The sequence below is a fragment of the Patella vulgata genome, chromosome 5 (assembly GCF_932274485.2).
Source record: "Patella vulgata chromosome 5, xgPatVulg1.2, whole genome shotgun sequence".
Taxonomy (NCBI): domain Eukaryota; kingdom Metazoa; phylum Mollusca; class Gastropoda; family Patellidae; genus Patella; species Patella vulgata.
The window spans coordinates 4,674,618-4,962,975 of NC_065883.2; the positions used below are offsets into that span (position 1 = coordinate 4,674,618).

Here is a 288,358-nt window from a genome sequence, read left to right on the forward strand (position 1 = left end):
ACAGTAGGACCTTAAACCTCATTTCATTTCATTTTCTATTTCAAATATAAGCTAAACAGCATTTGTTCATTTTTTTTTAAGACAAGTGCGGGATTTGGAGAATTTTATTTGATTTTTGTTTACAGTTGAGCCAATTAATATTTATATACTGTTGGACTATATTAACACAGGGAACAATTTTATGGATACACAGTTTCTGAGTTTAATACTAAGCGTCGTTTCGACGAGGATACTCTCGTGTTTATCAAGCCTCTCTCTCTCTCTCTCTCTCTCTCTCCAAATTTCAGCACTCCTTCCAACATTCACCCAGACGAAGAATGAGTCGTTTATATCAACTTAAAATACAGATGTGACGTCACCCTTTGATGTTGGCGTACCATTATTTCAAATAATCGTACGGGCAACTTGCCAATAGTACTTTATTCATACCAGTGAGATATTGGACTAGTGTGACGTAAAAGCTCGTGCTGAGTGTCAGTATTTTAAGATGTTTAATGGTCTCGAGCTTACGACATTACGTAATATATTGTAAAAACATTCGGGCCTACGGCCCTCATGTTGTTACAATATATTACTTAATGTCTCGCTCTCGACCATTAAACAATACATAATGGTCCCGACCAGGTGCGCAATCACCAAATGAGCACGCAGTGGCGACACCAAACGACTTCATAATGATGGTTGCTAGGCAGAAGTGTAAAAATTAAGAAGACATTTTCGTCTAAATAATAGAAATAAGATGGAATAGAATTAAAATTTACACTGAACAAATAAAGAAGTTGGATTATACAATGTCTTAATTTAAAAATTACATGAATAGAAGTTAGCAATTACATGAATAGAAGTTAAAAATTACATGAACAGAAGTTAGAAGTTAGACGAAAGCACGTTAGAATTTTGAATCTAATATACCGCCATACATTTCATGTCTTTGAAACACAAAACTACAGCCTTGTTGCAGCTTACGGATATGGGTAGCCTACCCGTACATGAGGCAACAAATTGTCTCTGTCACTAGGCGTTATGCACACATGTGGGGATGTTTGCTTAAAGACTGTCGTTCTTGTGTTTTAAGAATACAGCTGCTGATCTTGTACACAGCATATCAAAACAAAGTACTTTTACTAATAGTGTAAATTAATGACTTTTAAAAATCTTCCCTTATGTTCGGGAGATATTTTTATCAGGTTTTACTTTATTGGGGGATTTTATGTAATGGGTATGCTTCCTGGTTTGGTTTGGCACAAGCCAATCAAAACGGTACAGTATTTATTAGGGTGACCCGTGCACTCTACAGAAAGTTGGTCTCGACACGGCTAAGTGTGCACGCTTCAGTTGCGTGTCTCGAACTGATTTCTGACTACCCCGCACTCTCTTTGAGTCGATAAATATATCAACTATTACAGCCGTAAAAAATCTATGGACGACACTTGGAACCAGTTTTCAGTCTATTATTTATAGATGATTAATGGTCATAGCTTATTAAGTACAACATGATCGTTTATTTAGTGACTATAATTGTGTGAAACTGATTTGAGGCTTGGCATATATATATAAATATTGTGGCGTAATTGTCGAGATATTTGGATATATTTATTTGTGGTGGGTCACCCTATATTTATAATCCCACCAACTGTGAGCTGCATGTTTTGGGGGTTTTTTTTTAGCACTAGTAGAACCCAATAGAAAACCAATCATTGAACCTTTATAGATTATGAACCTTTGATTGAGGAAGATACCAATTTAGCTTTGTGGTAATTCCATGTTAGTTTGCAGGGAATGCCCCCAGTGACGAATCTAAATAATGACTCGTGTGATATTAGATTAGTGTTATTAGTCATAACGACTTAAAGGTGTGTCGCTAATCAACTCCACTTTTGTGCTTATTACTGTTAAAATAACTCGTCACAAATGCGAGTTTGCGATCACCTGTCCAACGCAAAACTTCTAGGGAAGGGGAGTGGGGTATTGAGAAACTAGGAACATATACAAAATTGTCAGTTTTACTCACCTATCGCAATCTTTAACATGGAATATCTACAAATGATTATCGAGCTTCCTTTCGGACCTTGTTGGACAATATGTCAATCTGTGCAATGATTACCCGGGACGGCACGTATTTAAGCCCACCCGTTATTTAGCCCATGGGTGACCCGTGCACTCTACAGAAAGTTGGTCTCGACACCGCTAAGTGTGCACGCTTCAGTTGCGTGTCTCGAACTGATTTCTGACTACCCCGCACTCTCTTTGAGTCGATAAATAGCCATGGTACGTGCAATTCTCTACAAATATATCAACTATTACAGCCGTAAAAAATCTATTGTTGACGATTTTGAATAGCAGTAAAATTTAGCTTATTGGTTATTACAGCAGCTTTAGAAATTACGTTTGTTTTATTTTTTAAATTGCTTTATCATTACCTGTACCGTTAAGAGCGGCATCTTTTGGTTTAGTACAAATAATATCTCTGAAACACTCGGGTTAGACAGGAACATGATACTAGCAGTAGTTTCATTTTACTTTTACAAGTTTCTTAAAACAATTGTTGAGTTGTCTAAAGTGCTTATTTCTAAATTCAATTTCTTGTTCTAGCTTTCTGTTATGTTTCGTAAAAAAGTAGTCTTGATTATCCCGACCTGTCAATCAGACGTAGAATGGTCGATAGACTGGTTAAGCGAGACTAATTTCAAAACAAGGGCACGTAACCTATCTTTTACTCAAAAGTGTCTGGATGTTATGGACGACACTTGGAACCATTTTTCAGTTTATTATTTATAGATGATTAATGGTCATAGCTTATTAAGTACAACATGATCGTTTATTTAGTGACTATAATTGTGTGAAACTGATTTGAGGCTTGGCATATATATAAATATTGTGGCGTAATTGTCGAGATATTTGGATATATTTATTTATGGTGGGTCACCCTATCATGAAAATGCTGTCTTTATTAAACTTTGAATATTCTACATGTTTTGATTGTTTTTGCTAGTTTTTCGTTTTTAAGCCCTGGGCTTAAATTCGACTAAAATGTTACCCGATGAAAACAGGCAAAATCCCGGTACGAACATTTGCCGGTTGTGGCAGCTGTGGCAACCTGAGCGCCAGTTGCGGCTAATTGAATTTCTTGGTCCCTAGTCCTAGTGCGACTGAAGGTCCACTTTACCGGGATTTATATCACATAACGACCTGCTAGAACGAAAGAAATAATACATGTTGTATAATAAATAATATTATAAGTTCACGAGACTTTGTTCTGCTTATGGGGGATCACGTGGCTAAGTGGGTAAGACGCTGGCTCGCTAGCCTGGAGGTCGGGTGTTCGATCCCTGCATTGGCCGAGAAGGTTCCACCTTGTAAGTGATGCAGGACGGAAGTCCTGACAAGGACAGCTGTCTAGTCCTTCGGACGAGAAGAAAAACCAAGATCCTGTGTATACATTGGAATGCATGAACGTAAAAGATCCCTTGGCAGTTGGAATTCGATATAAGAGTAGGCGATAGTGCCGCTGCCCGGGCAAAATTTCCCTCATAGCACACTGTATGGCGCATGCCCGTCTTTATTAGCCCAGCATAGGAGCAGAACAGTAGGACGTTAAATCCCATTTCATTTCATTTGTTCTGCTTATAAATAACCAAAATATTTTAAACCCCTATGTACATGACTCCAGAATGCCGTTTTTGACGCCGAATCCATCAGAAATAGACGAAAGATGCCGTGTGTGGAATGATGCTATTTCTGATTGTTGACATCGATGTTCATTTCGACAATCCAATATGGCGGAAATTGAAAATGGCAGCCAGTATGGCCTCTATTTTGTTTCCCAATAATTTGTATATATACTAAGCAGCAAAAGAAACGTCTGGTTGGTATGTTACTCTGAATAGACACATTTCATTAAACTTACCAAATGTTTTTATTGTATATTTGTGACCATATCTCCAACTTTACCTCAGCAATATGGCTCCTTCCCAAACACAGAATTGAACCCAGGAAATTTTCTAAAAAATGCAAACTGACTTCTAAGATGGTAATGTGTTCTCCATGATTTTCATGTAACTCATGCTGCGCGTGCTGTTCACCTGGACCGCCATGTTGTGCGACAGCACGTGCAGAAACCCTCCACACAGGCATCTGAGACAGCACGTCCGACAGTGGGAACACACGGAAGACCCATCAGTACCGATACAGTGCGCCGACGACTCACCAGTGAGAACATCAATTGCCGTAGACCTTACCGTGGCCGATCCTTGCCCATGGCCATCGACGTAAAGGTCGACTGCAGTTTGCCCAACAACACCAGAACTGGCCACATAGGCAATGGAGAACTGTTCTGTTCACAGATGAGTGTCGGTATTGCGTATCAACTGCAGATGACAGGACCAGAATATGGCGTCGACGTGGCCAACGTTATTCTGACCAATGTGTCATGGAACGAGACTCATGGGGAGGTCCAAGCATAATGGTTTGGGTGGAATCGGCCTGAACCAGAGTGTGGTGTTCCAAAATCTTAGTCCAGGGAGAGGAGGCGGCATCACAGCAGCGCGCTTCATCGATCAAGCTCTAAGACCCCACATCATACCACATTTCGCACGTCATCGAAACAATATTTTCTAGCATGACAACGCCCGTGCCCACGCCGCCAGAGTTACTCCAAATTTCTACACGAGAACGGTGTCATCGTAATGCACTGGCCAGCCCTTAGTCCGGACTTAAACCCGACTGAACATCTTTGAGATGAAATTCAGAGGAGACTTAATAACGTCGTACCGAGACCAAACACAGCCGTTGGATTGCGCCAGGCTTTTCTGAAAGTGTGGTTTCAGCTGCTAATGGCGTGTATCAATCGTCTCGTCCACTCCATATACAGACGCTGCACTGCTGTTATTGACACTCGCGGTTGACACACGAGATACCGATGTATAAACTGTGTACAGACTGCAAACCTTCTCGTAATGTCCTGGAATTGTGATGAATTAATCACTAATGTGTCAACATACTGTTAAATAAAAATTGCGTTCATCCATTTAGCAAGTCGTTTTCTAGAATGATTTGATTAAAGTGCCTCTCTGATTTTGAAATCGTACTGACGTTTTTTTGCTGTTTAGTCTATCTTTTGATGATTGTTATGAAAGTCTGGGGGGGGGGGGGGTGGATGGCTAAATGGTTAGCGTGTGCGCGCTGTATCATAAAGTCTGTCATTGAGTCAACTGGCGTGGTTTCGATTCCCCGGTTGTACGTGACAAGGAGCAGAGTTGCCTGTCCAACCTTGACACTTTTAAGAAACAAATTAAAAACAAATTCATTTTATTTTGCCCAACCCTAACTTTCACAATGCCCTCAATCACGTGACATTACCACTTGAATATTATCCCGAATTACATAAAGAATTTCATAAGCAGAGCTTAAGCTGAACTGTTTCGGTGAATAGTAACAGTTCATGCCCTGAATACGTTTAGTCAACACGACAGATAAGGACATGGATACATCCTTTAAGATATTGCTATATTTTATAGTTTCAACAACATTATGGACAACGGCAAACTGCTCTACTACAGAGGAACCAGGTAAAGTAGTAAAATTTATCTTCGGAAACTGGGGTGACGATCTTACAACCAAGATAGACCAGTTATATCCATCGGGGGTAACGCACATTAAACAGATATCATAGATTTCTCAATTATCCAACATCTGCATCGAGAGGGGGGGGGGGGTAACGTTAAAGTGACACAAATTAGGTCATTACGGGATTAACATATGGTTCAATTATATTTCAATAATTCGCTTGCGCGTAGGGGCCTTTAGCAGTTGGAAGGAACCGGGGGACCCAGAGAAAACCCACTAATTTGGACAGGGGAGCCTACCCCATCCGCACCGAGAAAATATATTTCGGTTGTTAGACTAAAAACATTAGAGAACAATTATAAGTATTTAGGAATTATCCATTTCATTTATGAAAGGGTATTCAATACTATTACTGCACTGCAAAAAAACTTGTGTTGAAACAACACAAACTTGTGTTGTTTTCAACACAAGTTAAGTGTCTCTATTTAACAACACAAACTTGTGTTGAAACAACACAAAACTTGTGTTAAATGTTGACACAACACAAAACTTGTGTTAAAATTTATCAAACAACACAAACTTGTGTTGAAACTTGTGTGACATTCTACACATTACTTGTGTTGAAATTTATGAAACTTGTGTTGAAATTTATGATACTTGTGTAAAACCATTAACAAAAACTTGTGTTGTATTTTTCCCCAATTTATATCCAGTATAGCAACCTTTCCCATGCAGCACCTCTTCTTTTGCTCTGTTTAACCTGTAAGATTTAATAAATGACGGAACAATAAATTTGTTTGTTAAATTATTATTTTTTTAAAAATGATAGGAAAAAGTAAATCAATACTGTCAAATCAAAACTATATAGACATTTGGAGTGTTAACAGAAAATTAATTCCAATACTAATGAAATTGTGTTAAAAAATGACATAATTATGCATCAAATTGAAATACTTTCAAAAACTGAAAAGTGCATCAAAGTCATTTTACAAGTGATTTGAGAGGCATCTAGAAATAAGTAGCATACACAGAACTAACAAAAGAAAAATGCACTATTGCAGGAGTTATAAAATTATGTAGAACCCTTTCCTCATTAAAAAACAAACAAAATGAATCTTTTGTACATAAAAGGAGCGCCCATTGAATAATGAAAGCACCAAGATTACACGTTATTGTAAACGAAATAAAAATATCAGAGAAAATGGAAAATATTAAATAATATGTACAAAATATTTATATAAAAGTCATAAGCAAGGGGGAGCTACATTGGTTCAGTGAGTATAAGGCGTTGGCCGAGAAATTTCATCTGGATTTACCGGCATAGTTCCCCCATGTCAGTGGTGTAGGACATGGCAAGGGATGATATAGTTGTTCGCACAGGACAATAAACCTTGGTGTGTATTTTAAAGCAAGATAGAAATGGGGTTTAGTCTCCACGCGACACAAACTGGGTCAATTAGGGACTAACATAAGGTTCAATATTATTTCAATAATTCACTTAAGCATAGGGGTCTTTTGTAGTGGGAAGAAACCAAAGGACCCGGAGAAAACCTGCAATTTTACAGGTGCGCCTACTCCTTGTCAAGTACAAGCGGGGAATCGAAACCATCCCCATTGTGTTCACTTTAAAGAAACCATGACAATTTAAATATTTTACTCAATGCCAGATCTGACCCAATGTGCGCATTAACCATTCCGCCACCCATCGCTTCCTGTGTTCATTTTAAAGAGACCTTTGAAATATTTGATAAAAGAGTAGGTTGTAGGGCAGAGTTACCATAATAACACAGAAAGGTAGGATATTAAACCCTATTTCATTTGATAAGCAAGAGAAAGTCACCTTAAAAACAAATTAAAAAATATTTAAAAAATAGGTCAAATGCATTCTTTTCCAGAACTATAAAATAAATTAATGGTTTAATATTCAAAAGGTAAAGTTGGGTTCTCTTGTTCTTATCATACATCAAATAATCTTGCAAGGGTGTTTCAACCTAAAAAAAGTAGACAATAAGAACACTTTCTATGGTTCACAATGTTTAAATAAACAATTTATTTTGCTACATCGAACGAAATGGGGTTTAACGTCCACTCGACACAAACTAGGTCATTTCAGGACTAACATATTTTCCAATTAAATTTCAATAATTCGCTTGCGCATAGGGGTCTTTAGCAGTGGGAGGAAACTAGAGAACCCGGAGAAAACCCACGAGATTCGACAGGCGACCTTACTCCTCGTCACGTACAACCGTGTAATCGAAACCACACCAGTTGACTCAGTGACAGACCGTATGATACAGCAACCACATGCTAACCATTCGTACATCCAACCCCCCTTGCCACATCGAGATTGAGTCTCTATTTTGTTTCAACTTTTGGTAACACTTATTGTGTCTTGTCCAGTTAAAGACCCATGCAGATTATTATGCTCAAATCAAATGGGTCAGAAGTCAGAAAAAAAGTCATGAGATTTGGGACTAGAGTCCAATAATAGGTCAACAACTTTCTGTAAAAAAAGACATATCACAACTTGAAGAAAATCAATGGATGTGATTGTCAAAAAACAAGCATGCCAAGTACTTGAAATAGCAGAGCCCTAGGCATTACCCCAAGAAGAATAACTAGATTACCAAGTGTACAGTACTAGTTACTAATTAAAAAAAACAAATATGTATGGTACTTACATTTTGCCTGATTATCAAGCTCTGTGAGAAAAAGTTTCCATAATATGAATAGCCCTTTCCAACTGTCTTGATCTTTCCGATGTAGTTAACTGAGAAAAAAAACATACTATATATTAGTTGACTAAAATTGACCAGACAGTTAAAAAATGGAAGTTTTAATGTGCTGGTTTGCTTTGTCACAGATGATGAGACGAAATGAAAAAATGAAATGAAATGGGGTGTAACGTCCTACTGTTCTGCTCCAACTGGGTTAATGAAGATGGGCATATGCCATATAGTGTGCTATGAGGGAATTTCTGCCGGGTATCGCGACCCTAAGGCCTACTCTTATATCGATTTCTGACAGGAGATCTTTTACATGCACGCCAATGTGAACACGGGACATCATTTTTTTGTTCAATCCAAATGACTAGACAGCTGTCCTTGTCAGGCCCTCCGTCCTGAATTTTCTTAGCCAACAACAGGAGCAAACCCGCGATCTTAAAATATGCAAGCCAGCGTCTTACCAACTCCGGCCACCATGGCTCCCCACAGATGAGACAGTCATATTTACATGACTAATTAACCGTTAGAGATACCTTACCATATATAAAGTGTGTGATATGATATTGAAACTAAAATATCTATCTAAACGGAATTATAGATTCCAAAATAATGAAATGAAATGGAGTATTATGTCTCATCAGCTCCAGCCCAGCTATATATTGTGCCAAACATTATGGTGAAATTCCAAAATACCATAAAAACAATCTTTTCTATTAGAATTGAACACTCACCCTTCAAAAACACCTATCAGAAATCATAGATGCTGTAATCATCCTTTCTTCAGCTCTTTCTTCTCCCATTTTTTTTTGACTGCTATGGCATCTAATATTGAAACTGAAAAAAAAAATAAATACATGACATGTAATTACCCGTTAAAGAAACCTTACCATATACAAACTGTATACTGGGCTAATGAAGACGGGCATACGCCATACAGTGTGCTATGAGGGAAATTTTGCCCGTGCAGCGGCACTATCGCCTACTCTTATATCGAATTCCAACTGCCAAGGGATTTTTTCTGTGCATTTCAATGCATTCACGGGACCTCGTTTTTTTTGTCTCATCCGAGGGACTAGACAGTGTGCTATGAGGGAAATTTTGCCCGGGCAGCGGCACTATCGCCTACTCTTATATCGAATTCCAACTGCCAAGGGATCTTTTACGTGCATTTCAATGCATTCACGGGACCTCGTTTTTTTGTCTCATCCGAAGGACTAGACAGTGTGCTATGAGGGAAATTTTGACCGGGCAGTGGCACTATTGCCTACTCTTATATCGAATTCCAACTGCCAAGGGATCTTTTACGTGCATTTCAATGCATACACGGGACCTCGTTTTTTTGTCTCATCCGAAGGACTAGACAGTGTGCTATGAGGGAAATTTTGACCGGGCAGTGGCACTATTGCCTACTCTTATATCGAATTCCAACTGCCAAGGGATCTTTTACGTGCATTTCAATGCATACACGGGACCTCGTTTTTTTGTCTCATCCGAAGGACTAGACAGTTGTCCTTGTAAGGCCTTGTGTCCTGCATCACTGACAAGGGGAAACCACGTTGGAAAATCGTGATGAACTTTCTCGGCCAATGCAGTGATCGAACACCCGACCTTCAAACTAGCGAGTCAGCATCTTACCCACTTAGCCATGTGATCCCCCTGTGTGATATGAAACTGAAACTAAAATATCTACCCAAAACCATTTGAATCCCGAAGATCTTACCCAAGCTGTAAAAATTAGTTTTAATAACCCATACTGGTCATGTGACTGGACTGTCACAGTAATTAGAAGAGAGCCATGTGGCTGAGTGAGTAAGGCACTGACTTGCTAGTCTGGAGGTTGCGTGTTTGCTCCCAGTGTTGACCGAGAAAATTCATTTGGATTTTTCAGCATGGTTTCCGCTTGTCAGAGGTGCAGGACGGAGGGCCTGTCTAGTCGTTCGATGGAACATAAAACCGGGGTACACATGTAATGCACGTAATCGATCCGATGGTAGTTGGAATTTGTAGGCTGTAGCACCCATGTTACCATTTGACTGCCAGTTTGTGATACCCTCACATTTTTGTTCTGTGCATTTCCCTTGTTGGTTTTTAGGGAATCCAGTTTTTTTTCTAGTAAAGCGGTGGACACACTAACCAAATGACTCGCCCGAATCGTTTGCCCGAATCAATTGGCGCAATTGAGATTCATCGGAATGACATTCGGCTGAATGAGTGGACACTCAAGACAAATCCTTCACCCGATTCACCACTCGATTGCATCACCTTTCACATCACATGATTTAACATGGCCACGAACATGTCTTCAAAGTTCAAACAATCGCGTAACTTCGCGATATGAGTGGCGATTGACGAATATATCAAACATGTTTGGTTCGGGCGAATCATTCGGCGGAATGTCAGCAGTGGACACACTCAGCGAATTTCAGCGTCGATTGATTCAGCCGAATCCTTCGGCTAGTTAGTCCAGATTTAAGTCTGTACGTTCTTTAAGCAAATATTATATTTGAAATAGGTCATACTTTTATTTGATTCCCTGTTTGAATGTGACTAGGAATAGGGTCGCATGTCCAGCCTTGTCTTGTGGGTTTTCTCCGGGTCCTTCAGTTTCCTCCCTTTGCTAAATACCCCAAGCAAATCATTCAAATAAAATTGAACCATATTATAGTCTCAAAATTACCTAACGCCAGTAAGTATAAAGGATCTATCCAACAAACACCAACTCTAGGTTTATGCAGAATTAACACAACATACAATTACACAGATGGTAATAGAATAAGACTGCGCTCAGGAAAAGGTCGGAAACGGAAGTACCCGTCGGACTTGATTCTAGGACATATATATAGCATAGGCCTACTTGATTCCACGAATTTAATACAAGTACTGTACCAGTACATGTATGTCAAAGTTTGTGTCATGTGAAACTTTAAACCCCATTTCTTCTCTCTCTACTGGATATAACTATGTGATAAATCCTTTTTATCGTGGCACTGAATCTTTACATGCATCATATACAGTAAGAATTAAATTATTGGGCATTATTAAAAAAAATATATATATAAAAAGAAAATTAAATTTTTACCAGTTTTTCTTTGTGCAGTACATGCTAACATCAATGACTGAAAAAAAAAAAATAACGAAACTATAGAGAAACTTAAGAAGACAGGTGCTAGTTCTATCACTTAATATTAGGCCTAGGCCTAACAACAGTAACAACAGTGGTTCAATCTGTGAAAGTCTAATATTATTACACATTGACATCAAAGGTTGATTTGTTTGTTGTTTTTTCTTTTACAGAAATCAGATTACATTTCAACTAAAAAACTAACACAAAAGTTATTATCTAGCTATAGTCCATGTCTGGATTTACATGTATTTCTCATTTTTCGAGAAAGTCTATGAAAATCAAAGATGGCGGCCAAGGCAATTGCCCGCGTTTATGAAATCAAGACAGATTCTTACCTGCTGGTCCTTATCGGGGTGTTTCTTGCAATTATAAGTATTTGAACAACGATGTAGAGCCGAATAACTAATAATAATTAAGCACGATTTCAGAAAAAAGAAGACAGATTCATTAGATTGCTGAATTACCGGACCGCCATGTTTGCACTTCTGGTGAAAGTTCTGAATCTGACTTGTTTGTTTTAAACGAAACGAATTATTAATATACATAGAAGCAATATATCGATGCTAAATTAAATAGGCCTGCTCGATTTTATTTGATAAAAATTTACAAACCTGCAGTCTTGTATTCTCTGTGACCATTATATTTCTCAAAACCCTCTGTTGATGCTAACTTCACTAAGCCTACTTGGCTAAATGCACACTGCTGAGTCAATTTTTAAAAACACCTGGGTGCCTTAATTGTGTGTGTGTGAGTTAGTTGTATTTTACGTCCGCTTCCATCGCAGACAAGGTGCCTAAATGTGTGAAATAGCATTATTTAACGTCCGCTTCCACCGAAGCGATATCGCAGACAGGGGTGCCTAAATTCACATGTAGGCTTACACTAGCCTATTCCTTTGATCTATAGTTTATTGGACCAATAAACAACCAGACATTTTAACTATACAGACAACTTAACACCAATTAACACCCAAGTCTGTATGGCAATTGTCTGAGTAAAAAAAGGTGAAAATAAACAGTTTGGTCTACCGTGATTTACAGGACATGCATATGGTTTCAAGGCTTTTACTGTTTTACATATTTTAAATGATCACGAATTCTCGCGTGTGTCATTTTAATGAATCAGTTGATTAATTAGTACATATTACTTATTTCGTAGTTAATTAGCGTTTGCCCTGTTAACATCTATTTTGTGTTTAGTGGATTATTGGATAATTAGGATCACTCTATACTGTAAGTTATACTTCATTTTTTTCTTTACTATTATTTGTTTTAAATAACTTAGTTAATTTCGTCACCTGAACAACTCAAGTTAGCGGGCGGGCTAATCTTAGTTGTTCAACAAAGTTAGGCTTCAGACTTTCGTCCTTTTCGACTCCTTCCCCAAATCCCGCCCTATTCCTCTCGTCCTACAGCTGACTCAACTTAATTTTATTCTTATCATATTTTTAGCTTATTTTCTCAACTATTTACCACCTATATTTATATTTTTTGGAAGAATTGCATTTATTATGGCCATGAATTATTCAAACGCCTTGGTGAACTCACCAAGACAACCCCAACCAGCTCTCGCATCAAGGATGGTGCGTGATTACAAATACATTGTGCTATGTTCGCCTAAAGAGGGGAAATCCTTCAAGGGCACAAAAGTCTCGAAAATCGGAGATGTAATTAGGACAAAATGGGAGACAGCAGCTCTCCCAGACATCAGAATACTGGCAAACGGAAACGCCAGACTAGGATTCCAAAATATGGAGGACGCCCAATTGGCGACAAACATTAAAACGTTAGGGAATATAAAGGTTGAAATCTCCATGTCGGAGCATAACCAAACAGACAGAGTAATAATATATAACATTCCAAAAGATTACACAGACGAGAAGATCCTGGACAACCTCACACTGGGAGGTTACAAACCCCTGGCAATTTACCAATACCCGGTACGACCAGGCAAAACAATCAGGACGGTCCAACTAACCTTCAAAAAGGATGATACCCCGCAGGGTATTATCTACATGCTATATGAAAGAAGGTCTGTTCACCCATATATACCCAAAGTAAAAAGGTGCATAAAGTGCCAGAGAATAGGACATCTAGAAAAATTCTGTAGGAGCACAGCTATTTGTGGCAAATGTGGTAACAACCACAAAACCGAGGAATGTAGGGCCACTCAGACAAAATGTGTCAACTGTAAAGGGAATCACGGAGCTGATATATAAACACAAAGTCAATCTTGACCATGCAGTACGTGCATGGCATATCTCACAAAGAAGCCACGGCTCATATTAATAATAAAACCATACCCGAACAAAAAAAAGTAGTAAATCCTCCTAGCAAAGAGGAAGTAACAAAAGACAACAATAAAACTTTCACTCCCCAATTTAAAAGCATAAAAGAGTTTGTCAACTTCTGCAAAGAATTGACTAAACTAGGAAAAAATAACAAATGAGGAAGAAAGAAACATAGAAGTAGGGAAAGTTATAATAAATCATGTAACTAACACGTCAAAAATGAACAGTTACCCAAACCCCATCAAAAACAGGAAAACTCCCTCAAACAGAAAGGGCTCCAGAAACAGAAGAAACAAATATGCCCCCACCCTCCGCAACTAAATCAAAGGAAAACCGAAGAAGCCGTAGTCAATCAAGACCGGCTAAAAGAAACATAAGTTCAGTTGTCAATGAAGACGAAGACAATTCGTTAAGGCATGGAAACAATCCCATGATTACTGACAATGAAATAATCAACCAAGACAAGCGTAAACAATAGCGAAGATGTTTTCTAAAAATAATCTAAAATACTAAAACAACAAATTACTAACAATTAAAATGGCGAAGCCAATTAATATCTTTCAACTTAACGTAAATGGGCTGCGGTCTCGTTTGATAGAACTCAAACAATATGTCTATCAAAACAACCCAGACATACTATGTATACAAAAGACACGGTTAACTCCCAAAAACAATGATATCAATTTGGACAGTTACACAATGGTGAGGCATGATCGACCGGGCCAATCATAAGGAGGCGGTCTCGCCATCTATGTTAAAAACAACATCCCTTTTAGCAGATTAACAATAAATCAATCAAGTAAATTAGAATTAATGGCGATTGACATTGCTATAGGAAACAAACAAACTTTAAGCATAGTAAATGTCTACAACCCACCAGCTACTAAAACAAAAAACAAAGACTACGATAGGATTTTCAAACAAATTCCGGGAGACAACCTAATCATATGTGGGGACTTCAACTGCCATCATAAGGCATGGGGCTCACCAGCGAGCGACACAGATGGGAAGGAACTGTACGAGTACATAGAAGGCAGCAGCCTTCTACTACTCAATGAAAACAATAGCGAGCCAACTTTCATAGGGAAAAACTGTAAAAAAGGAACCCATATTGATCTGACACTAGCCTCAACAAAACTATTCCCTCATTGCAATTGGGGAGTAGGAGACGAAACATTAGGCAGCGATCACATAGCAATCCACACCGCCATAGCCTACACCGCCAACTCAGAAAACCTCAAATGTCAGGCTAAATGGAAAATGGACAAGGCAAACTGGGAACTATACAAAAAATTATGCAATGGCTGGGACTTCGAGTCAATAAGACATGACAATATCGATACCTTTTCAAATAATCTAACTAAGGCAATAATTGGATCAGCAGAGCAAGCTATCCCCCGAACTAAAGAAACCAATAGGAAATCCCCCAAACCTTGGTGGTCAGAAAATCTTCAGACTCTAGTCAACACCCGAAAATCGGCACTAGGAAAATACAAACGTAGGCCGAACGAGGAAACAAAAAATGACTACCATGAGGCTAGACTGTCCGCAGAATCAGAAATCAAACAAGCCAAAAAAGAAAACTGGCAAAAGTTTTGCGGCTCCCTAAATGATCGAACAAAAATTAAATGAATATTTTCATTGTAAAATGTCCCATTTTTGTTGCCGGGAGCGCTAGTTGATTCCTCCTGTGATGGAATTCGGAATCCCCATTGCAGGATTCCGAATTCCGGCCCACACCCAGCACACCCGGCCCAGAAAGTCTATTATACCAGCCCATTCCAGACTCCAGTGATAGCGTGGCGGCCCGTTGAAGACACCGGCCACATCATCGTAGTTCCATGGCCGGTCCAATACATTCCCCCCCCCCCCAACAATATAATGTTCAGCAGAAAAAGGTTTTTTTAGACGAATTGTACATTGGCCATTGATCACAATATGTCCCGCATAAGACTAGTTGGGCATTGTAGGTGGGTCATGGGGTCAGGCATTTAGTAATTGAAGCATAATCAAATAACACACTATTTATTGATAACAAATTCTATAGTTTAATTCACAAGTCCTTACCAAGCATATAACATTAATAAACAAGCCAACAGTGAGGCTGATGACCCCGTCGAAATCCCTAAATAAATAGATGACCCATATTAATTAATCGCAGATTTATTTTTTTCAAAAGTATCGAGCAATCAAACTGATTATCAACTATACACTAAGTTCCATCACTCTCTATCAGATAGAATCAAAGTTATCTTGTCCCAAAGCATCGATCATTGAAATTGCTTAGCTCTGCTTAGCTTTAGCCCGAAATGTTAATTACTGAACTGAGTCAAGACATTCAGCTAATGAACATTTACATCAAGTTTAAGCATTCTACCTTAATTAAAAGCAGAGTTATTGCGTTCCAAAGTCCTGACCAATCAAATTGCTTATCGCTCTTTAGCCTAAGCAGAAAATTCTCACGATCGAACTTAGTCAAGCTAATATCGCCCTCACTTCATTATAACCAAAGTTATCATGCCCCAAAGCATCAACCAATCAGATAGCTTATCTCTGCTTACCCTAAACAGACAATGTTCATCATCGAACTCCATCAAGGCATTCAATTAATGAACGCCTACACCCAGTTTGAACATTCTACCTCAATTAGAATGAGAGTTATTGTGTTCTAAAGTCTCGGCCAATCAAATTGCTTATCGTTCTGCTTAGCCTGAGCAGAAAACTCTCATTATCGAACTTAGTCAAGGTATTGATGTAATGAAACTATACACCAAGTTTTATCACTCTCACTTAATTAGAACTAAAGTACTATCGTGTCCCAAAGCATCAACCAATAAAATTGCTTATCTCTGCTTACCCTAAGCAAAAAATTCTCATCTTCGAACTCCATCAAGGCATTAACCTAATAAACACCTACACTAAGTTTGAACATTCTTGCTCAATTAGAAAGAGACTTATTGTGTCCCAAAAAGTGTGACGGACGGACAGACGAACCCATTTTAATAGTCATCTGCTTTCTTCGAAAGGCGGGGGACAATAAAATGAAAAGAATATGGCTATATATATACAAGAGCGGTGCTGACCCTCCAAAGGGATGCAAAGTCAGCTAGTATGGGCATTGTAGTGTCCCAAGCCGTTAGATAATCAAATGCACATATACAGGTATAAACTGTAATTGGTATAGATAAGCACAAGAACAAAAGATCAAAAAATTATTCAAGCGGTATAATGAACCACGAGCAATAGGCCATAACAGTAAAAACATGATAACGACATGTAAAATCTTGTTGAAACGTCACAGTGAAATAAACTATAGTAATTGTTATCCACAAATAGTGTGTTATTTGCTTAAAAAGACACATTACAAGCTACATTAAACAGAAAATCGATCATTTTACGGAAATTCTGGCCGCCATTATGAATATTCACCATCTTGGATTTTTTTAAACACTCTGTGTTTTGGTTAATTTTAATGTCAGTAATCCCTTTCAATTGGATATTACATGTAATATCAAACTGTGAAATAACTATTATCTGACAAATTGGCCATTTGAGCAACTTTTGCCCGCCATTTTGAATTTATGCCATCTTGGATTTTGGACACTCATATTAGAGATTATTTTTTTATGATCAATGTTTCTGATATCTAGTAAATCACTTTAGTTGACCAAATAGATAATTTGGCTTATATGGGTCTGAACAAGATTTTTTTAGTAAAATTATGAACAGACATCATGAAAAAAAACCCGAAAATATTGCTGTTTTCAGATCAGTCTTTTATTTTGAAACCGAAAGCATTTCTTAAACAACACAAGTCATATACCAGCAGATTTAGAATTGTATTATGAACATTTTGAGCCATTTTACATATCCATAGGTGAACCTGTTGAGGAGTTGTGGAGGTTTCCCTGACTTGCACTATTTCAAATAAAAAAATGGCGGCCATTTTTAAAGATGGCCGCCAAACTCACATTTGGCAAAGTGACCCGGATGTCCATCAACCAATTTTGGACACTTTAGACCTAAGGCTAACTGAAAATCATGGTTAAATTTATTCATCAAATTGGTAATGAAAATCTGTCTGTCACATGGACTACACTTACTATTTTTTATTATTAGTTTATAATGATTCCCCGCCCCCCACGAAGCCTTACTAGACAAAATAACCATAAAACCACAGTAAGATCAGATACTCTCTTTTCTCTAGCTTTGTTTCAGGCGCTGGATTCTTCCTTCAGAGAACCAACAATAAAAGGAATGAATAACAGAAATAAAGATGTAACAACGCCACCATACCGGACAACATACCCAAATGGAAGGAAGAATGGACCAGGACTCATACTCACCAACAAAGCCCCAAGATAGAGTTGCACCGCCCTGCCATTCTACCGGACAGAACGACCAGACCAACCCAAACGACCCAAAATATATATATATGTACATAATATGTCTATGTCTGTGAAAATGTCCGTCTTTGTCCATGTCTGTTCCGTCAAATCGCATGCTTGTGAATGTCTACTGGCACCTGTTTCGTCCTTTGCACATGTTATCCTACTGTTGTTTATTGTCTTATGTACATATATATGAAAACCTAATTATCCTATTATTTCTCACTAATCACATTGTAAATTAATGCACCTTGTACACATAAAACGTCATTGTCTGCGATATTACCTCGGTGGAAGCGGACGTAAAATACAACTAACTCATCATCATTAATTAGTACTCACACCCATCCAGTTAAGAACAGCATATAATTTTCGGGATTCGAGTTAAGCCCTTTATTACTTTTCTTAAACTTGTGGACCCCCGAATTCAGACTTTGTATGCAGTTTTTTTTTAAAAAGAAAACAAATTGTTGACGGTACACATTACTTGTGTTAATTATATGAAAAAACCCACAAGATTTTAAATCTACACAAGTACTTGTGTTAAAACAATGAAAAACCACACAAACTTGTGTAGATTAGTTTTAACACAAGGACTTGTGTTGAGATCCAATACAAGTTTTTTTTTCAGTGTGTTAATTTAGATTAGTTAGGAATGGCGGTATCTCAGTGACTAATGTGACAAAGTACTCTTTAACTTTCATCAAATTGAACGTTCATTTAGGTGCATAGAACTTAGTGGCCTAAGCAGTTTTTGATAATATATGATATTGACTTTCCAACTCTGTATATACTTCTGTTTAGTCACGTTCTAATTAAACATGTAATTAATCCCATATGTCATTTACAAACTACATAATAATATGATCTGTGCACACGCTCCGCATTATTTCAAAGGAATACACACTGGTCAGTAAGCATGCCATGACGAGATAAAAGAAACAATTACATGTATGACCACGAGTCTTATCTATTGTCCGAAGGTATATAACGAGGAATTTGCTGACAGTTAGATAGACGACTAGACAGAGCGGAGAGAAGAAGAGAGGCTTTAACTAGTGCATGAATTCAAAGGGGTGGAATGGTGGATTTAATATTGTTGTGTCTATAGTTCCCGATGTAGTTTAGTTCATGTTGTATCTATGTAACTGTTTGATATTCTGATCCGATGTAAATAAATCATATATTTACTAAACTGGTCTACTTTTACAGTAAGGCGTTTGCTCGCTAGCTAGGAGGTCTCGGGTCGCTCCCGGCGTTTGCCGATAATGTTTTTCGGGAATTTATTGTATGATTTCCCCATCTCAATGGTGCAGGATGGAGGGCCGGACAAGGAACAGTGTCTAGACGTTTGGATGGGACGCAAAACCGACGTCCAGTGTACACATTAGCGCACACGTAAAGGAACCCTTGAAAGCTGGAATTCGAAATAAAGGTAGGCCGTAGTGCGGCTGTCCGGGTAAAATGGCGTATTACCGTCTTCAGAACAGTTGGTACAGAACAGTACGATGTTAAACACCATTTCAGTTCATTTCACTTGGTTTGGTTCAGATTATGCTAGATTGCTCTCGTTTCAGATCCGTGCATGGTTGCCTCGCCGTTTCCTCATGTCCAGAATAGATCAACTACGTACAATAAAACCTTTAATATTAATGATAGATTCATAATTCCTGGTTGGTATGGATTGCCGGATTTAGCAGTACCCGGCACTGCTCCCGAATACAAGCATTGTGGTACAAAATATCCCATATATTTAAATGGTAAGTCTTATTATACCTATATAACGATTGATGTAAGAGGACGCCGTAATAATTTAGATCTGAAAAAGGCAGTATTTGAGAATATACGTAAAACAAGTATTAGCACAGAGCAGGGATTCTAAACCAGTGTGCCGCGAGATCCTCCTTAAGTGTTTCGCGGAATTTTGAACGGCACACATAGAAAATGTGAAAAACCACATGATCATATTGAGTATTTACTGGTGTCTACTGATAAGTTCATACGTGTGTTTTTCTTTATTTAGTTCTAGTCATTCTATGTATCTATGACTTTTCTCTGTCTACGGTTGTATGTCGTTTGACTTGCCATGTTTCTATTTTGCAAAATTCAAATATTTTTCATATATATTTAGCCAGGTGTGCCGCTATGTTTTCACGTATTCCAAGGTGTGCCGTTGGCAAAAGAAGGTTGAGAACCACTGGCTCAGAGTATTCCCAGGTGATAAGCGGACAGCGGTTACTCATTACACTGCCATTGCTGCCCTTTATCTTTGTTCTGTTGGGTATTTTTCCCCAAATGCCTTCTTTATGGCCTTTTAGCAAATCGGTGACATGTTTAAAAAGAAGCGGCTGACATGTAAGATGCACACACATTTTGCGAGAGATCAAAAGAAAACCGGGAAAATTATTATGACTCATCCGCTCATTTCACCAATGCTTCAGATCGTATTTGAAAAAAAAAATCAGTTAAAGAGTTACCGTTATATTTAATATATGTCATATCTGACACTATCCAATCAGACGTTCACGCTGTGTACTTGTTTACTCAATGAGCAGTTTACTCTGGTACACTGTACTGCTATGACGATGTTTATATATCTTTATAACATCCATTATATAAAGATTATATACAGGAAACTACACACACCTATGACATTAAATATGAGTTCCCCATCATTCACCGAGTGTTTTGGGCGAGGGTTACGCCCCCCCCCCTTTTTTATGTGTCGCTGTTTGATGTTCTGGCCGACCTCTAAGCCGAGGCGTCTAATGATATATCTCTTGAGGAACAGTACATGTTGTCTCTATCCCAGTCTCAAAGCCGAGCAGGCTGTGGGTATACACCCTTCTAAAAAAACGCATGATGTCTGAACCCCGAATAATGCTCTCCCTAGGAACAGTGAATGATGTCTAAAGCGAATTTAATCGCGCTATTTAATTGATATACATGTATATGGACCATTACCATATTTGGGTAAGTGTTTTATTTGGACACCTTGTTAGGTCAACGTTTTTTGTTTGTTTTTTTTAATATATAATTTGAGTTATTTGTACTATAACAGATTTCTGCTCATTACCGTAATACAGTTTTAACCAAAAGTGACAATAATAACCCACTTCCTAACACAGGTTGTGGCAGGAACTGTGAGTGAGTTAGTCTAAGAAAGTTGCCAGATAATGCAAGGTACCTAAATAGGTCTGCTGTTACCAATTTGTAGGTAACCACTTCCATACATTGAACAAGCCACCTTTTTTAGAACTTAAATAACCCCTATAGTATGACACATAAATACATATATTTTACGTGTCATGTAATGCGGACACAAGTTGTCGCCTGTGGAGGGTCCACCAAGTTTGTACATATTTCTCATTTTGCGTAATTCAGGCACCAAACATCCACAATATTGATCCATGGGCACTTGACATGCATTGAGAGTATGTTCACAGATGAAGAACTTATTTCCCCCAACAGAACCACTGTGCTGCATATGCGACACGCATTAACGCCATACACGTGGGAGGGGTTCATTGCCAAATTTGACACTTCAAGGAAGGGTTGATGAAAACTGCCGCGTGCTGGTTTATCTTATCCATGTTTACTTTCCTATCGGTTCTTGCATAAGATTTACTGTTTAGCGTATCTTTGCTTTAGTGTGTTTTGTTGAATTTGCAATGAGACGTCTTCAACATGATGATCGTCTACGTGCTATTGGTATGCTTCAAATGAGTTCTACACAGCCAACATGCTTAATGTGTCACACAATGTTGATGATAGACCTCGTTTAGGTCGTCCTAGAGCCACTACACAAGCCCAGGGTCGATACATTCGTACACAGGTCGTGCGAAATCGAGGGAAAATGGCTTTCAGTAAACTTGTACCAAGTTACAGGAATTCGAGTTACAAACCATATGATTAGAAATCGGCTACATGCAGCCCATTTCCATGCGCCACAACCGCGTGCCTCCACTAACTCGCCAGCACATGGCAAACAGGTGGCAATGGTGTAGGCAGCATAGAAATTGCAGTAATCGTCGATGGGCGCGTTTAATGTTCTCTGATGAGTCCAGATTTCACTGATAGGCGTGCTCGCGTTTGGAGGCGTGTAAATGAGCGTCATGCTAACGTTAACGTCAGTCAGCATGACAGATTCGGGCGTGAGTCTGTTATGGTGTGGGGAGGAATCACCATGACTGGCAGAACGGACCTGCATATTGTTCAAGGAAGGGTCACTGGTGTGTACTACCGTGACCACATCCTGGCACCGATAGTTCTGCCATTTGCTCAACGTGCAGATTGACGTTTCATCTTTGAAGATGATAATGCCCGTGCCCAACGCGCTCGTGTCGTGAATGACTACCTCCAGCGTTACCATATTGTCAATATGCCTTGACCAGGTATAGGAGTCCTGTCCATTCCCCTAAAGTGCGTGTCTGGGACATGATCGGGAGACGTGTTCGTCGACGTCAACACTGCAAGAATTGGCCATGTCACTGCAAGATGAGTGGGCCAGATTGCCCCAAATGGTGATTGGACGGTTGATTAGGAGCATGGCACGACAAATTGCTGAATGTCTGAGGATTGGTGGATCAATTACTCATTATTTAGACAAAAATCAAAAACGTCCATTTTCACATTTGATAGATAAAACATATTCAAACTAATTCATTTATCATAATTTTGCTTCAAATCATTCTCAAAATATTGCAATTGCCAAGGAATACCCTTACTACAAAAAAAAATCGACCAAAAGAGGTAATGTTTGTGTCACGTGACTTACCTCTGACGGTACCTAGCAACGGGGGCGAAGTCGGAGGAGAATTCATTGCATACACAAGACGATGTTGTCTTTAATCGCTGACTGTTTATTACAAATATCGAATCCTAATTAAATAATCGGATTATCCACTCTTCATAAAGTTTATCAACATGTACATCAAGCGTTCAATCGCCGCGTGCGACCTTTGACGTCACGCGTGCAGACACTCCTAATCGCCGGGCTATCGATTAGGGAAATCCTTACAGTTTGTCCTGTATGCGCTCCATGGGTGTTTTTCAGAGCATCCAGTATTGGATATTTCTACTTTCCATATATACCACAATTGTCATACTTTTATTGGAAATAACCACCCGATAAATACTTGTCTGGGAACCTATCTTTAAAATAGCCTTACGATTGTTCTAATATTTCTGGATATATATACTCTCAGGTAAAAGTATATAGAAATATTAGGTTTTTAGAAAGAAAAAACTAATTTCATCTTAGCTAGCGCTTTCGCCTACTACGGGAATCATCAGGCATTTAGTAATGAGATAGTATACAATTACATGTACATGTACATGACAATAATAATATCAAATATAAATATTTTAGAATATCAAATTACAATATAAAATTATGCAGCATTTAATTTAGGATGATACTTGTTAATAAAATGCCGTTCTTTATTTTCTAGCAAATCATTATCCGACCAGTTGAGTTTATACAAGGGGAATACTCTAAATTTACCCTAAATTTTCCCTTTCACCAAATACAAAATAATGCCTATAAATATAATCTTTTCAAAATTGAAAATCATGCACTAAATAATCTACGGGCAAATAATGACATTACCATATAAGAAGCGGACAAAGGCGGACCCATAGTCCTAATGAATACGGGATTTTACAAAGCCAGAATAATAAACATGCTTGAGGATAAAGAATACTATGAACCGTTTGTCACTAAATATGAATTTAATATTAAGAAATTGATATTTAAATTTATCGAAAGACAAAGTACATGTCTCGGCGAAAAAGAAATGAAATGAAATGAAATGGAGTTTAACGTCCTACTGTTCTGCTCCTAACCTGGGCTAATGAAGACGGGCATACGCCATACAGTGTGCTATGAGGGAAATTTTGCCCGGACAGCGGCACTACGGCCTACTCTTATATCGAATTCCAACTGCCAAGGGATCTTTTACGTGCATTCCAATGTATACACGGGACCTCGGTTTTTCGTCTCATCCGAAGGACTAGACAGCTATCCTTGTCAGGCCCTCCGTCCTGCATCACTGACAAGGGGGAACCACGCCGGAAAATCTGGATGAACTTTCTCGGCCAATGCAGGGATCGAACACCCGACCTCCAGGCTAGCGAGCTAGCGTCTTACCCACTTAGCCACGTGATCCCCTCGGCGAAAAAGAACAAGATTATTTGTCTTTTTATGGTTTACCTAAAATACATAAGAGCACGCAAATACAGAATGAAATAAAGAATAATAGATCGGGTATAATTTAAATAGAAAATCCTACAGATTTAAAATTTAGACCAATTGGGGGAGGCTCTTACAATAGTTTTATTAGGAACTATCAGGGGCAGATTGGGGCCGGGAACCGGCCCGGGCTCCCGTGTCGGAGCGGCCCCTTTTACTGGACGCGGGGTCCGGGGGCTCTCCCCCTGGTAAATTTTGAAAAATGAATCCCAAATATGCGATTTGGTGGCATATCTGATTATAATCTCTGTCAAATAATATATCTGATAAATCGATTAATTTAGGTCAAAACCCCGACCTGCAAGTAATTTACAACCATCAACCTGTGAAATTGTCGGGTGAATCCGATGAAATTTTCGGATGAAATTCGGAATCCCCATTGCAGGATTCCGAATTCCGGCCCACACCCAGCACAACCGGCACAGAAAGTCTATTATACCAGCCCATTCCAGACTCCAGTGATGGCGTGGCGGCCCGTTAAAGTCACCGGCCACACACATGATCATCATCGTTCCATGGCCGGCCCAATACCCCCCACCCATATAATGTTCAGCAGAAAAAGTTTTTTTAGACGAATTAGACAAAAAATTTTTTCTCATTTTTTGTCCGACCGATGGCCCAATCCGCCCCTGGGAACGATATACATTTCCTCAAACTTGGAATAAAAGCGATATAATGCTGGTTGGTTAAATATCCTGACGAAATATCATAGAGAATCACTAAATATTTTATTGTAAAATCTATTGATATCATGTCCAATAATGTGTTTTACTTTAATGGTTTAATGGGAATTTTTATCTTCAAAAGAAATGCTGTCCAATGGGTAGCAAGATAAGCCCCACGTAAGCTACGTGTTGTTTTAGAAAACAATTGGAACAATCAAATATTAAATGATTTTGGACATGAGATGTATATATACATAAAACAAACGGTTTTCACTATTGAAAAGAGTAACATATCTTTAAACGTTTTAGATGTTACAGTTATAGTGTCAAATAATGACGAATTAAACACTGAACCTATATTACTAACCAACAGATACACACCATTATCTAAATTTTAATTCATATCACCTCCGCTCAAAAAGAAATATACCCTTTAATCTAGCTAGAAGGGTCTGCCCTATTATATCTAATCCAGAAACAAAATTAGTCGCAAAGCCTAATCGCAAAGCCTTAGAAATGGATCTAAAAATGTTAAGAATCCGCAAGGATAGACATACGATTAAAAACATAGAAGAAAATGTCGTAACATTAGTTTCAACATATAACCCAACTTAAGAAAAAGCCAGGGATGTACTAAACATACATATTTATTAAGAAATAGTAAAAAATGTCTGAAATATGGGATACCACAAAGATTATAACTTCTTATAAACAACCCCCAAATTTACGACGAATACTTACTTCTTCAAAATTTGATTCTGAAGTCACAGAATCGAGTGTCATAAAGTGTGGAGGCAATAGATGTAAAACTTGTGACAACATTATTGAAGGGCAAACAGTAAAAATTAATGGAAATGGAAATTTTAAAAGTAAATCAATCCATGACCTGTAAAAGTAAACATGTTATATATTGGATAATATGTCAAGGTTGTAATGAAGAGTATATAGGCAAAACTGAATCACAACTCAACATAAGGATGAACATACACAGATCCCACATTGTTAATCCCAAAAATTGAATGATTCCACTAAGCGAACACTTAGATACATGTGGGAAGGAAAATTTTAGGGTATTCCCATTATATTTATATATTAAAAGGGTGCATACCGTAAAAGGATATCATACATTCTAAAAAATTAAATAGAAAATACCATTAAAGAAATTTTATTTAAATGCCTACATGTTTCGCCGTTAGGTTTTCAACGGCAATACTATATACCGGAAAACACCATGTTATACTGAATACCGGAAAACACCGGAAAAACACTAAATACCGGAAAACACACTAAATACCGGAAAACATATTAATTAAAACGAAATAATATCACTAACGAAAGACCCAGTAGGTGGGATAAATGTTTTTACTTCCACATGTTTTTTAGCGTCGTAATAAGTGATCTTCCTTTCAGACATCACCTGTTGAGTTTCCTTTTGCCAATCGGGACATTCTCTAGAATATGCAGAATGCTTGCCCTTGCAGTTAACACAACAAAAATCAACAGCACGGGTAGAGGCCTCGTGACCGTCTCGGCCACAACGCGCGCACGTCTCTTTACCTCTGCATACAGTTTTGCTGTGACCGTATTTTTGGCATTTAAAACATCTGAAAGGATTAGAAATGTAGGTGTCAACAGGAATATTAAGATAACCTGCCTTTATCAATTTCGGAATGCCGGGATGATTGAAAGTGAGGATATATGTACTGGTGGGAACTAGTTCATCACCACGTCGAACACTAATTATTTTAACATGTTTAACCATCTCTTCCTCATTGCTGCCTTCAAGGCCCCGGCAGCGAATAACACCTCTAGATGAAATTATTGACCTATGTGGAGTCATTTTGATAGAATAATTAGCGAGCATGTCACATTTAAAGAATATAATTGCATGTTGCTCTTTTATACATTCTATCAATAATGATCCACTTTTAAGTTTCTTGATAGTTTTTAGCTCCCCAGCCAAGCCAGAGATGCCTTTAGATATCTATAAAGGTGACACTTTCGAAAAATCTACATTTGAGTTGCTCTCGATAAGGAGAAACCTCGGCCAAGATCTAGATACCTTTACAGGAATATCTGGGCCTTATTTCACAAAAACTAAAATCTCCTTCAAAGCGTCTTAAACTAAAATTCCATCCTAACTTAAGATAGATGCGTTTCACAAAACGATTTTAAGCATTTTAGATAAAATCCACTAAAATAATATTGTAAGTTAAAATTGTATCTTAACTTTCACAAAACTATTTTAAAGAAAAGATTAACTAAAATCAATTTTAACTTAGGACAGTCGTCGCCCCTTCATAACTTAAAATCACGACATTAACAAACATTGATTAGAGCTACGTTGTGAGATCTATTGCGACATATAGATATATGCGACATATAGATATATTTGGAATAATGATAATATTGCCAATGGCCCGGGTTATATAATTTGAACACACTATCATTCACAAAAATAATTTTCATTCAATTTATCAATTTATTTTCATTACATGGGAAATATAGCTGTGGCCCACCCCTTTATTTTCTTGTAATGCAATATAAGCAATTAAATGAGGCCCCCAAATTAAAACCCCAACAACAAAATCCCCTCAAAACCCCAGTAAACAAAACTATGTGTTACTATTTTATACATTACCATGATTCAAGTATAGATTATACTATTTTCAAATAATTAATAGACCCCCCCCCCCCGCAAAAAACCTAAGAAAAAATCTAAACCCACTTCATATCTTATGTCTAAAAAATATCTTTGTAGGCCTATAATTGTTTAAAATGAGAGGGAGGGAGAGGGTTTAACGTCCCTATAATACTAGATACACCATATACAAAGTATTTATGGTTTCGGGGTTATGATGATTTATATAGGAGCCAAGGGTATTTTATACTAGGAACAAATCGTTTTAATTTAGTAAGATAGATAGGCATTATCCAATAAGGAGTGTGGCACTTTGGCATTTTCAAATTATTATTGAAAGGGTCCATGGAACTGGCAGTTCAAATCTAGGCATCGGAACATTGTTTATTTCGTGCATTAGTTTAAAAGTTATTAAATACTTTTAAGAATTGACAATACTTTAGTCTAGATTAATCGTTTGAGTCAGAAATAGCACATGTTTGTGACAATTTCTCAATAGTTTCTGTTATCCAAAATACCATAAAACTACGAAATTCAAGGATTTGGTTTATCGATACGCATTATTTCCATTAAAGCCTGCGAGTAAATCAAATGCCAAGGTCACGAAAGCCACATGCAAGTTCAAGGCCAATCAACTGCTACATTTCAAAACGAATAACACCAATAAACTTATTTATTTCATCTCTCTACGACTGTCTGACCATGTGCAGACATTGTTACAACGTATGAAACCCTCAATGTTATTGTAACGGTTAGTTCAACCTGGCAGCAGTTTTCAGTTCCGAAGTGCCCTCATCGGAATTGTTCACTTTTAAGTAATTTTAACTATAAAGTCTATTAAAATTGCATTTTAAGTTACAATTTCAGTTTGATTTTTAGTTAAAATCAACTTTAGTGAAACAGGGCACAGGATCTTCGTCTGTCTTCCGTCTTTTTAAATTGGCATTGGGGATCCATGAAAAAATATATTGGATATTCACCCTTCGCCACCCCCACCCGCTACTTCTCTGCCTACAAGGAGAGGGCTAGCGCGGATGACCAGCGCATTGCCTCGGGGCTAGGCGAAGAGTATACTCAAGCAAGATTAATATAAAAATAAAAATCTGACCTGATTGTATGAATGAATGAATGAATGAAATATTGTTTAATGGCACGTCAGCTGAAATCGGGATATATTGCGCCCAACTGACTTGATTGACCCAGGCCATTGCTTCAAGAGAGAGAGAAATAGAGTTTAACGTCCACTCGACACAAACTAGGTCATTTCGGGATTAACATATGTTTTTTTAATTTTTTACTTCAATAATTTGCCTGCGCGTAGGGGTCTTTGGCAGTGGGAAGGAAACCGGAGGACCCGGAGAAAACCCACGAGGTTGGACAGGCAACCCTACTCCTTGTCACGTACAACCTGGAATTCGAAACCACGCCAATCGACTCAATGACAGGTCTTATGATACAGCGCGCACGTGCTAACCGTTCGGCCATCCCCCCCCCCCCCCATTGCTTCAAAGATAGTGCCTAGGACACAAAGGTGACATAGCGTAGTTCAAAAACATACTATGGAGGAATCTGAAAATGTACAAAAATGACCAGAGCCGATTGATCAGAATGGCCCACTGTGACCTCCCGTCTAGGTCAACCAAACCAAATCCCCACTCAATTACCAGGATTCTACTCTCCACCGACACGGGTCGCAATGCACGGCAAACACGTTGCTCCATTACAGGGATACTTTTAGTCGCTTTTTACGACACGCAGGATATACGAAGCGAAGGGTATATTCTTATCACCCCCTACACCTCAGGGGGTCGGGGAGGGCAATATCAACGATATGCATGAATTAAATGTTAATAGAGAAAAATACATTTACGACAAATTTAAATAGGGTTCATGTTGTAATAACCATTCTATCAAAATTGATGAGATTTTTGAAAGCCGTAAAACATAATAAAAAAGGATGGATGTCTAGGCCAATAAACTGATCATCTGAAGAATGGTAGTGATCTATATGTTGTTCACTTATGGTAACTTCTTTGTTGTATCATGGCTATACACCCGAAAACTTTGTGTTGTCTACAATTATATCCATTCCCCCAAAAAACAGGAAGCACTCACTTAATGATTCTGAAAACTATCGTGGAATTGCTTTAAGCAGCATTATCGATAAAGTATTTGACTGGTCCGTCATCAAGATGTTTTGCTTAGTTCAGACCTGCAGTATGGCTATAAACCAGGTCACTCCACAAGTCACTGTTCTTTTATAATAGACGAGACAATCCGGCAATCCGGTAAGGTGGGGTAATTAATAAAGTAAAACTTTTAATGTAAATAATGGAGTAAAACAAGGGGGCGTTTTGCTCATTCGATGCAAAAAATAGCAAATTTGGATGTTCTATCGGCAATATATATGTTGAAGCTATTGCGTATGCTGACGATGCGCTGACGATGTCACTTTTGTAGCTCCGAGTAGATAGTCTCTGATTATGCTGCTATCCATAGCAAATGACTGCTGTAGCACTATGGGTCATTTGTCAGACGTGGAGAGCAGCAGACGGGAAACCGGTCGTCACATCCGCCGCATAACCCATGCACCGTTACTTACTACATAGTTTGAACAGCCCAAGATCGTCTAGGGGTTGGTTGGCTCTGGACTGGCTACTGTTGTATCTTTCTTCTTAAGGACTTCACCATTGTGTTGCTCACGATAACGACTCAAATAAGTAACAGGAACAATGATAGTTTTTTTTTCAATACGTTTTTATGACACAACAGTTTCACAATAGTCTACATTCTAATATTTAAAATTAACATCTCTTCCTCTCAACCCCACTCCTGTGACTAGACTCAAGAAACCACTACAACGTGAAATGGTCGTCTAAAGAACCCAATGCGAGTCTAAAAATTTATTCTAGCCACGCTCTCTCTTATAGGTGCCGAATGGCGTAGGCTAATTCGTAATTCTCCACTCACGTGTATTTCAAACAATAACAACTTATCCTTGAAAAATGCAAATGACCAACATGTTTACTAATCTATATCTGCTTTAACGTATCTAAATAACCGGCATACTTTCTATATTTTTGGTTATGAACTTAGAATCAATAATTTGTAAAGATAATGATATTATTTCGGCCTACATATTTCTCCATCCCTAGTCTTTAACCCCCATGCCCTGTTATTCTCACAATATTTCATAAAACATTTAATTAGCGTTTCAGAATTACCTTATACCATAGCTAAAAGTTTGGCAATGAAGAATAATTAATCAAAACCATAATATTATTTTTTCATAGATGTTCCTTAGCACAAATCCCTGTCATCCATATCACTACATTAGCTTCCCCGATTTAGGATTTGTGCTACTTATTAGTTAGGAGACTCCTTGAAAACTTTCCATTTTCTAATGGCAATGGAGACTAATTAATCAAAACCATAATATTATTTTACATAGATGTTCCCTAGCACAAATCCCTGCCATCCACATTACTACATTACCTTCCCCGGTTTTAAATTTGTGCTACTTAATAGTTAGGAGACTCCTTGAAAACTTTCCATTTTCTAATCCAACATCCATATAATTATTCATGCAACATGCAATATGGCCTCACTACCTGTGCCCATTATTTTATTTTCTGAAATCCAGCCTTCCGTCCTGATTTTGTTTCTGGAGCATATTTTATTATCTGTTCGAGAAATCTTTTCGAAACTTTGTACAAACATTAACCTATTATAGTATTTCATTTTCTGATGTATAAGTTTATTGTTTAACATACAACAGCTGATTGAGGTAGGCAAAGGTTGTTGTGCAAACCTTACAGGGAGTAGCGACCCTGCCTTGCCGAGCTACTGTGACCAGAGTATGAAATTCTGTGAATTGATATTCCATGTGTCGGAATATGAGATTTGTCTAAAGATTTAGACGCTGGGCGCAACTGATGGTGCAACCCCGACATGCTGAACTACTGTGCTCAGAATATAAATATTCTTACTAGTTGAAACTTTGAACACACATCATCCTATTACAGTAGTTGTGCCTTTTGCTAATTAGAAATTTGTCGGATTTAATAATTTTTGCGTTACGATGGGAAAAAATTATCTGTTGAATGATTTTTACTACACATTTGAATTATTTTTTTGGTATATAATTATTATTCTAGAGCATATCCCAGAAACTGTTCAAGATATACTATTCAAAAAAAGTATGGGATATTTGATTTTTAAGTGTTATTAAAGTCACCTAATGAAACTGACGAAGAAACAAATGACAAAATGAAATGAAGTTCACATTCATCGATTTATTCCAAATGATCGTTAGACTAAGTAAGGCACAGACTGACCATTATAAGGGTAAAATGATACCCGGGGTCAAACAGCAAAGTTACCACAGCATCACAACCAAGTCAGTAACGGGTAAATCCTCCTCTGTTTGCCAAACAAGCATTGATCCGACGTGGCATACTCCTAATGAGACGTCTAAGGTCATTTTGGTCCAGATTGTCCCATTCCTGTTGCAACGCAGCAGCAAGTTCTTGGACATTGGCAGGACGTTGTTGACGTTGACGTAACCTCTGTCCAAGCATTCCCAGACATGCTCGATGGGGGAGAGGTCGGGACTCAGTGCTGGCCAAGGTAATGTGGTGATGTTCTGTTGTTGGAGGTAACCTGTAACGATTCTGGCCCTGTGACATCTTGCGTTGTCATCCTGGAAGATGAAACGGCGGCCATGACGTCGTGCGAACGGCACAACATGGACTACCAAGATGTTGTCCCGGTAGTACTGGCCTGTAACACGCCCTGCAACAACATGTAAAGCCGTTCTTCCAGCAACAGTGATGCCTCCCCACACCATAACAGAACCACCTCCAAATCGATCATGTCTGATGACGTTAACGTCTTGGAAGCGCTCGTTTCGACGACGCCACACCCTCCTACGTCTGTCCAAAAAATCAACAGTGAACCTTGACTCATCTGAAAACATCACATTGCTCCAGCGTCGATTATCCCAGTGTTGACGATCCCTACACCAACGACGTCTTGCCTGAATGTGATGATCTCTCAAACAAGGGATCACGCGAGGACGTCAGGCGCGAAGGTGACCCCTATGCAGTCGATTCCGAATCGTCTGGCCACTCACTCTCACACCAGTGTCTGTTTGAAGACGAGCGCTGATCTGATTTGCTGTGATGACACGAGTTCTCAAGGCCAAGGTACGGATAAATCGATCCTGGGCTTGAGTTGTCGCCCTTGGTCGACCTGAGCGTGGTCTGTCCTGTACAGATTGTGTATCACGGTATCTGGACCATAGCCTGCTTATGACAGACTGAGAAACATTCATCGTCCGCGCCACAACCGCCTGTGTTGTGCCGATCTGTAGCATGCCAAGGGCACGTAACCTTTTATTTTGGGTAAGCCGACGCATATCAAAATTTGTTTTCTGGTCACTAAAACAATTAAACTGATGTTTCCACCCTGGAATTCAATGCCACAATGACTGTAACATTCAAAGCCAGAGTCGTGCAAATCTTGGGTTGGACCCCCATGATGATCCCAAGCATCACCTGCATCCCATGCGGTAGCTATTGGTGCGTTTGGGCGTCACATGTAACTGGAAATGTTTCTTCTGTTAGGTTCTATAGTGACTTTTTTCGTAGTCATTTGCATATTTTAGTATTATGCCCCCAAAATCAAATATCCCCTACTTTTTTTGAATAGTATACCTTTATAACACTTTTACATTCATTAACCTATTATTTTATTTTTTGATGACCTACCTTCTGTCCCGATTTCATTTGTAGAGCATATTTCATTATCTGTTAAGAGAAATCTTTTTAAAACTTTATACACACACCAAACTATTAAAGTATTTTTTTTTCTGATGTATAAGCCTAATGTTTAACATACAGCAGCTGATTGAGGTAGGCAAAGGTTGTTGTGCAATCCTTACAGAGAGTAGCGACTTTGCCTTGCCGAGCTACTATGATCAGAGTATGAATCTTCTGACTAGTCCCGTTAATATTCTAAGAAGTTGTATTTCCTATGCCTTCCAAACAAGTTCAAGGGCACGGATGGTGATGACTAGTCATCTTGTTATGTTTGTTGTTATTGTTAAATATCCTTTACACCTAGATTATTTATATTACTGTTATTCTTAACCCATGCAGATGGTTTCTTATTGATTTCATATATATTGTCCACAAGTTTACTAAATTGTCTTTGTGCTTGATAACGATAAGAGGATATTTGTTGAAACGTCGTGCTTTTAGAATAAACTAGTGATTGTACCCCATAAAAACTGTTTTCTGTCAAGAATTAATTATTCTTAATTTAAAACTTTATTTTAATAATATTCTAACATTATTATTCTTAAATCTTATTATTTACTCTTACTGTTAACTAAAAGCAAACCTTTATTTAATTATTGTTAAACTTCGATGTGTATCTTTAATTATAAATCTACAAACTACCTCTGACCTCTTGACTCAGTAATCTACAATATTATAATTTCGTTTTTGTTTTATAATTTCGCCAAAACAATTACAATGTTATTTTAACATTCCAACACTAGGATTACGTTATCCTAATTTGTATAAACATTATCCATGTTACACAAACTTGTCACGTACAACCGGGGATTCGAAACCACGCAAGTTGACTCAATGACAGACAATATGATACAGAGTGCATGTGCTAACCATTCGGCCATCCAACCCCACAGACCTTCACAGGGACTGTTACACCATCGTTTAGCAGTAAAATGTTGCCCAGTAAAATTGACTGGGCCGATTTTTCTTTCGGCAGGGATTCAATAGGACGGTTCCTGAACGTACAGGGCTGAACTAGGTAGCAGGAGGTTGGTTAGAGGGCTCAGTAGTAGTTTCATTTATAGCCACCAAAACTGCATGTGCGATGGCTGGAATTGCATTAGTTATAGCCGTCTGAATCAGAGTCTGAAGGTGGGATACGGATTCCTGTGGTGGTGAGGTAGAGGATGGCGACACCGGTAAACAGGCACGAGAAGTTGACTTGTTCAAAATCGGAATCAAAATGGCGTCTGAATATTGATTTGAAGCATGTTTGTAAAATCAAATTATGGTGCCAAACGGTGGAAAATGTTATCGAACAATGTCTCCGAAAATCAAAGACCGTCCCGTGAGCGCCCCTATGAAATTTGTTCAAAGATCCTTTAAGAAACAACCGATGTATGGGAATTTTTTTGTCCCATCAGTAAACCTATTGTAGTTTGTCAAAGTTTAATAAATACGTCCGCGTAGGCTAACAAAATCTACGATTTCAGAATGTTTGCACCATGCTGTTTTTGATGCATCTTCTGACTAAAATCGAGCAAAAAAATAATGACAAGTATGAAATATGACCCATTTCCACCAAATCCTAGAGTTTTCCCTCCTGATCACGCAACATTAGTATCACCGCCGAGACAAGAAAAATATCATTATTTTAAACTGTCGAGGTGGTTATATGTTTTGCTAAGTTCATAAAAATATTTCATTTCAACAGAAAGACCATTGCGTGGTACTGACCAGATACAGACTATTGGTACCTGTGTTCGCTATCCAACAGAAGAGTGTAACGCTACGGGTCCGGACGTCAAAGTGAAAGCATGTTCTGCAAATTTCTTGGTATTTTACTTGGATCGTACAGGAAGAGACTTAACCGGATATTGTGTTGGTAAGTGTGGATTTTATGTGTTTATAAAATTATATTTTAATAACCCAGTCTCTATTAAATATTTTATATGCATATAAATAAAAAGTGGTGCAGATTGAGTATCTAGACAATGAGAAGCTCGGATCGCCAATTCCTGCTTACCTTATACGCATAATATTAAATTATGTGGTCATTGTGAAATAGGACTAGCTGCATTCCAGTAATATTTTACAGGACCCTGAAAATGGTAGATTTTGCATAAAACTATAGATAAATGGAAATTAACTGAAAACCGGATATGAATTTTTTATGTGCAATTTATATTAGAATCTTTGGATCGTTTTACAAAATAGATTTGTTCTGAAAAATATATATGTTGGAACATATCTACTGGAAAATGAATAAGGTACTTTTGTACTCCGAATAACACTTACTGGGGAAAGTGACACCATTAATTCTATTCTCATGTTAGTTGACAGTTTCATTGTCCCTGTCCCTCACCTTTCGAAGAAAGCAGGGGACTATTAAAATGGGTTCGCCCGTATGTCTGTCCGTCACACGTTTTGGGACACAATAACTCTCCTAATTGAGATAAAATGTTCAAATTTGGTGTAGGTGTTTATTAGGTCAATGCCTTGAGCATACAGAGACAAGCAATTTGGTTGATGCTTCGGGACACGATAACATTTGTTCTAACGAAGTGAGAGTGGTGAAACTTGGCTAAGTTCGATAATGATCATATTCTGCTCAGGGTAAGCAAAGCGATACACAATTTGATTGGCAGAGACTTTGGGACACAATAACTCTCCTTCTAACTGAGCTAGAACGTTCAAACATTGTGTAGGTGTTTATTAGGTCAACGCCTTGATGGAGTTCGAAGATGAAAATTTTCTGTTTAGGGTAAGCAGAAGCAGAGATAAGCAATTTGATTGGTTGATGATTTAGGGGCACGGTAAATTTGGTTTTCAATTAAGTGAGAGTGATGAAACTCCGAGCATAGATTCATTATATCATTACCTTGACTAAGTTCGATGATGAGAAATTTCTGCTTAGGCTAAGGGATCGATAAGCAATTGGTCAAGACTTTGGAACATAACAACTCTGCTTTTGATTGAGGTAGAATGTTTACACTGATGTAGATGTTCATTAGATGAATGTCTTGACTGAGTTCAATGATTAACATTTTGGGCTAAAGCTAAGCAGAGCTAAGCAATTTTATTGGTCGATGCTTTGGGACAAGATAACTTTGATTCTATCAGATAGAAAGTGATAAAACTTGGTGTATAGTTGGTAATCAGTTTGATTGCTTGATACTTTTGAAAAATATAAATGTGCCGTTAATTAAAATGTGTCATCTATTTTTTTTTTTTGGGGGGGGGGGGGATTTCGGCAGGGGACATCAGCCACACTGTTGGCTTGTTGGAAATAGACTTGGGTCCGCGAAAATGTACTTCCCCTCTCCTGCAACCACACACACACACACGCCGCTTTTGCCTGGTCTGGAAACAAAAATAAAGTTTTCATCAGAGCGGGCGGGTTCCCGGATACAAGGTCGGGGAACGCTTGGATTTGTCCTAACATGACACCAATGCTTCATACAAATTTTGAAAGGAATCCGCTACAAAATGTACCCTCGTTCGCATGCACTAGCTATTCAGCAAACTGGAAAGGGAGCGGGGGGTGTAGTAAGCCCGAAACATAATGTACAGAGCCTTGATATAGAAAGGTCTCGTTCTCTCAAGACCTAAATGCTTCTCACTAAAGTTAAAAGTAATTGTGATTATTATGTCATGCTGGTGGTTGTATTTTAGAGTCAAAGTTTATTTAAATATATAAATGATAACTCGTATGTTTATTTCAGGCTCACTAGAAGGCGGTGGTAAGTTTTCTTGTTTTATCAAAATACAGATAACTACATACCGGCATAACGCACTAGGTCATTCCGGGACTAACACATGGTTCAATTTTATTTCAATAATCCACTTGTTCGTTGGAATGATTAGCCGTGGGCTGAAACCGGAGTACCCAGAGAAACCCACCAGGTCCGGCAGGCTACCCTTGACTCAGTAACAGTCCTTGCGCACGCGATAAACCACTAACCCTCTCTACACATACCGATGTAGGAGATTCGGTGCAATATTTGGCATGATCGTAAATAATGATAAAAGTATATGATATATGGTAAACAATTCTAAATTAGTGACCTTACTTGATTAAGGCCCGTATCCATCATCCGTCAGTCCTTCCTCTCTTTCTTGTGGATTCTACAGATTTAGTCTAGCCCGTTTTATTATGTTCTTGTTGGATTATTGAACTTGTAGATGTTCCATACGATTATGTCTAGATGCATTGTTTTTAAGATATCCCGGATTTTACAACCGTACCTAGTGTCACTTACGACCAAGTTACGGTGGGAATTAAAGCACAATTCCGGTTCTTCTGCAATTTCACCGAATCAACAGACCAAGAATTAGTTTATCAAGCACACTGGTATGTACCTATTAATACAATCATGTATAATACTGTGTATCCTAACTTAATTAAGGGCTTCAAACACTTTACCGGTAATATTTCTAATTGTAAGTTTCGGGTTTAAGGACAAATGTTGATGTTGATGAGGTATAATATCACCCAACACTGCTGGTTAACCTTCACCTTAACAACCAATCCATTATAGCGGACCAAATCAATCGTCTCGTAATTATGCATGTTAAAGTAAATGTGAATGTTGACAATCGAGATTACATTACGTCACAGCCCCTGAAATTCGTGAATGTTTATCGAATCCGTGAAATCCCACTGTCGGTTTACATATTCACGATTGGCAGCTAGGACTATGATTAGAGTCTAGGCGTCGTATGCTTCTTAATTTCAACCGACGACTAATGATAAGTTCCATCCCTTATCCATCAGAGAAAAGCAGAATATTGCAGAAAAACAAACTATAGTGAAACACGGGGATATCCCAAGCTCACATATAGGGACAACGAGTAGCGAAACAATGGATTGAGCAAATTGATGCACAAGCTTCGGCCGCCTGGCTAAATCAACAATGGCTAGAGAGGGATTTCGCAGGTCAAAAATGGTTTGAAATAAAGTTTGGCAAACATTGTTGATGACATTGCCCGTAATGTCGCTGGACACACTGGTGATAGTTTCCAATTCAATATAGAGGGCAAAATATAAAATGTCGACAGCAATTGGTGTGAATTATATTCCTCAATACCAATAACAATATACACGTGTGATCAATCTTTTTCACAGAGGATTACGAAAGTCTTCTAATATCTCTGTAAAAGATGACTACCGTTAACACGTGACGTCTTATCACGCGGCGTCAATCATTGGCTCAATGGCGCGTGCATTGTTTACATAAAACGTTCTAGTTCGGGCAGAATGGGAACTTTTACTCATTTTAAGACCCATTTGCACTAAATAGGAAATATTTCTTACCTACAAATACGTCAATCACCTTTATTTATTTTTCTAATACATAAAAAATGTTTTAGAAGTTAATTTGTCGGAGGGAAAAAGTTAATATTTCTGGCTCATTAAGTCACATCGATGTCATCCTTATCAGTGACTGTAGCGGCCTAGCGAAAATTCACTGCTGATCAGTGTGACGTGTGATATGTCGTTTCAGAGGATTCAGAGGAGCAAAAACAAAACAAAAAAACGTGCGATATATTGTTTCAGGCGCGGCACACTAATTTCCATGCTGGTGTGACTTGTTGAAATTAAGATAGCTAAAAATTGAGCATTTTCGTGACTACAGACCTACACATGTAACAATTACTGCGCTAGATTTTCTAGATAGCCATGAATCTTATCCTTTGTATTTTGCAGATATCATAATACACTATGTAATAATGTATTCCGCCGTATGAAAACGTGTCAAAAGTTTGAGTACTTTGAGCCATCTATCTGAGTTGCGCACTGAGAAGATGTTAAATTAAAACATGATAACTGTTTGTATGAACCATTTCAAAATGCTTATAAACAATTTCACAGTACCGAAACAGCTTTAACCCGGGTTTCAAATGATATTTTAATGGAAATTGATAATAGAAAATGTACATTTTTAATTTTATTAGATTTATCTGCTGCTTTTGACACGATGGACCCTTCCATTCTTTTACGTAGACTTCAAGTTAAATTCGGTATTTGTGGCTCTGCATCATATCTTTTAGAAAGCTATCTTGTGGGTAGAAAACAGTGTATTTTAGTTAATTGTAAATCGACATCTGAATCTGTTTTGTCATCTGGGGTTCCTGAAGGTTCTGTTCTTGGTCCGATTTTATTTACCCTCTATACGTCACCATTAAGTGATATTGTCAGGAAATATGGTCTCAGCTTTCATTTGTATGCCGATGATACTCAATTATATATTTCATTTACACCTAATTGTCCATCATCTTTCAATTTATCAAAATTGCAACTTGAGAACTGTATTAGTGAGATTAGAAGATGGATGTCAAAGAACTTTCTAAAACTGAATGATGATAAAACCAAATATTTGTTATTAGGCTCAAGGCATCATTTATGTATATTTGCAAATGATAACACCCCTGTTGTAATTGGTAATTGTGATATATTTTCATTTTATTCTGCTCGTAATATTGGGGCAATCTTTGATAGTTTTATGTTTATGGGAGCTCAAGTAAGTAATATTTGTAAATTGTGCTATTTTAATATCAGAAATATAGGTAAAATACGTAAATTTGTAACTGTAGAGGCCACTAAGTCACTTGTTAACTCTCTGGTCACTTCTGGATTAGATAACTTTAATTCAGTTTTAGTTGGTTTGCCTTTTAAGCTGATAGATAAATTACAAAAAGTGCAGAAATGAAATGAAATGTGATTTTATGGCACGTCAGCTCCAACCGAGCTATATTGCGCCAAACATATGGTGGTTATTTCGAACAAATTACATTACATATATCACAGAACAAATTACATGCATAAATAAAAACAATATCACAGTAAGTAACATTAAAAATAAAATCTATCGTTTATGCATATAACTATTTAAAATACAAAAATGAAATGATATATGAATACAAATTAAAATTGATGATAAAAACCTGTCTTTTATAAAAAAAAGTCTAACACTTTCCCATATAAACCCGGTTGGGCAAACATGTGATGTAATGATTGACAACGGTAAAAATGCGATCTAATATCCTTGAGATGCTTGCACTCAATCAAAATGTGCTTCACTCTCAAAGGAACATGACAGTGCTCACATTCTGATTGAGGCTCTCGCTTTAAAATGAAAATATGCGTTATAAAAGGATGACCAATGCAAGAGCGACACAAAACAACTTCATCTCCCCTGTTAGACCTGTAGGAGCTTGGCCAGTCTCCTAAGAGAGGCTTAATGTGATGAAGTTTGTTTGTGCCTGCAAGATCCCAAGACCGTTGCCAGCGGCCATAAATAAAATGATTAATACACGTCTTAAAATCTTTATATGGCGTTAAAAATTCAGATATGGGAAGATCTAAAGCAGAATTGGCAGCCGAGTCTGCTTGATCATTCCCTCTGATATCCATATGACTGGGGAGCCAGCAAAGGACAATGTCCTTGCTGATTAACTCGTTAGATAATAGCAGATTATAAATGTCTGCTATTAATGGGTGATCAAACTGTTTATTGTTTATTGCTTGTAGCGAGGACAAAGAATCAGTAAAAATTATATACTTTAAGTTAGATGATGATGGAATGAACTCCAAAGCCTGAACAAAAAGTACAGAATACTGCAGCTAGACTTGTTACTTTAACTAAGAAATGTGACCACATAACTCCTGTTTTATATAATTTACACTGGTTACCTGTTAAAAATCGAATTGATTTTAAGATTTTATTACTAACTTTTAAATGTTTAAATAATTTAGCTCCTGTTTAAATAATTTAGCTCCTGTTTATCTCTCGGATCTTTTAGAACTTTATATACCTGGCCGAACATTACGTACATCAGATAACCTACTTTTACAGCTCAAAACTGTTCAATTAGTCTCTTATGGTCAGCGCTCTTTTAGTTATCAAGCACCTGTTTTATGGAATAATCTACCATTTAGTTTAAGATGTTGTACATTTCTATATTCTTTTAAAAACAACTTAAAACACATTTATTTAATCAGGCTTTTTACTGACTCTGTATACAATTGTTAACATGTCCATAATCTTGTTGTTTATTTATGCTTACATTGTCACTTTGTAAAGTGCTCCTGAACATGTTATATGAAAGGGCGCACTATAAATATGCTGTAATAATAATAATAAATAATAATACCTCTGTGTCATACCACTATAAGGCATAAATATCAAAATACCTTACTATCAATTCTACATTATGCTGCATTACATACTCCAGAATACATCATCACCTCCAGGGCATTGCTCAAAAGTGGAGACTGGGAAGTGTTTGTCTAAATGATACGCACTAGATGTCGAATGTCTCAATGTGTATATAAACTCTCATTCCATACCTCACAAAATAACAATATTTCTCAATTTGAGTGCGCAAGTCCGACATTTTTGCTGCGAGTCCCGAAGCCAACGGCGGAATACATTTTAGTATGTAGTGCATTACAATGTATTGTGATATATGAAGGGTAAAATTCATAGAATAAAGTTTGACGATGGTTACAGATAGAAGGGACCCTATTGAAGATATATGTAGTTTGCTACCTATGAAAACTACAAATATCTTCACATGGGTCCCTTCTATCAGAAACCATCGCCAAACCTTAATCTCTGAGAAATTGTGTAATATATCGGTTTTATACCCCAACTAATGCGTGTATTTAAACAAACTGATCAGAAATTCATGTGTTTTTTTTATACAGGTACGTGAACAACCGTCTTATATACAGTTCACATTTAGCTGCTTATAATGATACGGGCGACGAACGAGTACTAACAGAAGCTAAACTACGGGGACAAGGTGTAACTACGGTTGGCTTTGATGTAAGATTGTATTATAATATATTTACAGCTACGAAATAAGTAAAATACAGTCCAATTAGAATGACACGTAGCATTATAATTACAGTAATTGGCACAAAATCTATTCTTTAAATAAACAATTTGCTCTTAAATAAAACCATTATTTGGTCATACTAAATTTATAGACAACCCATCAACGCTAAAATCAATTTTATTTGATGTCCCACCCCACCACAGAACTGGCAAATCATTATATGTATGTTCTGTTAAGTTAACATGGCTTCGTGGGCTCCTGCGGCGTTTCTTTAAAGCACATGTTACCGATCCCCATAAGATATTTTTCTTGCACCTTGTATTACAATTTGCTATGATTTTTTCTCTAAGATATATTGTGTAATTAGAGCCGGTAAAGGTGTCAACGAATCATCAGGGTTTCCATCTAAAAGTAGACCAATATTTATTGGTATAGAGGTTAGTTCATTCCTGATATTTTTATGTATATGTCGACCAATTGTCTATCACAGTAGGAACAACGTGTCTTAACATCTATTTGTTTGTTAATATTTCTCTAACGTGCAGATATTACGTTATCCTTTACTGCTGGCGTGCCATTATTTTAAGTAAGGATAAGGGCACAGTGCCAATTGTAAATTATTTTATCCTAGATGAAATATTAACTCACGCGACGATTTCATTAAACTATACGCGCGAAATAGTGCCTGTGAAAGTTAAGTACCTGCTTTTCTCCTCCGACTGGGATAATAAAGACGGGTATACGCCATAAAGTCTAGTCTCTAGTATGTAGTTTGATGAAAATGACAACAAAATTATTCCTTTGCATTGTGCATGTTTAGTGCTGAAAGGATTTTAATTATCAAATGTGGCTTCGTTAGTGAATTGTATGTACATACTTGTTGATGCATATAGCAAACGCAACCAGAAGAGTAATAATCCTCATTCCCCTTTGATTCTGGCAGGGGGAGGGGGGGGGTGGATGGCCGAATGGTTAGCACGTGCCTGCTGTATCACAAGGCCTGTCATTGAGTGGCGTGGTGTCGAATCCCCGGTTGTACGTGACCAGGAGAAGGGTCGCTTGTCCAACCTCGTGGGTTTTCTCCGGGTCCTCCGGTTTCCTCCCACTGCTAAAGACCCCTACGCGCTAGCGAATTATTGAAATAAAATTAAACCATATGTTAGTCCCGAAATGACCTAGTTTGTGTCGAGTGAACGTTAAATCCCATTTCTCTCTCTCTCTCTCTCTCTCTCTCTCTCTCTTTGATTCTGGCGCGGACGAAATCGTGCCTGACGCTCAATGGCAAGATGCCAAAGATGCAAGACCTGGCGTGGCTGATGTAGCCTTGCTCGCCTGAATGAATTAAACATATAGCAACAGAAGATCACGAATACGAATGAGGAGCGCATCCATCTTGCATGTAAATGATCTTCAATGTGCATTCAATGTGGCGGATTTCAATTTGAATTTAATAAATTGTAATGTGACGTACCGCTTTTCATCCGAGTCAAACCAATCCGATTTTGGAGGCCGGTCTCCGGAATTCACATTGCTTCAGATTCTCGTTGACAGAAGATCGACATAAAGTAAACCACTACATTAATGATACAAAGATTTGGTGATACTAATTATTAGTGGTTGATAAGCTAAAATGAGTATTTGGCATTAAAGTATATCTCTAATATTCTGAATTCAGGTGCACAAAAATGTCCATAGGAATGTGAACCGAAGGTGATATCCTAGTGACGTTTTGGCAAAGCTACCCCTCCAATGGGTTTATATAAATTACCTGCATCGTTACTTTAATGATTTCTTTATTGATATAGGCAAAACTTAAAGACGACTTGTTATCTTGTTGAATACCTATTAACTGTTCATTCAAAGCGTATGATCGCCCCTTTTCTACTCTGTCCGGTAAATATGGGGGCCTCATATAGCTATATCATTTCGACTGAATTACCTGCGCTACCACTCGTTGGTGGATATTCTTCAGCATCCGGGGCCATTGATGTTACAAACTTATACAAAATATACTTTACAGGTTTTGACGCCCACGGTTACCGTTACAGAGGGTAAATCTGGCGAGATCAAGATTAGAGCTACAGCAAGGATTGGATGTCCCGATGCACCATGCATATATGGTGTCACGGCCAATATACCAACAGGGGAAGATACTTGCTCTCCAACAGTTCGTGCAGATACGGCTTGTGGGGTGAATATTTATCCTGATAAATGGAAACAGATTTACAGTATCAAAGTTACTGGTACAATTACTGAAGATGGATATGGGCATCAGACAAATGTCAAGAAAATCACACTTCGTTCTCCAGATCATTACGATGACCAAACTATATGGGGAAATTATACTTTAGCTCCGGTTACGGTAAGTCCTTGTATGGTCCAGTAAAAATGGGATTAGGGTGTAGTCTAAGTCTATAATAGTGCTAAATCATTCAGCCAAATATAGGAAATGTAATTGGGCTTAACAAGTGTGCTATGAGGGAGGTTATGCCCTTGCCAGACTCTCCCTCCTACGTCAAGGACAAAGGAAATGAAATGGGGTGTGTCCTGTTCTGGTCCTATACTGGGCTAATAAAGGGGCATACGCCATACAGTGTGCTATGAGGGAAATTTTGCCCGAACAGCGGCACTATCGCCTACTCTTCTATCTAATTCCAACTGCCAAGGGATCTTTTACGTGCATTGCAATGTATACACGGGACCTCGGTTTTTCTTCTCATCCGAAGGACTGGACAGCTGTCCGTTCTGCACCACTGACACGGGAAAACCACGTCGAAAAATCCCGATTAACTTCATCGTTCAATACCGAGGTCGGAGACGGGACCTCCAAAACCTTACTCACTGAGCCACCGCGCCTTCTGCAGATTTAGGCAAGTCAATGAAAAGGAAGCATGTTTATTTGAAGGTTCGTGATATTTAAAAAAATCTCGTCCACTTCTTGCTTCTGAACAGTTTTTTTCCGTAAACGTACATTTTGGTTCTCTTCAACCAAACTCCCACAAGTCATGCGATTGATATGTTATAACCAGACTGCCACCAACATCGAATTCGAAACATTTTGAAAATCATTTATTTCTTCTCTTTTTTTAAAAAAAAATCGATAATCTATTTGAGTCTATTAAAATTGATATTGTTGATAATTTATCGCGGCGTTACTACCCCTGACATCAGTCCGTTCTCTCAGTACGAGTTTAGAAGATTTGTTTATAAATTATACTTGGGAGATGATAAGAGTGCTTCAATGCATTTGCACAGATTCCTAGCCCTCGATCGGCTGACCAGAACATTAAATTATCGATCACAGCGTGATTGGATCGTGTATCTATGATGTATTTAACATCATTTACAAACGTCGTGTCAACAATGTACTGGTAGACATTCATCTCCCGTTGTCAAAGTCCTTATTTGATACTATGGATTAATTTTTGTTGGCATTTTTAGGTGTATGTAATAAAAGATACTGGAGCTATAGAATCACGAAGTTGTAGTGTACATTCCGATCCATATGTTGAAACTTTTGCGAGAAGGTAACTTTTTATATAATGATTTGATACATAGATGCTTTATCTGTTCATCTCCTTCTTTAGTTGTTGAGGGGGTGGAGGCGAATGGTTAACGCGTGGTTGTGTGGCGTGGTTTCGAATCCCCGCTTATACGTGGCAAAGCGTAGGGTCGTCTGTCTAAACTCGTTGGCTTTTTTTCGTTCACATTATTACCTTTAAAGCCCAGCACAGGGTCTTCATCGTTTGGCTTTTTAGAACTTACCTTGAGGGATGGATATATTGAGGGTAGGCTTATTATGGACTGATATTTTATAAATTAGCTGAGGGTTATAGAGATTATTTAGGGATAGTTTGTCTCGTGATAAGAGAGACCACGCCACATACCTTGTGATCAAAAGGGCGCGCATTAACCGTTCGGCCACCGAACCCCCATCGCGTGATAAGGATGAAGCGTATCGAAATTAATAGTCAATTATTGGAAAGTTCTTGCTGTTGTCATAGAAACCCTGTTTCGATACTGTAGTACATGGTGAAATCAAGTTTCCAATGTGCACATTAGGATATCTCATGTATAGACTTTTGAAGGGTTGGGTAGTTGATATCCCTTTATGCACCCGTCATATTTTTACATTTCAGAGAGATGAGTCTCCAGATTCTTGGAACATTTACCATGTATCAGAATAATGACTATAATATAGAGGTAAACTATATTTATTGTTAATTCTCATGACGGGTCCAAGCCATACCGTTATATAGAATATTATATGTTGTTTTTTGTAAAGGCTTGTAGTGGTCTACAAAGTCATGAGTTTGACCACACCCTAGGTATTTTTTATCTTACTTCCTATTAATATGGTGAGTTCGATTATGGGCGTATCTGGTTGTATATCCTATATCATAAACACCGATTGTTTAGCATTTATCTTATATCCTCCAAATGCACCCATTTCACATATTTATTTTTTTTAGGGTTTTCATGTGTTTCAGGGATGTGCTTACATAAACCAGTTAACACCCTGCTTGCTTGACAAATTTCTACCCCACGTTCGCATAGCTCAGCAGTCGGCGATTGCGTGGAAACTGGCGGATTGTGACCAGCGACTGTATTTAACGCGCCTACAAAGCAAGTTAAGTCGGATTCTTGTCGCGCACTCTTAGAGTAAAGGTGAGCTCAGCGTATTCGAAAAAATGGCTGGCCCGCTTTGTCGGCTTGTAGCGTAGAGAGGTGCTGCGGGTTTATGTGGGAATGCCGAATAGCGTTCTGGTTCGTTAATCATCATTCACAAAACAGAGTTCACAATCACAAGAACGTCATAGTGTTATAGGGATACAGTCCGGGGGCTAGGAGATGGCCGTTTGGTTGACGTACACAGGGTAGTCCTCTCGTCTGCTTACGCTTTTTATACGTGATTGTCAAAGGGAACCAGTGCCAAGGATCTTCTATTATGGGCGAATCCCGAGCTATAGCACGTAGACGGCCCTTGGTTTAGCGAACAGTCCGTAGACTGGTCGGCTGGAACGAGGCAATCCTCTTCTTGGCTTATTGGCGAATCTCGAATAACGAGCACGTGTTGTTTTATTGCCGAATCGAGAATAACGTTATTTGCCATTCTTGAATCCCGAATAACGAGCCAGCACGTTATGCTCGATTCGGCAACTCAGGTAATTGCGAGAGAGGACTACATCGTGCACGCCAACAAACCAGTCAACCCTGTATGGTCAGAAGTAGCGAGGATATTGCCGAAAATATCGTCATAGGCGACTCCCATATTTTATTGAATAACTAACACTTCTTGCAAGTAAATGTGTTGCAGGGCACTAGCTCGATAGCATTGTTGAATGGTGCGAAAAACCGAGGTTAGTATGCACTTAAAATAATCCTTGACTATAGGGATTGGAAATAAGAGTTCGTGGCATCGCCGCTGTCAGGGCATATTTCCCTCATAGCCATAATTATGGAGTGTGCCCGTCTTCTTTAACCCAGAAAAGTGGAACGTTAATCCCGTTTCATATCATATCTTCGGTATTATTTTACCTTTTCAGGTTCAAGTAAAAAGCTTCAGGTGTTCTAGCATTTATCATGCCTACTGTGTTTGTGGTATAGTCGTTCGAGTTGGACAGACAGTTTTTATGATGAATCATTGCTCGATTGATTATTGGTTTATTGATTATATCCTGTGTAATGATGGTGGTGATATTCTCGACGTTAAAAAATTACGTGGTATTTACAAGGTAATAATATATATTATGTGTATGTTTATGTACTGTCCCGCGATTGCCGCGTTTGTCGTTACAAAAGTCTACAGTCTACTGTCAAAGACTGAAATTATAGACATACTTTCGCTTTAATAGCATAAACATCGTATATCAATCCGATGCAATACTTTAAAATCACCTAAGCTTTGGTATCGTTTTATTTTTATAGCGAAATGATGATATCTGAAGAAAACACCTCAAACGGCTGGTTTCTATATTTGTGTTATATATGATTATTGATGTTTATGGATTTTCAGATTATGTTACCAACAGGGACACAACTTGAAATAAATACTCAGCTTGCAAACACTGATCCATACCTGAATATATATACGTATCCGTCCGTGATAGATGCCGGTGTTAGTAGAGGGCTGTGTGGTGATTTATCTGGGTTGGATTACACACAACAAAATGAATTAGTATTAAGGAGTGGAAATACAACCACTGACGAAGAATCTTTCTTGAATTCATGGAAGTAAGTAAAACTATTATCACCCAATTGCGTTGTTTTTACCCACAAACCTTTAATGATTTCTTCTATATAACCGGGAAACGTTTTTAGTAAGTGAGAGAGAGAAAGAGAGAGAGTGAGAGAGAGAGGGAAATGGGGTTTAACGTCCACTCGACACAAACTAGGTCATTTCGGGACTAACATATGGTTTAATTATATTTCAATAATTCGCTTGCGCGTTTGGGGTCTTTAGCAGTGGGAGGAAACCGGGGGACCCGGAAAAAAACCACGAGGTTGGACAGGCGACCCTGCTCCTTGTCACGTACAACCCGGATATCGAAACCACACCAGTTGACTCAATGGCAGACTTTATGGTGCTAACCATTCAGCCATCCACCCCCCCTAGTAAGTAAAGAAGTTGATGATAAAGAATACACAATATTAATACCACATGTACTGAATAATAAATAAGTGACAGAGTTGAAGATATGCAATACACAATATTAATAGCATAATAACATAATTATCAAAGTCCTTCGGAGGAGAACGTATAAATATTCTATGCGATGCTCACTTATAATTCTTTCGAAGACCAAAAGTTGTTATATGAGACTGTAAGAGGATATCTGACAATTGAAAAAAAGTAATTTGAATGTCATTAGGTAAGACAACACGAGAAAAATAGAAATAGTTCGTATATTCCCTTGTTTTTATTCATTCTATACTTAATAAAAACATGGTAATACACGAAATGTTTCTATTTTTCTTTCGTGTTCACTTATCCAGTGACAGTCAATTCTTTTTATGAATTGTCAGATATCCTCTCACAGTCTCACACAACAACTTTTGGTCTTCGAAAGAATTATTAGTGAGCAGAAATTCGCCCATTTATCTGTTATCACTCGTCACTTATATAGAGAGATAACTCGTGTTTTCCTTTTGCGTTCGTCACTTCCGATTGTTGAAACCCACATTACGCATCTATCGTAGCAATGATCTCTGTGTTAATATTCATTTGAATATTTTTAGGACTCCTGATGATGAAGATATGTTTAATGAAGACAACTTGGGTATGCTCAATGCTTGGTCTCGTGAGTATACCACATGTAAATGCAATTCGGTTCGTACTGAGGGCGTCACAAATGAAATCGATTGTAAACTATACAACGAACCAAAAATTTGTAATGAGGATGAAGACTTTAGACAAGTTCACAAGAAACGCTGTATTTCACCAGTCCGCAAGAAGAGATCGATACCCACAATAAGATTCCACCCCGAGAATCATAGACGAATTAAAAGGGTAAAGTACACATAAATTGTTTTCTTATAAAGTGTGTTTTTTATTCTTCTTCTATATTTGTTTAACGTCCGCTTCCACAGAGTGTGATATCGCAGATAAGTCGTATCTGAAAAAAACATAAATTCCTACTGCACCCGGTGAGTATATCCGACTTCATACAATTTGTAAACATTAATTCAGAGTCTCCGTGCGAAGTTTCAAATTTTGTGTGTTATTCTTTAATTGATTTAAGAACATTGAAGTAGATCTAAGTCTAAAATCATGTATATCTCTTAATCGCTCATGGTGGCTCAGTGAATAAGACGCTATCCCTCTAACCTGGAGGTCCCGCGTTCGTTCCCTGCGTCGATCGAGATAGTTCATCGGGATCTTCCGGCGTGCCCCCACACCCATGTTGGTGATGAAGGACGGAGGGCTTGGCAACGAACAACGTATAGTCAGTCATTCGGATGAGACGAAAAACCGAGGTCCCGTGTACACATTGGTTTGCACATAAAAGAACCCTTGTCAGTTGGAATTCGAAATACGAGTAGATCGTACCGCAGCTGTCCTGGCAAAATTCCCCCTATAGCACACTGCATGGCGTATAAAAGTCTCCATTAGCTCAGTAGAAGCAGGACGTTAAACAACATTTCATTTCATTTTCTATAGGATGTCAGTTGGAAGAATGGGTGGACCAATGAGTCTGCTGTGGAATATTGTGAGAATCTCTTTAAATCTTCAAATTTGGTTAATCTGTGTAAAGAGGTACCTGGCGTTGATGTTTCATCTCCAATGACAAGTTGTGTGAGTGATATTCAGGTAAGCAGGAACGTAAACATACATTATGCAAGAGCTGAATCAGCCTATTGCAGGTCTTTCTTTAGGCCTGAAATGTTATATAAACTATTAATTAGACATTAATTAACATGGCAGGACCATCATCAACACTCGATACCACCTGATGCTTCCTATTTTCATTAGATTTGAATCCAACCCACCGTTCAAAATCTATTGAAGATTATAGCGAAAATGGATAACCGAGACTTTTTTATTTTCGCCACAGCGACAACAATGACAATCGAGGCGACAGGGTTTTTAAAATAAATATTTCTCGGCTTAGAGTAAAGTAATTTTACTGGAATTTTCAGAATATTCCCGTTATATCATCTTTTATTGTGAGAACTGTCAGCTCTTAATCTAATTTTCCATAATGTATCTTTTATTAATTAAAATTCATGATGACAGATCCATAGTCTACTCCATCATTTAATGCATAGTATAGTGCCCCTTTGTTGTGCAGCTTCAAAATTGTTTAAATAACCCCAACAAAGTCGTATGTAGGACAATTGTTTAAATTACCCCAACAAAGTCGTGTATAGGATAATTAAAGATTCGTTTTTCGTTCAGTTTTGCTATATTCCATAGGTTATACACTTTTGGAGGTAATTTATATAATTATTCCATAAATTAACACATTATTACAAATGAGTAACTAAGCATTGACAGGGATCAATCTATTCATTATTCAGTTTTAATTATGCATTTATGTGTATACCTGAACGTAGATAGGAATAAGTCTAAAACTTTGCCTGTTATTCATTATCCTGATATCTAAATAATTTCAGGAGCTCAAATTTCAACCATACTACAATTTGTTCAAATTCCTCGATGTGGTTGTTACTATGCGTGCATCGGCTTGATCTCAAAATTAGTTGTTTCTTTAAATATATTATCATATTGATACATCAGTCAAAGAGTGGAATTCTTGATTTGAAGAAGAAAAAACGTCCCAAGAATTTGATCTATATATGGTTCTTATTTGGTACAACTCTATAGGTATTATGTAATATGTAAGGATTTAATAGTACAGTAACATGATATTACTAATGAAATAGATCAAAAGCCAGGTAAACTCATATGCCCGACTTTCACCATCCGTGCGCCCCCACCCACCTATTTTTTGCGTTGGCGAACAATTTTTTGCCCCATATATTCTCGCGGGAAAGGAGATCAAATATACTTAAAAATGGTAGTGATCCCCGTCGAAATTTACTCCGAAACGAGTCGATTGGTGACTTGGTTGATTGCCCGTCAGTCCGTCCACCGAGAGCCGGGCTTCGCACTCCCGGACAGCACACCCCCCCACCCCTTTCTGAGAATCCTGGTTCGTTGCGATTCGGCAAAAAAATCTAAAAGGTTGTTGAAAATCTGGAGTATCTACCAAGCAGTTACGAATAGTTTACGAAAGAGTTACATGCTTTGTGGGTAATCAGGTGAAAAATATGCTGAATTTCAAGGTAGGGTTTTACGGCGTGAAAGAATCGTCTATAAGAATTAAAGCCATTTAATTACGAAAAGTGCTTACGAAAATGTCGAATTCAGTTACGAATACACGACGCTCTCACAAATGATGACGATGAAGCAACGAAAAGTTGACGATGTTTGCATTATTCGTCAATGAATCGAATATGAAGGTGTTACGGACGATAAGAAAGGGCTGCTATGGGTTTACGATACATCTACGAATTCCGTAATTCATAGACCGTCCACGAAATATGTTGACAAACAAAAACTTTCGTGGTCGATAATAATCTTTAAGTGGCATTTAGTGATTGGGGAACACAATAACAGAACACAATTTTTATGGGAAACAATCACTGGTTTTATTCTAAAAGCACAACGTTTCGACAAGTATCCTCTTATCGTTATCAAGCACAATGAACCACGAACTGCTACGAACTATAAGAATGTGTAAGAACTAAATAAGAACCACCCATGAACTTCAGCAACTGTCTACGATTTATCTACGAATAAGAAAAAGTTTGGATTGGAGTCGATTCGTTGTATTCGTAGCCCATATGAAATCTAGCCACGAAAGGTTTTGTTTCAAAAATCACTTACGAATTTCACGAGCCTTCTACGATTTACCTACGAATCGGAAAAGGGTTGGATTCGGGGCTACTCGTTGCATTCGAAGCCCGCATGAAAGAGGGGCATAAGATAACAATTCGTTGGTAATGCCACATTACCAAAACAAAGCACTGCATTTGGAATGGACGAAACAGGCTAACATGATTCCACGGCCTGTCGTTTATCACTGCTTTTCTTATTCATATTCTTGTTTTATTTTCAATTTAAGCTAAGTGGAACTTCAAATTTTTCTTTGGCTGCTGTAAACTCTGTAAGAAGTCAGTGTTTACGTGAGGCTAGAATGAATGTTACTCTTCGGCAGGAAACTAGTCCAGACAAACCGTCAGTGTTAGAAATGGTGAAAGCTGTTGCTTGTCCTGCAGAGTGTTCAGATAGAGGTGTCTGTGTTAATGGTAAGAACGTGTATTCAGTTGATTGAATTATCTTACAGGGCTGCTGTAGCTATGTATGATTTAAACTTTCAGGAATTATGTCAAATGTTACAGCGTGCAACCCCGACCAATCCCTATATTATCACCAAAGCTTATGAGATTTGAAACATTCAAAACTAGTGATATGAATTCTTGAATATACACAAACCGGTCTGAAAACACATTAATGCTATTACTATTGGAATATTGCTTTGTGATTGTTATTTCAGAATTATTGTGTAACATTATGACTGGGAATCGGTCATTACGGGAGGGTGGGGCACATAGCATTATGGATGACATAATTATATGTTTTTACAGAAGACTGGATACAATTGCTATTACTTAAGAGAGAGAGATATATAGAGAGAGAGTTAGCGAGAGTTTAACGTCCATTCAACACAAACTAACATCCGGACTAACATATGGCTCAATTTTATTTCAATAATTCGCTAGTTGACCTCGCTAGTTGACTCGCGTCTCGCCCCTAAATGTTTTAAAGGCATAAATATTCTTGCATGACATTTCTAGAAACTAACATCAAATTGATCGATTTTAACAGTTGTTGAACGTAATATTCATTCATTTAAATTCTATATGTAACTCTTATTCTGACACATTGTCTGTTAAACATGTTTTATCATTAGTCTGTATAAACACATTATGTAATCAACAGGTATCTGTGATTGTAATGATGGTTATTCGGGACCAGATTGTTCTGTTGATCTAAGTCAACCACCTCTGGTCGATAGTCTAGAAGCGAGCGGGTATTGTGATCGCAAAGATGGCAGTTGTGAAGAGATTGCAGTATTTGGTGGACCTTTTGTAGAATCAGACAAATTCAAATGCCGACTGATGCCGCTCGAGGTTCGGAGATCTATCCATCGCATTAATATAAGAATTTATATAATTCGGAAGTGTGGTGTCGTCATCCATGTCCGTCTATCCACAGTTCATTAACGCGGTTACAGGTTATCTTTCAGATAGTTCTTTTCGATTCGCTGGGCTAGTTATAGCGAAGTTCGTTTCACGGACTTATTGTCCGTATAACCGAATCTTAAGAAACAGTATGAGTTTTTCCAGGATTTGCTTAGCTAGCCATACGGCATTGATCATATTACCGAAACATTGAAGGTCAAGTCGTGTGTCGCCGTCAACAATTCGTGAAAACTGTTGGAGGTTATAATTGTAATAAGATAAAAACGAAGCCCATAGATGTTTAGCAATTTCTGACGTCAAGTTGTATATGCAGTAAAATTATAACGCCAAGTTGTTTTTTTTTTAATTGTGCATTTTTCTTTAGATACCCTGATTTTCTAATTATATCGGAAAAAGAATCCTAATAATTTTCAACGAGAACTGACATTAAATATGGAGAACTAAACGGGTCATATTTGATCATTCTTGATTCACGATTTTATTGCCAAATGCAATATTATTTGTCTAAACATGATTATTACACACTTGAAACACATTTTTCCGTTAAAGTCTGCTATAAAATAATAATGTTTGAAACATTATCGCTTTGGTGGATTTATGCCACTATTTTTAAATATTATATACAGTAAAATTATAATATAATTTTTCTACGTCCACATTCATAGCGTGGACGTATTATGCCGTCGCCCCTGTTTATGTGTGGGTGGGTGTGTTTGGGGGGGGGGGGGGTCGCCTACAGGGCGCAATTCATTATGGATTGTCTTGCAACTGTGCATACTTATGGATGATCCCTATCGTTTTGGTGCATGCCCGACCCCAAGGGAAATGAAATGAAATGAAATGGGGTTTAACGTCCTACTGTTTTGCTCCGAACTGGGCTAATGAAGACGGGCATACGCCATACAGTGTGCTATGAGGGAAATTTTGTCCGGACTTCGGCACTACTCTTATATCCAATTCCATCTGTCAAGGAATCTTTTACGTGCACGCCAATGTGTACACGGGACCTCGATTTTTCGTCAAATCCGAATGACTAGACAGCTGTCCTTGTCAGGCCCTAGGGGCAGAGCCATGCACATATTTTTTGTATTTGGTTGTAGGTCACCTGTAGGCCTCAATTCTTAATGGGTCATCTTGAAACTTTGCATACTTATTCCTTTTACGCTAAGGATCATCCCTATTGTTTTGGATGCAGGACCAACCCCAGGGGAGAGATACGCCCATTTTCCTTGTGTGTGTCTGTGACTCGCCGACAGACCGAAATCGTTCTTTGATCGTCTTTAAAACTTTTATACTTATTTCTGATACCCTAAGGATGACCTCTATTGATTTGGTGCATGCCCGATCCCCTGGGACAGAGCGACGCCCAATTTTGTGTGTGTCGTTGTGTCGGCTATAGCCCACAATTCTTAACAGATCCTATTGAAACTTTGAATACCTATTCATTATACCCTAAGGATGATCCCTATTGTTTTTGGTGAATGCCCGACCCCCAGGGGTTGAGCGACGCCCATATTCGGTGTTCTTAATTTTCAGTTCTTAATTCATAGTCCTTAATTCTTATTTTTCCTTGGTTGTCGTATTTTGACATTTGTGCACTAAAATTAACATTTGTATCTAAAATCAATATTTGTTTTACAGATCAGAAATTTGTCATATCAAATTTGTAAAATGTATTTAGGTTAATTTAATTTTATTTTAATATAAAGATACAATTTATTTTAGTAAATCAAAAAAATAATGTATTAACAAGTTATTATCCGTAATTAAAAGCTAACCAATAGTGTTGATTTTACATGAGAACGCAAAGTAAAAGTAAACGCAGTCATCACAATGATATTTTGAACTTCCGGTTGTGACCACATCTTATTTTTATTATCTATAATCAAAACTTAAACCAGTAATGTGTATTTAACAGGACAACGCCCATAAAAAGTAAACACAATCATCGCTAACAATATCGAGTTGTAAACATCCGGTTGCGACCATCCCTTGGTGTACTCACCAGCAAATAAATGGTTGATTTCTAGAAGCAGATATTTATAACTGATTTGTATTTAATATAGTCAAATGCAGAAGCAAAGATAACAAATGATCCAGTTGTCGAAAGTATTGGTGAAGTGACGTGTCCACTACCTGTTAATAGACAAAAACGATCAACAACTGTTCCCGTTGTAGACACAACAGTACCAAGCTACAGGGTAGCTGTGTCCAATGATGGACAACTCTTCAGTCGACAGTTAACAGTGGTTATCATGAATTCTGATTGCATGAACTGTACAATTGATGGCGAGACTGTGACATGTAGGATGTTTGTAAGTATTCATGTCTTTATTCCCCCCACTAACGTTGCCATTATTATTTCAATGTTACATATGTCAGCAGTTCAAAGTACTTCGTTGATGTTTACCATTTGCAATTTCCATCGCTCCACAATACCAGTGTCGCAGTATTAAAAGTACGGAATACACCTTTCAATAATACAAAATACAATTCAAGAGAGTCATGTGTTAGTTATTTTGCCATTACACGCCTCCACTCTTCAGTTTGCATTATATGCAAATATATTTGGGATTTTTGCATAATAGAACATATACCTTATATGGAAACTGCCATAATCGAATTTGCATACGAAAAAAAGTGCGGAATAGGCTGGGAATTAATGAAATACGCGATCACTCAAGAAGGTCAAGGTCAGTAGAAGGCGGTGGTAATCTGTTCTCTGGTTGTGAAACCCAGGATTTATCTGAAAGTGTAGCCAGTTTGGACGCGGTCATTCAATCTGTTAAACAATACAGGCAGCCATGGTTCTGAATAATTTTAAACCGGAGGTCGGACATGAATAAGCTATTAAGATTAGGGAAACCCCAATTTAAACCTTGACGACAACTATTAATTTCGACTTCTATTATAGGAAGATTATTGTTATACGGAACAACACTGTTATAAAACTGGTGAAAAGTATATATATAATGAAGACTATCAATGTACCAACGGACAGTGGCAACTCACGAGTATGTTGAAATTTTATGATTATTTGTAATACACTCTATTATGTAATACTGCTGTTAAAGAGATTTATTTTCGGGTCGGAAAATCGAAGTTACATAAATACAAGAGGAGTTATGTCAACTTCTGTCCACGTCAGGAGAGTTTACATCCGTATACGGTTTGGCATTTCCTTTCCACATTGACAACATCAATATTGGTGAAAATTCTAATTTGAGTTTGGAATATCAAAGGTTAATGATAATATTGAGTTGGATGCATAAATTCAGGTTTGCGGTCAGTTTATGACCATAATATGTAAAAGTCGAGCTTCTTAAATTAATTTTGATTTTATTTCTTTAAATCGTCTGAAATAAATCTAATCAAGTACCACCCTGTAACGTATCTACCCAAATTATTTGAAATTCACAACACATTTACATTGAAGAAGTTCGAGAAGAAATCTAACGCTCATGTGTATTTAGCCGATAGTGTTAAACGTATTAATAGATTCCCAGAACACCGTGATTTATGTTGGATATATACCTATATGTGTGCATATAAAATAGATTTCATGTGTATTTAGCCGATATTGTTAAACGTGTTAATAGATTCCCAGAACACCGTGATCTATGTTGGATATATACCTATATGTGTGCATATAAAATAGATTTCATGTGGTACCCCTCTCTAATATGGGATCCCACACAAACTGCGGTCTTATACATGGCAGGTTTCACTTGGGCTATGGCGATTTTCTTTTAACTTTGCGAAATTCACAGATAATTATTTGTGGGAAGTGGAACGGGAGGATGATATTCATGGGAACTCGAGAAAAGCAAATCAGATGCGCATGTTGTGTTTCACGATGATAATGCGTCAGAAACGAAAACAAGGATCTAACCCTAACTCAGATTGAGGAGTTACGTCCCCTTTTTCGAAAAACTTTTAAAGGTAATAGGAACAACAGTTTTAAGGTCTAGCTCCCACTGGGCATTTTTATGCCCTGGCGATGTTCTGTCGATTGGAATTGATGAGTCTCGGGAAGCGTCGAGAGCCACGTGGAACTATCGGGGGCAATCTGGATGCCTTGAGAGAACTGCGAAAAATGTCAATCTTGCATTAAAATTTGTCCCGATGTGTTAGCAACGTTTAACTCCAGAATCATCTCCCGGAGCTCATCATTTCTATCGTTAGTACATCGCCCAGGAACAAAATGCCCTGTGGGAACGATGCATAAGTGCCACCGACATGACACCACGCAAGGGATTGAGATGTGCAGATAATGTGCGCCCAGCCCCCAATAACCCTTCCCAGAGACACCTAGGATGGTTCGTTCGCAGGTACTCACCGATAGATTCCCTATTCACCCGATGATGATGATATAAGCGAAGGTACGCCGAAGCTTTCCCGAGCATTCGTGGCAATTGTTCGCGGGGCATTACTAGATGTTTTGTGAACTTTCACCGGATCATCCCCGATTCCTAATCGGCGATAATTTCCGTTTGTGGGGACGAAAATATCGGAAGCCATCGGGAGAAAATTTGTTTATTTCCACATCGCCGATGATTTTTACCCAATGGATTCTTGGCATTAACGGGTGTAAACTATTGGCGTCACACGAGAACAAACCCTGTCGATTTTCAGTATTCTGCCACGTCCTATTCCAGAGTTACAACCCCTTTACCGAAAGAATTGTTAACACGATAGAGGCTGTGGTTTTTAAAGAATTTAAAATGTGCGATGTGAAGCATAAGGGTCGTGCGACGACATAGAATGTCAATCATCTTCTGAATTCCATGACTATCTTTTCCGGAATTTTCCTAAATGTTTCGTGAATTTCCAATCACAAGATTTCCCTACTGACCAAGATCAAGGTTTTCCTTTCGGATAAGCTGCTGTCTATGGGGGATATAGCTGACAATTGGGCGTAATTCCACATTCGCAGAGTGTATTGTCCATTTTACAGTTATTACAGTTAATTTAAACTTTGTTTAATATGGTACCTCCGTGCGAGGAGCAACCCTAACGATATCCGCAGTTAACCCCTTTTTTCTGAAAACATGTTAGCACTATAGGGGCTACAGTTTTCATTAGTTCTTTTTCCAATTCGGTCTGAAGCATTAAAGTTACGAGTGGAACAACACTTTCTTGTTAATCAGCCTCTCGCGACTATCCTTCATTTTCAAATAACCTTTATTTTTTTTAAAAATATGGTCAACACCCAAGTGGTAAAATTAAGTGTAGAAGTTGTCTGGTGTATAATCTGGATTCGTTAGCGCTGCAAATTTTAATAGTTGTTTTCCAATTTGGTCTGAAAAATTGGAGTTACGAGAGGATCAACGCTATCTTGTTCGTCAGCCTCTCGCGACCCTCCCTTTTCAAGCTTTCCCCATTTTTCAAATAACTTTTCATTTTTAATAATATGGTCAACATCCAAGTTGCCACTTCTGATATACGTTTTCTTCGATAGATAGCTGGTGTGCAGCCGAAAGATTGTCTGTCCGTGTCTATTCTCTGTGTGAGATGAACATTTTCATGTGGGTAACGATACCTTTGATTTAAATTGGGTGAGCTGGTAAAATTAAGTGTAGATCTTGATTATAGGTTCGATGATTAACATTTTCAGCTAAGGCTAAGTCGAGAGCAGTAATGCAGCTGATCCATGCTTTAGGGTAGAGTGATGAAGCATTGGTAAAACACCATTGTTAAATATTGTACTTCCTGCCCGTGTCATGTTACAATCAACAGTGTCGTAGCCATGATTTTTTTGAGGGGCGGATGCGGATGAGATGCCAAAGTCATCCTGCGTATCATAGCATTTGCATTCATTCCTGGCACATAATTCGTGTTGGGGGGGGGGGGTCAAAAGGTACGGAATCTAGAGATATGCCTGTCAGTTCTGCATGGAATAATGATGACATAATGGAATCGAGCGATATAATTGGCAGACAGCGACCCATAAACATGTAATTTACTGAGTTATTAATTGACGATACGAATGTTCAATGACTATTGATATTACAGAATCAACACCAGATGATAAAGTAGCAGCTATTGTTGGTGGAGTTGTGGGTACAGCTGTGATGATCACTATTTTAATTATCATTGTATTAGTGATATACAGGAACAGGTAAATGACATTCTACTGGATTTATTATCTAAAATAAATAACTAAAAATTAATATGTTTCTGTAGTATTTGTTGATAACGCTCTTGAGAGCAATAAAAATCCCTCCCCTAGAAATGGTGCAACTACTGATGGCTTCCTTTTGCTCCAGCTACAGTTGTGGGTCGTTCTGATACACCAATTCACATTGAAAAAAAGGCGAAACCTTACCACATCAATTCATGAATTTAATAACATTCAACGGCTACGCGATATTTCTGTCGTTTTGAAAATGTCCGCGGAACCAGAATTAGGACATCAGTGTTCCGCTCTTCGGTATTTGTAACATAATTATTTATTTCCATGCAAACTGAGATAATATGTGTTAACAATTTTGCAATTGAAACTTGCGCAAAGGCTCGTAGTGTGTATCAATTGTAGCGGTAAATAAGACAATTATCGCCGCTGCAAATATTGACACCCCCCCACTCTCTCTCTCTCTCTATCTCTCTTTCTTCGTGATAAATCCAGCATTTGTTAAATAACTGTTTTATTGTATATCTGATGTATTTGTAGATACAAACGATCCAAGACTTCCACTGACCAAGATTATGAACATACATGTGATTCAACTATTGGAGGTGGACTTGCAGGTGTTTATGATACATTAAAGACAAGAGACCAAACTGGTTATTATAATATGGGTAACATCAACACCACTGGTACATGAAAACAAGATAGCTGAATGCCTGTTCATTTTTCAAAAAAGAAAGTGGATTCGAGGTGGCTTGAGGGTTGTACTGGCAATTTAAATATTAGGAGCTTTAACAAAATGTGTTACCAATATGTTATTATATTATATAGTAGTTGTGGGTAGCTATGGCAACATAACTTTACCTGGTGATGTCCGTGTTCTATTATACTGTTATATTTTTCACCTTTTGTAAATACAACTTCTTCATCCAAAACAATATATTAATGTATATACGTACATGTAGTCAGATGTTCGACTCATCTATACCGATGTGGTCTTAATCCTATCAGCAATGCAGTTAATTAGAATTGTTTAATTAAAGATACATTATGGGAGATTAGACAAAGAGCTGGCAGTTCTCACTATAATAGTTAAAAACTAGATAATGTAAAGGGAATTTGCTGAAAATTTCAGTCAAATTGATCCACTGTGAACCGAGAATTTAGGATTAATTTTTTTCGGCCTAACCTCGATCAACATTACTAATGTCGGTACGATAAAACAACATAGCCTCGATTATCCATTTCAAGATTAAATAATCAATGAAAGTTGGGCAGCAACTCGGATCCTAATCCAATAAATATTGCAGCCTAGCAATGACATCAAGAATTGATTATGGTCTGGATAAGTTAATTAATATATAATTAAAAATTTAGATATCATTTCAGTCCTAAAGAAAGACCTGAAATGGGCAGATTTAGCTCTTGCATAATGTATGTTTAACTGGATTAACCACTTTCAAGTATAGTGTATAGATGTAGTAGGTAGCAACCCGGGAAGGTTGTTTATGAGTTTCTATTGTTTTAACTTGTCAACGTGGGATATATAAATCCAAGAAACATATCTACTAGCCATAAACTTATTAGAGCCTTACCAGTTGTTCCTACTATTAGGTATGTCTATATTATACTGTATATGATGTTTTATATTTAGTATTTCATTACAAGTTGCAGTTTCTAGCTTCCGTAAATAGTTCTTTATTTTATAGTTCAAACGTAAATAGTTTCTTTATTTCATACTTTAAACGTATAATTATTATTTCAATTATTATTTCATTTCCATTTATAAATATATATTTGATGTTTTATATTGCTTTGTTTTGCTTATATTGAATGATAAAAACTTATTATAGCCTTACCAGTTGTTTCTACTTTTCGTTCCAGTCCCCTATAGTATAGAGATTGATTATTACACAGCTATCGTCCTTATATTAATAACAATTTGTCATCTTGTATTTTACTTATTAAATTACTTTCAATTTGAATGCTCCTAATAATTACAAGTTTATAACCAGACTGTATAGATAGAGTTTATAATAAAGGATTATCTTTGCTTTTATCGCTGGATTCTCTTTCTTTCGCTCATGTTATGAACAGGGTAACCTCATTTAGGCGGGAATGGATATAGTTTTACCCCAAAGAAATGGCAAAAGAAGCCAAAAACAATATGTACCTATGACATATGACATTTTCCCCCAAATCAGTCTTGTTATGTGAATCATCTGGCAGGATACCCAGGGCTCAAATTGGATGGCTTAAAACATTCACGGGATCATGCCGGTTAATTTGATACCACATATGGTGGGGGGGGGGGAGCACGGCGACGAAGCATGGTTCGCCCGGGGCCCATATTCCCGAAACTGTTCTTGACGGAATTTGACCCATTATATGTAAGATTATAACCAGCGGCTGCCAGGCAGGATACGCCCACATTTTGCAAGAGATGGATAGAGAACAAGACAAAAACAAATGCGATTTTTTGTACAATCACGGGCAATAATCCAGACAATTATGGCCTGAAATGTGCAAATATCAAATTGGACTTAGATTCCTGGGGTATAAATGTACGTTTAAAGTTTCATCAAAATCAGATAAAAATTGTGACCTCTAGAGGGTCCACAAGCTTCGTATTACACACGTCTACACAATTTGCGTACAACGAGCGGCCGCTTTGTCGGGCAAGTTCATTATGATGGAATGGTGATGTATTTAAACGGTTTTTAAAATCAGAAAAATAATTGTGACCTCTACAAGCTGAAAACTGGATTTTTCGTACAATCAGGGGCCATAATTCAGGAAGTTATGGTCCAAAATGCGCGAATATCGAAAAGGTTATAAACAGTTTCATCAAAATCAGAGACAATTGTGACCTCCAGGGGGTCCACAACCCTGATACACAATATTTTGACACTATTTGCGAACGAGGGGCGGTCATTTTGTCCGTCAGTTTCGGTAAGATTTTTACGAAATGCGAACTCAACCATCCTTAGGGTGTAACGATGATATTTTGTAATGGTTTTTTAGTTTTAGATTGGATAAACATTGTGACCTATATAGGGTCCACAAGCTAAAAACGCGATTTTGCGTACAATCAGGGGCCTATATGCGCGAATATCGACAGGAACGAGACCTGTGGGTTATAAACATACATTTCAAGTTTAAACCAAATCGGATAAACATTGTGACCTGTAGAGTGTTCACAAACAATTGTGGACGGAAGGACAGGGGCGACGACAATATACGTCCACATGAAAATGTGGGCGTATAAAACTATCGTTTTTTCTGTTACATATTTAATTTCTGCATCGTGAGAAAACACAACGGTGAAGAGAGAGATACAACACTGGGTAGAGTCCAACCAACCCCTAAACGATCCGATCAAACCAAAGATATGTTGCAGCAGTAGTGCTACGTTGATTCCGCATAACGCTTAATTTGCCTCATTCTGGATTTAGTTTACCAAAATATTGTCCAGTAATCTACGCATTTCGTACACGTTCATTGAGAATTTATTTTATTGCAAAAAGTGCACACATGTATAGAAATATGATACAATATGATACAATACATACATATAACACATAAAATACACAATACAGGTCACAACTCTTATAATATATGGTGACCTGTGTAAAATGTGTTTTTCAACTCAAGTTTTGCTTAATATTGAATCAAGTTTTACTTCAGCCCATTAGGTAACTAAAAGTGGTAACAATATTTTCTTTAAGTCTTAAGAAATGTGTTTCGTTGTATTTAAGTTGTGTTATCAAAAGACGGGTAACAACAATTCGTAAGTTGAGAAACCAGCGGCTGCCAGGCAGGATACGCCCACATTTTGCAAGAGATGGACTGAGAACAAGCTAAAATCAAACGGGATTTTTGTACAATCAGGGGCAATAATCCAGAAAGTTATGGTCTGACATGCGCAAATGGGACTGGGATCCTTGGGATATAAAGATATGTTTTAAGTTTCATCAGAATTGTGGCCTTCGTATTGCATACTTTTACACAATTTGCGTACAAAGAGCGGCCATTTTGTTGGGCAGTTTTATTCGATTTTCCCGAAATACGAATTCAACCTTTATCTTGGTGAAATGGTGAAATATTTCAAAGGTTTTTAAAATCAGAAAAACAACTGTGACCTCTAGAGAATCTGCAAGCTAACAATGCCATTTTTTGAACAATCGGGAGCCATAATCCAGAAAGTTAAGTTAGGGTATCCGCGATTATCAAACGGATCCAAGATCCTTGTGTGTAATGGTGATATATTCACACATTATTTTTAAATCAGATAAAATTGTGACCTCTACAGGGACCACAAGCTAAAACTGTGATTTTTTTGTTCAATCAAGGGCCATAATTCAGGAAGTGAAGATCCGATATGCGTGAATATCGGAAGGAACCAAGATCGTTGGGTTATAAACTTACATTTCAAGTTTCATCAAAATCAGAACACAATTTTGACCTCCAGAGGGTCCACAACATTGATATACCATATTTTTACGCCAATTATGTACGAGAGGTGGCCATTTTGTCCGGCAGTTTTGGTCCGATTTTCACGCAATTCGAACTCGACCTTTTGTTTTAAATCGGATAACAATTTTGAGGGACCACAAGCTAACAAAAGATGATTTGTCGTACAATCAGGGGCCATAATTCAGGAAGTTAAATTCGATATGCGCAAATATCAAAAGGAACCAAGGTCTTTTGGTTATAAACATGCCTTGCAAGTTTCATCAAAATCGGATCAACATTGTGACCTCCAGACTATCCACAAGCTAAAAACGCGATTTTTTCGTACAATCGGGGGCTATAATCCATGAACTTACTGTCCGATACATGGCAATATCGACAGGAACTTCGATCTGAGGGGGGGTAAACCTATATTTCAAGTTTCGTTGAAATCGGATAAGAATTGTAACCTGTAGAGTGTCCACAAACAAATTGTGGACGGACGGACAAACAGGGGCGACGGCATAATGCGTCCACATGAAAATGTGGGCGTATAAAAAAAGTTTTGTGGCCTCCTGTCAAGACGTTTTAGGAGTTATACTCAAGACTACAAAAGTATTTGAATTTTAGTTTTGTATTTTCGGTTTATAAAAAAGGGATGTGTCACGGTATTTTTTTTTGCTAATAATAGAAATGAAAGGGGGCTTAACGTCCTACTATTCTGCACCGGGATTTTCATAGATAATTCAGGAGACAAAATAAAGTATACAAGAACATAAAACAATACATATTCGAAGAGAAGACATACAATTTAAAAAGAAAAAAAAACATTATTGTAAGACAAAAAACAGCTGTGGTCCCGTTTATTTATGCTTTTATTAAGGGGCTATCCCTGGAAAGTAAAATATATAAGCTATCCTTACTGTAGAGACTGACTATATAAACCATAATCTACACAGCCTGGTACAAGATGTCTTAGTCATTTCTAAACATAATATTTTTATGGTAATTGTTTTATTTTATGGGTATGTGTGAAATGCGAGGTAACCCAATGTTGCCCCGAGGGAGACATTTGCTTACTCTTCTGTTGCGTGCACGAGTTAGGGTTAAGGTTAGTTGGACATGCAATTTGCACGCCAAACTAATAGACAACATAAATCCTTTGGGATAAAAAAAAACCCACTACCAGTAAGGTTTGGTTTATGGCAATATATCAGAGTTTTTTTTCGAAACCACAGCTAGATCAAAGTTTACAACTACTTTATGAATATATTTTAAATGTAATAAGCCAACAGTGAGGCTGATTTCCCCCGCCGAATAACCAAAATAAATAGATGACACCTATTAATTAATCGCACATTTATTTTTCATACGCCCACATTTTCATGTGGACGTATATTTTCAAAAGTATCAAGCAATCAAACTGATTATCAACTATACACTAAGTTTCATCACTCTCTATCAGATAGAATTAAATTTATCTTCTCCCAAAGCATCGACCAAAGAAATTTCTTACCTTTGCTTAGCTTTAGCTCGAAGTGTTAATCATTGAACTCAGTCAAGACATTCACCTAATGAACATCTATTTCAAGTTTAAACATTCTACCTTAGTTAAAAGCAGAGTTGTTATGTTCCAAAGTCTTGACCAATCAAATTACTTATCGCTCCTTGGCCTAAGCAAACAATTCTCATAATCAAACTTAGTCAAAGTAATGATAATATGAATATATACTCAGAGTTTAATTAAAACCAAAGTTATCGTGCCTCAAATTTTGGCATCAACCAATCAAATTGCTTATCTCTACTTATTGTAAGCAGACAATGTTTATCATCGAACTCCATCATGACTGTCACCTAATGAACGCCTACACCAAGTTTGAAAATTATACCTCTATTAGAAGGAGAGTTATTGTGTTCCAAAGTCTCGATCAATCAATTTGTTTATCGCTCTGCTTACCCTGAGCAGAAAATGCTCACTATCGAACTTAGTCAAGGTATTGATGTGATAAAACTATACACCATGTGCCCTCACTCTCACTTAATTAGAACTAATGTTATCGTGTCCCAAAGCGTCGATCAATCAAATTGCTTATCTACCCTAAGCAGAAAATTCTCATCTTCAAACCCCATCAAGGCATTCACCTAATAAACACCTACATCAAGTTTGAACATTCTAGCTCAATTAGAAGGAGAGTTATTATGTTTACCTCGATATGTTAATCATTGCACTCAGTCAAGACGAACATCTACATCAAGTTTAAACATTCTACCTCAATTAGAACTAATGTTATCGTGTCCCAAAGCGTCGATCAATCAAATTGCTTATCTCTGCTTACCCTAAGCAGAAAATTCTCATCTTCAAACCCCATCAAGGCATTCACCTAATAAACACCTACACCAAGTTTGAACATTCTAGCTCAATGAGAAGGAGAGTTATTATGTTCCAAAGTCTCGACCAATCAACTTGCTTATCGCTCCGCTTACCCTGAGCAGAAAATGCTTATTATCGAACTTAGTCAAGGTATTGATGTAATAAAACTATACACCAAATTTCATCACTCTCACTTAATTAGAACTAAAGTTATCATGTGCCAAAGCATCAACCAATCAAATTGCTTATCTCTGCTTACCCTAAGCAGAAAATGCTCATCAAGGCATGGGTCTAATAAACAACCACACCAAGTTTCAACATTCTAACGCAATTAGAAGGAGAGTTATTGTGTCCCAAATAGTGTGACGGACAGACGTACGGACAAACAGAAAGAGAGATGGACGAACCCACTTTAATAGTCCCCTGCTTTCTCCGAAAGCCGGGGACAAAAACCGAAAGCACATTATATACAGCAGTAATCTATAATATCACAGAAGTAACTTCGAGATCACATATTCAAATAAAGAGAGGGGCAATTTAAGGGATTTTACACGGTTGCTTTTGATCATATACCATATTTCTTGATCTGCAAGTAGAAAAATATAAACAGTGAGAGTTTGTTTTATTTTATCTGTAATCCTATAATTAGGGTGACCCACCATAAATAAATATCTCCAAATATCTCGACAATTACGCCACAATATTTATATATATGCCAAGCCTCAAATCAGTTTCACACAATTATAGTCACTAAATAAACGATCATGTTGTACTTAATAAGCTATGACCATTAATCATCTATAAAAAAATAGACTGAAAACTGGTTCCAAGTTGCGTCCATAACATCCAGACACTTTTGAGTAAAAGATAGGTTACGTGCCCTTGTTTTGAAATTAGTCTCGCTTAACCAGTCTATCGACCATTCTACGTCTGATTGACAGGTCGGGATAATCAAGACTACTTTTTTACGAAACATAACAGAAAGCTAGAACAAGAAATTGAATTTAGAAATAAGCACTTTAGACAACTCAACAATTGTTTTAAGAAACTTGTAAAAGTAAAATGAAACTACTGCTAGTATCATGTTCCTGCTAAAGAAAGCGATTCAGAGATAGTATTTGTACTAAACCAAAAGATGCCGCTCTTAACGGTACAGTTAATGATAAAGCAATTTAAAAAATAAAACAAACGTAATTACTATTATAATACTAAAGCTGCTGTAATAACCAAGAAGCTAAATTTTACTGCTATTCAAAATCGTCAACAATAGATTTTTTACGGCTGTAATAGTTGATATATTTGTAGAGAATTGCACGTGCCATGGCTATTTATCGACTCAAAGTGAGTGCGGGGTAGTCAGAAATCAGTTCGAGACACGCAACTGAAGCGTGCACATTTAGCCGTGTCGAGACCAACTTTCTGTACAGTGCACGGGTCACCCTACTATAATTGTAAAGCATCCTTAAACACGTGTATGAAGGGGGGGGGGGCATATAAATTTTGTAAAAATAAAAATATTCTTGCATTTGAATGAATTCTTTTTCTACTTTTTCCTGGGTGAACCGGCACTGGGTCTTACTTAAAACCCAACATGTGAAATGAAATGGGGTTTAACGTCCTACTGTTCTGCTCCTAACCTGGGCTAATGAAGACGGCCAGCATGTGAAAGGGCTGCTATATAGTATCAGTAATGAGAAAATAATTATACTGGTCTTTTCGAGAAAACCCAGGATTTACAAACAATGATTATTCCCCGCCAATAGTTTATTGAGCTGTGGACTAAATTGATACCTGTTCGGCAGCTGGGTTTCGCCTAGAGGGTAAGGCATGCTTCTTCTAGGCCCCTTTGAAGTCCAGGCTACATACATGTAATGACTTAGCCATTGTAACAAGAAACAATATCTAGGCCTGTGCATGGAATTATTTAACTGCTATCAACGACGCTATCGAACATGTATAACGGCCGCGCTTACGACTACCTCTGTTTTACAAACCAGCCCAATATCTATAAACATCGTTAAACCTCTCGACAAACTGTGGCTAGAGCTAAAATTTAATGAATATGAAATAACAAGCCAACAGTGAGGCTGATGTCCAACGCCAAAATATAAAGATGACAAATATTAATTAATATTAACATTTATCTTTATCAAAAGAATCGAACAATCAAACAGATTATCTATACTTAGTCTAAGCATGAATGTTCAGGATCAAACTCAGTCAAGGTTTTGAAGTACCTGGTAGTGAAACTATACATTAAGTTTAATCACTCTCCATCAGTTATAATCAGGTATGCAATTGCTTAGCTTTGGCCGGAAATGTTAATCACTGAACTTAGTCAAGAGATTCACGGAATGAACATCAAGTTTAAACATTCTACCTCAATAAAAAGTCTTGAACAATCAAATTTCTTATCACTTCTTAGTCTGAGCAGAAATTTCTCACCATCGAGCTTAGTCAAGGTATTGATATAATGAATCTATACTCGGTTTTCATCGCTCTCACGCAATTAGAACCAAAGGTGTCACGTCCCAAAGTCTCAACCAATCAAATTGCTTATCTCTGCTTAGTGGAAAATGCACATTATCGAACTCTATTTTGTCAAGGTATTCACCTAATAGAAACCTACACGAACTTTAAACATTCTAACTCAATTAGGATAGTTATTGTGTCCCAAAACGTGTGACGGACAGACAGCAGACGGACAGACCGATTTTAATAGTCTCCTGCTTTCTTCGAAAGGCGGGGGACAAAAATACATACTTGTACAGTTTGATGTATAGCAACATAGCCACGGCAAGACCGATTAAGAGCGTCACCGCAACTGCCAGTGCAGCATACAACCCAGTTTCTGTTTCAACTGAAATAGTAAAGATCTTATTGGGACTTTCTTCTTGTCCATCAGTGGAGGGAACGGGCAAATTTGTACTGAATTGACTATGGATTAAAACATTTCGTCTGTAAATTGTTTTAACAGCATCTATTAACTGAATGGGAATAACACATGACTGACACAATTATATGGAAAACACGTTAATTAAAAAATTTATTTCCGACGACGTTGCAAGGATGGTTCTCTCGTCTTTATCAGGCACAATTTTATTCCAAACAATTTATTTTTTCTGTAACAACTTTGCTTTGTGCGACATCGGTTATCATTTGTGGGTTTAGCTTCTACAGTTTGCTTGTATGATTGGAATTGGGATTGGCATAGAGTGGTATTTCGGTTGCAAAACGATTAGACAACTTTGCAGTTGCTTATCTCACAGGTCAGAATAGCATCTGCGACTGTGGAATTTTCAACATTTGTTTGGGAGTCCGCCAACATACCGTTTAGATGGATTGGTTGATTGGAATTCTGGCTAATCAGCTAAAAAATAGGCTATGTAATAGCAGGTAAACGCGTTTCCGGCAGTTAACTTTTCCAAATATTCTTGGGGAGGTCCCTATAAGGTACAAGCCTTCTGCACCGGCAGCTGTACACGGGCAGTCCTGAAATTCCCCCCTAACATTGATCGAGTCCGTTAGCCCATGTTCCTCCAACAGCTAAGGACCCTTAAGCGCAAGCGAATTATCGAAATAAAATTGCACCATGTTAGTCCCGAAATGACGAAGTCTGTGTTGGGTAGACGTTTAACCATCTACTATCCAAAGCATCTACTTGCCTGTGTCCAAAACGGTAGCCGATTCATACAATGGGTCCATATTTGTTGTTATAGATCGTGTTGTTGGTATTGGTGTTGTTATCTTGCATTCATCTGTGTCTCCTACAAAAGTATTACACCGATTCCATATTAAGACAATACACAGGTGATGTAAATGTCAATGCATGTCCCTAGGACAGGGAAGGACTGAGGGCCGGATGCCCCCGATCCTGGTTCCTTGTGATAATATTTGAAAACCTGAATGTAATGATGTACATAACCTGCTTTGCTTATCAATCCACCACCAAGATACGCCCATGGACTTTTCTTATAATCAGGGGCCGTAATCCAGAATGCTACAGTCAAACATGCGCGAATGTCGAAAGGATCCGAGATCTGTGGGATATAAACATAAATTTCAGTTGGATCAAAATCGGATAAAATATGTCACCTCTAGAAGTTGGTTAACCTTTTTTTTTTTTTTTTTTTTTTTTTTTTTTTTTTTTTTTTTTTTTTTTTTCCAGTTTATTAACCAACAACATACATATACATATATATAAAACATGCATATATAAATCATGAATATAAGTATAAATATAAATCTGTAGATAATCTAAAAACTAGGATTGAATAAATATTACCTATATAGAGAACATAACGAAATGTATATTATATATATGAATAGATATTTTTAATGATTTTGTTTTATCTTCAGGATGTTGTGTCCGTCTTCTGTGTTGTATATTATCTTAGTTTTCATTTCGATGTATGAAGTATAACTTCTGGTATTTGGAACACTTTTTTTGACCTTACATGAGTAGATATAGTATTTTGATAACAATATAAGTAAATTAACAGTATTTAATTCTTTTTCATTTTTTAAATTCTCATGTATAATTATACCTAAGTGTTTAATTATACTAGTAAGATTAATATATATATTATTATAGATTAATATTTCATGTAGTTTCTGCCATACTAATTGAGCATATTCGCATTGAATGAAGAGATGATCGATATTTTCAATTGTAGAATTACAAAAATCACACAGTAATGAGTTAGATAATTTCATTTTATATAATCGATCGTTAAGGTAAATTACATGGTGTATATATCTAAAATGAAATGTCACCATTTTTGAATCTCTAGTTATTCTTCGTATCTGTGTAAAAATGTGTTTAACTTGGTCTTCTTCTAGGGCAATACTATAATTTTTTTCCCACCTGGCAATAGCTGGTGGTTTTGTGTAGTTCTTTTGTACAAGTTTTTTATAAATGTCTTTTGAGGTTATATTTGATATATTTTTTTTGTATAATTTTTCTAAAAAAATATCCAAATTTACATTTAATCTATTGTCAAAAATTTTAGTATTCCAACTGTATTCCGTTTCCGATATTGTTTCCTTTACCTTTTTAATGTTAACCAAAATTTGATTGATCTCCATTAACTTGATAAGATCATTATCATATTTGGAAAGATTGATGTCTGCGATATCCTCAACAAATAAAATGTTATCGTTAATTAATATATTCTTGATTGAAGACTTATTGTTAATTCTTAGATTATGGTTATTCCAAATCAATTGATTTCTTAAGGGAACCAATCCGTCAATATAGCACGTGTATATGTTATACCAGTTTTGAAATAGATTTGTATAAAAGGGTGTCGAGATAATGTCTCTAATATTGAAGTTAGATAACGGTATTAAATATCCATTCTGATTTTGTAGGATATGTTCGTAAATAATTTTCCATGGTTGTTCTTGTTCGGAGTATATTTTTTTTATCCAAAAGATACTCTGGCTTTTCAACAATTCATTAATGTTTATCATATTTAAACCCCCCATTTCAAATTGTTGGGAAATAACATTTCGTTTTATTTTATCTGGGCCTGACCACAGGTAGTTATATATAATCGTATTAAACTTTGAAATGATATACTCTGGAATATTTATCGTTAATGTTGGGTACAGTATTTTAGAGATACAGAACGTTTTTATAACCTGGATTTTGCCTATTAATGTTAAATTTCTTTTTTTCCACCTATTCAGTATTGTTTTGATATCCGAAATCCTTTCTTCATAGTTGTATTTATTGCTTAAACATTTATCATTTGTGAAATAGATTCCCAAAATCTTAATTTTTTCTTTCTGTAAAATTATTCCGAATTCATTAGCAATGGATTGTATATTTTCAGTTTTACTATGTAGGTCTGCTATCTCGGTTTTGGTTGCATTGATTTCAAGACCGGATACTTTACTAAATTTCTTTAATATTTCGAAAAGGTGTCTTGCTGATTTGAAGTTTTTCAGTAAACAAGTGATGTCATCAGCAAAGGCGGTCAGTTTTAATGATTTTTGTCCAAATTCTATGCCTTCAATATATTTACAGTTTCTAATATTTTGACATAATGTTTCTAAAACAAGGTTAAAAAGGTTTGAGCTACTTGGATCCCCCTGTCTAACTCCTTTACTTACTAGGAAGTGCTTCGTTGAGAAACCATTGTTCATAACAGTACATGTAATATTATGATAAAGGGTCTTAATCCACCTCACAAAGTTTTTTTGAAAGCCAAAATATCTAAGCACTGAAAATAGATAATTATGATCAACACTGTCATAGGCTTTCTGAAAGTCTAATGCTAATAATATCCCAGTGATTTTTTTCTGGGCTGCTAGAGTAAAACAGTCACTTATTATCCTGGTATTTTCCTGTATGTGTCTACCAGGCACAAAGCCTGTTTGATTTGGATGAATGAGGTCGTTAAGGAATGGTTTTAGTCTTATGGATAAGGATTTGCTTAAGATTTTTACATCTACGTTAATTAAACTAATTGGTCTCCAGTTAGTTAGTTGAGTTTTATCTTTTCCGGATTTTGGAATTAATTTTATTACTGACTGTCTCTGCGAATTAGATAAGGTTCCATTTTCGAAGGCACAGTTGAATGAATTAAGTACATGGACCCTTACAAGTTGCCAGTGTTTTCTGTAAAATTCAACAGTAAGTCCATCGTTACCTGGTGTTTTGTTATTTTTGAATGATTTGAGGGCAGTTTGACATTCACAATCACTAACTTTGTGTTCAAATATGTGTGTTAAGTTGTCTTCAATTACTGGGTGTGTATTATCATTCATTATAAAAATATTTTGTGTTTGTATAGATTTATTCGTTTGTGAATACAATTTTCTGTAAAATTTATAAATTTCAAACTGAATTTTGTTAGAGTCTGAAATCATTTCGTTATTTTCATTCGTTAGTCTTTGAATAACCGTGTTTATTTTGTTTCTTTTTTCTATTCCAAGGAAGAATTTTGTATTTTTTTCTCCTTCTTCGTGCCACTGAATTTTTGCACGTAGGATTGCCCCTTTAGTTTCATCCTCATAGATATTGTTCAATTTAATTTTCACCTCGTCAATACGGTTCAAAATGTTTTCAATATTTTTTGTTACGTTGGCACTACCTAGTTTATTCTCGTAATGATAAAGTTCGTTATTCAGAGTTTCTTTTAATTTTCGTTTGATAGTTTGTTTACATTTGCAGTACAGTATTGTTTCATGTTTAATTTTAAATTTGAGAAAATCCCATAGCCCCCCCTTATCATATTGATCATGATATGAGCTACACCATTCTTCTATCGACTTTTTCAATAAGTTATAGTAATTGTTATCATTGTTTAAATCATTATTATAAATCCATAAACCTGGACCTCTTCTTTCATTCACGATAACGTATTCAATAAAGACTGCGGAGTGATCGCTTATTGTATTACGTATAATAGAGCAAGATTTTATATAATTTTGAGTACTCTCTGATGTCAACCAAAAATCAATTCTACTCTGTATAAGTGGTTTATTTTGTCGCCATGTAAATTGCCGCAGTTTTGGTTTTCGTATTCTGAATATATCTACTAATTCATATTCATTAATAAGTTCTTTTAAAGCTGCTAATCCCTTGGATTTTACTCTGTAATTACCCCCACTTCTGTCTAAGTTTGTATCTAACACATTATTGAAATCTCCTCCCACAAATATTATATCATATTCTTGGTTAGAAAGAGTTTTTGTAAGTGTATTACGTAGTTTATTAAAATAAGCATTTTGATCACTGTCGGATGTTGGACTGTATGTATTTACAAGAACTGTAATTTTTTCTTCAGCTTGTATTATTAATATAACAAAGTACCCATTTTCATCTGATATACTCTTAATGACTTTTGGTTGAAAATTCGAATTGAATAGTATTGAGGTTCCTGCAGAATTTGTTGAACCATGAGAGTAGTAAATTGTCCCACCCCATTCTCCTTGCCAAAAGTCTTCATCTTCCTTTGTACTATGAGTTTCTTGTAAGAATATTATTTGACCCTTTTGCTCTTTTAGCCATAGGTAGACTTTTTCTCTCTTTTGTTTATTTCGAAGTCCCCTGACATTAAGTGAGAGTGCCCTTATTCCTGCCATTTTAACGGACAATATTGTATTTTATAAATTATCTTCGAGATGTTATTTAAGGTAATATTGGGGTTTTTCATGGTTGTATATTTAATAATAATGTATATGTGATTGTATATTAATGTGTGTATATTATATGGTGCTTGTTGAAACTGGTTTGTTATAATTCGCGTTCGCTTCATCCTCCTAGGTTGTTAAATTGGAGAGATGTGTACAAGGTGTTTTATGCTATAAGTATAATTAACACAATCTATATTTTGTATTGATTATACCATTGCGCATGCCTATTCTTATTCACTATCTAGTGATAATGATATATGACATTACATGATATAAATACATAAATGATATAAATACATAAATGATATAAATATATAAACGATATAAATATAATAGTTCGTCCTTATTTTAGTAGTTATAATTGAGTATTGGTGAAGAGATGTGTTTGTGGTGTCTCTGAATACGATATTTGATGTCCCACCGTAGTCACCACCACCCTTGGGTTTCCTCGATAAGAGAGAAGCCTCACCTAATTGAATATATTCGTTGGATGATTATCACAAAAGCCTGTGACTGGTATTTACAAATTATATTTTAGTCCAAAATTTCCAGTCTGTAGCGTACTTGCGTAACAATATTTGTGACTGGTTATTAGTGTTTGTACATATAACCGAATTGGGTCAATGCATGGTCATGTACGAGGCGTGTGTCAACAATAATATTTACATCATGCTTTAAAGATCCGTTGACTGTCTTCTTTGGTCAAAAGGGGCTGACATGAGTTTGTCTCGAAAATTTTCGAATAAGTTAATCTTGATTTTTACTCTTCCTTTAGATTTTGCATATACCTGACCATTGTAATACCACGATTTTTCTACACAGTCCATGTTATTAGCCCTATTCATTAAACTCAGATTGGATTTGGTAATGTCGTCAGTAAATTTCACGTTTTTTTCAGCTACTATTTTTTTGTGTATCATTAGGTTTCGTTTGGCTTCCGAATTCGACATTTTTACTAAAATCAGGCTAGGTTTATCGAAATTCCTGGAAGGGAGGGGGTGAATGGCTGTTATTTCAGTTGGTGATACCGAAACTCCAATATGCTTATGAACAAACTTCATGAATGTTTCTTTCATAGGTTCGTCACTGTCGGGAAAATGTATGCCTGATACTCGGATATTGTTTTTACGAGAGTATTGCTCGTTGTAATTAGCCATGCTTATGGCTTCGTTTATTCTCTGTCTCTCAGTTTCGCTTGTTTCCTTCAATTCATTAAAGTCGGCCCTGAGTTTATCATTTTCCTTCCTTAAAAGCTCGTTTTCTTTCAGTGTAGTATCAAGTTTTTCGTGAATTGCGTTAAATTCTTCCTTGAAGCTTAACAAGACCGAACTAGTAATATCACTTACTATTGTTTTAATATCATCTTTTGTTAACATATTATTTTTCATTATTGTGAGTTTATTGTTCATATCTGTCATTTCTGTAGCGTTGAGGCTTTGCCTTCTTTGATCAGTATCTATTTTCTTAAACGCTCCCCTAGTGCCCGACGACATTATTTTTTGCAGTGGTATGAGTTTTATTAATACTGTTCAACACGCGTGAGTCACTTTAACTCCCAGGTTTGTTATACAGTCACACTATACTATAACAATATACCCTGCTTGTCAATCTATAAATAGGTCAATATCTTCACTTTACAGAAAAAAACTCACTTACAAGTTAACGTCTTTTCCGATCTTCTATATATATTTACTAGGTATTCACGGATATATATAGTGTATAGTTACCGATTTTTAGTAAATAGTTTCACATATTTTAAAGACTATTACATAAAACACCTGTACACATCTGTGTGTGTTGTTGTCAGGTCGCCATCTTGTCGAAAGTTGGTTAACCTTGGTATTACACAGTTTTACACTATTTGCAAACAAGTAGAGGCAATTTTGTCAAGCAGATTCGTTATGATTGTCATCAAATTTGAACTCAACCTGCTACAATGTCTTTACTATTGATTATATGTAAAAAGTACAATGTACAAAGTCATAATACCGGTAATGATAAAGTCAAAATACCTCTAAGGCAAGATTTAAAATTAAAACGTCAAATGTTAAGTGTTAAATGACAAATGTTTTGTGGGAAAATACTTTTTTTGACGTGTCTACATTTTACATTTCTCTCATTACATTTTACATTTGCTCTCTGCCACATCCCATTTGTCCTTCACGCATTCTACATAGCATGTTTCGCACAGCATCAACTTGCATATGCAAATGTAAGATATCACGTGACTTATTAACATATACGGAAACCTGGCACACTATAAGCCAGAACAAGGATATTCACGACACTATAACAGGAAATCAGCCTAGCACACAATAAAAATTTACTCAACTTGACACTTTGGATGGCACGAAATTTAAGGTGTCATGTTACATATTAGTGAAAATCACATTCATTTCTGTTTGTAAGTATGTAAATAGTTTTCTGGTACAATCGTATTTTCATAATTTAAATCCAATAAATATCACACTATTAAAGGGGTATTCAAGTAAAAAATACTAGTCTAAATACGAAATTCCAGATACCAATAAATATCACACTATTAAAGGGGTATTCAAGTAAAAAATACTGGTCTAAATACGAAATTCCAGATACCATGTTAAGTATCACTGATTGCTCTTTTCAAATATGCAAATAATTTCTGGTACATTCATATTTGCTTAACTTTACAAAATAAGATTAAAGTTGAAGTGAAGGAAGGGAGGGGGGGGGGCTAAACTAAACTAAAATAAAGATACAGGGCTTAATCAAAAATTCTCTATGTATATACTAAAAGATATCAATTTAACAGAAAGTACCTTGTACCGTTAATGGATTTCCACAATTCCATACTTTCCCCTTTCGGCATTTTGGTTTAAATAAAACTTTGCCGAGGACGAGGGTATTAGATAGTTTCGGCATTATTTAATTTTATGCCAACTTCCAAATTGTTAGTATAAATATAGCATTTGCTTGCCAATTCCGACGATTTTCATGTTATAATCATCACCGTCTTTTAACTAATCTTTTAACAATATAAAGCCCGCTTTCCACAAAAAAAGGGATTTCATAGAATATATGAGTCTGCTGATGTAATAATTCTTTTAACTATATACGGAGCTGTTTCCTAAGCATACCCCAGAGAATAGTATTATAAACATCAACATACCAAAACAATATCGTTCGTTGCATCCTTTAGCCTTTACCAGGTAATAAGCCATAAAATCTTGACAATTCTTGATCTTTATTTGGTAGGTGGCGTGACAGGTCGAGGATAAAGATGTTACACATGCGACACGATCAACAATACCATCTGAGAAACTTGGATGATCTCCTATAAATATATAGAGGTATACAATTAAAACTAATAACCAATTCTATGTCCATCTGACATCCTTCTATAGTATGGTAATTGTCTATAAAGAAATCTGTAAATAGCGCCCTTTACAGATTTATAATGATCTTACCATTTAGCCATATAGGATACTTGGTACCACAACTATTTACTGGTACAGGTGAAGTGGGCATGATGAGATCTTGATCAGATTCTGATTGAACACGATACCATCCTGGTTCCATATATCTGTCACATTTATCATAATCCACATGACAATTAATACTTCTACCATCTCCATCAGTCCATATAGATGATGTTAAACACGGGTCTGGTTCACCTGAAAATATGAAACAAGTCAATTAATTCTGTTTCGTATGATAACCTGCCGGCGTATCCAATGGGTGGTTGTTGTCTGGTTAAATCAAGTTCTGTTTCGTGTTTAGATAGAAATGGAATGGGCTTTAACGTCCTAGTTTTTAGTAGCGACTAATGAAGACGGGTATATACGCAGAGAAAATAGTATCACAACACCCCTATTTTACGTTCTGTAGGTATTCAATCTTCCTGGGCTGCCTTAAGTAAAACACTGAGTTAGCAAATTAAATATAAAAAAGTTTAAGAATAGGATTTACTGTGATTCTGTCGAGTTCCAAAATAGGTAAGGAAAATGGGTCGACTATGGCTGATACAGGTCAATAGGGAATCCTACAGTTCAGCCCATTTCACCATATAACGTATACTAGCCCTGTATTCAAATAGAAATGTTACAATACTTCACAGTCTAAGAATCGCGTAGATTAGGCGATAAAACCACACTTCACACGTAATGATGCTGTTACGTGCATATTAATTGACAGGCAGTGTTTGTGAAAAGATGTTAATTAGTTAACGTATACAGAGACCATGGGAGTGGCGAAACAAGGCCGACGGAGATTACCCTGTAGGTCGTGATATTGTAAATACAGACTACGGATTGGAATATGGGTTAAATTTTAGCAAAACAATTCTCTTAATCGCATAAATAGTGTAAAGCCACCTATAGCTCTGTTAACGTCATTACCATCTGGAGACCATGGGAGTGGCGAAGCAAGGCCGCCGGAGATTACCCTGTAGGTCGTGATATTGTAAATGCAGACTATGGATTGGAATATGGGTTAAATTTTAGCAAAACAATTCTCTTAATCGCATAAATAGTGTAAAGCCACCTATAGCTCTGTTAACGTCATTACCATCTGGGCACCGACGAAACTCTACCATCATGACCCATCTAAACCATCTAGGCCTTTGAGGTAAGATTTATAATTGGATAGCGAACAAGCTAAAAATGCGATTTTTCGTACAATCAGGGCTCATAATCCAGGTTGTTACAGTCCAACATGCGACAATATGGTAGGAACCAGGTTCTTTGATATATAAACATATATTCCAAATCGGATTTAAAAAATGGGACCTAGAGGGGCCACGGGAACAAAACGTGATTTTGCGTTCAATCAGGTTCTACAATCCATGAGGTTACAGTCCGATAGTCTTTGCGATATAAACCTCGCTGTTTGTTTCATCACAATCAGGTGAACATTGTGACAACCTTGGTATTATATACTTTTACACTATAAGCGTACAGGAAGCGGCCATTTTGGGTCGATTTTCACGAAAGTAACCATCACTAGGGCGAAACGGTGATATATTTGAACGGTTTTTAAAATCAGATCAAAATGAATCCTCTAGATGGACCACAAGGTAAATGGGTACAATCAGGGGCCATAATCCAAGAAGTTACTTTCCGATATGCCCAATTATCGAAAGAATCCTAGATCTTTGGGTTATGACCATACATTTCAGGTTTCATCAAAAAGGGATAAAAATTGTGACATCTAGAGTTTCCACAATCCCTGGACCATAATCCATGAAATTAGCGTCCGATCCCTTTCTAATAACGATAGATCTTAAGTCAAGTTTCGTTAAAATCGGATACAAATTGTGACCAGTAGCATGTCCACAAACTGTGGACGGAAGGACAGGGGTGTCAATATATGTCCACATGAAAATGTGGGCGTATACAAATGACCCATTGGCAACACAACGTAGATTGACCGACTATGGTATTGGTACATTTATCATGAATAATGGCTGATTAGCACCATTGATATCTTGTGTCTGGTGCGATGTACTTTGCCAAATAGTAAAGGAGTTTTCGTGGGAAAAATAACACCTCTAATTGACACCATCTAGTCGGATATATTTTCTTAAGTTGGTTTATCACTATCGAATGATCTTGCCCTACCTTACGAATTAGGATCTAAGGATGACATTGTCACATTAATCCTTATTTGGCATATTGTTATAAATAGCACCCCCCCCCCGCAACCTACTTGATCTTAGTACTGAATCTGGACCCCGTCCACCAGTTTTACTCTCGCGCTAAATTTACTTTATGAATTTATTTCATTAGTTGGGTTGATTATCGCTACAAGACAAACATTTGGAACGTTACACAGATTGTGGAAACCTTTTCCCACAGTAGTTCATTTAACTGTTAGTGCTTTCTGTATTGATAACTCAGTGAAAACATTAAGCAGGTTTTATAAAGTTCGAATCCTAATAAAGACGTATACTTGGTGATGATTGAAAATCAAAATTTTATAAACAAGTTGAACTACCAATCGAAATTGTATAATCAGTAAATTGTAGCGCATAGAATCGTAGCGAGGTCCCCATACGCTGAGAAATATCCAGGAACATTCTCGGCCAACAGCGGGATTGAACCTAGTAAGCTAGGTTCTCACTGAGTCATCAATACTCTCGATTACATTAAAATGTGGTGCATAGGCAGAATTACATTCTAGACAAGGATCTGTGAGGATTGTTGGCCATACCATAAAGATGCACCTATTTCCAGCCAACACCTTTTAGGAAAATATGCTTGCGACTGCTTCTCAGTGGGGACGAACCCTCAATGTTATGTTGCACCCATATCACCCAAAATTCTAGAAGACTGTAGACAGGTGGATACCAAAAGAATCAAAGGATATCTAAAGAAGCCAATGATACAACGAACACCATTTACCTGTAACTCCCGTGTCTGTAACTTGGGCTTCTGTAGAAAGTGAAGTTGGTGCCTGGGTTGTTGGTTGTGGACAGTCTTCGGCATTACCTTGTAAAATAAAAATAGTCTACATGTTTAGACACTTTTTAATGATTACCCTGTTAAATAATATTAGACAGGTTTAGACACTTGTTATTGATTACGATCAGGGCCCTGTTTCACAAATCACTAAGGTAGATTTTAACTAAATTCAAAATTAATTTTTTAATTTTATGTGTTTCACGAAAATGGATTGTAACTTAAAATGCAATTTTAAAAGATTTGAGTTAAAATTGTTCGCGCGCCTAGGCAGTGCACATGTCCGGTACGAGCACTGAGGGTGTAAGAAAATACGCTCCGAAACTGAAAATAGTTTGAACTAACGGTTACAATATCAGTGGGTAGAACAATGTTGGCACATGGTCAGACAGTCGTAGAGAGGTGAAATAAATTAGCTTATTGCTTATTATTGGATTCGGAATATCGATGGGTTGGCCTTGAACTGGGCATTTGATTTGTGACCTTGACATTTGATATAGTCACAGACTCAATGTGTATCGATAAACTAAATTACTTGAATTTAGTAGTTTTATGGTATTTTGGATAACAGAAATTATTGAGAATTGTCACAAACATATGAGATTTGTAACCAAACGACTATTCTACGCTGTAAATTCTTGTCGAATTTTAAAACTTTGAAACTATTCCACCAAACAGCCAATGTTCCGATGCCTAGATTCGAAATGTCACCCCCATAGATTTTATACTGTTTCAAAAATACTTTAAAATTACCAAAGTGCCACACTCCTTATTGGATAATGCCTATCTTTCTTACTCAGGTAAAATGATTCTTTACCGAGATGCGGGGTTGGATGGCCGAATGGTTAGCACGAGCGCGCTGTCATTGAGTCAACTGGCGGGGTTTCGAGTCCCCGGTTGTACGTGACAAGGAGTAGGGTCGCCTGTCCAACCTCGTGGGTTTTCTCCGGGTCCTCCTATTTCCTCCCACTGCTAAAGACCCCTACGCGCAAGCGAATTATTGAAATAAAATTGAACCATGTGTTATTCCCGCAATGACCTAGTTTGTGTCGAGTGGACGTTAAACCCCATTTCTCTCTCTCTCTTTTCCCGAGATAAAATATCTTTGACTCCTAAAATTTATCTGATTTATCCTGTGTTATTAACGTAAGCCTTCATTAAGAAATAATAATAAATTTATGTAAATAATGTAAATACTTTGCATATGTGTAGTATTATAGGCCTTCTAATACCAAGCAAAGACATTTTTATCATAGATAAATAGTGCTTTTCTTTCCATGACATTAGATATAAAGTGAGTTAAAATTTTCTTTTAGTGTGGGTTTTTTTTGGGTTTTTTTGTAGTTTTTGTTTTGTATGGTATTGATTTGAAAATGTTATAATTTATACTTGAATTATATGGTAATGTGTGACCCAGGAATTTGGAAATATTAACATTATTCCAATTATATCTATATCTATAGACCGAACAAGTACCCATAATCAGAGAGGGTGACGGCTGTCCTAAGTTAAAAGTGATTTTGTCCCTAAAATAGTTTTGTGAAACGCCACTACTTGAAGTTCAGATAAAATTTTAACTTAAAATATTATTTTAGTGGATTTTATGTAAAATGCTTAAAATGGTTTTGTGAAACGCGTCTATCTTAAGTCAGGAGGAGATTTTAGTTTAAAACGATTTTAAGGAGATTTAAGTTTCTCCTAAACAAACCCCAAAGAATTGTATTATAATCATCACCGTACCAAAACAATATCGTTCGTTGCATCCTTTAGCTTTTACCAGGTAATAAGCCATAAAATCTTGACAATTCTTGATCCTTATTTGGGAGGAGGCCTGACAGGTCGAGGATAACGATGTTACACATGCAACACGGTCAACAATACCATCTGATAAACTTGGATGAACTCCTGTAAATATATAGATATATACAATTAAAACTAATAACCAATTCTATGTCCATCTGACATCCTTCTAAAGTACAGTAATTGTCTATAAAGTAAATGATTTTATCTCAAATAAAAGATTTTGGAATGATGATTTTAGAAATTTGTGATTATCTCCCTTTACACATTTAATGATCTTACCATTTAACCATATAGGATACTTGGTACCACAACTATTTACTGGTACAGGTGAAGTGGGCATGGTGAGATTTTGACCATATTCTGATTGAACACGATACCATCCTGGTTCCATATATCTGTCACATTTATCATAATTTACATGACAATTAATACTTCTACCATCTCCATCAGTCCATATAGATGATGTTAAACACGGGTCTGGTTCACCTGAAAATATGAAACAGGTCAATTAATTCTGTTTCGTATGATAACATGCCGGCGTATCCAATGGGTGGTTGTTGTCTGGTTAAATCAAGTTCTGTTCCGTATTTAAATAGAGATGGAATGGGCTTTTAATGTCCTACTTTTTAGTACCGACTAATGAAGATGGGTATATATGCCAAGGAAACAGTATGTCAACACCCCTATTTTTCGTTATGTAGGTATTAAATCGTCCTGGACGGCCTCAAGTAAAACACTGAGGTAACAAATTAAATATAAAAAGTTTAAGAAGAGGATTTACTGTGATTCTGTCGAGTTCCAAAATAGGTGAGCAAAATGGGTGAAACCATGTCCAAACAATTGTGGCCAATACAGTTCAATAGGGAATCCTACAGTTTAGATCATTTCATTTCAGAACGTTTACTAGCACTGTATTCAAACAGAAGTGTGGCATATCAGTTGACAGGTAGTATAAGTACTCTCAAAATATTTTTGCTATAGTAAAGCTTTTGATTGCCTGCTAAGAAATTATCTATTGTGGAAAAGATGTTAAATTACACAGAGACCATGTAAATACAATATATTGGAATACGAGTTAAAGGTTTCGCAAAACAATTCTCTTAATCGCATAAATAGTGACAAAACCACCTATAGCTCTGTTAACGTCATTATCATCTTGGCACCGACGAAACTCAACCACCATGACTCATCTAAACCATCTAGGCCTTTGAGGTAAGATTTATACTTGGATAGCGAACAAGCTAAAAATGGGATTTTTCGTACAAACATGCAGGGCTCATAATCCAGGTAGTTACAGTCCAACATGCGACAATATGAAAGAAACGAAGTTCTTTCAGATATAAACATATATTCCAAATCGGATAAAAGATGGGACCTACATGTAGAGGGTCCACGGGATAAAAACGTAATTTTGTGTTCAATCAGGGGCTATCCATGAAGTTACAGTCCGATAATCTCTGGAATATTAACATGCCTTTAACGTTTCATTAAAATCAGATAAAAGTTGTGACAATCTTGGTATTACATACTTTTACAGTATTAGCGACAAGAGAGCAGCCAGCTTGTCGGTCAGTTTCGGTCCAATTTTCAAGAAATTGCAAGTAACCATCACTAGGGCGAAACGATGATATATTAGAACAGTTTTTAAAATTGGATCAAAATCAAACCTCTAGAGGGACCACAAGGTATATGCTTGAAGTTTTTTTCAGTGTTTCCCGATTATCAACAGGAACCTAAATCTTTGGGTTATAAACATACATATCAAGTTTCATCAAAATCGGATAACATTTGTGACATCTAGAGTTTCCACAAGCCATGAAATTACCGTCCGATACATGCCAATAACGATAGACCTGTATGTCATGTTTCGTTAAAATCGGATAAAAAATGTGACCTGTAGGGTGTCCACAATCAAATTGTGGACGGCAGGACAGGGGCGACAATATACGACCACGTGAAAATGTGGACGTATACAAAGGACCCATTCGTATGACATCGTAGATTGACCGACTATGGTATAGGTACATTATCATGAACCAGTTTTATAACTACTTAATGGCTGATTAACACCAATAACATCACGGGTCTGGTGAGATGTACTTTGCAAAATAGTAAAGGAGTTTTGGGTGGATAAATAACACCCCTAATTGACACCATATAGTCGGCAATATATGTTTTCTTATGTTGGTTAATCACCATCGAATGACCTTGTCCTACCTTACAAAGTTGTTTTCAAGGATCCCCCCACCCCACTTGATCTTAAGTACTGAATTTGGGCCGAGTAAGATGGCAAATAGCAACGTAATTTTGGATGGAATTTGCAGGACAATTAAATCTCACTGGAGAATTACAGAATCCCTACCCCCGCGCTATATTAACTTAATTGATTTTATTTGGTTAGTTGGGGTCATTCGCGCTACAAGACAAACATTTGGAACGTTACACAGATTGTGGGAACCTTTTCTCACAGTAGTTTATTTGATAGTGCTTTCGGTATTGATAACTGAGTGAAAACATTCATCAAGTTTTATAAAGTTCGAATCCTAATAAAGACGTACACTTGGTGATGATTTAAAATCGAAATTTTATAAACAGATTGAACTACCAATCAAAATTGCATAATCAGTGAATTGTAGCGGATGGAATCGTAACAATGTACTACTACGCTAAGAAATACCTTGGAACATTCTCGGCCAGCAATGGGGTTGAACCATGGACACACTGGTTAGTAAGCCAGGCTCTGGATTACTTTAAAATGTGGCGCATAGGCAGAATTTTATTCTAGACAAGAATCTGTTGGCCATTTCATAACGACCAACCTATTTCCCGTGCATAAAAAGAAGCAAAGGATACAATGGAAACAACTTACCTGTAACGCCCGTGTCTGTAGCTTGGGCTGTAGAAAGTGCAGTTGGTGCCTGTGTTGTTGGCTGTGGACAGTCTTCAACATTACCTTATAAAAAAATATTATACATTTTTAGACACTTGTTATTAAATACGATCAGGTAGGTAGAATGGAAATTGGTGAATTAGATAAGTCTGTTGATGTTATAAATCTTTTAACTATATACAGCGTCGTTTCCTAAACAAATCTCAGAGAATAGTATTACAATCATCACCGTACCAAAACAATATCGTTCGTTGCATCCTGTAGCCTTTACCAGGTAATAAGTCATAAAATCTTGACAATTCTTGATCTTTATTTCGTAGGAATCGTTGCAGGTCAAGGATAAAGACGCCACACATGCAACACGATCAACAATACCATCTGATAAACTTGGATGATCTCCTGTAAATATATAGATGTATACAATTAAAACTAATAACCAATTATATGTCCATCTGTCTATAAAGTAAATGATTTTATCTCAAATAAAAGATTTTGGAATGATGATTTTAGAAATATGTGATTATCTCCCTTTACACATTTAATGATCTTACCATTTAACCATATAGGATACTTGGTACCACAACTATTTACTGGTACAGGTGAAGTGGGCATGGTGAGATTTTCACCAGATTCTGATTGAACACGATACCATCCTGGTTCCATATATCTTTCACATTTATCATAATTTACATGACAATTAATACTTCTACCATCTCCATCAGTCCATATAGATGATGTTAAACACGGGTCTGGTTGACCTGAAAATACGAACAAGGTCAATTAGTTCTGTTTCGTAGGACAACCTGCCGGCGTATCCGATGGGTGGGTATTGTCTGGTTAAATCAAGTTCTGTTTCATGTTTAGATAGAAATGGAGTGGGCTTTAATGTTCTACCTTTTAGTACCGACTAATGAAGACGGGTATATACGCAGAGAAAACTGTATGTCAACACCCCTATTTTACGTTCTGTAGGTATTATATCGTACTGGGCTGCCTTAAGTAAAACACTGAGTTAGCAAATTAAATATAAAAAGTTTATAAATATAAGAATAGGATTTACTGTGATTGTGTCGAGTTCCAAAATAGGTGAGGAAAATGGGTGAAACCATGTCCAAACAATTATGGCTGATACAGGTCAATAGGGAATCCTAGAGTTCAGTCAATTTCACCATATAACGTATATTAGCCCTGTATTCAAACAGAATTGTTACAATACTTCAAAGTCTAAGAACCGCGTAGATTAGGCGATAAAACCACACTTCACACGTAATGATGGTGTTACGTGCTTATTAATTGACAGGCAGTCTTAAATACACTCAAAATATTTTTGCTATAGTAAAGCTTTTGATTGCCTGCTAAGAAATTGTTTTTTTGTGGAAAAGATGTTAAATTAGTTAATGTATATAGAGACCATGGGAGTGGCGAAACAAGGCCGACGGAGATTACCCTGTAGGTCGTGATATTGTAAATACAGACTACGGATTGGAATATGAGTTAAAGGTTTAGCAAAACAATTCTCTTAATCGCATAAATAGTGACAAAGCCACCTATAGCTCTGTTAACGTCATTATCATCTGGGCACCGAAGAAACTCTACCATCATGACTCATCTAAACCATCTAGGCCTTTGAGGTAAGATTTATAATTGAATAGCGAACAAGCTAAAAATGAGATTTTTCGTACAATCAGGGCTCATAATCCAGGTTGTTACAGTCCAACATGCGACAATATGGTAGGAACCAAGTTATTTGAGATATAAACATATTCCAACTCGGATTTAAAAAATGGGACGCAGAGGGGCAACGGGAACAAAACGTGATTTTGCGTTCAATCAGGTTGCGATATAAACCTCGCTTTTTGTTTCATCACAATCAGGTAAAAATTGTGACAACCTTAGTATTATATACTTTTATACTATTAGCGTACAGGGAGTGGCCATTTTGGGTCGAGTTTCACGAAAGTAACCATCACTAGGGCGAAACGTTGATATATTTGAACGGTTTTTAAAATCGGATCAAAATGAAATCTCTAGATGGACCACAAGGTAAATGGGTACAATCAGGGGCCATAATCCAAGAAGTTACTTTCCGATATGCCCAATTATCGAAAGTATCCTAGATCTGTGGGTTATGACCATACATTTCAGGTTTCATCAAAAACGGATAAAAATTGTGACATCTAGAGTTTCCACAATCCATGGACCATAATCCATGAAATTACCGTCCGATGCATGCTAATAACGATAGATCTTAAGTCAAGTTTCGTTAAAATCGGATACAAATTGTGACCAGTAGCGTGTCCACCAACAAACTGTGGACGGGAGGACAGGGGTGTCAATATAGGTCCACATGAAAATGTAGGCGTATACAAATGACCCATTGGAAACACAACGTCGATTGACCGACTATGGTATAGGTACATTTATCATGAATAATGGCTGATTATCACCAGTGATATCTTGTGTCTGGTGAGATGTACTTTGCCAAATAGTGAAGGAGATTTGGCGGGGAAAAAATAATACCCCTAATTGACACCATCTAGTCGAATATATATATTTTCTTATGTTGGTTTTTCACTATCGAATGATCCTGCCCTACCTTACGAATTAGTATCTAAGGATGACATTGTCACATTAATCCTTATTTGGCATATTGTTATAAATAGCCCCCCCCCCCGCAACCTACTTGATCTTAGTACTGAATCCGGACCCCGTCCACCAGTTTTACTCCCGCAAAATTTACTTTATGAATTTATTTCATTAGTTGGGTTTATTCTCGCTACAAGACTAACATTTGGAACGTTACACAGATTGTGGAAACCTCTTCCCGCAGTAGTTCATTTAACTGTTTGTGCTTTCTGTATTGATAACTCAGTGAAAACATTAAGCAGGTTTTATAAAGTTCGAATCCTAATAAAAACGTACACTTGGTGATGATTTAAAATCAAAATTTTATAAACCAGTTGAACTACCAATCGAAATTGTATAATCAGTAAATTGTAGCACATGGAATCGTAGCGAAGTCCCCCTACGCTGAGAAATATCCAGGAACATTCTCGGCCAACAGCGGGATCGAACCTAGTAAGCTAGGTTCTCACTGAGTCATCAATACTCCCGATTACATTAAAATGAGGCGCACCGACAGAATTACATTCTCGACAAGGATCTGTGAGGATATGTTGGCCATACCATAACGGTGCACCTATTTCCAGCCAACACCTTTTAGGAAAATATGCTTGCGACTGCTTACACCCATTTCACCCAAAATTCTAGAAGACTGTAGACAGGTGGATACCAAAAGAATCAAAGGATATCTAAAGAAGCCAATGATACAACGAACACCATTTACCTGTAACTCCCGTGTCTGTAACTTGGGCTTCTGTAGAAAGTGAAGTTGGTGCCTGGGTTGTTGGTTGTGGACAGTCTTCGGCATTACCTTGTAAAATAAAAATAGTCTGCATGTTTAGACACTTTTTATTGATTACCCTGTTAAATAATATTAGACAGGTTTAGACACTTGTTATTGATTACGATCAGGGCCCTGTTTCACAAATCACTAAGGTAGATTTTAACTAAATTCAAAATTAATTTTTAATTTTATGTGTTTCACGAAGATGGATTGTAACTTAAAATGCAATTTTAAAAGATTTGAGTTAAAATTGTTTGCGCCCGTGCAGTGCACATTTCCGGTACGAGCACTGAGGGTGTAAAAAAATACGCTTCGAAACTGAAAACAGTTTGAACTAACGGTTACAATATCAGTGGGTAGAACAATGTTGGCTCATGGTCAGACAGTCGTAGAGAGGTGAAATAAATTAGCTTATTGCGTTTTATTCGTTTCGGAATATCGATGGGTTGGCCTTGAACTGGGCATTTGATTTGTGACCTTGAAATTTGATATAGTCACAGACTCAATGTGTATCGATAAACTAAATTACTTGAATTTAGTAGTTTTATGGTATTTTGGATAACAGAAATTATTGAGAATTGTCACAAACATATGAGATTTGTAACCAAACGACTATTCTACGCTGTAAATTCTTGTCGAATTTTAAAACTTTGAAACTATTCCACCAAACAGCCAATGTTCCGATGCCTAGATTTGAAATGTCACCCCCATAGATTTTATACTGTTTCAAAAATACTTCAAAATTACCAAAGTGCCACACTCCTTATTGGATAATGCCTATCTTTGTTACTCAGGTGAAATTATTCTTTACCGAGATGGAGGGTTGGATGGCCGAATGGTTAGCACGAGCGCGCTGTATCATAAGGTCTGTCATTGAGTCAACTGGCGGGGTTTCGAGTCCCCGGTTGTACGTGACAAGGAGTAGGGTCGCCTGTCCAACCTCGTGGGTTTTCGCCGGGTCTCCTATTTCCTCCCACTGCTAAAGACCCTTACGCGCAAGCGAATTATTGAAATAAAATTGAACCATGTGTTAGTCCCGAAATTACCTAGTTTGTGTCGAGTGGACGTTAAACCCCATTTCTCTCTCCTTAAATTTATCTGATTTATGCTGTGTTATTAACGTAAGCCTTCACTAAGAAATAATAATAAATTTATGTAAATAATGTAAATACTTTGCATATGTGTAGTATTATAGGCCTTCTAATACCAAGCAAAGACATTTTTATCATAGATAAATAGTGCTTTTCTTTCCATGACATTAGATATAAAGTGAGTTAAAATTTTCTTTTAGTGTGTGTGTTTCTTTTTTTTTGTAGTTTTTGTTTTGTATGGTATTGATTTGAAAATGTTATAATTTATACTTGAATTATATGGTAATGTGTGACCCAGGAATTTGGAAATATTAACATTATTCCAAATATATCTATATGTCGCAATAGACCGAACAAGTACCCATAATCAGAGAGGGTGACGGCTGTCCTAAGTTAAAAGTGATTTTGTCCCTAAAATAGTTTTGTGAAACGCCACTACTTAAAGTTCAGATGTAAAATGCTTAAAATGGTTTTGTGAAACGCGTCTATCTTAAGTCAGGAGGAGAGTTTAGTTTAAAACGATTTTAAGGAGATTTAAGTTTCTCCTAAACAAACCCCAAAGAATTGTATTATAATCATCACCGTACCAAAACAATATCGTTCGTTGCATCCTTTAGCTTTTACCAGGTAATAAGCCATAAAATCTTGACAATTCTTGATCCTTATTTGGAAGGAGGCGTGACAGGTCGAGGATAACGATGTTACACATGCAACACTGTCAACAATACCATCTGATAAACTTGGATGAACTCCTGTAAATATATAGATATATACAATTAAAACTAATAACCACTTCTATGTCCATCTGACATCCTTCTAAAGTACAGTAATTGTCTATAAAGTAAATGATTTTATCTCAAATAAAAGATTTTGGATGATGATTTTAGAAATTTGTGATTATCTCCCTTTACACATTTAATGATCTTACCATTTAACCATATAGGATACTTGGCACCACAACTATTTACTGGTATAGGAGAAGTGGGCATGGTGAGATTTTGACCATATTCTGATTGAACACGATACCATCCTGGTTCCATATATCTGTCACATTTATCATAATTTTCATGACAATTAATACTTCTACCATCTCCATCAGTCCATATAGCTGATGTTAAACACGGGTCTGTTACACCTGAAAATATGAAACAGGTCAATTAATTCTGTTTCGTATGATAACATGCCGGCGTATCTAATGGGTGGTTGTTGTATGGTTAAATCAAGTTCTGTTCCGTATTTAAATAGAGATGGAATGGGCTTTAATGTCCTACTTTTTAGTACCGACTAATGAAGATGGGTATATATGCCAAGGAAACAGTATGTCAACACCCCTATTTTTCGTTATGTAGGTATTAAATCGTCCTGGACGGCCTCAAGTAAAACACTGAGGTAACAAATTAAATATAAAAAGTTTAAGAAGAGGATTTACTGTGATTCTGTCGAGTTCCAAAATAGGTGAGCAAAATGGGTGAAACCATGTCCAAACAATTGTGGCCAATACAGTTCAATAGGGAATCCTACAGTTTAGATCATTTCATTTCAGAACGTTTACTAGCACTGTATTCAATCAGAAGTGTGGCATATCAGTTGACAGGTAGTATAAGTACTCTCAAAATATTTTTGCTATAGTAAAGCTTTTGATTGCCTGCTAAGAAATTATCTATTGTGGAAAAGATGTTAAATTACACAGAGACCATGGGATTGACGAAACAAAGGGCGACGGAGATTACTCTGCTAGTCGTATATTGTAAATACAATACATTGGAATATGAGTTAAAGGTTTCGCAAAACAATTCTCTTAATCGCATAAATAGTGACAAAACCACCTATAGCTCTGTTAACGTCATTATCATCTTGGCACCGACGAAACTCAACCACCATGACTCATCTAAACCATATAGGCCTTTGAGGTAAGATTTATACTTGGATAGCGAACAAGCTAAAAATGGGATTTTTCGTACAATCATGCAGGGCTCATAATCCAGGTAGTTACAGTCCAACATGCGACAATATGAAAGAAACGAAGTTCTTTCAGATATAAACATATATTCCAAATCGGATAAAAGATGGGACCTACATGTAGAGGGTCCACGGGTTAAAAACGTAATTTTGTGTTCAATCAGGGGCTATCCATGAAGTTACAGTCCGATAATCTCTGGAATATTAACATGCCTTTAACGTTTCATCAAAATCAGATAAAAGTTGTGACAATCTTGGTATTACATACTTTTACAGTATTAGCGACAAGAGAGCAGCCAGATTGTCGGTCAGTTTCGGTCCAATTTTCAAGAAATTGCAAGTAACCATCACTAGGGCGAAACGATGATATATTAGAACAGTTTTTAAAATCGGATCAAAATCAAATCTCTAGAGGGACCTCAAGATAAATGCTTGAAGTTTTTTTCAGTGTTTCCCGATTATCAACAGGAACCTAAATCTTTGAGTTATAACCATACATATCAAGTTTCATCAAAATCGGATAACATTTGTAACATCTAGAGTTTCCACAATCCATGAAATTACCGTCCGATATATGCCAATAACGATAGACCTGTATGTCATGTTTCGTTGAAATCGGGTAAAAATGTGACCTGTAGGGTGTCCACAAACAAATTGTGGACGGCCGCACAGGAACGACAATATGAAAATGTGGACGTATACAAAGGACCCATTCGCAAGACATCATAGATTGACCGACTATGGTATAGGTACATTTATCATGAATCAGTTTTATTACTACTTAATGGCTGATTAGCACCAATGATATCTTGGGTCTGGTGAGATGTATTTTGCCAAATAATAAAGGAGTTTTGGATGGATAAATAACACCACAAACTGACACCATTTAGTCGGCAATATATGTTTTCTTATGTTGGTTAATCACTATCGAATGACCTTGCCCTACCTTACAAAGTTGGTTTCAAGAACCCCCACCCCCACTTGATTCTAAGTACTGAATTTGGGCTGAGTAAGATTGCAAATCAAAATTTTATAAACCAGTTTATAAACATTTGGAACGTTACACAGATTGTGGGAACCTTTTATTACAGTAGTTCATTTATTTGATAGTGCTTTCGGTATTGATAACTCAGTGAAACCATTCATCAAGTTTTATAAAGTTCAAATCCTAATAAAGACGTACACTTGGTGATGATTTAAAATATAAATTTTATAATCAGTGAATTGTAGCGGATGACATCGTAACAATGTACTACTACGCCAAGAAATACCTTGGAACATTCTCGGCCAGCAATGGGGTTGAACCTTGGACATCTTGGTTAGTAAGCCAGGTCCTCACTGAGCCATCATGACTCTGGATTACTTTAAAATGTGGCGCATAGGCAGAATTTTATTCTAGACACGGATCTGTTGGCCATTTCATAACGACCAACCTATTTCCCGTGCATAAAAAGAAGCAAAGGATACAATGGAAACAACTTACCTGCAACGCCCATGTCTGTAGCTTGGGCTGTAGAAAGTGAAGTTGGTGCCTGTGTTGTTGGTTGTGGACAGTCTTCAACATTACCTTGTAAAACAATGATATACATTTTTATACACTTGTTATTAAATACGATCAGGTAGGTAGAATGGAAATTGGTGAATTAGATAAGTCTGTTGATGTTATAAATCTTTTAACTATATACAGAGCCGTTTTCTAAGCATACCCCAGAGAATAGAATAATAAACATCAACATACCAAAACAATATCGTTCGTTGCATCCTGTAGCCTTTACCAGGTAATAAGTCATAAAATCTTGACAATTCTTGATCTTTATTTCGTAGGAGGCGTTGCAGGTCAAGGATAAAGACGCCACACATGCAACACGATCAACAATACCATCTGATAAACTTGGATGATCTCCTGTAAATATATAGATGTATACAATTAAAACTAATAACCAATTCTATGTCCATCTGACATCCTTCTCAAGTGCAGTAAAGAAATCTGTAAATAGCGCCCTTTACACATTTATAATAATCTTACCATTTAACCATATAGGATACTTGGTACCACAACTATTTACTGGTACAGGGGAAGTGGGCATGGTGAGGTTTTGACCAGATTCTGATTGAACACGATACCATCCTGGTTCCATATATCTGTCACATTTATCATAATTTTCATGACAATTAATGCTTCTATCATCTCCATCAGTCCATATAGATGATGTTAAACACGGGTCTGGTTCACCTGAAAATTTGAAACAAGTCAATTAATTCTGTTTCGTATGATAACCTGCCGGCGTATCAAATGGGTGGTTGTTGTCCGGTTAAATCAAGTTCTGTTTCGTGTTTAGATAGAAATGGAATGGGCTTTAACGTCCTAGTTTTTAGTAGCGACTAATGAAGACGGGTATATACGCAGAGAAAATAGTATCACAACACCCCTATTTTACGTTCTGTAGGTATTCAATCTTTCTGGGCTGCCTTAAGTAAAACACTGAGTTAGCAAATTAAATATAAAAAGTTTAAGAATAGGATTTACTGTGATTATGTCGAGTTCCAAAATAGGTAAGGAAAATGGGTCGACTATGGTTGATACAGGTCAATAGGGAATCCTACAGTTCAGCCCATTTCACCATATAACGTATACTAGCCCTGTATTCAAATAGAAATGTTACAATACTTCACAGTCTAAGAATCGCGTAGATTAGGCGATAAAACCACACTTCACACGTAATGATGCTGTTACGTGCATATTAATTGACAGGCAGTGTTTGTGAAAAGATGTTAATTAGTTAACGTATACAGAGACCATGGGAGTGGCGAAACAAGGCCGACGGAGATTACCCTGTAGGTCGTGATATTGTAAATACAGACTACGGATTGGAATATGGGTTAAATTTTAGCAAAACAATTCTCTTAATCGCATAAATAGTGTAAAGCCACCTATAGCTCTGTTAACGTCATTACCATCTGGAGACCATGGGAGTGGCGAAGCAAGGCCGACGGAGATTACCCTGTAGGTCGTGATATTGTAAATGCAGACTATGGATTGGAATATGGGTTAAATTTTAGCAAAACAATTCTCTTAATCGCATAAATAGTGTAAAGCCACCTATAGCTCGGTTAACGTCATTACCATCTGGGCACCGACGAAACTCTACCATCATGACCCATCTAAACCATCTAGGCCTTTGAGGTAAGATTTATAATTGGATAGCGAACAAGCTAAAAATGCGATTTTTCGTACAAGCAGGGCTCATAATCCAGGTTGTTACAGTCCAACATGCGACAATATGGTAGGAACCAGGTTCTTTGATATATAAACATATATTCCAAATCGGATTTAAAAAATGGGACCTAGAGGGGCCACGAGAACAAAACGTGATTTTGCGTTCAATCAGGTTCTACAATCCATGAGGTTACAGTCCGATAGTCTTTGCGATATAAACCTCGCTGTTTGTTTCATCACAATCAGGTGAACATTGTGACAACCTTGGTATTATATACTTTTACACTATAAGCGTACAGGAAGCGGCCATTTTGGGTCGATTTTCACGAAAGTAACCATCACTAGGGCGAAACGGTGATATATTTGAACGGTTTTTAAAATCAGATCAAAATGAAACCTCTAGATGGACCACAAGGTAAATGGGTACAATCAGGGGCCATAATCCAAGAAGTTACATTCCGATATGCCCAATTATCGAAAGAATCCTAGATCTTTGGGTTATGACCATACATTTCAGGTTTCATCAAAAAGGGATAAAAATTGTGACATCTAGAGTTTCCACAATCCCTGGACCATAATCCATGAAATTAGCGTCCGATCCCTTTCTAATAACGATAGATCTTAAGTCAAGTTTCGTTAAAATCGGATACAAATTGTGACCAGTAGCATGTCCACAAACTGTGGACGGAAGGACAGGGGTGTCAATATATGTCCACATGAAAATGTGGGCGTATACAAATGACCCATTGGCAACACAACGTAGATTGACCGACTATGGTATTGGTACATTTATCATGAATAATGGCTGATTAGCACCATTGATATCTTGTGTCTGGTGCGATGTACTTTGTCAAATAGTAAAGGAGTTTTCGTGGGAAAAATAACACCTCTAATTGACACCATCTAGTCGGATATATTTTCTTAAGTTGGTTTATCACTATCGAATGATCTTGCCCTACCTTACGAATTAGGATCTAAGGATGACATTGTCACATTAATCCTTATTTGGCATATTGTTATAAATAGCCCCCCCCCCCCCCCGCAACCTACTTGATCTTAGTACTGAATCTGGACCCCGTCCACCAGTTTTACTCTCGCGCTAAATTTACTTTATGAATTTATTTCATTAGTTGGGTTGATTATCGCTACAAGACAAACATTTGGAACGTTACACAGATTGTGGAAACCTTTTCCCACAGTAGTTCATTTAACTGTTAGTGCTTTCTGTATTGATAACTCAGTGAAAACATTAAGCAGGTTTTATAAAGTTCGAATCCTAATAAAGACGTATACTTGGTGATGATTGAAAATCAAAATTTTATAAACAAGTTGAACTACCAATCGAAATTGTATAATCAGTAAATTGTAGCGCATAGAATCGTAGCGAGGTCCCCCTACGCTGAGAAATATCCAGGAACATTCTCGGCCAACAGCGGGATTGAACCTAGTAAGCTAGGTTCACTGAGTCATCAATACTCTCGATTACATTAAAATGTGGCACATAGGCAGAATTACATTCTAGACAAGGATCTGTGAGGATTGTTGGCCATACCATAACGATGCACCTATTTCCAGCCAACACCTTTCAGGAAAATATGCTTGCGACTGCTTCTCAGTGGGGACGAACCCTCAATGTTATGTTGCACCCATTTCACCCAAAATTCTAGAAGACTGTAGACAGGTGGATACCAAAAGAATCAAAGGATATCTAAAGAAGCCAATGATTCAACGAACACCATTTACCTGTAACTCCCGTGTCTGTAACTTGGGCTTCTGTAGAAAGTGAAGTTGGTGCCTGGGTTGTTGGTTGTGGACAGTCTTCGGCATTACCTTATAAAATAAAAATAGTCTACATGTTAAGACACTTTTTATTGATTACCCTGTTAAATAATATTAGCCAGGTTTAGACACTTGTTATTGATTACGATCAGGGCCCTGTTTCACAAATCACTAAGGTAGATTTTAACTAAATTCAAAATGATTTTTTTAATTTTATGCGTTTCACGAAGATGGATTGTAACTTAAAATGCAATTTTAAAAGATTTGAGTTAAAATTGTTCGCGCGCCTAGGCAGTGCACATTTCCGGTACGAGCACTGAGGGTGTAAGAAAATACGCTCCGAAACTGAAAATAGTTTGAACTAACGGTTACAATATCAGTGGGTAGAACAATGTTGGCTCATGGTCAGACAGTCGTAGAGAGGTGAAATAAATTAGCTTATTGCGTATTATTCGTTTCGGAATATCGATGGGTTGGCCTTGGCATTTGATATACTCACAGATTCAATGTGTATCGATCAACTAAATTACTTGAATTTAGTAGTTTTAAGGTATTTTGGATAACAGAAATTATTGAGAATTTTCACAAACATATGATATTTGTAAACAAACGACTAATCTAGGCTGTAAATTTTTGTCGAATTTTAAAACTTTAAAATTACCAAAGTGCCACACTCCTTATTGGATAATACCTATCTTTCTTACACAGTTAAAATTATTTTTTCCCGAGATGGGGGGGTTAGATGGCCGAATGGTTAGCACGAGCGCGCTGTATCATACGGTCTGTCATTGAGTCAACTGGTGGGGTTTCGAGTCCCCGGTTGTACGTGACAAGGAGTAGGGTCGCCTGTCCAACCTCGTGGGTTTTCTCCGGGTCCTCCTATTTCCTCCCACTGCTAAAGACCCCTACGCGCAAGCGAATTATTGAAATAAAATTGAACCATGTGTTAGTCCCGAAATGACCTAGTTTGTGTCGAGTGGACGTTAAACCCCATTTCTCTCTCTCTCTTTTCCCGAGATAAAATATCTTTGGACTCCTAAAATTTATCTGATTTATGCTGTGTTATTAACGTAAGCCTTCATTAAGAAATAATAATAAATTTATGTAAATAATGTAAATACTTTGCATATGTGTAGTATTATAGGCCTTCTTATACCAAGCAAAGATATTTTTATCATAGATAAATAGTGCTTTTCTTTCCATGACATTAGATATAAAGTGAGTTAAAATTTTCTTTTAGTGTGTTTTTTTTTTTTTTTTTTTTTTTTTTTTTGTCGTTTTTGTTTTGTATGGTATTGATTTGAAAATGTTATAATTTATACTTGAATTATATGGTAATGTGTGACCCAGGAATTTGGAAATATTAACATTATTCCAAATATATCTATATGTCGCGATAGAACGAACAAGTAGCTATAATCAGTATTGTTAATGTCATGATTTTGGAGAGGGTGACGACTGTCCTAAGTTATATTTGATTTTGTCCCTAAAATAGTTTTGTGAAACGCCACTACTTTAAGTTTAGATAAAATTTTAACTTAAAATATTATTTTAGTGGATTTTATGTAAAATGCTTAAAATGGTTTTGTGAAACGCGTCTATCTTAAGTCAGGAGAAGACTTTAGTTTAAAACGATTTTAAGGAGATTTAAGTTTCTCCTAAACAAACCCCAAATAATTGTATTATAATCATCACCGTACCAAAACAATATCTTTCGTTGCATCCTTTAGCTTTTACCAGGTAATAAGCCATAAAACCTTGACAATTCTTGATCCTTATTTGGAAGGAGGCGTGACAGGTCGAGGATAACGATGTTACACATGCAACACGGTCAACAATACCATCTGATAAACTTGGATGATCTCCTATAAATATTTAGATGTATACAATTAAACTAATAACCAATTCTATGACCATCTGACATCCTTCTATAGTACATTAATTGTCTATAAAGTAAATGATTTCATCTTTAATAATAAATGATTTTGGAATCATGACTTTAGAAATTTGTAATTATCGCCCTTTATATATTTATAATGATCTTACCATTTAACCATACAGGATACTTAGTACCACAACTATATACTGGTACAGGTGAAGTGGGCATGGTGAGGTTTTCACCAGATTCTGATTGAACACGATACCATCCTGGTTCCATATATCTGTCACATTTATCATAATTTACATGACAATTAATACTTCTACCATCTCCATCAGTCCATATAGATGATATTAAACACGGGTCTGGTTGACCTGAAAATACGAACAAGGTCAATTAATTCTCTTTCGTAGGACTAGGGTTATATATATATATATATTGGTTGAAGGGGCCGCTTTCCTTAGCCCATTCATCAATACGAGGACCGGTTTTTGTGTCGGTCTGTTTTTGTGGCGACCGAATAACGTGCTGGCTCGAATCGAATAACGTGCCATTTCATTCATTCATTTTTTCTTCATTTTATGAACGATTTAACGTTATCTGTTCGCTGGTGTGTAGAAAAATATATGGAAACCCGTTCAGGCCATAATTACATTTGTTTACCTCAAAGAAACATTACTTTATTTTCATTTTTTACTTCTAATTTAGCTCTTCGTGTGTATTTGTTCTTTCTGCATAAATGGTTTAAACTGTCTGTGCAAACATTACATTTGTCTTCCGGGAGAACACTCTAAATGACGATTCTTCACCTCAGTACCTCCGTTAACCCCTCAACACTAATAAACCTTGCAGAACCCAATTCTTTGTTGTTCATATAACAGCAAGGGACATAACTACTCAGGTCACTTGACCGACATAAATAACAAGATGGTGAATATTTTGAAGTGAAAACATAATTAATTGATGGAGAGAACAACAGTTTTATTGCTGCTTTGATATATTTTGGTACGATAATACTCTTTATGATTATCGTTTTTAAAAGGAAACTCAAAACCCACTTATTTACTTTTAAATAATTCTTCTACACTTTATAACTTTATCTACACCATTAAATATCTTTGTTTTTATTTATATTTTTATGTCTATATTTACATGCTTATTATTTACATGATTATTATTTACACGTTATAACTCTATCTACGCCATTAAATATTACTGTTTTTATTTATATGCTAATTTCTATATTTACATGAACTACATATTTTTAAAACCCTATCCATATTCTATATTGATATTGTGATTTCATCCATTGTGTTATGTAAATTTTATTGTAAAGCGCATCTGGACATGTTTATCATGAAAGGAGCGCTATATAAATATATGTAATAATAATAATAAATAATAATGATGCAGAAAATTATTTGGCGTTTCTAGTTGCGCAAAACAGATTATCACGAATAAGGAAAAACTGGTTTGTGTTTAGGGCGTTAACTTTTTTAATTTAATTTTTCTGTAGTTTTGTAATCGGAGTTCAGCTTTAATGAACCACACGCGACACAAACAGTAACCCTGCGTGGGAAATGTAAGGAACGCTGATATATGTTCCAGAGTCTACGCAGGTTATTTAGGTTAATTACTTGTGATATTTCAAGAATATAATAAAATACGTGTTTCATGATGACGAATGTTCTATTAACCCTGTGTTGTTTTTAGTTCAAATATATAGGCCTAATTAAATATTTTCAATTTCGATGTATTCTTGAATTAAATCTACATGAAAAGCTAGACAAACAATGATATTTTAATCTGTCATAACGGTTAAGATAAACTTGTCTGAAGTCTTAACATATTCTAATTCTATTCTATTCATTCATTTATTTAAGACCCATATAACAGGCAGACTCGGTAAGCTTACTCTTCTGGACACCTGTTACCACTGTTTGTCTCGTATTTTGTACACGGTGAATAGTCCAATATGGTGATTACACTATTTTTGCCTATAAGTTTTTTTGGGACTTCGAATTTTGTCTAATGGTCTGGATTGTTCGTACTTGGTTTTATTTTATTATTAAACGTAGTATTAGGCTGTATTTCTATATTCATGTTCGTCATAAAAGTTGATCTATATGTCTGGCTTAATAAACGAGGTGATAAACAGTATGTTTTAAAACTTAAGCGGGAAATTCCATGGTTGAATTTGTTAACCAGCACGGCACGACTGTTGATGATTTAAACATAATATTGTATTACTTTAAAGTAACCAGGTCGAACAAACGTTACTAAAACTTGCAAAGGTATGGTATCCAATACAATGCAATTGTTACAGGTGATAAATGACAGAATAAATGTACACGTCAGATATTAATAAACAATAGATTAACTAAACAAAAATAATTACACAGATCAGTGTTTCCTGTGATTTAAAACCACGTTTGTCGGTTACCAAATAACAAAGATACCAGTAAGGTGTAACGCATATTATAAAGCCCCCTGAACAGGACACCAGTAAAAGGGACTGAATTGACTTTTATGAAGGGTTTTATGTTTTCTATAAAGAATCATTTCATAATAGAGCACATTTGAACTAAACACAACTAGCAATATAATAAAATACAATAATAAACCATGTGTCCATATGGCTTATTTGAACTAAACACAGCTAACAATAGAATAAAATTACGAGCAATGTCAACAAATGGGTAGAGCCAAATAAGTTGCCATTAAAAATCAATTTATTTTTATGAAAGTCACGATCGAGCACCGTTACTTTGTTTGCGCGTGTTTTGGACCAGGAAGTGGTCACTAACCGCTACTAATTTTTTTATTCTTCTTGGGGTTGACGTTCTTCGAAAAACCTAAGGCTCCGTCAATTCAAATCCGATCGACATGAAAATTGGCATGCACCTTCTTTGGACAATTTTGCATTGATCTGGTGATTTTTTAAATTTCATCCAACAACATGGACAGTTCCTGGTCCACAGTACGACCGTTCTTGGTTTTTTTTAGATACATGTGTCCATTTTGCCCTTCATAAGGCCGCCGTGAGGGCATCTTGTCAAATCGTATAATCTTCGTCTTTGCTTCGGGTGATCATCGGTGCAACTGGGCATTTTTCTCCTCACATGGATACGATACGAAGTAAACAAGAATCTGACCCATTGTCTTAGGATCAGCAATTGAATTTCCCACGGTCGGACGAAGGGTTTATATCATCGGGATGTCACGTGACACCTCCGTGACCTGGTTCAAGCGCATCGTACACGATTTTAATTTCGAGTACAACATGAGTATTTATGTAATAGATTAGAAAACAAGTCGAAGCTTATATAAATTCATCTCAATGTAAATTATACCTTTCAATACAATTACTAATATTTACAAATTTCAAAAGTATAACTTATTTACATCGGCAAATAAATTAAACGTGTATACATATAATGATTTATGACAACTATATACAGATTTTAATATGCGAATGAAATGAAATTAAATGAAATGGGGTTTAACGTCCTACTGTTCTGCTCCTAAACTGGGTTAATGAAGACGGGCATACGCCATACAGTGTGCTATGAGGGAAATTTTGCCCGGGCAGTGGCTTTACGGCCTACTCTTATATCGAATTCCAACTGTCAAGGGATATTTTACGTGCACGCCAATATGTACACGGGACCTCGGTTTTTCGTTCCATCCGAACGACTAGACAGCTGTCCTTGTCAGGCCCTCCGTCCTGCATCACTGACAAGGGGAAAGCACGCCAGAAAATCTGGGTGAACTTTCTCGGCCAATGCAGGGATCAAACACTCGACATCCAGGCTAGCGAGCCAGCGTCTTACCCACTTAACCACGTGATCCGGTATATGCGAATGAACTGTGAACACATATACATAGGCGTGGCAAGGGTGAACCATTTGACCAAGATCAAATCAAGAATTGGTGAGAACGAGCAAGTTACACAACTACTGAGATTTCTATTAATTACAAATTTTAGAATCATCAATCATATCATCATATACCAGAGTACAGACTTTCCATTGTGAAGGGATAGAATCATCAATAATATTATTGGACATTATTATATACCAGTGTATAAACTTTATATTATAAAGCTCGCTAGCCTGGAGGTCGGGTGTTCGATCCTGCATTGGCCGAGAAAGTTCATCCCGATTTTCCGACGTGGTTTCCCCTTGTCAGTGGTGCAGAACGGAGGGCCTGACAAGGACAGCTGTCTAGTCCTTCGGATGAGACAAAAAAACGAGGTCCCGTGTATACATTGGAATGCACGTTAAAGATCCCTTGGTAGTTGGAATTCGCTATAAGAGTAGGCGATAGTGCCGCTGCCCGGGCAAAATTTCCCTCATCGCACACTGTATGGCGTATGCCCGTCTTCATAAGCCCAGTTTAGGAGCAGAACAGTAGGACGTTAAACCCCATTTCATTTCATTTCATTTATATTATAAAATCGACAGGCTAGCGAGCCAGCGTCTTACCCCACGTGATCCCCCCATTTACTAGAGTAAAATCTCCTATGGTATATAAGCTTTACTAGAGTAAATCTCCTATGGTATATAAGCTTTCTGGTAATTCGAAATAATCAGTCCTATCCTTAGATATCTCCATATGCAGGTTGTATAATCTTTGAGAAAGTCAATCATATAAATTGGATATATCCATGGTAGTGTATAGAAGTATTATAGTAATTACGAAATGATCAACCTTATAGCAAATATGTTTGAGCATATGAGCTTTCATATGAATGAAGAAATAAAATGGGGTTTAACGTCCTGTACAGTGTGTTATGAAGAAAATTTGGCCCGAGCAACAATTGAATATTTTACAAGGGAACTCGTGGGCTTTAAATACTTTCAAGTCTTGAAATGTGGACGAAAAGGAAATACTGAAAGATATCTTAGACATGCATAACTGATGGATAAACTACATCAAGTTTAAACAGTCTACCTCAATTCATTAGAATTGTATAACATGACTAGTTAACATGAACGTATGTCAACTTGCTATATGCAGAGTCCTGGTTAATTAAATACCATACGTATTTCAAGATAATAATCTAAACCGATATAGAAAAGAGAGAGAGAAATGGGGTTTAACGTCCACTCGACACAAACTAGGTCATTTCGGGACTAACCTATGGTTTAATTTTATTTACATAATTCGCTTGCGCGTAGGGGTCTTTAGCAGTGGGAGGAAACCGGAGGACCCGGAGAAAACCCACGAGGTTGGACAGGTGACCCTACTCCTTGCCACGTACAACCGGGGATTCGAAACCACGCCAGTCGACTCAATGACAGACTTTATGATACAGCGCGCGCACGCTAACCATTCAGCCATCCCCCCCCCCCCCCCGATATAGAAAAGTAAATATTTGACAAACATATTAAAAATGGTTTATAGAATATTCAAACAAGAGCATCGCTACCGCTGCAATATACGTCCACATTCCTGCTTTGATTGATATATTAGTCCCGAAATGACCTAGTGAGTGTGTCGAGTGGACGTTAAACCCCATTTCTCTCTGTCTCTCTCTTGATTGATATGGTATGTTTTAAAATGGAGAGAATGAAATATGAAATGGCTGCAACGACTGTAATATGACAAGAGGCAAAAAAGGCTAGGTGTTTGTTTTTTTCAAAATTTACAAAATGAAATGAAATGAAATGGGGTTTAACGTCCTACTGTTCTGCTCCTATGCTGGGCAAATAAGACAGGCATACGCCATACAGTGTACTATGAGGGAAAGTTTGCCCGGGCAGCGGCACTATCGCCTACTCTTATATCGAATTCCATCTGCCAAGGGATCTTTTACGTGCTCAAAATTACATACTAATTATTACAAAATAAATACTTGACTTCTTAACATTAATTCAATATATATTTATGACAGTCCGATAAAAGCCAAGTTCAGACTATAAGCCATTGATCTAGACGTAGAACATACATTTAAAATAACAAATACTGCATGTCTTAGTTCAAAACTGAGAAACATAGTATACAAATATCTCGTCTTATTGTGTTATGTCCATTCTCACAAACAATATTGCTTCATTTCATTACTGTTTGAGATCGAATTGACATAAAGATAAATATAACGGCAAAAAATCAAACATCTACCATATACATAACACCAAATGGACCTCCATTTATCATGTAATTTCTTCATTACTCATGTAATTATTTGAACGAAGTGCTATATTATACATCGGGGTAAATTACGAAACGAAACGCTATGTATAAGTAAATATGAAAGCTTCTTAATAGAACATACTAAACTGGAGATTGGCGACAGAAATATCTCCGGAACTATATAGAAATAAATAGCAATATCGTTTTAAGAATTAATAGATCCTGAAATGGGGTTTAACGTCCTGCTGTTCTACTCCCACTGGGCTAATGAAATGAAATGTAGTAAATGTGGTTTTATGGCACGTCAGCTCCAAGCGGGCTATATTGCGCCAAACATGGTGATTATTTCGAGACAGTAAGTAAAAATAAAATAAATCTTTTATCTTTGTATTTTGGATATATATCCAGAAATATTAGCACAACCGTAAAGCTATATATATATCCAAAATTATTAGCACAACCGCAAAGCTGCGCTACTTTGTTTCACGGTAAATGATGAAAAGATAAAAAAAAAAGGTATGCCGACACAAACTGATTTCAACACTGGTTTAATAACATTTTAAAGTACTTTTCGTCCGTCTTGGGACTATTCATAAATAATGTCATGGTATAAAGATGGACAAAAATATAAAAGTTTGTGAAAAAAAAAACTACATTATTTGTTGATTACTAGCACTTTCGCTTATTTTATTAAGCTCTTCAGATAATCAACATTTTGGTAATACGACTATGTAGAGACTTAGTTTATTCAAGTGATCTCTATACGAGTTTGTAAAAGCTGATGTTGAAAGGACTAACGACGGTCGCTGAGTTCTTACCCATTCAATTTTTGCAATTTATTCCAAAATAGGCATGGCCACTAATAATCAAATTACCACAGTACAGTTACCCATTGAAAAAACTTGCAGAAATGGGTATTCGTAAAACGTAATTCCACAAAGGCTTTTTTTATAGCGTGGTGACTGCTGAATCTTTACTTTACCTTGTCGCTCACGTGAACTTGAGATGTCTTTTCATTAAAGAAAATTAGCCTTACATGTTTTTTAATGCTATAATATGCAAAATATCGAAGATTTCGTTCAAAGAGAAGTCTGATTTAAAGGAGCTAAATCGCTAATGTTTGGCACCTAGAAATTGACACAAATGGGTCGCAACGCATACAATAATGTAATATGAATGTATATAAACTGATTTACATTCAATCGTTACCGTTTTACTGTAATTTCAAATCAGTTACGTTCTGCAAAATACGTCAGAAGTCTCAATCGAATGGCAATCTCTAGGGTCTGCTTATTCCAGTCTTCACCGACAGTATTTATTGCGGATGCTCTCCAGATAAGAATATGGCTTAACCTTTTGATATGACTTAAGGAATATGTCTAACCTTGTTCTTCGAGTCCCTTATTACAAATGACACTGATATGCATTATGATACACGATTCGTGTACCAATATTAAAAAGTTTATTTTGTTTTAAAATTTTGTGCATCAGAAGCCTTTCCCGGTAAGATCAGAACATCAATTTTGATATGAATTGACAAATAATTTGTGTTTTCAATGTCGAAGACTTTGGATGATATTGAGTTAGAGACTTAGCTACTTTAAAGGCTCGATACCACTCTTGTTGTAACTGAATAATATGTCCCAATCTTTATTCTGGTCAACAAATTGCACTATTTTACAATATTCCAATTAATTGATGATACAAATTTCATCTTAACACACCTAATTTAAAAAAATTGGAAAAATTCAACTAAATGATTTGAAAAGCCTGACGTAAAGCTTTTCAATTGTGACTTTGATTTAAAAATATTTTTTAACCCTCTGGAAAAGTAAAATAAGATTTAATGGATAATTTACATAACAGGTAGGACACTAACACATCTAGTACTTAGAATAAGGCTATTTTTTTATTTTCTGGAGCTGTCAAGCCAGCAAGAGTGTTATTGTCCCTTTAATCCTTTTGACACATGTTTAATCGAGATATTTCGTTTGTTATTTCCACTGGTTGAGAATTCATGTTGTTTTAGATGCTAACAATTATGTTTTTAGTTAGGACATTTTATTTAATATAAGTGTTCTATAAGGTATAACTACTGTACTCGCCCCATAAGAGACAAATATGTTGTTGAATTAATTACAATACTATTTCAAAAGAATTACTACTAAACCTTGTTTTAACCATGTGCAACAATATATACCATAGTTTGATCATATAGAAATCTGTAGATTGTGTGTTCTCGTATAAGCATTGGAAGCGTTACTGTAGATGGTGCCCATTCAAGATACATTTATACCAAGCCATAAGTAATTAATTATACTTAGTAGCATTAAATACAGAAATATATGTGAAAGTGTGTCCATTGATTTTATATCCGTATACACAATGGACATAAAAAATATAGCAAAATCAGTAATTTTACTTATGCTGAAGAATAAATCATGTAAAATCCATAAGTTGACCTAAATATTTAAATATATTCAAGATAAGATCATTAATCTGGATTAGTTTCTCTGGAGTATTGATTATTGATTAAAAATCAATATAATATAGCAGTGGTAGTCATTGTTTTCTGACATGTTATATTGAATTAAGCATTATTATAACACTTTTGGTCACAAATCAAACAAATAGGATTAAATGTCACCTTATCCACCCCCCACCCCCTATCCAAATGTTTTATCAGACCAAATCAAATTGATGGAACGTTTGAAATAGAAATCGGGTTCCTTACAATTATACACATTTTTCAGTTTTATAGATAAACAAAATGAATTCGAACCAGATAATGTTAACGGCAAGTTAATGATGTTATTTCAAAAATCATTGGAAGAATATGACAGTCTGATTCATTGGTCGTAACGATAATCAGCAAGAGGGTGGGGGGGTATATTATGTGACAGTTTTACCTGTTGACATTTGCCCTTTGTTTCCTTGTGCAAAAACCCGGGGCTGTGGTGAATTCTATCTTTGATCTACGTGGTTTGTTTTGGAGTGTGACCAGTTTATAGACATACTTATGCATCTTGAAAAATAATTTCGAGAAATTATTCCTGCAAAAGTGTTCTAATATGGAAATAAATTGATTAAGATCAAATACGCCCGACCGTGTCATTTCTCGCATGTGCTTTCTCATAATAATTATACCAGACGTGTCAACGTATCACCTATCTGATAAAGGAGATACAAAGCAATACATTTAATGAAACCCTTAGCGCATCATCTTCTATTTAAACATATTTAAACTTACCCGATACTGTTATTACAGCAACCGTCATAAGGATAAACCATTCGGCAGGCGCCATTTTTTATATGTAACAATCTCTTTATTACAGGTGTGTATAGCTTTGCACACAACACGGCCAATGTTTAACCGTGTTCACTAATACGTCACGCTTGTGGGCTTTCTGATAAAGACCAGTCAATAAATTGTGATTTGTGAAATATAAAAATAATAACACGAGGTCGCACAAAGTTCGTGAAATAAAGTTTAAATTCTCTTAATCAGTACAGTAATAGAAGTCTAAATAGATGCCCTTAAAATAAGATAAGAGAAAAACTAGAAAATTGGGTTGTTAATAAAGTGCCGGTGTGAGAGAGAGAGAGAGAGAGAGAGAGAGAGAGAGAGAGAGAAATGGGGTTTAACATCCACTCGACACAAACTAGGTCATTTCGGGACTAACATATGGTTTAATTTTATTTCAATAATTCGCTTGCGCGTAGGGGTCTTTAGCAGTGGGAGGAAACCGGAGGACCCGGGGGAAAACCCACGAGGTTGGACAGGCGACTATACTCATTGCCACGTATAACCGGGGATTCGAAACCACGCCAGATGACTCACTGACAGACCTTGTGAAAGTGCCGGTGTAAATAATACCTGAAATCAAGCGATATAGTGTTAGCTTATCTTGATCCTATAAAGGTATCTGATGCGATGTCATTATTCTTATATTATGCTCTTTTAGATTATTGGATACTTGCACTATAGCTAAATAAATTAACATGTATTACACATTTTACTTGGTAGTCATAGTAATCCCATTGTTAGTATACTATATATATCTTTATGGGGTGTTCCCGTAATGCCGACAGACTTTGCTATCATATTTTGCCGCTAGCCCAGAGTTAATCAGAGAACAATGGTGTTATAAATTGTAGTCAATTTATAACTTAAAGCAGAAAACTGCATTGATTGTAACAAATATAACTGTTATTAAATAACATTAAATAATTTACACACAAAAAGTGCGTTAGATATATAGGTTAAAATACAATAATTGACACATTATAACATTCTACAGTCCAACTAAACAGGATATATTTCTTCCGCACTGATTAACACTTAATTATTTAAGTCTCATTTAAAAATTGTGGTCCATTCTTGAATCAATCGTTCGAGGCCTTTTTGTAACACCGAATAATATCTGGGAGATGGTGATTTTAAACAGAGCATAGAAGTTTGACTACTTAACGAATTAACATCTGCCGGCATTCCGTCCGGTAACATACCATCTTTATATATCTTCTTTGATTGGCATTTAGTAATTGAACATATTAACACAAGGTACAATTTTATGGATACAAAATTAATGAGTTTGATACTGTATTAAAGTTGTTAAATTGCATCACAAAAGTTATTGATCAGGGACCTGTTTCACGAAATTTTAAAATCCAAATTTTAGTAATTTGATTGGATAATATTATACTGATCGATTGTAGTGTTTAGCCAATGAAAATTGAAGTACATGTATCTACTAAAATTTGGATTTTATCTTTAGTTAAAATTTCGTGAAACAGGACCCAGAATTTTAAGGAGGTCACGGTCGCTAAGTGGGTAAGATGCTGGCTCGCTAGCCTGGAAGGGGGTTGGATGGCTGAATGGTAAGTGCATGCGCCTTGTATCATAAAGTCTGTCATTAAGTCAACTGGCGTGGTTTCGATTTCCCGGTTGTACGTGACAAGGAGTAGGGTTGCCTGTCAACCTCTTGTGTTTGCTCCATGTCCACCGGTTGCCTCCCACTACTAAAGAGTAAAGACACCTACGCGCAAATGAAATATTGAAATAAAATTAAACCATATGTTAGTCCCCAAACGTTAAACCCCATTTCTCTCTCTCTCTCTCTCGAGATCTCGATCCCTGCATTGACCGAGAAAGTGATGCAGGACGAAGGTCCCGACAAAGACAGCTGTCTAGTCGCTCGGATGGGACGAAATAACCGAGGTACCGTGTACAAATTGGCGTGCGCGTAAAAGATCCCTTGAAAGATGGAATTCGATATAAGAGTAGCCGTAGTGCCGATGTCAGGGCAAAATTTCCCTCATAGCACACTGTATGTCGTATATGCCCGTCTTCATTAGCCCAGTTCGGAAAAGAACAGTAGGACGTTAAACCCCATTTCATTTCATTCCCAATCTAACTGTCTTTACTGTACAAGAAGATATGCGTCTTATTTAATTAGCGTTTTGTTTGGATCAAAACTGAAAATGAAACACAAAAAGTTCGAGTTCATTTGAAGGTATAAGATTGCATAAGGCTTTATTTTAGGAGGATCCGTCTTCCTGGTTTTAACCAAAATAACATGTTTTCAACCCGGATACAGTACATTAATCTTTGTACGACATTTACAAAAAAAATATTTGGCCACGTTCCCAACTTATCCCAGGACAATAAAACCTCTACAAATCCCATAAGGAAGTATCTTCTTGGTGTTTTGTTAAGCAAAAAGTAAATGAAACGCAATAGGGTTTAATGCCCTACTTTTCTACACCAATCATGATAATCAGTCTACTCTTCACTGAATTCACATTGACAAGGGTTTAGTTAAGTGCACGTCCTACCCGAATAACTAAGACTGTTCCATGGTAATTTCCATGTCTGACATCAATAAGGGTAAACCGGCTAGAAATCGGTGGCTGATAAGGGACATGAAAAATAATATAATTTTTTTTTTTTTAATATTCACCCAAGTCAATTTTAATATAATTTGTTTTTTAATATATTTCACCGAAGTCAATTTTAATTTTCACCCAAGTCAATTTTAATTTTCACCCAAGTCAATTTTAATATAATTTGTTTTTTTATAATTTTCACCCATGTCAACTGTAATATAATTTGTTTTTTTTTATAATTTTCACCCAAGTCAATTTTAATATAATTTGTTTTTTATAATTTTCACCCAAGACAATTTTAATATAATTTGATTTTTATAATTTTCACCCAAGTCAATTTTAATTTCCACCCAAGTCATTTGTAATTTAATTTGTTTTTTATAATTTCCACCCAAGTCAATTTTAATTTTCACCCAAGTCATTTGTAATATAATTTCAATTCTGTTGAATTTCCACCCAGCGCGTGATGTCATCTCAATTAGCCTCGTTTCCAAAACACTAATTTTCGCCCGCCATTGGGAAAAATGAACGTGCAGGGGTCGACACAATCTTAGTCGGGATCTGACAGTGAAACGTATTGAAATAAAATGAAATGGGGGTTTAACGTCCTACACCGACTGGGTTACTGAATGCAGTATGCCAGAAGGGAAATTTTCCTCTGTCAGCGGCACGACATGGAATTTCAACTGTCAAGAGTTATTTTACATGCTCGCCAATGTACTAGGGGCCTGGGTATTGATATCAGCATGCATAGACAACGCTACCGAACATCCAGACATAGAATTCAGCGCAGTTTGTTGGAAAGAGATAACAAAAAACAACTTGGCCTATGTGCACTAATGAATGATAGGTCACACGCATGCTGGCTCTTGACCTTATTACTGGAAACAAACACAGATAGCTTTGCTATGAAGTCAAAGGGCCTCTTTTCTTACAGGGCACAGAGGGTCTCTTTTCTTACAGGGCACAGAGGGTCTCTTTTCTTGGACTTGGGGCACTTCGACTGGATTTGGTGTTTCCTTTCAGTTTAATTTTTGGATATTTAAAAAAAGAAGTTTATTACACTTTCCAATATAGGCCTATTTATATAGCAAATCCCCCAGAGAGGTTCTCGCAAGATACTTGAATCGATATTTTGGTGCGTAACATCCACTCGACACAAATTAGGTCATTTTAGGACTATAAGTACTATAACATGACTCTTTCATTTCAATAGTCAGTTTGTGCGTAGTGGTCTTTAGTAATGGAAGGAAACTGGAGTACTGGACGAACAACCCTACTACTCGCCACGTCCGCGCGAATATCGACAGGGACTGAGATATTTGGGATATATATTTTAAGTTTCATCAAAGTTTGCGTCCAACCTCGTGGGTTTCCTCAGGGTCCCCCGGTTTCCCCCCACGGCTAAAGACCCCTATGCGCAAGCGGATTATTGAAATAAAATTAAATCATATGTTAGTCCCGAAATGACCTAGTTTGTGTCGAGTGGACGTTAAACCCCATTTCTCTCTCTCTCTCTCTCACTCTCTCTCTCTCAAAGTTTGAGTACGAGGGGCGGCCATTTTGTCCGGCAGTTTCGATCAGATTTTCAGAAAATTCGAACTCAATCATCATTAGGGCGTAACGGTGATATATTCAAACGTTTTTTTTAAATCGGATAAAAATTGTGACCTCTAGAGGGACAGCAAGCTAAAAACGAGATTTTTCGTACAGTCAAAGGCAATAATTCAGAAAGTTAAGATCTGATAAGCGCGAATTTCGAAAGGAACCACGCTCTTTGGGCTATAAACATGCATTTCGAATTTCATCAAAATCAGATGATAATTGTGACCTCTAGAGTGTCCACGCTAAAAAAAAAGTGACTTTCGTACAACCCGGGGCCATAATCCATGAAGTTTCAATCCGATAAATGCCAATAGCGAAAGGAACCTAGATCTTTTGGAGATAAACCTATATTTCAAGTCTCGTCAAAATCGGATAAGAATTGTGACCTGTATAGTGTCCACAAACAAATTGTGGATGGACGTCCAGGACGGGCAGCGGTGACGACAATATACGTCCACATGAAAATGTGGGCGTATAAAAATATATCTTTGATATAAGGTAAACATAATGTATTACAATCTGATACATGTAATTACAGAATGAGAAAAATATCTCTTTAATATAAGATAAAACATAATACGTTACACTGGAAACGAGGCTAATTGAAATGACATCACGCGCTGGGTGAAAATTCAACAGAAATTATATTAAAATTGACTTGGGTGAAAATTATAAAAAAACAAATTATATTAAAATTGACTTGGGTGTAAATTAAAATTGACTTGGGTTAAAATTATAAAAAAACAAATTATATTTAAATTGACTTGGGTTAAAATTATAAAAAAACAAATTATATTAAAATTGACTTGGGTGGAAATTATAAAAAAACAAATTATATTAAAATTGACTTGGGTGAAAATTATAAAAAACAAATTATATTAAAATTGACTAGGATGGAAATTAAAATTGACTTGGGTTAAAATTATAAAAAAAAAAACAAATTATATTATTTTTCATGTCCCTTATCAGCCACCGTAAGAAATTCGTGAACATTCGCTGTCAACACGGGTATCGAACTCATGATTTCATGGTTAGTTCAATTAAGTGCGCAACTGTTCGATCCCTGGGTTGACCAAGAAAGTTTGGTGTAGTTCCCCCTTGTCAGTGGTGCAGGACAGGACATTGATGTGTACATAGCGCAGCTGTCCGGGCAACCTTTCTCTCATGGCACACTGTATGGTGCATGCCCAGTCGAATCAGAACAGTAGGACGTAATACTCCCGTTTCATTCCCATCTTTACCCCAATAATATCAAGAACCCGAACTCTGTCAAATGAGCACAACAAAGTGTGAATGGTAGAATATTCGGTTTCTTACTTAAACAAATAGTGTGGGCCTACGTGCGAATGTTATGGCACAAAGGGTGTCTGAAAGTTTGGTAACAAACAAAATCATAACGACGCAGTTGGCATTACAGGTGATTCCTAATATAAGTTTTTTACGCGCCAAAAAATCACTGAACTTGCGTACACGGCCATTCAACCCAAATAGCGTCGATGCGGCCTTGTTTTAGCATGTTTCCAGATCTAGGTAGCCTACCCGTGCTCGGGGCAACAAATTGTATGCCGTATGGTATGCACACACGGGGGGATGTTTGCTCTGTCCCATGTACACAGCACAAAAATAACGAATTACCATAACAAATAATGTGAATTAATGACTTTAAGAAATCGATTTATCGGGGTGTGCTTTATTGGTCTTTTCATGCAATAAGTATACTTCCTTGTCTAGTTGACACCAGCCAATCAAAACGGCATATTATTTATAATCCCACTAACTGTGAGCTACATGGTTTGTAACATTAACATAAACCAATCAAAAACCAATCATTGAACCGTTGTATATTATGAACCTTTGATTGAGGAAGATACCGATTTAGCTTTTTAGTAATTCTATGTTAGTTTGCCTTTAATTTATGTCAGGAAATTCCCCCAGTGACGTATGTAAATCATCAACCGTGTGATATTAGATCGTAATTTGCAATTTCTTCTTAAAGGTGTGTCTCTGACAACTCCACTTTTCTGTTTAGTATTGTCAAAATAACTCGCCACAAATACGAGTTTCGAGCTAATAAGAATAAATACAAAATTGGCAGTTTTACGCAACAATTGAAAACCCTAACGTGGAGAGAGAGAGAGAGAGAGAGAGAGAGATGGGGTTTAACGTCCACTCGACACAAACTAGGTCATTTCGGGACTAACATATGGTTTAATTTTATTTCAATAATTCGCTTGCGCATAGGGGTCTTTAGCAGTGGGAGGAAACCGGAGGACCCGAAGAAAACCCACGAGTTTGGACAGGCGACCCTACTCCTTGTCACGTACAACCGGGGATTCGAAACCACGTCAGTCGACTCAATGACAGACTTTATGATACAGCGCGCGCACGCTAACCATTCAGCCATCCAACCCCTATCCTCCCTAACGTGGAAGATGTGCACACGATTATCAAGCTTCCTCCCTGTCCGTGTTCAATAATAATGTAAAACTGCACAATGATTTGCCGGTTGTGTCAACTGTGGCAACCTATTGCGGTTAATTGTATGTTGTGTCTCCCATTCGTAGTGCGACCTAAGGTCCACTTTACTGGGATTTATCACGCATAACGACCTGCTAAAACAAAGGAAATAATACATGTGGTATAATAAATAATAGTATAAGTTAACGAGACTTTGTTCTACTTATATATGTAACGGATCGGATCAGACCTTAAAAATTATATAGAAATATTAGATACTTTTTAACATTTTATCTTTCAACATTTTGATTTGTATGCAAATTTTGTCCACCTGCCTGGCGAATTATATGATTCGATTCGGGTTCACATTTTGGGTTTCGAAGAAGGACTCCCCTGGAAACATGAAGCCTAATATACTGATTATTTAACCAAACAAGCAACTCCTGAAGTTCATATCGTTTACCCAGAATGTCGTTTTCGACGCTGAATCCAGCAGAAATAGACAAAAGGTGCTCTGTGTGGAATCTTTTCATAGGTTTTTAATGATACTGATTCTGATTATTGATATCGATGTTCTTTAATTTCGACAATCCAATAAGGCGGAAAATGAAAATGGCAGCCAATGTGGCCGCTATTTTGTTTGTACTCTATGCTTATATCGCATAGATATGGTTTGTACTATATATTTTTTAAAAATATTTTTCCGATTCTATAAATTCTGAATCTGAACATTTGTTTTTTTAAAAACATCCAATATGGTCGGAATTCAAGATGCTGGACATGGTCGTTTTGTGCACCTACTTCAGCCAGTAAAGAACTAGCGGATCCATGTAGAAGTTTTTAAGTGGAATATTACCAACCAAAGATATGACCATAGATTATATTATGTACCCAATAGCTTGTCAAGATCGGAGAACTATGGACATTTCTTGAAACAGTAAAACGATTTTACAAAATGTATCAAGACTAGGATGGTATTAGACCTTACACCACTGTTGACACTTTTATGAAAAAAGAATGAAAACAAATTCATAGGATCATTTCATATTAATGTTTTTGCACAACCCTAACTTTCACAATGCCCTGAATCACGTGACATTACCACTAGAATGTTGTCTTGAATGGCATACAGAACAGTATAAGTAGAGCTTAAATTAAAATGTTTCGGTGAATAGTAACAGTTCATGCTCGTATTTCATTTAGTCAACACGACAGATACGAACATGGACACATCCTGTAACATACTGCTATACTTTCTAGGCTTAACAGCATTATGGACAACGACAACATGTTCTACTACAGAGGAACCAGGTAAGGTAGTAAAATTGATCTTCGGAAACTGGGGAAAGATCTTTGGGTGTCGACCTTACAGCCAAGATATACCAGTTCTAACCACCGGGGGTAACGCGCATAAAACAGTTCATAGATTTCTCAATTATCCATCATCTGCACTGAGAAAACATATTTTGGTTTGTTAGATTAAAAACATGGAGGAAAGAGGAACCAGGTAAGGTGACAAACGAGATAGACCAGTTATGACCACCGGGATTAACGCACAGTTCATAGATTTCTGAATTATCCAACATTATCCAATGACATTTTTGTTGTTAAGACTGAAAAACATCAAAGTTCCAGTATAAGTATTTCATGTTTGAAAGGCAATTCAATACCATTACTGTTTATTTATCTCAGTGAATAAGGTCTCGGGTTCGCTCCTGGCTTTGGCTGATAAAGTTTCTCGGAAATTTCTTGTGTGATATCCCCATCTCAGTGGCGCATGCCGGAGGGCTGGACAAGGAATAGTGTCTAGTCGTTCGAATGGGACACAAAACCGAGGCCCCGTGTACACATTGGCGTACAGGTAAAGAAACGCTTGGAAGCTGGAATTTGAAATAAAGGTAGGCCGTATTGCCGCTGTATGGGTAAATGGCCTGCATAACATAGTGTATGGCGTATTACCGTCTTCAGAACAGTCGGCGCAGAACAGTAGGATGTTAAACCTCATTTCAGCTCATTTCACTTGGTTTGGTTATGGTTATGATAGAATGCTCTTGTTTCAGATCCGTGCATGATTGCCTCGCCGTTTCCTAAAGTACAGAGTAGATCAATCGCGTACAGCGACAACTTTGATATTAACGATAGATTCATAATTCCTGGATGGTATGGAGTGCGTGATTTATCAGTACCCCAAACACCTCCCGAATACCAACATTGTGGTACAAAATATCCCATATATTTAACAGGTAAGTCTTATTATACCTATATAAAGATTCATGTAAGAGGAAGCAGTAATAATTTAGATCTGAAAATGGGAGTATTTAAGAATATATGTAAACAAGTATTAGCTTTTAATTAATGATCCACTCAAAGTATTCACAGGTGATAAACGGACATTGGTTACTCATTACACTGTCATTGCTGTCAATGCGCATAATTCGACGCCTATTGGGTATTTGCCCAAATGCCTTCGTTATGCGGCTGGCATGTAGGATGTACCCACATTTTGCAAGAGCTAAACGGAGAACCGGGAAAATTGATAGGGCTCATCCGCTCATTTGAACAATGTCTCAGTTAACAAATCAGTTAAAGAGTTACCGCTATAGTTTAGTATGTTATATCTGACACTATCCAATCAAACTTGTTTACTCAATGAGCAGTTTACTCTGGAACACTGTATTGCTATAACGATGTTTATATATTTTTATAACATCCATTATATAAGGATTATATACAGGGAACTACACACACACACACCTATGACATTAAATATAAGGTAAATGTAAGTTCTTGCTCTTCCTTTGGATGTCGCTGCATCTATAGGTATTTCTCTCTAGGAACACTGCATGTTGTCTCTATCCCAGACTCAAAACCGGGGAGGGTATAGGTAAAATCTTCTAAGAGCCCCGCATGATGTCTGAATACCAGACTCTCCGCCGAGGCGGAACGCCGAATAATGCCCTCCCTAGGAACAGTGAATGATTGATGTCTAAAGCAAATCTAATCGTGCCATTTAAAGGGCCAATCCCGATTACATTTTGGTGAATAAAACTGCTTAATTTTAGGTTAAAAACCCTTAAAATACTCTACCGCAGGACCGTTCAACTAACTCAATATATGTGATACGTTTTCAAACAGCTTAAACCCGTCAGTCTGTGTCTGGATAAAACCAGACTTTTATTTTATAAAAATATCATGCAGGTGAAATTTACCTTTCGTTATCAAGTACAACACATGGATCCTGCATTGTATGGACCACTAAATAAACGGCAATCGTTTATTAGATCACCCAACGAAAAAATTGACCCGAAATCTTAAAAGGGTTACGTGTCCGGATAAGCGTTTTTGACGTTCACGTCCAAACGACTATATATTTTAAGTTGAAATTTTGGGACATGGTAAATACACCATTGCTTTATATTTTGGCGCTTAAATTTCATATGTACACGGAATTTTATTTTTTAGACTCTGTTAAAATCGGGATAGTCCCTTTAATTGATATAATATAACGTTTAAATACGTGAACTATTAGGGTGGACTATTACATTTGGGTAAGTATTGTATTTGGGAACCTTGTTACGTCAACCTTTTTTTTAAATATATAATTGGACTTATTTGTACTATACCAGACCCTTAACTTAAAATAGTGACGTTTCACAAAACTATTTTAGGGATAATTTTAACTAAAATCAATTTTAACTTCGGACAGCCGTCACCCTCTCCCAACTTAACCACACGACATTAACAAACAACATATATATATATATATATATATATATATATATATATATATATTGGAATAATGACATTGCCAATGGCCCGGGTCACATAATTTTAACATATTATCATTCAATTTATTTAGATTGCATGGGAAATATAGCTGCGACCCACCCGTGTATTTTATTGTAAGGCAATATAAGCTATTAGATGAAGCCCCAAATTAAAACCCCAAGAACAAAAAAAAATCCCTTAAACCCCCAGTAAACAAAACTTTGCGCTTTTCAAGTTTTCTCGCTTGAACTACGGAAACGCTTCTGTAAACAGAAACGTCTTTAGCTGAGAAATAAATGGTTCTAATGTTGTATGGTGTCGAATTCCATAAGAGAGGAGAAGAGAACGAGAAAGATCTTTTTGCTATATCAAGATTCAGTGATGGTGCATTTTTTCGAACAATCAGAGCCATAACCTAGGTTCGGATATGTGCGATTATCAAAAGGAACCAAGATCTTTGTGATATAAACATCAATTTAAAGTTTCACCAAAATATAGTATACAAATAGTGGCCTCCAGAGGATCCACAACAATCTTGATATACCATATTTTTACACTATTTGCGTTCGAGGGGCGGCCATTTTGTCCGGACATTTGGGTCCGATTTTCACAAAATTAGAACCCAACCAAACATTAGTGTGTAACGGTAATATATTTACGTTTTTGTAAATCGGATAAAAATTGTGACCTCTACAGGGACCACAAACAAAAAAGCGCGATTTTTCGAACAATCAAGGGCCATAATTCAGGCAGTTACAATCCAAGATGCGCGAATATCGACAGGAACCAATATCTTTGGGTTATAAACATGCTTTTCAAGTTTCCTCAAAATCGGGTGAAAACGTGATTTTTAGTACAATCAGGGGTCCGATAAATGTCAATATCGAAAGAAACCGAGATCTATATTTCAAGTTTCGTCAAAATTAGATAAAAATTGTGGCCTGTAGAGTGTCCACAAACAAATTGTGGACGGGCAGCATAATACGTCCACATGAAAATGTGGGCGAATAAAGACTACCGCCCTGCTCCAATTGGTCCTTGAAAATGTAATTAAATGTCAACTCTTCCAGCATTTAAAAGCGAATAACCTTTTGCACAATTCCCAGACCTAAACACGGTACTGAAACTGCTCTAATTTGTGTTCTTAGATGAACAACTGACAACGGTGACGTATCTGTGTTGCTATCTGTATCTTGTAACACTAGCAGTATACGTCGTCAGTCGGATATGGAAAGCCTGCACGCCAAGTCACTTACCACATCTGACGTGTGACGCATACCCTCTCCTGTTGATGATCGCCTAGATTTTTGTCTGGCATATATTAATTTGTAATTTTTTACATACACAAGATACATTATTACAAGCATAGGTTACAATAAAAGTCATTCTCTAAACCCCACTAACCAGAAGATCGAGTTTACTGGCGGGACCACAACATCAAATGGTCGTCTACAGCATGTCAACTCAAATGTCACATTGTATATGCTCAGGCCTCTGCAATAAATTATTCAATTGGCCAAATGTATGCAATTAATTGTGTGATTGGTTCTTATGCCTGATGACGCAATTTGTAACTTTCCTGCATAAGTCATTTAGCCTTGACTCCTCATCATGTTATTCTCACAGTATCAGGAAACAAATTAACTGTGTTTTCAAATGAACTCATTACAAACTATATTATTCGTATATATTTTGACTAGTGTGCGTCATCTAGCTGGTTCATATCCAATCCATACAATTTTTTTTTATTTTTCTAATGTAAGTATTCATATAGCTAGCATCAATTACTCAATATTACTATACTCTCCGTTGCGTTTCATCGGCAACTTGACGTTGGCACGTTATTCGAGATTCGGCACTAAAACAGACCCTTTCCTCGCTATCTCAAACCGTAGGGGTAAATGAACGCTGAGTGACCGACTAGCACAGATAGGACCGTTTGGCAAGCGAATAGGGTGATGACTGGTTTTTGACGTGCACGGCGCAGTCATATTCCACACTCAACTGCGTTTATTGCCAAATCGTGAATAACATGCTGGCTCGTTTTTCGGGATTAGCGAATAACGAGCCAGCACATTATTTGTAATACGGCATACCTTGCATTTCTACCTCTGACCTTAGAGGGATGTGAACGTTGGGTGACCGACTTCCAAGGAGCCGACCGTTTGTCAAGCGAGTAGGGTATTGACTGGTTTATTAATGCACACGGGGCAATCCTCTCCCGCACCCAACTGCGTTAATGCCGATTCCCGAATAATGTGCTGGCTCGTTATTCAGAATCCGCGAATCACTAATGGAATCCCAAATAACATGCTGGCTCGTTATTCGGGATCACGGTGGCTAAGTGCGTTAGACGCTGACTCGCTAGCCTGTAGGTAGGGTATTCGATCCCAGTATTGGCCGAGAAAGTTCACCCAGATTTTCCGGCGTGATTCCCCCATGTCACAGATGCAGGAAGGGGGGCCTGACAAGGACAGCTGACTAGTCATTCGGATGAGACAAAAAAAACGAGGTCCCGTGTACACATTGGCGTGCACGTAAAAGATCCCTTGGCAGTTGGAATTCGATATAAGAGTAGGCCGCTGTCCGGGCAAAATTGCCCTCATAGCAGACTGCATAGCAGACTGGCCTACCTTGCATCCCAGCATTTCATCGCTACCTCCGACAGTAAATGAACGCTGGGTGACAGACTAGAAAGGCCATCTGACGTAGAAATCACCTTTATTTTCATTTTTCAGTTGATTTTTGGTTGGGTTTTTTTTCAAAATATCGGATAATTTCTGGTTTACGAATGGCTGTGGCACTTAAACATACATTACGCAAGAGCTAAATTTGCCTATTGCAGGTCTTTCTTTAGGCCTGAAATGTTTTCTAAATTATTAATTAGACATTAATTAACTTATCCAGGCCATAATCAACTCTCGATGGCATCAGATTTCCCCGATATTAAATAGATTAAAACAGTTCAGTCATATTTTGATTTAAGCTAAAAATGGAGAAGCGAGACATAGCTCCGAACAACCAGTACGGTGGTATAAATTATTGCACACGTCTTGTCAAGCCTTCAAAGGCCAATATCTTCGCTCCCAATTGAGTAATTTGAATGAAATTTTCGAATTATTCATGTTACATTATCTATTTTCGAGCTATTATAGCAAAATCTAAATCTTACATAATGTATCTTTAAGTTTCTATACCAGAGGTTTCAGAACCATCCAGTCGGTGTGTGTGTGTGTGTGAGGGGTCCTACAGTGCGCAACGGATTGTCCTGAATTGTGTATACTTATTCCATATACACTAAGGATGATCCCTATTGTTTTTGGTGCATGCCCGACCCCCAGTGAGCCACACCCATTTTTTCTTGTGTGTCTGTATGTTGCCTACAGGTCAAAATTTTTAATAGATCATCTTGGAACTTGTTATAAGTATTCCTTATAGCCTAAGGACTTATTCCTTACACCCTAAGAATCACCTCTATTGTTTTTGGTGGATGTCCGACCCCAGGAGCAAAGTCACATCCATTTTTGGTGTGTCTGTGTGTTGCCTACAGGCCATAATTTGTAATAGATCGTCTTGGAACTTGATAATATAAGTATTCCTTATAGCCTACGGACGGCAACTATTGATTTCGGTGCATGTCCCGAGTACAGGGATAACGAATTACATAACTAAATTAACATGTTTGATAAACGAAGATACTACACCATATTTTGCACGGATGTTAGAGAGAGCATTATATTTACGGTTCAGTATATCACATTTTGATATTAGTTGTTAGAATAGATTAAGGTAATCTAATATGTATAGGTCGTAGGTCATTGAAGTACAAAGTGATGTTATAGTAGTTTTTACATATCGAAAATGTTCAAAGCGGAACCGAAAGTAAACAAAATCGAAATTAAAAAATCGACTCTCTGCGAATTGTTGCCACCTTGACAAGCTTGAAAATTGGAATCAAAATGGCGGGTGAATGTAGTAGATGTATGTTTTGCGAAGTTCATGATAACACATTTCATTTCAACAGGCTCACCATTGCGTAATACTGCCCAGATACAGACTATTGGTACCTGCATTCGCTATTCAACAGACGAGTGTGGCGCTGCTGGTCCCGACGTCAAAGTGAAAGTATGTTCTGCAAACTTATTGGTATTTTACTTGGAACGTACAGGAACCGACTTGACCGGATATTGTGTTGGTAAGTGTGTATTTTTATCAAGGTGCCAGTTTATGAATAAGTAACATTAAAAAAATATATTTTAATAACTCAGTCTCTATTAAATGTTTTATATTCATATAAACAAGCTAATAGTGAGGCCGATGTCCCCCTCCGAAATCCCAAAATAAATAGATGACACATATTAATTAACCGCACAATTATTTTTAGCCTAAGCAGAAAATTCTCATCATCGAACTTAGTTAAGGTAATGATATCGAGTTGCATCACTCTCACTTAATAATAACCAAAGCATCAACCAATCCGATTGCTTATCTCTGCTTACAGTATGCAGACAATGTGTATCATCGAACTCCATCAAGGCATTCGCCATTCGGCACACAGACATTCATCTACTTCATTCCTTGAGAATAGATCTTTGCCCTAAATTACCGCCATATCCAAAAATTAGTATACTGTTTTGTAAAGAGATTCCTTTTAGTTTTACATGTCTTAGGCACAAAGACTAAATAAGCTTCTTTCAATTTTATTAGATAGGAGCAAAATAAATACGTTACAGTATTCTCGAAGTGTACTTAGTGTTTTCGACTAAAATCGTCGATTTAAGACTCAAAATGTCGATCAACTAGCTTAGGGTCTGTTCTCTTGCGGAGCTAACTGTAGAGAGACAACTTAAGTTTAGAATGGGCATTCGCCTAGTGAACGCCTACGCCAAGTTTGAACGTTCTAGCATTAGAAGGAGAGTTATTGTGTTCCAAATTCTCGGCCAATTAAATTGCTTATCGCCCAGCTTACGCTGAGCAGAAAATGCTCATTATTGAACTTAAGTCAATGCCTTGATGGAGTTTGAAGAGGTTAGGAGCAGAACAGTAGGACGTTAAACCCTATTTCATTTCATTTTTTGAATTTCCTGTTTAGGGTAAGCAGAATCAGAGATAAGCAATTTGACTGGTTGATGCTTTGGGACACGATACACTTGGTGTATAGTTTTATCACATCAATACCTTGACTAAGTTCGATAATGAGCATTTCTGCTCAGGGTAAGCAGAGCGATAAGCCATTTGATTGGTCGAGACTTTGGAACACAATAACTCTCCTTATAATTGAGGTAGAATGTTCAAACTCGGTGCAGGCGTTCATTAGGTGAATGCCTTGACGGAGTTTGATGATAAACATTGTCTGCTAACGGTAAGCATAGATAAGCAATCTGATTGGTTGAGGCTTTGGAGCACTGATAACTTTGCTTTTGATTTAATGAGAGTGATGGTACTCAGAGTATAGATTTATTATATCATTGCCTTGACTAAGTTCGATGATAAGAATTTTCTGCTTAGGCTAAGGGAGCGATAAGCAATTAGATTGGTCAAGATTTTGGAACATAACAACTCTGCTCTTTTAATTGAGGTAGAATGTTTAAACTTGATGTAGATGTTCATTAGGTGAATGTATTGACTGAGTTCAATGATTAACATTTTGAGCTAAAGATATGCAGAGCTAAGCAATTTCATCGGTCAATGCTTTGGGACAAGATAACTTTGAATCTATCTGGAAACTTAGTTGATACTTTTGAAAAAAATAAATGTGCTATTAATTAATATGTGTCATGTATTTGTTTTGGGAATCCGGCAGGGGACATCAGCCTCATTGTTGGCTTGTTGGAAATAGGCTTGGGACCTCGAAAATGTACTACCTCTCCCTTCAAACCAAACACACACACACACACATACCAAAGATGAAGTTTTCATCAGAGCGGGCAGGTTCCCTTAAACATTTTCGGAGAATTACGCTTGAATTTGTCCTAACATGACATCAATGCTTCATACAAATTTTGAAAGGAATCCGCTACAAAATGTAGCTTCGTTCGCGTTCACTAGCTATTCAGCAAACTGGAGAGGGAGTGGGGAGTGTAGTAAGCCCGAAACGTAACGTAGCGGAGCCTTGAATATGGAAAGATCTCGTTCTCTCAAGACCTAAGTGCTTCTCACTAAAGTTAAAAGTAATCGTGATTAATATGACATGCTGATGGTTGTATTTTATGGTCTAAGATTTATTCAAATATATATAACTCGTGTGTTTTTTTCAGGCTCACTAGAAGGCGGTGGTAAGTTTTCTTGTTTTAAAATACAGATACCGACATAACACACTAGGTCATTCTGGGAATAACACATGGTTCAATTTTATTTCAATAATTCACTTGTTCGTTGGGATCGGGGAGGAGGGGGAGGGCACGGTGGCTAACTGGGTAAGACGCCGGCTCGCTAACCTGGAGCTCGGGTGTTCGATCCCTGCATTGGGCGAGAAAGTTCATCCAGATTTTCCGGCGTGGGTAACCCTTGTCTGTGATGCAGGACGGAGGACCTGACAAAGGCAGCTGTCTAGTCGCTCGGTCCCGTGTACACATTGGCTTGCTAGAAAAAAATTCTTTGACAGTTGGAATTCGATTTAAGAGTAGGCCGCAGTGCCGCTTTCCGGGCAAAATTTCCCTCATAGCACACTGTATGGCGTATGCCCGTCTTCATTAGCCCAGTTCGGAGCAGAACAGTAGGACGTTAAACCCCATTTCATTTCGTTGGGTTCTTTAGCAGTGGGTGGAAACCAGAGTACCCAGAGAAAACCCACAAGGTTGGACAGGCTATCCTTCTCCTTGTCACGTACAAGCGAGGAATCGAAACCTCGCCACATGACTCAGTAACAGTCCTTGCCCACGCGTTAAACCACTAACCCTCCTAACCCCCTCTACACATACCGATGTAGGAGATTCGGTGCAATATTTGGCATGATCATAAATAATGATAAAAGTATATGATATATGGTAAACAATTCTAAATTAGTGACCTTACTTGATCGAGGCTTGTATCCATCATCCGTCAGTCCTTCCTCTCTTTCTTGTGGATTCTATAGATCAGTCTAGCCCATTTTGATTTGTACAATTATTTATAGATGCATTGTTTTTAAGATATCCCGGATTTTAGAACCGTACCAAGTGTCACTAACGACGAAGTTACGATGCCAAATGTGGCACAATTCCGGTTCTTCTGCAACTTCGCCGAATCAACAGACGAAGTATTATTTTACCAAGCACACTGGTACGTACCTATTGATACAATCATGTATAATACTAGGTATCCTATCTTACTTAAAGGCTTCAAAGATGGCATAAGAATTGAGCATATTCGCGATTACAGACCCACAGATGTAACAATAACTGCGCTACGTTATTTCAGATATCCATGAATCGTATCTGTCATATTTTGCAGATATCATATTACACTATGTAATAATGTATTCCGCCGTATGAAAAAAATGTGTCAAAAGTTTGAGTACTTTGAGCCATCTATCGGTGTGGCGCACTAAGAAGATGTTAAAAGAGACACATACCACTGTATCATACCACTATAAGGCAAAAATGTCAAAATACCTTACTATCAATTCTACATTATGCTGCATTACATACTCCAGAATACATCATCACCTCCAGGGCATTGCTCAAAAGTGGAGACTGGGAAGTGTTTGTCTAAATGATACGCACTAGATGTCGAATGTCTCAATGTGTATATAAACTCTCATTCCATAACTCACAAAATAACAATATTTCTTAATTTGAGTGCGCAAGTCCGACATTTTTGCTGCTAGTTCTGAAGCCAACGGCGGAATACATTATTATATAGTGCATTGCGATGTATTGTGATATATGAAGGGTACGATTCATAGAATAAGGTTTGGCAATGGTTACAGATTGAAGAGACCCTATTGAAGATATATGTAGTTTGCTACCTATGAAAACTACAAATACCCGCACTTGGGTCCCTTCTATCAGAACCCATCGGCAAACCTTATTCCTCGAGAAATTATGTAATATATCGGGGTTTTATTTAAACAAACTGATTCACAATTCCCATGTGTGTTTTTATACAGGTACGTGAACAACCGTTTTATATACAGTTCACCTTTAGCTGCTTATAATGATCCGGACAACGAACGAGTACTAACAGAAGCAAAACTACGGGAACAGGGTGTGGACACGGTTGGCTTTGATGTAAGATTGTATTATAATATATTTACAGCTACGACATAAGTACAATACAGTCCAATTAGAATGAAACGTAGCATTATGAATACAGTAATCCACTTAAAAATCATTCTTTGAAAAACAATTTGTTCTTCAATAAAACCATTATTTGGTCATATTAAATTCAGTCCACCAATCAACGATAAAATCAGCTTTATTTGATGCACCCACCCCACCACAGAACTGGCAAATCAGTATGTGCTTCGTGCGCTCCTACGGCGTTTTTTTAAAGCACCTGTTACTGATCCCCATAAGATATATTTCTGGCACCTTTGTATTACAATTTGTTATTATTTATCCCCAAGATATATTGTGAAATTAGAGCCGGTAGAGGCGTCAACGAACCATCAGGTCTTCCATCTACAAGTAAACCAATATTTATTGGTATAGAGGTTAGTTCCATCCTGATATTTATATCTATGACTAGTTGTGATATATACTTCTTAAAAAAAGTAGGGGATATTGAAGTTCAAATACCTATGCAGGTTATGATATGATAAATAGTCATGTACACTTGACATACTTTGAGAGTATGTTCACAGATGAAGAAATTATCGCCCAACAGAACCACTGAGCAGCAAGTGCAACACGCGAGGGAGGGGTTCATTGTCAAATTTTACTCTTCAAGAAAGGGTTCATGAAAACTGCCGCGTGCTGGTTTATCCTATTCATGTTTGCTTTCCTATCGGTTCTTGCATAAGATTTACTGTTTAGCGTATCTTTGCTTTAGTGTGTTACGTTTAATTTGCAATGAGACGTCCTCAACATGATGAACGTCTAAGTGCTATCGGCATGCTTCAAGTGGGTTCTACACAGCGAGCAGTAGCCAACATGCTTAATGTGGCACAGTCCTTGATCAGCAGACGGTGGACCTGGTACCAACAAACACACAATGTCGTCCTAGAGCCACTACACAAGCCCAAGGAGGATCGATACATTCGTACACAGGTCCTGCGAAATCGAGGACAAACGGTCAACCAGCTTTCTGTAAACTTGTACCAAGTTACAGGAATTCGAGTTACACCCCAAACGATTAGAAATCGGCTACATGCAGCCCATTTGCATGCGCGACGACCGCGTGTTATGCCTCCATTAACTCGCCAGAATGACAAACAGGTGTCAAGCGTAGAAATTGGGATAATCGTCGATGGGCGCGTGTAATGTTCTCAGATGAGTGCATATTTACTCTGGATTTCACCGATAGGCGTGCTCGCTTTTGGAGGCGTGTAAATGAGCGTCATGTTAACGTCAGACAACATGACAGATTCGGGCGTGGATCTGTTATGGTGTGGGGAGGAATCACCATGACTGGCAGAACGGACTTGCATATTGTAAGGAAGGGTCACTGGTGTGTACTACCGTGACCACATCCTTGCACCAATAGTTCTGCCCTTTGCTCACCGTGCAGGTCGACGTTTCATCTTTCAAGATGATAATGCCTGTGCCCACCGCGCTCGTGTCATGAATGACTACATCCAGCGTCACCATATTGTCCATATGCCTTGGTCAGCCATGACTCCTGACCTTTAACCTATAGAGCATATCTGGGACATGATCAGGAGACGTGTTCGACGACGTCAACGTCAACCGACAACACTGCAAGAATTGTCCGTGGCAAGAGGAGTGCGTCAGATTGACCCAAATCGCGATTGGACGGTTGATTAGGAGCATGCCGCAACGAACTGCTGAATGTCTGAGGATTTCATTTTTGACAGTGTATTTCTTTGCGAGTGAAATGGGGCCGTCAGATAAGCCGCCCATATGAAATGTCTATGTTCATGTGTAGGCAATTGGCCTGTTATTAACATGCACTGGTTACCTCTAATAAAAACAGCAGTGCGTTTCCGCAATTTTGTATTGTTTCTGAATATCCCCTACTTTTTTGGGAAGAGTATATTACAGTAGGGACAACGAGCCATGAGATCATTAATTTTCACTGTTTGTTAATATTTCATGAACACGCAGATATGACGCTATCCTGTGATGCTGGCGTACCATTATTTAAGTAATGTTAGGGGCACAGTGTCAATCGTACATTATTTTATACTAGATGAAATATTAACTCGCGCAACTATTTCATTGCAATGCACGTGCGTAATAGTGCCTGTATGGCAAGAAATGAAATTTAACTTCCTACTGTTCTCCTCCAACTGGGATAATAAAGACGGGTATATGCCATAAAGTCTAGTCTCTAATGTGTATTGTATGTAGTTTGATGAAAATGACAACAAAATGTATTGCTTTGCATTATGCATGTTTAGTGCTGAAAGGACTTTAATTATGAAATATATCTTCGTTAGTACAGAGTTTAGGAGCAGAACAGTAGGACGGTAAACCCCATTTCATTTACTTGTTGATGCTAGCAAACGCGACCAGAAGAGTAATCATCCTCATTCCCCTTTGATTCTGGTGCAGACGAAATCGTCCCCGACGCTCGATGGCAAGATGCCAGACCCAACAACAGATGCAACAGAAGATCACGAATACGAATGACTGGCGCATCCATCTTGGATGTAAATAACCTTCACTTCTGCTATGTGTGACACATATCAATTTGAATTCAATAAGCTGTAATGTGACGCTTTTAATCCGAGACAAACCAATCCGAATTCCGGAGGCCGGTCTCCGGAATTCACAATGAATGCGCTTGCACTGTGAACGCAGCTTCAGATTCTCGGTTAATAGCAGATCAACATGAAGTAGACCACAACATTAATGAAACAAAGTGTTGGTGATACGACTTATTAGTGGTTGATAAGCTCAAATGGGGATTTGGCATTAAAGTATGTTTCTAATATTCTGAATTTGGGTGCACAAAGATGTCCATAAGAATGTGAACCAAAGGTGATATCCTAATGAAGTTTTGGCAAAGGTAACCCTCAAATGCCTCGAATGGATTTATATAAATTATCTGTTCGCTTTGCCAATGATGCATCGTTACTTTAATGATTTCTTTATTGATATAGGCAAAACTTAAAGACGACTTCTGATCTTGCTGAGTACCCATTAACTTTTCATTCAAAACATATGCCCCCTCCTGCCCGTTTCTAGTTTGTCCGATAAATACGGGGCCTCAAATAGCTATATAATTTCGACTGAATTATTTGAGCTACCACTCGTTGGTGGATATTCAACAACCGGGGCCAATTTATATAAGCCTGAATCATTGATGTTACAAACTTATACAAAATATACTTGACAGGTTTTAACGCCCACGATTACCGTTACAGAGGGTCAATCTGGCGTGATCCAGATTAGAGCTACAGCAAAGATTGGGTGTCCCGACGCACCATGCATATATGGTGTCACGGCCAATATACCAACAAGGACAGATACTTGCTCTCCAACAGTTCGTGCAGATACGGCTTGTGGGGTGGACATTGATCCTGACAAATGGGAACAGATTTACAGTATCAAAGTTACTGGTACAATCACTGAAACTGAATATGGGCAAAACACCAATGTTATGAAAATCACACTTCGTTCTCCAGATCGTTACATTGAACACCCAATATGGGGAAATTATACTTTAGCTCCGGTTACGGTAAGTCCTTGTATGGTACAGTAAAAATGGGACTGGCGTGCAGTCTTAATCTAGTGCTTAATCATTCAGCCATATATAGGAAATGTAATTGGGCTTAACAAGTGTGCTATGAGGGAGGTTTTGCTCTTGCCAGGCTCTCCGTCCTACGCCACGGACAAAGGAAAACCACGCCAGAACATCCCGATTCATCGTTCAATACCGAAGTCGGAGACGGGACCTCCAAAACCTCACTCACTGAGCCACCGCGACTCCTGCAGATTTAGGCAAGTCAATGAAACGGAAGCATGTTTATTTGAAGGTTCGTGATATTTAAAAATTTCTCGTCCACTTCTTGGTTCTGAACAGTTTGTTTGATAATTTATCGCGACATTACTGCCCCTGACATCAATCCGTTCTCTCAGTACGAGTTTAGAAGATTTGTTTATAAACCGTACTGTACTTGGGAGATGCAAGGAGTGCTTCAGTGCATTTTCACAGGTTACTAGCCCTCGATTAAATTATCGATCACAGCGTGATTGGATCTTGTATCTATTATGTATTTAACATCATTTACAAACGTCGTGTCAACAATGTACTTGTGGACATTCATCTCCCGTTGTCAAAATGTTTATTTGATACTAACTATGGATTAATTTTTGTTGGCATTTTAGGTATATGTAATAAAAGATACTGGAGCTATAGAATCACGACGTTGTGGTGTACATTCCGATCCATATGTTGAAACCTTTGCGGGAAGGTAACTTTTTATATAATGATTTGATACATAAATGCTTTATCTGTTCATCTCCGTCTTTAGTTGTTGAGGGGGTGGAGGCGAATGGTTAACGCGTGGTTGTGTGGCGTGGTTTCGAATAACCGCTTATACGTGGCAAGGCGTAGGGTCGTCTGTCTAAACTCGTTGGCTTTTTTTCGTTCACATTATTACCTTTAAAGCCCAGCACAGGGTCTTCATCGTATGGCTTTTTAGAATTTACCTTGAGGGATGGATATATTGAAAATAATATGAATCTGCTGAGGGTAGGCTTATTATGGACTGATATTTTATAAAATAGCTGAGGGTTATAGAGATTACTTAGGGATAGTTTGTCTCGTGATAAGAGAGGTCAAGCCACATACCTTGTGATAAAAAGGGCGCGCATTAACCGTTCGGCCACCGAACCCCCATCGCGTGATAAGTCAATTAATAGTCAATTTTTAGAAAGTTCTTGCCGTTGTCATAGAAACACTGTTTCGATACTGCAGTACATGGTAAAATCAAGTTTCCAATGTGCACATTATGATATCTCATGTATAGACTTTTGAAGGGTTGGGTAGTTGATATCCCTTCATGCTCTCCTGATGTATTTTCATATATTTACATTTCAGAACGATGAGTCTCCAGATTCTTGGAACATTTACCATGTATCAGAATAATGACTATAATATAGAGGTAAACTATATTTATTGTTAATTCTCATGACGGGTCCAAGCCATACCGTTATATAGAATATTATGTGTTGTTTTTTGTAAAAGCTTGTAGTGGTCTACAAAGTCATGAGTTTGCCCACACCCTAGGTATTTGTTTTATCTTACTTCCTATTAATATGACGAGTTCGATTATGGGCGTATCTGGTTGTATATCCTACATCATAAACACCGATTGTTTAGCATTTATCTTATATCCTCCAAATACACACATTTCACTAATTGTTTTTTTTTTAGGTTTTTCATGTGTTTCAGTGATGTGCTTACATAAACCAGTTAACACCCTGCTTGCTTGACAAATTTCTACCCCACGTTCGCTTAGCTCAGCAGTCGGCGATTGCGAGGAAACTGGCGGATTGTGACCAGCGACTGTATTTAACGCGCCTACAAAGCAAGTTAAGTCGGATTCTTGTCGTGCACTCTTACAGTAAATGGCTGGCCCGCTTTGTCCGCTTGTAGCGTAGAGAGGTGCTGCGGGTTTATGTGGGAATGCCGAATAGCGTTCTGGTTCGTTAATCATCATTTACAAAACAGAGTTCAGAATCACAAGAACGTCATAGTAGGGTGATACAGTCCGGGGGCTAGGAGACGGCCGTTTGGTTGACGTACACAGGGTAGTCCTCTCGTCTGCTTACACACGGAACCAGTGCCAAGGATCTTCTATTACTGGCGAATCCCGAGCTATAGCACGTAGACGGCCTTTGGTTTAGCGAACAGTCAGTAGACTGGTCGACTGGCACGAGGCAATCCTCTTCTTGGCTTATTGGCGAATCTCGAATAACGAGCACGTGCTGTTGTATTGCCGAATCGAAAATAACGTGCTGGCAACAAACCAGTCAACCCTGTATGGTCAGAAATAGCGAGGAAATTGCCGAAAATATCGTCATAACTAACACTTCTTGCAAGTAAATGTGTTGCAGGGCACTAGCTCGATAATAGTGTTGAATGGTCCGAAAAACCGAGGTTAGTATGCACTTAAAATAATCCTTGACTATTGGGATTGGAAATAAGAGTTCGTGGCATCACCGCTGTCCGGGCATATTTCCCTCATAGCCATATGGGGTGTGCCCGTCTTCTTTAGCCCAGAAAAGTGGGGCGTGAACCCCGTTTCATTTCATATCTTCGGTATTATTTTACCTTTTCAGGTTCAAGTAAAAAGCTTCAGGTGTTCTAGCAATTGGCATGCCTACTGTGTTTGTGGTATAGTCGTTCGAGTTGGACAGACAGTTTTTATGATGAATCATTGCTCGATTGATTATTGGTTTATTGATTATATCCTGTGTAATGATGGTGGGGATATTCTCGACGTCAAAACATTACGTGGTATTTACCAGGTAATAATATATATTATTTATATGTTTATGTAATGATGGTGGTGATATTCTCGACGTTAAAAAATCATCAAAGTGGTAATTACAAGGTAATAATACATAGTATTTATATAATTATGTACTGTCTCGCGAGTGAATATATATTTATATGTTTATATAATGCCCCACGAGTGCCGCGTCTGTCCTTGCAAAAATCGACAGTCGAATCCAAGGTTGAAATAACAGACATACTTCCGCTTTAATCGCATAAACCTGGTATATCAATCTGATACAATACTTTAAAATGAACTAAGCTTTGGTAGCGTTTTATTTTTATAGCGAAATGGTGATATCTGAAGACAACACCACAAACAATGTTGTTTCTATATTTTCCTCATAAATTATTAACGTTTTTTTTATGGATTTTCAGATTATGTTACCAACAGGTGCACAGCTACAAATATATACTCAGGTTGCAAACACTGATTCATACCTGAATATACATATGTATCCGTCCGTGATAGATGTCGGTGTGAGTAGAGGGCTGTGTGGTGAGTTAACAGGCTTGGATTACACACAACAAAATGAATTAGTATTAAGGAGTGGAAGTACAACCACTGACGAAGAATCTTTCTTGAATTCTTGGAGGTAAGTAAAATATTATCATCCATCTGCGTTGATTTTACCCATAAGCCTTTAATGATTTCTTCTATATAACCGGTAAACGTTTGTAGTAAGTGAGTTGATGATAACCAATACACAATATTAATACTATATGTATTGAGTGATAAATGATAATAACATAATTATCAATGTCCTTCGGAGGAGAACATATTCTATGCGATGCTCAATATTAACAACAATAACCCGTTGAATAAAGAACATTTAAACATCTTAGTAGGTTAGGCCAACATCTAATGGATATTATTTGATACCCTTTTAGACACGTATACTATATTACGTAACGTAACGTGACATAGTTCATGCGATAAAGGTGAACGCAATTTCAATATATTTTCTTCTAGGGTGATATCGCAGACAAATTGTCTTGCTTTATTATGATTAACGCACACACAAGGGTTTTGTCTGTGAGAGTAAAACCAGGATATCTGGTGTAAACCCACGGGGTGAAGAAGGTGCCTGTATCTCCAATCAAATCCACATACACTCCCACCAAAGATCAAAACCACGACCACAAACCAGATGTGACCGGCCGTGAACAGTGCATATGCTGATTACACTATTTTGCCTTATTACACTATTTTTCCTATACCGTTTTTTTAGGACTTCGAATTTTGTCTAATGGTTTGGATTGTTCGTACTTGGTTTTATTTTATTCTAGACCACTAGGCCACACCACCCAGTTGCCATTTCAACGTCTTCTCTCATCCTGATATTTATAGTTTCCGTTTCATATTTATACTCACCGTAGATAATACCGTGTGTTTGACTAACAATATGCAAAATTTCTTATTACAATTCGCTGTCGTGAGAAGAGAGGGTGGGTCATCTTCTACATTCATTATAATAAAGTCAAATTAAACAGGAGGTCCAACTGATTGTTGTTTGGAATCACCAATGCGATAGAAAAACAACCGTAGTCATCTCTTTATAAACAACTAAACTGGAGAACGAAACTGGACACGTCTGACTTCACCGACCTACGTACTCACGATCTCGAACCGCTTCTCGTCTCCTGTATGGTTTCAGATTATATCTATTGCTTGTCTGTTTATCAATATGAATGACCAGTTGTTAATCTCTACTTTATTAATTTGACTGGTAATGATTTTAACTAACATTGTTGTAATAAATAAATACACGTAATCGTGTCCAATTCTTTTGAATATTTCTAGGACTCCTCCTGGTGAAGATATGTTTGATCCGGGTAATTTGGGTATGCTCAGTGCGTGGTCTCGTAGTTATACCACATGTAAATGCAATTCGGTATCTAATAGCCAAATCACAAATGAAATCGAGTGTCCAACATACAACGAACCAGTTATTTGTAATGAGGATGAAGGGTTTAGAAAAGTACACAAGAAACGCTGTATTTCACCAGTCCGTAAGAAGAGATCGATACCCACAATAAGATCCCACCCCGAGAATCATTTGCGAATTAAAAGGGTAAAGTACACATGAATTGTTTTGTTATAAAGTATGTTTTTGAATTCGTCTGCTATTATTGTTTAACGTTCGCTTCAAACAGAGTGGGAAATAGCAGATAAGTCGTATCTGAAAAAAACCCAATAAATTCCTACTGTACCCGGTTAGTACATCCGACTTCATACAATGTTAAAATCCACTTCCTACATTTTTGCCATGTTGGGGAAATATGGACAAAATATCGTGGGACTTTTAACGTGCGGTCATTAATCGCCACCGTTGACAACCCATGGATATTTCAAGTCTCCAAAGTGCAGTACCACCAACAATTCAATTTGAATACACCATTGTTCCAATAATAACATTTCTTGTCTGGCAACCTATAAAAGCCCCGGAAAATGGACTTCGGATTTTAGTCCCATTTGAACGATTATACGCTGTACCTTGCAAGGTCGTCTGCCCTGAACCACTGACAACGCGGAACAACGCTGAACATCCAGATGAACTTTCTAGGCTTAGGCAGGGAACCGCCAGGTTAACGAGCCATTCAATTGATTTAAGAACATTGAAGTAGATCCAAGTGTAAAATCATGTATATCTCTTAATCGCTCACGTTAGCCCTCTAACCTGGAGGTCCCGCGTTCGTTCCCTGCGTTGATCGAGATAGTTCATCGGGATCTTCCGGCGTGCCCCCACACCCATGTTGATGATGAAGGACGGAGGCAAGAAGCAACGTATAGTCATTCGAATGAGACGAAAAACTGAGGTCCCGTGTACACATTGGTTTACACATAAAAGAACCATTGACAGTTGAAATTCTAAAAACGTGTAGTTCGTAGCGCAGATGTCCTGGTAAAACTTCCCCCTTTAGCACACTGCATGGCGTATGCCCATTAGGAGCAGAACAATAGGACGTTAAACCCTATTTCATTCCATTCCTATAGGATGTAAGTTGGAAGAATGGATGGACCCATGAGTCTGCTACGGAATATTGTAATAATCTCTTTACATCTTCAAATTTGGTTAATCTGTGTAAAGAGGTACCTGGCGTCGATGTTTCATCTCCAATGACAAGTTGTGTTAGTGATATCCAGGTAAGCAGGAGCTTAATTAATTAAAATTCATGATGTCAGATCTATAGTCTACTCATTCATTTAATGCATAATTGGTTGTGCAGCTCCCGGTTGTTTAAATAACCTCAACAAAGTCGTATGTAGGATAATTTTATTTAAGATTCGTTTGTCGTTCAGTTTTGCTATATTCCATAGGTTATACACTTTTGGAGGTATTTTATATAATTATTCTATGACTTAACACAGTATTACAAATGAGTAACTGGGTATTGAAAGGATCTATACATTATTTAGTTTTAACTATGCATTTATGTGTATACCTGAACGTAGGTAGGAATAACTTGATACCATTCTGAAACTTCTCCTGTTTTTCATTATCTAAATAATTTCAGCAGCCCAAATTTCAACCATACTACAATTTGTTCAAATTCCTAGTGCTTGTTACTATGTGTGCATCGGCTTAATCTTAAAATTATTTTTCCTTTATAAATATATCATATTGATACATCCGTCCAGTTTACTAATAAGAATGAAATGTTAGATAGTCATCGGACTTATTTGAAGAAGAAAAACTTCCCAAGAACTTGAACTATATATGGCTTTTATTTGGTACAACTCTAAAGGTTTTATGTAATAAACTGTTTCAATGGCATTTAGTAATTGAACTAGAGTATACAGGTCACAATTCTATGGAATACAATTACTGCTTTTTACTGAGCGACGTTTCGACTAGGCTTCTCTAGTCATTATCATAGCTTGATAATGACTAGAGAAGCCTAGTCGAAACGTCGCTCAGTAAAAAGCAGTAATTGTATTCCATAGAATTGTGACCTGTATGTTATGTAATGATATGTAATGATGAAGTAGTACAGTAACATGATATTACTATTGGTATGGATCATATGCCTGACTTTCACGTGTACTATACGAATCACGCCGAACAGTGGCGAATCGAAATTAATTGAAATTCGTTGCGATTCGGCAAAAAAATCTAAAAGATTGTAGACAATCTGGATTATCTACTAAGCAGTTACGAATAGTTTATGAAAGTTACGATAATTTGTAGGTAATCAGGTGAAAAATATGCCGGATGTAAAGGTAGGGTTTTACGACATGAAAGAATCGTCTATACGAATTAAATCAATTCAGTTACGAATAGTGCCTACGAACATGTAGAATTCAGTTACGAATACACTACGCTCTCTACGAATGATGACGATAAAGCTACGAAAAGTTTATCAATGAATCGAATATGAAGCTGTTACGGACGATAAGAAAGGGCTGCGACGGGTTTAAGATACATCTACGAATTCCGAAATTCATAGACCGTCCACGAAATGTTTTGACAAACAAAATTTTCGTGGTCGAACTACGAACTATACGAATGTGTAAGAACTAAATAAGAACCACCCATGAACTTCAGCAACTGTCTACGATTTATTTACGAATAAGAAAAAGGTTGGATTGGAGTCGATTCGTTGTATTCGTAACCCATATGAAATCTAGCCACGAAAGGTTTTGTTTCAAAAATCACTTACGAACTTCACGAGCCGTCTACGATTTACCTACGAATCGGAAAATGTTTTGATACGGGGCTATTCGTGACATTCGTAACTCACGTGGAAAAGGGGCATTAACTATTCGTTGGTAATACAACATTACCAAAACAAAGCAGAACATTTGGAATGGACGAAACAGGCTAACATGATTCCACGGCCTGCCGATTATACCGTTTTTCACTGCTTTTCTTATTCATATTCTTGTTTTTATTTTGAATTTAAGCTAAGTGGAACTTCAAATTTTTCTTTGGCTGCTATCAACTCTATAAGAAGTCAGTGTTTACGTGAGGCTAGAATGAATGTTACTCTTCGGCAGGAAACTAGTCCAAACAAACCTTCAGTGTTAAAAATGGTGAAAGCTGTAGCTTGTCCTGCAGAGTGTTCAGAAAGAGGTGTCTGTGTTAAAGGTTAGAACGAGTATGCAGTTGATTGAATTCTCTTACAGGGCTGCTGTAGCTATGTATGATTTGAACTTTCAGTAATTGGATCCTTGATTATATCTGTAATTATACCAAATGTGACAGAATGCAATCCCAACCTAACCCTATCTGATCATCAAAGGCTACGGGATTTAAAGCATTCAAAAGATATCCAGTGCTCCATAGTGACATGAATTCTTGAATACACACAACCAGGTCTGAACACTTATTAATGCTAGAACTACTGGATTACTACTTCGTGATCGCTTTACGTGTTTCGGTACCTTCGGTCGAACCACGTATTGTTTTCGTAAGGGTGGGGGTGTAGTGGTGGATGGCCGAATGGTTAGCGTGTGCGCGTTGTATCATAAGGCCTGTCGTTGTGGTTTCGATTCTCCATTTGTACATGACAAGGAGTAGAGGTCGCCTGTACAACCTCGTTTTCTCCGGGTCCTCCGGTTTCCTCCCACTGCTACGCGCGAGCGCATTATTGAAATAAAATTGAGTAATATGTTAGTCCCGAAATGACCTAGTTTGTGTTGTCCAGTTATCTCCCCTTTGAAGATGAAGTCAGATTTTCAACTTCTTTAATTTTGCCTTATTTAAAAATATGTTTCAATACTAGTCCTCTATCAACTTTTTAGAGACGTATAAAATCTCTCAAACTTGGCACTTTGTCAACTCTAGTTATTCTTATTATTTTTGTTTTTCCCCACAAAACTTATATCTTAGAATCTATGGGATCTGTCTGGCCTATCCAGCCCCCATGAATGGGTGGTGACTGTAGCTAACAATGCATAGTCATAACTTTGCGGGGAGGAGGGTGCCTATTTTACTCTTTCTTTTTTCTGTCAGTGCCTTGAAACAATTCATTTTCACCCTCAATCTCAATTTCTGAATTTCGAAAATTCGTCGCTGTGATTTCGCCCATATGGATTGTAAGTAGATCTGACTGATTCATCTTGCACGATGTCATTAGACATTTTCTAACTTATCTCCGCTTTAAGAAACTAAGGATCAAAAGTTTCCAAAATTCAGAGTGTCTTGAAAATTGTTTCTGAAATAGCTAAGGAATGCCTAAAAACGTATAGGAGCAGAATTTTGATTTATGTCAACACACGGTCACCATTTTGAATTGAAAATTAAGGATCAAAGTTTAAAAAAAGGGAATGCCTAAAAACAGAGTAGAATTTTGATTTTGTTCATCTGGTGGTCATTTCGGAAATGAATACATTTCTGTTCTGGAAAGCCGGGCTTCGGGTTCAAATTTTTGGAATTTGAAAATTCGAAACTTTCAAATTTCGTCATTGACCTATTTCTTGCTGACAAAGTTGTTTGCTTAGCTTTAGCTTAAAATGCTAACCATTAAACGCAGTCAAGACATTCACCTAATGAACATTTACATCACATCTAAACATTCTACATCAATTAAAAGCAGAGTTGTTATGTTCCAAAGTCAGACCAATCAAATTACTTATCGCTCTTTAGCCTAAGCAGAACATTCTCATCATCGAACTTAGTCAAGGTAATAATATAATGAATCTATACTCGGAGTTTTATCACTCTCATAAAATTAAAACTAAAGTTATCGTGCCCCAAAGCATCAACCAATCAGATTGCTTATCATCAAACTACATCAAGGCATTCATCTAATGAACGCCTACACCAAGTTTGAACATTTACCTCAGTTAGACGGAGAGTTATTGTGTTCCAAAGTCTCGACCACTCAAATTGCGTATCGTTCTGCTTACCCTGAGCAGAAGATGCCCATTATTGAGCTTATTCCAGGTATTGATGCATTGAAACTATACACAAAGTTTCATCACTCTCACTTGATTAGAACTTAAGTTATCGTGTCCCAAAGCATCGACCAATCAAATTGCTTATCTCTGCTAACCCTTAGCAGAAAATGCTCATCTTCGAATTGCATCAAGGTATTCATCTAATAAACACCTACATAAAGTTTGAACATTCTAGCTCAATTAGAAGGGGAGTTATTGTGTCCCGAAATGTGTGACAGACAGCAAACGAACCCATTTTAATAGTCCCTTGCTTTCGTCGAAAGGCGGGGAACAAAAATATAAGTTTCATTCAAAGTTATCTCATTTTTTTTTCTTTCGATATTTTCCCGCCAATTATATTTATTTCCCGCTATTTTAATTTCGTTTTCTGATCCGTCACAGTTGTTTCCCAAATTATATTTTCGCCAGGCTGAGGGGGAAGGGGGGTTGAATTATTTATTTATTATTTATTATATTATTTATTTAAAATTTTGTTTACTTTCGGTTTCAATTTTGAATTTTTTCAACTTTACACCTACTATCTGGTTAGTTCGATTAACTTTGACATTGCAGGCGTCTACTGATAATTAATATCAAAAAGTACGGTATTAAATTCCATATTTAACACTTATTCTGGCAGATTGTCTCTTAAGCATATGGTTTTTTTAAAAAATTAGTCTGCATGAACAATTTGTGTAATCGACAGGTATCTGTGATTGTAATGATGGTTATTCGGGACCAGATTGTTCTGTTGATCTAAATCAACCACCTCTGGTCGATAGTCTGGAAGCGAACGGGTATTGTGATCGCAAAGATGGCAGTTGTGAAGAGATTGCAGTATTTGGTGGAGCTTTTGTAGAATCTGACAAATTCAAATGCCGACTGATGCCACTCGAGGTTCGGAGATCTATTATTAATATAATAATTTATAATAATTTATATAATTCGGAAGTGTGTTGTCGTCAACCATGTCCGTCTATCCATATCATCAACGCGGTCTACGGGGTTCATCTTACAGATGGTTCTTTTCGAATGACTGAACTAGTTACGGTGAAGTTAGTGCCACGGGCTTATTGTCCCTATTACCGAATCTTAAGAAACACTAGGCTTTTTTGCAGGATTTGTCAAGCTAGCCATAAGTCATGGATCATATTACCGAAACATTGCAGGTCAGGGCATGTGTCGCCCAGTCGGTGCGTCTGTCGTCAACAATTCGTGATAATGGCTGGAGATTATAATTATAATTGTCATAAGACAAAAAAGAAGCTCATAGATGTTTAATAATTTCTGACGTCAAGTTGTATATGCAGTAAAACTCTGACGTCAAGCATTTGTCTTTAAACACCCTGATTTTCTAACTATATCGGAGATAGAATCCTATTAATTCTCGGCTATATCTGACATTAAATATGGAGGACTAAACGGGCCATATTTGATCATTTAACTGCATCATTCTTGAATCACGATTTTATTGCCAAATGCAATATTATTTGTCTAAACATGACATTTCACACTTGAAACACATTTTCCCGTTAAAGTCTGCAATAAAATAATAACCCTTGAAACTACATCTCTTTGGTGGGTTTATGCCACTATTTTTAAATAGTACATGCAGTAAACTTCTCGAATTATTTTGGATTATAAATTCCAGTTCAAAATTCTCGAATGTGACCATCCCTTATATTTATTATCTATAATCAAAACTTAAACCAGTAATGTGTATTTAACAGGACAACGCCCATAAAAAGTAAACACAATCATCGCTAACAATATCTTGTTGTAACCATACGGTTGTGACAACCCGTTGGTGTACTCACCAGCAAATTAATGGTTGATTACTAGACGCAGATATTTATAACTGTTTTGTATTTAATAGTCAAACGAAGAAGCAGAGATAAAACATGCTCCAGTTGTTGAAAGTATTGGTGAAGTGACGTGTCCACTACCTATTAATAGACAGAAAAGATCAACAGGTGTTCCCGTTGTAGACACAACAGTACCAAGCTACAGGATAGCTGTGTCCAATGATGGACAACTCTTCAGTCGACAGTTAACGGTGGTTGTCATGAATTCTGATTGCATGAGCTGTACGATTGATGGCGAGATCGTGACTTGTAGAATGTTTGTAAGTATTCATGTCTTTATTGTGTGAACTGTACAATTAATAAAATGAAATGAAAAGAAATGGGGTTTAACGTCCTACTGTTCTGCTCCTAAACTAGACTAATGAAGACGGGCATACGCCATACAGTGTGCTATGAGGGAAATTTCGCCCGGGCAGCGGCGCTACGGCCTACTCTTATATCGAATTCCACCTGCCAAGGGATCTTTTACGTGCACGCCAATGTGTCCCATCCGAACGACTAGACGGCTGTCCTTGTCAGGCACTATGTCCTGCATCAGTGACAAGGGGAAACCACGCTGGAAAATCTGGATGAACTTTCTCGGCCAATGCAGGGATCGAACACCCGACCTCCAGGCTAGCGAGCCAGCGTCTTACCCACTTAGCCACGTGATCCCCTGTACAATTGATAGCGAGACAGTAATATGTAGGATATTTGTAAGTATTTATTCTCCCCACTCACGTTGCCATTATTATTTCAATGTTTACGGTCCAAAATGCAGGACAGCAGTTCAAAGTACTTAGTTGATATTTACCATTTTCAATTTCCATTGCTCCACAATACCAATGTCCCAGTGTTAAAAATACAGAATACACTTTTCAATAATACAAAATACAGTACAAGAGAGCCATGTGTTAGTTATTTTGCCATTACACTCCTCCACTCTGCATTTTGCATTACATGTATATACAAATATATTTGGGATTTTTGCATAATAGAACATATGCCTTATATGGAAACTGCTAGAATCTAATTTGCTTACAAAACAAAGTGCGGACTAGACCGAGAATTAATTAAATACGCATTCAATCAAGACGGTCCAGGTCAGTAGAAGGCGGTGGTATTCTGTTCTCTGGTTTTGGGGGACCAGGATTTGTCTGAAAGTGCAGCCATTTTGAACGCGGACATTCAATTCAGGCAGCCATTTGTGTTAAATAGTTCTCAATAATTTTAAACAGGAGGTCGGATATGAATAAGCTATTAAGATTAGGGAAACCCCCAATTTAACCTTGACGACTGTAATAATATTGCTAGAATTTTTGCTCTTGAAATAAGATGCCTTTATATTTCATTAATTAATATCTTTGGCAAGTTAGTAATTTCAAACATATTCACATATATAGTGTGCACTAAATCAACTTAGTCTGTAATTGACAGTTGACATGTAAAAAAGAGCTCTTTATCGAAAACATATGTCAATTATTTACCACCAGAATTACACGTGAGTGGAATCATTCTAATTGCATCATTATTTGATTTAAAGTAACCAATCATTTTGTTAATTACACAAGTTCAAGGCCATGATCACGCGTTATTGTGCATGATATTCATTTACCTTTAAAAGAAACCGGGGAACCCTGCAAGTCAGACTTGCATTAGATTCCAGAGATCGAGGGTACATCTGAGTTCCTAGACAGCCGTGAGGCTGGATAGGGTGGAGAAGTGGTGTTGGCTATATAGTATTGTAATTTGTGCTATGCTTGTATACCTGTATTCAGTTATATGCTATATAAAATGTAGAAGCGAACTATGCATTATTATTCCTGGTAAGACAAACGTCTTAAGAAACTGGAAGAAGTAAATACACAACGTGAAGCAGAAGTAAAGACAGCTAGAGACAAATCCTAGACGATCACAAGGCTACAGAAATATGTAGTAAGAAAAGATGCATGGGTCGTACGTAGGATGCGGCGAACGGTTTCCCATAGACGCTCTCCACGTCAGACAGAAAGACTCATGGTATTACACGACATCTATTAATTTATATTATAGGAAGATTATTGTTATACGGACGGACGCTGTTATAAAACTGGTGAAAAGTATATAAATAATGATGACTACCAATGTACCAAGAGACAGTGGCAACTCACAAGTATGTAGAAATATATGGGTATTTGTAATATGTTCTATTGTGTAATATCAGATTTTAAAGAGATTGATATTCGGGTGGGAAAATCGAAGTTACATAAATACAACATGAGTTATGTCAACTTCTGTCCTGATCAAGAGATTTTATGGTATTATTGCCTTAAATTTAACCCCAACCCATAAGTAGACAGTCTTGCAGATCAAGATATATTTCGAACAGGGGCACACCTTGACATAAGTTGATATTTTTCACCCAAGTTTGATGACCAACTGTTATACATATCTGTTCAAGAAGAAATACTTTTCGCTAATGCAAGATACGTCCCAACCTTCTGTTATTATTGGAAAGCTATTCAGTAATATAGAACTGTGAGACTGTCTTCGGATGACCTATTTACATTATGCGGTGTGCTATGGAGGAAAATTTGCCCTGCTAGCGGCGCTATGGCCTACTCTTATAACAGCCAAGGTATTTTTTTACGTGCACGCCAAAGTGTACACGGGACCTCGGTTTTTCGTCCCATCCGAACTTTGTATAAATGTATAAACAGTAAACTAAACATAAAAAATAAAATATTCTTTATTGTAATATAACGTATACGTATTAACCCTTATGTACATGACTGCAAACGTACAATAGAAACCGCATCACATATTGTACGTCGTCGCTTACTGCTCGGTTATAATCTTTCGTTACAGTCAACTGCTGTTGTAATATCGTTGTCTATACATCTATGGTATAGTTATTTATAGTTCTTGTATTTTGAGCCGACTTATATGATCATAATTATGTATTAACACATCTATCTGAAATTATAATAGTTTTTTCCGTGTGTTAGCACGAAGATACTAACGCCTCCTAATTTTACGGTTGTTATATTTTTAGCTTCTAATGATGACAACAAGAGTGGTAGTACTATACAACAACTCTATTCAATGATAAAACGGTTTTTTTTAGCAATCTTTGTGTTTTAACTTTTTTTATTACTGGTCAAACGACGTTATGGGGGAGTGAACATTGAAATTGCCTTCATGCAAGAAAGAAAATTCGCAATTTTAATAATTTTTTGCTTTCATGTTATTAAATTTTATGTATTGTACATTCCAAACGTTTTTGTTTATTTTACCGTTTGTAATTTTCTTCTGAAATGTACCTTCCAAATATTTTATAATTTCCTTTGTATAAACAATAAATATTTTATAACTTTCCTGTGTATACACTAGGGACCGGGTATCATTCAGATTTGATGAAAAAGGGAAAGAAACTGAGCTTACCATCTATAATCTAATACACATATTCAGTTAATAGATTGCCATGCAGAAAGTATTAAATACCATCAAGATTCATCAAAAACCGCCCAGTTTGTGTTACCGTTTAGTTTGACATCGGTTGTCTAGTTTATGAAACTAAATGGACATAAACTGGATGACCAATATCAAAACTAAACTAAATGGTCATAAACTAGATGACCGATGTCAAAACTAAATGGTGTTTCTTAAACTAAACGGTAGCACAAACTGGGCGTTATTTGATGAATGTTGATGGTATTTAATACTTTCTGCATGGCAATCTATTAACTGAATATGTGTATTAGATTATAGATGGTAAGCTCAGTTTCTTTCCTTTTTTCATCAAATCTGAATGATACCCGCCCAGTTTGTGTTACCGTTTAGTTTGACATCGGTTGTCTAGTTTATGAAACTAAATGGTCATAAACTGGATGACCAATATCAAAACTAAACTAAATGGTCATAAACTAGATGACCGATGTCAAAACTAAATGGTGTTTCTTAAACTAAACGGTAGCACAAACTGGGCGTTATTTGATGAATCTTGATGGTATTTAATACTTTCTGCATGGCAATCTATTAACTGAATATGTGTATTAGATTATAGATGGTAGGCTCAGTTTCTTTCCTTTTTTCATCAAATCTGAATGATACCCGATCCCTAGTGATAAATAACAGATACTTTCTAACTTTCCTGTGTATTTGACCTTTTATATATTTGATATTGTTTGTTTTGTTTGTATTTTAACTTCCCAGGGTATAAAGAGAAATATTTAATAACTTGTGGTAGTTATCTTTTGAATTTTTTATATTGTTCTTGTGTATTTTATCTTCTAAATAAATATTACTATCTTTTGAATTTTTTATATTGTTCTTGTGTATTTTATCTTCTAAATAAATATTACTTATGTATTTCCATTACTTAATGTTCCATATATATTTTGTCATCGAGAATTGTACGTCGGAATACGCGACGCATTTTTGGTAATATGAACTGAATTGCTTAAATTGTTATTGTAATTTCTAAACATCTACATCCGACGAAAAACTTTGGGAGTCCAAATGAAATGGCTTTCGTTTGTGTCTAGTTAGTCCAGTCAACATCGGTATACGATTGCCCCGTTTATCAAGGCGCTTCATTACAAAAGCCCCCCCCCCCCGAGACCACAGAGAAAACGACTTGCACACCGATGTTAAATGGTTCAATATTGGATATCGGAAGACCGTATTTTCACTGTAAGATAACAACATCAATATTGGTGAAAATATGTCAATTTTAATTCGGGTTTTGAATGTTGAAGACCATGGATATTTTTGGGTTGAATGTTTAGCTAAGTTAAGCTCCTGTCAAGCGTGCATAAAGTCAGACTTGCTGTCTTTTATGATCATAACCAGCACAAGCAGATCTTTTATTATTAAAATTTTGCTAGAAAAACTGTGAAGCTGTGACCAAAATACTTTTTCTGACGGAGAAAGTTTCTTGGGATTTTCCTGCGTGGCTTCCCCCTAGTCTGTAATGTAAGACAAGGGACCCGAGAGGACAGCTGCGTAGTCGTTCGGATAATCCGTGCACGTAAAAGAACCCTTGACGATTGGAATTAAATATAAGAGTAGGTCTTATTGCTGCTGCCCGGGCAAAATTCCTCTATTAGTACACTGCATGCCGTATGTCGGTGCAGAAGAAAAAGAACGTTAAATCCGGCCAGTTTATTTACCCAGTTTGTTTGAAATTCACAATGCATTTACGTTGAAGAAGTCCAAGAAGAGATCTGCCGGTCATGTGTATATAGCCGATAGTGTTAAACGTGTTAATAGATTCCCAGAACACTGTGAATTAATGTTGGATAAAACAGATTTCAGATGGTATCCCTCCCCAATATTTAATGCCACACAAACTGGAGCGTTACACAGGGGAGGTTTCACTTGGGTGGGGATTGGGGCTTCTCTGCCTGATGATAATTTTCGGGAATCGGAACGAGAGGATGATATTACACTTGAATTTGTGAACGTGTGTTCAGGTGAGAAGATGAACCCAATCTAGTTCCAGCATTCTACTATTTTTTGGAGTTATCCCCCCTTATTCGAAAACTATTGGTGCTAATTCATGGATTATAATTTAGTTTATTTGCTTAATATAATGCGCGATTCAGGAACATTGATAGTTTACCAAGATGGGAGTATATTATAGAATTAATTTTATTGCAAGAAATTCATACATGCATAGAAATATAATACAATATATTTTCAAAGATACATAAATATAAATTTTAATACACAATTCTGATGCATGGACCACCCGCTTGTCGTCTATACAGATCCACCATTATATACTAATATGGTGATCTGTTGCTTGTTTTAATCGCTTGTTGCTACAGCCGAGGATGGTAATTGAAACTAGTATCAATATTATCCTTTTCATACGTCAACCAAATCTTAACAAATATGTTCCATTGTATTTAAAGCAATGGTTACTTTATTTAAAAGTCATATGTTTAAAATACGCCCCAAAACGCATGGAATCTATGTGCACAGTCCTACCTTGTTAAGGAATAATTCAACATCAACGTTGAGTTTTACCAATTCCATGGAGTGTATAGAAAACAAGGGAGGTAATTTTGCTGTTATGTCCCTTTCTATTATTTTTAAGCGCTACACGGTGTTTGACAAATTATTAATATTAAGCAAAAAATATTGACATAATTATGATTTGATACTATCGTTTTGATGTGTGTTGTCCGTAGGCGGGTGACAATAATTCGTAAGTGTCGTGGCCACCAACCCACACGTTACACGAGTTATACTCAGACAAAAATAATTGTACTTTATTTTTTGTATTTCAAGTTGGGCCGTTTTAAAACTTTGGATGTGCCACGTCTTTAACCCAGTATATGGCTATTCATAGAAATGAGATGGAGTTTAACGTCTTACTATTCTGAACCAGGGGTCTTACTGGAGATTTCAGGAGATTACACAAGAACATGGCACAATTTTAAACATTTTCCAAGAGAATATATACAATTTAAAAACAAAATTATTTTAAGAAACAAACAAACAAAAAAAGAAAACAGAAAAAAACAATTGTGGTCTGTGGACCCATAATTATTTTATTAAAGGGCTATCTCCAGATGTTTCAATTTGTGGGAAAGTAAAATATATAAACTATCATTAAAACAAATTCTACACATCCGAGAACAAAATACCGTGATCTTTGTCAACTATATGATAAGTTTACTTCCATGGAAGGCGTTAAATGCGAGGTAAATGCATTCGCCTACTCATCTGTTAAGGTAAAGGTTAGTTAAATATGCCATTTCGTTTCGAAGACGATTTGGAAAATGTAAAAAAAAAGCGGAAAGAGCTCGAACTTTGGGATAAAAACTAGGTTTGATCTATAGCAATATTTAAATATATATAAGTTTTCGAAACCACAGATCAAAGCTTCCAACTGTTGACAGGAATTATATTTTATACAGTTGTTTTTGACCATTTACCATATTTCGTGATCTGAAAGTAGAAAAAATAATATAAACTGTGAGAGGGTTTTTTATATTTTATTTGTAATCTTTTAATTGTAATATATCCTTAAACACGTGTATGTGAAATGAGGGCCATATAAATTTGGTAATAATAAAATTATAATAATTTAATACAAAATATATATTCTTGTATTTTCATGTGTTGTTTTTCTACTTTTGTTCCTGGGGTAGCTGGCACTGGGTCTTTTTTAAGAGCAATGATGAGAAGGGGGGGGGGGAGATACATTTAGTAATGATAAAGTAATAATAATGTAATAGAAAAAAAAACATTCTTGTATTTGAATGTCTTGCTTGTCTACTGTTTGGCTGGTGGAGCTAACACTGAATCTTTTCGAGAAAACCAACGAACTACAGACAATGATTATTACCCACCAATAGTTTATTGGGCTGTAGACTAAAATGAGTACATTTCTGCAGATGGGTCTCATTAGGGGTGGGGGTGGGGTTTTTTCTTCTACGTTTTAGACATCGCAGTCACTTACAGGCAATGTCATTTTAACACATAACAACAGGGGCGGATCCAGAGAGGCGGGGCTGCGCCCCCCCCCCTCCTCCTTGCTTAGCTACATAAAACAAATTGTAAAACAACACTTGTTATGAGAAAAGTGTCACGGACCTGTGCTTTATCCTTTATCGTCAGATGGTGGGATGGGATGGGCTTTCAAAGCGCGAGATAATGATATAGGCATATGTAATATCACAATTTATGCTTTGCATCAATAAAATTAAATCACAATGTTATCGTATTAAATCATTATAAATATTGAGGTCAGACAGGGTGTTGCATTTCTCGCTGTGAATGTATATACACCAAAATGGTGATAGAGACCATGTATTTCTCAAAACAATTTCAAGGCCGGGGGGAAGAGACAATCTCTCAGGTGCCGGGCAAACCCACTCCGGCAAAAATTCCAAAATACGCCCCTGAACAATATACAATCTCTCAGGTACCGTGCAAACCCCCTCTTGCAAAAATTTGTGAATACGCCCCTGCACAATATCTAGGCCCGTATCACTGACGACTACCTACGTTTTACAAACCAGCGTAATATTTATAAACATTCTTAGATCCCTCGAACAACTGTGATGAGAGCTACATTTTAATGAATATGAAAGACAAGATACATAATACATACTTGTACAGTTTGATGTATAGCAACATCACCAGTACCAGGCCAATTAGGAACGCCACCACAACTGCTATTGCAAAATACAGCACAGTGTCTGGACTAACTGAAATAGTAAACATATTGTTGAAACTTTCTTGTCCATCAAGGGGGGGGGGAGGGGATAGGTTAACGATCACAAGCTCTACCAAGCGGCATGGTTTCGATACCCCGCTTGTACGTGACAAGAAGTATGATCCATCGGTTTTCCCTCACAGCTAAAGACCCCTAAGCGCAAGAGAAATACTGAAATAAAATCGCACCATGTTAGTCCCGAAATGATAAAGTCAGTGTCAACTTGACGTTAAACCATCTTGTATCCAAAGTATATATTATTCTACAATGTAGTTGCTGAAAGCACTTACCTATGTCTGAACCCCAATTCGTGGGTGATTTAAAGAAAGGATCAATATTTGTTGTTGTTGGCATTGGTGTTGTTGTCCTGCATCCATATGTGTCTCCTACAAAAGTAATGCACTGCTGATATGTTTGTTAATGTCCCTAAGACAGGGACAGATGAGTGGCCCAGGTACCCCGGATCCTGGTTCCTCCGGATCCATTCACTTATTTTGATATGTTCGTTCGTTTGTGATTTGTATATATTATTGCGTCTTGTCCGCAGATTTGTTTTTGTGTCAATTATGTGTGGTACAGTCCCCCTGCACCAACTATTAACGTAAAAACACAAACACGTTTTTCACAGATTCCTTGGCTATTGTTTATTCAAATTGAAATTTGTTGACTTTCATTTGTGTAATTTTATAAACTTATTGATCGGGATAAATACAACGGCTTGATACGGCGTAAATAATTTTCAGCAAATTGTCTATAATTGGTTGCAGACATGATACTTACTGACGATATTGTTTTTTGTTATTTGACAACATTTGGCAGTATTTTATTCGTATTTGGTAGTATTGTGTTATTATTTACTTGTTTTGTGTGGATAGAGAAAGGCAACTGTAGTAGTGAGACATCTGTTATGGCATTAGAAGTATATTTTCCGCGAATTAATTAAAGTAATACATTAGTATTGGGGTAATACTGGGTAAATCGTCCCACCCACAAATAACTGTATTTCATGTTCAAAAAAATCTTGTGTTTTCCTGTCTATAGTATTTAAAGACTTTAAGCAATAACCAACAGATTACAGTCACATGAATGATACTATTCCACAACGGTAAATGTTTAAATAAACTACAACTTCCATATTTAAAACATAACGTTAGGACATAACGTTTATTAAATATGAGGGGGGGGGGTGGTTAGCACGTACGCGCTGTATCATAAAGCCTGTCCAACCTCGTGGGTTTACTCCGGGTCCTCCGGTTTACTCCCACTGCTAAAGACTCCTACACGCAAGCGAATTATTGAAATAAAATTAAACCATATGTTAGTCCCGAAATGACCTAGTTTGTGTCGAGTGGACGTTAATCCCCATGTCTCGCTCTCTCCCTCTCTCTTATTAAATATTATGGATATTCTGTGGCTTCGTAACCCAAACAAAATCCAGACGCGAGTCTAGTCATCACTGTCCTTTAATTAAACGACCAGGTAGGTAGAATGGAATTGGGGAATTAGATGTCCCTGCCAACTTAATTAATCATTTAATATGCAGCGCCTTTTCCTAAACAAATCCCGAGAATATATTATAATCACCAACGTACCAAAACAATATCGTTCGTTGCATCCTTTATCTTTAACCAGGTAATAAGCCATAAAATCTTGACAATTCTTGATCCTTATTTGGTAGGAGGCGTGACAGGTCGAGGATAAAGATGTAACACATGCAACACGATCAACAATACCATCTGATGAACTTGGATGATCTCCTGATAATATAGAATACAAAACAACCTGGCAGACATGGGTAGTATTGGTATTGTAAATCAAACTTGAATGACCTAAAATCCGCAACTATAACCACTAATCATTTTGTAGGTTATATGTCCATCTAAATTCTTTCTTTAGTACAGTAATACAAGATTTTATACATTTATAATGATCTTACCATTTAACCATATAGGATACTTGGTACCACAACTATTTACTGGTACAGGTGAAGTGGGCATGGTGAGGTTTTGACCAGATTCTGATTGAACACGATACCATCCTGGTTCCATATATCTGTCACATTTATCATAATTCACATGACAATTAATACTTCTACCATCTCCATCAGTCCATATAGATGATGTTAAACACGGGTCTGGCTCACCTGACAATACGAAACAAGCCAATTAAATTATGCTGCGTAGGACAACCTACAGAAGTTGGAGGGGAGGTATTTTATGGGTGAAAGCATGTCAACACAACTGTGGCTGATACAGGTAAATAGGAAATCCTACAGTTGAACTAAAATCAAAATGAAATTTTAAATTTTATGCGTTTCACGAATATCGATTGTAACATAAAATGCAATTTTAATAGATTTTAGTTAAAATTGCATGCGCCCGCGCAGTGCACATTTCCGATGCGGGCACTTCCGGTGTAAGCAAATAGGCTTCGAAACTGAAAACTGTTGACAGGTTGAACCGACAGGTACAATATCAATGGGTCTAGTTTCATACGTTGTAGCAATGTTTGCACATGGTCAGACAGTCGTAGCGAGGTGAAATAAATGAGTTTATTGCCTATTATTCGTTTCGAAATTTATCGTTGGGTTGGCATTGAACTTGGCATTTGATTCGTGACCTTGGGATTTGATGTACCCTGCAGGCTTCAATGTAAATAATGTGTATCGATAAACTATATTAAATCACTTGAATTTCGTAGTTTATGGTATTTTAGATAACAGAAATTATTGAGAATTGTCACAAACATATAAAATTTGTAACTCAAACGACTAATCTTTGCTGTAAATATTGTTGTTGAATTTTAAAAAGGATTTATCAACTTTGAAACTAATCTACCAAATAGCCAATGTTCCGATGCCTAGATTTGAAATGTCATTCCATCTGTTTTAAGAATACTTTGAATTACCAAAGTGCCACACTCCTTATTGGATAATGCCTATCTATCTTACACAATTAAAATGATTTTTTCCCAAAATAAAATATCTTTGCCTGCTAAAACTTCTCTAACTTATGCTGTGTTATTAACGAAAGCCTTTATTAAGAAATAATAATAAATTTATAATATTAAAATTTAATTTCAAATAGACCTATAAAATGTGGCAGTGTGAAGTTAGCTCGATTTTCGTTTTTCGATATTGGTGAATAACGAACAACGAGCTACTCGTTTTTCGATATTGGCGAATAATGAAAAACAACTAGCTCGTTTTTCGATATTGGCGAATGTCGAAAAACGAGCCACTCATTTTTCGATATTCAAACTTGAATCTCAAAAAAGTAGATTTAATTAATGGATGTACATCGACAGAATGTCTCCAAAACACATTTGATTAAATCAGTTTTGTAAAACGAACTAAAGATATCATTAATGAGGATGCCTGAGCAGTTGATTCAAATAAAAATTACTCTTTCTACTTGTTTTTTTGATATTGGCGAATGTCGAAAAACGTGTAACTTGTTTTTCGATATTCAAACTTGAATTTCAAAAAAGTAGATTTAATGGATCTACATCGACAGAATGTCTCCAAAACACATTTGATTAAATCAGTTTGTTCATAACCCAACAAAAAACATACGAGTAAATACTTTGCACTTGACATGTCTAGTATTATATGCCTGAAGGCCTTCTAATACCAGGAAATTGGCAATTTTATACACGAAGGTATTTTGTTTTATAGATAAGAGTGCTCTTCTTTCCATGGCATTAGACATGAAGTGAGCTCAGATTGTGTTTTAGGTTTTTTCTGTTATTGGTGTTTTGTTGTTTGTTTTATACGTCTATTGTTTATTTGAAAATAGTATAATTTCTACTTGAATCATATGGTAATATATAAAATAGTAACAAAGAGTTTTGTTTACTGGGGTTTCAATGTTGATCTTATATTTATTCTTTATGATCGGGAACGACAAAACCACGCATGTCAGTCGACAAACAGCAATGTACACTCTTTACATTTTTGCTATATTAAAGCCTTTGATTGCCTGCTAAGAAAATGTCTTTTGTGGATAAGATATTAAATCATTTTCGGTTATGTATTTCGAGAGACTAGAGAAGATGGGCAAGGGAGATTACTCTAGTAGTGAAACGGTAAGACATACACAGGATTTACATATTAGTTAAAGGTTTATCAAAACAATGCTCTTAATCGCATAAACAGTGACAAAACCACTGAGAGCTCTGTTGACGTGATTCTTCCTTGGGCACCGACGATACTCTAGCATCATGATTTCGCTCAACCATCTTGGGCTTTGAAATAAGTTTATTATAGTTGAAAAAGAAAACTATCTCGTCCCATTGGCTGATGCATGGCTGATTGACCGACTATGGTATATGTAAATCTATCATCAACTAGTTTATTAACTTCTTAATAGCTCATTAGCACCACTGAACATCTTAAAGTGCATTTGCAGATGTGAATTTGGGTTTGATGGGATGTATCTTAACAAATAGTAAAGGACATATGGATGGATAATAAAACACCCCAAACTAGCATCACATAGTCCGCAATATAATTTTTCTTACGTTGGTTAATCATTATCAAATGATCTTGCGCAACCGTACACATTTGATTTCAAGGATGGCATCTTCACATTTAATCCCTATTTAGCATATTTTTGTTAATAGCCTTTGCCCCCACCCCAAACAATATTTAATCTTCTGTACTGAATGTGTCAAGTATGATGTCAAATAGCAACGTAATTTTAGATGGAATTTGCATAACAATTTAATCTTCTTGGGTAATTACAGTAGTTCCGTCCAATTTACTACCGCGCTAAATTTACTCAATAATTGGTTTTATTTGGTTAGTTGGGATTATTCTCTCTAAATCTCAAACATTTTGTAGCGTTACAGGGATTGTCGAAACCCCTTCCCACAATAGTTCAATTAAGTGTTGTGCTTTCTTTATTGTAAAAAACAATTCCAACAATTGCATAACTCGTTGAAAACATTCAGCAGGTTTCATAAAGTTTCAATTCTATTCAAGAAATACAAGACTTGGTGATAATTTGAAATCAAAATTATAAAATTTATCAACCGATACAGATAAACAGCGAATTGTTGCACATGGAATCGTAACTAGGTCATGTAAGCCTCGAATATGTTAGAATCGTTTGGTCATTCCAAAACGATCCACCTAATTCCAGTATATTCTGAATTACGAGACGCAAAACGATTTTAGGAAAAGATGTATGTGACTGCTTCTAAGAGAGAACCAACTCTTCGGTGTTATGTTGCACCCATTTCCCTAGAAGACTGTAGACGGGTGGGTACCTAAAGAAGCAATTGATACAATGAACACCATTTACCTGTAACTCCCGTATCGGTAACTTGGACTTCTGTAGAAAGTGAAGTTGGTACCTGGGTTGTTGATTGTTGACAGCCTTCAGCATTACCTTGTAAATAGAATAATATACATTTTTAGACACTTGTTATGGATTTCGATCAGGTAGGTTTAATTGAAACTAGTGAATTAGATGTCCCTAGCGATTTAATTAATCTATTAACCATATACAGCACCGTTTACTAAACAAATCTCAGATAATATATTATAATCATCATACCAAAGCAATATCGCTCGTTGCATCCTTTAGCTTTTCCCAGGTAATAAGCCATAAAATCTTGACAATTCTTGATCCTTATTTGGTAGGAGGCATGACAAGTCGAGTTGTAATAAGTTACACATGCAACACGGTCAACAATACCATCTGATGAACTTGGATGATCTCCTATAAATATATAGATATATGATAAATAAGAATCTGGCAGACATGGATGGTTTGCTTTGCACATTGACAAATATTACAATACAACCTCGGTAGTGTCAATCAAAATTAAATGCTTTAAATCTGCAAATCTAAACAATAATTGTTTTCTCGGTTCTGTGTCAATCTGAAGTCTTTCTATGGTACAGTAATTGTTTGTAAACAAAGGGTGTTATCACTCTTTATATATTTAGAATGATCTTACCTTTTAACCATATAGGATACTTGGTACCACAACTATTTACTGGTACAGGTGAAGTGGGCATGGTGAGATTTTGACCAGATTCTGATTGAACACGATACCATCCTGGTTCCATATATCTGTCACATTTATCATAATCTACATGACAATTAATACTTCTACCATCTCCATCAGTCCATATAGATGATGTTAAACACGGGTCTGGTTCACCTGAAAATATGAGCTGCTGTAATTTCGTAGAATGACCTGTGTTAAATTTCATTCCGTTTAAACTTGTCTGGTTGAGAACCAAGCATAAGTATATTCGCAATTTATCTATTGTTTTTTTTTTAAATATATATCCCAAACTATTAGTACATCCGTAAAGCTACACTACTTTGTTTCACGGTTAAGGGTGAAAAAAGTAAAAGGTATGCCTACACAAACTGATTTCAACACTGGTTTAATAACATTTTACAGTACATTTCGCCCATCATAAATAATGTCATTTATATGTATCACCTGCAGATTGTATAATACGATTAATGACCCTAATGGTAGTGACCCAACATTTACCTACACAACCTTATTTATAACTGGGAACGTAAAAGCAAAACTAAATGACGAAAAAGACCTCATTTTCAAAAACAATGCTGAATAGTTATCTGTTAGGATTATCCAATGGACGAATTCAATTTAAAGAATATAATTAACATATATGAAAAATATATACTCAAAGTATGTAAGATACAAACAAGGGATCCTCTCATATATAATTACGGTAGAATCTGCATTAAGCAGCCAACCAAGGGAATTTTCACGACTGAGCGCTGACATAAATTAAATATTATGCTCGAATGCATTGGAAGCGAACATCAATACTTGCATCGGTATATTTGACCGTCGTTGAATCTTGCGCCGAACGAAAAATCTTAACTCAAATCTCGGACATAACTTCTGTAAACTTGTCATTTTGTACCAACCTTCGATACTACTGTCTACCATTGTGATGCATTCGATAATATTTATCGATTTTTGTGAAGAAAATCTATGAATTAATTTTATTTTATCACAAAAGCACATGAACAAAAAAACCATCGCTGATGAGTGCCAGGATTGCAGTAGACGTGATGTAGACCAAGGGTACTCATTATTTAACTTGTAGATCTTTGTCATCTGCCACTTGAGTTTGTGTAGAGTGTTTACAAACTAGCCTGTAGCCTTATCGAATCAAGTTAAAGCTGTCACCTCTAGTTACTGTATTAAAATGAAATAATGGGTAGGACTAAAGATACTAAAGGGAACGATAAACAGGGACGTTTATAATCTGTAAAAAAAAACCAGATCAAGCTATGATTCCGCCAATATAAATTTAGTTTCTCGGTTCAATGATGAAAGATGATGTAAGTTTCAAAATCCTCATATACGAGCTTGGGGATATTTCATTTCATGCTTACAGTTTGAAATTATTGATTCTATCAGCTAGAAAATCGTGTTGTTGACATGGGGCAACATCAAAGCGGGCTTACTTTAAGCTTAGTGGCATATCCGGACCGAAGATACTGATAACTTGTACTGGATGGGAACTCCACCAAGGCATTCGCTAAATAAACACCAACACTTAGTTTGAAGGAGAATTACTGTGTCCTAAAAAGTGTGGCGGATAGATGGATAGGCTCATTTAATAGTTCACTGCTTTATTCGAAAGGCGGGGAAAAGCAACTTGGTCAACGGCATATTGGTAAAAACCGAACAGGGATCCAATCGTGTCTACAGAGACAGGGCTGTTGTACAAACATTAACTTAGAGACTTGAAGCTCTGACCTTAATAAACATACAAAATATTTAATTAATGAAGGTCTGAGAAGAAAACGTGCTTTACTTTCCAAATCCTGCAGGGGATTAAAGATAGAGAGAGAAAAAATGGGGTTTAACGTCCACTCGACACAAATTAGGTCATTTCTGTCACGGATAACTCTGATTACATCCTTTTGACACATATTTAATTGGTTCGAGAGTCCAGACAATGTGTGATGGACTCGATTTGGACTCTTTATTTGATTATATTAATCCATAGAAAGGAGAAGTAATCATATACACATATAATCATTGATAATAATTAGCATGTTATAATATTCTTTTCAATTTATTATTATATTCGTGAGCATCCTTTCCATCACAACTTTGACGGCTATTATCCCCCATATCAACAACATCACAATTATTACGGCTATTATCTTCCATATCCAAATGCTTAACAAAAGGCTCGTCATTAATGTTTGTTTTCGACTGTGATTTAAACATGTCGTCTCCACTTGAAGCACTTGAAGACATCTTGATAAATGAGGATCACGGTGGCTAAGTGGGTAAGACGCTGGCTCGCTAGTCTGGAGGTCGGGTGTTCGATCCCTGCATTGGCGTTATTTGTATCTCTATGGTGCTATGTTTTAAGTTTGATAATAGCCTCAGACAGTCCAGTATGTAAATAGAAAGAAAAACTTCAGGGCTAACGCCCCTCAGTTGTTCTTTCTATTTACATAATGGACAATCTTCGGCCATTATACATAACTGACTGAAGTTACGAGCGATAACGGATACACGGTAGAAATTCATATCACTAACAATTCCGTTGAAGACGAAATGTTGTTATATGAGATTGTGAAAGGATATCTGACAATTTATACAATAGATTTAAGTGTCACGAGACAAGAGAAAGCGAGAAAAATAGAAAAGGCCATTATGTGATAATGGCTGACAACAACATTGTACTTGAACTATAATATGAAGAATAACATTTTGTAAATTTTGTTATAATTGCATGTCATGTATAGCAAATGTGCATTATTTATACGATCTATAACGTGTGTTGTTATTCATCATACGTTAATCAGATTATTATAGGTATTTTCGTAAATGTATAAAAACATGTTTTGATGTTCCGGCGGATGGTTGTATTCAAACTCGCTTGAAGACAGTTACTATTAGAGACGGCCATTGTAAGTTGGGCCGATCTGTCTCTGTAACAGAGAAATGAATGAAATGAAATGGGGTTAAATTTCCTACTGTTCTGCTCCTATGCTGGGCTAATGAAGACGGGCATACGCCACACAGTGTGCTATGAGGGACATTTTGCCCGGGCAGCGGCACTATCGACTATCACTACCCTTATATCGAACTCCAACTGCCAAGGGATCTTTTACGGAAAATCTGGATGAACTTTCTCGGCCAATGCAGGGATCGAACACCCGACCTCCGGGCTAGCGAGCCAGCGTCTTACCCACTTAGCCACGTGATCCCCTTCTCTGGAACAGAATTCACATGCCTGCAAATTGACAGTAGAGCAAGCTTACATCTGAATGTCTGGAGCCAGTCCAATCTCTGACGAGTAGCGGCTAGGTACTTACTTAGTGGTGGACTGTTTCAACCTGAGTAAAAAGGCTGGTATGACAGTTTTAGGGTAGCGGCTGTGTGTACCTGCTCGTTATTCTTTCGAAGGTTTCCTCCCATACCTACACAAATTGTATTGTGGCTTTGGCACCGTCGGAAGTATCTGTAATTTTACGCCCGTTTCCACCTTGGGTGTTATCGCAGGCAAGTGTCTGATAAATGTACCAAGTGATGGGCTTGGAATGGCGTAGCATAAGTAGGAGACGCGAGATCGAATAAGAGGCCTGTTTGGTTCCGTTTTGCAGGGTGGCGCCCAAGGTATATTTCACCAAAAGTGGTTGCTGTCGGTACTTAAAATGGGATATTGCATAGGAGACCTTAAGAAGGATGGCGAGCATTCCACAGTCTAGCCCGCGTTGCCATCAAGAATATGATCTCACCAAGGCTGGAATGTTAATGGAGGGAGATCTTGCTACCTGGCGTGAGCCCTTGCCGTTTATAGCAATAACCAGGCCAATCGTTTTCGTGCCATAGACTTTCCCAAGAAAAAGAAATAACCCCATCCAGACATCCCTTCACGTGACTATGCCCGATTAACGTTAGTCCTTTTATGGATCCCACGCGTTGGATCTTGGAGTAAACCGCAAGTCGTCACAGAATAGAACGCCCTTCTTATCCAGCCGGGTGAAACCCTAAGGTCTTCGATACCAATACAATCTCAAACAAGAAATCGTGAATGAACTCATAGACCTTGTGTTATTTTACCGTAGGATAGAGTAGGTTTGATCATTGTGGGCCTTGTTGGCAAACTCAATTTAGAGGCGATCACAGTCTACTTGCAGTCGATGGTGTCAAACCAAGTACCAATTTTTAATCCCCGTAAAGTCCATGTGACTTGTCAGACGAAATTGTATGAAACTTTTCAAAAAAGAACTCGGGTTCCCTAAATTTATATATAATTTTTCGTTTTACAGATAAAAAAAATAAATGTGAACCAGAAAACGTTAATTGCAAGTTAATGCTATTTCAATTATTAATTTTTGGCAGTCTACGATATCGGTCGAAACGATTATCGGCGACAAAGGTCTATTACGTGACGGTTTTACCTGTTGGGATTCTCCCTTTGTCTCTTTGTGAAAAACCTAAATCACATTAGTGATGCGTTACATACTTGTTACACTTTTATGCCTTTATGTCAGTTCTTGATGACAAAACTGGTTTAACTTTATAAGATATGGATATTGTTCTTCAAGCATGTCGTGTACAAAACTTAAGACTTCGTAGTTAGCTTGTGTTGAGGGGGCCATGGTCCAAGCTTGGCTTGGCACAGGGTGCAAACTCCCGACTAACTTACATGGCCGCTGTCTGGTCTTAACTTGAGACCCGTCGGTCCTAAGTTAACTTTAAAACGCCCTCGCTAGTCCGAATAATCTAAACTTGACTCTAATTTCTTATAATCTCTTTCTAGACAAAGGATCTGACAAGATTACACGTCTGCCAGATTATGTCTTCAGTACAGATTGCATTACCGGATATTACGTAACTCCGGTCAGCTGTGATGACTAATGACTTCACTAACGACTTCCGCGGGGCTGTCGATCTGGCACCAAGCCAGTGTCAATGTCGACCATCTGTGGGTCGTATGATTTCATGCATGGAAGGTATGAAGTGATATTTTTTAGTTTTTTAATTATTGAAATTAATACATAGTTTAGAACAACTACGCCCGATAATTACACCAGAAGTAACAACGTATAGCTGTCTGATAAAAATTTAATACAAAGCAATACATTTAATGAAACCCTTAGCGCACCATCTTCTATTTAGACATATTTCAACTTACCCGATACGGTTATTACAACAGCCGCCATAAGGATAAACCATTCTGCAGTCGTCATTTTTAATATATGTGACATAACCTCATTAGTGTGTTTATATAGCTATACACACAGCGCCACTGACTGAAGTGACGAGTGAAAACAGATATACGGGCGAATTTCTGCTCACTAGTAACTCCTTTTAAGACCGAAAGTTGTTATGTGAGAGATTATCTGATGTCCAAAAAGTAATTGAATTTCACTAGACAAGGGGAAACGAGAAAAATATATTCATTCTATACTTAATAAAAACATAGTAATATATGGACTTTTTCTATTATCTAGTGACAGTTAATGATTGTTTTAAATTGTTCGATGTCCCCCCCACACAGTCCCATGACACTGCCCGGTCAAAATTCCTTTCATAGGACACTGTATGGCGTATGTTCGTCTTCATTAACCCAAACGGAGCAGAACAGTAGGACGTTTGACCCCAGTGTAAAGAAATGAAATGAACTGGGGTTTAACGTCCCACCGTTCAGGGAACGACAGAACTGGAACACAACGCGGTTATGAAAAACGCAAGGCGGCTGTTCTTGTGCAATAGACAGTGCCAGACTGGGCCCACCTGTACACCTGTCCGTGACAGGTGGGCCTAAGCCTATGAAGAAAAAGAAAAAAGATAAAGAAAAAAAAGAAAGAAAGGAGAAGAGGACAGGACACAGGACAGGAGAAAGAAAGGATGGGAAAAAATGACTGACAAACAACACAAAAAAAGAAGTGCACTACAAGGAAAGAACTTTATGAGTTGGAGCTCATTATACTGAGAACCGTGTAATTCATCTTTTGTTTTTGACACTGAAGAGAATTCTCAAATTCATCTAATGATAGTGCTCTTAGGTCATTCTGTTATTTAATTTTATCAGAAAATCAAAAATTTGCCTACTTCTGCTTTGGTCTGAAATGCTTGGAAAATAGGTTTGCGGTTGTCAATTTTCAACATTTTCCTGGGGGGAGACCCCCCCCCCCCCCGGACGCTCGCGCGCCTTTGGCGCGTACTTGTGTGGGCCTTGGTGAATGCCCTGACAGGTGTGCCTTCGGCCCATCAGTCCGGCACTGGCAATAGACATCTGAGATATTTCAATAGAACTTCTGCGTTTTGGGGGACATGTTTATTACACAATCAATCTCCTATAAGTTCGAAACAGGAAGTATTTAATGCCTAAATGTTTTTCAGGCAAAATGAGCGGCTAAAGTCATAAAAAGTAAATGAAACGTTATACTTTTCCGCACCTACTCTTCGACAAACTCAAACTGACAAGGGTTTAATTACGTACACATTTATCATCCTATCCGAACCACAAAGACTTTGTTCCATCGCAGACTCCCTGCTCGGATTTGCTTTCACATCTGAAGCAGAGTTGACCCACTCACCCACTAAATGACACCCCGTTTAGCGGTCTTCATTTCAATTCAGTTACACGGGCACCGTGCACAATTTGGGGTTTTTGTATTTAAATAAAAAACAAAACTGGTAAGACATTCATGGAAGAAGGTGGGGGCACATATGGGTTTGACACCCACGTCACATGAACTAGGTCATTTCCGAGGGACTAACACATGGTTCAATTTTATGTCAAGCATCAAGAGGACCCTGAGAAAACCCAGAAGGTTGGAACGAGTGGGGAATCGAAACCACGCTATTCGACTGAAAAACAGACCTTACGATCTAGCGAGCACGCATTAACCAAACAGCCACCCAACCCCAATCTAGAAAAGAGTATGAACACATTACTTGGGTATAAGAGAGTGGATAACACAAATGGAATACTAGTGCCTTATTAGTGTGTTTTTTTCAGCTTTTGGTCTCCTCCCACTGCTAAAGACCCCTACGCGCAAGCGAATTATTGAAATAAAATTAAACCCTATGTTAGTCCCGAAATGACCTAGTTTGTGTCGAGTGGACATTAAACCCCATTTCTCTCTCTCCCTCTCTCTCTCTCGCTCTCTCTCTCTCGCTCTCTTTCAGCTTTTAGTCATTCCTCTTCGTGTACAGTTGTATTATGATGCACCATTTCTTTATCGTATTTAAAGGATGTTTTGGATTTTTAATTTAAATTTAACTTTAAATAAACATAAAAGAGATTTTAGAAACCGGGAAATGGCATATCGTTAAAAAATATAATATAGAGATTTTGCACCATATGTTTGAGAAAGATTAAAAGTCGGTAGATTGAGCATGGAGTTTCGATTCTTAGGCGAAATGACATAATATATTTTAAAAAAAAACATTGCAAGAAGTATGACGCTTTAACAGCGTTTTGTGGTCTGCCATTGAAACAATGTAATAGCCCTACCGATCAGTGTGGTTTTTTTCTAAAACTTTCCGGGACAGTTTGCACATTACGGAAAGTTATAATCGTTCATCTTTTATTTCCAGAATCGTTGCTGTTGTCATAAAATATCATGGCATCCTGGTTTGGTAATACGAACAAAATCACGACGCATTGCAGTTGGTATTGCATTACATCCTGATCCGTGCATTTATCCAACACGTGATTCCTAATAAACGCTTTTTACGAGCCATAAAATATTTGAACTTGTCCTTTTAACCCAATTAGTCATGTCGGTGCAGAAAAGCACGATATTAAACACCATTTTGCTTTCTTGAAACACAGAACTGTACCACTGTTGCAGCTTATTTCCAGATCTGAGTAGGTAGGCTACCCGTACACGCAGCAGAACATTGGGCGAGTTCTGATTTTAATCTTTTTCTATGTGAGTTTGGGCGCTAGTGTGTGTGTGTGTGTAGGGGGGGGGGGTAATCTACAGTTTATTTACTAATAATAGAAATATACATCTACATATATAGAAAAGACCCAAATGATGCTTAGGTTGAGAATGAACCTCCTTCAACAGCACATACTTCAACCAAAATATAGGATGATCCCACTCAGTGAGCATCTTGAAGTATGTGGTGGGGGCAAATTTGGTGTTTTTCCTTTATTTAGACTTAATAGCAAAAACAACGACCTCTTGGAGGCAAAAGAAATCTATTTTATTGAAAAGTACAACCAGAAACGTAATTCTAAATAAGAGAATAATTAAATGAACTAAAATTAAGACCGTGGTGGGATTGAATATTTGTAGTCTGTAGGCAAGGTAATAACTACCTTTACCTGTATATTAATTTTATCATGTAATTATGGCGTTGTGACGTCATAGACTATTGTTGATTGAATTATTGTTTAATAAATGCCTGAAGAGCCGCTATCGCGGTGAAAATGTTAGCATAAAAAAATTGAAACACCTTGAAATGAAATGGGGTTTAACGTCCTACCTGTTTCCTAAACTGGGCCAATGAAGACGGGCATACGCCATACAGTGTGCTATGAGGGAAATTATGCCCGGGCAGCGGTGTTACGGCCTACTCTTATATCGAATTCCAACTGCCAAGGGATCTTTTACGTCCACGCCAATGTGTACACGGGACCTCGGTTTTCCGTCCCATCCAAACGACTAGACAGCTGTCCTTGTCAGGACCTCCGTCCTGCATCACTGACATGGGGAAACCACGCCGGAAAATCCGGATGAACTTTCTCAGCCAATGCAGGGATCGAACACCCGACCTCCAGGCTAGCGAGTGCCTTACCCACTTAGCCACGTGATCCCCCTTTCCCAAATGAAATTTAGATTAGTTTATTTATGTTTTTAATGATTGAATTCGACAAACCATAACTCACGTAGTATGTAGTTGTTTAAGCCCCCGTCAGACCGTACGGCGTCCAGAAAATGGACAAGGTCGCCGACAAACGTGAACACAACGCGTTAAAAGGTCCTAAAAAATTACAAACTTGAAAAAAGTCGCCCCCTCACAGCTTTCCGGGTCAGATCGTAGAACATTGTCGTTTGCTTTGAACATGCTCAAAAAAAACTCCGTGACTAGCGATCACTGGCGACCTTGGAGACCACGGCACGATATCTGGTGTTTCCACCACGCTTTTACCACGCTTTTGGCGATCTTGACGCGCTCTGAGACCATTTTCCGCCGCCGTGGCGGGGGTATAAGAAGCGGATTTTTTTTCTGAAATGATAATGAATAGTCTAGAGACTTATTGACAACGAAACGATTTCGGCCATAAATATGTTTGTTATTAGGCAACAAACGTTTTGGAGTTGTGGTATGTGTTTTAAGGAATACAGCTACCCCGTGTACACAAAATAAAACCCTCAATTACAATCACAAACAACCTGATATGTAGTGTAAATAATTGCCACTTGACAATCTAAACTAAAGTGCGAGAGATAATTCTATCAGGATGTACTTATGTAAAGAGGATGTTTCCTTGTCTGTTTAAGCCAATCAAAACTGTATACTATTTATAATTCCACCAACTGTGAGCTTCTCGTTGAACCGTTATAGATTATGAACGTTAAATTGAGGAAGATGCCAATTTTTCTGGTAATTCTATGTTAGTTTGCATTTCCTTTATGTCAGGGAATTCCCTCGGTGACATATGTAAATCATCCCTCGTGTGATATTTGAGTGATATTTACCATTACGACTTAAAGGGGTGTCGCTATAATCAACTGCACTGTTCTGCTTAGTATTGTCAAATTGTCAAAATAACTCGTCACAAATGGGAGTTTCAGGTCGTTTGTCCAACGCCAAACTTCTAGTGACGGGGAGCGGAGTATCGAGCAACTAGGAACAAATTCTAACTTATCAATTTTAGCCCCCCCCCCCCAAAAAAAAGGAAACAACCTTCCTGTCCGTGTTCAATATGTCAACCTGAGCAATGGTTGTGGTAGATGTTTGCAACCAGAGCGCCTGTTGCGTCTAATTGCGAGTTGTTCTCTCTATAGACATAGAGAGAGAGGGGGAAATGGGGTTTAACGTCCACTCGACACAAACTAGGTCATTTCGGGACTAATGCATGGTTCAATTTTATTTCAGTAATTCGCTTGCGCGTAGGGGTCTTTACCAGTGGGAGGAAACCGGAGGACCTGGAGAAAAGCCACCAGGTTGGACAGGTGATCCTACTCCTTGTCACGTATCACCGGGATTCGAAACCACGCCAGTTGACTCAATGACAGACTTTATGATACAGCACGCACGTACTAACCATTCAGCCGCCTAACCTATAGAAATAACCCAAATATAGTAAATTATAGTATAAGTTAAGGAGACCTTGTTCTGGTTATACATGTAACTTAAATCATGCCATACCATATAACATTCTATAAAATTAGTAGATAAGTTTTACCGTTTCACCTATCACAATTTTTGCTAGTATGCAAAGTTTTCCTACCTCCCTTGCTCGTTCTATCATCATTGGATGGAGTTGATAATTTTACTTTCGATGGAGAACCCCTGGAAACACGAGGCCTATATTGATTATCTAGCCAAACAATTTTGAAAATCAGAGACCCCTTTGTACATGACTCCTGAAAGTTCTTATCCCTATCTTTTCCCCAAAATGGAGAGGGGGGGGGGGTGGATGGCCGAATGGTTAGCGCGAGCGCGCTGTATCATAAGGACTGTCATTGAGTCAACTGGCGTGGTTTCAATTCCCCGGTTGTACGTGACAAGGAGTAGGGTCGCCTGTCCAACCTCGTGGGTTTTCTCCGGGTCCTCCGGTTTCCTCCCACTACTAAAGACCCCTACGCGCAAGCGAATTATGGAAATAAAATTGAACCATATGTTAGTCCCAACATGACCTAGTTTGTGTCGAGTGGACGTTAAACCCCACTCTCTCTCTCTCTCTCTCTCTCTCTCTCTCTCTCTCTTTCCCCAGAATGCTGTTTTTGCGTGGTATCTTTTCAAGAGTTTTAAAAATGTTGATTCTGATGATTGACTTAGAAGTTATTTTTCTACAATCCAATATAAGGAAAGCGTAAAATGGTGGCCAATATGGCCCCTGTTTATACCCTATGTTTAAATCGTTTATATGTGGCTATGTCCCTTTTTAAAATAATTTTTCGATTCTGCATAATCTGAATCTTAACTTAAAGACGTCTTTTGACCACCCAATATGGCGGAAATTCAAGTTGGTGGACACAAACATCTTGGAATATTGTCAACCCAAAAGATGGCCATAGATAATATGATGTACCCCAGCAGACCACCAAGAGCTGGTCAAGATTGCAGAACTATGGTCTGCTAGACCTTCTTTAAAGGAGAGAGAGAGAGAGAGAGAGAGAGAGAGAGATGGGGTTTAACGTCCACTCGACACAAACTAGGTCATTTCGGGACTAACATATGGTTTAATTTTTTATTTACATAATTCGCTTGCGCGTAGGGGTCTTTAGCAGTGGGAGGAAACCGGAGGACCCGGAGAAAACCCACGAGATTGGACAGGCGACCCTACTCCTTGTCACGTACAACCGGGGATTCGAAACCACGCCAGTCGACTCAATGACACTTCTTTAAAGGAGGCACATCTTTAACTCAATATCATCCAGTCTTCATTAATTAAATCAACATTGATGTTGTTATCTTACCGTGAAGAGGTGGGCTTCTGATAACCAATATATCAGACAAAATGCTTTCGAGCGCCATTTGCTATAAGCGACTAGGTGAACGAAGCTAAACGTATCCCACAGAGAAAAATACTACAGGTATAGACTGGAATAACCAGACGCCAAAGACTGACATTCAATTTGGACTATTAACGTATTTCCCGGAACATAACTGATTCAGAATTGCAATAAAAACAGAAACTATTGAATGTAAATCAGTTTATATACATTCCTATGACTATAATATTGTATGCGTTGAGAACCATTTGTGTCCATTTCTAGGTGCCAAAGAATAACCATTTAGCTCCTTTAACATTTACACAGTAACAACCAAGTCCATTAAACATACATTATGCAAGAGCTAAATCTGCCTATTTCAGACCTTTCTTGCGGCATTAAATGTTATCTAAAATTATTAATTAGACATTTATTAACACGAAAAGATCTTAATCAACATTTTATGCCATCGTTATGCCCCGATATTAAGTAGATTTAAAAACGTTGATAATGGATAATTTAACGTAAAACTGGATAATCGATTGTTTGTTTCTTAACGCATGGTATGGTAGTATTGACGATCGAGTCTAGCCTAAAATTGAATCGCTAATATCTCGGTTCAGATTCTAGCAATTATCTATTTTCCTCATCTATTTTAACTATTGAACTGTCAGCGCTTTATCTAATCTTACCTAATGCCCCTTTTAGAAAACTGTCTTGAAACAGTATAACGCGTTTACAAACTGTTTCAAGATTAGGACGGTATCAGACCTTGAACCACTGTTGACTCTTTTAAGAAACAAATTGAACACAAACTGATTTTAAGGTCTTTACTTCACAGAGGCGTTTCAAATTCATAAAGGCATTTCATATTAATGTTTCCTAAGTATGTATTATTTTATTTTTCACAATGCAGGAGAGACGAAAGTATACCGATAATGCCCTAAAAACTGTCAATCGACGATATTCACTCAACTGTGAATCATGTGACATAATCACTTGACTGTTATCCCGAATCGTATATTGAAGTGCACAATATGCGGAGCTTAAACTGGACTGTTTCGACGAATAGTAACAGTTCATACTCGTATTTTATTTAGTCAACACATCAGATAGGGACATGGATACGTCCTTTAAGATATTGCTATATTGTATAGGTTTAACAGCATTATGGACGACGATAAACTGTTCTACTACAGAGGAACCAGGTAAGGTAGTAAAATTTATCTTCGGAAACTGGGGAAATTTCTTGAGTGACGACGTCACAACCAAGATAGACCAGTAATGACCACGTACCATTTCGGTTAATAGTCTGAACAATACCAGAGGACCAGTGCAAGTATTTTGGAATTATCCATTTCATTCTTAAAGACATGTAATATCATTACTGTCAATTTAGCTTAGTTCGGGGCTGAGGCGGCTTATAGAAGAACTCGAGTTCGCTGCTGGTGTTGGCCGATAATGTCCCTCGGTATTTCCCATTGCTTGGTGAGGAACGGTGTCTAGGCGTTCGGATTGAACGAAAAACCGAGGTCCCGTGAACACATTGGCGTTAAAAACCGAGGTCCCGAGGTCCCGTGTACACATTGGCGTGCATGTAAAAGATCCCTTGACAGTTGGAATTCGATATAAGAGTAGGCGATATCGACTCGCTGCTCGGGGAACATTTCCCCCACAGCACACTGTATGGCGTATGTCCGTCTTTATTAGCCCAATCGATGCAGAACAGTGGGACGTCAAACCCCTTTTCATTTCATTTCATTTGGTTTGGTTCCGATTATGCTAGAATGTTCTTCTTTCAGATCCATGCGACATTGCTTCGCCGTTTCCTAAGGTCCAGACAAGATCAACCACGTACAAGGGAAAATTTTATATTAATGATAGATTCATAACTCCTGGTTGGTATGGATCGATAGACTTATCATTACCTAGCGCAGATCCTGCACCTCCTAAATCCAGGCATTGTGGTACAAAATATCCCATATATTTAAACGGTAAGTCTTATTATATAAAGTCTCATCTAAGACGAAGCTGTAGTAACAATTTAGATCTGAAAATGGCAATGTTTACGAATATGTTTAAAGGGGGCAAGTCACTAACTTAATAACACTCAAACTCTTCGACATTGTAAACACGACTTATTGGTCAAATTGATGTTGTTATCTTACCGTGAAAAGATGGGCTTCTCATATCCAATATTTAAGACAAAATGAAAATTTTAAAATTGGCACACGAATCGCGTGCCAGAATGCTTTTGTGCGCCATTTGTAATGAATGAGCAAGGCTTAACAAATCCCTCAGGGAAGAATACTTTAGGATGTAGACTGGCATAACCAGACGCCAAAGACTGTCATTCGATTGTGATTCTTCGCGTATTCGCTGATTATAAATAACAGAAATGATTGAATGTAAATCAGTTCATATACATTTATATTACGTTATTATATGCATTGTGTCCCATTCGTGTCCAATTCTACGCGTCAAAGAATAGCGATTTAGCTCCGTTAAATTTACGACATACACAAAGTATTCCCAGGTGTTAACCTAACAATGGTTATTCATTACTCTATCATTACTGTCAGTTACCGTTGTTCATTACTGTCAGTTACCGTTGTTCTATCTTGTGAGTCACCAGTTTCATGTAAATCGGACAAAAATTGTCGCCTGTGGAGGGTCCATAAACTTTGTACATGTTTCATCTTTTGCGTAAAAGTTAGAGTACATAAGTCCGGCACGGAAGGTCCGATGCGCACGAAAGGTCCACAATCTTGTTATATGCTTTTACACTTTTTGCATAAAGGGGGCGGCCATTTTGACTGAAAGTGTCCATTCGATTTTCAAGAAATTCGTACTCAACCGCACGTATGGTGTTATATTTGAACAGTTATCAAAATCGGATAAAAATTAGGACCTGTAGAGTGTCCACAAAGAAATGTGAACGGACAGACGTACGTAAATGTGGGTATATGAAAGCGACAATTTATAGGATTACTACAACAGTAAGGCGAACCTTAATCCGGTTCTGACAGTTAATCAAATTAATGATTTTTTTATACACCCCCGCCCCATTTCAGTGTGGGCGTATTGTGTGATCACCCTTTCCTTCGATCCGTCAACAGTTGGCTGGTTCGTTAACGGGATCGAGGCTATAGTTTTTATCGATTTTTTTTTGTCAAAGGCACAGGGGTCATGAAAGAACGAGCACTATCAATATTCAGCTTTCGTGGCCTTTCATCCCGAAATTACACCCATTTTTATGAAACTCTCATGTTAACTATTATAGCGATCAATATTCAACTTCCGTCACCTCCCCCCCCCCACCCCGCAAATCTTGTGAACGTAACTTGATGTAAAGCACGGCGACCTTCCGTTCCAGAGACAGTGAAATGGGGTTTAACGTCCACTCGACACAAACTATCTAATTTTGCGACTAAAATGTGACTTAAATGTATTTTAACAATTCTCTTAAATGCGGGTATATCATCAGCAGTGGGGGGACGTAGAGAAAACCTACGAGATTGGACAGTCAACGAAATGAAATGGGGTTTAACGTCCTACTGTTCTGCTCCTATGCTGGGCTAATGAAGACGTGCATAGGCCATACAGTGTGCTATGAGGAAAATTTTGCCCGGGCAGCGGCACTATCGCCTACTCTTATATCGAATTCCAACTGCCAAGGGATCTTTCACGTGCATTCCAATGTATACACGGGACCTCGACAGCTCTCCGCCCTGCATCACTGGACAGTCAAACCTACTCCTTGTCATGTACCAGTGGGAATCAACACCACACCACTTGACTCAATGACAGACCTTATTATCTAATACGCACGCGTTAAACTATTAAATATTCTCTTTTGACGCATCACTGTAATTTTGTGGGTAATTGGGTGGCCGAATGGTTAACGCGTGCGCGTTCGATCACAAGGTCTGTCATTGAGTAAAGTGGCGTGGTGCCGAATCTCCGCTTGTACGTGACAAGGGGTAGGGTCGCCTGTCCTACCGCTGGATATTCTCCGGGTCCTTCGGTTTCCTTCCATTGCTTAAGACCCCTGCGCGCAAGTGAATTATTGAAATAAAATTGAGTTTCGAAATGACCTAGTTTGTGTCGAGTTGACCTTAAACCACATTTCTCTTTCTCTCTCCATTTTCTATATGGAAGACAAGTAACAATTACGAACCGTTTTCGACAATAGATCCTATAGTTATTTCGCCTGATTACGAAACATTAATATCACCACCGAGACAAGAAAAATATCATTCTTTTAAACTGTCGTGGTGGGTATATGTTTTGCTAAGTTCATAATAATATTTCATTTCAACAGATAGACCATTGCGTAATACTGACCAGATACAGACTATTGGTACTTGCATTCGCCATCCAACGGTCGAGTGTGGCGCTGGGGGTCCGGACGTCAAGGTGAAAGTATGTTCAGCACATTTATTGGTGTTTTACTTGGAACGTACAGGAATCGGCCTGACCGGATATTGTGTTGGTAAGTGTGTATTTACCAAGGTATGTGTTTATGACATAGGACCCTGAAAATGACAGATATGGATAAAGGCTATAGAAGATTAACTGAAAAACAGTTATAACTTTTTTAGTGTTCAAGAGTTACGCTCCTATTTTTCTCAAACCTTGCGAACATGATAGAGGTTACAGACTTTAATGGATTTGTTTAATATTTGGTCTCAAGCATTGGGGCCACGGGATGATGGATTATATCGATATTCAACGTTCTTCGACCTCCCGTTTGGAGTTAAACGATTTTTCTTTTTTGATATTTCACGTGGTTATAAGAGGACGAATCTTATCGATATTCAGTATTATGTTTCCGAAGTTTTCCAATTCTCAGATAAACCTTGGTGGTTTTGAAACATTGAGATCATGAGTGGACGAACCCTAGCAATATCCAGCAGCGTCTTTCTGTCCATCCACCCTCCTTCCATTCGCCTGAAACCTTTTAAACGCAATAAAGTGTATAATTATTTTCAAGTTTGGTGTGAAGCATTGGGGTCGTGAGAGGACGAACCGTATCAACATTTAGCGTTCCAGAGTTACGTCCCTTGTCCCAAAAACCTTGTGGGTATGATAGAGGACTTGCGTGATAATCTTTCCATCATGAAGTTATGATTTCCTCTTATAAAGCCTTGTAAATATCCAGTCGAAATTTGTGAATTCACGTTTTTGAGTTAGTGTCCGGTCAAGCCAGATAATATTGGCAACAATCTAAAAGTCTTATGGGTTTAAGAAGTTCGCACGATTTTGGTTGAGTTGTTTAACATTCGCCCTAACATTGGCGATTATGTCATACTGGTGGCTGTATTTAAGAGCATAAACTTTAATGAAATATATACAAATGATAAATCATGTTTATTTCAGGATCACTAGAGGGCGGTGGTAAGTTTTCTTGCTTTATCAAAATACAGATCACATAGCGGCGTAGGAGATGCGGTACAATATTTGGCATGATACAAAGGATAGACTTGTGGTATGATCGTAAATGATGGTAAAAGTATATGAAATATGGTAACCATTCTAAATTAGTGTCCATCATCCGTTGGTCCTGCAACAGTTTCTTGTGAACACTCTACAGATTAATCTAGCCCATTTGTTCCATGCATGTATGATTGTTGAACTTGTGTATGTTCCATAACTACATACCGGCGTAGGAAATTCTGTGCAATATTTGCCAAGGTACAAAGGATTGACGTGTGATATGGTCGTAAATAAAGCTAGCAGTCTATGAAATAATATGTTAAAGAATTACTTGATCGAGCCCTGTCATCCGTTGGTCATTTAACAGTTTGTTGTGAACTTTCTACAGATTTAGTCTAGCCCATTGTGTTTGATTATCTGATTATTGAACTTGTAGATGTTCCATACGATTATTTCTAGATGCATTGTTTTTAAGATATCCCGGATTTTAGAACCGTACCCAGTGTCGCTTATGATCAAGTTACGGTGGGAATTAAAGCACAATTCCGGTTCTTCTGCAACTTTGTCGAATCAACAGATGAAGTATTATTTTATAAAGCATACTGGTATGTACCTATTAATACAATCATGTATAATACCATGTATTCTACCTTACATAAGTATGGCGGTATATTAGATTCAAAATAATTTGTCCATGTCGTGCTATCTACTAACTTCTATTCATGTAATTTCTAATCTAAGACAATGTATAATCTAATTTTTTTTTATATTTTTTTCGCATAAATGGAGCTTCTAATTTTGCAGTTTTTATTCTATTTCATGTTATATCTTAGCAACCATCGTTGCAACGTCGTTTTGTTTTCGCCACTGCATGCGCATCTATCAGTGCAATTACGGAGAACGATAAATCATTGGTCAAGCACGTTCACTTTACCTTGATATAAGCGGCTTATGCATTCTAAGTTATTTGGGTGACCGAGTTGACAAAGAGGCCTTTTGATTATCAACTATTTCCAAAAACTATATAAGCTTATACTTTTACATAACTGCTAAATATTGATTTATTTTTACACATATTTAAATTGTTATGATTATTGCTATAATATAAATTTGAAAGTTGTCTCTGAACAATATTAAAACAATAATTTTCTTTTGTTCAAAGAAATAAACTCCATACAAAGTCTATATTCGGGAGTCCACAAGTTTAAGAAAAATAGTCACGTAATGGAGTAAAAGGCTTAATTCGAACCCCGAAAATTACATACTTTTCTTCACAGGAAGGCTGTGAGGACTAATAAATCAACTGATTCGTTAAAATGAAGAATTCGTTGTATTTTAAATCATGTAAAATGGTAAAAGCCTTGAAACCATATCTATGTCCTATAAATCACGGTAGGCCAAACATTAAGGCAGTGTCCACTTTCACATTTCTGTACTCTAGACAAATGTAAAATGTAATGAGAGAAATGTAAAATGTAGACACGTCAAAAAAAGCATTTTCCCACAAAACATATGCCATTTAACACTTAACATTTGACGTTTTACATTTAACTCTTGCCTTAGAGGTATTTTGACTTTATCAATATCGGTATTAGGACTTTGTACATTGTACTTTTTACATATAATCAATGGAAACGACATTGTCGCAGAGCATTTAATATTGGCAGCGATACCCTTCCATATCCGTTCAGCCTTTACGTCAATGTGTAATATTAGACTTTCACTGATTCAACCACTGTTAATAAATGATAGAACTAACACCTTTCAGCTGAAGTTTCTCCATAGTTTCGTTATTTTTTTCAGTCATTAATGTTATGTGAATCTTCCCAATCTTCCAGTTTTAAACAATTATTGAAATTCACCATGTACCCCACAAAGACAAACTGTAAACAATTTCATATTCTTTTTAATGTTTTTTTAATAATGCCCAATAATTGTTACTGTATGTAAAAATACAGAATCACGAACAGTATTTGTAATGTAGTTATATCCAATAGAGAGAGGGGAAAATGGGGTTTAAAGCCAACTTGACACAATGTATGCCATACATGTACTTGTAATGAATTGGTCGAATCAAGTAGTTCCATGCTATATATATATATGTCGTAGAATCAAGTAGGTCCATGCTATATATATGTCCTAGAATCAAGCAGGACCGATTACGTTTACGGCCTCTTCCCGTCTCATTCTATTACCATGTTGTGTTATATTAATTCTGCATAAACCTGGAGTTTATGTTAGTCCCTTAACCCCACATCCCTCTCTCTCTCTATTTCTTTAAAATGCACGCGTATATGAGACCTAGGTTTGTCGTCCTATTCGAACGACTAGATATTGCCCCTTGCCATGTACTACCCCACTGACACTGGGGAACTATGCCGGAGAACTATGAGAGGATTTTGTCATTCTATAACAAAATTTTATTAGTATTGGAACTAACTTTTTCTATTAACATTCCAAATGTCTATTTAGTATAAATTGAGATGGTCATACACAAGTTTGTATGAAACCACACAAGTTTCATAAATTTCAACACAAGTTTCATTTCAACACAAGTTTTTTTTTCAGTGTGAGATGAATGAATGAATCAGGTTACCAACAAAACCTATAAAATGATATATTACAAGGTAACGTTTGATGATTCTTTTTGTGTATTTTTTTTATCCAGGTACGTGAACAACCGTTTTATATACAATTCACCTTTAGCTGCTTATAATGATCCGGCCAACGAACGAGTACTAACAGAAGCAAAACTACGGGAACAGGGTGTAATTACGGTTGGCTTTGATGTAAGTAAAATCCAATAGAATTAGAATTGACATCTAGCCTATTATATATAGCAACAATACCATGTCTTTAAACTAACAAATTATTTACTCTTAAATAAAACCATTATTCGATTCACATCAACGGAGAGAGGGAGAGAGAGAGAAATGGGGTTTAACGTCTACTCGACACAAACTAGGTCATTTCGGGACTAACATATGGTTTAATTTTATTTACATAATACGTTTGCGCGTAGGGGTCTTTAGCAGTGTGAGGAAACCGGAGGACCCGGAGAAAACCCACGAGGTTGGACAGGCGACCCTACTCCTTGCCACGTACAACCGGGGATTCGAAACCACGCCAGTCGACTCAATGACAGACTTTATGATACAGCGCGCGCACGCTAACCATTCAGCCATCCACCCCACCCCCCACCCCCCCATCGACGGTAAAATCAATTTTATATAATGGCCCCCAACTCCACCACAGAACTAGTAAATTATTATGTGTTCTTTTAAGTTGACATGGCATCGTGGACACTTACCGATTCCTATAATTAGAGTTTTTTTCTTGTAACCTTTGTATTACAATATACTATTATTTTTTCCGCAAGATTTATTGTGAAATTAGAGCAGGTAGAGGCGTCAACGAATCAGCAGGACTTCCATCTACAAGTAAACCAATATTTATTGGTATAGAGGTTAGTTCCATCCTGAAATTTTTATATTTTTATAGATATGTCGACCAATTGTGATAAATGTATATTACAGTAGGGACAACCTGTCTTAAAATCATTAATTTTCATTTGTTTGTTAATATTAATGAAATTTAACTTCCTACTGCTCTGCTCCAAATGGGCTAATATAGACGGACAATGAAGGCATTTTGCCCGGACAGCGGTGCTGCGGTATACTTTTATATCGAATTCCAACTTCCAAGGGTTCTTTTACGTACACACTAATGTGTACAATGGACCTTGAGTTCTGGACCCATCTGAACGACTATATGTTGTTCCTAGCCAGACCCTATGTCCTGTACCTGACAAGGAGGAACCGAGCCGGAAAATCCAGATAAACTTTCTCGTCAACACAGGAATCGAGCACGAGGCCTCTGGGTTAGCGTGCCAACGTCCTTCCCACTGGGCCACCGTTTTTCTAATCAGTTATCAATATTTTACTTGACGACTAGCTCTGGATCATTAATCCACTCATATTCCCGGTTAATAGCAGATCAACATGAAGTAGACCACAACATTAATGGAACAAAGAGTTATTGACACGACTTAGTGGTTGAATGAGGATTTGGCATTAAAGTGTGTCTCTAATAATCTGAATTCTGGTGCACAAAGATGTCAATAGGAATGTGATGTGACTGCATCGAATGGGTTTATATAGATTACCTGTTCGCTTTGCCAATGATTCATCATTACTTTATTGATTTCTTTATTGATATTGGCAAAACTTAAACAAAACTTGTGCTCCTGTTGATTACCCATGTTTTCATGAGTAACATTAACTTTTCATTCATAACATATGGTCGCCCCTTTTCTAATCGGTCCGATAAATACGGGACTGAAATAGCCATATAATTTCATCTGAATTACCTGAGCTACCACTCGTTAGTGGATATTCTTAAGCACACGCGGCTAAATATAGGAGTGAACCATTGATGTTACAAACTTACACAAAATATACTTTACAGGTTTTGACGCCCACAATTACCGTTACAGAGGGTGAATCTACCGAGATCCAGATTAGAGCTACAGCAAAGATTGGGTGTCTCGACGCACCATGCATATATGGTGTCACGGCCAATATACCAACAGGAACAGATACCTGCTCTCCAACAGTTCGTGCAGATACGGCTTGTGGGGTGGACATTGATCCTGACAAATGGGAACAGATTTACAAGATCAAAGTTACTGGTACAATCACTACAGGTGAATATCAGCAAAAGACCAATGTTAGGAAAATCACACTTCGTTCCCCAGATCACTACTTTGATCAACCAATATGGGGAAATTATGCTTTGGCTCCGGTTACGGTAAGTCCTTGTATGTTTCAATTCAAGTGGGACAGAAGTGTAGTCCAGTTCTAGTGCTAAATCAAGCCTGCAGATATAGTCATCTCATTCAGCCAGATATAGGTAATGAAATGAAATGGGGTTTAACGTCCCACTTCTCGGCACCCATGTCTAATTATGGAATTAAACGTGAATTACTTGAGCTAGTCATGCTTGAAATCTGTCAATCGTGTGTTAGATTTCCCAATGCCGGGGTCCCACAAGGTTCTGTACTTGGTCAACTACTTTTTCTTATCTAAATACATGACATATATGAAGGTCTAATAAGCACGTCTAGATTATTTGCAGACGACATGTCACTAATTTCAACGCGTGTCAACAATGTACTTTTGCTGTTGTCAAAATGCTTATTTGATACCAACTATGGATTAATTTTTGTTGTCATTTTAGGTGTATGTAAGAAAAGATACTAAAGCTATAGAATCACGAAGTTGTGGAGTACATTCCGATCCATATGTTGAAACTTTTGCGAGCAGGTAACGTTTTATATAATGATTTGATACATAGATGCTTTATCTGTTCACACCTCCGTCTTCCGTTGTTGGTCTTTCTCGGCACCCCCTGGGGTATCGCTCCGTTCTACTCCACTAACCTCTGGATCCATTTTCGGAGAAGATATATAGTCAAATTATCCGCCCCTGATACTCCTGCTACTTTTATGGACAAATGGAGTGGTCAAAAGGAAGTAATTCGCATTTTATTGCAACTAAGATTATTGTGGTGAACGTAAACATTGATGCTCAGACTGGTGTGTAAACTGCTTTTTGATTCGTAGAATCAAGCTATGATCAATGGCAGCTAATTTGAATTCGGGATGGACTCGGGGGCTAGTGGAGTAGAACAGAACAATATCACTCGGGATACCGCGAATGATTGTTGATGCGCCGATAATGCGTAACCATCCCTAAAAATGAATCTCAGTGGCACGAAGAAATCTTTGAAAATATTGGTGGTTTTTTTTCTTCTAAATCCAGTATCTTGTGGAACGCTTGTGATGAAAAGTCGAAAATCTTGTGCAATGTGGTACCACATGGGTATATAGGGAGATCTGGGAAGAATTTTTTGAAAAAATAGATTTGTTTTCTCAATCCAATATCTTGTGGAACTCTTGTTGTGAAAAACACCACAAACCCAAACACTCTATCAGAATTATTCTAAGTCGAAAATCTTGTGGAATGTGGTACCACAAAGGTACATAGGGAGGTCTGAAATTCTTTTTTGTCTCCCCGCCTTTCGAAGAAAGCAGGGGACTATTAAAATGGGTCCGTCCGTCACATATTTTGGGACACAATAACTCTCCTTCTCATTGAGCTAGAATGTTCAAACTTGGTGTATGAGATAAGCAATTTGATTGGTTGATGCTTTGGGACACGATAACTTTAGTTGTAATTAAGTGAGAGTGATGACACTTGGTGTACAGTTTCATTACATCAATACCTGACTAAGTTGCATAACAAGTATTTTATGCTTAGGGTAAGCAGAACGATAAGCAATTTGATTGGTCGAGACTTTGGAACACAATAACTCTCATTCTAATTGAGCTAGAATGTTCACACTTGGCGTAGGTGTTTATTTGGTGAATGCCTTGATGGAGTTTGGAGTTATAAGATGAGACTTTTCTGCTTAAGTGAGAGTGACGAAGTTCCGAGTATAGATTCATTATTTCATTACCTTGACTAAGTTTGATGGTGAAAATTTTCTGCTTAGGCCAAGGTTCGATAAGCAATTCGATTGGTCAAGACTTTTGAACATAACAACTCGGCTTTTAATTGAGGTAGAATGTTTAAACATCATTAGGTGAATGTCTTGACTGAGTTCAACATTTCGAGCTAAAGCTAAACAGAGGTAAGCAATTTCATTGGTCGATCCTTTGGAACAAGATAACTTTGATTCTATTATTATTATTATTATTATTGTTCGATTTATATAGCGCTTCATTACACGTGAAGTGTTTCTAAGCGCATATCACAAACATATACTTCAAACACACAGAAACAATCAAAATCAGGAGAACATAATTAAACACAGCTGCCTGTTAGGCGCTATTATTCAATGGTTTATATCAACAAATCAACCGGCTAATCTCTATATTGAACTAAATCGAGGTATTACCTGATGAACACCTACACCAAGTAGAGTTCAAAAATAAAAACGAAGTTTAAAAGAATCAACTTCATTAACAAAAATTAAATAATCAAAAAACTAAACAGATAAATCAAATTCAAACGAAACAAATAAAACAAAGAAAATGAAAAGAGCAGTTCATTACCATTCTACATTAACAAAATAAAGGAAATCAACTTGTGAAAAAATTTTCAGAAAAATAAGAGCAAAGTAACACTAATGTTAATACTTTTTTTTAACAACCCTACTGAATGAATGTTGGGCTTAACAAAACGATCATGAAATGGCCCAATATAGTAATGATGAATAACATTATAGTATACATGGCAATACAATGATGAATAACATTATACATGGCAATACATAATAACAATAAACTGGGCATAGAATACATGGTAATACAAAATAACAATAAAATGGGCAATAGTATACATGGTAATTTTCCATAAGATTAAGAGAAAGGTATGAATTTACAAATTGATAGATATTTTGTTTTCAATATTTGCCTGTCATTTTCTAGTCCTTTCCCCCCCAACCCCCAGTTGTCAAATTCAGCATATCAATCATTTCAATAACAGGGTGGTACTACCACCCTGTTATTGAAATGATGTGGTACCTATTTATATTGTTCCATATCCAACCTCTTGGGGCAGAGCCACACCCAATTTTTATACGCAAGGAATGCTTTTTAACTTTTAGTGAGAGTATAGACTGTGTTACATAGTGTGAGAGACAGTGATAGGTAAAAGATTATAATTATCCTATGACCGCATGTGTAATAAACTCTCCACTGTTCTCTAATTGACCACACTATTGTTCATTTAATAAAGAACCAGATGCTGCCATATGTATAATGGTCAAGTTAGATAATCCGCTGATCACTAATGACGTTTACTAGCGTTAGCTGTCACACATCAATTGTTCTGAAGCCTGCCATATGCTTATAGTGAGATAATCTATCAATGACAAATGATTTAATTATGTAGTCTTTACATAAGTCCTTTTGTTCCATATTATTAATTACCCGTGTTATCAAAGTGAATTTAGTATAAATTGGCTTTGGTTTTCCATGTAAATCAGACCAGCTTTGGCGGCTGACCAGGTACGACTTTATAGTATATCTAGTATGCTAGAATAAAATGTTGCATCCAGATCATGTTTTATTTCTATTAACTCAAACTATGTTATAACTGTTATAGACATGATAGATCATTCAACAAATAAGTAGTTTCCATCATCTTTAAATCCAGTTGTATGACAATATTACAGAACTACATGCCATAGTTACATTAAACCGTTTAAAATTCTAATCAGTAATAAACTGTAATAGCTATTGTTACCTCTAGTAAATCCCGACCAATGGGTTCTATCTGATAGAGAGTGATGAAACTTAGTGTATAGTTGATAATCAGTTTATTGATTGCTTGATACTTTTGAAAAAAATAAATAATTGTGCGATTAATTAATATGTGTCATCTAATTATTTTTTTATTTCGGCGGGGGAAATCAGCCTCACTGTTGGCTTGTTTTTTTTAAATTCTATGTCCAATCTCTTGTGGAACTCGTGTACTGAAAAACACCACAAACCCAAAACAGCTTATCAAAAGTATCTAAGTCGAAAATCTTGTCGAATGTATTTATTTTCAGAAGTCATAACATTACAAATATCAAATAATACTTTCAAATATTACCCTCAATCACTACAACACACAAGTCTAATACCCATTTTTGTTGAAACATGGTAATTGATCCGGGAATGGTATGACCAATCATACCTGCAACTAGACATGTAAACAACTTATAAGTAAACTACAAACTCCAATGTTTATAAAACGAAACTGTATTAACATAATCCAAAACGACGTTCACCAGATATCGTCATACGTGACAGTTTTTAATTGAACGTCATAACATTTGCTCGTTGGGATTTATTTGACGACACCCATAGAGGTACAGTTGAGTGCATAGTCCAAATTTTTATATGCTCATATTTAATCTCTTCCGCAACCGTGTTTGTTGGACTGTATAACTTTTCTTGTGGACGATTTACACTCCTACAGATCTTGTTCGATTTGTTGAAACTTACGAGATTGTTCGATCATTTACGCTCGGACTGGTGACATTTCGTGAATGCGATACCGAACAAAATCTTTTATATAAATTTTAAAGACGGCGAGATTTTTCTTTATGATATGGTATAGAACAATGTTGAAGTTTGCCGATTTACCTTCCCAGTCATAATTTGACTTAAAAGTGTCCCAAACGCGATACAGGACAATTTTGTCTATCGAATCCCTAAATATTCGGATTTAATTAAATAGTATATTTTGTGCATCAAAATCATGTAATCGCCCTACAGGCCAAAGTTATAGAGATTCTTTAGGGATAGTTTTTCTGGTGAGAAGGATGAAATGAAATAAAACCAAGTACGAACAATCCAAACCATTAGACAAAAGTCAAAGTCCTAAAAAAAACGGTATAGGCAAAATAGTGTAATAAGGCAAAATAGTGTAATCGAGTCGAAATTAATAGTCGAACATCAATTATTAGAAATTTATTGCCGTTTTCATAGAAACCCTGTAATCACTTTACATTCCATCACTTTCAGAACTCGTGCATCCATGTATGTACGTCATATTTCAGTGCTGCAGTACATGGTAAAATCACGTGTCCAACGGTTGTCGGGTGGTCTTAGTCCTAAGGTAATGTGCACATTGGTATAGCTCATGTATAGACGTATAAAGGGTTGGGTAGAACATCATTAGAAAATGTGGTTGATATCCTTCATGCTCTCCTGATATCGTTTCATATTTTCATAATTTTACATTTCAGACAAATAAGTCTCCAGATTCTTGGAACATTTACCATGTATCAGAATGATGACTATAATATAGAGGTAAACTATATTTATTGTTAAATCTCGTGACGGGTCCAAGCCATACGGTTATATAGAATATTAGTTTTTTTGGTTTTTTTGTTTTGTAAAACGTTGTAGTACACTAGATCATATTTTGGGTTATCTGTGAAGTCGTGAGCTTGGCCACACATTTGAGGTTCTTTATCTTCCTCACACTACTAGTAAATTAATGATACTAATATGATTCGGCCCACGTATCATTCGTTAAACTGACCACTATGACTGCGAGCTTGACGACGCAATTTTGCCGCAATGGATAAAAACAGCAGCACGACCACCAGCACTTGTTGCCGTGCTTCTCAAATACAACGTTTGTTGAAGAACTGTTGATCGTTGAGGACAGAAACTCATATCCCCCATAATATTGGGACAATACATAAAAACATTCCCGTAAATCAGGTAAAACTAGGATATGAACCCTTAATAATTGGTAAATATTTATGAATTAATTTTTCACCGACACCTTTTCCGAAATCTGAAACAAAACCGGAAAATCTGGATGAACCTTCTCGGCCAATGCAGGGATCGAACACCCGACCTCCAGGCTAGCGGGCCAGCGTCTTACCCACTTAGCCACGTGATCCCCCTATTCTATCCAACACAAAATATAAAGATATTAACAATTCATTCCTTTTAAGTTTAAAAGCCAAAATATGTATTCAAAAACAAACAGAGCATGTAATAATATGGTCTCAGCGACCATATTCTATCTTTAACTAATTATTGGATTCATATCTCACTTACTCAATTTGAATAAAAAAAACCTGTCAGTACGATTTCAAAATCAGAGAGGCATTTTAACCAAATCATTCTAGAAAATGACTTACTAAATGGATCAAAGCTATTATTTGGTGAACAGTGTGTTGACATATTAGTGGTTAATTCATCACCATTCCAAGACATTACGAGAAGGTTTAGAGTCTGCACACAATCTATACACCAGTATCTGGTGTGTCCACCGCGAGTGTCAATAACAGCAGAGGAGCGTCTGTACATGGAGTGGAAAAGACGATTGATGAACGCCATTGCACCTGGAACCACAAATATACAATAAAACTTTTGGCAAGTTTTATGCAATGCGTCTATTCAGTGTAACATACCAACCTGGTGTTTCTTTTGCTGCTTATATAAAACAGTGATTGATAATTTAATTCTGGGTTAATAACAAAATAACACGTCTGACACTCTTGGGTGGTTTGTAGCAATATACGTCGTCGGTCAGATATGGAAAGCTCAAAACCTTCAAAAATCTCACCAAATCCGACGTCCGACATATTCTCTTCCGTTAGCCCGTGATCGTCTAGTTTTGTCTCTGACTCGAATATTGTTGTAATTCTTTTCTTAAGGACTTCGACATGGTGTTTACGCACGATACCAAAATCAAATAATATGTAACAGGAACAACAATAGTGTTTTGCTTTGTAACAACAGTTACACAATAGCCTACATTACAATATTTTAAAATTAACATGTCTCTCTCTCCAACCCCAGTCCTGTAAAAGTCTAACCAGCGTGGCTAGACTCGGGAAACTTCTACATCATATGGTCGTTTAAAGAACCCAATGAGTGTCTGATCTCTTGACAGGATCTGCATGATGCCTGGTCTTTAAAGAATCCAATGATGTCTGACTATTCTGGCCCAAGTATGGAACAGATATGCACCATACCATGGATATTGTAAAGTGTAAATGACCAACATGTGTATTAATCTAGAGCCCAATTAACGTATCAAAATAGCCAAAATAATCAAAATATATTTCTCCATTCCATTCTATGAATTTTAAAACAATGTCACAACGACAATATTGGCACAGGTTCTCGACGTCAGGCTTGGTAATATTTGTCCAATTAAATAATTGATAGAGCTGTCTCAAATGAAATGAAATGAAATGAAATGTTGTTTAATGGCACGTCAGCTCCAACCGGGCTATATTGCGCCAAACATATGGTGAATTTAACGAGACAAATTAAAACAATATCACAGGAATGTATTCATATATGTAAATAAAAACAAATATCACAGAAAATATACTTAAAAATAAATATATCAATTCCTTTACATATATAAATATTTAAAAAACAATATATGATAAATATATACAATTAAAATTTTGAATAAAAGTTTGCCTCTTTTAAAAATGCTAGCAATTCATCATAAAGCTCCGGTTGAGCAAATAGCTGACGTACTGACTGGCAACGGTAATATTTAGATCTAATATGTTTGAGATGATTGCACTCAATCAAGATGTGTTTCACTGTCAAAGGAACATGACAATGAACACATTGTGGTTGAGGCTCTCGCTTTAAGATGAAAATGTGTGTTAAAAAAGTATGACCAATGCGAGAGAGCTGTCTCAAGGACACTGCCAATGTTATAAGACTGATTTAGGTACTGTAGATTTTAGAAACGCTTTGAGAGGGGAGATACCACATAGATACTGTGATGGGTTCTTCTTTTTGATAAAAGACCAGTAGTATGAATAACATGTTTATTTGTAGAGCATGTGGTTGTACAGGGAAAACAGGAAGTGCATATATAGCAAGAGAGCATAACTCTAATGTATTAACAGTGTGCTTACTGATTAATGGGAGATAACTACTGTTAGATCAGACCACATTAACTATATGTTACATCCCCATTATTGAGTATAAGATAAAGGATAATAATGACAATATACAAAACACGCAGTGAAACAATATGAACACAATCTTTGAATGGACATAGTATTTTAGTTATATCTTTCAGGTTTCTTAATACTACGGCCTGATCTAGTTGTATAGTTAGCATTATCACGTGTATCACTGTCATTAACTAGATTATTTAAGTTATTGTTAGTAACACACTTTGAAAGAGTATTGTTCATCTGACGTGATTGTTCATTTGATCGATTTAAGTGTCTCTGTTTATCTGGTGCCACACGCGCAACTGAAGACCTATCTGGTTGCTGTTGTGGTACTGCAAGACATAGAGTTGGTGATGGTAAGTCTTGATTATGGTTTAATAGATTTACTTTAAAACGAACTTGTTTAGTTGACATGGAATTGGGAACATCTCGTAGATGAATTCTGTTACGCCTGAAGATCCTTCCATCGGTTGTCTCGACCATGTATGATCTGGGTTCTTGACATTTCGATATGATGATAGCAGGTTCCCACTTGAAGGTTTTATAATTTTGCACTAGTACTTGTTGACCTTGTATGAGTGGATGTAAATCTTTACAGGATCTATCGTGGTATTCTTTTTGAGTTTGTTTCATTGTTTGTAAGTTTTCTCGGATAGTTTCGTTGAAACGATCAGGTTGTTGCCGACATGGTACATTGAAGTTAGTTCGCAGTTTCCTCCCCATCAAAATTTCACCTGGTGAAGGTATATTCTGAGCAAGTGGGGCTGAGCGTAGATTAAGGAGGGCAAGTTGTGGATCAGAGTTTGCTTGTTTAGCTTTAAGCAAAGTCATTTTCACAGTGCGGATCTGACGTTCGAAAAAACCATTTGAGCGACTGTGATGGGGTGATGATGTGATATGAATGAATGAGAATCTATCAGCAAAATCGCGGAAGACTGCCGAAGAGTATTGTGGACCATTATCACTTATTACCCGTGTTGGTATGCCATGTTCTGCGAATATCTGTTTCAGCTGATTGACGACAACACCACTAGTATACTGTTGAGGGAGTTTCCGGACTATGAAGTATTTACTAAAGTAATCAGCTACAATTAAGTGCTCGTTTTGGTCGAAGTAGAATAAGTCTGTACCGACTACTTCCCACGGTTGTAGTAAACTTTCATTAGATTGAGCTGGTTGATTATGTTGACATATCTTACAGCCTTTGACTTGTTTTTCAATATCACCATTAATACCATACCAATAGACTGTGTTTTGAGAAATCAATTTGGTCTTTTCAATACCTTGATGACTGTAATGAAGTTGGGTTAGAATATCATCTTTCATGGCATCAGGAATCAAAACTCGTTGCCCTTTCATAATGATACCGTTATGTACTACGAGTTCATAACGAATCGACCAGTAGTTGCGTAGTCTGGTTGGTAGTTGTTTGAGAGTATCCGGCCATTCCTGGTGAATGTAGTCTTGTAAGGCATTCAGGACTGGATCATCATTTCGAGTTGAGTTTTGTAATCGCTTAATACAACCAGTTTCAAATTGTATGAAATTAACTCGAACATCCAATTCTATGGAATCCGTATTCTGTAGATTTGGTAATCTGGATAGAGCATCAGCTAACAACATGTCTTTTCCAGGGCAGTAATCTATACGGAAGTTGTATCCTTGTAGTTTTAAGATCATTCGCTGAAGTCTAGGCGGTGCAGTGGTTAGAGAAATGAAATAAAATGGGGTTTAACGTCCTACTGTTTTGCTCCGAACTGGGCTAATGACGACGATAGTGGTTAGAGATTTCTGTAGTATACTAACCAAAGGCTTGTGGTCTGTAATCACACGGAAATGACGACCATATAAGAAAGTGTGGAATCTCTGGACACCAAATACAATAGCGAGTAGTTCTCGTTCAATACAAGCATATCTAGTCTCTACGTCGGATAGTGCCTAGGATGCGAATGCAACAGGTTTACTGTTCTGTAGTAGTGTAGCTCCTAGCTCTCTTAGGCTGGCATCAACTTGTAGTACTGGCGTAATTGATGTGTCAAGGTTGAATCATCACATACTACAGTCTTTAGCTCTTGAAAACAACGCTCATGATGATCTTCCCACAGGAAACTGACATCTTTCTTCAGGAGATCTTTCAATATGGATGACTTGGCAGAAAGGTTTGGTATGAAAGGCGACATATAGGTGACAAACCCTAGAAATTCTTGAAGTTCGTTCTTGCTTGTAGGTGAGGGCATCTGTTTTAGATCATCTATCTTTATAGGATCAGGACGCACCCCTTTATCTGTGTAAGTCATGCCAAAGAAAGACATACTTTTCTCCTTAATGACACATCTGGTTGAGTTAAAGACTAAACTATTCTGTGCAGCAACTGACATTAATTGATGGAGAATTTTGTCATGTTGTTCCTCAGTCTTAGCAGAAATAGCGACGTCATCAGCAATTGCAACAACTCCATCGACTTGATCCAGAATCTGGTCGATCTTCATTTGGAAAATGTCCTGTGAGACAGACAGTCCAAAGGGTAGTCTCTGGAAACAGTATCTTCCAAATGGTGTTTGGAAAGTTGTGAGAGGTTGCGATGTTTCGTCAAGTTGCACAGCCAATAGCCCATTTTTGCATCCAACTTTGAAAACCATGAATTTCCAGCAAGATGGTGAGTTACCTCTTCCACTGTAGGTATTCTATACTGAGGTCGACGCAGGGCTTGATTTAAATGTCGTGGATCAAGGCATACTCGAAGTAAACCATCTTTCTTAATTGAATAAGCTAAGCATGGGGACCCATTCTGTAGGCTCTGTAATACGGCGAATAACTCCAAAGATTTTCCATGTGATCTAGCGCAGACTTAATCTGGTCACGTAGAGCGATAGGCGTTTTACGCGGAGCATCGACATGCGGTGTAGCATCTGGGTCTACTTTCAATGTAATTTTACCCGGGAAACATCCAATCTTGTCAAACCGATCTGGATATTGTGCCTGTAGTTCAGATACTGTATTAATCTTGGGTGCGTTGTCTGTAGTTATACCACAGTAGAGTGTAATCAGCTTTAATGCTTTACAAGATGGTAAGTCTAGTATTACTGGACCCTCTACATCAACAATATAGAAGGGTGTGTTAAACCATTCTTCTGAATGAGATTTACATTGTAGTTTTATAGTACCATAACATTTGATCTCTGTTCCACTATAAGCTTTTAGTCTTGTGTCTACTGTAGGAGCACGAATAGACTCAACAGGGAAACCATCTGGGGTGAGCAGTGCTGGGTACATGCGACGAAAGATTCTGAGCGGCAATGTGTTAGTCTTGGCTCCAGAGTCGACTTTCAGGTGTAGACTGTGTACGCCTGGTCTGTTAGTCAGCTGTATTTTCACTTCAGCGTAAGCTTCATCCTCTTTAGGTTGACTCAGACACATGCTTGAAATTGTGACTGAATGGAAGGTAAGGGAGCTAAAGTCATCAACCATGGAGTTATGATCATCGGAAATTTGATCAACATTACGATTATGAGAACTATGTGACCTTTGTCGTTGAGAACGTTTTTTTCGTGACAGTCTTCTTGAAGAATGTCTAACAGAAGCATTTTGTGACGATGATCGGCATACATTAGACCAATGGTTGTTCTTCCCACATGTTGTGCATTTGGTACCGTAGGCTGGACATGCTTGTCGTCGTCGTTTTGAATGATGTGTACCACAGCTATTACATGCTGGATGTGAATCCTTTTGTAGATAGTCTACTGATGGTGTTGCGCTGATGGTTTTAATCTCCTTTATGTGTGAATCAGCAGCTTCATAGGTACGACCTAGAGCTAGTGTCTGATCCAGTGTAAATCCTATATCCTACTGAAGCAACTCTTTCTGGAAGTCGAGGATAGGTGTACTGGCGATAATCTGTTCGATTATGCGTTCATTCAATTCTGCTGGGGAGAATTCACACTTCAGTGCTTGTAGCTTACAGCGATTGACAAAATCATCAAGAGATTCATCAGATTTTTGTCGGTAATGCAGCAGTTTTAGACGACTAAGTCGAAAGTGTTCTTTTGGTTCTAGCTGTTCTTGATATTTATCAAAAATAACTTTAGGATTTTTATTCTGAGCGTGTCCACGAATTAAATCGTCTAAGGCCTTCATCTCCAACTTGAAGCAGGATATGGGAAACTTGATTCTCACCTTGAATACCTTTGACTTGAAAGTAAAGCAAAAGGCGTTGGCGGAAAAGTTGAAATGTTTCTGCTTGTGACGGAGTGGACCAGTCCATTCTGGGGACCTGAGAATCCATGGCCGTGCTGTTTGACAAACGTGACAGTACGCTCAGTCTGGCGAAAAAAAGAAAAATTAGGCCAATAAACTTTCTTCTGGCTTTAAAGTTCAACACCACTTGCATTATTTAGACTGGTGTTTTATTCCATCCTGCCACCATGTGATGGGTTCTTCTTTTTGATAAAAGACCAGTAGTATGAATAACATGTTTATTTGTAGAGCATGTGGTTGTACAGGGAAAACAGGAAGTGCATATATAGCAAGAGAGCATAACTCTAATGTATTAACAGTGTGCTTACTGATTAATGGGAGATAACTACTGTTAGATCAGACCACATTAACTATATGTTACAGATACCGTTGATGATCAAGAGCCACCATTTGGATTCAGAATGCCCTGTTAAGTCGCAGGAGAGCCATATAATGCAGTCGTTCAGTCAGTAACCTCGACCTGCGAATTAGGCGGTAGAGAGAAATTTTAAGTATTGTAATGTAATCTTAAGCTTGTAACCCATGCATACAGTGCTTGGTATAAAATGTTTAAACGAACTGTTGCATTGTTGTTCCTGGTAGATAAACGTCCTAACTCCTGAGATAGTAAGAAGAAAATGGGTTCTAGCCAGAAGAAGAGATTTACAAATATAACCAGAGACAACACTAGACGAGTGCATGCGTCGCACGTTGGATGCTGGGAGTTTTTGACAGTGCATTTACCAATCAGCAAGGGAGGCAATTGTCCAATTAAAACTAGAAAGCCTGACAAATTCGGGATAAATCCTTGGTGATCAGTATTTACTGGACAGCTGTCGTTGGGTTAATTACAAGGATGACTACATGCAACTTCATCAATACAATATCCGTAAATCAAACGATCGGGATATCCTACGACCTGTAGATCAGTAAAAAACTAACAAATACATTAATTAATCATGAACATTATACTTTCTGTTTAACATTTTAGTTGCGAGATATTAAATCCTAAAGCAAGGATACCTAATTTCATAGCCAATGTACAGGGCAATCCAATAGATCTACGATTTAATACACCGCCTAAGAAACTGTTGAACAGTGGGGCTAATAAAACGAAATTACATTTTAAAAAAAATATATATTCATCCTTACAAAGGGTTCTGACGTTTACAGCATACCTAAATAATGACAGGCATTGCAATAGATAACCTCGTTCCTCATTATTTCTACCTAGGGTGTGGCCTCAATCGGTCCACATTTTTTGTTTTGCAGACAGGAGAATTCGACACTAAATACGTCTAAAGCTGGATTTTGGAATTCGTCAAGGCATTATCATATATGGGCCGGGCTTAGCAAAGCCATTTTGATGCCTACTGTAGCCCAAAATGGAAATATCATGGATTCTGATTGGTCGAAAAGTAATTTCGAATGAATATAACGATCCTCTAGAATCTCTTCATAGCTGTGTCTGGTGTTACTGTTAGTATCTTGTCCCGTGTTAGTTTCTATCCACAACTCGAGGTTCGCATACCCTTCCGTAAACACCAGATAATCGCCTTGCTAATCACACCATATTCTACTACATTCTGTATATTAACTGATTCATACTCTATCCAATTTAAATTGTTTTGACTCATTAATCGACAATAAATATATACAGAGCGCCATGGAAACGCATCACTTAGTTTTTCGTATAACAAAATGATCCTGTAAACATATCTTATTTATTTGGCTTCTTATTATGAACAATAAATATTCAAATGGGAACACATCAATAAAAACACATTTGTACACTTATGGATGTTTAATCTGTAATCAACGGTATAAAGTCAGAGGGGTCAAAACCAAAAGTACGACACAAATGTCAGTAGCACGTGTGTCCTCCACGGGCTATTACGCACGCCGTGCAGCGACGTCGCATGAAATTACCAATGTTTGAAAGAAGGCCTGGGGCAAATTGTTCCATTCTTGGACAAGAGCAGCTTCTAAAGCAACAATGGTGTGCATCTGTGGTCTCCGATACAGACGGCGTCCAATCTCATCCCAGACATGTTCTATCGGTGCCATGTCCGGAGACAAGGCTGGCCAGTCCAAGACATTGATGTTGTTAACAGCCAGGTAGTCCATACTGAAACGGGTGGTATGCGGACGTGCATTATCCTGTTGGAAGTGCTGAAGTTGTGGGTGCGCTCGAAACATCGGAACAACAATTGGTTGCAAGACATCCTCACGGTAGGCTACAGCATTAACTCGACCCCTGCAAATGTGTAGGGCGGTCCGGTGATGAAATGTGAAGCCTCCCCACACCATTACACTTCCCCCACCCCATCGATTCGTTTCGAAGACGCGGCAGTCTTCAAGACGTTCCCCAAGACGTCTCCACACACGTTGACGGCCATCAGCGTGATAAAGATGAAAGCGACTCTCATCACTGAAGAGCACACTTTGCCAGTCTACTCTTCTCCATGTCTGGTGTCCTTGAGCCCGCTGACGGTGATGATCCCTGAGGATAGCTCCAACATAAGGTCGCCGTGCACGGAGTCCTACTTCTCTTAGACGACGTCTTACGGTGTTGGCACCTACTGGTCCTTGTCTTCCGACGACTGCTGCACCTGTTCGAGTCGCTGGGCGGAATCTGTCACGCAGATGAGTGACCCGGAGCCTGGCTTGTAAGTCGTTGTGGACCAGGACGTTGACAGTCACGTGTTGATCCAGTAACTCGAACACGTTACACCAACCTTACAATAATGGACTGATGACAATTGAAGTGTCTGGAAAAAGCACGTGTAGACATGCCAGCCCTGTACATTCCCATGGCTTCATTCCGTTGATTTTCAGTAAGTCTCGGCATCTCTAGCTCGATTCCTTCACACGTCCAAAACAAATTACGACAGATTGACGTTTCACAGTTCATGTTGAAAACATGCTTTTAAAGGGCTCACACACAATGCTGCACGTCAATATTTTTCGTGTGCATCTCGTGCAATGTTTTTTTTGTGCACACGGGCAGATATTTTTTGCGTTTGGGAGTATTGTGTGAAACAATAGTTCATAGTATTGCATAATATTATACTTACAAAACCACCTAGTAATAAAATATTTGGGAAAAAAAGTGATGCGTTTTCCATGGCGCCCTGTATATTTACTTTGTAATTTTAGACCAACTGTATAATTTATGATTATAAATTCAAACAATGTATTTATATTTTCTGTAAATAATTTCCTATAATATGTAAATAGTTACTCAGTAAATAATTTTATAAAAAAAAAATATTAAGAGCTTTCTTGCCCCTTTATTGAAGTGGTTGAATTTCACCTAAATACAGCATTTATCAATCCATATTTTAATGAATAACTATCACTTCTTGCAACACTGGCTCGATAACATTGTCGGATGGTACGAAAACACGATGTCCGGTCTACACGTTAGCGTGCACGTCAAGGAATCCTTGAATATTGGGATTCATAGTAAAAGTAGGTCGTATGGCCGCTGTCCGGGTATATTTCCCTCATAGCAATATTGGGTATGTCCGTCTTCTTTAGCTCCGTCGATGCAGGAAAGTGAGACGGTAACTCCGTTTCATTTTATGTCTTCGGTATTTTTTGCTTTTCCAGGTTCAAGTAAACAGCTACAAGTGTTTTAGCCGTGGGCATGCCTACTGTGTCTGTGGTATAGTCGTTCGAGTTGGACAGACAGTTTTTATGATGAATCGTTGCTCCAGAGAATATTGGTTTATTGATTATATCCTGTGTAATGATGGTGGTGATATTATCGACGTTAAAAAATCATCAAATAGTGGTACTTACAAGGTAATAATATATAGTATTTCACTCGATTAGATTTTATTACATACTTCGAGAAGGTATTTGTTGAGTAATAAAACCTTCTAGTAGTTTATCGAGGGCTGGCCGTCCTTACCGCACGGTACAAATATTATCACCACTAGAAGCAACAAATTCCAGAACAAGCCAGAACTCATACCAAAATGGCCGCTTTATACAAATGAGTATTTAGGGGAATACTAACCCTAACCCTTTTAAGAGAAGTAAAAACTAAATTAGACCCAAGTTCAGTCTTTTAAAAAGGGTTAGGGTTACTTATCCCCAAAATTCCCATTTATATAAAGCGGCCATTTTGGACTCCGGAAGCACCCGAACCTCGATAAACTACTAGCAGGTTTTATTTGTACCGTGCGATAGGGACGGCCAGCCCTCGATAAACTACTAGAAGGTTTTATTACTCAACAAATACCTTCTCGAAGTATGTAATAAAATCTAATCGGGTGAGTATTTATATGTTTATGTACATGTACTGTCCCACGAGTGTCGCATCTGCCGTTCCAAAAGTCGACAGTAGAATCCAAGGCTAAAATTACAGACATACGTCCGCTTTAATCGCATAAACCTCGTGTACCAGTCTGATACAATACTTTAATAACGAGATAGTGATATCCGAAGAAAACACCCCAAACAGACTGGTTTCTATATTTGTGTTCTAAATGATTATTGATGTTTATGGATTTTCAGATTATGTTACCAACAGGGGCATATCTTAACGTATATATAATGAGTTCATACCTGAATGTATTTATGTATCCATCTGTGATAGATGTCGGTGCGAGTAGAGGACTGTGTGGTAATTTAACTGGCTTGTATTACAAACTACAGAATGAATTAGTATTAAGGAGTGGAAGTACAACCACTGACAAAGATTCTTTCTTGAATTCCTGGATGTAAGTAGAACTATTATCATCCAATTGCGTTGTTTTCCCAATATGTTTTTACCTATATAGCCGGGGAACGTTTGTAGTAGGTGGAACGTTGATGATAACCAATACACAATGTTAATACCATATGTAATAAATGAAGATATGTTTAATTCAGAAAACTTGGATAGGCTCAGTGCTTGGTCCCGTAATTATACCATATGTAAATGCAACCCGATACTTGATGACGGCGTCACAAATAAAATCGATTGTTCACCATACAACAAACCAGTTACTTGTATGTGGAATTCAGAACATTTGACCAGTTCGCAAGATGTGATTGATACCCACAATAATAAATGATAATAAATCTCCAGAAGCCAAAAACACTGGTGTAGTTCTAGATTCCACAATGTCCTTTAGCTCCCACATCAAATTTGTTTGTTCTTCCTCTTATTTCCATCTTCACAGAATTAATAAAATAACGAAATATCTAAATGCTGGGAGTACAGAACTCCCCATTTATTCATTCTTTACAAATAAACAAGACTGTCATACTGCCTTATGTTTTGGCCTTCCGAATTATCATATTCAACACCTTCACCGAATTCAAAATACCGCCGCCAGAGTTTTGACAAGTACCAAAAAAATCACACCACATCACCCCGATCCTGGAAAATCTACATTGGCTCCCAGTTCAACAACGAATCAAGTTCAAAATATTACTGTTGACTTTCAAGGCGTTACATGATCAATCACCAAAATATATCAAAGATCTGATTACCCCATATAAATCCACAAGAACTCTTAGATCCACAGATAAACAATTTCTGTATCAACCATCAGTGAATCTTGAAATAGCAAAAAGATCTTTCTCGTTCTCTGCTCCTCTTTTAGTGTATTCATAACTGCATTCGTCGTATTCGTAAGCACTATTCGGCATATTTGTAAGCAATTTGGCATATTGGTAAGCAATCCGGCATATCCGTAACTCATTCGCAACCTAATCTCTTCAATTCGTATAGATGGTTCATTTCTTACCTTTATCGTAAAACCACCTTGACACATCAGGCATATATTTCGTTCTATTACCTACGAATTATCGTAAACCATTCGTAACTGCTTCGTGGCTTCTCCAGATTCTCTGCGATCTTTTTTATGTTTTATATTGTTTTTTGCCGAATTGCCACGAATTTCGATTCACCACTATTCATGGCGGTTCGTAGCATTCGTGAACAACGTGTGGCTTCAGATTGTAGCTAATTGTTTGTTTGCTCAAACAATTATTTATCCCCATGAATGACCAGTTGTTAATCTCTTCAATGTTTATTTGACTGTTAAACATACATTATGCAAGAGCTAAATCTGATATTTGCAAGTCTTTATTTAGGCTTCAGATGTCATAGAAATTATAAATTAGATCTTTATTTACACAATAAGCACAAAATCATACCCTAAGGATGATCCCTATTGTTTTTGGTGCATGCCTGACCCCAAGGGGCAGAGCCACGCCCATTTTGTGTATTTCTTTGTTTGTCATCTACAGGCCACATTTCTTAACGTATCATATTGAAACTTTGCATACTTATTCTTTGTACCCTAAGGAACATCCCTATCGTTTGGGGTGCATGCCCAACCCCCAGGGGCAGAGCCACGCCCATTTCCTTTTTGTGTGTCTGTGTGTCGCCTACACCCCAGGGGCAGAGCCACGCCCATTTCTTGTATTTGTTTGTTTGTCGTCTACAGGCCGCATTTCGTAACGCATGATCTCGAAACGTTGCATACTTATTCTTTGTACCCTAAGGAACATTCCTATCGTTTGAGGTGCATGCCCAACCCCCAGGGGCAGAGCCAGGCCCTTTTTCTTTTTGTGCGTCTGTGTGTCGCCTACAGGCCACAATTCTTAATCGATCGTCTTGAAAATATTTCATATGAATTCCTTATACCCTGCCACTGCATGCCCGACCCCCGTGGCAGAGCCACGCCCATTTCTTTTAGTCATTGTTTGTCATCTACAGACTGCATTTCTTAACGTATCACCTTGAAACTTTGCATACTTACTCCTTCTATCCTAATGAACATCCATATTGTTTGTGGTGAATGCCCAGCCCCCAGGGACAGAGCCACGCCCATTTTCTTTTTGTGTGTCTGTATGTCACTTACAGCCTGCAATGCTTAATCGATCATCTTGAAAACTTTTTTATACTTATTCCTTATACCCTAAGGCTGACCTCTATTATTTTTGGTGCATGCCCGACCCCCTGGGACAGAGCCACGCCCCAAATTTCTGTGCCTTTTGTGTCGCCTACAGGCCGCAATTCTTAACATTTCGTTTTGAAACTTTGCATACCTATTCCTTTTCAATAAGGATGCCCCCAATTGTTTTTTGGGGATTGCCCAACCCCCAGGGGCAGAGCCACACCCATTTTTTTGTGTCTCTGTGAGTTGCCTACAGGCCACGATTCTTAATGGATTGTCTTTGAACTTGGGATATGTATTCCTTATAGCCAAAGACGACAACTGCATATCACGACCCCCAGGGGCAGAGCCACGCCCAATTTTTATGTTTATATTATTTACAGGCCGGAATTCTGAATGGATCAACTTGGTACTTGGCATATGTATTCCTTATAGCCTAAGGGCATCAACTATTGATTTTGGTGAATGCCCCGACCCCCAGGGGCAGAGCCACGCCCAATTTTTGCCTTTAACCCCCAAAGGCCACAATTCTGAATGGATTATCTTGGAACTTGGTATACTTATTCCTTATATCCTAAGGACGGCAACTATTGATGTTGTCATTTCAATAACAGGATGGTACTTATTTATATTGTTTCCATATCCAACCCCCCACGGGCAAAGCCACGCCCAGTTTTTGTATTTATAGTCTACATGCTGCAATTCTGAATGGATCATCTTGGAACTTTGCATATTTATTCCTTATACCATAACGACAGCAACTATTTATTTTGATGCTTGCCCCGACCTCCTGGGGCAGGGTCACACCCACTTTATTGTTAGTATTTTGTCTGGATATTTGGCAAAACAAACCCGACGCCTAGCCTTCTTTGCCTCTGATCATATTACAGCCATTTCATATTTCATTCTCTTCATTTTAAAAAGTACCATATATCAATCAAAGCTGGAATGTGGACGTATATTGCAGCGTTAGCGATGCTCTTGTTGAACTGTTATAGCAAGAATGGCTAACTCCTTATAAAAATCTCCCGTAATGTTTCTTTAATGATTCCCGCAGAATATGTAATGCGACTAGTTTCAATATCGACTGTCATTTTAACAAACATTGTTTAGTTAGGAGGCAATTCAAACGTTTGTAAGAAATAAATAATTGTAATTGTCTCCAGTTCATTTGAATATTTCAAGGACTCCTCCTGGTGAAGATATGTTTAATACAGACAACTTGGGTAGGCTCCGTGCGTGGTCTCGTAGTTATAAAATATGCAAATGCAAGAAGGGACCTGATGGCCATGTCATAAAAGAAATCGATTGTTCATCATACAACGAACCAGTTATTTGTAATGAGGATGAAGAATTCAGAAAAGTTCACAAGAAACGCTGCATTTCACCAGTCCGCAAGAAGAGATCGATACCCACAATAAGATACCACCCGGAGAATCATAGACGAATTAAAAGGGTAAAGTATACATACACTATTTTGTTATAAAGTGTTTTATATTTTCCTTCTATTATTGTTTAACGTCCTCTTCCACAGAGTGTGAGATAGAAGATAAGTCGTATCGCGCATATCGGACCGTAACTTCCTGAATTATGGCCCCTGATTGTACGACAAATCATGTTTTTAGCTTGTGGACCCTATAGAGGTCACAATTTTAATCCTATTTTGATGAAACTTGAAATGTAAGTTTATAACCCAAAGATCGTGGTTCCTTTCGATATTCGCGCATATCGGACCGTGATATACGTATATCACCGTTACACCCAAGAGATGGCTGAGTTCGAATTTCGTAAAAATCAGACCACAACTGACAGACAAAATGGCCCCCCCTCGTACTCGAATAGTGTAAAAAAAAATATGGTATATCAATGTTGTGGACCCTCTAGAGGCCACAATTTTCTTTTGATTTTGATGAAACCTGAAATGTAAGTTCATAGCCAAAAGATTTTGATGAAACCTGAAATGTAAGTTCATAGCCAAAAGATCTTGGTTCCTTTCGATATTCGCGCATATCGGATAGTAACTTCCTGAATTATGGCGTCTGATTGTACAAAAAATCGCGTTTTTAGCTTCAGGTCCCTCTAGATGTCACAATTATTATCCGATTTAAAACAAAACGTTCAAATATATCATTGTTAAACCCTAATGTTGGTTGAGTTCGAATTTTGTGAAAATCGGACCTAAACTGCCGGACAAAATGGCCACCCCTCGTATACGATTAGTGTAAAAATATGGTATATCAATGCTGTGAACCCTCTAGAGGTCACAATTTTCTTCTGATTTAGATGACACTTAAAATGTAAGTTTATAACCCAAAGATCTTGGTTCCTTTCGATATCCGCACATATCGGATCCTAACTGCCTGAATTATGGCCCTTGATTTTAGACCATAACTTTCTGGATTATTGTCCCTAATTGTACAAAAAATCCCGTTTGTTTTTAGCTTGTTCTCTATCCATCTCTTGCAAAATGTGGGCGTATCCTGCCTGGCAGCCGCTGTTTTTTCTGTCGTTTTGGGACAGACCGAATGAGAATAGGGACATTTTACCTGACAACGGAACTACGGCCTACTTTTATATCGGATTCCAACTTTCCAGGGTTCTTTTACGTGCACGCCAATGTGTACACGGGACCTCGGATTTTCGTCCCATCCGAACGACTATACGTTTTACCTTCGATGACCTCTGTCCTGCACCACCGACAAGGGGGAACCACGCTGGATATCTAGATGAACTTTCTCGGCCTACGCATCAGAACCTTCAGGTTAGCGAGCCAACGTCTTACTCGTCGTGGCTCCCATGTAGCTTGGAATTTTCAAACATTAATTCAGAATCTCCGTGCAGTGTGTCAAATTATGTGTATTATTCTTAAATTGATTTAAATCAAAGTCTAAAATCATGTATAATATCATTCTGTTAATCGCTCACGGTGGCTCAGTCGGTAGGACTTTTGTTTCCTAACCTAGAGGTCCCGTGTTCAGTCCCTGCGTTGACAGACAAAGTTCATCGGGATGTCCCCTTGGGGTTCCCAGTGATGTAAGACGGAGGTATAGTTATTCAGATGGGATGAAGTTGCATGCACATAAACCAACCATTGACAGTTGGAATTCGAAATAAGAGTAGGCTGTAGTTCCGCCGTCCAGGAAACATATTCCCTCATAGCACACTGCATGGCACATACAAATCACCATTAGCTCAGTAGAAATAGGACGTTAAACGCCATTTCATTTCATTTTTTTGCAGTGCCGCCGTCCAGGCAAAATTTCCCCCTATAGCACAATGCATGGCCTATACCAGTATCCATTTGTCCAGTAGAAGCAGGACGTTAAACGCTATTTCATTTCATTTTTTGTAGGATATAAGTTGGAAAAATGGGTGGACCAATGAGTCTGCTGCGAAATATTGTGAGAATATCTTTAAATCTTCAAATTTGGTTAATCGGTGTAAAGAGGTACCTGGCGTTGATGTTTCATCTCCAATGGCAAGTTGCGTTACTGATATTCAGGTAAGCAGGAACTTAATTAATTCAAGTTCATGATGCCAGATCTATTGTCTTAGTAATTCCCTTTGGTTGTGCAACTTCATAATAGTTTAAATGACTTGAGATTCGTTTTACACGCCCACATTCATAATATGGACGTATTATGCCATCACCCCTGTCTGTGTGTGTGTGTATGTATATATGTTTGTATGTCTGTGGGTCGCCTACAGGGCGCAGGTCTTAATGGATTTTCTTCAAACTTTGTATACTTATTCATTATACCCTAAGGATGATCCCCATTGTTGGCAACATCACATTACCAAAACAAAGCATTACATTTTGAATGGACGAAACAAGCTGTCATGATTTCACGGTCTGTCGTTTATCACGCGTTTGTTGCAATGGATTTTTTTTCCTATTCTATCTTTTCAAATTATACTGCTTTTCGTATTCATATTCTTGTTTTTATTTTGAATTTAAGCTAAGTGGAACAACAGATTTTTCGTTGGCTGCTGTAAACGCTATACGAAGTCAGTGTTTACGTGAGGCTAGTATGAATGTTACTCTTCGGCAGGAAACTAGTCCAGATAAACCTTCTGTGTTAAAACTAGTTAAAGCTGTAGCTTGTCCTGCAGAGTGTTCAGAAAGAGGTGACTGTGTTAATGGTAAGAACACGTATTCAGATATGCAGTTGATTATTTAAAAAAGTCGCTGTGTATTCAGATATGCAGAAGATTGAATTCTCTTACAGGGCTGCTGTAGCTGTGTATGATTTGAACTTTCAAATCAAATGTGAAAGAATCCTTACCCTTTCACCAAAGGCTACGGGATTTGAAACATTCAAAAGATATTCAGTACTTACAAGTGATATTAATTCTTGAAAACTTATTAATTCTGGTATTATTGGATGAGTTCTTTGTGATCGTTATTTATTTTTTAATATCTGTGATTCGGGGCGATCCGTAGCTCATATGAAAGCGTTTTTTTCAAAAATCACTTACGAACGTTAAGAGCCGTCTACGAAAAAGTTCGAATTCGGCGCTATTCTTGGCATTCGTGATCGTTATTTATTTTGTAACATCCGTGGATTCGAGGCGATTTATTTTTTAACATCTGTGATTACGGGAGTGAGGAGAGAGCAAGCCAGATGGTTGGCAAAATATCTACACAACCATTGATTTGTTTCTGTGGGAGACATAACAGAATAGCTATTACTCTATCTGTTTTATACCCATAACTGTTCTTGCATGACATAAGATGAACCCAAGTAAAAACTGATCGATTTGCATAATTTTTGAACATATACATATTTTTGATTGTATATGCTCTTAAATTCCATATGTAACTCTTATTCTGGCACATTTTCTCTTAGCATATTTTATAATTAGTCTATATTAACAATTTATGTAATCAACAGGTACATGTGATTGTAATGATGGTTATTCGGGACCAGATTGTTCTGTTGATCTAAATCAACCACCTCTGGCCGATAGTCTGGAAGCGAACGGGTATTGTAATCGCACTGATAGCAATTGTGACGAGATTGCAGTATTTGGTGGACCTTTTATAGAATCTGACAAATTCAAATGCCGACTGCTGACCCTCGAGGTTCGGTAATCTATCGTACTTATATAAAAATTTATATGATTCGGAAGTGTGTTGCCCTCACCCATGTCCGCCTATCAACAGTTCAACAACACAGTATACAGGCTACATCTTTCAGATTGTTCTTTTCGAATGACTGAGCTAGTTATAGGGAAGTTCATAGTCACGGACTTATTGACCCTAATACTGAATCTTAAGAAACACTATGGGTTTTGCAAGATTTGTTGAGCTAGCCATAAGCTTGTCATAAGAGAACGAAGACGCCCATAGATGTTTAGCAATTTTTGACGTCAATTTGTTTTTCGATTGTGCCCTTTCCTTTAGACACCTGATTTTCTAACTATATCGGGGGAAGATCCTACCGATTTTCTAACTTTATCGGATGAAGATCCTACTGATTTTTAGCTATATCTATAGTGGACTAAACGGGTCATATTTGATCATTTAACTGCATCATCCTTCATTAACGAATATCACCAATTTCAACATTAATTGTCTAAATGTTTCAGTTTCCTCTAAAATAATAACCACTGAAAAAACATCTATTTTGTGTGTTTATGCCACTATTTTGAAATAGTATCGAGTTTTTCTGAATATATATTCCAGCCCAAATATTCGAATTATTATGTTTTATTAGAACTCCCAACCCAGCTACATTTTACAAAGGGAATAAATAATGGGTTGAGTTCAAGACACATCTGTTTATAAATGTTTTGTATTTGATACAGTCAAACGCAGAAGTAGACATCACAAATGCTCCAGTTGTTGAAAGTATTGGTGAAGTCACGTGTCCACTACCTGTTAATAGACAAAAACGATCAACAGGTGTTCCCGTTGTAGACACAACAGTACCAAGCTACAGGGTAGCTGTGTCCAATGATGGACAACTCTTCAGTCGACAGTTAACAGTGGTTATCATGAATTCCAATTGCATGGACTGTACGATTGGTGCCGAGACCGTGACATGTAGAATGTTTGTAAGTATATGTCTTTATTCTCCCTAACAATATCTTCTGGTCGGTATAATCAGCCCGAAAAAAATGCACATTTCTTAAAGATACATTATGGGAGATTAGATAAAGAGCTGGCAGTTCTGACTAAAATAGTTCAAAGCTACATATTGTAAAGAGAATTTGCTGAAAATTTCAGTCAAATTGATCCACTATGAACCGAGATTTTGGAGATTGAATTTTCGGCCTAGCCTCGATCATCATTACTAAAGTCGGTACTATAAAAAAACATAGTCTCGATTATCCATTTCATGATTTAATTATGAATGGAAGTCGAACATCAAATCGGAACCTAATCCAATAAACATCGCAGCCTAGCGATGCCATCGAGAGTTGATTATGGTCTGGATAAGTTAATTAATGTCTAATTAATAATTTAGATAACATTTCAGGCCTAAAAAAAGACCTGCAATAGGCAGATTTACCTCTTGCATAAAGTAGGTTTAATATAACATATCGTTATTAAGTAAAACATTTCAAATCCCTTAATCCTTGTTAATCAATGAATATATGTTTATTTGCAATTTCTTTTCTTTTATATGCTATTTCTATTTTTAAATGCCTTTCCTTGAAAAGCTTATGTATGATATACATGTACTTTGTAAATATGTGTGAAGCCGTAATTATTATTATAACTATAATGAATATAAACAAAAGTAAAAACAAATATGCATGTGTGATTTTACCACTACGGTGATTTCGACCAAATCGATCAAATGTTTAAGATTAATAAGCAAGCAACTAATGTGCCTTTGTCATCGAAATAAACTGCTCACCATTAAAATAATAAGCAAAAGAGGGTGCGACCTTTGTTGACACTTGAAATATTTATCAAGATTACGGATTTGTAAAATTATATCAACTAAATGGATCCAGTAGCAGCAGCCGATAAAATTAATTATCGGCACATGAAAAAGGACATTACCTCCCCCTGCTAAATTGTTTCCATTGATTGTTTTGAAACATGCTTAGATTAGTTAGGCATACATTATGCAAGAGCTAAATCTGCATATTGCTTGTCCTTGTTTAGGCTTCAGATGTTATAGAAAGTATTAATTAGACCTTTATTTACACGACAAGCTCAAACTCAACACTACAGACCCACGGATGGCTTGGATACAATTTGGATTTAAACAGTCGTCCATTTAAAATTAAATCAATAAATGGCGGACCAAGCTAACGTTTACCGTTAGTCGCCATTGAGCATGTTACTTGATAATTGAGAATATGTGGGTGGAATTATCGTCTGTCAATCAAACGATCGCCAATTCTCATAGACGGTGCAGACACAATTTCTAGTCCAAACTTCCAACACTGACAATTCCGTTCAGAATAAAGAAATTTGACTGAGAGTTCAAACATTTTCTTTTTTTTATCATCTATTTTTGAATTATTATAGCAAAAATGGCCAACTCTTTATAGAACTCTTAACTAATGTATCTTTAAAAAAATATCCCCTAATTCGTGAAGGGTCCATGATTTGTCTGAAATGGTTTCATTTCGTGTGCTGTCCTTCATTTATACTGTCTGAAAGTGTGGCGAGTTGGGACGTGAACAACTTCTATTAATTAAAACAATACAGTCAGCCGTTGGTGGTAAATATTTTTTCTAAACGGAGGTCGGATATGAATAGGCTATTAAGATTAAGGAACACCAAAATTTAAACCTTGATCACATCTGTTAATTTCGACTTCTATTATAGGACGATTATTGTTATACGGAGGAACGATGTTATAAAACTGGTGAAAGGTATATATATAATGATGACTATCAATGTACCTACGGACAGTGGCAAATCATAAGTATGTAGAAAGTTACGTTTATTTGTAATATATGGCATAAATAAAACATGTGTTCCGTCCCCACTGTCAACTTCTCTCATGGAGATTTCATGATTTTTGTCCCCCGCCTTTCGAAGAAAGCAGAGGACTAATAAATGGGTTCGTCTGTCTGGCTGTCCGTCCGTCCGTCTGTCCGTCACACTGTTTGGGACATAATAACTCTCTTTCTAATTGAGCTAGAATGTTCAAATTTGGTGTAGGTGTTTGTTAGGTCAATGCCTTGATGAAGTTCGAAGATGAGCATTTTTTGCTTAGGGTAAGGAGCGATGAGCAATTAGACTGGTTGATGCTTTGGGAAACGATGATTTTAGTTCTAATTAAGTGAGAGTGATGAAACTTCGTGTATAGTTTCATTACATCAATACCTTGACTAAGTTCGATAATGGGCATTTTCTGCTCAGAGTAAGCAGAGCGATAAGCAATTTGATTGGCCGAGACTTTGGAACACAATAACTCTCCTTCTAATTGAGCTAGATATTCAAACTTGGTGTAGGTGTTTATTAGGTCAATGCCTTGATGGAGTGTGAAGATGAGCATTTTCTGTTTAGGGTAAGCAGAGGTAAGCAATTTGATTGGTTGATGCTTTGGGACACGATAACTTTAGTTCTAATTAAGTGAGAGTGATGAAACTTGGTGTATAGTTTCATTACATCAATACCTTTGACTAAGTTCGATGATGAGAATTTTCTGCTTAGGCTAAGGAGCAATACGCATTTTGATTGGTCAAGACTTTGGAACAGAACAACTCTTCTTCTAATTGAGGTAGAATGTTTAAACTTAGTTCAATGATTAACATATCGAGCTAAAGCTAAGCAGAGATAAGCAATTTCCTTGGTCAATGCTTTCGGGACAAGATAACTTTGATTCTATCTGATAGAGAGTGATGAAACTTAGTGTATAGTTTATAATCAGTTTGATTGCTTGATACTTTTGAAAAAAATAGATGTGCGATTAATTAATATGTGTCATCTATTTATTTGGGGATTTCGGCGGGGGACATCAACCTCACTGTTGGCTTGTTAATAAAAGAGAATTTCCATTTTTGTATCATCGTAAAGGTAGACTATGCTAAAAATGTGTCAAAGCTTTTAAAATATTTTCATGGGGTCTTCGCAAATTTGTATGTAAAATGTTTATTTCAATATTTGATTTGACACCCTGCAAACGGACTAAGTTATCGAAGTATATTTTAGAATTTCTTTGCTACCTGGACTCTCTAAGGGTTTTTTTGTGTACAAATATTTTGAAATTTTGTAATAGGGAATTCTGTGTATTTGTCAAATTAAAAATTGATTCATACGTAACACATTTCTCTTACTGGCTTTGAAAAATAGACGAAGTTATAAATCTTCTCTGGTTTGTTTTATAATAACATCAGAGTTTGAAACTTGGGCTCAAACAAAGAAAAATGTGAAATAAAAAAATGCAGGTCTAAGAAAGTAAAAGAAAAATATATAATTAACAAAATTATTAAAACAATAATGTTAATGTCCTTTGGTTTTCTCGTTGTGTGTGCATCTACAATAGTTATTTATAGCTCTTGTAATTTGAGACATAACTAATCATAATGTAACTCGCACCTGTACCCCTGGAAAAATTCGCACTCCATCAATGACAAGTAACGTGCTTTGGTGGGTATGATATCATAAGCACAACAAGCGCCATGGTCATTCCTCAGTGTTTCACATTTTATGCATTGTGTTTATTTGTGATTATTTATATGATCCTAAAGATGTACATGTATTAATATTAATTGATATTGGAGTAGAAACATGCATTTTACACTTCCTCTCACACTCAAATGTCCTCTCTTATCATCGCTTTTTAGCTACTACAAGTTCTGATGGTAGCACTTCAAGTTCTAATGGTGACCCTACAAGTTCCTATGGTGGCCCTACAAGTTCCAGTGGAGACCCTACAAGTTCCAGTCGTGGCACTACAAGTTCCAGTGGTGGTACTACAAGTTCTGATAGTGGCACTACAAGTTTCAATGGTGGCACTATAATGTATAATGGTGGTAATTCAAGTTCCTATGGTGACCTTACAAGTTCCTATGGTGACCCTACAAGCTCTAATGGTGGCACTACAATATTTAATGCCGGTACTACAAGTTCCTATGGTGACCCTACAAGTTCCAGTGGAGACCCTACAGGTTCCAGTGGTGGCAACACTGCAGGGTCTAATGGTGAAAAGAAAAGCCTTGATGGTAGCACAAATTCTAGTTCTACTACACAACTCTATTCAATGATGATATTACTTTGTTCAGTAGCCTTCTTGTTTTAACCTTTAATATCACTGGCCAAACGAAAGAAACTTCACGATTTGAATTATATTGTTTTTACATGGAAACACAGATGAAAAAAGGTCTAATTAACGTGATATTTACCTATTGCATAAGTCTACGTATCGAGATTCAAAGCTGTATAGGGTCGAACTTTGACCGAACGGTCTATTAAACTTTTGAAAATATAATCATCATTTACACGTCTGTCTACTTGATATTCCTAATGTAATTAAAATTTTAGACATAATTTGTCTTCTCACCTAGCTGGACATCCTCAAGCAGGCATCAAATTAATGAGGGTTTTTTTTCATATGCAGAATACATATCGATACGTATTTCACCTTTCAAATATTTTTCAACTTATTTGTTCATTTCAAATATGTTATTAACTTTGCGTGTACTTTACCTTTAAAATAACAAGTATTTAATAACATCGTTTATAACCTTCTTGTGTATTTCACCTTCAAAATACCAAATATTTTACAACTTTCCAGTGTATAAATAACAGATATTTTATAACTTTCCTGTGTGTTTAATATTGTTCTTGTTTATTTCACCTTCCAAACACCAAATATTTAAAACTTTCCGGTGTATAAATAACAAAAATTTTATGACTTTTATAAATATTTTATAACTTTCGTATATATAAATAACAAATATTTTATAACTTTCGTATATATAAATAACAAATATTTTATAACTTCCCTGTGTATAAAAAACAGATATTTTATCACTTCCCTGTGTTATAAATCTTCTCTGGTTTGTTTTATAATAACATCAGAGTTTGAAACTTGGGCTCAAACAAAGAAAAATGTGAAATAAAAAAATGCAGGTCTAAGAAAATAAAAGAAAAATATATAATTAACAAAATTATTAAAACAATAATGTTAATGTCCTTTGGTTTTCTCGTTGTGTGTGCATCTACAATAGTTATTTATAGCTCTTGTAATTTGAGACATAACTAATCATAATGTAACTCGCACCTGTACCCCTGGGAAAATTCGCACTCCATCAATGACAAGTAACGTGCTTTGGTGGGTATGGTATCATAAGCACAACAAGCGCCATGGTCATTCCTCAGTGTTTCACATTTTATGCATTGTGTTTATTTGTGATTATTTATATGATCCTAAAGATGTACATGTATTAATATTAATTGATATTGGAGTAGAAACATGCATTTTACACTTCCTCTCACACTCAAATGTCCTCTCTTATCATCGCTTTTTAGCTACTACAAGTTCTGATGGTAGCACTTCAAGTTCTAATGGTGACCCTACAAGTTCCTATGGTGGCCCTACAAGTTCCAGTGGAGACCCTACAAGTTCCAGTCGTGGCACTACAAGTTCCAGTGGTGGTACTACAAGTTCTGATGGTGGCACTACAAGTTTCAATGGTGGCACTATAATGTATAATGGTGGTAATTCAAGTTCCTATGGTGACCTTACAAGTTCCTATGGTGACCCTACAAGCTCTAATGGTGGCACTACAATATTTAATGCCGGTACTACAAGTTCCTATGGTGACCCTACAAGTTCCAGTGGAGACCCTACAGGTTCCAGTGGTGGCAACACTGCAGGGTCTAATGGTGAAAAGAAAAGCCTTGATGGTAGCACAAATTCTAGTTCTACTACACAACTCTATTCAATGATGATATTACTTTGTTCAGTAGCCTTCTTGTTTTAACCTTTAATATCACTGGCCAAACGAAAGAAACTTCACGATTTGAATTATATTGTTTTTACATGGAAAAACAGATGAAAAAAGGTCTAATTGACGTGATATTTACCTATTGCATAAGTCTACGTATCGAGATTCATAGCTGTATAGGGTCGAACTTTGACCGAACGGTCTATTAAACTTCTGAAAATATAATCATCATTTACACGTCTGTCTACTTGATATTCCTAATGTAATTAAAATTTTAGACATAATTTGTCTTCTCACCTCGCTGGACATCCTCAAGCAGGCATCAAATTAATGAGGTTTTTTTTTCATATGCAGAATACATATCGATACGTATTTCACCTTTCAAATATTTTTCAACTTATTTGTTCATTTCAAATATGTTATTAACTTTGCGTGTACTTTACCTTTAAAATAACAAGTATTTAATAACATCGTTTATAACCTTCTTGTGTATTTCACCTTTAAAATACCAAATATTTTACAACTTTCCAGTGTATAAATAACAGATATTTTATAACTTCCCTGAGTGTTTAATATTGTTCTTGTTTATTTCACCTTCCAAATACCAAATATTTAAAACTTTCCGGTGTATAAATAACAAAAATTTTATGACTTTTATAAATATTTTATAACTTTCGTATATATAAATAACAAATATTTTATAACTTTCGTATATATAAATAACAAATATTTTATAACTTTCGTATATATAAATAACAAATATTTTATAACTTCCCTGTGTATAAAAAACAGATATTTTATAACTTTCCTTTGTAAAAATAACAAATATTATATAACTTTTCTATGTATTTTACCTTTTAATTATTTGATATTTTCTTGTTTATATTAACTTTCCTGTGTTCATGAGTATTTAGCCGATATTGACTAACGTGTTAATAGATTCAAATAACACCATGATATATGTTGGATATATACCTATATGTGTGCATATAAACAGATTTCATGTGGTATCCCTCTCTAATATTTGATTCCACACAAACTGGAGCCTTGCACAGGGGAGGTTTCACTTGGGTGGGGATTGGGGCTTCTTTGCCTGTTGATCATTTTCGGAAATGGGAACGAGAGGGTGATATTACAGGAGAACCTGCGAAAACCAATCAGATGCGATTATAATGATTAAATTCGGAAGTTGCGTGAAGGTGTGTCTTAGCAACAGATCTCACTCTCACTTGAATTTACGTATGTGTTCAGGTGAGAAGATGAACCCGGTCTGGACTCAGACTAGCAATTATTTGCCCATTGACTTCAATGTTAAATGGCTGTAACATCACAGGCTGTAGCTTTTTACTCAACATTCCGTTTGTTCCAATCTTTATAGGCACAATGGGAACAACATTTGGCAATCTCCTCATCATAATTTTGTAGGGGGTTGACCATTTAGATTTTTTGCTACGCAGATTTCAAGTTGACTGGGGTGAAAATCTCACTTCCGACACAATGATTGCTCTGCAGAAAGACACTTTACACCCCCTATCCCTCCGCTGTAATATCATCAGTATTACCCAAAACTGCTATGAAATTGCAAATTTGATCCCTTTTCTCCAATTCTAGACCCAAAAGTCAACCCAAAAATGTCTATTTATAACTCGCACTACATTCGTAATTACTAGTCTTAGTCCATCTAGTTCCAGCATTCTACGATCTTTTGGAGTTATCCCCCCTTATTCGAAAACCTTTCAAGTTAATTAAAACTATAGGTGCTAATTCATGGATTCTTATTTAGTTTATTTGCTTAATTCGCGATTCAGTAACATTGATAGTTTGCCAAGATGGGAGTATATTGTACACGTTCATTGAGAATTAATTTTATTGCAAGAAATTCACACATGCATAGAAATATAATACATTATATATTCAATGATACATAAATATAAATATAAAATACGTATTTGAAATATTAAAACAAGATTAAAGACGTGACAATAAAATATCATGATCGATCGTGTCAAATGCGGCTGATAAATCTATAAGAACCAGAACTACACCTTCACATTTACCAATGGATATTAAAATGTCATTATAAACTCTTACTAAAGCCGTTTCAACACTGTGAAATTCTCTGTATGCTGACTGAAATTTTGAATACAAGTTAAAACACGATCCATGATTATGCAACTGGTTAAAAACAACTTTCTCAATAATGTACGATACCACTCTGTAATTGTAGAGTTCATTTTGATTACATAAACAAACCCATAGAATGCTGGAAAATATTGCTTTCTGTTTACCGAAAAATAAAGACGTCCTATCTTTCACACAATAACTATCAAAGTGACAACCACGTGACCAAGTAATTTTTGATTAGCTAATGTGACCATAATCATGTTTGAATAGTTTTAAAGGTGTTCATAAATGCCTAATTAATTAAAGCATTCGCGACACCTTCTATCCCTATAGCCATTAATTAACCGCGGCATTCAATAAGATCACTAATGACTGTATTAATATTTAATGGTTTGAAGGAGTATAGTGATGAGAACACGGAAGAGATGCTGAAAGATTTGCTGTATCGAGAATTGCAAATTGAGCACAAAATTGAGTTCGGAAATATTCACAGATTCGGAAAGTTTAAAGAAAACAGGAGCAGACCGATCGTGGCGAAGTTTTTGTATTATGGTGATGTGGACTTAGTAAAGAGTCGTGCCAATATGTTGAGGGGAAAACCTTATGGAATAAACGAACAATTCCCCCCTATTGTTGAACAAGAAAGGAAGAAATTGTACCCTGTAATGAAGAATTTGCGAATAAGTGGTCAGAAAGTATAATTGGTAAGAGATAAACTATTTGTTAATAATCAACTCTATGATATTACTAAACACAATGCTACACAGTTTGACCAAGACCTTCAATCAGATATGATAACGAACCGGTACGAAATCCTCCACAAGCCACATTTACTCATAATCCGATTAGACCATGGGAAACCAACAACAGAAACACAATTACTGCTACTAGTAGTTCCGGTAGACCTTCAGCGAAACGCCACGCACACTTCAGTTCAAGTTCGGAAACATCTCCAATGCGGGCATAGGTAATCTCGGGGAGTGGACTCTCTATATTAGCTTGGAATGTAGGCAAAGGACTGAGAAAAAAGCTCATGGAACCAGCTTTCATCCACATTGTTTGTGAACATGACATTTTGTGTTTGTTTGAAGCCTGGATTAGTGAAGATGATGTGATAGAATTAACAGACTATACAGTGTACAAATGTGTTAGAGACAAAGGGAGGGGTGGGGGAACTGTTATATTTATTAGAAATAAAATTATATCTGCATGTGAAATCCATATGAATATATTAGACTGCATTGTACTTATAAATGTATCATCCCCAAGTCCAGTAGACAACCCGCTTGCTATATTTGCATGTTATTTCCCCCCTTCCAACAGTGTTTTCTATGAGAGAAGAAGAGATCAGTAAAGTTTCTAATTCACATACTATTATTACTGTTGGTGATCTTAATAGTCGTACATCTATTGAATATGATTTTGTGGCCTATGATAAACTAAATGAAACAGCGGATGAGCTATTATCTAATATAATTGTTTATAACCCTGATAATTATCATGTTTTGAAATTGAGAAACAACATGGATAAAACTATAAATAGTTTTGGTAGAGAATTATTAAATATGTGTAAGGCAACTGGTTTAAGAATAATAAACGGAAGATATTTGTCTGACAAGAACGGTTCTTATACATTTAATAGTGTTAAAGGATCAAGTTTAATCGATTATTCATTGATGCACTATGACCAATTTAATTTGATACAAAGTTTTGAATCTGGTCAGTTTAATGAGTTTTCAGACCACTCACCACTTTGTATCAAGCTGAACTTCAATCTGAATAGCTCGGACGTTAGTAGTATTAATCGTCATAGTGTTATACCCAAAACTAAAGTTGTTCAGAAATGGGATCATCATAGGTGTAGTGAACTAATAAATCAGTTGAGCATTTATCAGACTGTTTTAATTGATAGTTGTACGCTAAATGACCGGTCGAAAACTTCAATAGATAATAGTGTTGACGAATTCTCCCGGACCCTTATGGAAATAATATCACCCTTCTGTATAAATAAAAGGCAACCGTATTAATTTTCTACGGAAAGACAACCCAGCCATGTTTTATAAACTTTTCAAGAAGAGTAAGAACTTGATGGACCCTTCGGTTACTATAGATAACTTATATGAACATTTTAGTAACTTGGCTTTAAATATAACACATAATATTGATCATGATGTAAACGAATTCTTATCTCAATATGATAATCAGACACTTTCTGAAAACGAAGTAAGGGATGACCTTGATGTTGGCCTTAATGGGCCAATTACTTATCACGAGATTTATAAAGCCATCAAGAACTTAAAAAAGAACAAATCTTGTGGAATTGATGGAATTATTAATGAAGTATTTATTTATTGTTCACAACAACTTGTACCCGTTTTAAACATTTTATTCAATAATATTTTAGAATCTGGTTGTTTCCCAGCTACTTGGTGTATTGGTGTAATAGTGCCTGTTTTCAAAAAGGGCGATTCCGGTAACCCTGACAATTATAGAGGAATTACCCTTGTTAGCTGCTTGAGCAAATTATTCATTGGCATATTAAACAATAGATTATTATAATATGACAAATCACATTGTAGTATTATTCATTCCCAGTTTGGTTTCAGAAAAGGTTTATCAACTACAGATGCTATTTTTATTCTAAATACGTTGATCAACCGAATTTATTGCTGTTTTTTTGACTATTCAAAAGCCTTTGACTTAATCACACGAGTAAATCTATGGTATAAACTAATTCAGGAAGGCATAAAAGGAAACATTTTAAAATTGATACGTTCTCTATATGATCAGGTAAAATGTTGTGTTAAACTACATGGTGATTTGTCGAACTTTTTTAATTGTAATTCAGGTCTATTTCAAGGCGAAATTTTAAGTCCCATATTATTTTCATTTTACATTAATGATATTGAAAACCATTTGTACTCTGAAAATTGTCCATCCATTCCATTAGATACCATGAACCTTTTTCTTTTAATGTACGCGGACGACAAGGCGATGTTCTCGGAAACGCCCGAGGGTTTACAACAGTTGCTTGACTCATTATGTAAATATACTTGTAAATGGAACCTCACTGTAAATACGAAAAAAACTAAAATTGTTGTTTTTAGAAATGGGGGGAAATTATCAGAAAATGAAAAATGGTTTTATAATGGTAATGAAATAGAAATTGTTGACACTTTTAACTATTTAGGATTGATTTTAAACTATAATGGTAAATTTTTGAAAACCCAGAAACATGTAGCTGATCAGGGCAGGAAAGCTTTATTCTCTGTATTAAGAGTATGTAATGATAACTTTTTTAACATTGAAACTAAATTGTCAGTATTTGATACTTATGTCGGAAGCATTTTATCATATGGTGCAGAAATATGGGGATTTCATAAAGCCGCTAATGTGGAGATAGTTCAATCAAATTTTTATAAGCGAATATTAGGAGTTAGACAAACAACTATGCACAGTATGATTTATTTTGAATTAGGTCGATTCCCCTTACATGTAATGAGAAACATCAGAATTTTTAAATATTGGACAAAACTACTAAATACTGATGATAAGATTTTAAAATGTTGTTTACTGGACCAGGTATCTAATAAAAGTCAATGGATTACAAATATAAGGAATGAATTATTTCAAATAGGTCTAGGCTATATTGGGAAAATAGAGAATTCTGTAACTCATCATATTTCAAATCCATTAAGCATAGAATTTTAGATATTTTTAAACAATTATGTATAGAACATATTTGTAATTCATCAAAGGGTTTCTTTTATCAGCATTACATTTCAAATTTTAACTTACAATATTATTTGTCCAAATCCATTCCATATAAATATGCTAATTGTATTTCAAAGATCCGTTTATCTGCCCAGAACTTATTTATAGAAACCGGTAGATACAACAGTGTTGCTAAAAATAAAAGGTTTTGTAAATTTTGCGATAATGATGATGTTGAAGATGAGTACCATTTTGTATTAATATGTAAAAAATATAAAGATATTCGTCTCAATTATATTAAGCCATATTATAGAATTAATCCAAGTGTATATAAATTTATTCAACTTCTGACTGTACATAATATTAAGGAATTGACAAACCTAGGAAAATATCTATCAATAGCTTTTGAATTGAGAAATAAATCTCCCCAAAATCTAACGATATAAATTGACATCTTAAATACTTGTAAAAAAATGAAATTGTCTACTCTCCCGAAAATAACAACCTTGTAAATAATTTCACATTTGCATGTATATATGTTCTGTATATTGTACTGTATCTGATGGGCAGTTAGCCCAAGGAATAAAGAACTGAACTGAACATTCATGCCTAAGGGTTGATTTACATGACAAATGAACTGACAGAGTTTAATATCCTACTTTTCGTCACCAACCGGTGTAATGCAGATGAACATACGCAATGGAATGTGCTTTGAGGACCATTTTGTCCGTACAACGACTTAGTCTTATTTCGAATTCCAACGGTGAATGGTTCTCTAGTGGCACGTCCAAGTGTACACAGGGTACAGATTTTTATCCCATTCTCACGATTAGACGTTGTTGCTTCGGGAAACCATGCCAGAAGTTCTTTCTCGGCCTAAACCGGGAAGCTGTTTTACACCTATCTGGATTCTCATCATTATCAGTGCGACGTCATGCTCATAAATTAATCATGTTTTATAAAATTTTAAATAATATAGCTCATGTTAAGGACTGAATTATATTGTTGTAATAGTTTGTAAATTGTATTTTCTTTTCATTTTATTTTGTATTTTCGTTTCATTTTTTTTTTTTTATATTTTCATTTCATTTTGTATTTTTGTTTTGTTTATTCCGGAATTATTCTTGCCGTCTTATTCCGCCAATTACCTCTTCTAAGAACCTTTACAACTTACGCAATTCCGACATGACACGAATTAAATGTAAAACAAATATTTATAAAAACTCCTTTTCGTCTTCTGCTTTAAAAACGTGAAATAGTTTAGATAATGACATACAAATGGTTTCATCTGTCTTTGATTTTAAAACTAAACTTATTCCCCCAAACTAAAGAAATGTTTTTCTATAGCAGATAGCAATTTCAAATTATCCATTGTAAACTGCGTAAAGATAAAAGTGATTTAATATACCAAAGTTCCTTATGCATATTTATGACAATCCTCGATATGACTGTGACCTCGACCTTGATCTGAACTCTTTTTACTCCACTGTGACACTGTCCGAATTACACACACCAGCGACATGATACCATTCATACCCATGTATTATAGAAATATTACTTGCCTACTCTATGGTAATGCCGAACTATCTCCTCACGTCAACTCCGATATTTTTAAAACTGTTTACTAAATATTAAACTTACGAAAAGTTTTACTCCGTGAAATATAACCCTGTGCCAAGGAATTCATGAATTCGTTTATTTTATTTTTTTTATTAAATTACTTATCTACTTATTTATGCTATAACTAAATTACTGTCATTTTTTTAAAAATTACCTATCTAAAATACTGTAAATTGTTTTAAATTACTTACTTACTAATTTGTACTTTAACTAAAATCCACAACTCCTTCATAAGAAGATATATTAATTAACGCCCGAGATACGAAATGCATAATTATTGATAGAATCATACATCCTCAAAACCAGGAAAACAATAAATTATCCAAACTCGGGGTTAAGCATCCCGTTGCAAATTTAAAACAAGTACGAGCGTACTATGGACCAGAAACTGACCATGATCTTTGAGAATATGATTCATAGAGTTCCCCCTCATTCGGGTACATATAGAATTTGAAAAGATTTTTTTTAGCGAAGGATGATACAGTTATGCCAATTTTCATGTTCATCGGATTTGAATTGATGGAGCCATATGCTTTTTCGAAGAGCGTGACCCCAAGAAGAAGTAGAAGATAAGTAGCGGTTCGCGATAAGTCATTTATAAAACTTTTGCACCAAATGGGTCCATGAAGAAGGACATGCTTTATGCGATGTACTGTAAGGGGAATCTTGCCCGGACAACGACACTGCGGCCTACTCTTACATCGATTTCTGTCAGGGATCTTTAACGTCCACATTTTTACTGCATTAAATTGGCCGACGAAAACTTGTAGTTTGTTACTCTCTCTCTCTCTACAGGTTACACTAGAACAATTTATTTATATAATTCAGTCGACCACTATATCTATCAATTTGATTGGAAAACGGCCTTTTGAGATCAGGATGTTGAAACGTCATGATTTCGAGAAAAACAAACGTCAAACGTTTATTTTTTAACAAATCATTACTATATGGATGTTTTCCATATAGGGTCGACACAAACCAGGACCAAACATATGCAGAGGCGTAGCCGTGAAATATATAAAAAAAATTTGTGGGGGGAGGGGGGTGTCCCCAAATGAAATTATATAAAATGTTGACAGCCTGTAACGCCGGAGGCGCGGGGGAGCCCACCCCCCATAATTTTTTTTAAAAGTTTCAGTCTTCTGTAAACACTGTTTTGGCATATATTACGGGGTTACCAACTACATTAACTAGCTATGGCACTTGTGACTAGAATATGACATGGATAATGACTACATGACAGACCGTGAGCAATGGGTTCAACTTAATGTGTGTACGTTTTCTAATGTTACTTAAAATCGGGCGTACCCCAGAGTTCAGCCCTTGGGCCGTTCTTATTCATTGCTTAAAATCCCCAAGAAATAAAACAATATAATAAGTTTATTGACGATATACAGGTATATATAAAAAAATATATCCCACATCTAAAATGGGTAAAAAAAAATTAAAATAAATCGAAGAATATTTAAATGGATAAATACACAGAATTCAATTAACCCATTGTTGTATTCAAATCAGTTAACCCCAGAACACGTCAGCAGGTCGTCCTTTAGTACCAAGATCGGTAACTCTAAATACTGATCCGGCCTGATCATCAGTAATATTCATATGACCGGATGTGACGTATAGCTCATCAAAGTTCTTGCCACCCCAACAACAGGAAGTGATTTGGCTTGTGGGAAAATTAATTCTGGAAATCTCTTGACCTGTAAATAAAATGTATGGTAACATTTCACAGTTTGGTTGAAATAAAAAAAAAATAATGAATGGATGAAATGGCGATTAACGGCCTACTTTTCTGCGCCTACTGGGCTAATGAAGACGGGTATACGGCCCCTACAGGGTAATTTTGCCCAGACAACAAACTCTACGCTCACATCAACGTGTATACGGTACCTCAGTTTTTCGTTCCAACTGAACACCTAAACATATTATAAACGATATAGTAAACACTTTATGTAAATATGAAGAACATTCGATTCAGAATTGTTTTCGATTTCCGATCAAACAGCACCAAAACATCTGGAAATCTACTGAATCTTGTCTGAAAATGATGAAGTTTTACTGCATGCGTTGCATGTCGCCAACCCACAGATAACCCGCGAATCGTGCCACAGATTGGACCATATGTTAGTCCCGAAATGACCTAGTTAGTGTCCAGTGGACGTTAAACTCTCCCCCCCCCCCCCGCCACGCGCGCTCTCTCTCTCTCTCTCTTTGTTTAGTTTAGGATACTGTGGATTATAACTATTGCCACCAGTGTCGACGCTAGACAAAAAACTAGTTCATATGTTTGTATCTAAGAAAATAAAAGCTTACCAGTTTCTGGATCATAACGTACTATGCAGCTTCCATCAATACATGCACACCATATTTTGTCATCTACATCCGACGTCATTCCATCGGGGTAGCCCAAAGTCTTAATGGTGTCTTCAGGGAATTTTATCAAAACTTGTTTGTTTGCTACAAAAATAATACATATACACAATCTTTATTGAACCTGGGCAGGGAGTGGGGTGACCTAATGTCTAAGGCGTGCGCTTTAGGTCATAATGTCTGTCTTGAATGGCGTGGTTTCGAGTCCCACCTTGTAGGTGACAAGGAATAGGGTCGCTTGTCTAAGTTCATGGGTTTTCTACGGGGCCTCCAGTTTTTCCCAGTGCCAAAGACTATTGTGAAGATGGACATACGCCTTACAGGGTTCTAATAGGGAGATGTTACCCGGACAGCCGACGTTAACGAAATTCAGCTGACAAGAGTCTCAGATTTTTCTTCCACCCAAACGACATGTTGCTGTTCTTGCACTACTGACATGGGACCCTCCCGGCCAATAAACAGAAGGATCGCGAGTCAGTATTTTACTCACTGAGTCACCGCGGTTCCCATTAAAAGATCAAGGTAATGCTTGTGACTGTGTCAGACGTTATGCATTAAAAGATGTCAATGTGAAAAGAATTGAATTTCTGTTCATATCGGAATGCTTACTCAGGTTGCCAGTTTCAAGATCGAAATCGAAACTCCAGATTTCTCGTGGCTTGGTATCAACATAAAACATCTTTGTATTATTGTGTGTCCAAGCTAAACCATTTGATATTGTTATCTTATCTAGATGACGATTCACCTTCAAATCTTTTTCTAGGGTGTAAAGCGAGGCGTCTGCAATTTCCGGTAAGACAGGTTCTTTCATGTATCCCATCGTACCTGCAATAACGAAAGTAAAATAACGACTTTTAGTCGAGTTCCTGTGGAGATTTATCTTGTAAAACAATAACTGTACTGGAGGATATCGAAGCTAGGAACAGTGGATAGTTAAATGTTTATTAGAACGTTACTTCCAACTTGTGTACCTCAAAATGTTCAAGGTCAGGTCCATATCCATTAGGCCTAGATTTCAACAGCATCTTCATCATGCGGATACAGAGCTTTCAGTTTTAGAAAATCCTTTAGTAGTTTGTTCTCATTATTAAGAAAAATAAAGAAAACTATGTTCCAGTGCTTGAAACAATATAATAATTATATAAATGCAGGAAATTACAACTTAATTGATTTAGAATCAAATCATCTCTACATAAACAAAACAAAAAAACAAAACAAAATAATAGGAAATTACGATGTTTAAATATGACACTATTAGGACAAGATTCAAAATGTACATCTCAATTATCACGGAATTGTTCTATGGGTATCATTTATGTAAATTGCTTTGGGAAGCTAGGTTATTTAAGCTATTCCTAGTTTCGGTATCCTATGAATAAAATACTGTATTACTATTTTTTTTAGAAAATAGATTATTTAAACCAAGTGTAAAATATTGATGAAAATAAAGGCTTGTGGAATAGATTTACGTTAAAATACATGCAGAACGCTGATGTAGGGCTATATTAGAATGCAGTATATTACGATTTAATTCAGAATAAACAAATAAAATGCATTTGAACCGAAACTATCCTTTAGTTTCAATTTAGACGTAAATAAAAAAGACATTGAAGCCTATTCCCAGAGAATCCCCTTCAAAATTAATGATTGAAAAGTAATGTTTGTTAGATGATAATATGTGAAAGTGTGATTCTTTTCTTTTCAAACTGTGTAAGAAGGGGAGAAATTGCTAAATTGCTTCTATAGTATCAGTTGGGGAGGGGATGGGGGTGACTATATTCAAATATCTTAAAACTATTTCTTTCTTCGCAAAATATGTGAAAGTGTGATGCCTTTCTTTTCAAACTGTGTAAGAAGGGAAGAATTTATAAATATCAAAATAATTGAAGGGGAAACGTTTGGTGATTTTGTTGGGTGTCTTTTTAAATGTTTTAACATATTTATTGAAACTATCAAAACAATTTTGTTGGGGAAAGTGTTTTAATTGAAAGGAAAACTTTTTAGTTATGAAAACGAATGTCTGCGTGCATTTTATCAAATGAACGTGAAAACATAAGATGGAACCTCACGACATGGTTTCTTTTGCATTGAAGGTAAATGCATGTTTATATTTAGTGTTAGGTAAATACGAAATCGACGCGAATGGTTTCGTTTTGGATAATCTATGAAAATATATTGCCAACTTATTGACAATCTTTCAATTCCCAAGCTCTGTATGCAAAAACAACACCCATTTCATTACCTAATTAGTAAATTATATGTTAATGGTTAAATGTTGCCGGCTATAAATTGTCGATATTTTAAAATCTAATACAGTCTTCAAACTTTGCCACAATGGTTCGAATAGCAATTTTTGGTTCAAGCTACATCGATAAACTAAAGGAGTACCGCAGAGGATCGTTGAGCATGAACGATAACATATATATTCAATTTTTTGGTGAAGGAGGGATGACCGCCTCAAGAATTCCTGATCATATGTTACGATCCTTGGTACGATTTCAACCAGAAATAGTGCTCATCCATCTTGGTGGCAACGACATCGGACATAGATCAAACCCATCAGCTGTATTCCAGGACCTAAATACATTAGCCCAAACACTAATTAGCAGTTGTGGCAGCAAAGTGATATTTATTGAAATACCGACCAGAAGCAATTTCAAGTACAACCCTTTGTTGACAAGAGAAAACTTCGACATCCAACGAATAGGAATCCATAGAAGAATTAAGCTCAGCTACGAATCAGCGAATTTCATACACTTAAAAGATATTAAACTTCCGAAACATTACAAAAACGACAAAGTTCATTTAAAGGCTCAATACCACTCTTGTAACTGAATAATATGTCCCAATCTTTATTCTGGTCAACAAATTGTACTATTTTACAATATTTCAATTAATTAATGATACAAATTTCATCTTAACACACCTAATTTAAAAAAATATGGAAAAATTCAACTAAATGATTTGAAAAGCCTGAAGTAAAGCTTTTCAAATGGACAAGTAAAATAGAATTTAATGGATAATGTACCCAACAGGTAGGACACTAACACATCTAGTACTTAAAATAAGGCTATTTTCTATTTTCTGGAGCTGTCAAGCCAGCAAGAGAGTTATTGTCCCTTTAAATACCGACGGTATGAAAAAGTTCTCATGCAACATGACATGATAATGCAGCAGTGATTAGCTTGCTATGAACGTTCATATTCTAAACTTTCATAGTCATTTTTGTAATTTGTATGCTTGATAACGACCAGCGAATTATTGTCGAAACGTCGTGTGTATATAATATAGTGATTGTTATCCATAGAACTGTGTTTTGTTATATTCTATTCAATCGCTAAATGCCATTCAAGGATTATTTCATAGTCTTATATATGTATTCATTATTCATAACATACAAACAAGGTTAATTGCTCATATTCCTATTCCTAACTAATCTCACTTATTCAAAGTTCGCCTATCTTAGTCTAATTTGTTGGAAAATGGGAAACTGTATAAAACAAAAATAGCAAGTATTACATATTGCTCTCCTGCGTTTAGAGGTAAACTTTATTTTGTTGTAATATTCGAACTTTGTTTTTTTATAAAATGTAATTGAACTGCTTGGCACTAACTAAAAATAAAGATTATAAAGAGTAAATAAAGTGAAGAGCAAGTACTTTTATTATTAAAGAATATAACAGGTCTGTATTTTAATTAGATTGGGCATACACTTTATCAAGTATTCTATGAAATTGTCAAAACTACACGAGTATCAAAGTGTACAAACTCATAACTTTCTTTAAAGCAATAAAACTGGACCATAAAATTGTCCTTATCAGTTGATTAGGATAGGGTCATAAAACCTATGATCCAATCAGCGAGGGTTTTTTATCGGTGAAAAGTACATTAAGTCAAACAAATTGATAAAAACCACAAATTTTTGTTTTCTTTTTAATAAAACAAGCGTAAGATAACGCTTCGGCTCTACAATTATGTCTATATCAGTACATAAACGCCGTGGCCCTTATACAGGAATTTCTGCAATGACTAGGTGGATTGATGCCGATAATTATTGTCTTGAAAACGATGATGACGTGATATTATGTGAAACAGAATCTATCAACAACTGTGATTCTTTTAACGAAGGTACCGATTTCCTAACAGGTAAGAGTTACACTTCACATTCTATAAAACCGTCTTAGCGTGATGCAAAAAGAAGATTGTGTGTCTATTTAATAAGTATTTATATGCACACTACTCTCATAATATTCCCCAAAACTTACGAATAGATGTCTATTTACATTGATTATTTGAGATCCAAATAGATTATCTATTCTACACATAAAGGGCAAGAAAAACGGATTAGGCTATTAATGTTATAGTCGACTGGTTTATACTATAAGATCTGTACATCCCGTAAACAATATTTTACAACATATAAATAATAGGCCCCAAGACTGTTTGTATTGTAATTTATGTTGCAAATAAGCTAGCTTAGAATCAGCTTGCACCATAGCACCTCGATTTATCTGATTTTATAAAATATTAAATCCAATTAGCCAATTTATATATAAAATATTTCAATTGAATATCATACCTTAATATTTGCAAATAACAAAAGAATTCATACTAATTTTTATTTATCCGTTCACCAGGAAGTATATAATATGTATGAATATAATGTAGTAAATTTGTATCAAATTTTATATAAATTATTTAGGCCCCCTATACTGATTTCGGTTGATTAATGGAAGCTATAGCCACGTTGACTTTGAAATAAGGTGGCCCTATTTTTCAAAAGGCGAAATTTTAAAGAAATGATCTAAAACTATCTTTTAGGTAGATATATATAACTATGGATCTCTGTTGGTGTTTACTAGCCTATATGTTCACGAATAATATTGATCAACACTCAGCTGTCAAAGCAATTTGTAAATAATGGTTAAAAGTCAAAGAGGCAACCCTCTGTGCTAAAAATAGAACAACTATGGCGGCGCCCATGGCGTGTACTCACAACACAGGAAATGTCACAGTTATCGAGACATTAATAATACACAGGAGAGTTGTTAGATCTGAAAGAAATAAATAAAGAAGTGTTTGATTCTCAACCGATTGCCGACACACTTTCATTCTCGACTGTCTGCCTGTATTTATTCATTGACAAAATGTGAGTGCCTGAGTAATAATGTATCCATTAAGTAGGCCTAAATGTCATCATGTATTCGTGACGTTAGTCAAGCTTGATTATGTGGTCTTACAGGCCTTATTTTGTCTCTATGTCCTATAATACGGTATCGGGAGGCTGATCACATTGTTTTTACCGCAGGTCTGTTATAAATAGCTTTTTTTGTTTCAGAAGATGTTAATATTGATGAATTATGTTCTTCAAGTATTAGTAATGAACAAATAACGTCTGATGAAGATGATAGTGGACTGTACACTGATGATGAATATGACTCTTGTATCTGAAAATGAAAATACACAGGGTAAAATCAAAATCAAACTGCACAAGTAACATGCTTTCACCAAAACAGAAAAGGTTTCTGGGAAGGTATACAGTATCTGAAGACATAATTAAAATATACAAGAAAACCAGACGAGGTTGTGCATCTGGAACGAAGAAACGTCACAAAATAAATAAGACAAAATTGTCAGACAAAAGTGAATCAAAAAAACAAACCCTTCCATTTAAATCCAAACCTTTCTCAATTGCCCTTTGGAAAACGCAATCTTCCCGAAATAAAACAACAGAAATCTTTGATCTGTTAATTGATTTCATTCACGATATTTTTGGACTGGGTTCTGACTCCATCAGATTCTACTATTATCAATAACGTAAGTGTGGAAGACAGGCAAATATCTGATCACTACCACATTGCTGTTGATCTTAAAGGAGCTAAATCGCTAACATTTGGGACCTATAAATTGACAAAAGTGGGTCGCAACGCATATAATACTGTAATATGAATGTATATAAACTGATTTACATTCAATGGTTTCCGTTTTTACTCCAATTTCAAATCAGTTATGTTCGGTGAAATAAGCCAGCAGTCTCAATTGAGTGCAAATTTCTAGCGTCTGGTTATTCCAGTCTACATACGCCGTTTGATTTGGTGCAATGTGTCTAGCCTCGTCCCTCGAGTCTCTTGTTACAACTGGGGCTGAAGCGCATTATGGTACACGATTCGTGTACCAATGGTAAATTGTTTATTTTGTCTTACATATTGGATATCAAAAGCCCATCTGACAAATAAATCGTGTTTTCAATGTTGAAGATTTTGGATGATATTGAGTTAGAGACTTAGCTACTTTAATCTGTCTAAACCTCGTAATGCCAGAAAAACTGTAATATGTAGAAACCTTAAAGCCATTGACTGGGATGTCTTCAGAATAGACTTATCAGATTTTCAACTTGAACTTATTCAAACCAACGATGTAAACACTAAAGTTGACCTTTACAACAAAACTCTTACTGACCTTCTTGATAAGCATGCCCCGGCCGTAACTAAATCTGTAATAATACGCAACTCTTCGCCATGGTATAACGAGGAAGTCAATCAGTCAAAACATCTTTATCGAAGTGCTGAAAGACGATGGCGTAAGAATAAAACTGAAGTACACCGACAAATATATTGTCAGGCAAAATGCCGCACACATAAAGTGATTAAGAAAGCCAAACGACAATATTGTCACTCGTACTTAAATGAATACAGGAAGGACCCTCGCAAGACTCATAGATTCTTTAAATCTCTCTTAGGTACCAAATCTGAAGCCAAATTGCCCAATATAGAAAACCTTCCTCTTCTAGCTGAGAAATTTAATAATGTTTTCTTTGACAAAATTGAAAAGATTCGCAATGGATTAATCGCAAGCAATATTTCACCCTACGATGGTACTTCTGATATCTTCAATGGACAACAATTATTAAACTTTACGCCTTTCAGTGAGAACGATATCCATGATCTTGTTAAATCATCTAAATCCACAACCTGCCTGTCTGATCCTATACCTACTTAAATTGTGTTCAAACTCCTAGACCAGCTCATTCCATTTTTTACTTTATTGGTTAATACCAGTTTAGCGACAGGTGTGTATCCAGATAACTTCAAATTAGCCGTGGTTCGCCCACTTCTCAAGAAAGACAATTTAGATGAAAACGAACTGAAAAACTATCGTCCGGTCTCAAATCTTTCATTTCTGTCAAGGTCCTGGAAAAGGCTGTCAATGCTCGGCTTGAAGATCATCTTGATGCAAATTCCCTTTTAGATGACTACCAATCTGCTTACCGTCAAAATCACAGCAATGAATCTGCCTTGTTACGAGTCGTAAATGATCTTCGATGTGCTATGGATAGTGGTAACCTTGTGTCACTAGTGATGTTGGACCTATCCGCAGCCTTCGATACGATTGATCACCAAAGGCTACTAGAAAATTTATCAACAATATGTGGTATCACAGGCTCGCCCCTGGCGTGGTTTAATTCATATCTTGAAGGCCGCACACAGTCTGTACAAATTGGCAACGTGTTGTCAGATAGGATCCAATGCCTTTATAAGTACAATGTCTTGTACTAAGGAGATAAAATCGTGGATGATGTCAAACATACTAAAACTACATGACGACAAGACAGAGGTGATGATTGCTGGTACCAGGAATAAGATCCAGAAAATTGGTTCGCCAACAGTGAACATTGATGATTCCGTCATAAAAGTAAAAGATAGTGTGAAAAATCTTGGGTGTCTTTCTGGATTCACATCTGACAATGGAAGAACATGTCAATTACTTATGTAAGATAAGCTATTTTCACCTACGAACCATTGACAAAATCAGACATCTATTAACGAAGGATTCGACTCATACATTGGTTCGGTCGCTAGTATTCTCCAGGTTGGACTACTGCAACAGTCTTCTGAGTGGACTAAATCAAACCTGGCTCAAAAAACTGCAAGTAATACAAAATACAGCAGCCAGGATAATTCACCGCTGTTCAAAACGAACGCATACTGCACCCCTTCTGAAAGACCTGCATTGGCTGCCTATTCACTTACGAATCAACTACAAGATTCTATGTTGTGTATATAGATGTCTAAACGGTTCCAGTCCAAAATATTTATCCGAACTTATACAGGTGCACAATTATCAACAAACGAAACCTACGATCCCAAGACCCCAAAATGCTTGTAGTTCCTAAATATAACCTTCCAACATTCGGATACAAATCATGCAAACTCAGTGATCCTAATCTCTGGAATCCCCTGCCACTGAGTGTTAAATCTGCTCCTTCAATGGAATCGTTTAAAATTAGATTAAAAACGTATCCATTTCAACGTGAATATGACCATTAATGACCAAGACAGTTGAATAGTAAATTATTGACAGTGTACATATGTTAGCGCTTTGAGCATGCATTTATGGATGGATATATGCGCTTCATAAATATACATTATTATTAGGTAGATATGATATAATCTGTGAACTTTCTCTTTGCTCTGGTTTAGCTGTAAATGCTGACTTTGCACATACAACCATGACATTCAATATAATACAATAGAAAATAGGATAATTGAGGCAGAAAAAAATGTTTTACATGCTTAGTCTGTGACAATATCATTATATGCAGTACACTAGAACTAGTTAAATCTTATAGAACTGTCTACTTCTTTTCCTTCAATTTGTTCAATTGTGGGGGATATGATCTTCGTACTCATTTTATATACCACTTTATTTGACAAAATCACAAAGTTATTACAGTTTGGTTTTAATTTTGTATATCATACAATGGAAAAATGACACGTGGATAATGCTTTAAGCACTACGACTTGCATATCTTGGAAACAGTAACTGTATAATCAGCTTAACATTATGGTTCAAAATATATTGTTCAAAAACATTTAAAAATTTGTTTTACAGATGCTTCTTCAACTTTTGGAGACAAAAGGCCAATATATCAAGGGGCCCGTTTATCCCTGAGTATCGGCATTCTGTTGGTCATAACATTTATTACAAGACATGGTATGAGTGGAGAGGCATTAAAAGATCTATTGGTACTAATTGAGTTACACTGTATTGCTCCGAACATTTTTAGGACAAGTGTAAAAAATTTTAAAGACTTTTTTCAAGAAATGAAATCTCCAGTTCAAAACCACTATCTTTGCTCCAACTGTCAAAGATATAGGATACTTTTTAGTAATAACTTTGATAAATAAACTAAGGCTTTGAATGAAAATTACCTTTAAACTGGCAAGCGAAAAAATATGGTCGTTTGGATGGGACAAAAATCAAGGTCCTTTGTATGCATTGACATTCGCGTCAAAGATCAGTTTGAATTCGATATAAGAGTAGGCTGTAGTGTCGCTGCTCGGGCAAAATTTCCCCCATAGCGCACTTTATGTCATATCTTTGTCTTCTTTAGTCCAGTTGGAAGACAACAGTAGGATGTTAAACCCTATTTCATTTCCTTGTGTCAGATTAATGTTTTCAGGGAATCTAGTATTTTTCTTTTTTCAGGGAATCCAGTATTTTTCTAGTAAGATTGAGTACGTTAACTTTCCGTGTATAACAATTGATGTGCCACACTTTTATTTTAAAATTACTATCCTGTAAATCATTAGAATGTTTTCGACCCTCGTTTTACATGACAAGGAGTAGGCTCGACGACATAATCGCATGTGCTTCCTCTGGGTCCTCTCACTGGTAAAGACCCCTATGCACAAGCGAATTATTGAAATAAAATTGTACCAAAATGACCTGGTTTATGTTGAGCGGAGGTTAAACCACATTTCTCTCTCTCTTTCAGGAGCTGACATTCTTAACTTACACAACAACTGGACAGAAAGAGAATGATGATGCCATTGAAGACATAGTTGATGGAGATTTGTATAAAAGTGTCTTTGAAAACGGTCATTTCATTGGTTCTCAAGATAGTATTAAGCAAAGCGAAGTTCACATTTCATTTCAAATGAACACAGATCGTGTTCAACTATTCAACTCCTCCAAATTCAGCATTTGGCCGATATCTCTTACAATCAATGAACTGTCTCCAAAACAGTCTTCTAGGCGCATTGCTTATTACTTAAATTTTGTTTGGTGGTTGGTGTTTGTTATATTTACAAATTTAAATATAAAGTTATGAAAGAAAAATGGTCATTTTGGAATCTAATAAATAATCTAGCTGCACTGATATACCATGGAAAAGTCTTGGTGATAATGTTTCAAGTTTAATAACTATCAATTTCATATTGCATGTAGGTATACACGGGAAAACAGACTTTTCATCAGACTTTGGTTCGGAAACTCAAAGCCTGTAATGGATAATTTCTTAAAACCAATAGTTGAAGAAATGCAAAAGCTTTACAAACCAGGTAAGATTTGAGGTAAATGTACCTACTTCCATTGAGTATTTTAAATGAATTTTCACATATGGAACAGTAATATATAGACATATACAGACAATTGGTTTTTGAAAGAGATAGCATGCGATGTTTGCTTTCAATTATATACATTGACATATGCATAGTATTTATACAGAGAATATTGAATCTATGTTTGTTCCAGTGTTATTGATGTTATCGTTAAATTTGTTATCGTTTTGGGGGCACAAGGTTTAACCATATCGTGTACTCTGCAAGATAAGCACAGTATAAGTACTATTTTGGATGAAATTAGAGAAAATATCTGTTGTCAAATATCAATGTGTACTGAACTTTTATACATTTTCTTTCAGGCTGTGAAATTATTTTCAAAAACGGGGATGTTAAAACGCTTAGAGCAGTTATTTTAAGTGCTGTGTGTGATGCTCCTGCCAGATGTGCTCTACAAAATTTTGTTCAGTCAATGGATTCTTTGGTTGTGGAACTTGTTATGAGAATGGTCAGTCTGCTAAATCAGGTAATGGTGGTACTATGACATATCCATACAACTTGGATGACCAATATAAACACAGAGGCTTTAATGAAGAAAGAACACACAGTGAGACAGTAGAGATAGTAAAACAGGTAGTAGAGTCAAACACCCCATAAAAGGTGTAAAGGGAATAAGTATGTTACATTTGTTACCAGTTTGATATAATTAGGGGAGTTACAATTGATTATATGCATTGCGTTGTATTAGGTGTAATGAAGTCGTTATTAAATTTGTGGTTGCAAATAAGTCATAGGCAGGAAGAATATTTTATTGGAGATAGCCTAGTCATTTTAAATCAAGGAATTTTAGGTATGACACCCCCTTACTTCATAACTTGGTCACCAAGAGGTTTTTCGAATATTGCTTATTGGAAGGCATCAGAATATAGAACCTATTTGCTATATTACTCAGTGTCTTGTCTCATTGGTATTTTACCTGCAAATTTTTTATGAATTTTTTCTGTCTAAATAAAACTATGTTCATACTGCTTCAAAAATCAATTACTAGATCATGTTTGGCTACAGCACAGGATTTGATCAGTATTATCAAATTGTCATGCACTCTTGCATTCCCACAAAAGTAAAAGATTTAGGGCCGCTATGGGCACACTCTTGTTTTTTTTCTACGAGGACTTGAATGGGGATTTGAGAAAAACTATTTCATGGCACACAACAAGTTGCTTTACAAATTTCAAAACAGATTGTGATGCATCAGCAGTTGCCATTTTTAGCTAATGATTTGGAACTGGATTCTCCAGGACACATATTTTATTTGAGCTTGAAACGCAGATATGCTTCAAGGAATAAATATTCCATTTCATATATATATGCTTCAGGTACATTTAAAGGACAATATTGGTGCCAGTCATTATAGCATATGTGATAGAACTGGTTAAACACGTTCCAGATATTATTTTATCACAGGGATCATTGCTACGATAGATGCGTAATCAATGTTTCAACAATCGGAAGTGACGAACGTAAAAGGAAAACACGAGTTATCCCTTTATATAACTGACTGAAGTGACGAGTGATAACAGATACATGGGCGAATTTATGCTCACTAATAATTCTTTCGAACACCAAAAGTTGTTGTGTGGGCCTGTGGAAGGATATCTGACAATTTATAAAAAAAAATATGACTGTCACTAGATCACTAGATAGGAGAACATGAAAATTTTTTAGAAAAGGTCTGTGTATTACCATGTTTTTATAAGTGTAGAATGAATACACACACGTGAATGTACGGAATGCTTCTATTTTTCTCGTGTTATCTAATGACATTCAATTACTTTCTTGAATTGTAAGATATCCGCTTACAGTATTGTAATTAATTCTATCAGAACTCTAACAACCTTCTTTAACCCTTGTATTTTACATGTTTTAGATAAATAGAATTAACATTAGTCTGGGTGATGATTATTATCCACCACCTAATTTTTTGAAAGATCTAAATGTGGTTCTCTTTCTATCACATTTAACTGATTACTTTCAAGAACCAATTTTGATGTTGCTGTGGTCTTTACGGTTTTTCCAGACTTCATCTTCAGGTTTATTTGGCCGTAAAGACCTCCCTGACTTGTTGACAGATTCGTACACCCAAGAAGTTTGTAACTTAAAGGAGCTAAATCACTAATATTTTTGGCCTAGAAATTGGCACAAATGGGTCGCAAAACATATAATAATGTAATATGAATTTATATAAACTGTTTTACATTCAATCGTTTCCGTTTTACTGTGAATTGTCATCAGTCATGTTCGGCGAAATACGCCAGAAGTCTCAACCGAGAGACAATTTCTAGCGTCTGGTTATTCAAGTCAACAACGATAGTATATATTGCGCATGCTCTCCAAATAAGCATATGGCTTCACCGTTTGACATGACTTGTGGAATATGTCTAGCCTCATTCTTTGAGCACCTTGTTACAAATGGCACTGAAACGCATTATGGTACACGATTCGTGTACCAATGGTAAAATGTTTATTTTGTTTTAAATATTGGATATCAGAAGCCCATCTTTTCCAGGTAAGACCACAACACCAATGCTGATTTAAATTGCGAAAAAAATTTGGATGATATTGAGTTACGGACTTGGCTACTTTTAGTCAAAGAGGTCTGAACAATCAACTACAACATTGATATAATGTGAACAAAACTCTGTGTTTGGAATTCAACATTTTCATCACCCAGGAAAAGAACACTCGACAAGAATTATGCAGATAGATGTTTGAAGGGTTTTAACACATTAGATTAGCTTGCTCTATAATTGTATTCCCATTCGCCTTGTTATAGGTCTTGTGCACTTATTATCTAGTTGTGGATGACTCTTAAAATAAACTAGATTCCATTCATTGTTGTATTTACTTCAATAGTATCATAAAATGGTGACCCCAAGGACCTGTATGATGTCAAGTTTCACATGTGGCCATAGTAGTATTTGGTTAGTTTTAACTTCTTGAGAAAAAAATGAAATGAAATGGGGTTTAAGGTCTACCCTGACTAGGTCATTGAAGACGGGCATACGCTATAAGGGAATTTTTGACGAACAGCGTCGCTTTAGACTACTCAGATTCCAATTGCCAATGTGTACACAGGACCTAAGGTTTTCGTCCCATCTGAACGACTAGACCTCCAGACAAGCAAGTCAGCGTCTTACCCATTTAGCCATCGTGGCTCCCTCTTGAGAAAAAGAATGCATGATGATTGTTATTGCTATGGTTATGTGCCGTGTGGAGATTTTTTGCCTGCGCAGCTGCGTTGCCACCAAACAAACAACAATTGGAGACTTAGACTGAAAAGTTCTGAAGATTGTTCTTGTATGATATGGAAACTGCACTAACAATAAACAGCAGAAGAAATATTGTAAACGTGAATGCAATACACAGGGGAATACTACTCACAGATAAGCCATGGAATCAAGTATGGGGTTGGGGATGGCTACTTGTATGCTATATTATCGCCCTGCTTAAACTGGCGTGTGGGGGGGGGGGGTTAACGCGTGCGTGTTGCATCTTTGAGTGAAGTGTATGTGTACTAGTGAATGTCATGCGCTTGTATATATACTCCCAGAAGTGTGAATGTCATGCTGTGGAATAAGACAATCTTTTTGAAGTGTCAATGAAATGAGCACGTCGGTGGAGTGTTGTTGGAGGGGGTTCTAAAGTGAACACGTCGCTTGAAGTGTTCCTAGAATTGTGTTAAAAATGAACATTTCGATGAAGTTTTTTAACAACTTTTTTAAGTGTGTAAGAAATGAACAATTCGTTTAAAGTGTTCCTAAGAGTGTGTAAGAAATGAACACTTCAGAGGAAGTGAACACTTCATTTCGGTACGGGCAGAAAGAACATCCATTGCCGTAGACCTTACCGTGGACAAATCCTCACTCCTCATCGACGTGTCGAACGTCTACAGTTTGCCCAACAACACCAGAGTTGGCGACACAGACAATGGAGAACTGTTCTGTTCACAGATGAGAGTCGGTATTGCGTATCAACTGCAGATGGCAGGACCAGAATATGGCGTCGACGTGGCCAGAGTTATTCTGACCAATGTGTCAAGGAACGAGACTCATGGGGATGTCCAAGCATAATGGTTTGGAATGGAATCGGCCTGAACCAGAGAGTGGGTACTGTGGTGTTCCAAAATCTTGGTCCAGGGAGAAGAGGCGGCATAACAGCAGTGCGCTACATCAATCAAGCTCTCAGAACCCCGGTCATACCACATTTCGCACGTCACCGAAACAACGTTTTCGAGCATGACAACGCCTGTGTCCACACCGCCAAGGCTACTCGGACTTTCTACAGCAGAACGGTGTCAACGTTATGCACTGACAAGCCCTTAGTCCGGACTTAAACCCGATTGAAATCTTTGGGATGAAATTCAGGGGAGACTTAATAACGTCGCACCGAGACCAAACACAGCCGATGGATTGCGCCAGGCTTTTCTGAAAGTGTGGTTCCAGGTGCCAATGGCGTTCTTCAATCGTCTTGTCCACTCCATGTACAGACGCTGCACTGCTGTTATTGACACTAGCGATGGACACACCAGATACGGATGTATAGACTGTGTACAGAATCTAAATCTTCTCGTAATGCCTTGGAATTGTGATGAATTAATCACTAATGTGTCAACATACTGTTCCAAAAAAAAATTGCTTTGATCCATTTAGTAAGTCGTTTTCTAGAATGATTTGATTAAAGTGCCTCTCTGATTTTGAAATCGTACTAACGTTTTTATTTATTTTTATTTTTTTTTTTTGCTGTTTAGTATAAACATTATTTTCAATCTAAATGTAAATTTGTTTAATTTCGAAACAAAACTCTCATTTTATGGTTTATTTTTGAATTAAGTAATATATTATGATGTCACTAAAAACCTTTTACGTTCTTAAGGCATCTATAGGTCCTAATCCAGCCCTGGTGGTGGCCAATTTGTGAGTCTTTTATCTATTTGGTAAAGCCATTTCGTTCTTGGTTATTAGTTTTGACTGTTCATGCCTTTCTATTATTGGTCCAGTGAAGAATGATTCCAGTACCCGAATCTTAGTCTAGTTGTATTTTAAAGTTTGTGATGGTCGACTCCATATCATTCTACCAATCAAAACTCCTGATAGGGAAAATTTCGCGAGTACAAATTAATCATACAAACTGTTAATATGTATTAAGATAACCGTGTGATATTAACACGGAGAAATATTAACACTTACCTGCCCATAACCGCCCTAAAGCGTCACATTTTCCGTCGTTAAGATTTCCACCTTCTGGCACTTCCAATGTAGCTAATGTGGTTAGATTACCCGACAACCAATCAAGATGGGAGATATTTACACCAGTACCTACCACATAACCTCCACACTTTCTTGGTACCACTAGTGACACATGTTCACCTATATGATAATGAAAAAATAAATAATGGCGAGTTAAGCGACAAGTGGACGGTAGCATGACGTTTCGGTCCCCCGACCTTTCTGATTCTTCGGAATTACTTATGATAACTCGGTTTCGGACAAAAATAAATGATAAATAAATAATGGACTTGATAAAATTCAAATATGTAATCCCGGGTCCATACTTAGTCGTAAGCACTCAAGTGCCACGGTGTACCGCGGTGGCTCAATGAGTATGACTATCGTTAAAACCGGAACTGGGGGATCAAGGGTTTAATCCCGTTGTCGGCAAAAAACTTTGGATTTTCAAGTCGAGTTTCCCCCTGTCAGTAGGGCAGGAATAAGGTCTGGTAACGAGTTTCCCCTGGTCAGCAGTGCAGGACAAAGGGTTGCCCCTTTCAGTAGTGCAGGACAAATGGTGTGACAACGTAAAGGCCTTTAGTTGATCGGATGGGACGAAAACCCTAGTCTACCCAATACGCGTTAGCGTGCACATGAACGAATCCTTTAACCCTTGGAGGAGGCGAAAATGTCACGCCAGAAGCCACAGTTTCTCATATAGCACACTGTTTGACGCATAACTGTCATCTTAAGCCCTGTTGGTGTAGCAAAGTTGGACGCTAAACCCCATTTCATTGTCTGGGCTATCAATCTATTTAACATGGATAGCTCACTTTGAATAGGGTAACAAATCATTGATTTCTTTGAGTTTTACGCTTTGAATTCTTTTTGGGATGACAAATCAATACAACACATAAAACAAACCTAAATGATTTAATGGGGTTTATCACCACACGTTTCTAAACTAATTATGTTAACGAAGGTGGGCATATGAGCACAATAGACCATTGATTTGTATACCACAGATGGGGCGACGAAAACATGTATGAGGTTCCCATGGACATCTTGAGACACACAAAAAGGGAGTAGCATACTAGTTAATATGCGATTGTCCTCCTTACAATTCAACGTAACCAACCTCGTAAATCTATTTTCCTTCCGCCTCAAAATCATGAATATTCACCAAAGTCTGATATATTTAAACGCCTTTCTTCGATTCTGTACAAAAAAGTCAACAAAAAGTCGCCATGCTAAAGGGGGATATGGCAAGGTTATTATTAACAATATAACTTTTGAACTATGTGGGTAACGGGCGTAGGAATCAATTGTGTAATATGTCCATATGCCTTAATGTGGGAAATGTAGTTTCGGACAGCGGTGTTTCCGCATACTTTTTATCGAATTTCAACTTCTAAGATACAATTTTACAAGCACGCTAACGTCCTCGGGTTATCGTGTTATCCGAACGACTGACCACCCGAACTAATTACATTATTGTAACCTAAATTGAAACTATGTTTACCAAAAGTGCTTACCGATATGTCGCTTTTCTTCTATTTTATTAAACGTGTTATAACGATGCACATTGCCAACTCGCATATCTACGAAAAGCAAACTCTGGGTTAGCTCGTCCCAATGAGGCCCTTCTCCTAAAGTTGTTGTAGCATTCTTAATTATGGTTTCTACTTTGTACGACATCTTGCAACAGTAAATCCTGAAATTATAGAAATTAGAGTGTAATATCAGACGCAATCAAAACGAAGCTTAGTGGGGTTAACCTACTAATTTTCTACACCAACCTGCCATCCATTGCGCTATGAGGGAAATGTTGCAAGACAGCCTACTCTACATAGCTGTTCCGTTCCACCTGCCATTTGTTACTTTTATTGGGGGTTGGGTTGCCGAATGGTTAACGCGTGCGCGTTGGATAAGGCCTGTCATTGAATCAAGTGGCGTGATTTCGATTCCCCGCTTGTGTCACAGGGAGTAGGGGTGACTCTCCAACCTCGTGGGGGTTTCTTCTGATCTTCAGATTTCCTCTCACTGGCAAAGATCCCTACGCGCAAGCAAATTATTGAAATAACATTGAACCGTGCGTTAGTCCCGAAATGACCTAGTTTGTGTCTAGTGTACGTTAAACTCAATTTCGCTCTCTCCTAATTGTTAGTTTTATCGTCCCACCCAAGATTCAACCCCGGGCGACTTGAGATTGATATTGGTTATTCCAGAAACGCGGTAATAGCCAGTCGATGTTGCATGCGAAACAAGATACCACCACGATTGGGTTAATCCTTTCATAAATTCAACGTTACATTCCAAATTTTAATAACTGTAGCTTCTAAGCGTTCACTGGGGTTTTAGAAAAAGGGGACATAAGTTACCTCTAGAACGAATGGTAGCGGAAAACCGATAGGGTCCCTTCAATCTTGACACAGATGCTTTTATTCAAAATGCAATTGAGAGAGAGAGTGGGTGGAGCTTTTCCGTTTGATATTGAGTACTTACAACCATTACACAAAATAATGGATACAGATTGTGCTTACTCTTTTCAGAACTGCCGACAACACTAACTTCTCATTTCCTGACTCAACAAATTTACTTATCTAACGATTGCGTGTGGTAATTTCATTATTGTAATTCATAGATAATATTATACCACTTACCTGTTCGAATAGACAGTATATAGTGTGTTCCTTGCACAGTTATTATACTTATCTTAACATACATTGATAAAAAAAAACCAGATAGATAACACGTTGATAAACGTATATTATGCACACATCAGCAACCAGACTTTCTCTCTGTAATCGTGTGGTCCAACTTCTAAGATACAATTTTACATGCACGCCAACGTCCTCGGGTTATCGTGTTATCCGAACGACTGCCACCCGAACTAATTTCATTATTGTAACCTAAATTGAAACTATGTTTACCAAAAGTGCTTACCGATATGTCGCTTTTCCTCTATTTTATTAAACGTGTTATAACGATGCACATTGCCAACTCGTATATCTACGAAAAGCAAACTCTGGGTTAGCTCGTCCCAATGAGGCCCTTCTCCAAAAGTTGCTGTAGCATTCTTAATTATGGTTTCTACTTTGTACGACATCTTACAACAGTAAATCGTGTGGTCAAACACCTCGAGATAGCGGGATGCATATGAGTCATTTGTGGTTTAGCTAATATTAATTTTATCACAGGTTAATTCATGCATCTGCATAAAGTGTATTTTTGTGCATGCCTGTAGCGAATATTTACAACGTTCGGCTCTTATCTGCCCCACGTCAGCTCGTAAGCCCCATATCATCAAAGCAACACAATACAGAAATCGTAGATAATTGTAGACCTTGAACAGAAGTAGTAAAAGTCAGCATTTACAGAAACAATAGATGAGATCTATTAATTAATCAAGCTGCTTATCTATATTCTGTTTAAGTAGAACATACAAGGCTCATCCCTGAGCCTCAGCCGAAAATGGTATTCTTTATTTTAGAACACCCAATTTAGCTCATTTTAGGGTTTGACCCACCACAAATGGAAAAAGAAACGATTCCACAGGTTGTTTTACACCTTTTGCATGGCGATAATTTTTGGTGACTTTTTGGTGTTGACCCGCAGAAATTATGATTTAGAGGCAAAAGGATACAAGAGATAAGAGGTTGGTTACGTAAAGGGAGAGAGAGATAGATGAGTTTAATGTCCACTCGAAACAACCTAGGTCATTTTGGGACTAACACATGCTTCAATTTTGTTTCAATTACACGCTTGTGCGTAGGGATCTTTATCAGTGGGAAGAAACTGGAGGACTCGGAGAAAACCCAAGAGGTTGGGCAGTTGACCCTACTCCCTGTAACGTACAACATGGGAATCGAAACCATGCGAGTTGACTCAATGACCGACCATATGATACATCGCGCACGTGCTAACCGTTCGCCCCCCCCCCCCCCAGTGACGTTGAAATGTTGGGCAGACAATTGCTTGTTTTCTAATATGCTACTTTCCGTCAGTGTATTATAATATTTCAATGGTGAACCCCATACATGCTTTTTAGCAAGAGGTTAACACATGTTGCTCCATTTGTGGTAGAAAGCGTTCAACCCCACGAAATTTTGGGAAAGCTTAAAGCCTGTCAAAGAGACGAAATATAACATTAGAGTCAATGGAGACATTACTGGTGTCGAAAACACCAAGGTCCCGCGGCGTGTTTACTTTGGCAGTTGGAATTCAATAAAAACGGGCATACGCCATACAATTTTCTATGGGGGAAATTTCGAATTCCAACTATCAAGTGTTCTTTTAAGTATACGAATTTAAAACACGACGTATGTGACAAGCAGTAGGGTCGCCTGTCCAACCTCGTGGGTTTTGTCCGGGTCCTCCGGTTTCCTCCCACTGCTAAAGACCCCTACGCGCAAGCGAATTATTGAAATAAAATTAAACCATATGTTAGTCCCGAAATGACCTAGTTTGTGTCGAGTGGACGTTAAACCCCATCTCTCTCTCTCTCTCTCTCTCTCAAAACACGACATCGGAACATAAAGTCAAAAATGAAACGAAATGGGGTTTAACGTACGTTTTATTGTTCTGCTCAGACTGGATAATTAATAAACTCGATATGTGTATAAATAAGAGATTAATTTATTATATATATTAATTTAAAATAGAAATCTAACCAAAACTAAAATCTGAATTAATTACATAAAAACAAATTCATATAAATAAAACCTTATTTCAATTTGAAAATACAAATCTGGTCGAAAATGACAGGATTCGGTACAGTTTGCAAAATAATTGAATTTAAAAATTCATATTAAAATATTTTCTGTAATATTAATACACAAAATAACAATCAAAATTCATCAATGTTAAAACCAATAATATATCACAGTTTAAATTAGATCGAAATTTAAATTAGATCGTTGGACGTAAGAGAAATTAGTCGACGAAAATCGACAATCCATCAATAATTTGAAATTAAGGTTAAACAAGATACCGAGATATGCAAAGTAAGAATTAAATAATATGATTACACATTGCCTGATCAGCAATGAAAATTCGCGAGACCGTAAAACAAACACAGTACAGAATCATGACATGATTTGGCCAATCGTAATTTAGTTACCCAACATGCACACAACTAAATGTATGCATACTAAGATATAAAACAAGAAACAAACAGAATCTACGTGTATATTGAAATATGACCTTACATGTATTGTGTATATGTGACATATAGAATCTACATGTAATGTGCATAAGTGATATATCTGGCATATATAATCCATATGTGATGTTCACATTGAAATATGAAACATGCAATGTGTTTATTAGAATATACAGCGCATAATCTACTTGTAATGTGCATATTCAATTATAAAGCATATTGAATCTACATGTAATGTGCATATCAGAATATAAAACATAGAATGGGTGATCGGCGGTAAAGCTGGGTGGTAACATCTTTGTGGGGATGCCTACTGCTCCAGCAGCTGCCACCTCACTCCCCTCTTCGTTTACGACAATGAATGTCTTGTGGAAAACATCGGAAACAAAGAGGTTTCTGGTGCCATCGTTCTTTGATAATTCCGCCTTTCCTGCAATAATAGCTTCTTCGATCCCCACCGAAGTCAGACTGTCTACCAACGTCATAGATGACTCAATGCTAAACCGTGGTATACGAATCTCAACTTCATCAACTGACATTTCCGCCTGGAGTTTAGATAAAGCTGCTGAATCGAGCTTTGCGGTCGAAATTCATATCACTAACAATTCGATGAAGACGAAATGTTGTTATATGAGATTGTGAAAGGATATCTGACAATTTATACAATAGATTTAAGTGTCACGAGACAAGAAAAAGCGAGAAAAATAGAAAAGGCCATTATGTGATAATGGCTGACAACAACATTGTACTTGAACTTTAATATGAAGAATAACATTTTGTAAATTTTGGTATAATTGCATGTCATGTATAGCAAATGTGCATTATTTATACGATCTATAACGTGTATTGTTATTCATCATACGTTAATCAGATTATTATAGGTACTTTCGTAAATGTATAAAAACATGTTTTGATGTTCCGGCGGATGGTTGTATTCAAACTCGCTTGAAGACAGTTACTATTAGAGACGGCCATTGTAAGTAGGGCCGATCTGTCTCTGTAACAGAGAAATGAATGAAATGAAATGGGGTTAAAAGTCCTACTGTTCTGCTCCTATGCTGGGCTAATGAAGACGGGCATACGCCACACAGTGTGCTATGAGAGAAATTTTGCCCGGGCAGCGCCACTATCGACTACTCTTATAGCGTCTCTTCAGGCATTTATTATTATTAGGCATTTATTAGTACTATATATAATCATTCTACAAGAAAAAAAATGGAATGTTTAGATTAGTACTTAAAGATTTGTAGTTAAGGTTCAAGGTGTATCTGGGGATCACGTGGCTAAGTGGGTAAGACCCTGGTTTAATCTCACTGTGCCCCCCGATCAATTGGTGTTATATAGGGTAGTGGTGTGAAAATTTAAGTAAACAAAGGATTATAGACTGTATCCTTATTAGTACTGTTCACCTAGATAAAATGTAATTATTTAAATGATTAAAATATATAAGTTAATTTCACGTGTCATCGGTTAACGAGTATCTTAAATATTATTCACCTACCTTTCAATCAGACAGTACTCATAAATCAATCAAATATATGATTAGAAACTCACTATCATTATATAAGGATAGTTGTCACCCCCAATTACATTATATCTTTTAAAATGGCTCAAGTTCGCATACGGTTTATTCCTAATTCTCAAAGAGGTCAAAATTTAGTTAATTTGGGGTATAAGTACAGAGTAAAAAATACGAAACCCAATAGCACCCATTGGCGATGTTGCAAAACGACTTGTCCCGCAACGATCAACACATCAAATGTTATGGTAAGAAGCTACGGTCAGAACCACAACCATCCATCCGAGAAGAATGCTGTTAAAGTACAAGAGTTTATTACCTCAATGAACGCCACACTTGAACATACTTGTCAGCCAATTCCGTCCATTTATAACGAATGTTTATCTGGTAAGTTTACTCTTTTTAACGTAACAAATAATTATGTAACATTATTATATTAATATTTATTATTGCATGTTTTATCTAAATCATTCTTTTTACTTTTATGCCTGTTATTAACTATGTTCATTTATGGAGATTTCATTTTTATCATTCGAATTTATTTTATATTTGTTGGTTTTTATTTTCCAGATTTCCGACGCGATGCTGAAGATATAATCAAACATGTTCCGACATACTATAGCCTACATGCATCGTTGTACAGAGCCAGATCCAAAAATCTACCCCGACTCCCAAGTCAGCGCTCAGATATTGAACTGCCACATGCCTACAGCCATACTTCCAGAGGTGACAGGTTTCTTCTGCACCAAGATGACAACATGCTGATTTTTTCAACAACAGACAATTTGAGATATTTATCTCTTGCCGAAACGTATTTTTGTGACGGAACTTTCGAAATGTGCCCGAAACTATTTTTTCAATTGTACACGATTCACGCCTTTATCGACAATAAAATGTTTCCTTTGGTTTATGCGTTACTACCAGACAAGAAGCAGGCCACATACAGATCTTTTTTTCAAGTTTTAAAGCAAAACGCAGCAGAGAGAAATATTTATTTATCACCTGTGACCATCTTTACAGATTTTGAAATAGCAGCACAAAACGCAGCTATTGAAATATTCCAGTGCGAGCTGAAAGGTTGCCTGTTTCATTTTCGCCAAGCAATTTGGCGAAACACACATAAATTTGGACTACAGAGAGCTTTCGCAGACAGTCCAGCTGTAAATTTACTTGTGTGTCGGGCTTCCGCCCTCCCATTTGTGAGATTATGTGATATAGACAACGTTTGGTTGAATGCCTTAGAAGAAGCTGATTTGGAGGATGACAACATTTTAAAGTTTGCAGATTATGTTACTGAACAATGGGTAGAAAGCGATGGAAGGGCTATTTGGAATCACTTCAACACAGATGGTTCACGGACAACTAATCACGTTGAGGGATGGCACAGTAAAATGAAGAAGACCGGAACAAGCCATCCAAATATATTTAAATTTATAAACATTGTGTTGAAAGAGAGCAGAATTTTACTGAAAATACAATAGTTCAATTGGACAACGGGGGTGATTGCCCCCTAAAAGGCGAATATATAAAAGAGTAGAAGATTCTATTAATGATCTAAAAATCGAACTGTTAAATGGAGTAAAAAGTGCAATTGAATATACTGACGCCATATCACATTTAGTAGGGTTATGATTTATGTTTGATACATGTATTTGTTGTTGAAATTTATTGCGAATAAAGTTGTTAATTAGTTTAAACCATTGTATTCGATAATCCCCTTGATTAATCCCCCCATGAGAACAATAGCAGGGGGCACAGTGAGATGTCCCCAAGACCCTATCTCGCTAGCCTGGAGGTCAGGTGTTCGATCCATGCTTTGGCCGAGAAAGTTCATCCAGATTTTCCGGCGTGGTTCCCCCTTGTCAGTGAGACGAATGAGACGAAAAACCGAAGGCCCGTATATACATTGGAATGTACGTTAAAGATCCCTTGGCAGTTGGAATTCGATATAAAAGTAGGCGATAGTGCCGTTGCCCGGGCAAAATTTTCCTCAAAGCACAATGTATAGCCCAGTTTATGAGCAGAACAGTAGGACGTTAAACCACATTTCATTTCAAGGTGTTTCTATCAATTGATTCATTTTTGTTTTCCCAAATGAAATGAAATGGGGTTTAACGTCCTACTGTTCTGCTCCTAAACTGGGCTAATAAAGACGGACATACGCCATACAGTGTGCTATGAGCGAAATTTTGCCCGGGCAGCGGTGGTACGGCTGGTATATTTATGCTAACGTTTTCACCGCGATAGCGTCTCTTCAGGCATTTATTAAACAATAATTCAATCAACAATAGTCTATTACGTCACAACGCCATAATTACATGATAAAATTATTATACAGGTAAGGGTAGTTATTTCTGAGCCTACAGACTGATATTCAGTTGATATAAAAATATTAAAGGAGGCGTCCCAGATATGGAATGAAATGAAATGGGGTTTAAAGGTGTGCAATGAGGGAAATTTTTACAGGACAGACTTATAATATCGAATTCCAACTGAATGACAAGACACTGCCCTTGTCAAAGATTGCGGTTCCTTTCGATATCAGCATGTATCGGACTGTAAATTCCTGGATTATGGCCCCTGATTGTTCAAAAAGTCGCGTTTTCCGCTTGTAGACTTTCTAAAAGTCACATTTTTTATCCGATTTTAAAACCGTTTAAATATATCACCGTTACATCTTAATGATGGTTGAGTTCCAATTTCGTGAAAATCGGACCGACGTTGCCCTACCAAATGGCCGCTCCATGTACGCAAATAGTGTAAAAGTATGTAATACCAAGCCTGTGAACCCTCTAAAAGTTACAGTTTTTAACGGATTTCAAAAACTGTTTAAATATTACCATTACGTCCTGATGACTGTAGGACCGAAAGTGTCCGATAAAATGGCTGCCCCTTGTACGCAAATAGTGCACAGGTAGGTAATATCAAGGTTATGGACGCTCAAGGGGTGACAACCTTATGCAAGAACCAATAGGAAAGCAAACATGGATAGAATAAACCCGCAAGCGGCATTTTTCATCAACCCTTCCTTGAAGTGTCAAATTTGACAATCAACCCCTCCCACGTGTATGGCTCTATTGCGTGTCGCATGTGCAGCGTGTTTTCGTCATTTTACGCAAGGCAATATAGTATTTATTGTTCAGATGCGTTCTGCTCTAAATATTATAGTACAAGTCGCTTTAAATAATATGGAGTAATTAGGACAACCACGATTCGCTTGATGTGTGTTACATCGGTTGATTACTAAAAACCTGTAGATATTTCTCAACTAAATTATAAATCATCTATTATAGATCATCAAATAGTCCAATAAGAGAGCGGAGCATTGAGAGAGAGAGAGAGAGAGAGAGATGAGGTTTAACGTCCACTCGACACAAACTAGGTCATTTCGGAACTAACATATGGTTTAATTTTATTTCAATAATTCGCTTGCGCGTAGGGGTCTTTAGCAGTGGGTGAAAACCGGAGGACCCGGAGAAAACCCACGAGGTTGGACAGGCGACCCTACTCCTTGTCACGTACAACCGGGGATTCGAATGACCTAGTTTGTGTCGAGTGGACGTTAAACCCCATTTCTCTCTCTCTCTCACATCCAGTGCTATGATGTTTAAACTTCTGATATGTTTCATATTTGTCGTTGTTTTTAAACAAAGCTTCGTGGATGGTCTGAAGTCAAATCTACAGATCGCGAAGAGAGATCAGATTGCTAAGCTCAGTGGCCAACAAAACCCGACAGTAACTTATAGATTGGCGAGCAAGAAGAATATCCATGAAGAGGACGAGATCGAATCGAAAATTGAGAATATGATGGCTAACTCTGGAGACGCCTTGCAAGGAGGGGTGGTACAAGCCAGGAACCGGATAAGGAGATCAGTGGAGACCAGGATGCAACCTCCGCCCCCCCCCCCGTCCCCGTCCCCGTCCCGGGCTTGGTGGAGCAGGCTAAGGTTAGAAATTAGGAAGATTACATTAACTGTGCATATATATCTACAATAATAGATGCAGTGTATACAGGGATATATCGATTGGGCATTTATTATATAAAATGTCGTGGACCTAAATACTGAGTATTCTAAGGATTAACAGTTTATAATGAATTAAATGCAGTTTAAAAAAATGTGCAAAAGTAGTAACCATTTCTGTGTATATTTGCAAATAGTTTCGACAGGTTTTCGTTGAATTTTCTGTGAAACCAGACAGTCCACAATAATTCTATAAAATTCAGGATTGTTATTTGTAAACACTAAGAACGACAATAAAAGAATTGGTAACAATTTTCTGAAAAGTCTTTAGAATTATTATTACTTTTAAAATCTCTGACTAGTTAAAGATACGCTCTGTTGGGCGACGAACTGATGCGAGCAAGTCAGTATGTAGAAAATATGGTTGAAATGAAATGAAATGGGGTTTAACGTCCCACTGTTCTGCTCCGAATTAGACTAATGAAGACGGACACACGCCATACAGTGTGCTATGAGGTAAATTTTGCCCGGACAGCGGCACTACGGCCTACACTTATATCGAATTCTAACTGTCAAGGGATCTTTTACGTGGACGCCAATGTGTACACGGGACCTCGGTTTTTCGTCCCATCCGAGCAACTAGACAACTGTCCTTGTAAGGACTTCCGTCCTGCATCACTGACAAGGGGGATCCTCGCCGGAAAATCTAGATGAACTTTCTCGGCTAATGTAATGATCGAACATCCGACCTCCAGGCTAGCGGGCCGGCGTCCTACCCACTTGGCCACCGTGACCCCAAAAATATGGTTGAAAAAGAAAACGTAGATTCTGACAAAGAATCATTTAAAGTTAGTCAAGGATTTACTGTAATCAGATATTTTCAATTTCGAATGACGTCAGTAAATGTGTTAAAAATGGCATGCCCATAAATACCTTACGCAGAAATCAGTGGGCCGTGAATTTTTTTAACAGTTGGCTGAATAATAAGCACAATAGAGAAAGAAAACTCCTGTGTACGCTGAAGGATATGAGTATATAAGATGTTAATTTTTAGATGCGTAGATTCGTCTTGGAAGTAAGCAAAATAAAATGATGAATATCACCCACCGAATTCCATATTTAGTTATGGAGAGCAAGAGACACAGAGAGGGACGGGCGAACAGAGAGTGAGTGACGGAAAGAGAGAGTGGGGCAGAGAGACTGAGACCGACACAGAGAGGGGTGGACAGAAAGAGAGGGGGACAGAGAGACAGACAGAGAGCGGTAGGTGCAAGGTCATACCGCGATTAACACAATTTGGTTCAATTAAACTTCAATGATTCGTTTGAACGTAGGGGTCTTTAGTTGTGGGAGGAAACCAGAGGGCCCGACGGAAACCCACGAGGTTAGACAGGTGACCCTACATCTAGAAATGTTGGCTCGAAACCCATAACTCGAATCAAAGACAGAACTTGTTATCTAAAGTCTATTCGACCAACCTTTCACCCCACCCCCTTCAATTGGTGAAAAAAATCGAACTCACTTGCCCTCGGTGTATACACCCAACAAATTGATAACAGTCATAGATATATTTAGTATTTCATGTCAAAATATTAATGCTAAACAACCTCAGCAACCTACCCCTGGATGAACTTTCTCGGCCAATGCAGGAATCGGACACCCGGCCTCCAGGGTAACGAGCCAGCGTCTTAGTCACTTAGCCCCGTTTTCTGCAGTCAAGTTTTAGTAAATAAACATGATTTTGAGGCATAAGGATATCCGAGTTAAGAGGTTGGTTACGCTGAAATGTTGGTTAGGTTGAAATGTAGGGCGGACAATTGTGTGTTTTCTAGTATGCTGCATGATATGTAGCACCATGCGTCTTCTGTCAGACGTGGAGAGCGGGCGTGGGAAAACCGGTCGCCACATCCTACGTACGACCCATGTATCTTTTCTTACTACATATCTTAGTAGCCTTGTGATCGTCTAGAATTTGTCTCTAGCTGTCTTTGCTTCTGCTTCACGTTGTGTATTTACTTCTTACTGTTTTCTTAAGATGTCTGAGTACCCAGTCGGAGCAGAACAGTAAACTTTAAACCACATTTCTTTTCATTTTATTTCTTTAAATCGTCGGGAATAAATCTAATCAAGTACCACCCGGTCAGCATATCTACCCAAATTGTTTGAAATTCACAACACATTTACGTTAAAGAAGTCCCAAGAAGAGATCTAAAGTTTATGAGTATAATTTAGCCGATAGTGTTAAACGTGTTAACAGATTGCCATAACACCGTGATATGTGTTGGATATATACCTATATGTGTGCATATAAAATAGATTTTATTATCACTCCCCAATATTTAGTGCCACACAAACTGGAGCCTTACACAGGGGGGTTCACTTGGGTGGGGATTGGGGCTTTTTTGCCTGATGATCGAAACGAGAGGATGATCGTACAGGAGAACCTGAGAAAACCAACCAGATGCGATTATAATGATTAAATTCTGAAGTTGCGTGAAGGTATGCCTTAGCAACAGATCTCACTCTCACTTGAATTTACGTATGTGTTCATGTGAGAAGACGAATCCAATCTGGTTCCAGCGTTCTGCGATCTTTTTGGAGTTTCCCCCCCTTATTCGAAAACCTTTTAAGGCAATTAAAACTACAGGTACTAATTCATGGATTATAATTTAGTTTATTTGCTTAATTCGCGATTCAGGAACATTGATAGTTTACCAAGATGGGAGTATTTTGTACACGTTCATTGAGAATTAATTTTATTGCAAGAAATTCACACATGCATAGAAATATAATACAATATATATTCAATGATACATAAATATAAATATAAAATACGTATTTGAAATATTAAAACGAGATTTAAGACGTGACAATAAAATATCATGATCAATCGTGTCAAATGCGGCTGATAAATCTATAAGAACCAGAACTACACCTTCACCAATGGATATTAAAATGTCATTATAAACTCTTACTAAAGCCGTTTCGACACTGTGAAATTCTCTGTATGCTGACTGAAATTTTGAATACAAGTTAAAACACGATCCATGATTATGCAACTGGTTAGAAACAACTTTCTCAATAATGTACGATACCACTCTGTAATTGTAGAGTTCATTTTGATTACATAAACAAACCCATAGAATGGTGGAAAATATTGCTTTCTGTTTACCGAAAAATAAAGACGTCCTATCTTTCACACAATAACTATCAAAGTGACAACCACGTGACCAAGTAATTTTTAATTAGCTAATGTGACCATAATCATGTTTGAATAGTTTTAAAGGTGTTCATAAATGCCTAATTAATTAAAGCATTCGCGACACCTTCTATCCCTATGGCTATTAATTAACCGCGGCATTCAATAAGATCACTAATGACTGTATTAAGATATAGCCATTCATGCCTGAGGGTTGAATTACATGACAAATGAACTGACAGAGTTTAATATCCTACTTTTCGTCACCAACCGGTGTAATGCAGATGAACATACGCAATGGAATGTGCTTTGAGGACCATTTTGTCCGTACAATGACTTAGTCATATTTCGAATTCCAACGGTGAATGGTTCTCTAATGGCACGTCCAAGTGTACACAGGGTACAGATTTTTATCCCATTCTCACGATTAGACGTTGTTGCTTTCGGGAAACCATGCCAGAAGTTCTTTCTCGGCCTAAACCGGGAACCTGTTTTACACCTATCTGGATTCTCATCATTATCAGTGCGACGTCATGCTCATAAATTAATCATGTTTTATAAAATTTTAAATAATATAGCTCATGTTAAGGACTGAATTATATTGTTGTAATAGTTTGTAAATTGTATTTTCTTTTCATTTTATTTTGTATTTTCGTTTCATTTTTTTTTTTTATATTTTCATTTCATTTTGTATTTTTGTTTTGTTTATTCCGGAATTATTCTTGCCGTCTTATTCCGCCAATTACCTCTTCTAAGAACCTTTACAACTTACGCAATTCCGACATGACACGAATTAAATGTAAAACAAATATTTATAAAAACTCCTTTTCGTCTTCTGCTTTAAAAACGTGAAATAGTTTAGATAGTTTAGATAATGACATACAAATGGTTTCATCAGTCTTTGATTTTAAAACTAAACTTATTCCCCCAAACTAAAGAAATGTTTTTCTATAGCAGATAGCAATTTCAAATTATCCATTGTAAACTGCGTAAAGATAAAAGTGATTTAATATACCAAAGTTCCTTATGCATATTTATGACAATCCTCGATATGACTGTGACCTCGACCTTGATCTGAACTCTTTTTACTCCACTGTGACACTGTCCGAATTACACACACCAGCGACATGATACCATTCATACCCATGTATTATAGAAATATTACTTGCCTACTCTATGGTAATGCCGAACTATCTCCTCACGTCAACTCCGATATTTTTAAAACTGTTTACTAAATATTAAACTTACGAAAAGTTTTACTCCGTGAAATATAACCCTGTGCCAAGGAATTCATGAATTCGTTTATTTTATTTTATTTATTAAATTACTTATCTACTTATTTATGCTATAACTAAATTACTGTCATTTTTTTTAAAAATTACCTATCTAAAATACTGTAAATTATTTTAAATTACTTACTTACTAATTTGTACTTTAACTAAAATCCACAACTCCTTCATAAGAAGATATATTAATTAACGCCCGAGATACGAAATGCATAATTATTGATAGAATCATACATCCTCAAAACCAGGAAAACAATAAATTATCCAAACTCGGGGTTAAGCATCCCGTTGCAAATTTAAAACAAGTACGAGCGTACTATGGACCAGAAACTGACCATGATCTTTGAGAATATGATTCATAGAGTTCCCCCTCATTCGGGTACATATAGAATTTGAAAAGATTTTTTTTAGCGAAGGATGATACAGTTATGCCAATTTTCATGTTCATCGGATTTGAATTGATGGAGCCATATGCTTTTTCGAAGAGCGTGACCCCAAGAAGAAGTAGAAGATAAGTAGCGGTTCGCGATAAGTCATTTATAAAACTTTTGCACCAAATGGGTCCATGAAGAAGGACATGCTTTATGCGATGTACTATAAGGGGAATCTTGCCCGGACAACGACACTGCGGCCTACTCTTACATCGATTTCTGTCAGGGATCTTTAACGTCCACATTTTTACTGCATTAAATTGGCCGACGAAAACTTGCAGTTTATATTACTCTCTCTGCAAGTTACACTAGAACAATTTATTTATATAATTCAGTCGACCACTATATCTATCAATTTGATTGGAAAACGGCCTTTTGAGATCAGGATGTTGAAACGTCATGATTTCGAGAAAAACAAACGTCAAACGTTTATTTCTTAACAAATCATTACCATATGGATGTTTTCCATATAGGGTCGACACAAACCAAGACAAATCGGGACTAACATATGCAGAGGCGTAGCCGTGAAATATATATATTTTTTTTGTGGGGGGAGGGGGGTGCCCCCAAATGAAATTATATAAAATGTTGACAATCTGTAACGCCGGAGGCGCGGGGGAGCCCACCCCCAATAATTTTTTTTAAAAGTTTCAGTCTTCTGTAAACACTATTTTGGCATATTTTACGGGGTTACCAACTACATTAACTAGCTATGGCACTTGTGACTAGAATATGACATGGATAATGACTACATGACAGACCGTGAGCAACGGGTTCAACTTAATGTGTGTACGTTTTCTAATGTTACTTAAAATCGGGCGTACCCCAGAGTTCAGCATTTGGGCCGTTCTTATTCATTGCTTAAAATCCCCAAGAAATAAAACAATATAATAAGTTTATTGAAGATATACAGGTATATATAAAAAATATATCCCACATCTAAAATGGGTAAAAAAAAATTAAAATAAATCGAAGAATATTTAAATGGATAAATACACAGAATTCAATTAACCCATTGTTGTATTCAAATCAGTTAACCCCAGAACACGTCAGCAGGTCGTCCTTTAGTACCAAGATCGGTAACTCTAAATACTGATCCGGCCTGATCATCAGTAATATTCATATGACCGGATGTGACGTATAGCTCATCAAAGTTCTTGCCACCCCAACAACAGGAAGTGATTTGGCTTGTGGGAAAATTAATTCTGGAAATCTCTTGACCTGTAAATAAAATGTATGGTAACATTTCACAGTTTGGTTGAAATAAAAAAAAAATAATGAATGGATGAAATGGCGATTAACGGCCTACTTTTCTGCGCCTACTGGGCTAATGAAGACGGGTATACGGCCCCTACAGGGTAATTTTGCTCAGACAACAAACTCTACGCTCACATCAACGTGTATACGGTACCTCAGTTTTTCGTTCCAACTGAACACCTAAACATATTATAAACGATATAGTAAACACTTTATGTAAATATGAAGAACATTCGATTCAGAATTGTTTTCGATTTCCGATCAAACAGCACCAAAACATCTGGAAATCTACTGAATCTTGTTTTACTGCATGCGTTGCATGTCGCCAACCCACAGATAACCCGCGAATCGTGCCACAGATTGGACCATATGTTAGTCCCGAAATGACCTAGTTTGTGTCCAGTGGACGTTAAACTCCCCCACTCTCTCTCTCTCTCTCTGTGTTTAGTTTAGGATACTGTGGATTATAACTATTGCCACCAGTGTCGACGCTAGACAAAAAACTAGTTCATATGTTTGTATCTAAGAAAATAAAAGCTTACCAGTTTCTGGATCATAACGTACTATGCAGCTTCCATTAATAAATGCACACCATATTTTGTCATCTACATCCGACGTCATTCCATCGGGGTAGCCCAAAGTCTTAATGGTGTCTTCAGGGAATTTTATCAAAACTTGTTTGTTTGCTACAAAAACAATATATATACATAATCTTTATTGAACCTGGGCAGGGGGTGGGGTGACCTAATGTCTAAGGCGTGCGCTTTAGGTCATAATGTCTGTCTTGAATGGCGTGGTTTCGAGTCCCACCTTGTAGGTGACAAGAAATAGGGTCGCTTGTCTAAGTTCATGGGTTTTCTACGGGGCCTCCAGTTTTTCCCAGTGCCAAAGACTATTGTGAAGATGGACATACGCCATACAGGGTTCTAATAGGGAGATGTTGCCCGAACAGCCGACGTTAACGAAATTCAGCTGACAAGAGTCTCAGATTTTTCTTCCACCCAAACGACATGTTGCTGTTCTTGCACTACTGACATGGGACCTTCCCGGCCAATATCCAAAGGGATCGCGAGTCAGTATTTTACTCACTGAGTCACCGCGGTTCCCATTAAAAGATCAAGGTAATGCTTGTGACAGTGTTAGACGTTATGCATTAAAAGATGTCAGTGTGAAAAGAATTGACTTTCTGTTCATATCGGAATGCTTACTCAGGTTGCCAGTTTCAAGATCGAAATCGAAACTCCAGATTTCTCGTGGCTTGGTATCAACATAAAACATCTTTGTATTATTGTGTGTCCAAGGTAAACCATTTGATATTGTCATCTTATCTAGATGACGATTCACCTTCAAATCTTTTTCTAGGGTGTAAAGCGAGGCGTCTGCCATTTCCGGAAAGACAAGTTCTTTCATATATCCCATCGTACCTGCAATAACGAAAGTAAAATAACGACTTTTAGTCCAGTTCCTGTGGAGATTTATCTTGTAAAACAATAACTGTACTGGAGGATATCGAAGCTAGGAACAGAGGATAGTTAAATGTTTATTAGAACGTTACTTCCATCTTGTGTACCTCAAAATGTTCAAGGTCAGGTTCATATCCATTAGGCCTGGATTTCAACAGCATCTTCATCATGCGGATACAGAGCTTTCAGTTTTAGAAAATCCTTCAGTAGTTTGTTCTCATTTTTAAGAAAAATAAAGAAAACTATGTTCCAGTGCTTGAAACAATATAATAATTATATAAATGCAGGAGATTACAACTTAATTGATTTAGAATCAAATCATCTCTACATAAACAAAACAAAACAAAATAATAGGAAATTACGATGTTTAAATATGACACTATTAGGACAAGATTCAAAATGTACATCTCAATTATCACGGAATTGTTCTATGGGTATCATTTATGTAAATTGCTTTGGGAAGCTAGGTTATTTAAGCTATTCCTAGTTTCGGTATCCTATGAATAAAATACTGTATTACTATTTTTTTAGAAAATAGATTATTTAAACCAAGTGTAAAATATTGATGAAAATAAAGGCTTGTGGAATAGATTTACGTTAAAATACATGCAGAACGCTGATGTAGGGCTATATTAGAATGCAGTATATTACGATTTAATTCAGAATAAACAAATAAAATGCATTTGAACCGAAACTATCCTTTAGTTTCAATTTAGACGTAAATAAAAAAGACATTGAAGCCTATTCCCAGAGAATCCCCTTCAAAATTAATGATTGAAAAGTAATGTTTGTTAGATGATAATGTGTGAAAGTGTGATTCTGTTCTTTCCAAACTGTGTAAGAAGGGGAGAAATTGCTAAATTGCTTCTATAGTATCAGTTGGGGAGGGGATGGGGGTGACTATATTCAAATATCTTAAAACTATTTCTTTCTTCGCAAAATATGTGAAAGTGTGATGCCTTTCTTTTCAAACTGTGTAAGAAGGGAAGAATTTATAAATATCAAAATAATTGAAGGGGAAACGTTCAAGTATTAGTAATGAACAAATAACGTCTGATGAAGATGATAGTGGACTGTACACTGATGATGAATATGACTCTTTTATCTGAAAATGAAAATACACAGGGTAAAATAAAAAATCAAACTGCACAAGTAACATGCTTTCACCAAAACAGAAAAGGTTTCTGGAAAGGTATACAGTATCTGAAGACAAAATTAAAATATACAAGAAAACCAGACGAGGTTGTGCATCTGGAACGAAGAAACGTCACAAAATAAATAAGACAAAATTGTCAGACAAAAGTGAATCAAAAAAACAAACTCTTCCATTTAAATCCAAACCTTTCTCAATTGCCCTTTGGAAAACGCAATCTTCCCGAAATAAAACAACAGAAATCTTTGATCTGTTAATTGATTTCAATCACGATATTTTTGTTATCACTGAATCTTGGCTACGTCCAACCGGTGATGAAAATTTCATAGCTGCTATGACACCGCCATCCTATTCGTTTATGTATGTTGCTAGAGCTCATACCACCGGTGGTGGTATAGCAGTCATCAACAAAGGGTCTCTTACTGTTGAACAGCTAAGCGACAAGATTACTACTAACTCCTTAGAAAAGCTTTCTTTGAAAATCACCACAGCCAACATAACCCTTAAAGTCCTCCCGCCATCTTCGAAAAATAGACTTCTTCCTTCTGATTTTTATGATGAATTTTCATCCCTTTTATTAGCACACTCTAAAACCAACACATTAATTCTAGGTGACTTTAATATCTAATATTATCATCTGGACAAACAAGTGGTAAAAAAGTTTGTGTCACTCCTTGAGGGCAGAAGCTTTGATCATCAACATGTGAGCAAACCCACTCACAAATCAGGCAACATTTTGGACTGGGTTCTGACTCCATCAGATTCTACTATTATCAATAAGTTAAATTGCAGAGTCTTCTGTACGTTGACACCCCTCAATGTTCTTAAAATCACCTAACGATCATATTCCTGAAGCAATGGCCCGAGAAATCCGTCTGTAGCCATTGCTGTATTGAGACGGAAAACTTGAGTCTTCGACGGAGCGTGTCCATTCTCGTTGTCGAATCAAATCTCCCCTGGGTAAAATATAAGGACTATTCAAGACTTAAAGGACAATATTGGTGCCAGTCATTATCCCATATGTGATAGAACTGATTAAACACATTCCAAATATAATTTTAACACAGAGATCATTGCTATGATAGCTGAGTAATACAGGTTTCCTGAATCGGAAGTGACCAACGCCAAAGGAAAACACGAGTCATACCTCTATATAACTGACTGATGTGACGAGTGATAACAGATACATCGGACAAGTTTAAGAGTTAGTCTAAATGAGAGAAGTTGAAATTATTCTAAATGCGTACTTAATAACAACAAGTTATATAATATGAAATTAATGAAGATCTGACCAAATTGCCAAGTATAAGTTCAATAATAATAAACATAACAGAATGAAACATTTCAAATAAAGAACGAATAGTAATAATAATAACAAAAGTCAAACATATGATGTTATACATATTTGAAATCAGCGAAACATACTACATATTTTGATAATACAATTGATTATAAATGAATGAGAGAGAGAGAGAGAGAGAGAGAGAGAGAGATGGGGTATAAAGTCCACTCGACACAAACTAGGTCATTTTGGGACTAACATATGGTTTAATTTTATTTCAATAATTCGCTTGCGCGTAGGGGTCTTTAGCAATGGGAGGAAACCGGAGGACCGGGAGAAAACCCACAAGTTGGACAGGCGACCCTACTCCTTGTCATGTACAACCGGGGATTCGAAACCACGCCAGTTGTCTCAATGACAGACTTCATGATACAGCGCGCACACGCTAACCATTCAGCCATCCAACCCCCAAATGAATTAGAAATATATACATTATTTACATAAATCATTCAGTAAATGGACATGAATTTGGGTAATTACCCTTATAAAATCGAAGGCGAAACGACTGGTTTGTAAACTGTTTCTTGATTAGTTCGTAGACCTTATCTACAATCAAGGCCAGGGCAGATAATTTGAAATCGTGGAAACCCTATGGATTAACCCAGGGTATAGTGGAGTAGAGCGAAATGAAAACAATGGGGATACCGAGGATGGACTTAACCGGGGTGACCTCTTTAAAAAAAACTCCTAGTGCCGATTTCAAGAAACATTTTACCCTTGGATGCATCGGAAACAAAAAAAGATACTCGCATATGTAAATTTGGCTGTCACTGAAACTCGCTACTGTCACAAAAATTCTTTGACTCAAATTTCCGATATAAATTCTATAAACGTGTACCAATTATTACTGTCTATCTTTAAATATTAGATATAATATTTATCCATTTTTGTGAAGAAAATCCATGAATTATTTATTGTTTAATACGTAACATGACAGCCTTTCTTTTTGATCTGCTGTGTGGTCCAAGAGATGATAAAAAGATTCCACGTTCGCGGCGATTACCAAATGTTTACATTGTAGCTATTTTGGATAGCCTCGTCTATCCCACAATTAGTTTCTCTGCAATATTCTGTTATGTACTAGGCCAATGAGCGTAACACATTTCGCGCGTTCTGGCGTAATGTAGCCGTGTTTGGCACCAGACACTTCACAATAACATATTTAGAGCTCTGGTTAATCCCGTTTGATTTTGTTGCGTCGTTATGTACTGGTTGTTGATCGGACGGTTAACCGGTCATAATTTGCGCTGGGTATCGCAGTGTTTGGGTGGGATTAGGTCTAATCAAACGAAACACTGCGAGGAGTATGCCTAACCATTTGATCAAGAAATAACAACCGCTCACCCCAGTCAAGGTAGCACACAATAAGCTAGCAGACTACAGTCGGGTTGTCAGTGATACCTTGACATTTTTGCCTAGTGCTTGCACCATGGGTGTTTTTCGGGTAATCCAGTATCTTCCTAGTAAGATTGGGTGTCTATTTCCATATACCAAATCTGCCATACTTTTATTGCAAATAAACACCCGATAAATACTATCGGGACAATGTAACTTTAATTATTTACCTCTAAACCTAACGGGGTTTGATGGTCGAATTGTTAGCGCGTGCGCGTTGTATCATAAGGTCTGTCATTGAGTCAACTGGCGTAGTTTCGATTCCCCGGAGGGTTTTCTCCGGGTCCTACGGTTTCCTCCTACTGCTAAAGACTCTACGCCCAAGGGAATTATTGAAATAAAACTTAACCATCTGTTAGTCCCGAAATGGCATAATTTGTATCGAATGGACGTTAACCCCCCCTCTCTCTCTCCCTCTCTCTCTCTCTCTCTCTCTACACTAATTTTTACGTACATAATTTGACCAATCTCCCTCTCCCTCTCTCTCTTCCTCTCTCTCTCTCTCTCTCTCCTGCACTAATTATTACGTAACATAATTTGACCAATCATTAAATCCATAATTAGACACCAATGAATATACTTTGTACAATTATTGGGTCACATATCATCTGTTCAAACAAATATCAACAGGAAATATAAACAATAAGAAACCACATTAAAGATAATCGTATCGATGATGGTATGGCGCCCATGTAATCGATATTTCATGTGTACACGCAAACCATCACAGATAATGTCTCATTTTATTCCTCGGCGTTTAGACAACCAGCCTCACTTCCTCCTTTTGAATAAACGGGATTTCTTTAAATGTATTATTTTGACATGTTTTTTTGATCAAATTTTAAAACAAAATAGAATGATCAGCTATTTAGTAAAACTTCTGGGATGGACGTCGGCTCTTCTTATTTACGACAGGCAATCAGGTATGTATGTATTTATTATATAAAAGCAAATTTGTTAGCGTGGTGTCCCCTGGGCAGGACGAAGGGCCTGAAATGACAACGGGTCTAGTCGTTCAGATGCAATGAAACTCCGAAGCCCAGTGTACACCTTGGCACACATATAAACTAAACCGTGACAGTTAAAATTCGACACGCCTCTCTCCGGGCAAAATACTCTGATAGCACACTGCATGGCATATACATGGCGTATGCCAGTGAAGAAAGCTAGTAATTAAATCTCCATTTCATTAGATTCAAAAAAAGTAGGGGATATTTGATTTTGGGGGCATAATACTAAAATATGCAAATGACTACGAAAAAAGTCACTATAGAACCTAACAGAAGAAACATTTCCAGTTACATGTGACGCCCAAACGCACCAATAGCTACCGCATGGAATGCAGGTGATGCTTGGGATCATCATGGGGGTCCAACCCAAGATTTGCACGACTCTGACTTTGAATGTTACAGTCATTGTGGCATTGAATTCCAGGGTGGAAACATCAGTTTAATTGTTTTAGTGACCAGAAAACAAATTTTGATATGCGTCGGCTTACCCAAAATGAAAGGTTACGTGCCCTTGGCATGCTACAGATCGGCACAACACAGGCGGTTGTGGCGCGGACGATGAATGTTTCTCAGTCTGTCATAAGCAGGCTATGGTCCAGATACCGTGATACACAATCTGTACAGGACAGACCACGCTCCGGTCGCGACCAAGGGCGACAACTCAAGCCCAGGATCGATTTATCCGTACCTTGGCCTTGAGAAATCGTGTCATCACAGCAAATCAGATCAGCGCTTGTCTTCAAACAGACACTGGTGTGAGAGTGAGTGGCCAGACGATTCGGAATCGACTGCATAGGGGTCACCTTCGCGCCCGACGTCCTCGCGTGATCCCTTGTTTGAGAGATCATCACATTCAGGCAAGACGTCGTTGGTGTAGGGATCGTCAACACTGGCATAATCGACGCTGGAGCAATGTGATGTTTTCAGATGAGTCAAGGTTCACTGTTGATTTTTTGGACAGACGTAGGAGGGTGTGGCGTCGTCGAAACGAGCGCTTCCAAGACGTTAACGTCATCAGACATGATCGATTTGGGGGTGGTTCTGTTATGGTGTGGGGAGGCATCACTGTTGCTGGAAGAACGGCTTTACATGTTGTTGCAGGGCGTGTTACAGGCCAGTACTACCGGGACAACATCTTGGCAGTCCATGTTGTGCCGTTCGCACGACGTCATGGCCGCCGTTTCATCTTCCAGGATGACAACGCAAGATGTCACAGGGCCAGGATGGTTACAGGTTACCTCCAACAACAGAACATCACCACATTACCTTGGCCAGCACTGAGTCCGACCTCTCCCCCATCGAGCATGTCTGGGACATGCTTGGACAGAGGTTACGTCAACGTCAACAACGTCCTGCCAATGTCCAAGAACTTGCTGCTGCGTTGCAACAGGGATGGGACAATCTGGACCAAAATGACCTTAGACGTCTCATTAGGAGTATGCACGTCGGATCAATGCTTGTTTGGCAAACAGAGGAGGATTTACACGTTACTGACTTGGTTGTGATGCTGTGGTAACTTTGCTGTTTGACCCCGGGTATCATTTTACCCTTATAATGGTCAGTCTGTGCCTTACTTAGTCTAACGATCATTTGGAATAAATCGATGAATGTGAACTTCATTTCATTTTGTCATTTGTTTCTTCGTCAGTTTCATTAGGTGACTTTAATAACACTTAAAAATCAAATATCCCCTACTTTTTTTGAATAGTATATACAATAGTAATAATCATGTGCGCCAAATCCACCCATCGCATGCTTGAAGCGAGGTAATAGGTCAATTGCTACTGTGGAAATGCACCACGTGTTTCTAGAATCTAAGAGTTAAATTGAACAATTGTTTCTGAAAACCTCATCACAGCTGCGCTGGGAAGTCATTCCCCAGTGTTTCTGAAACAGTCCATTTGAAACATAGGTTGAGATACGATGGCACTGTACCATGCTGAGGCTGATAGAAATGAAATGGGGTTTAACGTATTACTGTTCTGCTCCAACGGGGCTAATGAAGACAGGCATACGCCATACAGTGTGCTATGAGAGACATTTTGCCCGGGCAGCGGCACTATGGCCAAATTGTTGTGGTGATATTCCAGACAGAGCAACACTGGTAAGCAAATATTTAAAAGGCTACAAACGGTTCCTACAGGGGGTTTTGAGTGTTAGATTATGTGGTCTGTCATTGAGTCAAGTAGCGTGGTTTCGATCCCATACTTGTACGTGACAAGGATAAGGGTCGCCAGTCAAACATCGTAGGATTTCTCCGTGTCCTCACACCGCTAAACCTAGTTTATGTCGAGTGGACGTTTAAGAAATGAAATGAAATAGGGTTTAACGTCCTACACCGACTGGGCTAATGAAGACGGGCATACGCCATACAGTGTGCTATGAGGGTAATTTTGCCCGAACAACGGCACTACGTCCTACTCTTATATCTGCCAAGGGATCTTTTACGTGCACGCATTTGTGTACACGGGACCTCGGTTTTCGTCCCATATAAACGACTAGACAGCTGTCCTTGTCAGGTCCTTCGTCCATCACCAGGCTAGCCAGCCAACGTCTTACTCACTTAGCCACCGTGGCGTCCGGACTTTGAGGCTATAATAGATGGCGGCCCCGTGTTCGACCATTGGCCGAGAGGATTTATTGGGATTTTCAGGCGTACTTCTCCCACATCAGTGGTGGGGGACCTCGTCTAATCGTTCGGATGGGACGATAAACCGAGGCCTCTTGTACATGTTGGCATGCACGTAAAAGAACCCTTGCATGGAGTATGACCATTCTCATTAGCCCGGACTGGGCAGAAAATTCGGACGTCAACAAACCCCATTTCATTTCATTTTAATAGATGACGGATCTATATTGCGAAAATGAGAGTTACAAACACGACAGGGGGGGGGGGGCTGAATGGTTAGCGTGCGCGCGCTGTATCATAAAGTCTGTCATTGAGTCGACTGGCGTGGTTTCGAATCCCCGGTTGTACGTGACAAGGAGTAGGGTCGCCTGTCCAACCTCGTGGGTTTTCTCCGGGTCCTCCGGTTTCCTCCCACTGCTAAAGACCCCTATGCGCAAGAGAATTATTGAAATAAAATTAAACCATATGTTAATCCCGAATGACCTAGTTTGTGTCGAGTAGGACGTTAAACCCCATTTCTCTCTCTATTTCTCTCTCTCTCTCTCACACACACACACACAAACACGACATAATTCATATTTCCAGGTGTCTGGCCAATTTACAAAGCGGTCACGTAGATTATAATGATAAAGCGCTCAATGAGACTACAACGATATAGATTCCCGTTTTAATGCCTTGCATTTAACATCGATTGCTATTGTGATGAACCCGTGGCAGATAGGGGCATATTTACTAAGTAATCACTCTGGACGATAAAATCTATTCATCATACGTGACTTGATCTTACACAACTCATCCATCAATATTTATAATGGCATGTATATTTTTATATCTAAAAGACAATGTAAATTTCTACCATATATTTCTATTTATATCCCTCGTGTTTACACTTCCAATTGGCGAGTTTGTCTAAGGTGGGGGTCGGTGGCGAGTTTGTCTAGGGTGGGGGTTGATTAAGTTTACTTGGCATACTGCCTTGTTCAATTATTAGGAAGTTACATCCAATTTTCGATATGTATTCAAACATACTTGATATAGACTACACGAATCATCTTGAAACAAACTTGATATAGACTACACGAATCATCTTGAAACAAACTTGGTATAGAAAACACGAATCATCTTTAATCAAACTTGGTATAGAAAACACGAATCGTCTTGAAACAAACTTGGTAGAGACAACACGAATCGTCTTGAAACAAACTTGGTATAGACTATTAGAATTATCTTGAAACAAACTTGATTTAGACGACACGAAACCTCTTTAAACAAACTTGATTTGGGAAAAACGAACCCTCTTTAAACAATACTAGACAAAACGAAACGTCTTGTCTTTAAAACAAAAGTTGACTATACGAATATAATACTCTATGTCATGTTTAGATGAAGTGCTGGACGTTCTTGCTATCAAAAATAGATATTTAGAAATGAAAATATTGACAATGTTAGTCAAATTACTTTATTCTGAGCAAAGTTTGGGAAAGATAGTTTCAATTGTCAAGTACATTTGCAACGATAATAAACGAGTATTCATTATGTGCTGTAATTATGAAATCCATTAAATATCTACGTCATCCGATAGTCTTGAGAGTTGGTTTTGGGCTTGTCATGAGAATAAATGTCTTATTGATAAGGGGGTGGGGATGGCCGAATGGTTAGCGGATGTACGTTGTCTCATAAAATCTGTCATTGGGTCAACTGATGTGATTTTCATTCCCCGGTAGTACGTGATAAGGAGTAGGGTCGCCTGTCCAACCTCGTGGGTTTCCTCAGGATCCTCCGGTTTCCTCCCACTGCTAAAGACCGCTACTCCCAAGCGAATTATTGAAATAAAAATTAAAACATATGCTAGTCCCAAAATGACCTAGTTGTGTCAAGTGGACGTTAAACCCCCCCCCTCTCTCTCTCTCTCTCTCTCTCTCTCTCTCTTTTATTGATAATTGATATACTATCTACACGATTCCTCTTCAAATAAACTTGACCTAATCATTTATTGGCATTTAATCATTAAAAACATAACAATACCAGAACCTTTGTATGAGAAATGAAATGGAGTTTAACGTCCTACTGTTCTGCATCTACAGGGCTAATGAAGACGGTCGTACGCCATGCAGTGTGCTATGAGGGAGTTTTGCCCGGACAGAGGTATTATGACCTACTCTTATATGGAATTCCAACTGCCAAGGGACCTTTTACATGCAACGGGTCCACGGTTTTTCGTTCCATCCGAACGACTAGACAGCAGTCCTTGTCAGGCCCTCCATCCTGCACCACTGACAAGGGGAAACCACGTCGGAAAATCCTGATGAGACCATTGTATGGGACAGCAATCACTGGTTTATTATATTGAAAGTGACACGGCTAAAATTCTAGTAAACTCTATGGTTAATTGACGACTCGACAACTGTAATACATTTTTGTACAATTTACCTGAAAATAAAATTAAACAACTTCAGAAACAAAGCAGCCCTGATCATAACCAAGACTAAACCATTATAAACAATTCTGAAAGATCTCCATTGGCTTCCAGTCCGTCAAAGTATCAATTTTAAAATGCTGTCTATTACGTAGTCTACTCTAAATAACGAATCCTCGCCCCAGTACCTTAGAGACCTTCTCAACACCAATAAACGTTGTAGAACCCTTCAATCACAATCAGACAACCTCTTAATTAAGCCTTTTTCAAAAACGAATGGTTATCGCGTGTGCTTTTTATCATAAGGTCTGGCATTGAGTCAGCTGGCGTGGTTTCGATTCCCCGGCTGTACGTGACAAGGAATAGGGTATTCTTCTTGTCCCCAGGTTTCCTCTTACTGCTATTTAGAAAATTGACAAGCGACCATTTGTTCAGCAAGATTTGTATTACAACATTATTAATGATCATTTATATGTGTATCACGAACAAATACAAAACGAAAATCGATAATGTTATTTGATAAATGCTGAATTTGATCGTTTCATCTGGCTATCAGGTATTGTTTGTGTATTAGGTTATATACTAATATGTTCGTCTGGTATCTATAGCTACAGTATATACAGGGAGGGAGAGAGAGAGAGGGAGAGAGGGATTAACGTCCACTCGACACAAACCAAGTCATTTCGGGACTAACAGCATATGTAGCTATACGACAGAGAGAGAAATGGAGTTTAACGTTCACTGGACAGTAATTAGGCCATTTCGGGACTAACATATGATTCAATTTTATTTCAATAATTCGCGTACGCATAGGGATCTTTAGCAGTATGAGGAAGGCGGAGGACCCGGAGAAAACTCCCGTGGTTGGACAGGCTATCCTACTCCTTGACACATTACAATCGGGGAATCGAAACTACGCCACTTGAATCAGTGACTCACCTTATGATGCAACGATGAAGCTATACAAGAACGGTGGTGTGGTGCGAGTACACATTGATCGACTATCTTCCCCAATCGTATTTAAGATATTTACAGATATGTCTTATCGTTTAATAACCAGAACTGTAAAGTTGATATCGTTGACTTAGCAAAAAAATACTTTAATAAATGAAAATATACGACACTAACAGACCAAAGTCGTCATTTTATTAGCCAGTTAAAAGTGTTAGTAATCAGGCAGTAGTCATTAAGTAATTAAGTGTTTTCTCAGTAAGGGATTAAAGAACAATATTGGGGTCAGTCATTATAAAATATGTGATAGAACTGGTTAAATACCTCCCAAATATAATTTTAACACAGAGATCATTGTACGGGAGATGTGTAACAAGCACGTGAAGAAACGGGAAGTGACGACAAACATGACAAACACGAGTTATCCTACTATATAACTGACTGAAGTAACGAGCGATAACAGACACGCGATCGAATTTCATTTCACTGATAATTCAGTTGAAGATGAAAAGTTATTATATGAGACGGTGAGAGGATATCTGACAATTCAAAAAAAGAATTGGCTGTCATTAGATAAAAGATAACGAACAAATTAGAAAAAGTCCGTGCATTACCATGTTTTTATTAAGAACAGAATGAATAAAAACGGGGGAATGTTTGGCGTCACTTCCCGTTTCTTTACGTGCTTGTTACACATCTCCCGTAGCAATGATCTCTGTGTTAAAATTATATTTGGAATGTATTTAACCAGTTCTATCACATATGTAATTATGACTGACACCAATATTGTCCTTTAAAACTGTGACTATTGAATGATATACACCACTATTGTCCAGGTTTGTATATTCAATAGTGATGGGCATTGTAATTAGTCACGCTTTTACACCAGTAGTGACGGGGGGGGTTGGATGGCTGAATGGTTAGCGTGCGCGCGCTGTATCATTAAGTCTGTCATTGAGTCGACTGGTGTGGTTTCGAATCCCCGGTTGTACGTGACAAGGAGTAGGGTCGCCTGTCCAATCTCGTGGGTTTTCTCCGGGTCCTCCGGTTTCCTCCCACTTCTAAAGACCCCTACGCGCAAGCGAATTATGTAAATAAAATTAAACCGTATGTTAGTCCCGAAATGACCTAGTTTGTGTCGAGTGGACGTTAAACCCCATTTCTCTCTCTCTCACACCAGTAGTGACATCTTTTACAACTTCTTAAACAACAGTCCTGCCAATCAAGGACAACTGTATGATTTCTAACCACTTTCTATATACATGTATATTAATTATTAAACATGACCATTTTCATGATTCAGTGACAAAAATTATCATTACTAAAAGGTCGATGTTTATAAGTCAACGGTATCAGCTTACTGGTGAAACTAGTTTAATTCGGTGTGTGCTAAATGATAAGGCCAGCTCAATTTTTCGTCATAGTTCAGGAGATGTAAACAGGACTATCGCTAATCACAACCCTAACCCTAACCCTGGACCTAGCCCCAATGCTTACCCTAACCCTAACCTACAGTCTCGCCAACAATCACGTGCCCGGTGCCTTAAACTTATTTACATCTCAGCGACTTTGACAAAAATTGAGCTGACCTTAACAAATAGATTTAGTCAGTTTAATTCAATGTTTTCACATTATTTTATTTTCAGCCAATATGTTTGCGGATATATCATCAAGTTTTCCTTCAAGCATGATGGTGGTTGTGGTGGAATTCGATAATCAAACCGATATTCCTAAAACACTTGGATACATGGATACAACCCAGAATCATAATAATTTTAACGTTATATTGATGTGTTCAGCAGATTGTGTGGCATCTATCCTCACACAGGTAAATGAAATGAAATGGGGTTTAACGTCCTACTGTTCTGCTCCGACCGGGTTACTGAAGACGGACTGTGTGCTAAGAGGGAAACTTTACCCGAACAGCGGCGCTACGGCCTATTCTTATATCGAATTCCAACTGCCATGGGGTCTTTTACGTGCACGCCAATGTGTACAAGGGACCTCGGTTTTTTGTCCCACCCGAACGACTAGGCAGCTGTCCTTGTCAGACAATCCGTCCTACATCACTGACAAGGGGGAACCTCACCAATGTATACACGGAGCCTTGGTTTTTCGTCCCATCTGAACTACTAGATAGCTGTCCATGTCAGTCCCCCCGTTCTGCACTACTGACAGGGGGAAACCACGCCGGAATACCTTAGTCTAGTCAATCTACGTTAAATTTAGGGCAACATAGAACAGGTTGCAACTTAAAGGAGCTAAGTCGCTAATATTTGGGACCTAGAAATTGACACAAATGCGACACAACGCATTTAATAATGTAATATGAATGTATATATACTGATTTACATTCAATCATTTCTGTTTTTACTGTAATTTCTAATCAGTTAAGTTCGGCGAAATACGCCAGAAATCTCAATCGAATGGCTATTTCCAGAGTCTGGTTATACCAGTCTACACCGAAATATTTATTGCGCATGCTCTCCAGATAAGAATATAACGTCACCGTTTGACATGACTTATGGAATATGTCTAGCCTGGTTCTTTGAGCCCCTGGTTACAAATGACGCTGAAACGCATTATGGTACACGATTCGTGTACCAATTGTAAAATGTTTATTTTGTCTTAAATATTGGATGTCAGAAGCCCATCTTTTCCCGGTAAGATCACAACATCAATGTTGATTTAAATAGACAAATAATTTGTGTCTTCAATGTCAAAGAATTTGTATGATATTGAGTTAGAGACTTAGCTACTTTAAGGTTTCTTGTTGCCGCTGTGTTCGTAGGATCATCCTCTACAACATATCCATTTTCGGTCCGGGGAAAGGGCCTAATTTGAAAAAATTCAAATGTACCTTTGGAGTCTCATAACTCCTTTAATATTGAGTTCTCACCTTATGAATTTAATACAGAATAGAAATATCATAAATGAACCACATGACGTCATCACGTCTTATTTTGAAGTTACATGATGATGTCAGCATACACTTGTCAAAGACGTGACTGAGCTCTTTGGAAGAAGTTAAACATACATTATGCAAGAGCTAAATCTGCCTATTGCAGGTCTTTCTTTAGGCCCGAAATGGTATCTAAACTTAACCAGGCTATAATCAACTCTTGATGTCATCGGATTTCTCCGATATTAAATTAGAACAGTTCAGCCATATTTTGATTTAAGCCAAAAATGGAGGAGCGAGACTTAGCTTCGAACAAGCAGTACGGTGGTTGAAATTATTGCACACGTCTTGCCAAACCTTCAAAGGCTAATATCTTTGCTCGCAATAGAGTAATTTGAATGAAATTTTCAAATTATTCATTTTACATGATCTATTTTGGAACTATTATAACAAGAATGGTTTGCTCTTTATCTAAATCTAACATAATGTATCTTTAACCGATATAAATTCAAATTACTCTATTCTGAGAGAGAGAGAGAGAGAGAAATGGGGTTTAACGTCCACTCGACACAAACTAGGTCATTCCGGGACTAATATATGGTTCAATTTCATTTCCTACTCCTTTTCACGTACAACCGGGGAATATAAACCACGCCAGTTGACTCAAGGACAGACTTTATGATACAGCGCGCACGTGCTAAGCATTCAGCCACCCAAGCCCCCGCATTATGCAAGAGCTAAATCTGTTCGACTTCCATTCATAATTTAATCATTAAATGAATAATCGAGACTATGTTTTTTTTTATCGTACTGACTTTAGTAATGATGATCGAGACTGACCCTAATATTCAATCGCTAAAATCTCGATTCAGAGTGGATCAATTTGACTGACATTTTCAGCAAATTCCCTTTACATTATCTAGTTTTTAACTATTATAAGCAAATTCCCTTTACATTATCTAGTTTTTAACTACTATAGTGAGAACTGCCAGCTCTTTATCTAATCTCCCATAATAATAATATATTTAACATTTGAAGCCCAAATAAAGACACGCAATAGGCAGATTTAGCTCTTACATAATGTTCCTTTAAGTATCATCCTAGCGCCATAATATAAAATATGTGCTTTAGAATATTGTCGGATAAAGTCTATAACTGAGTTTCCGAAAGCTGCACAACACTAGGATAGAATAATATTTATTTACACATAACTGTCCGCTTTATTGACTGAATTATACCAGAAAACACCACTTATAATAAAGAGAAGCGCTTATACAAACTAATCATAATTGTATGCTTAGACATCATCCAGCTATATAAAATATTGACATTGAATCGCGTTTAAGTACAAATATATTCTACCTTGGGTTTGTGTAATGCGATATGCAACCTCCTTGTTAAAGGACAATATTGGTGTCAGTCATTATCATATATGTGATAGAACTGGTTAAGCACGTTCCAAATAATATTTTATCACAGTGATCATTGCTACGATAGATGCGTAATCAATTTTTCAACAATCGGAAGTGACGAACGCAAAGGAAAACACGAGTTATCGCTCTATATAACTGACTGAAGTGACGGTTGATAACAGATACATGGGCGGATTTCTGCTTACTAATAATTCCTTCGAAGACCAAAAGTTGTTGTGTGAGACTGTGAAAGGATATATGACATTTCATAAAAAAAAATTGACTGTCACTAGATAAGAGAACATGAAAGAAAAATAGAAAAAGCCATTAATTCAATCGATGAATGTTTTATGTTCGAGTCATGAAACAACCATTTAAAGATACTTTACCCGCGTACAAACTGTGTGATTTGATGATATATTTGGACTAAAAACATATTCAAACTAATTATTCTATGACAAATTTGCTTCAAATCCCTCTGTTGTTGGACGGATGGTCCATTTTCGGAATGTATTTTTCGTTACTTACTGTCCATTTATCATACATATTGAGGCCTAAGTAAATTCTTAATTATTTTCTGTCAACTACTTTTTCCGCCGTTTAATTGCAGAGTCTTTTGTACTTTGATACCCCTCAGTGTTCCCAAAACCGCCTAACCATTTGAACAAGAAATAACAACCTCTCCCCCTGTCAAGCTAGCACACAATAAGCTGGCAGACAACAATCGGGTTGCCAGTTAGTTATACCCTGACATTTGTGCCCAGTGCTTGCTCCATGGGTGCTGTTCGGGTAATCCAGTAATTTTCTAGTAAGATTGGGTGTCTACACTTTCCATATATACCAAATGTGCCATACTTCTATTGGAAAACCACCCGCCACCCGATAAATACTTTCGTGACAATGTAACTTTAAATATAGTATTTATGTATTTGCCAGCAACGTGTAATATACACCTTCATGTGTACTGTATGTAAACGTTATTATCGGAGTTGTTTTCTAATGAAATAGGCTGAACATTGATTTATATGAAGGCAGAGCATTAAACAAACTACGCATCAATTAAATAAAATACCCTCGATCTCAACGGGTAATCAAACCCAAAGTCATTAAATACATAAACCCATTTAATAAAATATACATCAAATAATTATGGTGGCTAAAAGCGTCCATTTAGATCAGCGGGTTTCTAGATACAACGCGAGAGTCGCCGTTAAGATTTTTTCGGCGACTTTTTCGGCGCGTGGCTTAACGGCGACTCTCGTGTTGTGAAAGTCGCGTGTCGCCGATAAGGTAGTACGACGAAAAAGTCGCCGATCGGCGCCTTTTTCGTCGTGCTGGCTTAACGGCGACTCTCGCGTTTTATCTAGAAACCCGCCGATCTAAATGGACGCTTTCAGCCACCATAAATAATAGATCTAATCAAAATCAAATGTTAATTTTAACTAGTAACTCTATCTCTCAGTTTCCAGTATTGATGGCTCACCTTGTATATACCCACCACGTACTTTACATATTCTTACAGCATCCCTTAAGGAAGCGGTGTTTATAAACTTAGCTTGTTATCGTATCCTTGTATTCTTTGTATATTTACCTATTGTACTTTACAATTAATAAAATAGTGTTTAAATTAAAGAGAGAAATGATACCAATATATGATTCAATTATATTCTAATACTTCGCTTGCGCGTAGGGGTCTTTAGCAGTGGAAAAAAAACCTTAGGACCCGGAGAAAACCTACGAAGCTGGACAGGCGACCCTTCTCCTTGTCACGTATAACCAGGAAATCGAAACCACGCTATTTGACTCAATGACAGACTTTTTGACCTAACGCTTACATACATTTGTGGGATGGCAACCAGGCCACTTGACTCAATGACAGATCTTATGAACTGAAGCGCACGCGTTTGACCACTCGGTCATCCAAGCCCCTAGCAATAGATGGAAGAAGTTGTCGAGGTTTGTTTATGCGTCAACTGATTTCGCCCTTGTCCTTCCAATAATTACACCAATTCCTTTGTTGACAGACATGACTTGTACCTGTTACGATGTATTGTGAATCCATTCTTATTTACTCTGTCATTGAGTTAACTGGCGTTAATAGTCAATACCATGACTAAGTAAAAAATAAGCGGGGATTTGATGGCCGAATGGTTAGAGTGTGCGTGCTGTAACATAAGGTCTGTCATTGAGTCAACTGGCGTGGTTTTGATTCCCCGGTTGTACGTGACAAGGAGTAGGGTCGTCTCTCCTATCTTTTGGGGTTTTCTCCGGGTCCTCCGGTTTCCTCCACTGCTTAAGACCCCTACACGGAAGTGAATTATTGAAATAAAATTAAGCGGTGTGCTAGTCCCGAAATGACCTAGTTTGCGTCGAGTGAACGTAAAGCCCCATCTCTCTCTCTCTCTCTCTCTCAGTTTGTAACTGAGTCCAACATGGATAAGTTAAGTAACTGAGTCCCACATCGTTAAATTATGTAGCTGAGTCCCACATCGTTAAGTTTTGTAACTGAGTCCAACATGGATATGGTTTGTAACTGAGTCCAACATGGATATGGTTTGTAACTGAGTCCAACATGGTTAAGATTTGTAACTGAGCCCCACATGGTTAAATTATGTAACCACGTGGTTAAGGTCTGTAACTGAGTTCCACATGGTTAAGTTATGTAACTGAGTCCCGCATAGTTAAATTCTGTATGTTTAAGTTATGTAATTAAGTACCACATGGTTAAGTTACGTAACTGAGTCCCACATGGTTATGGTCTGTAACTAAGTACCATATGGTTAGGTTATGTAACTGAGTCCCACATAGTTAAATTCTATATGTTTACGTTATGTAATTAAGTACCACATGGTTAAGTTACGTAACTGAGTCCCACATGGTTAAGTTATGTAACGGAGTCCTACGTGGTTATGGTCTGTAACTGAGTTCCACGTGTTTAAGTTATGTAACTGAGTCCCACGTGGTTATGGTCTGTAACTGAGTCCCACTAGGTTAAGTTATGTAACTGAGTCCCACATCGTTAAATTATGTAACTGAGTCCCACGTCGTTAAATTATGTAACCACATGGTTAGGGTTTGTAAATTAGTCCCACATGGTTAAGTTATGTAACTAAGCCCCACGTGGTTAATGTCTGTAAATTCGTTTATATTGTCAATGAATTGATTACATTTAGTGGAAATAGTTAGTGTCTATGTTTCCGGTGGAGGACGAGAAATGTGGTTTAACACCCACTCGACACAAATTAGTTCAATTCGAAATACTAGCTATCTTATTTCAATAATTCACTGGTGCGTACGGGTCTTTAGCAGTGGATTTTCCGGCGGAGGACGAGGGGTGAAGGACGGGGGGTCTGGCAAGGGACAACGTGTAGTCGTTAGGGCGGGAAGAAAAACTGCGTCCCGTTTACACATTGGCGTTCACGTAAAAGAATTCGATATAAGAATCGACCATAGCATAGTGTTGCTTTACGGGCACAATTTCCCCTCATAAAATCATAGCATACTGAATGGCGTTTTTAAGCCGTTATTAGCTCAGATGGTGTAGAACAATAGGACGTTAAAGCCCATTTCATTTCCCCGCGCCTGCCATTAAACCCCGCTTTAAAGTTACAATTTCATATTTTCTAAGAAAGTCAAAACATAATTATTCCTATGTCTTTTGCTCAATAGGTTGTCAACTCACTATTATACGATCATAGGTGTCATTCTCACAATTAAAACTCATTTACACCGGAAATAATAACACAATTACCCCCAATTACCTCTCTTGTTTTCTATTCTCCACCATGGAGTAGTTATTTTCAAACGTTTGAATTTGAAGATGAAAATGATATTTTTGCCAATTTCTCAACTGGCAATAGTGAATTATAGGATTAATAGGATTATTCTTTAACAAGAAGGACTGTTTATAGATACCATATATTTTAAGGCTTTATTTTAATAAATTTTAAAAATATAACTTAAGAATATGAAATTGCAACTTTAAGGGTTAGACATAAATTTATTAAATCATACTGCTTATGTTTACAGGCGGGTGAATACGAAAAGGAATTTGATAGCTTTACATCATTCAAACACAGATCAAGATGGCTGATAGTTTTGGAGGAGTGGACAGATTCTGATTTTTATAATTCTACACTGGATCATATCACAGTCATCAATCACAGACAGATTGAGAATTTAACCGAAGACAGGGACCCAACTAAGGTAATGTTTTCCGAGAAACTTAAAAGTAGCTAAATCTATAACTTCGAATTATCCTTATATTCAATATAAAAAAAAACAAGATATAGAATCTAATATTTGTCCATATTAATCAATACTGAATGAGAGAGAGAGAGAGAGAGAGAGAGAGAGAGAGGAGGAGAGAGAGAGGGGGGTGACGTCCACTTGACACAAACTAGGTCATTTCGAGACTAACATGGTTTAATTTAATTTCAATAATTCGCTTGCGCGTAGGGATCTTTAGCAGTGGGAGGAAACCGGAGGACCCGGAGAAAACCCACGAGATTGGACAGGCGACCCTACTCCTTGTCACGTACAACCGAGGAATCGAAACCACGCCAGTTGACTCAATGACAGACCTTATGATACAGCGCGCACGTGCTAACTATTCGGCCATCGAACCCCCTCTGATATTACTGTGAAACTATGGGTTCTTGATATTCAATATTTAAGATATAACATTTGAAGTCAGGAATACGTCCATCAATAGGCAGATTTAGCTCGCGCAAGTGTGACATAGTGAACTATAACTTTTATCAAATTGAACTTATGATATTGACCTTTCAACTATATATGCAAATCTCTTAAGTCACGACTGTCTGTGTTTTTATTAAACATGTAATTAATTCAATATGTCCTTTACAAGCTTCATATGATCTGTGTACAACACGCGGCAATACGCAGTGCAATTACAGATACTGTAATCTGATAAATAAACAATACCATATGAATCTTATATATTTTCCCTATTGTCGGAAGCTATATAACCAGCGGCAGGAGTTTGCTGACAGTAAGTCAGACTTGTAATAGAGCTCCTCTCGACTTATGTCTATTTCAGGTTCTTAATAATTAAAGATCCTATCATTATGCTGATCTTCTGTTATCTGTAGTTTTACACATGTAGCCTACGTTTGCAAGATTTTTGTTTTCTAAAATCGAAGATTCGCGAGATTTATCTGATATAAATAATTCCAAAATTGAATTGTATATTGTTTAGGCCTAGGCAGTAGTTTTTGCAACAATGACTTAAAAAAATTATACGCATCTCCTGCCAAAACCGTATTTCACACTCCGTCGATCAGCTGGATATTTTACTATGGATGTGACTGACTATACAAATCTTTTTAAAGTTATCTGTAGTGATACCCAAGATGACACTTCTCTTTGATGTTTTCTGTTCAAATTTGTAGCTAGAGATCGACATACATCAGCTAATGTGGCGCACAGGGCGGCAACGAGAGTTCAGTAAATTGGTTCTTAGTTGTTTATCTTTGAATGAAGATCTGATTTTCCCGAATCTAAAATATACCTTAAATGGAATACACTTTAGGGTAGGGACCAAAGAGGTATGTACATACGTTCCTTACATCGAGCTATTATGCGATTGAGTGTCGAGTGGTGTAGTAATGATAATCGAGACTCCACTATTCTCCTTAACTTCGCTCAGAATAGAGTATGAAATGTTCAATATAATCATTTTTCATTATTTATTTTTAAAGTATTAGCTATTTATCTAAATCTTACATAATGCAGTTTTAAGTGATGGATGGGTGGGGCCTTATGCACGAGTATTTAAAGTTACAATTTCATATTTTTAAGTTATATTTTTAAAATGTATTAAAATAAAGCCCTAAAACAGATGGTATCTATAAATAGTCCTACCTTGTTAAAGAATAATCCTATAAATCCTATAATTCACTATTGCCAGTTGAGAAATTGGCAAAAATATAATTTTCAACTTCAAATTCAATCGTAACTTTAAAGCGGAAATTGCAAATTTTCTAAGAAAGTCAAAACGTAATTATTTCTATGTCTTTTGCTCAATAGGTTGTCAACTCACAATTATACGATCATAGGTGTCATTCTCACACTTAAGATTCATTTAGACAGGAAATAATAACACAATTACCTCCCAATTACCTCCCTTGTTTTCTATTCTCCACCATGGAGTAGCGATATTCAAACGTTTAAAAAAGAAGAGGAAAATGATATTTTTGCCAATTTCTCAGCTGGCAATAGTGCATTATAGGACTGTTTATGGATACCATCTATTTTCAGGCTTTATTTTAATAAATTTTAAAAATATAACTTAAAAATTTGCAATTTCCGCTTTAAAGAAACCTTATGGGAGATTAGATAAAGAGCTCCACTCTGAACCGAGATTTCAGCGATTGAATTTTCTGCCTAGCATTGACCATTATTACTAAAGTCAGTACGATAAACAACATAGTCTCGATTATCCATTTCATTATTAAATCATGAATGAAAGTTGAACAGCAAATGGGATTCTAATCCAGTAAATATCGCAAACTAGCGATGCCATTGAGAGTTGATTACGGTCTGGATAAGTTAATAAATGGCTAATTAATAGTTTATATAACAGTTCAGGCCTAAAGAAGAGAGAGAGAGAGAGAGAGAGAGAACGAGAGAGAGAGAGAGGGAGAGAGCGAGAGAGAGAGCGAGCGAGAGAGAGAGAGAGAGCGAGCGAGAGAGAGAGCGAGATTTAACGTCCACTCGACACAAACTAGGTCATTTGGGGACTAACATATGGTTTAATTATATTTCAATTATTCGCTTGCGCGGAGGGGTCTTTAGCAGTGGGAGGAAACCGGAGGACCAGGAGAAAATCCACGAGGTTGGACGGGCGACCCTACTACTTGTCACGTACAACCGGGGAATCGAAACCACGCCAGTTGACTCAATGACAGACTTTATGGTAGAGCGCGCACGTGCTAACCATTCAGCTTTATGATACAGCACGCACACGCTAACCATTTAAACCCACCCCACACCCCCCACACTCCCCCACACCCCCAGGCCTAAAGAAAGACCTGCAATAGGCAGATTTAGATCTTGCATAATACTTTATTAATACTATTGGATCATTGGCTGTGCACTGTAATCACAGCATACATTTTAGTTCTGGGTCTATAAATGTAGCATTAAAATATCTTAGTATAAGGTTTCTTGAATATTTATTTTACATTACGGAGCCACGGTGGCTAAGTGAGTAAAACACTGGCTCACTAGTGTCGAGGTTCCCGGTGTTGACCGAGATAGTTCATCGGGGATTTTCCGACGTGGTTTCCCCTTGTCAATGGTGCAGAACGGGGGGCCTCACAAGAACAACTGTCTAGTCGTTTGGATGGATGAAAAACCGAGACCCCGTGTACACATTGGCGTGCACGTAAAAGATCCCATGGCAATTGGAATTCGATATAAGAGTTGGCCGTAGCGCCGCTGTCCCAGCAAACTTTCCTCATAGCACACTGTATGGCGTATGCCCGTCTTTAGCCCAGCCGCAGCAGAACAGCAGGACGTTAAACCCTATTTCATTTCAGTTCATTTGGTTTTATATTACAGTGGGCACCGTTTGTTCACATATCTACATCGACAACTGGTGACGTATATACAGGTATATGTATAGATATACTAATCCTTCTCTCAACTCAACTTAATTTTACGTAAGTTATCAAAAATATTACTTTCCCATATACGTCAACATTATTACAATGGATGCAACACATGAGTTTATTTATATCCCAGTTGATAATGAAAGGGGTATATACCACAGTTGATAATGAAGGGGGTATATACCCCAGTTGATAATGAAAGGGGGTATATACCCCAGTTGATATAGTATTTATACCCCAGTTGACAATGCCATGGATATAGTATTTATACCACAGTTGATAATGAAAGGGAGTATATACCCCAGTTGATAATGAAAGGAGTATATACCACAGTTGATAATGATAGGGGTATATACCCCAGTTGATAATGAAAGGGTTATATACCCCAGTTGATAATGAAAGTGGTATATACCCCAGTTGATAATGAAAGAGGTATATACCCCAGTTGATAATGAAAGGGGTATATACCACAGTTGATAATGATAGGGGTATATACCGCAATTGATAATGAAAGGAGTATATACCACAGTTGATAATGAAGGGGTGTATACCACTGCTGATAATGAAAGGGATATATACCACAGTTGATAATGAAGGGAGTATATATCCCAGTTGATAATGAAAGGGGTATATACCACAGTTGATAATGAAAGGGGTAGATACCCCAGTTGATAATGAAAGGGGTATATACCACAGTTGATAATGACGGGAGTATATATCCCAGTTGAAAATGAAAGGGATAGATACCCCAGTTGATAATTAAGGGGGTATATACCACAGTTGATTATGCCATGGATATAGTATTTATACCACAGTTGATAATGAATGGGCTCGGGTGGTAAATGATGTTATTTCTATTATTAGATATATTATTTATACCACAGTTGATAATGGATGTGTAGTGTAATAAATGATGTTATTTCTATTATTAGATATACTTTATTTATCCCAGCTGATAATGAATGGGCTCGGGTGGTAAATGATGTTATTTCTATTATTAGATATAGTATTTATACCACAGTTGATAATTGATGTGTAGTGTAATAAATGATGTTATTTCTATTATTAGATATACTTTATTTATCCCAGATGATAATGAATGGGGTAGGGTGGTAAATGGTGAATGGACTGGTTTAATCCAAATGCTAGTGAAAAGGGTCAGTTTTTAATATGATTTAATTCCCTTATCGCGCATCTGGTCAGTTTTACTATTGGCTTGAAACATTGTACTGCATATACTCTTCATTTATTTCAGGGCAGGGGGTTTGGGTGGCCGAGTAGTTAGCATGTGCACGTTGTATCATGGAGCCTGTCATTGAGTCGACTGGCGTGGTTTCGAATCCCCAGTTGTACGTGACAAGGAGTAGGGTCGCCTGTCTAACCTCGTGGGTTTTCTCCGGGTCCTCCGGTTTCCTCCCACTGCTAAAGACCCCTACGCGCTAGCGAATTATTGAAATAAAATTAAACCATATGTTAGTCCCGAAATGACCTACTTTGTGTCGAGTGGACGTTAAACCCCATTTCTCTCTCTCCCTCTCTCTTCATTTTTTCATTTTATTTAAGGAGGCAGAAATGATAGTAGCGGCCATTGGTATATCCGAAGAACGGGAACAAGTCATGGATTTTACCTTTCCTTATCTGTTTAATCGTGGGATCGCCTTGTTTCGACTGCAGGACTCACAAGACGATAAATGGCTCACGTTAATTAAACCATTTACCTGGAAGGTGTTGCTATGTATTGGTGTATCTTTATTTGGAGCAGCTTTTATATTTCATATTATTGAGATCATTAACCCCTTCTATTACACGTCACCTAAAGATTCGTTCTGGAGAAGGTTGGAATATCTTTATGGAGCTATGTTAGCACATGGTAAGTAGTGTTCACTTAGAGAGAGAGATATATATATATATATATATATAGAGAGAGAGAGAGAGAGGGGGGTAGGGGTATTTAGCAGGTGGGGGGGGGCACGGTGGCCGTCGGGTGTTCGATCCCTGCATTGGCCGAGAAAGTTCATCCAGATTTTCCGGCGTAGTTCCAATTTGTCAGTGATGCAGAACGGAGGGCCTGACAAGGACTGCTGTTTAGTCGTTCGGATGGGACGATAAACCGACGTCCCATGTATACATTGGCATGCACGTAAAAGATCCATTGACAGTTGGAATTCGATATAAGAGTAGGCCGTAGTGCCGCTGTCCGGGCAAAATTTCCCTCATAGCACACTGTATGGCGTATGCCCGTCTTCATTAGCCCAGTTTAGGAGCAGAAAAGTAGGACGTTAAACCCCATTTCATTTCATTTCATTTCATTTCATTTTATTAATATGGTTATGGTTTTGCTATCACGTGTAAGTGGTCTTAAATAAAGAGGGTTCAACATAAAAAGGTTAGCACGTAGTAAGTGGTATTAATTAATAGGGTTCTATCTAATAAGGTTATAGTGTTCCCCGCAAGTGGTCTTTATTAAAGGGGTTCCATCTAATAAGGTTAATATTTTTGCTTTCACATGGTAAGTGATCTTAATTATTAGGGTTCTGTCTAATACGCGTATAGTGTTGATATCACATGGTACGTGATGGGTTTAACCTAATAAGGTTATTTTGATGGTAGCACATGGAAAGTGGTCTTAATTAATAGGGTTCTATCTAATAAGGTTATAGTGTTGCTAGCAAGTGGTCTTTATTAAGGGGGTCCCATCTTATACGGTTATAGCGTCCCTAACACATAGAGTTGTCGTCTTAATTAATAGAGTTCTATCTAATAAGGTTATAGTGTTGCTAGCAAGTGGTCTTTATTAAGGGGGTCCCATCTTATACGGTTATAGCGTCCCTAACACATAGAGTTGGCGTCTTAATTAATTGGGTTCCGTCTAATAAGGAGGTTATGGTGTTGCTAACACATCGTAGATGGGGTTAATTAATAGGGTTTCGTCTAATAAGGTTATAGTGTCCCTAACACATCGAAGTGGTCGTCTTAATTAATAGGGTCCGGTTTATGGTGTTGCTAACACATCGTAGATGGGGTTAATTAATAGGGTTTCGTCTAATAAGGTTATTGTGTTGCTAAATAGAGTTTAACGTCAGGTGTTATAATCTTGGGTTCGCCTGTGAAGTTTAGCGGGGTTGGATGACCTAGTGGTCTAGAGTGTCGCGCTTCGAACTTTAACTGGCCGGTCAAATCTGGCTTACGATCGTGGTTCAAACAAACCTATTTACTACCGTTTCTACATTAAGTAATGGAGAAAGTAATTCCCTCAGCCAAAACACAATAACAGATTATGTTGTAATCAAAATTTATCAAGCGAACTTTAAGTTAGAAACGCGCTCAGACACATAGGTGTTGATTTCAATTTACTGAGAAATTATTCAATTTTTAATATTTATTATTTTAGGTAGCTGTAATGAACCCGAGGCAATGGCAGGGCGAATATTTCTTGGGTGTTGGTGGATATTTTGTATAATTTTGGCGGCTTCCTACAGTGGAACACTTATAGCAACTCTGACTGTGACTAAAGAGAAGCTACCGTTTAATACATTATCAGAACTGGTTAATCAAGATGAATACACGTGGGGAACAGTTTCACAAACTCTGTTTATCCCACGGTTTAGCGTAAGTATGTGTAAGAAACATCTTCAATAGAAGGCTTGATCTCGCGTTAACCTCCTACATCGTATCAATCCCTTCACGTAATATCCTGCGTATTTCGTCACTAATTTCGATTGGTTACTGACCTAACTGGGGACCTCTCAGATGGCAAAATCTATTTGTTAAGGCCAGCTCAATTTTTGTCAAGGTCGTTGAGATGTAAATAAGGTTCCGGTGCGTGATTTTTTGCAAGCTTTTAGGTCAAAAGTAAGGGTTGGGTTAGGATTAGCACTAACCCTGTTAACATTATGTGACCTGTGACGAAACATTGAGCTGGCCTTATCATTTAGCACTAAAACCTATCAGATTCCTATGTAGAAAATATCATCGCGAATACCAAGTCTCGCACTTTCCAGTTAAAACGACTACCTGTGAGTTGCAAAGTTGAAGGTTCGTTCAATGTCAACGTTTCCGTCGAGGTCGTCATATTTGATTTCAGTGTGTCTGTGTCACGACCTCTGGTTGGACAACGCTATTGTCCACGTGTCTGCGGTAAGGGAGATAACGTACCTACAAGTTCGGGGATTGCAGACTAGTAACACAACAGCTAGATGTTGTAATAGTCGCGACCGTTGCTTCAGGAACATGGTGTACAGATTGTTCTTACTGACATTGAAAATAGAAATGTACAGAGGTCTAATACTATATATTGGCACCAAAGTAGCTTACCATTAACCTTAAAGACATTATATGCCAGGCTAACAAATAAATACAGACTTTAAGACCGCCCAACCAACAACTGTATTGGTACAGAACTGATTAACATCGGTCATTCCAGACACTAGACTCGGTAGTACCATTAGTTAAGCATGTTAGTATCATTAGATAAACATCTTATTTTTAGAAAAGGATTCACAGTGGCTAAGTGGGTACCACGCTGGCTCGCTACCCTTTAGGTCACGTGTTCGAGCCCTGTATTGACCGAGAAAGTTTATCGGGATTTTCCGGGGTGGTTTCCCCTTGTCAGTGATGCAGGACGGAGGGCCTGACAAGGACAGCTGTCTAGTCGTTCGGATGTGAGGAAAAACCGAGGTCCCGTGTACACAATGGCGTGCACGTAAAAGATGCCTTGGCTATTCGAAGTCGATATAAAAGTTGGCCATAGTGACGCTGGACGGGCAAAATTTCACATAACACACTGTATGGCGTATGTCCGTCTTTATTAGCTCAGTATAGGAGCAGAACAGTAGGGAGTTAAACCCCATTTCATTTCATTTCTTATTTTTAGAAGATACTTCTTGCGTCCTATTGGGGTTTGGGTGGTCTAACAGCGCGCCATAAAACTTAAGGTCTGTCATTCCGTCAACTGGCATTGTTTCGACCCCAAAGCTTGGACGTGACTAGGTGTAAGGTCACTTGTCCAATCTCGTGGGGTTTTTCGGGTTCTCTACCTCTATGCGCAAACGAATTATTCAAATATATCTGTACTACATGCAAGTCCCGAAATTACCTGATTGGTGTTAAGTTGACATTGGGTTCCAGAAAAAGGACAAGAACGCTGTGAAAAGGACATAGAAATTATTATTTTGCAACTACAATTAATATTAATATGAAGCAATGTCGCCGTTCAGCCATTTTGTATTTTTTCAGTACTTAGCAATTTGCTGTTCAGCGTAGTTTTGTTCATTTTTTTTTCGAAATTACATTTTAGTTTTAGATATTTATAATGTCAGACAACAAAAAATATAAAAATAAATGTAGACCCTTAACGAAGAACGACCGTGTTGATTTTCACCGGTGCTAACTGTGGCCTAATTTCTCTGCAATTTTAATTGGCACTGGTCAACATACGCCCCAGGGAATATGCCCATGTTTTAGTAAAACAAAATGTGACAAAAAAAGTATTTATTAACTAATTTTCTTATCTTTGATCTGTGATCACAACCAAGAGGATTCGCTTCTAAAATAACAGTAAACGGTTTCAATGCCACACAGTCCGTGTTTACTAGATCAATTAATACCACTTGTTTTAATCAATTTTCTCATCTGAATGACCCTGTTTTATTTTATCATAATAACAGAAATAGATATATTATCTTTCATTTGGTTTTCAACACAAAGAATCTCGTTGTTAGTCAAATATACACAGGACACCATTAATTTTGAAGAATTCCGGGGGTGGGAGGTGAATGGTTAACGCGGGGGAGTTGGATCATAAAATCCATCATTGAGTCAAGTAGCGTGGTTTTGATTCGCCTATTTGCTTGTATGTGACAAGGAGTAGAGTCGCACCTGGGAAGCGTTCAACCTCACGACAATTTGGGTACAGGATAGGGTCTGTCAAAGAGATGAGAATTAACATTAGAGTCAGTAGGGAAATTAATGGTGTACTATGTCCATATTACTTTACCTTGTTCCTTAGCTAAATCTATTTGTTAAGGCTAGCTCAATTTTCGTCAAGGTCGCTGAGATGTAAATAAGGTTAGGGCACGTGATTGTTGGTGAGATCGTGGGTTAGGTTCAAGAATTTGGGGGAGAGGTTAAGTCTCCACATAAGCACTGATCTAGGATGATGAAAAGTTAGTTCGTGATATTTCCTAGTTTTATTAAAAATACATACAATACATTAGATTTATATACAAAAGCGATTTCACTGGTCTTCCTTGGATGGTACTTCTGGTATTCTGGTATTTTTGTTTCCGAAGAAAAAAAGAATACATTTGAGGCTCTCGGGGGATTTTCTAAAACATTGTGTTTGTTCCACATCACCGGGTTAGGGCTGGGGATTCTAGTTGATTTTATTTACTAACGGTTAGGGATAGGATTTGATATATGGTTTGTTTTGGGTTAGGGCGGAGACTGCAGGTCTTATTTAATCTAATTTACTGTGCACTAGGATGTCGTTCAGATTTTTATTTTTAGAATGTCTAAATATTTTCGGGTGATTTTCTTGGAGATCAGTATAGTGTTTTCTGATGATTTTGGATGCACTTGCTGCTGTCGCGTTAAATGGAACTACAAAAGGGGCTATTGCGCTAGCCGTATGAATATTCAAACCTAGGGGGGCTGTTGTTTTCAATTATTCGCTTGAGCGTAGGGGTCTTTAGCAGTGGGAGGAAACTGGAGAAAACCCACGAGGTTGGACAGGCAACCCTACTCCTTGTCACAAACAACCGTGGATTCGAAACCACGCCTTTTAACCCAATGACAGGCTATCCAACCCCCCAAATCTACTTGGGAGAAGACTGTCCGTATCCCCTATATTTTAGTAATAATATTAGACTGATGTTTGTTTTTTCAGAAAACAACGGATCCTATTTTCCAACAGATATGGAGGGGTATTGTGCACGAAAATAAAACGACTCCGCGTATACTGAGCCCAGTGCCGGAGGTCCACCGTGATCTGTTATTAACCTCAAAATACGTATTTCTGACTGAATCAAGTTTTTACGATAGATGGGCATCTCAAGACTGTAAAATTAAAAAAATTAAAGAAACGTATTTCTCCTTGGATTTTGCAATTGGTTTACAAAATAATTCTGCCTATACACGACAGATATCTCACATGTAAGCAGTTTTTTTTTTGTATCCTTTTATTTAAAAAAATGGTCTGTTTGTTGGGCGCTACGGTTGCTCAGTGACAAAGACGTTGGCTCGCTATACTGAATGTCCGGTGCTTGATATCGGTGTTGTCCGAGAAAGATCATCGTTGTTTTCCGGAAATAAGAGTAGGCATAGCACACTGTATGGCGCCTTCGATAGCCCGGTCAGTGCAGAGAAGCAGGGCGATATTTGTTATGTGTGGGTAAAACGTGTCTTTAAACTGAATTCACTGACATTTGAAGAATCCAAAACCTTTTTGCTGTAGTTTCGTATTAAAATGCAGCTTATACGATATAAGAGTTGACCGTAGCGCCGCTGTACGGGTAAATTTCCGTCATATCACACACTATGGCTTATTCGAGGAGCAGAAAAATAAAACGTTAAACCCCATTCCAATTCATAAATACGATTTCACGTAGATGTGTAAATTCTTGTTTTACAGGACGTTACACGTGCTGGAGAGCAATTTGATGGACATTTGGAAGAAAAAATGGTGGCCTTCGGGAAAGTGTAAGTCAATGACGCAGACCCTGTCTAAAGTTATTGACATTGCCTCACTACAGAGCGTGTTTTATTTTTTACTTGTGGGTTTATTCCTAGCTGCAGTAACTTTGGGTGTTGAGATCGTATCTGTTTCATTAAAAAGAAGTACAACAGCAATGGACGTAGATTGACGATCAATTAGACAGGTTAACAGACTAAGATACGCGTTGTCACGTTAATGCTCGTCATAAGTGAAATTTCTCTTTACAGCGTTGGGCCGCCCTTTTTTTAAATAACACCATGTCCAAAAACTTTGACATTTGCAAGCTAAATTTGCAGCCGCCAGAGAATCCGTGTTTGTACGACGCCATAGTAAGTATTCGGTTGGCACGCATACGCACACTTCACGCGAGAAAAAAAGCCACGGAAAGCTTCGCCTACACGGATACAGTCCCTTTACATGGAAAGCGGGCATTTTGGAAATCTGACAGTAATAATTTGTCTTTTACTATCGATCTCAAATCACTTCCACTAGTATAAATAAGATGTTATTCTTATTATTGCACACATTGCTATTAAAAAGTAGTACAAATTATTGTACATATCGTTGTTTATAAATATTTCATATTATTGTAAATTTCGTTGTTTAGAAATATTTCTTATTATTGTACATATTTTAAATTATTGTTTATTCCTAGGAATATTGTTTTGTTTTGTTATTTCGAGATATTGTTATTTCGAAATATTATATTTACACATTATTATATAGAAATGGGGGATGTCATAGTTATTTAGAAACAGTACCTACAGTCATCTTATTAATGATATTCAGAAAAGATGCTTGACAACTACAATAGTCTTTTAGAAAGAGAGAGAGAGAGAAATGGGGTTTAACGTCCACTCGACACAAACTAGGTCATTTCGGGACTAACATATTGTTTAATTTTATTTCAATAATTCGCTTGCGCGTAGGGGTCTTTAGCAGTGGAAGGAAACCGGATGGCCCGGAGAAAACCTACGAGGTTGAACAGGCGACCCTACTCCTTGTCACGTACAACCAGTGATTCGAACCACGCCAGTTGACTCAATGACAGGCCTTATCAAACAGCGCGCACGTGCTAACCATTCGGCCATCCAACCCCCAGTCTTTAGTTTTAGAAACAGTACGTATTACTTTATTGTGGTAACGGTGTAGTGTACCGGCGGTTATTTAATGCAAGAAAATGGTCATCTCTATATCAGGAATTGGTATTTGTGTTAGTCTAGTCGACCTCCACATAGTAGGTTTGAATCGATGCATATTTCGGAATAATTTAACAATCAAATAATTAATAAATCGCTTGTACCAGAAATCATGATTACAAAAGAGAGACCAGTGACGTCGTTTCCTTTAAACCTCTAGGAAGAACGGGTTTAGTTACAGAAAGCGGTTTTATTTTGGATTTCATCCAGACTTATGCTTGTGAAGGTGTTTTATTTTAGGTTTCATCTAGACTTATGCTTGTGCTTATACTAATCCATACGGAGGGCCTGACGAGGACAGCTGTCTAGTCGTTCGGATGGGACGAACAACCGAGGCCTCGTGTATACATTGGAATGCACGTAAAAGATCCCTTGATAGTTGGAATTCGATATAAGAGTAGGCCGTAATGCCGCTGTCCGGGCAAAATTTCCCTCATAGCACACTGTATGGCGTATGCCCGTCTTCATTAGCCCAGTTCGGAGCAGAACAGTAGGACGTTAAACCCCATTTCATTTCATTTCATTTCATTTTATATTAACCCATAGCTGTTGAGGGGGGAATGGTTAGCACGTGCAAAAAGACCCCTACGCGCAAGCGAATTATTGAAAAAAATTAAAATCATGTTAGTCCCGAAATGACCTAATTTGTTTCGATTGGACGTTAAACCCCATTTCTCTCTCTCCATAGCTGTTGTGTACCTTCCAATTGAGATGAATTTTAGATCTATTTTAGATGTATTTAGCTGGTGCGAAGTGAGAGGGACGCAATGACGTTCTTTGTGTCATGGTTTTGAGTTTTGCGCGCCCTCGCAAATAGCAAAAATCACGCGGTTTCAATGTAGTTTTCATTATTATAATCATAATGCTTAATCAGTGTTAAACATATACCGTGGGTGAGATGTGCTACAAATCGACTCTAGCATGTTCCACACAGTCCAATATTACCCGGTGGCACTGGAATTGACCCTCTCCCTTCCCTGCACACATATATTGTTTTTGGGGGGGGCCGGACGGGATCTTGTGCATCATGCAAAATCATGGGTCACCACCCCTCTGTGTTTCTGAGTTTACTATTTGATGACAAAGTGAAGTCCTGGATTTGAGAGCTCGTCATACCAAGACGATTGTTGGCCATGGCAAAGAATGTAGCAGGCACAATGTGTTATTGGTCAGATTTGGTAAGCTATATTCGACCTCGTATGCTGCACTGTCCGGGAAAGATTTCACTGTATGGTGTATGAAATGAAATGAAATCGGGTTTAACGTCCTACTGTTCTGCTCCTATACTGGGCTAATGAAGACGGACATATGCCATGCAGTGTGCTATGGCCTACTTATATCGAATCCAGCTGCCAATGGATCTTTTACGTGTATGCCAATGTATACACGGGACCTCGGTTTTTCGTCACATCCAAACGACTGTACAACTGTCCTTGCCAGACCCTCCGTCCTGCACCACTGACAAGGGGAAACCACGTCCGAAAATCCCGATGAACTTTATTGGCCAATGCAGGGATCGAACACGCGACCTCCAAGCTAGCGACCCAGCGTCTTAGCCACTTAGCCACCGTGGCTCCCGCATGTAGTATGCCGGTTTTATTTAGCCTAGTCGGTACCATTTCATTTCATAGCAAACCAGAGCAACGATAAGTGACACGGGTTTGACTTTTGTTGTTGCTCTTGTACCGTTTTCTGGATACTCACGACTATTAGATGACTTCACAAAAAACGCTTCGACACGGATACAGTCAACGTTATCAAATAGACCAACAACTGCTGTTGCTCATCAACATTCTGCACACTGACATCAATCTACTTCATACTTCGATAATAGATCTCTGTCCTTAAATGGCCGCCATATCTACAAATTAGTATTCCATTTTTTGTAATTAGGTTCTACTCTGTTTCACATCTGTCATACACGCAAAGACTAAATAAACTTTTACAATTGCATTAAATGGAAGCAGAATAAATCCGTCACAAAATTCTCTAAGTATTCTTTGTGTTTTCGACTAAAATCGTCAATTTAGGACTTAGAATGTCGGTCAACTAGCTTAGTGTCTGTTCTCAAGCGGAGCTAACTGTAGACAGACAGCCTAAGTTTAGTATGGCTCATCAATAATCCAAGCATGATTCAGATGCCAATATAGTACTTTGTATTCCATTATCTATGGTTACATGTTTAAATAGCTGGATTGATTTATCACTTAAAGCTGTGTGAAAACTACCGCTACAACTCACACTATACAAATAATACCATGGATCATGTGCTTATATTCTAGAGACTAATTACATGGATAGTCAATATACATAGTAATACCAATATTTACACAGATGCGTTAATTCGTTAACAAGGTCCGACATAAATTCAGTGATCAGTTTACAATTATTGTTGTTGATATAATGTTAATAAAAATATATATTCACCATCGAACAGCATGTCGTGTCTTAATATACATTTATGTTTTTATATTAATGATTCGTTTTGGCTGTATAACCCCGTGGGTGGCCGAATGGTTAGCACATGCGCGGCGTATCATAAGGTCTGTCATTGAGTCAACTGGTGTGGTTTCGATTCCCCGGTTGTATGTGACAAGGAGTAGAGTCGCCTGTCCAACCTCGTTGGTTTCCTCCCACTGCTAAAGACCCCTACACGCAAGCGAATTATTGAAATTATATTTTACATGTTAGACCTTATCTATCGCTCGTCATTAGCGAATTCAATAAAATAGTACGCGGGAATTGGTGACAACGAAGCATGTGTGACGATCAATATGATGGTTTTTCAGCAGTTTGTTTGTTAAAGATACATTATGGGAGATTTTAATAGAGAGTTGGCCATTTTTGCTATAACAGTTCAAAAATAGATGATGAAAGAAGAATATATTGAAAATTCCAGTCAAATTACTTTATTCTGAACAAAGTTATCACCATTGTAATTTTTGACTAGAAATAGGAGTCAACTGTCTCTTCATCGTCTCCGAGAATGGCCGATCGTTTGATTAACAGGCGTTAACTCCACCTACATAATCTCGATTATCAAGTAACGTTTTCAATGGCTGTGGTACTGTTAGCCTATTCGGTTTGAGACGGGGTTGCAATTCAATTCGTATCACATTTATTTTTACTACAAATTAAAAATAAGACTTTTAATATATAGATAAGAAGCGAAAGTTTGAAAGGAATGGACCAAATCAATG

The 288,358-nt window shown here is 37.2% G+C and overlaps 4 protein-coding genes and 3 long non-coding RNA genes across 10 annotated transcripts; 3 read left to right on the forward strand and 4 right to left on the reverse strand.

Moving 5' to 3' along the window:
- The first annotated feature begins 5,399 nt into the window (after positions 1 to 5,399).
- On the forward strand, positions 5,400 to 147,136 carry LOC126822576 (von Willebrand factor D and EGF domain-containing protein). 3 transcript variants are annotated; one of them, XM_056101215.1, is made up of 20 exons: positions 5,407 to 5,567; positions 19,671 to 19,853; positions 35,168 to 35,338; positions 37,179 to 37,196; positions 37,678 to 37,807; positions 42,167 to 42,287; positions 42,651 to 42,737; positions 44,321 to 44,662; positions 45,742 to 45,827; positions 46,440 to 46,503; positions 47,847 to 48,035; positions 48,317 to 48,534; positions 49,540 to 49,810; positions 50,462 to 50,611; positions 52,932 to 53,115; positions 53,810 to 54,000; positions 56,139 to 56,387; positions 56,987 to 57,086; positions 60,088 to 60,193; positions 60,746 to 62,261. In XM_056101215.1, exons 1-20 carry the CDS (start codon positions 5,480 to 5,482, stop codon positions 60,897 to 60,899), a joined length of 3,102 nt encoding a protein of 1,033 aa, XP_055957190.1. In that variant the 5' UTR covers positions 5,407 to 5,479; the 3' UTR covers positions 60,900 to 62,261. The 3 variants fall into 3 exon arrangements, with proteins under 3 accessions (XP_055957191.1, XP_055957190.1, XP_050407476.2); XM_056101216.1 differs by lacking the exons at positions 48,317 to 48,534; positions 49,540 to 49,810; positions 50,462 to 50,611; ... (4 more) ...; positions 60,088 to 60,193; positions 60,746 to 62,261 and adding exons at positions 134,483 to 134,700; positions 135,909 to 136,179; positions 137,103 to 137,252; ... (3 more) ...; positions 144,887 to 144,986; positions 145,869 to 147,136 and having other exon boundaries at positions 5,400 to 5,567; XM_050551519.2 differs by lacking the exons at positions 5,407 to 5,567; positions 19,671 to 19,853; positions 35,168 to 35,338; ... (15 more) ...; positions 60,088 to 60,193; positions 60,746 to 62,261 and adding exons at positions 116,929 to 117,034; positions 117,784 to 117,966; positions 123,516 to 123,686; ... (14 more) ...; positions 144,887 to 144,986; positions 145,869 to 147,136.
- LOC126822615 (uncharacterized) lies at positions 8,246 to 12,182 on the reverse strand. The gene is made up of 4 exons (XR_007680904.2): positions 12,027 to 12,182; positions 11,371 to 11,407; positions 9,023 to 9,125; positions 8,246 to 8,335 (listed from the first exon to the last, which is right to left on the reverse strand). It is a non-coding gene; the product is annotated as an uncharacterized LOC126822615 (long non-coding RNA).
- A 1,314-nt stretch (positions 147,137 to 148,450) lies between the features above and the next one.
- LOC126822579 (pancreatic secretory granule membrane major glycoprotein GP2) lies at positions 148,451 to 162,352 on the reverse strand. 2 transcript variants are annotated; one of them, XM_056101221.1, is made up of 9 exons: positions 162,223 to 162,352; positions 157,017 to 157,223; positions 156,611 to 156,775; positions 156,356 to 156,442; positions 152,986 to 153,192; positions 152,642 to 152,806; positions 151,340 to 151,435; positions 150,945 to 151,041; positions 148,451 to 149,776 (listed from the first exon to the last, which is right to left on the reverse strand). In XM_056101221.1, exons 1-9 carry the CDS (start codon positions 162,293 to 162,295, stop codon positions 149,731 to 149,733), a joined length of 1,143 nt encoding a protein of 380 aa, XP_055957196.1. In that variant the 5' UTR covers positions 162,296 to 162,352; the 3' UTR covers positions 148,451 to 149,730. The 2 variants fall into 2 exon arrangements, 1 of the variants encoding a protein (XP_055957196.1); XR_007680890.2 differs by lacking the exons at positions 150,945 to 151,041; positions 151,340 to 151,435; positions 152,642 to 152,806; positions 152,986 to 153,192.
- A 7,216-nt stretch (positions 162,353 to 169,568) lies between these two features.
- On the forward strand, positions 169,569 to 179,482 carry LOC130012869 (uncharacterized). The gene is made up of 9 exons (XM_056100888.1): positions 169,569 to 169,923; positions 170,518 to 170,709; positions 173,040 to 173,210; positions 174,098 to 174,115; positions 174,630 to 174,759; positions 176,823 to 176,943; positions 177,534 to 177,620; positions 178,622 to 178,963; positions 179,393 to 179,482. Exons 1-9 carry the CDS (start codon positions 169,836 to 169,838, stop codon positions 179,480 to 179,482), a joined length of 1,239 nt encoding a protein of 412 aa, XP_055956863.1. The 5' UTR covers positions 169,569 to 169,835.
- Positions 179,483 to 198,644: 19,162 nt separating this feature from the next.
- Positions 198,645 to 208,582, forward strand: LOC130012960 (von Willebrand factor D and EGF domain-containing protein-like). The gene is made up of 7 exons (XM_056101219.1): positions 198,645 to 199,261; positions 201,158 to 201,307; positions 201,765 to 201,948; positions 202,701 to 202,891; positions 203,617 to 203,865; positions 205,601 to 205,700; positions 207,568 to 208,582. The coding sequence occupies exons 1-7, from the start codon at positions 199,010 to 199,012 to the stop codon at positions 208,020 to 208,022; spliced, it is 1,581 nt and encodes a 526-aa protein (XP_055957194.1). The 5' UTR covers positions 198,645 to 199,009; the 3' UTR covers positions 208,023 to 208,582.
- Positions 208,583 to 218,573: 9,991 nt separating this feature from the next.
- Positions 218,574 to 237,916, reverse strand: LOC126822159 (uncharacterized). The gene is made up of 6 exons (XR_007680691.2): positions 237,781 to 237,916; positions 236,653 to 236,831; positions 235,097 to 235,276; positions 220,117 to 220,332; positions 219,451 to 219,594; positions 218,574 to 218,837 (listed from the first exon to the last, which is right to left on the reverse strand). It is a non-coding gene; the product is annotated as an uncharacterized LOC126822159 (long non-coding RNA).
- A 13,719-nt stretch (positions 237,917 to 251,635) lies between these two features.
- On the reverse strand, positions 251,636 to 253,236 carry LOC126822137 (uncharacterized). The gene is made up of 3 exons (XR_008788345.1): positions 253,144 to 253,236; positions 252,478 to 252,621; positions 251,636 to 251,899 (listed from the first exon to the last, which is right to left on the reverse strand). It is a non-coding gene; the product is annotated as an uncharacterized LOC126822137 (long non-coding RNA).
- Positions 253,237 to 288,358: the final 35,122 nt, after the last annotated feature.

Coding starts and splice junctions, on each gene's coding strand:
- LOC126822579 (XM_056101221.1), bottom strand. CDS start 162,295: ATGTCACATATATTAAAAATGACGACTGCAGAATGGTTTATCCTTATG. Junction 151,436..152,641: donor CAACGAACGATATTGTTTTG/GTACGTTGGTGA, acceptor TTACTTTTGTAG/GAGACACATATGGATGCAGG. Junction 149,777..150,944: donor CTATACATCAAACTGTACAA/GTATGTATTATG, acceptor TTCTACTTTCAG/ATCACGAAATATGGTAAATG.
- LOC130012960 (XM_056101219.1), top strand. CDS start 199,010: ATGTTTAATACAGACAACTTGGGTAGGCTCCGTGCGTGGTCTCGTAGT. Junction 201,949..202,700: donor AAGAGGTGACTGTGTTAATG/GTAAGAACACGT, acceptor TGTAATCAACAG/GTACATGTGATTGTAATGAT. Junction 203,866..205,600: donor CCGTGACATGTAGAATGTTT/GTAAGTATATGT, acceptor CTTCTATTATAG/GACGATTATTGTTATACGGA.
- LOC126822576 (XM_056101215.1), top strand. CDS start 5,480: ATGGATACATCCTTTAAGATATTGCTATATTTTATAGTTTCAACAACA. Junction 37,808..42,166: donor TTAGTTTATCAAGCACACTG/GTATGTACCTAT, acceptor TTTTTTATACAG/GTACGTGAACAACCGTCTTA. Junction 42,288..42,650: donor TAACTACGGTTGGCTTTGAT/GTAAGATTGTAT, acceptor TTTTTCTCTAAG/ATATATTGTGTAATTAGAGC.
- LOC130012869 (XM_056100888.1), top strand. CDS start 169,836: ATGGATACGTCCTTTAAGATATTGCTATATTGTATAGGTTTAACAGCA. Junction 170,710..173,039: donor ATATCCCATATATTTAAACG/GTAAGTCTTATT, acceptor TCATTTCAACAG/ATAGACCATTGCGTAATACT. Junction 174,760..176,822: donor TTATTTTATAAAGCATACTG/GTATGTACCTAT, acceptor TTTTTTATCCAG/GTACGTGAACAACCGTTTTA.